This window comes from Falco punctatus (assembly GCF_963210335.1).
Source record: "Falco punctatus genome assembly, chromosome: 4".
In the NCBI taxonomy this organism is placed as follows: Eukaryota; Metazoa; Chordata; class Aves; order Falconiformes; family Falconidae; genus Falco; species Falco punctatus.
In genome coordinates this window covers 11,618,834-11,861,116 of record NC_137583.1, presented here as the reverse complement: position 1 = coordinate 11,861,116, position 242,283 = coordinate 11,618,834, and the positions used below count along the sequence as shown (strand labels likewise).

General features: G+C 46.6%; 6 protein-coding genes and 1 long non-coding RNA gene across 15 annotated transcripts; 5 read left to right on the top strand and 2 right to left on the bottom strand.

Annotated features, from left to right (window-relative positions):
• Positions 1-1,959: 1,959 nt before the first annotated feature.
• On the bottom strand, positions 1,960-20,074 carry TPRA1 (transmembrane protein adipocyte associated 1). Of its 4 annotated transcripts, none has more exons than XM_080384907.1 (11): positions 19,950-20,074; positions 15,215-15,417; positions 14,929-15,061; positions 12,308-12,394; positions 10,642-10,714; positions 9,559-9,638; positions 8,257-8,367; positions 7,770-7,830; positions 6,643-6,745; positions 5,920-6,000; positions 1,960-4,851 (listed from the first exon to the last, which is right to left on the bottom strand). In XM_080384907.1, the coding sequence occupies exons 2-11, from the start codon at positions 15,391-15,393 to the stop codon at positions 4,617-4,619; spliced, it is 1,143 nt and encodes a 380-aa protein (XP_080241033.1). In that variant the 5' UTR covers positions 15,394-15,417; positions 19,950-20,074; the 3' UTR covers positions 1,960-4,616. The 4 variants fall into 4 exon arrangements, with proteins under 4 accessions (XP_080241033.1, XP_080241034.1, XP_080241035.1 ...); XM_080384908.1 differs by having other exon boundaries at positions 15,215-15,414; positions 19,950-20,055; XM_080384909.1 differs by lacking the exon at positions 19,950-20,074 and adding an exon at positions 19,826-19,935.
• LOC308062832 lies at positions 17,909-21,393 on the top strand. The gene is made up of 2 exons (XR_013927713.1): positions 17,909-19,683; positions 20,833-21,393. It is a non-coding gene; the product is annotated as an uncharacterized lncRNA (long non-coding RNA).
• A 2,844-nt stretch (positions 21,394-24,237) lies between these two features.
• Positions 24,238-36,874, top strand: MCM2 (minichromosome maintenance complex component 2). The gene is made up of 16 exons (XM_080384906.1): positions 24,238-24,357; positions 24,846-25,033; positions 25,620-25,799; positions 26,457-26,716; positions 27,725-27,944; positions 28,264-28,471; positions 29,191-29,325; positions 29,527-29,718; positions 30,833-30,926; positions 31,445-31,695; positions 31,950-32,076; positions 32,292-32,404; positions 32,528-32,761; positions 33,559-33,741; positions 34,721-34,876; positions 35,805-36,874. Exons 1-16 carry the CDS (start codon positions 24,274-24,276, stop codon positions 35,913-35,915), a joined length of 2,736 nt encoding a protein of 911 aa, XP_080241032.1. The 5' UTR covers positions 24,238-24,273; the 3' UTR covers positions 35,916-36,874.
• An 8,746-nt stretch (positions 36,875-45,620) lies between these two features.
• On the top strand, positions 45,621-81,642 carry PODXL2 (podocalyxin like 2). Its single transcript, XM_080385404.1, has 8 exons — positions 45,621-48,494; positions 58,892-59,185; positions 68,309-69,204; positions 70,242-70,316; positions 73,306-73,462; positions 75,026-75,087; positions 76,765-76,944; positions 77,295-81,642. The coding sequence occupies exons 1-8, from the start codon at positions 48,446-48,448 to the stop codon at positions 77,502-77,504; spliced, it is 1,923 nt and encodes a 640-aa protein (XP_080241530.1). The 5' UTR covers positions 45,621-48,445; the 3' UTR covers positions 77,505-81,642.
• A 646-nt stretch (positions 81,643-82,288) lies between these two features.
• On the top strand, positions 82,289-110,680 carry ABTB1 (ankyrin repeat and BTB domain containing 1). Of its 2 annotated transcripts, XM_080385413.1 has the most exons (12): positions 82,289-82,496; positions 84,328-84,390; positions 85,477-85,532; positions 86,536-86,680; positions 88,638-88,797; positions 89,739-89,784; positions 90,782-90,898; positions 95,862-95,977; positions 101,415-101,513; positions 102,123-102,290; positions 105,294-105,494; positions 107,283-110,680. In XM_080385413.1, exons 1-12 carry the CDS (start codon positions 82,441-82,443, stop codon positions 107,487-107,489), a joined length of 1,434 nt encoding a protein of 477 aa, XP_080241539.1. In that variant the 5' UTR covers positions 82,289-82,440; the 3' UTR covers positions 107,490-110,680. The 2 variants fall into 2 exon arrangements, with proteins under 2 accessions (XP_080241539.1, XP_080241540.1); XM_080385414.1 differs by lacking the exons at positions 82,289-82,496; positions 84,328-84,390; positions 85,477-85,532; positions 86,536-86,680 and adding an exon at positions 86,740-88,532.
• A 6,531-nt stretch (positions 110,681-117,211) lies between these two features.
• MGLL (monoglyceride lipase) lies at positions 117,212-184,274 on the bottom strand. 3 transcript variants are annotated; one of them, XM_080385412.1, is made up of 8 exons: positions 183,477-183,614; positions 182,225-182,363; positions 161,470-161,576; positions 136,048-136,184; positions 134,437-134,547; positions 128,186-128,275; positions 121,997-122,212; positions 117,212-121,020 (listed from the first exon to the last, which is right to left on the bottom strand). In XM_080385412.1, the coding sequence occupies exons 2-8, from the start codon at positions 182,347-182,349 to the stop codon at positions 120,895-120,897; spliced, it is 912 nt and encodes a 303-aa protein (XP_080241538.1). In that variant the 5' UTR covers positions 182,350-182,363; positions 183,477-183,614; the 3' UTR covers positions 117,212-120,894. The 3 variants fall into 3 exon arrangements, with proteins under 3 accessions (XP_080241538.1, XP_080241537.1, XP_080241536.1); XM_080385411.1 differs by lacking the exon at positions 183,477-183,614 and adding an exon at positions 182,953-183,463; XM_080385410.1 differs by lacking the exon at positions 161,470-161,576 and having other exon boundaries at positions 183,477-184,274.
• A 143-nt stretch (positions 184,275-184,417) lies between these two features.
• KBTBD12 (kelch repeat and BTB domain containing 12) lies at positions 184,418-241,173 on the top strand. Of its 3 annotated transcripts, XM_080385406.1 has the most exons (7): positions 184,418-203,787; positions 205,514-205,574; positions 207,125-208,259; positions 209,202-209,472; positions 212,588-212,738; positions 224,539-224,736; positions 237,815-241,173. In XM_080385406.1, exons 3-7 carry the CDS (start codon positions 207,190-207,192, stop codon positions 237,982-237,984), a joined length of 1,860 nt encoding a protein of 619 aa, XP_080241532.1. In that variant the 5' UTR covers positions 184,418-203,787; positions 205,514-205,574; positions 207,125-207,189; the 3' UTR covers positions 237,985-241,173. The 3 variants fall into 3 exon arrangements, with proteins under 3 accessions (XP_080241532.1, XP_080241533.1, XP_080241531.1); XM_080385407.1 differs by lacking the exon at positions 205,514-205,574 and having other exon boundaries at positions 184,418-198,747; XM_080385405.1 differs by having other exon boundaries at positions 205,514-208,259.
• Positions 241,174-242,283: the final 1,110 nt, after the last annotated feature.

Below are 242,283 nucleotides of genomic sequence, written 5' to 3'. Positions count from 1 at the left end.
ACAGCGAGCGTGGGCACCCCCTCACCCTCCCAGGAATCCCTTGCCTACTTTCACACACGCCACAGTCCTGGAAGGAGTTCCCCACCCCAACGCATCAGCTCACATCTCTGGTGATTAAAAACAAAATTACAGTCTACAACCTCCAGTCAATTTTACAGCAGCTGTTCCGGGCAGAACTCGCCTCTCTGCTCCTCTCAGCCACCCTGTTCCAGCCAGGCCTACTCCATGTGCCGTTACCACCCGTGACAGGCGCGTGCGTGGGTCCCACGTAGGTCAGGCCGTTGCAGATACAGTTCCCATTGCCAGGCGTGGCCGATCCCCAGCCTAAACAAAGAGAAACAAGACAATGTAAAGTACAAGCAGCTGGACCAAGTGGCAGCTCTGAAGGATCTTTACCCAACAAACTTTCTGTATTCCCAGAAATACAGGCCATGTGATGACCTATATGGCTTTGTGCGTTTGTGACTAGACAGTTAACGAAGCCCTGGCATTGACACACTACTTACCTGTTACTTAGTAGCACATCAGGGCAGTTTTAACTGTTTAATGCTTATTCTTCACTACAGTTAATGTGGCAATCACAGCTTTGACTCAGCACTAGGACTCCGGCCAGCTTTAAGGGAGTATTTGGAACTCTTTGCCCCACAAGATGTCCAGGCCTCTTCCCTCTAGCAGTTCCTGGAAGCAGGGAGTATTTTTGTTATTTGTGTAATACCTTGCACACTGGGGACTTGGGCCTATTGCTTGAGCTCTCAAGGGCACTGATCGTGGTACCATCAGCCGTTTGCACCACACAGAAGCACTGCACGTACACAGTGCAAGAGCAAAGGTCTGGCTAAAGCCAAACCACAATCCCCCCCAGAACACTCTCACCAGCCTCTTACTTCTTACCTGCTACCTGCTTGCTTCATTTGATGGCATCCAGGTTTTGTACTGAAAAAGCCTGTGAACAGTCATTCCTTTTTTGCCACCCTTGTACTCTCTGGGTTGCAGAGACCTGCAGCATTGCTCTTCCAGACCGGTGAGCTCTCAATCATGTAATTACTCTTCCAGAAGTCTTCCCATAACTTTGATTACTCCTGCCGTCCTTCCTTAGGCCTTTTTCAGGTGTAATTCCAGCCAGGTAGCAGGCATCATCTGCAAAGATCCAGAAGGGAGAGTGGGCAAAGACGAACAAAACTGCACATCACCTACAGCCTGTGGTCTCTAAGAGCCCAAGGAAGCCCATCAGGGCCCACTACCTGTGGGACACTGATGTGGAAGCAGCTGTGATAATGGTGGAGGAGCTGTACAGCAACTTAAACACCTCTCCACCTATGCAGGAGCAGAGGACGTCAAAGTTAACTCCAGCAGTAGCATTTCCTAGGATAATTCCCACACTTTTCTGCCGGGAGGCTGGAAGGAGCTCCGAAAGGTGCTATTGCACAAGGGCATGACCCAGTCCCAAGGCAGAGACAAAGTTCACCCTACTTCCCCAGCCTGTACACCCCCACAAAAGAGAACTTCATGGGTACTGATTACTGCCAGCACATTTAGCTGTTACCCAGCAGCTATCACATCCTCCCTGCAGCCAGAAAATTAGTCCTGACACACAGGGTCCATTTCAAAGCCCAGAACAAGAAATACGTGAGTGAATTCCAACTTCCACATAAGCCTTTTCCCAAGTAACAGAGAAAGATACCCTGTATTAAAGATCCCTGATGCCAGGAGCACCAAGGTCTAGTTACCAAGAGAGAGGTCAAGGCTTCACCGACAATTATTTAGACTTAGAGACCACTCTCTGCACAGTCATTTGATGTCCTTCTAATACCCTTCCAAGAAGGAAAAATCCATCTCTGACAAGAGGACATCCTGTTATTCCATTATCTGCTGTATTTGTTCAGGAATTTAAAAAAAAAAATAAAATCCAAAAGTTGTTTTCTCCATAATATGGGTCATCCGAGAAAGAAAATATGACCATTTATGCCAAACTTAATTTTATTTCTTTATTTTACAAACAAAAATATACATTTATTCTATATTTTCTCTCTTTACCCCCCCAGGCATAACACACTTCTGCTCATGGACCATTTTGAATATGGCCCAAAGTATTATATATACATAAAAATACAACAGGAGGAAGGTCAGTCCATGACCTAGTGCAGAAGCTCCTCAGCAGCAGAACATGGGACACTCCAGAAATACTGGAGTCCTGCCAGCAAAGGACAGGATGGACCTGTCTACCACCTGCAAAGGTGATCCTTCAGCACTGAATTCAGCTGATAAAACCGCAAACTCATAACCTGCTCTTCACATCACCAAGGAGGGCAAATTAGTCCTCTTGGCCAGGGTGTTGAGTCAGCAAATACTCCTTGGGACAGAAAAGCAGTTGCTCCTTTATTACTCAACTGCTTTAATACCTTCGTATCTCTTGGCTCTGTCCAAGGCCCACCAACTCCAGGGAAGCTTTGCAAGTTTCCCCACTTCCTAAGAGCAGCTCGGGATCAGTGTTGTAAAGCAGCATTAGGAGCAGCAGCAGGACAATTCAGGCACCATGTCATCCATCCCTTTTAGAGTAAGTAAGCAAGCAAGCATGGCTCGGGCGGATTCACAGGAAGTGACAGGAGGAGCATGGAACAATTCTGTAATGTGGCAAGGGCTGACTCTGCCAGTTGCTTGTCCAGCTCTCACACAGTCATTGCATGGAGGGGAAAGGTTAAAGACTGTTGACCTAGGTGAGACAGTTCAGCTCTCACACACAAATAAACAGAAGACTTTTTTCCTCAAAAAGTAAATGTGAAAAAAAAACCAAACCCAAAAACAAAGCTGTGGGGGTGGTGTTTGTTTTCAAGGTGCCAGTGCTACTTAAGAGGCCTGTCAGGCAAAGTCCTCAGGCAGAACAGAGAGGCTTCGTTGCTCATTAACAAAAAAATATAAGCAAATGGCCTGCATAGTTTTGGCAACCAATACGAACTTTGTGTTCTTACCCAAACCTTCTTTCCCTATGTTGGGAACATGTGGTAGCAAATGCTTTCCCCTACATGCTCATGATCCAAACTAACACCTCCATGCTGCACCCTGTATGAAGATTTCCCAGAAACTCTTATCACAGTATTCTTCAGGAACAGGAGTGGGTTGGGGCAAGAAATTCACAAAGTCCCCAAACATTTCAAATTCCTTCCTTCTACCATCTCTAATGGCAAGTTGCTATTGCTTGTAGCAGATCTCCACCTACTTGGAGGACTCAGGTAGGAAAGCACTCCCAAAGCTAAAGGAATACACCCCTTCATCTGTGGAGAGCACACTGAGTCCCAGAAACCAGCCTGATGCAGCTTTCAGCTGAACAGTCCCTGGATAGGAACACAGTGTCTTACAACTGCATGCCAGACAGCTCAGACAACAGCAGTTCCTTTTCCAGCATGGAAGAGAATAATAAGAAGTTCCAGATAGTCTTTAAATGAATCACGCTCCACATGCACGTATTTTCAACATATCAAGCCACAAAATCTATTCAGACCAGCAGAAGTCTGGGGATCTGAAGTGCAACGTAAGAGGACACTGCCAGAGAAACACATCCATATCTCACTTGCCTCCCAACTTAGAACACCAGCTGGCTTGATTCTAGTACACCTATGATGCTTGAGTTTCCAGTCACTCAGTACTGGCAGCTCGGACACATCATGGGCTTCTGCTCTGCCTCAAGCACCTGAACATCTCCAGAGCCTTCATCTGCAGAGTCGGGTTCCTCCTTCACAGCACTCTCCAAGACCCTGCCAGATCATGAAGCAGGCTGCAGGTGGAAAATGCACCTACCTCACAGGTTTTATTCTTGAAACTCAGCCCTGATTCAGTGTTGTTACTTAGATTTTCCTGTGAGCTCAAATGCACAGTAGTATAGCCCACAGATTGTTTCACAGCTGCTTCAGCTCAGCTAGACAGTAGCACTGCCTGTCCTTCTTCTGTCTCCCTATTATTCAGCCAGTTCACATCTATGCTGTTAGCTACTAGCCCCTCAAAATGCTCCCAGGGCACTCCTTTTAATCCCTAGCAACTGCAATTCATGATTTTCATCAGTATTAGCTGAAACCAGAGATAAGCCCAGCTGACCAGCTTCCCTCTTCAGTCACTGCCATCACCACCACCTATGCTGTTGCATTACAAGACCCAGGCAACCATGCTGCTTGAAAAAGCCCAGGAAGACCATCTTTGGTTTCAACGACCAAACTCTTTCTATATATTTACAATACAGCAGTCAAATCAACACCCTCATCCCTAAACACCATTCCCGTAATTGGCAGACAAATGCTTTCAGTCATTGAAAAGGAAGAGGTGCCAGTCAGGCCTGTCTTCTGGGTCATATTCACATCTGGAACACAGACGATCAAGAAGGTTCAGTGTTTATAGTTTTATGAACAAAACTGTTATACATTGTTCTCAGGTAGCGACAGAAAATGTTCTTTCCAACAGGATCCGGGCTGCCAACTTAATTCCACAATAGGTTTCAGAAATCCTAAGGAAGAGAGGAAAGCCATGGCTGATAGCCAAGGGCAGATTTCCAATGGATATCCTAACAGCTGTGGTATCAGAGAGTTTGGAAGGAAAAGAATGAGGCATCATGTGAAGGAAGTAGCCCTGCCTCAGGCATTGATGGCTTTCCAGCGGTCACTGTCTATGCTGTTGATGCTGCCCACATGATATGGCATAGAGGCCACATCATCAAGATAGGCTGTGGTGTCAATCTGTGTGCTCGAGTAGAACCCAGAATCCATTCCTTCCTTCTTGGCAACAGCGTAAGGGTGGGGCAGGTGCACATCCACATCCTCAGGTTCATCCACCTGACATTTGTAGGAGAAAAGGATCTTCGGTTCAGACCTGGAATGATTAAAGATTCAAAATACATGCTTAAGCAACATAGTATCACAGCCTTAACAGTATCCTTAACTGAAACTCGGCAGCACTAAAAAATTCTGTGTTCGGACCCTAAAAGCTCTCCACACTAGCTTTCAGTCTTGAAATATACCTAACAGAGTAGCTGCCATAGAGTAATGCTAAATGTAGTTCTGGACTGAGTCACCTATGAGAAATATAAATGGCAGAATCCTGACTAATGTGGGAAAGGTGTTCTATGCTTTGGAAGTTCTGAACTACTGAGGGCAACTCCACTGGACTCCACAGCAGCCTGGTCACCAACACAACAGAACAGAAGTCCACCTCAGGTTCCATCCACATGCATCAGAAGACCAAAATACAACACTTGTGGATCAGCAGTTTCCATCTCTAACTCCAGATGCTGTTCACTTTATTTTTTTTTATTTCAAAAGGCAATAGAGGTACATTTTGATATTTTAGGAGTACTTTATGTTCCTAGTTATTTTAAAGCCTGCTGTTTCTTGCTTATCGACAATAAAAGCTTAAGTCTACACCGAAACACTTGGGTTTTTCCTACCAAGTTGCATCTCCTCTGAGCGGCCACACGGCGGCAACCCCGACCCAGGTACCACACTCCCGGATGCTTTTAACTGGTGATTCTTGGGCCCACTGTAGAGGGGTCCTGAGCCTAAGAGTTACCGAGCCCCTAGATCCTTTCTACAAACCTATCCCCAAACTTACCTAGAAGCCGTTTAACTTCATTAGTTAATTAATTAGTTCAATAGTTAACAAATTCAGCGGAAAAACTTTGTACTAAACAGACACTGAAGAAGCAATCCTCATAAAGGTTTGGGAGGAATACAGCTGTCAGCTATACTTTGCATACAAAGGAGTCTTGGATAGAAGCAAGCAGCCCTGGGTCACACAAGAAAAACTTCAAGGACAAATTAAAAACTGGTTCCCTAACTGGCATTCTAGTCACTGCCTTGATTCTACAGATGGGGAGAACCTGAATGCAAAACAATTCAATGACAATATATACCCTCTGAACTCCTGTCCCTGGCTACTCACCCAAAGAAGCCTTTCAGGAATGCCACATAAATGAGAGGTGCAAAGAAGCTGAAGTAAAGGAACGTGGTAGCATCAACACAGCTGTCAATGGCAAAAGGGAACATGAAGGAATTTAACACTCAAGCACAATACAGCTGGATAACACCAGTCACATCCCCCCAGAATGATCCAATTTCCCTCCAAAATGTCCAAGCAGAGGGCAAGGAAAGTCTTGTACTAAACAAATTCAAACTGATGCAAACACACATTGCCGTCAACTGTGTCACTGCTCCTAGACACTCAGAAGGAACCATGCCAAGACCCAAGGTCTGACCAAGCGCACAGTCTCAGCGCTGCCAATTTTGACTCACAGAAGTGACACCGATCCCTGCAGAATGAGACTCCAGATGTGAATATGGGTATCTCCATGCTATTTCTAGCAAAGAGATTATTTCCTCCCTTATTACCTATGAAACACAAGCCAATGGCCAGGCAGGCACCACTGGACTGAAACTATTACCCTCATTTACCACCTCAAGACCACTGCAGAGCACACAGCTCCACAGAGCTCTGCTCTGTGGGTTTCCTGACCACTTAGAGGTCTTTCTGCACAAAACAGATCCAACCACTTTATTCGTTCTTACAAACTCTGCAAAAGTTTTGGTTTTTTAGGAGAGGCAGTGTTGAAGGACATTCAACTGCAATATGAGAAACCAGGTTACAGACCTCCTCCAGCATACGTACCACAGTCCTTCTATGATATCCACACAGAGGAGGGCACTGCCCAGGCCCTGCACCAGGTTCAGCAATGCCAGAATTCCAGCATAAACATAAAAACTCTTCCTGGCTGTGGGAAAGCATTGACACAGATGAAGCTTAACCTCATAAGCACCAGCCCAGTGCAAATCTAATGGAGATGGCAAACCCAAGAGAAACATTTCATCATCTTCTCTGTTTACAAACTCTTGAAGAATTAAGACTGCATTTTCCTGTCCCATGCTGGCAGGACTGATGGAGGTACAGTGGACTAAACCCTACCCTCCTGCATCTGTATACACATACACGACGGGTTTTGAAAACACATGGTCATGTCAACACATGCAAAGATTTCATAGGCAAGCATCTAGAACCAGTGCCAGTGACATAAATGAATGTAAGAAACAAACAAAAAAAACCCCACAGCTAAACCTGTGCCCTTCCAATGTACAGTAGTAACAAAACTGTTCAGGAGACTTGGACAGGAGCAGCAGGATATGCTGCACACTAGGGAGATCAGGCCAAGGACCCCTGCTTGTGGCATGTGCCACACATATCCACTCCTTCAGGGTAGTGATATGACATAGATGCCAACAATACTTAGAAAGAGAACAGCCCAATGCAAACATCTTAGTAACAGCTTCTCTCTCTATTCAACAACTGCAGACATTCTGCAACAAGAAGAAAAAACAGAGAAGCATCTTAATAAATGCCCAAATAAAAATTATTAAGCAGCTCCCAATTAGTCTTACTTTCCCAGGGGATGACGAGCATGTACACGTTAGCATCACATATGCATTTCAAAGGAAGCTATTATTAAGAAGCCAATTTTCACAGCTCTCTTAAGATAACATATTTACATTACATCTGTATCATTAACTGAGTAGTAGATCTTGTTTTGTTCACGTCATTGTTTAGCTACTGAAGTAGCAATCTGCTCTCCAAAAGGCACAACGTACTATTTTTCCAGAGATAACTATCAGTCCTTTGCCATGTATCTGTACCCTGAGACAGTGGGATTTATCTGCAGCACAACCAGGAACTTCTTACTCCCACCAATGTTTTATCCTGGCACTGTCTCCATCTATAGTATGGAACACACTACAGTCACTTACAGGGCAAAGAAATCCGGTCTTTCAGAGGAGTTTTTGGAAGAATCACCACCAAGGAATAGACCTGTTGAGACAAAGAACTAACTGTTCCACGGCTGCTTGGTTACAAATTCAACAATCTTTGCAGGGATGGTATGTGGTGTCATGCGCTCCCTAGATGTCTCAGGACAGACCCCCTGATATTAAATGCAGTGCAAATGGTACAGATCTGAAGGCCCCACACCTCACCCCCATCAGCACAAAAAGACTGGTCACTGAGAAACAAGGGAGTGAAGAACATCTGAACTCAGCTGGAATTCAGCTGCCACAGCTTACATCACTGCCACCACATTTTTATTACTTCCATCTTCCCTGCCACATGATGTATCAATGCCACGCTGTCTCAGGCAGGAGGGCGATTAGGGCTTTGCTATACACAAATCATCCTCCTTGCCTCAATTATAAAATACAAAGAAGTTATCAGAGTGCGTAACACATGCCCAGTACTTACCAGAAAGAAGAAACAGGAGCTGGCAAGCCAAAAGTGTCTTCCTCCATGGCCATAAATGTTGAAGTCTTCTGCTGAGAGGTGGGCATCGGGGTACAGGATTTCCAGGGTGCCCTAGGAGAGAAGTGGCACCAATATGATTCTGTTCTAGGCAGCATCCTCACTAGAGTGGGTGTCAGGACAAGAGAGACTGTTTAAAGAAGTTCAGACAACAGTTGTTGCTGCCACCTAAGACCCAACCATTATCCTGCTTAGTCCAAGTTAAGATCACACAGGAAAAGAGGACGAAACTGAAAACAATAAGTGAAGGGAAAAAAGTGACAGGAATTTGCATTTGATGGAAACCAGCATCAATGACATTCCAGAAGAGAGGCTGAATGAAGGGACAGGGGATGCAAGCAGTTGTCTGTCTGAAATAGACTGAGAGTTCTATTTCCAGCTCTAAAGTAGATCTCTCCTGCTGAAACATCCAGAATATAAAAGCCCACACTTGTGCAAGAATTAGGAAAGGACACTGTTTCATTCACTTGCATTCCTGAAAAATGGTATGAACAGAAGCTGCTATACAGAGGAGAGAGAAGAGTGCTTGTAAGCACTACTGAACCCAGATACAGCTCAAACACTTGATATTTAATGAGGCTCCTTCAGCTTTATCATGTGGTAATGATCAGCTCACTGCCTCGCAAGCAAGAGCCTGGTCACAGAACAAAGATCTGTGTGTTATTCTGGCACTGCCCCAAGTACAGAGACACAGGGCTGACCACTTACATACCGAGAAGAAGAATAAACCCAGACACATACTGCATTGTTTAGAGATACGGAGACACAGTTACTAAACTGAGCTAGCAAGCCAGCTGCTAGTTTGAAGGGAAGCAAAAGCTCTCAGCTCTCAAAGAGTCAGAAGACAAGAGGCCCGCTGCACTGCCCTTATCTGACACACACCTCAGGTGTCTCCATTGAGTTTTCATGGCACTTGAGGCTAGATTCAGAATTTGTGGCTCAGGTGTGAAAAACATCTCACTCCTGTTCCAAGATTCAGGAAAGGAGGCACTCCATTTAAATCTCATCTCATTTCTTCACCTTGGCTGAGCCACTCATGCCATAAATAGGACAAGGAGATACAGTTTGGTGTATATATGCTCTGGGGATCCTTATACATTGCCCCAAGCATCCAGTCTTCCCCCAAAATCTCATCCAAAGAGCAAAGCTGCCACTTTCCAGATAGCAGTTCCACACTTAACTGCCTAACTCCGAGCAAAGTCCCCTCTTTTGCAAAGACTAATTCTTCTGCTCCAATGTACTTACCTGCGTGACAGAATATGCCAGAGACAGCACTGTAGTGATTGCCAGAACACGTTTCACGCTCGACTTGCTCTCCAGATGACCTGGAATTAAGGAATACAGAAGTGACTCAGCATGTGAACCCAGCCCTAGTAAAAATCAGTTCTCTCCAAAACCAACATAGGAAAACCTTTTTTATTTCCAGAAGCCTTCAAGGGAAGGTTAAAGCCCACCTAACTGCTTCCCTGTTTGGAGAGTTGAGCCTTTCACAGATAAAATAATACTTACAAAACAGCAGGTTTTAACTTGCTTTCTTCCTGCCCACACAAATATAGAGAAAGCAATTAAGTCCTTCTGTTGAGGTTACAAAATAAATTAAAAAAAAAAAAAATCAGGAATTACTCCAGTATCATGTACACTGAGATGTAAAGCTTCTCAGGAACAAAAGTTGATGGGAGAGTGGGTTAGAGCACGGAGGAAGGGCTCACATAATTTAGAGAAATCCACACTGGAATATCCTGAAGCAGACAATCTCCAGAAGCTCTGTGAGCCCTCCAAAGATGGAAGAGCCAGCGCTCAGGTATCCCACTAGCAGATGCAACAGTGACACCTACCAACCCCTCTCCTGTACCTCTGACCCACAGAAAGGAGTGTTCCAAACAGCATTTTCACTTGGACAAGTGAAAAAAGTAGAGTAACAGATTGCAGGTACAGTTAAAGCATTTGAATGAAGCCAGGATGGAGTCAAACCAGCCGAGGAGGATAGAAGGACCTCCAAAGGAACCATCTTATATAAAATGGGGTTGAAGCAAAGATCAGACCATTGATATCTGCACAACTCTTCACCTAAGCTGTACATTCCTTCACCACATGCATGCAGGACACACAAAGCACATACATAACCTGAAATCACACAAGTACAGATCTGTAAATACAATCAGGCCTTCAACCATTTCTAACTAAAATTTGCCAGTTTGCCTTTTGTCTTTATCCTAGAGTTCCTTCACTTTATAGAGTCAGCCTCTCCACAAACTTACAGATGCAGCCTCTGTGGAAAGAAAGGGAATAGGAAGCATTCAAAGCACTCGGAAACCTCCTGACACATACCAAAGGCAAGGCCTAGAATCACCACACTCAGTTCAATCGCCAGAAGGAAGAACCTTGTGATCTCCCACAGGATCTGAGGGATAACAGAAATCAGACAAACATGATTAGATGGAGCCAGGAACCATTCAGAAGTTAACACATCAAAACTCCACTCTGCTCCAGGGGACGGCAGCCTCCAAGTGGAGCAGGTCATTTCCACAAACTCTCCTTATGCTTTGTAGGGATACTAATCATATGCTTGTCCCAAGACCTGTCCATGCCTGTGAAACAGAACAGTTGTGTGGGAGCAAGCAAACAGCATGCCTACGGAAAGAGGAAGTCACCTTGGTTTGCCACACTTGAGAATCTGTCACTTGTCTCGGATGTGTTCTTTCTGCTGTGCTCCAAGGAGCACAAATCCAGAACAACCTCAAAAGTATAATATTTAACAGTGCCTGTTCTTAAGCAGTAGATTCTGCAGTACAGTTATGACTGAACAAACTCAGTATTCTGCACTCCTCCAAAGTTACTGGTCCCTAAATCTAAAGCATATTCAACTCTAAAGCCCTCCCACCTCCAGCTTGTCATTTTCATTCCCATTTTTTACTTGGTGAAGAAAGAACAAAAAAAGCAGCAGGTGAGGCAACATTCCAGGTGGTCATGCAATAAATCAGACCTAGAACAAGAACCCAGATTTTGGCTTATTAATCCTTTTCCTCTGAAACTGAATGGCACTCTCTCTTGAAGATACACAGATTTCTAATCTCAGAAAACACACAGTGTATATGTGTATATATATATATAGGAGAGAAAACAAAAGAAACATGAAAGACATGATAGAACATGTGTTTACAGGAAAAACTGAGAGTGTCTGTCCTATTGCATGACTTCCCAGCAAGGTGCACTTAGCAGCAACACCAACAGAGCCAAAGAAAAGCACCTTCTCACCTCTTCTCCATCGTTCAAGTCCTGGACCTACATCTATTCAGTAGAGGTGAATGAAATGCTACAAACATCCAGCCACTCACAACAAGCACTGCTTTACAATGCTTTGACACATAACATTAAAGGGAGAAGCAAAAGGTCCACACTGATCCCAGAGAATAAAGCCAGAAGACCTGTACTCTGCAGGTGGCTCTTCTTCCTTTAACAGCTCAGCAACTACAAAGCTTTTTGTTTTAGGTAACATTCTGCTACAAGTCAAATGACCAGAAAGGAACAGCACGTACAAGCTATTTCCTGTTTGCTAAGGGTTCGCTCTGTGCTCAGAGTGGCTGCAAGGACATTCAGATATCAGTCTCCAAAGGGTATTTGGTTTTATTTGCTTTCAATACAAAAGAATTAAATGTTTGTCAAAGAGCCACTCAAATATTGCAAGAGTAAAAGGCCAGATCTGGCCTATCCACTACAGGCATCTGAATGTTTAGCTCTTGCAAAGCAAAGTCATCAACAGGAAAGTTTTGCCGCCACTGCTTGTGCATCTATTTTCGGAAGGCCATTGTTTACAGCCCTGGATGTTGTGGTCATTTAGATACAACTATCAGAACAGGATTCTATAGTATGCATAGCTATGACTACTGCAAAAAACAACACATTAATCTTGTGTGCACTTAAAAGGGAAGCCGGAGCAGGTTGCTGTGATCAAACTGCAACAAAGCACAGCCTATAAAATCAGTGTTGTACCTACCTTATCAGCAACTGTGGCAGCATCAGAGGCACTCACAGTCATGGAGACAACAGCACGAGCAATACCAACTAAAGCCACCACAAATACCTACACAAAAAGATACCAAAAGTGAGCTCATGTCAAGAGGCACATATGCAGTAGTGAGCAGAGACCCTTTTGGAATGCCATTTCCAAGTCAGCTTTCAGGCCCGATAACATGTACCAAAGATTTCCTGTAGCAGATTAGAGTTAATTTGCCAAAGGAGATTCCTTAGGCCTGTTAGAGGCAGGAGTACTGGCTCAGAATTTTTTATGGAACAAATTTCCTCAACAGTCAGATTAAATAGCTCTGAAGAGGTCTCATCCACTCCTTACAACGGTATCTTCACAGGCAAACAGTCTTCCCACCCTTTAGTCCACTGGGACAAGGGAGGAGAAAAACCAGACTAAACCCACATCCCTCCAAATTACAAGATCAAGTGCTTGGTATGACTGAATAAATCAATCACAACAGATAACAGAAGCCACTTGATGCCAACTACCACACTTCAGATCTGTAATAAAACTAAAATCTGCATAAAACCTCAGTCAACACTAACAACATTCAGGTATGCAGAGGAAAAAAAAAAAAATCACCTGCAGTCAACAGTTTTAAAACATCTTACCCTGCTGCACAGTGCAACATAGAGATACCCAAGTCGGCTCATGTACCATTTAAGCATGACAGCATGGAGCTCAGCAATGCTCATTTTCCAACTCCAGTACTGTCACAGGAATTACACAATTAAAAGCTTGGTTGGATACATCTCCTCTCTGCTGTACAGACTTACCCTCTAAGAAAGCAGATTCTTCCAGATAAAAATTCTCCAAGTCACAGGCTAATTCTAAGGATGCAGGTATGAGACAGCTAAATCTATCAGAGAACAAGAGTCCAAGCTGATTCTGAAGTGGTTGGAGAATCCAAGTGACCAGTAAGACACCTATAGATGAATATTTCCTCCCTAGAGGAAGAAGGGATGCAAATGGCAAGAAAGAAGAATACAACACTCCCTCCAGGGATGGAAAACTCTGAGACAAAACGCTGACAAAAAAGATCCCCTGAATATAATGGTGTTCTAGAGTAGCAACAACTCACAGGAGAGGAAGATACACCCTTTTTGCTTCCTCTTTAAGTAGGTAGAGACTCTTCCCAACCTATTAATTTCACTGTAATAACTGACCCCACAAGAAAGCACTCCTTCAAGACATGACAAACAGCCGTTTGAAAGGAAATCCTCACAGAATGCACTTCCATCCTCATTTCCCAGTAACATACTCCAGATTAAAACGAATGAAAGCATTTTCCTCTAAGGCTGTTTCATCACTTTCTGCTTCTCACTCTGTTCTGAAAAAGTCAACAGCAAAAAGTCAGTTCACGTTTTCTTCCCTTTGGTTTATCAGGAGTTTTGCTTTTCAAAGCCTTTGGCATAAACTTCCTGCTGAGCCGTGTGCATTACTGGAATCATAAGGGAAGATTTAAATCCAGACTGGAAAAGGCTTGTAATATTTTTAACGATTTGGAGCATTTGTGCGTACATCTAGTCATCTAAAACTGTGCACAAGCCCAGTACCGACACTCCAGGCCTGAAAGAGCTAACAAGAATTGCCACCAAATTCTCAGCTGAGGCTACTAGCTCAGATTTGGTTTTGATGCTTCTTGGCTTTTACCATGTATGCAGCCCAAAGAAGGATGCCTCCCATCTAACCCAATTCACATATATATTCACTTCTACAACCTAATAATGTACTAAACTCACTGAGAAAGAGCAAGCACATTATGCTACACACTGAGGCAAGCCAGGATCTCAAAAATCACCTTTGATAAAGCTTCCAAATGGTATTTTTGAACAAATTCAGGTAGGTCCTTAGCTGCATTTGCCATGCCCTATGAGCAGTATCACAGTTAATAGGTATGCTGTTCAGAGATTAGTAAAGAGATTGCCTTAATGTGTTCAAAAGTTGCTTGTGCCCTTTTTAAACTGCGGAGAGGAGAACAGACAAGATCTAAGATGTTTGAGAACTGTGACTGTACTACTTATATACTGTTTCCACCTTTAAGAAGTATCAAGAACATCATGAAGTCAGCAGTCACTTTGACATGATGGGAAAGAAACTAACAGGATTGGGATTCTACATTCCCAGACTAACCAGAACCCCATCACATCACCATTTTCTAGGGCAGATGACCAAACTTTCAAACAGCTTTATATAAATTATTCTCCAGTGTTTCACTTTCACTACCTCAGTGAGAAGCTGGTTTTGTGTCACATGCTACTTACTGCAAGGAGCAAGAAAAGTACAAGATACTAGATTCCAAGACAACAAAGCAACAAGAAGAAAAAAGGAAAAGAAGAAAAAAAGATCACCACAGGAGAACAAAATCCACTCAAATCCAGCAGATATGGTCCCAGAGTCTGTGAAAGGCAGAATTCAGACAGTGAAAAAAAAAACAAAAAACTGTGTCTACTTCTTGTAGTACACCTTCAACTATCCCTGCAAGACCTGGTCTAGGCTTTCTCTCCCTAGTTCAGTGATACTGTTCATGAGTGGCAATTCAAAAAAAACTCTCACTCATCAGTTCAAAAGCACAGAGCGGTACTCACTAGTATGTAGAATGTAGTGAAGATTGGGCTGGAAGTGACCCGGATTTTGGCCCTGGCAGAGGGCAGCTTCCAGAGAAGAAACATAAAGAAAAGCACATTGGGAACCAGGAGCAGAAGATCCCAGTAGCGGACTCTGCAAAAAGTAAATAAAACAGGGGTTTTTTCCTGTTCTTCAGCACCTAGAAGGGAAGGCACCAGCCACAGTCCCTTCTCAACCAAACTCTGAGAAACCAAGCTCTTTCCCCTGGCCCAGGGTCAGACTGTGGTCCCATTTCCTCCATCTCACCTGGACTTCCCTATGTCCTCATAGAGCAACAACAGGCACTTGTGCGGCACAGTGATATTGGTGTCATTGATTGCCTGCGTTGTTGTCGGGGTCAAAGTTGTCACGTTATCCAGTGCTGTCACCAGGGCAGTCGAATGTGTGATGTTGTCAGACATGGAGAATCTCATCACAGACATCATGGACTGGAATATCCTGCCTTCCTCCTGGTCCAGGTCAAACACAGCACAAGACAACCACAGCAGAGACAAAAAGCAATGTTAAATTAGTTGTGAGTCAGAGCTAAAAAACACATCCCTGCCATTAGACCCCTGTACCACTGCTTCCTGCTCATTACAGCAAATTACCATCATCAGAAAGACTCTATTACACTGTGAAACACCACACGCCCTTACTCTGCACACAACCATTAGGATGGACAGTACAAAAACACTATCTTGTATCAGAATAACAAGCACCTTCAAAATAGCATAATACTAGGTTGGATTAAATTTTGTGGGTTTTTGAGCTTTCGCAGATTCGTAGAAGAAATCAGGACTCAGCAGCAATACATGGCATCATCAGATGGAGACTGAAACCCTGCTGTACAAGACCATTAATTATTGTTCTAGCTCCCAAGATCAAGAACTTACAGTCAGTCATTTGATTTCAACTACTGTGAAGAAAAAAATTAAGGCCCTATCCAAAACCTGTTGCTGTTATCAACCCTGCAGTCAGAGCAAGGAGAGCCTCACATACTTTTACCTAAAGGGACTGCGCAGACTTTATCTTCCAAAGCCAACACTGGAAAAAGCCATGATCCGGCATTTTTTGTCTAACACTCTGCAAGACACCAGATCTATTCTGATTTTAAGCACAACAGTAAGGCTGGGAAAAGACAGTCCCTAAAACCCTGTGAGCATAAAGTTCTGCAGCTTCTTGACATCCACTAGTCCCAATTGCATTGACTTTCTCAGACATAAATCAGCATCATCACTGGTAGTTTACAAGCCCAGAACCAGACACAGTCCTAATGGGTTTCCTAAGGTCAAACTCTCAGGCAGCACAGACCTATGGTGAGAATCAGAAGAGACACGGCGCTCAGTTCTTCTGCCTGCCCTACCTTACACCTCTCCTGCCCCTCAGAAGGATGACAAGAATGAACTTCCAATTCCTCTGATGAAACTTTTTTGTACTGCCTTCTGCCATCTGCCCATCCCCCAGGCCCTACACTACTGCAATATTAACTGTCCCTCCAGAAGTTAAAGGGAAACTCTGCTCTGCCATCCATAAAACTCCACATGCTCCATGCCCATGCTGGTGGCTTTGGCAGAAACCACACCAGCAGCAGTTCATCTCTCTGTTGGTTCTAAGATCACTGTGGAAACTTTAAGAGCACTATGGCACACAGTACTTTAGATCAGGATTTAGGATATATTAGAGTTTTGACATAATTTCCCTTACTAAGCCTGCTTCTGACTCAACGTATCACTGTGTGCAAATCCTCTCCCCTTCCCACCCTAAAACAGCAGCCCTCATGGTTAAGGTACTTACCTAGCTGTGAGCTGAATACAAACACAAGGTGCTATAATCTCTCCTGGCACTCCCCAAAGAAGTGGTCACAGACAACACACAGATTGAAAAAAAAAAAAAAACAACAAAACTTTATCAGCTGGCATCTTAAAGATGCACACTGCCAGAGACTCTGTGCTACAGTTAATCCAAGATTTATCTCAAAAAAAAAAAAATCTCCATTTGACTTTAACTCTGGCTGGCATGGCAAAAACTGACAGCCTCCATGACAGGACTCAGAAGGTATTTTCCCTGCAAGGTTCTGGGTGACTCACAGGTCAGAAAGAATCAGCACAGCCCTGTGTCATCTGTTGAGCTTTTAAGAGTTCAGTAGCACCTTCCTCACAAACTGCTCCAGACTGTCAGCCACAGACTCTTCTTCTTCTTCAGAGGTTGACACTCTTCCTAGGTCTTCTCTAGGGGTAAGGGGATCATCCCACCCTCAGCTAACAAACCGTTCCTTTGATTCATTCATGGGGACAGATACTCGCTGAGCTAGGATTTTTCTTTTGCAACTGGCATCTGCTGTGCTGCACAAGAGACATCATATTAAATAAACACATGCAGACCTGGAAAGATTAACTTTGTGTTGAGATAGCAAAAATCTGTGCCAAAAAATCCTAGTTCTAGTAGAGGTTTCAGCAAACAACCTTTACATTCCAGACTTATCCCTAAAAGCATATTCTCTTCCCTCCAGCTTCTCACTTCTCTGAGCTGATGCCATTAAGAATGATTTTCTGTTAATAATTTTTCTCCATTCTCTTCCTCTGAAACACCTCTGCATCTCAGTAGTAGCAAGGACAAGTATGCTCACATTTGTCAACACAGAAGAAAATCTAACTGTTTAAAAAGCTGGGAAAGGGCAGAAATAAACCCCACAGAGCATGGGTAGCATGAGACCAACTGCAAACCATCACACCCTCCTAATATCTCTTCTGGGACAAAGAATTTGATCTGTCTGTCCCACTGAAAAGAGCTCAAGTGAGAGAATTGCATGGGAAAAAACACCTTCCTCTCAAAAAGGAAAGGCTCCACTTTTTTTCCCTAGAAGCCACCACTATCACACAACAGCAGCAAGCTGCTGATAAGAAGAGGAGTTGGCCACATGTAACAGGCCTCCAGTCACGAGGTTTCAAAGGGTAAAACAGAATCAAGCTTACCTCTCAGCCCGGCTGCTTGCTACAGCCTGGTATTAGTATCCTATTCTTCCTCCCAAGATGGAGTATACACAAAAAATAGCATCAAAACATCCAAAATGATAAGAAAGGGCAGCCAAAACCATCAGCCAGACAGCATGATCATCATGCTTTTCTAATAGCTAAAGCCTACAGCAAGGATGTGGAGAAGTGGTGTGTTCCTGTCAAAATCCCAGGCAAAAATTCTGTGGCCACAGGACCAGGAACTGATGGCAGGGATCTGGCTAGGCTTCGTCATCACCAGCAACACTGATCCTTACAGCACACTGTCCAAACCTTTGCCCTGATTAGTCCAAAATAAATCCTGCCAGCTGAGCATATCCAAGAGATCACTCACCACACCCTGCCTCCACGGGGCTGTTCACTTCAGCCAGCCCGACCTATGCAATGGGGGTAAAATCACTCCGTAGCCACGTAAGAGGAAACCAGCGCAGTAGTCGTGGTCTCCCTTGTCCTCCTAGCAAGCAGCTCTATTCACTATAGACCAGAAAACAAACTAAAACGGTTTTCTACGCTACAGCTGAAGCCAGCCTGACTTTGTGGAGGCCTATTCCTCTATCCAGGTGCTAGACTCCCAAGTTGCATTCCGATTGAGAATATCTGCAGGACTCATAGGTTGCTGTGACAGAGTGCTGGGGAAGGCTCAGCTGCATCTTCAGTGGAAATGATTGCCTCTCACCAAGTGGATGTTGTTTCTGGATTCATGCCACTGTAACTGTATCGGAGCTCAATGAAATTCAGGGCCCACATCACTGGCAATTCTCTGTGCTCTCAAAGCCCAACTACATAAAGGTAAATGACACACTACCAGAGTCACAGCTCTAATAAAAAAACTTAAGTTTTCTTCCTTTCTGAAAACAGTACCAGAAAATCTTGCAAGTATAGATCATATTAAGGTTAAGACTGCTCCTTAAAATATTGCATTTGTGCAAGAAAAAACTGCACTAGCCAGATCCCTGCCTAAAGTACAACTGTTCCTTCAACAACTTAAACACTTTAAAAGAAAAAAAAAGCCTTTTTTCCCCTTTTCCTTTTTGAGAAGGCTCTTCAAACCTCACTCTTGGTCACAACAGTTGCGTTTTGCATTTCACCCTTAGAATTTACAAGACAGGAATTTCCCACCAGTGATGAAGGACCTTGCCTCCAGTTTCATTCTCACATCTTGTTCTGAACTAAACTTGAAGAAACTGCAATGCTAAAAACAACCAAAGAAAAATACCAAAATCAGAAGTATCAACAACAATCCAAAACCACAAGACAGGGAATTCCAATTCAAGGATTTCAGAAATAAGTTTCCTATGTTTTTTGTTGTTTTGGTGGGAGTTTTTCCCCTCTAGAAGGTGGGTGCACAGACAAGCAGCAAGAAGGTGGCAAGTGAAGCAAAGTAACAGTACATGGCCACTTCATTCCGCGCTGGCAAGGAAGCGCTGCCTATTTTAAAGGCTGCTACAGGAACCAGACAGCTGGAGAAAATCTTCAGTTACTTTCTACCCTTCAGGCTGGACAAAGGTGCCTCTGGGCCCCCCTGCCATAGCCGGGCTCCCAGGCTGCAAAAGGGGGCACAAGCTGCCCTTTGAGAGATGCAGCTGAAGCCTTTGCCAAGGGCCGGGCCGAAACCCAGGGCCCACCCAGGCCCCCGGTCACCTCCCAGCTGACACCGACTGTAACCGGAGAACCGCGGCGCCCCGGGCAAACGCACGAAGCCTTTTTCCTGCCGGATTCCCCGTAAGCACAGAAAGGGCAGCGGGGCGCGGGCTGCCAAAGCCTGCCGGGTACGCTCAGGCTCCCCTGGCACCCCGGGAGGGCTGCGGCAGCCCGGCCACCCCGGGGGCCCCGCTTCGCCCCGCAGCGCGGCCCCGCCGCTCACCTCACAGGGCCGCGGCCTCCGCCGCAGCCAAGCCGGGCCGCCGGGGCAGGCCCTGCCGCCCCGAGGTGAGGTGCCCCGGCACCCCTCCCCGTAAGCCCCCTCCCGGCGCCGGCCCCGCTCCTACCCGCCGAGGGCCCAGCCCGCCCGGCCCTGCCTCCCCGCCGACGGCGCTCAGTCGCGGGGGCCCAGCCCCGCCATCCCAGGCTCCGGCCCCGCCGCTCCCCTCATCCAGGGAGCGTCGCTGAAGAGCGTCCCGAGCAGAGCGCCGCGCCGCCAGAGCAGACGGGCCGACGCCTTTTCGGCCGGGCCCAGCGGCACTCTTGAGAGAGGGTCCCTGAGAGGGGTGCCGATGGGGCCAATCAGAGACCAAGTGAAGACAGGGTCCGTCACCCAGGCCAAAAGAAACAGCGGCACGAGCCAATGGCAAGGGGCGGGAGGCGGGACGCGAGGGGCGGGCCTGCCGCGCTTTAAAGGTGTTCAGTCCCCGTCCGGCGGGACCGGCAGCAGAGGGTAAGCGCGGCCTTGGCGGTAGCTGTTACCACTGGAGCGCTAAGACCCCTCCCTGAGGCAGTCCTGAAACGGGGGGCAATATCACAACCTCCCCATAAGCCCCAGTACTGAATCGCACTGCCTGGGGGCCAGGTCTACCCCGGCCACTCTCCTCAGGCCTTCCCCCAGGCCAGGGTGGGATTCCCCCCCCCCCCCCCCCCAATCCGCCCCCGGGCCGGGCTGGTGCTCACCCACCTCTCTGTGGGACCCCCGTGGCGCTGGGATGCCCACCTGCTGCACCTCAGCCTGCCCTCGCACCTCCTCATCACGCAGGAGCCATGGCACCAGTGGCTCCCCCAGGGCCTGCCAGGCCCCGCCACCATCTTAGCATGGAGCGAGGGGCTGTGGCGAACAGGCCGGCAGTGACCCCGCGGGCCTGCCCGAGGAGAAGCCTCCCCTCGCCACAGGCAGGCGGTGTTGGATGCTGCCTGTAAAGGTAAAGGCTCTGTCTTTCACAGTCCGATTGTAGCTTCCAGGCCAGCCTGCGCAACCCAACATCACACCCAGCAGCAAACACTATGCTCGTGGGATCCAGCACCGTGTCGTCACACACCTCAGAGATGAGGAGAAATCTGCTACTTCTGAGGAGGAATTACTGATTGCAAGGCAAGGAAGATAATATTTCTTCCACGAGCAGGATCCTGTAATCAAGTTCCTGCAGGGGAGAACGATTAACAACCAACCTGGAGAGTCTGGCTTTTAAGGAAAGGTTAAAGGTGACTGAACTAACCTGGCATAGCCTGGACAATAGCAGATAAACATGATAAATAATTAGCAGGATTTGGAGGCACAAATACCAGACAAAGAAAAGAGAAGTTTGGTGTAGTAAACAGGGAAATAACTGGGACAAACTGGCCAAGGTTTAAAAAGGAAATTAAAGGAAACAACTGGCTGAATATCAGGTTATTCTCAGCAGTAAGAGCTGTCTGACTGAACATTGTTTCGAGGGGGGGATGCTTATCTCAGTAATTTCAAGGACTGAGGGATAAATTCTGACATGGTTGTCTACCTGTGGTTTACCTGGAGCTCTGGGAATTCCTTCTATAGGAAGGCAAGGCTTTTGCTAAGATGAAATTCACTGCACAAAACCTACATCTCTTTAGATCCTTGTGTTGATCAAGTTTGTACGCTGTGCTCTAGCAAACAGCATGCACAGAGGGTTTCAGGCCCCCATGCATAGATCGTTCTCAACTTAAGTCTGCTTGATGCTCTTCTCAGGTTTAATTTTCCAGCTTCACTGCAAGCCTCATAGAGGGGACATACCCTGAAACTGCTGCCTGCCTGAGCCCTGTTCCTTTGATTTTTCCACTGGGTTGAAACAGGTTTTTACACTGGTGTCATGCCTTTGGAATGACATCTGGAGAAGGCTCTCCTTAGCTTGTCTCTTCTCACACTGTCATTCAGGTTAATGATATGTTGCAATATTTTGATACGTTCTATTTATGTATCCAAGCTCAAAGGTTCAGCAGGCACCAGCATCTCTGAGTTATAGAAGGAACACTTCTGTTTAAAGAGAGGTAAAGTGCTTCTGCCTAACAAGTGTCTTGGTAACAGAGTCAGGAGTAAAATCCATGTCTTCTCACTTGTAGCCTCAGGCGCTAACTAATTGAACACGTTACCTCCCACATAACTGTGTCAGAAGTAGAAAGTTTGCTTTCCGATCCACCTGTTCTTTCCATCTGATTCAGTCTGAGGCTAGAGCCCAGCACTTGGGACACCAGATCCAAAAGCTGTCTCAGGCAGAAGACTGATGGGAGCCACTGCAAGGACCATGACACTTTAGATCCTGCCTTCCTCTCCTCACTGCTTATTTGAAACAGAGGAGGTGGGGAATCCACACTTAGATTCCTTTGTATCAACAAGCCATGCCTTTCAGCCCAAACATGGTGTGTGCAAATATAACTCTGCCCTTCCCACCTCCAAGGACTGCCCCATCTCCTTAACTGCACACATCCTCCCACCAGCTGAGAACCTCTGCTCTGTGTCATCTCCACCATGCAGTGCATAAAGATGGCAGGGCTCACTCCCTTTGTCCTTGCTGTGTCACTTGGTGTTGCCAGGCTGAAGCAAGATAAGAGGTGATATTTACCTTGAAAGCCCAAGGAAAGCTGACACTCGGCATTGCACCGTCTGCCCTCCTTTGGCAATCTCACCTGACTTGCAGGTGTCAGAGGTGGAAAGCGCAGTCATGGTTTCAAGGACAGCAATACACCCTTGTTACATCACCAAATTCCACTCCTCTAGGACATTCTATCTCTTTAAAATAATCTTTCAGCTTTTATTAGACCACCTGCTGGACAGGATATTACTTCTCATCCAAAACTGCTTTGTTTGGGTGCTGAGCAACTGCAGAAACAGATGTGCCTGTGTTGTTTCAGAGCTGCTCTACCAGCCTAGCTATTTCTAGTATTAGGCATAAATTCGCACCATGGGATTACCACCTGGGCTGTAACTCCTGTGTCTCTTCACAGGGAATTCAGTCCCCAGGGCTCCTCCTGTGCTATAAGCCACCAGTCTGCAAAATCCTAGTGGTGTGTTTTGATATTCAGTTCAGTGCTCAGCTGAGTTACCCCAGTGAGCAGTCTGGGCCCTGATTGCATCTCAGCCATCTCACATGCCCCAGTCCATCATCTCTAGCACAGCAGAAGGAGCCCTGATCCATGCATGACAGCCACCTGATTTTAGGATTGGTTTTAGCTAGCCAACATCAGCTTTTCTCAGAGACTGAGCACCTCAGCTCAAGCACAGGACCACTTGTAGCTGGCAACCAAAGAAAGCAGTGAAAATATGGACATGGTGCAAGGTGTTCTGGGAAGGACAGACAGAAAAGCAATCTGTCCATCCAGCTGTCCAGTGCCTGGAGAGGCAGTGGCACCCTGTGGTGACAGTTCATCACTGTGTGTCACCCAGGCCTTGTCAGACAGCACCATTTTACACAGGTCCTGAGCTGCCTTCCTTGAAGCCATGGTGGTCTCTAGTAGCCTACAAGTGAGGGCATCTCTGAGGGGGTCCCTCTGCCTGTTACACTCTAAGCACCAGGCAGCTCCCCATCTCATGTCACAGAGAAGAGGCTGAGCCACTCTCCTATTTACACCGTGATGCTCCTGCTTTGCTATATTGGTACCAGGCTGAATCATCCACCCTGGAAGAGCCATTTCAGGTCTTTGATTGTCAGCCACCTCTTTAGTCACTTTTGCTTTGCTGTCTCCTGTTTCAGGGTTACTGTCCCACACCTGAGTGTAACTAAAAGCAGAAATAGCCTGATACCAAATAGCGGTCAGAAACTAGTTAGAGAACACAGATCACCAAAATCCAAACCACCTGCCATTATGCAACAGCCTGTGGCCTGGAATGCAAGTGTTTCACCTCCTTGCCAAACAGCCCTTTGCTTGTTTTGGCTGTCTAAATTCCTCTTCCACAGTCTATGGGACAGGTGCTGTTCCTCAGTTCCTCTCCTAAGTGGCATTGCTCGCTGTGCCAAGCAACAGAGGAAACGTGTCTGTTCTGCAGAACTGCTCCTGTTACCCCTCCGTCACTGTTATTACATATAGACTTACACCAAAAAACCTAAACCAAACACCAGAACCCCCTTCCTACCTCTTGTAGATTTACTGCAAACCAGAACAAAGGTGTTTCAAGCGGTGTCCCACGGGGCAGTGGCAAACCTGGCCAAGCCAGGCTTCATTTTAGCTGCAGGAGAGGCAGATGTGAGAACATAGACGCAGGAATTCCCGGTGGGATCTCCCCTGTGACTCGGGCACCCCCCAGGAGAGACCCCCTCCATCCCAGAGGGAAATACCCAAATGTTTGCGGCCCCGACCCGCTCCAGGTTCCCGCCCGCCGCCTCATCCATATTCACACGGCGGGGCGGGGCCCGCCCCCGGGGCTGTTCATTATTCATGACGTTTCGCGCGCTTTTGCGGCCACGTGGGCCAGTTTTCGCGCGGAATCCGGCGGGGCAGGAAGAGGCGGCGGTGATGGCGGTAAGCGGCCGGGCCGGGGCGGCGGAGCGGTGCCAGCCCCGTGGGTGCCGGCACCGGTTCCTCCCCGCCGCGGGAGCCTTGGCACTGCGGTCACGGTCGTGCGGGGCCCAGAGGGGTGTCGGGGGAGCGGGGGGGGATGTGAATGGGGGAGCGCGCGCCGGGGACCCCAAAAGCCGAGGGGAGTTTCCCCCGTGCCCTGCGCCGGAGGAGAGACCCGGAACCGGGCCTGGGCAGAGCCTTTCGCTCCGCTTGCTCTGGGCTTGGAGGATGGATCTCCGCACACTCTCCCATGCGTTCCCGTTCCCGTTTGCAATAAGGGCTCATTATTTTAGTCTTATCCCCAAAGACTCATCGCTGATCCATGCCCCCCCTCTGCCCGCCGCCCCCCTTGCAGAGCTTCCTGGAAGATCTGATTCCCTTCTGCCCCGGGCCGGGGAGGGGGGTGCCCCGGGCCCCCCGGCCTCACCCGCTCCCCCTCGTCCTTGCAGGACTCCTCCGAGTCGCAGGCGGCAGCCACCAGCCCGGTGCGCAGCTCACGCCGGGGCGATGCCTTCACGTCCAGCCCCGGTGGGGACCTGCCCCCCTTCGAGGATGAATCCGAAGGACTCCTGGGGACCGAGGGGCTCCCCGAAGAGGAGGAAGAAGGGGAAGAGCTCATCGGGGAAGGGATGGAAAGGTAAGGAAACAGGTGGGAGCCAGCTTTTGGGGGGGTTGTGTCTATGGATGAAGTTTTGCTAACGGGATGTAGTGCAGCCAGCGACATGGGGGGCTCTCCGCCGCGGTGGTGGCCCTCTGCTGTGCTGGTGGCTGAGGTGCGAGGGCTGAAGAGCTACTGGATAGTGGAGAAAAGTGAGGGCATGGTGTCATTTGAGTCCTGGAAGAACTGAGCAAATTACAAGCAGGGAGCAAAGTGCCATCACGATTCAGCGTAGGTAAACCAAGATCTCCCTGGATGAATGATGTGCATCAAGCCTAGATCCTTACTCCTGCAGGCATAAATTTTGAAATTTTTTCACTCAGCCAGGCCTGCCGGCAAGCTGGTGAACTTTAGAATACAAAGGCTTGAATGTTGGCATTCATAACTATGGTGCTGGAGCCCTTTGTACTGCAGGGCATCTTCTGCTGTGAAGTGCCTTCCCACTCAACGCGTTCTGTCTTGCATAGGTGTCAGGATAGTTGTTCTGCAGCAGCAGTAGCCAGAGAAGGGCTGGAGAAGGGCTTTCTGGAGCCTGGCCTGATTCAGTCCTTTCTGTGTGTGCTAGGGACTACCGCCCCATCCCCGAGCTGGATGTCTATGAAGCAGAGGGCCTGGCCTTGGACGATGAAGATGTGGAGGAGCTGACTGCCAGCCAGCGGGAGGCTGCAGAGCGAGTAATGAGGCAGCGAGACCGCGAGCTGGAGCAGGGCATAGGCCGCATGAGGAGGGGGCTGCTTTACGGTAGGTGGAGATGAGCTGTACCAGGCGGGCTGCTGATCCCTGCGGGGTTGGGTGTAACCTGGCCCTTGTGGGGAACCTAGACTCTCACCCTCATATTACCATGGAGGCCTCTCTAGAGCTCCAGCGTGTTTGGATTCTTAGTGAAATTACTGGCTGTGGGCTTGCCTGGACTTCCCAGTGTTTTGGGGAGTCCCTTAGTTTTGGGCTTCCTAGGAGCTCACTTGTTATGTTCTTCTGGTTGCGTGTTCGCTGTTGATACAGTCAGGATCCTGGGCCTGTATCAAGGCTTTGGAATTCTACCGAGTGTATGCTGTCGAGTGTGTTGGTGTCTCTGTAGAGACTTTTGTGGGCTGGGTGGGAGAGCTTGTGATGCACTTGAAAGCCCCCTTCCTTGGCCTTCCTCCCTCAGTGCATTAATGGGCACAACTGTGTACTGTTGCACACAAATCTTATTCACCCCCATGAAGTCTTTAGTGATTTTGTGGAAGATTTATGAGCCAGGCTAGAACTGAATTTAGGTTGGGCCTGGGGTGGCTCTTGGTTTGTATCCCAAGCTCTGACCTTGCTTCCACAGCCTGTGCAGTCCAACTGTGACTAATCCAGAGGGTAGGAATGGGAATCCCAGCTCTTGTAACAATTTTTCCTCCCAACTCTTAGACAGTGATGATGAAGATGAAGACCGTCCTTCACGGAAGAGGCGGCTGGCAGAACGGGCTGCCGATGGCATGGAGGAGGAAGATGAAGATATGATTGAAAGCATTGAGAATCTGGAAGACATGAAAGGGCATTCAGTGAGGGAGTGGGTTTCCATGGCAGCTCCCCGCCTTGAGATCTACCACCGCTTCAAGAACTTCCTGAAGACCCATGTGGATGACCATGGGCACAATGTCTTCAAGGAGAGGATCAGCGACATGTGCAAAGGTAGGGCTGGGTGATTAGAGGCTCTCTCCTCTTTATGTGGGTCACAGTACTCTGCAGTGATCCAGTCCATAGGTGGATTTTTTTCTGCCAGCCCTGTTTGTCCCAGACATTGAGTCAGCGCTTTAAGAAACTCTGATGCTGATGGAGATAAATGAATAATGGAAACATCTACTGTCTTCTTTGATTCTGGCTGACTAATTAGAAGGCCCCTGGCGTCTACTACTCATTAATATTCATATCGTAGAAATGCTAGCAAAAGAATATGTGGGGCAGCAGACAGTGGTCTGCAAGTTTGCAGCCTGAAAGAGACAACAATTGCTTGCTGTCTGTGCCAGTTACTTTCTCACACTGGAGACTTGGTTATCCAGCAAGGGGACACAAATAGGCCTTGTGACTTTGAAAACCATGTCAGTGTTGCAGCTTTGTATTCTGAAGCCAGAAGAAGCAGTCATTAAGGCTGTCATTGATAAATTTTAAAAGCAGAAATTGTCACATCTAGGAACAGCTCACGTAACTGCAGTTGTTTGTATTTCTTTATATTGAGGCAGAAGTTCCAGAAGCTTGAGTAGGGGATCAGGGTCAGTGTTATACAGCTAGAAAATAAAAGGCATTTGTCTTGTCCCTTTCCAAGAATGTAAGATGCAGGAGGGTTTTTTTGCCAGCCATTCAGCACAGTTGTCTCTCCCATTAACTTCTGTTTCCTGGAGGTCTGTGGGAGAGTTGCATGCTGGGCTGACACTTTTGAGTCTTAGGAGCACTGAGCCTGGGAAGTATCAGTGCTGAACTGGAGAGGAATAATTACAAGCTTGGTACTGATGAAGAATTTGTCAGAGAAGTAAATTGAAAAGTTTTCCACCCGTTTTCAAATTGGTGGCCTCTAAATATTTTTCAGGGAAGACAGACGTCTGTAAACTGCAGCCTGCAGGTTACAGGCTTGTCTGTTCTGGGTATCTTTTTCCTGAGAAGTGAGCAGGTTGAAAATACAATTCACCCCATCTTTTTCTTAAGAGAACAGAGAGAGTCTGGTGGTGAACTATGAAGACCTGGCAGCCCAGGAACATGTCCTTGCCTACTTTCTGCCTGAGGCCCCAGCAGAAATGCTGAAGATCTTTGATGAAGCAGCCAAGGAAGTGGTGTTGGCCATGTACCCCAAATACGATCGTATTGCTCAGGAGATCCATGTCCGTATCTCACACCTCCCTCTGGTGGAAGAGTTGCGGTCACTCAGGTAAGCAGCAGAATTACTAGCAGTGGCTGTGGAGCCTGCAACAGGCTTTGGGGTGCTCAGGAGGAATCATCTGCTAGTTAAATAGTTAAACCTTTGGATAAATGCCAACAGGATGACTGATCTTATTACAGGAAAAAAGTCTTACTAAGGATGAACTTTCAGTGTCCCTGAGGTAAAACACAAACCTGGGTAGAAAACTCTACTGATAACTGTTTCTTACTAGGCCTTTGGTAGTTGTGCCTTGTAGCAAGGGTATTTCTATAGGGTGTTCTGCCTTCTGTGCCCTGCAGGCATCCAGCATCAATCTGTCTTTCCTCAGGCAACTGCACTTGAATCAGTTGATCCGGACCAGTGGAGTGGTGACGAGTTGCACAGGGGTCCTGCCTCAGCTCAGCATGGTCAAATATAACTGCAGCAAGTGCAGCTTCATCCTGGGACCCTTTTTCCAGTCCCAGAACCAGGAGGTGAAACCTGGTTCCTGTCCAGAGTGTCAGTCTCTTGGGCCCTTTGAAATCAACATGGAAGAGGTAAGAGATGTACTTGCCTGGGTGGTGCTGTCTGCTCGTCCTGCCCAGGCTGCTGCACTGCCGGTTCCTCCCAGCCCTGCCTTGGCTCCCACCCAGAACAGGCTTGATGCTGGGAGGGTGGTCTCTAGCTATATCTGGGGGTCTGTGAAGATAGATCTTGTCTGTTTGAGCTCTTGACCTGAATCTGCCCAATTTAGCAGCCAAAAGTCATTTACTGCCTCACTGTTAAGTGTTTGGGTTGAATCTTTCGCCACAATCATCCCTGTGGTACACAGTTTCCTATTCATGTTGTAGAAATGCAGACACAGGCTGTCCAGCTCTCCTTCCCAAGTTGGATCAGTATTTCTGATCTGCCAGCTAAGGAGATTAGAGGACCGTAGCAAAATCATTGATGTGGATCTTCTGACTTTCATTCTGTGCTTTGCTATCTTTTAAATGGAGCATCCTCCTCCTAGGAAATGGTCCAGTATTTGGGTGGACAAACACTGTGGAGGCTGAAGCACAGTGGTGAGATGTGGCAGAGTACTTTCCTGTCCCCTTTGTTGTCTATCGCATCCTGGAGTTGCTCCTCACAACCTCCATCCTCCTCTGCCCATAGTTTTCTGACCAAAGTATAGTAAATCTTTGAATGGACCTTCTCTGGTTAGGTGCTTTTCAAAAACATTGGCCATGCTGATGCCTGCCAGGCTTGCTAGGTAACTTTTGTTTTGTTGCTGCAGACGGTCTATCAGAACTATCAGCGCATCAAAATCCAGGAGAGCCCTGGGAAGGTAGCTGCCGGCAGGCTGCCTCGCTCCAAGGATGCCATTCTCCTTGCCGATCTGGTTGACAGTTGCAAGCCAGGGGATGAGATTGTGAGTACATTGTTGAACTCGAGTACGGGGTGAGCAGAGAGCATTTTTGAACTCTTGACATCATGGGAACATCTGTGGGGACTTGAGGAGGGATTGTCCTCAGATGCATTTGGGCAGCTACTTTTGAGAATGGCCTCTTAAAATGGAGAGGGGGCTGTTTTGTACCGTGCAGACACTGACATCCAGCCTCCTGGTTCCCAGGAGCTAACAGGCATCTACCACAACAACTATGACGGCTCCTTGAACACTGCCAATGGCTTCCCAGTGTTTGCGACTGTGATCCTGGCCAACCACATTGCTAAGAAGGACAACAAGCTGGCTATTGGAGAACTGACTGATGAAGATGTGAAAGTGATTGTGGGTCTGTCCAAGGATGAGCAAATTGGGGAGAAGGTGAGTCAGCCTCAGACATCCTTTCTTTTCCTGTTGATAGCTTGACATCGCCTGGCAGCCGGATCAGAAAGTGATGAAAAGTGTCAGTTGGCTAAGCAGTGGCTAAAGAAACTTCTAGACATCCCAGTTCCCTCTGAATGGTCTTCTGTAGCTCTCAGACAGCTGTTAATGAGAGTGAGTTACAGGAGGGAAGTAAATAAGAAACTTCAATTGTACTTTTGGGCGTCACATTTTCTGTTTCTCCCTTTCCTCCTCTGAGCCTTCCACATCACAACAGGGCTGGAGAACGAATGAGAGGCACTCAGACACTACTTACATTTAATCATTGCTTTGTCTTTCCGTACCTTGAAAGCAAAGTGGGGGAAGTGTTCTGAGGGGCCAATGCTTGGGCCTTCAGTCCCCTTAAGGGGATGTTATTACTTAGCTTAAGCCCTGGGAGAGATCTTAGCTTTGCTTGTCTGCATGCTAGGACCTGAATCCAGTACTTGAAAGAAGAAAGCTCCTCGATGGGTCCGTGTTCAACATCACTTGAGTCAAGTTTAAGCTCTGAAATAGGGGGACTTCACTCTCTTTTTTTCACTTCGTTCATGCTGTTTTTATATTGACTGCTGTTCCCCGTGGGTGAAGCAGCTTCAGTTGAGCCAGGACTATTGTAACATCAATAGTCTCCAGCATCAGGCTATTATCAGAATGCCCTCGAGAAAATAAGCCAGTTGGTCATAATATTTGACCATGATGACAATTCGTGTGCGGTGTAGCCCATTCAGCTACTATCACACGCAGTGAGTAAGTCTCAAATCAAGGTCCCCAGCTTTGCAACAGCTGATAACAGCCACTGCAGTGTGCTTTGTGCACAACAGGAGTGTGGAGGCAGTGGCAGTTAGCTTCCAGCACCAGACTACACAATCTGCCATAACAGCACCATTTTTTAAGCACCTTTAGGGGACTCTGGGTGGGTAGTTACCTTTGAAAAAGCCCCATCACCTTGGATAATAAAAGACTCTGGAGACAGCAGTATCATAAGGGTCGCTGTAGAACCTTGATGATGTTCATGCCAAATTCTGTCCAGAATAGGAAATGATATTCCCTGTTCAACTCTTGGGTTTCCTTTCAGATTTTTGCCAGCATTGCCCCATCTATTTACGGACATGAAGATATCAAGAGGGGCTTGGCTTTAGCTCTCTTCGGTGGAGAGCCCAAAAACCCAGGTGAGTGTCACTTGCGTCACTTGATGTTACTTCACTCTGCTGAAGGCAAATGAAACTGGGTTTGTGCTGCTGCAATGAAAGCGGTTAGAACTGTCTGTGTGTCTTGGTGATAGATGAGGTAGTAGGCTGGGGATATCTGTGATGGAAGTGGCTGCTTCTGTCATGCTGATAATTCTGGTGTGACAGTAGAAGCGCTAAGCCTGAAATCAGCCGCTGCTGCAAACCTGGGCAAGGTTTTATCCCTCCTCCTCTAGGAGGTCATGTTTGATGCCCCTTCAGCAGCTGGACCTTTTGGCATCCTGATTTGTTGTCATCTCCTTAGAAGGGTGTGTTCGGCAAGGTTAGAAATGCTGTTTTACACATGTGACCCCCTCCAAAGCTGACTTTCCCTCGACTTCCCTGTAAAGTTTTTTCCCTGCCTGCTGTTTGCCTTCCCTTCAGCTTTGTGGTGTTCAGGTCAGGGTAGCTATCAAGCCATGCACTCAGGTGTCGATGTGTCTCTCCCATCACTGTTGTAGGTGGCAAGCACAAAGTCCGTGGTGACATCAACATGCTTCTGTGTGGAGACCCTGGTACTGCAAAATCACAGTTTCTTAAATACATAGAGAAGACATCTAGCAGAGCAATATTCACCACTGGCCAGGGTGCTTCTGCTGTGGGCCTCACAGCTTATGTCCAGAGGCACCCGGTCAGCAAGGAATGGACTTTGGAGGCAGGAGCCCTCGTGCTGGCTGACAAAGGTGTCTGCCTTATTGATGAGTTTGACAAGGTGAGGCCCAGTGTCATCCCTGTGGGAAGGATTGGCTGTGGAGGGACCAGCTGTAACCTCTGCTATGAGGAGATGCTGTAATTCATGGTACCATCTCCCAGCTGACCCAGGTTCCTGCAGTTTGCTTAGGCCCTTGCTGGCCCATAGTGCAGTGTGCTGCCTTTTCAGAGCATCAGGAGCTGATTCCCCTTGGTGTGTTGGGCAATGGGGTGAAGGCACAGGTTCTGTTTTAAGTCATTCTTGCTTTCTCATAGATGAATGATCAGGATAGGACCAGTATCCATGAAGCCATGGAACAGCAAAGCATTTCCATCTCCAAAGCAGGCATTGTCACATCCTTGCAAGCCCGCTGCACTGTTATTGCTGCTGCCAATCCCATAGGTAAGTGCTGAGAGATCATAGGACCGTCTTGGGCTTTCAGCATCAGTCCACAGTCATGAGAACTGTTGTACAGCTGCCCCTTGCTCTACCTGGTTCCTTCTATCTGGAGCAGAGATGAAGTGAGCAGTAAAGTCTCCAGTAAGCTTCTGGAGGTCTGTGCTTCAGAGCTTCAGCCTTGGAGCCCGTGTTTGACTTCAGTTGTCTCTGTGATCCAGGTGGGCGATATGACCCATCGTTAACTTTCTCCGAGAATGTAGACCTGACAGAGCCTATCATCTCTCGATTTGATATCCTGTGCGTGGTGAGAGATACGGTGGACACTGTGCAGGTATGAATCTGAGCTTGTGCTGGGCTTGTGGTACTGCTGTTGGGATGCTCAGCTGCAGTTACCCACTGAGTTTTGCTGTCTGGTGAGTGTCTTCAGTGTCTGTTTGTCCACTGCTGTCTCCAGGATGAAATGCTTGCCCGGTTTGTTGTTGGCAGCCACATCAAGCACCACCCAGGTAGCAAGGAGGTAGTGAACGGGGAAATCATTCTTCCCAACACATATGGGGTTGAACCCATTCCCCAGGAGATCCTGAGGAAATATATCATCTATGCCAAAGAGAAGGTCCACCCCAAACTCAACCAAATGGACCAGGACAAGGTGGCCCGGATGTACAGTGACCTCAGGAAAGAGTCTATGGTGAGAATATTGAGGAAGGGGGAGAAGAAGTATGTAGACTGCAAATCAGCCTTAGACTGCTCCAGCATATGTTGACACATTCTTGCCATGCCTGTCACAAAAGTCTGTGCCACTATTTTGTGAGAGACAGGCAGATCCTGCAGTGTCTGCTGAACAGATGATTCTTCATCTAAATGCAGTCTCTTGCCTGTTGGTGATCTGTGGACTGATAGAGTGGACACATATACTAGTGCCTGCCATGGCAAAGTCCTCTTACTGTCACCCAGTCTGGCAGGCACACAGGAGATGTTTGCATTCACTCAGACCCATGTGCTCCTCATACATTACAGGGAGCTGTTCTGTGTAGAAATGCCTTCCTCTTTTGTCTGTGGGATCTTTCAGGCTTGTTTCATGCTCTCCATGTGGAAGAGGAATTTGTTCAGGTCAGAGGGAGATGTTTGGAGCTTGGGAGACTGTCTTTTCTTTTGTAATTGGCTTTTTGTTTCTTTAACTCCTCCTAAAAGTTGCTGGAGGAAATGAGATTGCTGTTCCTGGAAAGGCACTAAACAATGGCAAAGAGGGACACCACATAGCATCCCCTTGCATGCTGCTGAATTAAAATGTTGGACAGGGGAGCCTGTACCACGCTGCAGAACATGCCAGCAGGTGGCAGAGCCTCCTTAGCCTGAGACAGTCCTCAGAGGTCCAGGAGCAGCTCCCTGCAGAGTAAAGTATGTCCTAGGCCAGAAGCCAACTATCTTGCCCCTTGTCTTTTACTCTTCAGTAAGGAGTTGCCTTCTCCTCCTCTCCCCGCTTAGGCGACCGGCAGCATCCCCATCACAGTGCGTCACATTGAGTCCATGATCCGGATGGCCGAGGCTCACGCCCGCATGCACCTGCGGGACTATGTGGTGGAGGATGATGTCAACATGGCCATCCGGGTGATGCTGGAGAGCTTCATTGACACGCAGAAGTTCAGCGTCACGCGGAGTATGCGCAAGGTAGGCACTGGCTGAGCTGAGGGCTGTAGCTGCACCCCAGACCCCGTGGCTTTGACTGCAGCCTTCTTGCGCTGCCCTGGCTGTGGGAAGAGATTCTTCCATACTCTGCAGGGGTCTGTCCTGCAGAATCAGGCACTGAGCCCCTGTAAACGGAGTACTGCAAGTCTGAAGGCACTGCTGCGTGACTGCTCTTCGTTAGTCTGTGGTGGGGCGATGTATTTTTTGGGGCTGAGAAGGAAATGGACCCCGAGCTTCTGTATTAAAAGCGCTGCCATGTCTCTCTTCTTTTTTCGACACTTTCCCTGCTATTTTGGCACATGACTCCCGCTGCTGCTGCTGCCAGGTGATCCAGCTGAGCAGGCAGTTATTTTCTTCACGTATTTTCTAGGGCTCCTCAGGGGACAGTTAACTACAGAGTGCACTCTGTGGTTTCGTGCATAGCCTGCCCTTTTCTCTGAGTGGCAGGGGCTGGCTCCGAACAGCTCTTGGCTGGCCACAGCCTGGCATTTATCCACTCTGAGTGTCTGCCCTCAGTCTGGACAGCTCGTGGCCTCTCTCTTTGGCTGCAAACAGCCGGCCAAGTGTGATGTCTGCTGGGGAGGCACAGGGCAGACTGGGTTAAGGGAAGCTGCTCTACGCCTTCCCCAGGGCCAGCGCTCCCACAGCTGCTTCACCTGGGAGCAGCACACCTCCACAGCTGTGTGCTGCTAGCCCCCAAGAGGCTCCAGGGCCCCTCCAGAGACTTTAGATGTGTATAAGAGCAGCCAGCAGAGGAGTGTAGTGGCTGTCATTGCATGTGCAGGTGGCATCTTGGCAAGACTGAAGTCCCTTAAGAGACACTAAGGGCACAGGTGACAGTAGTGTCATTTGGTTCCCCTTGTGCTCTGTGGAAGGAGGGGGGAGGTTGGTGCTGGGCTCAGGAGACTGCAGTGCATCGCTCAGTTCCTGACCCTCTTGGCTCATCTCATCTTTCTCCCAGACGTTCTCCCGCTACCTTTCATTCAAGCGAGACAACAACGAGCTGCTTCTGTTCATCCTGAAGCAACTGGTTGCAGAGCAAGTGATGTACCAGAGAAACCGCTATGGAGCCCAGCGAGACACCATAGAAGTCCCAGAAAAGGATCTGGTGGATAAGGTATGGGCTTATCGTAACAAGCCTTCCCTGGAGCTGTTCCTGCTCTCTACAGCCTCAGAATCAGAGGTGTTCTCTGATTAACACCAGTCTTTTTCTGGTATCATAATTCAGGAAGGGACGTTACAGGTCTATTTCACCCAGAATCAAGACTGCATCATCTGTCTCCTGCTCCTCACTTGTCTGGAAGCTCTGTATTCTTTCCCCTCCATTCTCATGCACCCCCATAAAGCTTTGGGTTTGGAGTGGTAAATCCTGCAGTACTGCTGGTGCTTTGCAGGTGAATGAGAACACAAGTTCCCTGGCACCTGCATTTGGAGAAGCAAAGAGCAGAAAAGTATCTGTTTGTATGAACTTTCCCAATCCTTCCTGAGGCTCATCCTCCTCCTTAATGTATCTTCATTCTGGTCCAGGGGATGCGCTCTTGACTGGCACTTAATGTGCAAAGTATTGACCTTGCTTGGCGCTAAAGCAGTATTTGATTCCTTGGTTGCTGCTTTTATGCTCTTTGCATCAAATGTGCAGAGTAACTATTTCCAGAGCCACACCTTGGTGCTGCCAGTGTGACCACCTGCAGCCAGAGGTCTGCAAAATTGTCTCCCACCCAGTGAGGTATGAGGGGCTTTTGGATAATAGTTACATTCTACTCTAGTGGAAGTAAAAGGACGAGCTGAGAGCAAGCAGGTGCTGAGCCAGCATCCTGTCTTTGCTCAGCTCAGCTCTGCCAATGCTCCTTCCTCCTGACCTGCAGTCTCCCCTGCTACTGCAGTTCTGGTTCCTGCTGAGCAAAGCAGAGATTGCTGTCAAATTTTATGCAGCCTCTGCTATGGAAAACCACATGGTTTGTTGTTTTGTTTTGGGGTGTTTGGTGTTTTGTTTTTTTTTTTTACAAATAAACAGTTACCTCTTCCCTCCCTCCTCCTCCTCCCAGGCTCGGCAGATCAACATCCACAACCTCTCAGCCTTCTATGATAGTGAAGTGTTCAAGATGAACAGGTTCAGCCGGGATGTGAAGCGGAAGCTGATTGTCCAGCAGTTCTGAGGCTGGCAGCAGTTTGCCACGTGCTCCTGTGAGATGAGACCTCTGTCGTGCAGCCCTCCCAGGAACACTACAGAGATCATGATCCAGAGGGACTAAGCTGCACATTCTCTTGCTTGCTTTGTGCCTTACGGATTAAGCGAGTGCTGAGCTGCGGAAGACCTTGTAAATAGAACAGAATTAAGTAGTTAAATGCCCAGCCAAGTCTGTTTAGCAACTTCGTTCGCGGTTTTGCCTTGTAGCTAAGCACAACAGGGAGAGAATTGCTGGCCACATAGATGGCACGTTTGCTGTTTGTTTGTTGCTAGTTGTTACGGGCTAATCTGCAGGAGGGACCAAGTGAGAGCATTCAAAAAGCATTTGTCTGCCTTATCCATGCCCCTTGGATTGCAAGTACCCTCAGGGATTCTCTTTTCCCATGTCTGGTGACTGTACAGCCTTCTGGGTGATAATTGAGATGGCTTTCAACTCTCTGTGAACCAGCCAGCCTCTCAGCTCTAGGCCTTTGTGCCTGACACTTGACATTTCCCCAGGTGCCTACGTGGGTTGACCTTGTGCTTGGTTTCTGCAAGGGCGGGGGGGGGAGGGGGAAAGATGAGAACTGAAAAAAATTGTAACCTTTTCTAATGTTAGTGGTTATCTGTATGGGCAGTGAAAGCTCCTTCGGTACCTACTGGGGAATGTCCAGAAGCCTTGGGGAAGGAGCTCCCCCTGCCTTGCTGGGTGCTATGTCTGTGCAGCTGTCAGCAGATGTGAATTTATGGCTGGATTGAAGTGTTGGCACCTAAACTGAATGCCATTTCTCACAGCCATTTGTTGAGGGTAAAGTATCCATGGTGCTGTTTTTGGGAGTAGCAGTGGAGGAGCCCTGAGCTGGAGATGCTCAGGCAGGACAGGATGGGCTCAGTGTTGACATGCAATTTTCTCACTGTGTGTGTTTTGAATAGATTTGTTTTTCAATACTTTGTGTTTCCTCCTCTTTTTGGAACTCCTGCAACCACAGCGGGAAGAGTATAAGTGAGCAACCTGGATGCTGGACCAGCTGCTCAGTGGTTTGTGGGGTTGGGTTTGGCTACAGACACATCCTGTGTTTGCTCTTCAGGTTAGTAGGAACTGCCAGTGCTGGTCTCTCAGCTATTCCACATCTTTGCTGTGGATGGATACCAGGACATGGTTATCCACAGGACAGTCTCACGAACGCTGCTTTTCCCACCAAGGGCCTGCCTGCTGTAGCTCTTTCCCTGTCTTACCTGCTTATTGGAGCACTGATGCCTCTGTGGGCCTCTTTCCTGTAAATTTTTTGTATCGCCTTGAGACTATCCCGTCACAGTATGTATTTCCCACCTCCCTTCCTTTCCCACTCTTGGGTTGGACAGCCTTGATCTCGTGTCTTGGCTGCCACTGGATTCCAGTCTGGGAGAAGCAGTAAACCCTCTCCAAGACACAGCTGAGGTCTGTAGCAAATGTGCTTTGCCTGGCTAGACACGGGACCGTAAGGCATCTCCAGCCCCCTCCTGCCTGTGCCTAAGAGAATTTGTAAGCTGGCTGCTGCAGTTCTGTGCTGGCCAAGCAGAGATGTCCTTGGCTGTCAACACCGTGGGGTTTGTCATGGTGATGTGCGTGCGTGTGTGTCCTCTCAGCCTGGTTGTTATTCAGGAGCTAGCAGGGCTCGAACCCTGCTGGGGGCTTAGCACATGACACTCAGCCTGAAACTGGCTCCGCATGTTGCCTTTTCTGTCTGCCAGCTCCCTCCTGTGTATTTGTTTAACTGTTTTGGCTGGTTTTTTCCCATCCCACTGGGTCTCTGACTACCAGGGCTTTCCACAGGCAGCCCACAGAGACATGCCTTCCCTGGCATGCCTTCCCTGCCTGAGCTAGCCCTTTGCTCCCTGAATGCGTGCCTGGGTCAGGCATGCGCTGGAAATGGCAGAGCTGCTGTGTGCCTGAGGTTCCTCAGGGCTGGGCACAGAGCTTTTAAGCACCTCATCTCCTGCTGCCAGAGGCCGTGGGCAGAGGCGATCCCTGGGCAGAGCAACTGCCAGCACTAGAAAGCTGTGCCCAGCTCTGTGGGAACCCACATACCTTGCTGGGGAAAGCGCTGGCCCTGAGGTAGCAAAACCAGCAGTAACAAGGGATTAAACAAGCTTACCAAGCAACCTGAATTTGTGTTATGTGGGCATGAACATTGGGTATGGGAAAGGAGAAAGGGGCGTTATGTCGCACTGAGGAAATACAAAATGTTTCCTTAAGTGCAACCTTGTGAAGCCTCTGCTATGCCTGGGTGACCCACTTACATTAAATTCATGGCCAAGCCTATCAACACAAACCAGGAGACAATACACAGGAATGGAATAGGACTCCTGATTTTCCCAGCTCCTTGCCCTGCTGCTGGACAGGGCTGTTGACAGTCACCCTTCAGTTCTGCCCTACAACTTACTCGTGCCTCCTGCGCTCTGGTCCCACCCCACTTGGCACATGGTGTGAGCTGTGGCAACAGAGAGGTGCCATTGTTGGAGTCACTTGTTTGTCACTTTGCTCGCTCTGCCTCCTCCTGAATCCTCACCACAAAGGCCGTTATGCCCTCCTACCTTGCTGTGTTGCCAGCATCCTGCAGAGCAATGAATTCTTGCAGCTGCACCCTTGCTAATGTTGGCATCAGCCGCTCAGCGGAGTGTTAATGCCAGTCTGAAGGCATGTTCCTCCTCTCACGGCTGCTGAGCTTTTCAGGTTCCCTGGAGCAAGATTTGGCTGTTGACAGCATCAGGTGTCTGGTCTGGACAGGGGTGAATACAGAAGCCGCTTTGAACAGGGATTGCCTTGCCAGGGGGCATGTTGCAGCTGAATGTAGCAAGGATTTTACTGCAGAGCTCTGGAGATGGGCAAGCCAAGCTGCACTCTCATGAACTGAGGAGCTGCTCCCCTGACAACTTTGAGTTTAGCTGAGCTTCAGCACTTGGCTTCTCTCTGCTGTGATTCGAAATTGCACAGCACCTCTGACAACCGGGGGCAAAAGCAAGAGTCTTGGGGAGGGGAGGTTTATCCACAACAGGCTCTGCCTGGGCTCAGATGGAAGATGAGAAGGGTGCTCCTTGCAAAGTGGCTTTGTGAAGCCAAGCAGTGTCCCTTCCTAGTGGTCATTACCCCCTTGGGATTGTGGTTGCTGGCAAATTCTGGTGAGACTGGCTTGGAAGAGCATCTTGATTCGAAAAGGGTATGATGGGCCAGATCCTGATCCAGTTAAATTTGAACATGCTGTGTGCACACTCCTGAGAGGACAGCATGGCTCTCTGCATCTCAGAAAAAGCTGTTTGACCTTAGCCCAGCATGGAGCATATGTATACACACACATACAAAAAATGCATACTTGCCTGCTTGGGGTACGTGAGCAGGTGCCTGCAGATAACCAGCTAACACGTGAGGGTGTGTGATCTGGGAAAAAGGGGGAGACAAGCCCCCTCTCTTTCCCACCTACTGACAGGGTTTAGAGGTTTGATAGCTTCTGCCTTTATTGTGATCATAAACCAACACGCTACATCTGCAAGTCCTGGGTTGTATCCAGTGTGCTGGCAGCCGTTCCTCAGTCTGCTTGTCAAATGGCAGGTGCCCCTTGAGTAGGGGAAATTCTACCTCCAGTAATACTCTTTTATTTTTTTTTTATTTTTTTTTCCTTCAAATTAATGCCAAAGCCACTTGGGAAAATTAGCATACGCAGCATTTCTGGACCGACAGTGTTTCATTTTCTCCCATGCCAGACCTTGGCTGGAACCCACTCTGTCCAAGAGCTGCCTGGAAACTGGTTGACAAGAATTTTCCCAGTGTATCTGTGTTCAAGATGCAGCAGCTGCAATGAATAGTGTTATCTTCCTGCCCTAGAGGAGGCCAGCCAGCTGCAGTTCAACCAGGAGGGCCATTTCAGGTGCTTAGGGCTCTGTCCTTGTTGACCTCAACTGACCTGAATTCCAGCATGTGATCATTGAGCTGTGAAGACAGTATGGGAATGTGTTTACAGAAGATGTGTATTTACAGGTACAGGTAAGTCACTGCAGACAGCTACCCCTCATGCCATGCTGCAGGGAAGATGCACTCTGAACTTCCTAGTATTTTTCCATCTCCTAAAATACTTTTCCACTTAACAACACAGAGCCAAAATTGGATCAGGCTTCTGCTGTATTTTGCATCTATTATGCAGTTCTTGCTGCCATGACTGATTTAATGTCTCCATTATCATGGAGCACTGGTCTGCCAACAACTCCAGTCATCCAGCATGCTCTTCAGCCACAACTAAACATCTGAGGAGCCTCAGGGGGCTGCCGAGTGATGCATCTTCAGAGCAAAAGCTCCTTGGAAGGGGGCTGTGCTCCTTTCTGCTCGTCTTGCAAGTCACTTCTAAAGGCAAGGTGAAGCTGTGAGGCAAAAGCAGGGGATGGGCCAGGTTTCTTCTCTAGGTTATCTGGTACTCAGTGAGATCTGAAAGTAACTGTCCTGTGTAAAAGATGCCAAGGAGCTTCAGTTCCACCAAGCCACATGGAAACCACATATGTAGGAATGGTAGCAGTACCCCATCAGCCAGTGCACAGCTCTCTGACAGTGGAGTCAACAGACACCACTCCTCTTCAGTTACAGGCTGTTCCCTCTACTCTGAGGATACCCACATCCCGGGTTAGCCAGCTATTAAAGAAGCAGGAGTTTCTCTGAAGATTATATTAGGCTTTTCAGCTTAGCAAAGAAAGGTATAAACTACCTCTAAGGTCTTCCTAATGAAGATTCTTTGCTTATTAAGAGACAGAAACTCCCCTCTAATTTCTCAGCTCATCGTGCAAGGAGAGAGGCTTATGTTGTCAGGGCCCTGAGGGCGCTAATAGGCTTTAATTGCCCTAACCAGGCTCACCTGGGGCATCCATCCACCCACATCCACAGCCGGGTGCTGTATTTAGGCTCAGCCTGGGGCCCTTACTGTCTGCCTGTGCTATGAAGTGGGAGTACTGGTTTCTGCTTTACTGTGCTGGGTTATAGTCCCTATCGCTCTAGGCTACCTACCTGGTCTTTGTCCACTGCTACTGCTATGGAGCTGCTAAGTGATCACTTGACGGTGGCTGCCACCAGCAGAACTTGATTCTGACCTGTGGACTAACTTCCTGGTTTGATGTTGGACCAGCTTTGTCTCCATGAGCTTCTCTGAGGGTCGAGACTTCTGGCTGAATGTGGTTGCTACCCCTGAGCTGCTCTGCTCATCTGCCTTGGGTACTTGGGGGGAGGCTGTCCTGCTGGCTGTTATTGTGATCAGCCCCCTGGTGTGCGCTCCCCAAACCCTGCATAGCAAGGGCTTGCTGGTCACTTGCTCAGGTCATACCTCTCGAGCAGGCAGAGCTAAGACCAAACTTCCTGGCTCTGCTGGGCTTCAGCCTGCTTCTCCTTTTACTCCAGTAAAAAGCTTCAGAAGGTCTGAGGTTTGCCTGCTCTCACAGCATCTACTTTTCTGCATTTCTGCAAATTTTCTATCCCTTCCAGAAGGGAGTTTAGTCTCTGTGTAGGATCTGAGTCGATGAGCTTAACACAGAGATAAGGGAGTTCTCCAAACTGTGCTGTACGGAGGCCCCAGTTTAAATGATGTGCATAATCCCCGAGAGATGCAGTCCTTCCTGCCTGGGAGCTTAGTTCCCCCTTCACGCAAGTGGAATGCTGCGGCCATCCCTCTGCACGCTACCTCCAACAGAGCAAAGGGGCTGGGTTGCTCTTCCCCTCCAGTGAGGAGCCCTGTCCCCTGGGCTATGAGGAAACTTGTGCGGGCTCTCAGCTGGAGAGCTGTCTGCTTCCTTGCCCCAGGTGGCTCTGTTAAAGGTTATTCTGGCCCTTAATCAAATTCAATATAGCTTTGTTTGCTGCTGCCCTCTAGAAGTCCGCCGAGGTTTGCTGTCAGAGCCTCCTGCAGGAGACTGGCACGGCTATTAATGCAGCAATCCACTCTGCTTTAGTGAGGAGGGAAATGTAAAGCTTCAGGGATGGGAGGCAGCAGGAGCACGTGAAAAACTGAAAAAGAAAAGCACGACTTGTGCTTGCTCATCCACTGCACCTTACAGCAAGGGGTGGGAAACAAGCAGGGCTGGTAAAGGCGCTGTCCCCCAGGTGGGCAGCGTGTCCTGCCCTAAGGGGATCAAGCTGATGCAAAGAGATGAAGAAAGGCTCAAAGTGATACAGAAAATCCTGCTCCTGGGCTCTAAACAGAGCATATTCTGTTCTGTTCTAATTACAGTCTATCCTAGAAGGCATTAATGGCTCCAGGTTACTCCTCTTGAAATGTTTATTGTAAGTCTTCCCCAGCAAGATTTTGGATGGGAGTAGAAACTGCATTTTGCCCAGGGAATGTCTGCCTGTCTGGGCTATGCAGGAATAGGGTGGGTACCTGCCCCTGCTTGGTACAGTCAAAATGTTTCACAGTGTCCTAGTATTAAAAAGCCTAAGTCAGCAAATAAGCTTATAAAAAGCTCGTCAGAGGCTCTAAAGTAAAATCACATATACTGGAACAAAGGAGAGGTTAAATCTTTCCTTGTGGCTAAGGAAGGAGGGGCAGGGGAATTCTCAAGCTTTTCTCTTACGGGGGCGTGAGATGCCAAAAGGCTGCACAGCTTCATAGAGGATGGAGTTAAATTGCACGGTGTGCCACAAGCCCGCTGTGTTACCCAGTCTCTGTCCCAAAGAGCCAGCAACTGAGGCAGTGGGACAGAGGCTGAGAGTAATTTTGTTTTCCTTTGGATCCAAGGATGGGCACAGGTCACCTTCTGTGGTCTGGACAATTGTCAGTGTGCAAGGGAAGAAGGGTTAAACCCTTTTCCTGGTCCTAGTGACATCTTGCATTTTCTAACACTACAAGACCTTAATATCTGACTGCTTATTTGTTTTGCTTGTTGTTTACTTTCTTACTCTGCTGAGCAAGGCCAATAGATCGCTTTCACCTTTGCAGGTGAATTCAATTTTGCTGTATTTAGGAGAATAAAACATCTCACCAGCATATTTCAAGTTACTGTGTTGCTTTTTCTTTTTTTAACCAGAGTCTCAAAATAAGTTACATTTCTGTTGAGATTAGACTTTGTGGTTGATTTCTTTTTAATTAACTAGTCCTAGGCACCAAATTCTTTCCTTTAGCTATCACCTTATTCTTCTGTCTCTGTAGTATTTGTTTGCAAGTATCTTGGAACAAAATGTGACCCTTAAATTGAAATTGGAAAGCTAGCTCAAGTTCCTGAAGGCAAAAGCTGTTCTGGTAAGTTGCAGGGAGAGACGGCAGAAGGATTTTCAGTTTTGCCAACCTAAAATACACACTTGCTTTCTGATTCTGCCCAACAGACGTAACTGTGAAATTGAACAATTTTGGAGAAGAACAGAAAAGCACAGATAATGATAATACCGAGAAAAATTTCTGAACAGCTTTGAAGCAGCTATAAAAAGCGTGTTTAGTGCGATTGTAGAGCCCCTTTTACCAGTGCTGTGAACATTGTCGGAGAATGTACACCAGGTAGGGAGGCTGCAGGAGATCAAATGAGAAATGACAAGCCTTGGACTATAAAAGCTGTCAATACCTCAAAGAAAGCCAAGCCAGCTGTACCTATTCTAGGGAGAATAAACTGGAGACACAAGGGCTGTGCTGGGTTTAAGTTCATGCTGTTTTTAAAGAGAACTGGTGTTGCCCATCTCTGCTGGCCATTTTGTGCTCTGCTGGCAGCGCTGACCCGGCTGATCGATGTTGCCACTAGTTTTATTTAATTTTCTTGCCTAAATGTGCCTCCTTTCATACTCCCCCTTTTGTTGCTCAGTCTGAGATTGATGCATAACGTCAAAATAAATCCAGGGAGCACCATGAGCCTCACAGAAAGCGTGCTCACTGCCATGCCTGTGTGGTTTCCTTCCCTCTGATTCGAGGCCATGTAATACATGAGGGTGCTTTTGTGCTTTCTTTGATGTGACTAGGCTGTTTAGACACTGGATTCAGTTTCTAAGATTTGGGAGCTGGATGTGGCAGGGTCAGGAGATCTGAAAGGCTTTTAGTTACCCACTTGTAGTAAGCCACCTGCACGCGAAGACAGCCAAATTACTAGCAACGAAGTGAAAAAATGACAAGAGCATTCATTAAATGCCATGCCTGGACTAGAATCTGAGCACACTGAAGTGTTTTTATCTCATCTAATGAGTAAGCGACAGCTCGGTAGTTCCTGCTGCATTTCCTGCTCGGTGGGGGCTGGGGGCTGCATTGATTCTGGGACAAAAAGGACTTTCAGAGCACTGGAAGGATGTGGTCCAAAAGAAGCCAAAAGCAAGTACTTCGGCTCAAGCCTGTCAGCTTTGCTTTGCCGCGTTGGGTAACGGGTGCAGCCAGTCTGTTACCTGCCCTTGTCACGCTCAGGGTAGCTGCTGCATGAGAGCAGATGATGGAAAGAGCTGGCAGAAAGAGGCAGGCAATTGCACAAAGGGGTGACGTGTGCCAGTCTTGGTCTGGTAGGAGCTGTAAGGGTCCGAATCAGTAACAGCGCGTACCCTCAGTTGGCTGATTCACTAGAGGGTTCAGTGGGTTTGGGCACATGACACCTGTCTTCAGTTGTTGAAAACCAGTGAGGTCGTGCCAGAAAAAAACCAACATCAATATTTTTTTCAGGGGATTCACTCTTCAAGCACAAAAAAGGTTCAATTCTTACAGGAAAAAGAAGGCTCTGGAATACTTTTAATCAACACTTATTTGAGAAATAAGAATGTCTAAATTTTAAATCCTGATCACCTTCAGACTTATTTCCTGTCATCTCAGCAGCATGCCATATGGGAGACGTAGAGCACTGGGCACCCGGTGCAAGCATTGCAAGTGCGAAGACACTTGGTGAGGTCATGACACTGCAGCTGTTTCCTCACTCAGAGCTTGTGATTTTGGATTTTAGTATCTCTTGGTCTCCTGGAGTATGTGACGAGCAAATTGTTTTGAAACCAAAGAAAAAGGCTCCTAGCTGCTTCTGTTGAGGAAAGCTTGAAACAGTCAGCTAAATGCTTAACGGGAAGGGACTGATAGGTTTTTGGGTCCTTCGGCTTGGAGTCATACCATGTTTGCAGCCATGCGATGCTTGGGGCTTGACCAGGTCTTTCAAAGATTTGGCTAGGGCTGGACTGAGAGTGGCACAGCTCCTTCGAGGTGGCATGAGCTGGAGGCCTGCGAGAGGGAAGCCAGAAGGCTGCAGCTCGTCCAGCTGGCGAAAGGGGCTGAAGCACAGGGAGCTGGTGCGTGTTCCCTGCCAACCGCTGTGGTATTCAAAGACCTGTTGAGCCTTATTTCTTGGACACCTGTCTGACAAAAACCTTGCTTGAGTCATTTACTGTAATGTCATACCCTGAGGCCACTGAAGAAGTGTTTAATTTGAAATTGAATATAATTGGAGCAGTTGGCCTTGTTGCAGTAACAATGATTTTTGGCATGACATTCGGCATGTTTCTTTGCTGTGCTATCCACCAAAAACAGAGAACTGCTCCAAGAGCTACAAGCCCAAGAACTGCTGCACTATAAATCTGATTTCTTTGCACAGCAGTTTTTATAGAAGGGCATGAAGGAGGGAGCATCCATTGAATTAGTATCACTGTGAGACTCTCAGATACGGTGGTGAGACACCACAGAATGGTTTCCCCAGCAGGTGGTGGAGCAGCTGTCCCTGCTAGGACAGAAGCTCCAACACAGACCCAGGTTCAGGTAAGGGATGCAGCCCTCCAAGCCCCAGGCTCCAGTGAGTGCCTGGGACTTCTCTGTGGTGCCAGGAGAAAAGGCCCTCTGTCCAGCAGGAGATGTGTGTTCCTCTTGGAGGACCTGTGCCACCAAGTGGAGGGATTTCAGAAGGAAGTGAGCAGGCTGTGCAGCGTCGGAGATGAAGGAAGGTAGGATCTTCTCTGAGACAAAGCAGCTTGAAGGGCTCCCAATCCCACCTGAAGCAGAGAAGTGGGCAGTGTCCACCCCTAATATTAAGGTAAGTGCAACCTCTGGAGAAGGTGAAGGATGGAAACTTCTGACTTCTTGGTAAGAGGAAGGCTCCTGCTCCCCCTAAGGACTTACGACTACAAAATAAGTTCACCTCCCTCAAGACTGAAGAGCAGCCAGCCACCGCAATACCTGCTGGAGCGACAACAGAGCAGAACATAAGCAATCCTGGAGGTTCCTGGAGCGTACTGACAATACATTCCTCCTTCAAGTGACAAAGGAGCCAATGAGAAGAGATGCTCTGCTGGACCTCATACCAGCAGTGAGGGGCTTGTTGGTGATGTGAAGGTAACAGCAGCTTTGGCTGCAGTGACCGTGAGATGGTGGAGTTCAGCGTCCTGAGGGGAAAAAATAGGGTAAAAAGAAAGCTAGCACCCTGGATTTCAGGAGAGCAGACTGGCCTCTTCAGAGATCTTGGGGTCTTCAAAGAGCACCGATGAGTGCGGAGGCAACTGGCAAGTGCCATTGTGAGGCCACTCTCAATAATCTTTGATTGATCATCATGACTGGGAAAAGTGACTAAAGACTAAAGGAAAGTAAATGTCACTTCTGCCTTTAAGAAGGGCAAGAAGGAGGAGCCAGGGAGCTCCAGTCAGCCCCATCTCTATCCCTAGGAAGGTGATGGAGCTGCTAATCCTGGAAACTATTCCCAGGCACACGAACAACAAGAAAATCATCAGGAATAGTCAGCAAGTCTATTCACCTTTCACCAAGGCAAAGTCATGGTTGACCAACTTGATAAAACTTCTACAATGAAATGACTGGCTTTGTAGATGAGGGGAGCAGATATTGTCTACCTGGACTTCAGGAAGGCTTTGGCACTGTGTCCCACAAGATCCTCATAGATAAGCTACTGAAGCAGGGGCTGAATGAGCAGACAGTGAGGTGGATTGAAAACTGGCTGAATGGCTGGGCCCAGAGAGTGGCAGCACAAAGTCTAGTTGGAGGCCAGTAACTAGCAGCGTAACCCAGGTGTCACTAGTGGGTCCGGTCTTGTTTAACATCTTCATTAATGAGCTGGATGGTGAGGCAGGGCATGCCCTCAGCAAGTTTGCTGATGACACAAAACTGGGAGGAACGGCTGATAAACCAGAAGGTCCAGCTGCCGTCCAGAGGGACCTTGAGAGGCTGGAGAAACAGGCTAATGGGAACTTCCTGAAGTTCAACAAGACGTTCCAAGCGCCGCACCTGGGGAGGAACCATCTTATGGACCAGGATATGCTGGTGGCCACTCAACTGGAAAGCAGCTTGGCAGAAAAGGACGTGCAGGTCGTGGTGGATACCAAACTGGACGTGAGTCAGCCATGTAAGCTTTGCTACAAAGAAGGCTAATGGTGACCTGGGCTGCATTTGGCAAAGTGTTGCCAGCAGGCTGAGGGGGGTGATCGTAGCCCCCTGCTCAGCGCTGGTGAGGCCACACTTGGTGAGCTGGGCTTCCTGGTAAGAGAGACGTGGACATGTTGGAGATTGTCCAGTGAAGGGCCACCAAGATGATTAAAGGACTGGAATATCTCACACATGAGGAAGGATGGAGAGTGGGGACTGTTTATTAGCCTGGATCAGTGAAGGCGCAGGGGAATGTCATCCATGTCTATCAATACCTGAAGGGAAGGTGCAAAGAAGATGGCGCCCAGGCTCTTTCCAGTGGCGCCCAGGACCGGACCAGAGGCAACGGGCACACACCGAAAGGCAGCAGGGTCCCTCTGAACATTGGGAAACACGTTTTCCCAGAGGACAACTGCGCACTGGGCCAGGTTGCCCAGAGGGGTTGTGGGGTCTCCAGCCTTGGCAATACTCAAGAGTGAGGTGGTCACCAGGTTGGCAACCTGGCCGGGCAGGGAGGCTGGCCCAGCTGGCCTCCAGAGGCGGGGGAGCGAAGCTGCCCTGAGAGAGAAGTTTTTGCAGGTGATGAAGCGGGGCGGCAGCTGAGGGGCGAGGGCAGCGCGGCGGCTCCGTGGGCCGCGGGCAGCTGAGGAACGGTCGGAGGACGCGCGTTAAGGGTCCTCGGCGCGGGGTCCGTCCTGTCAGGGCCGCCCTGCCCCCGCTGCCAGGGAGCGGCCTTCCCGCGGGGCCGCGCTCCTGCCCCCCGCCCGGCTGAGAGGGGCGTCGCCGGGGGGTGCGGCGGCTCCCGCCTTCCCGCCGCGGGGGCTGATCACCCACCGCCGCGCAAGCAGCCGCGCCGCCGGCACTCGTTGTGGGCGCCGGCGCTGCCCGGGCCCTGCAGCCGGGGTGAGGGGGGCGGGCCGGGCACCGGCGGCTCGGCAGACAGACATTAGGGGCACATCACCGGCCGCGCCCCGCCTCTGCCCCGGCCGCTCCGTCTGCGCACCCGGCGGGCGGTTAGGACACCCCCCCGCCGCTTCCCCCGCCCCCGGAGCGACGGGCAGCGGCGGCGGGCGGAGGCGGCGCCAGGCGGCGGGATGCAGTGCGGGGCCGGGCGGCGGGCGTGCGCGGCGGCGAGGGGCAGAGCCCGGCGGGCGGCGGGGCGGCCCCGCTCCCCGTGAAGAGGCGGCGCGGCAGGGCAGCGGCCGCCGCCATGCAGCCGTTGCACCGGGCCCCGGCGTTGCTGCTGCTTCTGGCCGCCGGTGAGTGAAGGCTGGTGGGGCGGGGGTCGCCGCCATCCCCGTGGGATGGGGTGGGCCGGCTGACGGGACCCCCCGCGGCGGGGCCGGGCAGTGGGTGGATGTCCGTCCCCTCCCTGGGCGCCGGAGCGCCCCGAGCGCCAGGACCGCCGGCGGGAGGCGCGTCTGCTCCCCCCCCGACCCCCCAACCTCGGAGGACGATGACCCGCGGTGGGCCCAATGCCTCAGGACACCGGGACCCCCGAGGGAGGCAGGTCCTCATAACCCCCACCCTCCCCCCGCAAGCACCGTTGATCCCCTGGGCTACCGGGACCTGCGTCGGGTCGCCGTCGCCCACCCCGGAGCTCCCTCTGGGTACCGGGCAGTGCCCCCCCCCCGGGCATCGGAGCCCTCTGCAGCGTCCGGTCTCTGCCCCGGGACCCCCGCCGGGGGGTGGCAGGGGACCCCGGCGCTGATGCACGTGGGGACCGGGGCTCACCGGGGTCGGGGGGGGGGACGACGCAGCGCTGCTCCCTGCCGGGTCCCGCACGCCGCGGCCGGCGCTTTCGGGGCGCGGGCGGGATGGACGTGGCCCGGGACGGCGGGGTGGACCCTGCTACGGCGGCGTTGCCCCCGAACCGCCTTCCCTTGCGCTGGTGGCTTGTCTGGCGTCGCGGTGGTTTTGCTAACTACCGCGAAACTGGCACAAAGGAAGGGGGAACCGCAAATTGCGCCGCGTTTCCCCAAGAGCCTCCTTTTGAAATTTGGAGGAGAGGTAGGGTGCCAGGGAAAGGCAATTAAGTGCAGGAATAACGATGCTCGGAATAGCTGTGAAGGTTCTGCTTCTATTTTTAAACAGTCTGGGGAAATTTCCCAACAAAGGGATCCCCCCAAAGACCCGTGAGGCTGAGAGTGCCTTCTTCCTCCCTACCCCCGTCCCTTTTGTACAGAAATGTGAGTGTGGAACAGGAGTTTCGAACTGGGCCATTTGAAGAGTGGGGGAGTCTTTGTCTTGAGTCATTCTGGCAGGGAGGGAAGGGCTGATTTCCCAACCAGTCACTGTCTTCCAGCACAACCGAGCTGTGATACGGTGACATCCAGGCCCCTGGCACATCTCTCTTATTACCCCAATCTCCCAAAAACGTTCATGGGGGAGTGTGTCATCCGTGGAGCCACTCCGTCCGTGAGCTCTATGCGCAGTGCCTCGCCCCTGTCATTTAGGGCTCCGTAAAGAGAAGGGATAAAGCCTTTTAGGTTTGCAAACAATAGTGAGCTTAAAGAACAAAATGGATCAGAAACCTGTTGGGGTTTTGTGCCAATACTCTGTGGCACAGAAGCAATAAGCCTTTCCAGAGCTGAAGGAGGGAGCCAGTTTTGTGGCTTTCTCCAGGCAGGTTGTCCACATTAGGCAGAACGTCGGGCAAGGCTGGCAAAGGTCCTTTAGCCAAGTGTTAGCAGGAGATCCGTGCCCCAAATTCAGCCAGACCTCCATCTCCTCCACGGAGCAGGGCAAGGCACGTGTGGGGAGCTGCTGTATTCCCACCCTGCTGGCGAGGGTTGGCTCCATCCCCTTCGCTTGAAAGCTGCATTTAGTCTGTGTAGGAGGGAGATGGACCTCATGGTGGTTGTAAAATCCGGTGGCCAAAAGGACCGCAGCCGATACTGATGTGCTGAGGTGTGTTTTGTATTCTGCTGAGGCTGCTGGAAACTTTCTAGTATTGGTGCCCAGCTGGTGATGACATGGAGGATTTGGGTCCTTGGCTTTCCCTGTGATCCCCTCTGCTGCCCTAGCAGGGAGAGGTGTAGGGGCAGGAGGTGGGCAGCAGCTCGGAGGGACAGCTCAGTTCCTAATCTAGTGAAACTGGTAATCCTGGTGGGTTGTGGCATCTCTGGGGGGTTGGACTCAGTTGGCCAGGCATCTCTGGACACCTGGACTCCTACCTAAATGAGAAGTCAGGAGTGGAGATGCAGACTGCTGGGAATTTATAAATCAAGGTTTTGGTTAGTAGCTTTGCTCAGCAGTTCAGGATCGGTTCCAGTCTGGAATAATTCAGTGTACTCTTGCTCCTCCAGTTCCACAGCACAAGAATAGTTAATACCTGAGGGAGAGCTGGAGGGACTGAGTGCAAATCCCTGTGTACTTCCCAGGATCAGGAGCCTCTGTAGACCTGCGGGATGGGCTGGAACAGGATGTGCGCCTCATCAGGGTCCCATCAGGCTGCTGGGCAGCACAGGTCTGCTGGCAGAGCGTGGAAACCTCTCTCCAGGCTCTAGGGTATCTGAGCCCTTTTGTTTTCACAAGTAGGAAAATGATGTGGTTAAAAGCAGGGGGAGAAAGGAGGGAATTGGTCTCTTCCCTCTTCTTGTCTTCCCAGGTGCTTGTCTGCATGTGGGCTATTTAAGGGTTGGTTTTTCCCCCCCTCCTCCTTCTGCCTGCTTAGAAAATTCCTTGTTAGCGTTGTGTGAACGAGCCTGAGATGAGGGAATATAAATCAGGATGGATGAACGTTCCCTGTAGTCAGTTTTTCCTTGGTCTCTTCAGTGCCATAAGGAAATGTTCATTTAATTATAGGCATCAGGGGTAGAAATAACTATATTAAGCCCTCAAGGGGAAGCTGCCGGTGATGAGCTGCAGATCAGAGTGCACAAAAGTGTTTTTTTTTCCACTCACTCAGCGTGGGAAGAAGCCCTGGCATTTTGTGGGTACCTGAGTGAGCAGCGGCAGCCCTGCTGCAGAGCCCAGGGGAGAGGGGCTGCAGGGAAGGTCCATCATGGCCCGCAGCTGGTGGTCGGGTGAGCTTGTTTCCCGTTCTTGCTGGCTGTTGAAACACGTAATCCCACAAGAATGGAGAGAGGCTATTTGTCAGCCACACGAGCGCAGCCTGCACAGAGGCAAAGCAAACACTTGCGTTGGTTTGTTCAGAGGGCCAGGGATGCTGGCAAGGAAGGTACGCCCTGCTGGGGCTCGGATCAGCCCCCCTTCATCCCTGTGCCTTAGTTAACAGGGTTAACTTAGTTAACAGCTTAACGGTGGTTAAGCCCCACTGTGGTTACTGGGGCTTGGATATACATTTTTGTTTTGTGGCTAAGTTTTTACTGTTGGGAAAGCAGCTTTGCAGCCCTCCTTCTGTATGACAACTGCAGCCGCTCTCGGCTTTTCCTGTCCTGCCTGCTGTGTTGTGAAGGCAGTCAGGACCCGTAGGTGTGCCCTGGGACTGCCAAGCCTTTGCATGAGCTATTTTGCCAGGATGCCTGAGGTGGTTTGGCGAGCAGAGCCTGCTGCGTGGCATGCCAGCATGTGGCAGGGTGGTCATCACTGCTCTGCTGCAGGGGCTGGAGCAGAGCATAACCATTTTGTGCTCTGTGAGTTTTAGAGACTTTTGGAGGTATAAAAGGCTTCTGTTATTTTGACGGGCAGCTCTGTCTCAAGGGAAGTCCTTCCTGCATCTGTGGTAGTGCTTGCTCTGCCCAGGTGGGGAGGCTTTGAAGATGAAGCAGCCACGAGCCTTTATTTGGTGTGCTGGAAATCAGACCGAGCGCCGTTGGGTACACGGTCCAGGTTGGGACAGAGCAAGAAGAGGAAGCACAGGCCTGGTGAGGTGATTTTTAGCAGGCAGATGAAAATGCTTTGGACCTGCAAGAGGGCAAAGGAATCTGTGGGCTGCGGTTTTTTTAGATCAGTGACTTTCATCCTGTGGTCTGTTAACCCCTGGGGGCCTGTGGGCTGTTTGAGGAGGAATATGAAAGGTAACCAAGGAAAGAAATTTCACTTCTGCTGTATGCAACTGTCTACCCGACGCTGTTTCCCCAGGGGCTCCATCTCCTCCCGCCCTGAGCTGGGAGCTGCCACTGTTGATAGCAAGAAGCGTGGAGGAGAGCAGACGTTGCAGCAGCAGAGGAGGGAGGTGTGAAGGCTACCAGACGATCTGGGGAGGGAGCGAAGGCAAACAGTCTGGGAGACTGAAACCAGGCAGGATTGTGACTCTCGGCATGAATGGTTGAGCGAAGGGAGAAGGACAAACAGGCTTGTCTGAGTTGCCATGACCTGCTTGCATGGAGTCTTTTCTGTGGAGGTGGGTGGTGGTGCCCAGAACAGTCCTGATGTTACTGATCGTGTCAGGAGAACCGACTCATCTCAGCGGTGGGCTGAGGATGCCCAGCACCCCTGGAGGTCAGGCCTATGGTGCACGTGTGCTGACAAAGGGCACGTCTGCAATTATCTGCAAAAGCAGGTCCATCTTCTGGCAGTGCCTTGCCATCTCCCGTGGATGTACCTGGGTCTGCGTGCTATAGATGTTCTCTGCTGAAATGCCAAGGGACCAAATGCTGATAGTCCTTCGCAAGGTAGCGCCCACTCAGTACATGCAGACATGCACACCCTGTAGCCTGGTGTTTGAGCTCTCTGACTGTGCTATCTGTGAAGATCTGTAAAAGCTTAAAGATGCTGGCACAGCTAGTGTGCTCTAGAGTCTCCCACTGAAGAGTTGCCCCATTGCAAGGGCTTCTTCAGTTGTGCCTTGTCCCTCTTGTTGGTGCAAGTTGGTGTGTTTGTTCCCCACACACCCGAGTGCTTTTCCCATTGCTTTGCACTGGGACCATGGAAAGGTGGATGGTTAGAGGGACGCTTGGTGAGGGACCTGGCTGGGGGCAGTACCAGAGGAGGATGGCAGTCTGATCTTGTTGTCTGAAACCTTAATTGGAAATTATCTCAGAGATGGGGACCTGGCTGGGTTTGTAAGTGGTGTGGTGTGGCATGGGAAAGCATCAGTAAAGCCATGAGTGAGCTGGACTGAGAGAGGTCTCTTAGGTGGACTGTCACAGCACGGTATGGTCTGTAACTCTGAATTAGCACCAAAAGGACTTGGTCTGATAGGCGGTCATCCCATATGCTTCCTTGTGCAAGCTGTTGAGGGTCTGAGGTGCAGATATTCCAGGTGAGCATGGGGCAACCAGCTGGGACATGCCTCCATTGAACAACATTTTCTTCTCTTCCTCCACTGTCTACAGTTGGGATCCTTTTTTGCTATTTCAGTTACTTTGTGTTTGGTTATGTTCTGGAAGTGGTTTGTGCCCTTGGCTGTTCTGCCCTGGGGCCATGCTCCCCGGCTTTTCCAGGTGGTGATCTGGGAGGGGGGAAATATCCCTGGCAGATGCTTCCCTCATCTGGTCATTGTATTTCTGTCCTAACTCATTATCAGTAAATGACCCATTCCTGACCCAGCTCTCCAAGGAAATAACATTGTTGGGTAGCTCCTGGGTTTGAGGTGGGCTTGAAAGGAAGGTCAATGGTAGCGGGGCCAGATGGATGTTGTTGCAGCTGCTGCGTTGGCAATACTGAGATGCTCTGACCCCCCTGGTACCCATTGTGTAACTGCCCTTGGGAGGTGTTGTACAGGCTCTGCTAGTCGGTGGTGAGAGACAGGTAAGTCAGAGCGTGTCTTCAGGTGAGTGCTTTTCCCTTCAGCAGGCTGATCCTGCCTCTGTGGCACTGGAGAGGTAAAACCGACCTTCAGCTGGGTAGACTGAGGGGCACACCAGCCCCTCTACAGGTCAGGCCACTGTGATGGCATCTAAGGGGTGTTTGTGTGTTGCTTTGGAGAGAAAATTGAGGGTTTCTTTGTTGTTAATTAAAAAGCAAGACAATTTTAAAGGCTGACACAGTCACAGCCAGATTCCATTTCATGTCCCCAAATCCCTCCTCTCATTTCAGCTGGATACAGGAACGACTTCTTTCCTTTTTCATTTCTAGTCCTATTCAGTAGGCCAGTTGGAAGCTTTTAAACAGCTGCCCTGTCCCGTGGAGGGGTGGCTTGCCTTGTGGCAAAGGGATAAAGTGGTTCTTGGTCAGCTAATGCAGAAAATACTTTGGGGTTCCTTTAGAATTGTTTAGAAATGTGAAACTGCCCTTATTCGCAGCAGTTTGGGAGGGAGATGACAGATGTTCTTTCCTCAGTTTTTTTGTTGTCTCTTTTTCCTGCTGTTGAGTGAAACTCCCCCATCTGCCTTGTCTGGGGCTGTTGCATCAAATCCTCTGCTGAGCTGAACAGAGTAAGCTTCACCACTTTGACTCAGAACAGTTTTCGGAGGGGCCAGTGGTGTCAGCAACTGGCAAACTCATTTCATCTGTGTATCCTCCTGGCTGGCTTTTTTCCAGCGGCCTTAGAGAGGTAACGCTGCAGTATTATCCGCTGCTGTTGAAATCTCCCTGTTCTGCTCCTGATAGAGGTGAAGCACCTTTTACAAGGTCAGTGTTACCTCCACGTGCCACCTTGGTGGGTGCTGGCAGCCAGCACAGGAGCTCCCGTGCCGATTTTGGCGAGCGCGCTCTGCCTTTGTTCCCGCTCCCCCCTCCACCTACCTCTCCTACTTTCTCTCCTTTCTCGCCCCTCCTCTGCCTGATCTGGGGAGGGTTTTTCCTCCTCTGCTCACAGCCCTGCTGTTTCCGCGAAGGCTGGCTGCCCTTTTTAGCATGCAGAGCCTCATCTCCTCCAGGTTACGCAGAGGTGCCGCAAAAATAGAAATGAGAGACAAACACCCCATTGAAGCAGCTGGCAAGCCCTGGCTCCGTTCCCTGCTCCCTCCCATCTATGGTTGCAGGGCTTTTATTCGTTTGTGTTTCTTTATTCCTGTCGCTTGATCTGCCTTTTAGAATACAAAATTGGGAGACTGATGGCTGATAGAAGTCATCTAATCCCCGTGCCCCATCCTAGGAGGAAAACAGCTAGCCACCGATGTCTTGGGCATTAGATTTCCTCTCTTGGCTGTGCTCCCCTGCCTCCCCGCTCAGCTTGTGCTTTGATTCTTTCTTTGCCTTGGAGTTGACAGCTGCGTTCAGCTCCTTTATGAGATGCTTGGAAGAGAGGAGTAAGGTGGCAAATCTTGGGGGTGCTCTTTGGCACCCCACACCTTTGTTTTTGCTGCTGGTGCAGAAGGCATGAAGCGATGTCAGGATGCTGTCTGGAGAGGTACCGGTTTGTACACTGGTGCAATGGTGCCGTTAGCCCTGTGGCACTCTGGTGCTGGCACGGAGGGTTCCCCTAGGCCAGCCTCTGCATCCTGTACGCGTGGGTCAGGCCCCAAGGTGTGGTCTTACTCCAGATCCACCCCAGGAGAAACCTGCCTTGCTCAGGCTCTGTCTATTACTGACTTATTCTTAGGGATGAAGTGGTGTAGCTTTATCTTGGGCTGAGGAGAGCAGAGCATCCCAGCAAACAAGATAATGCAGCTTAGGGGTTTTAACTGGGTAAACACTTCAGAGTTAAATGAGGGTAAACGAACTCCCGGGATCTGAGTTTCCCACATGGATGGGATTAGCCTTCTGGGTGCCCAGGTTCACCTGCCACAGAGACGTCTGCTGTAGAGGTGGTGGGATGGGCTGTGGCTGAGCTCTGGAGGCAGCCCAAACGGGGTGTAGCGATGGAAACGGAGAGGCTGGAGCCCCTCTTTGGAGCTGGTGCAGAGTTACATTTTGAGGCTTTTCCTGCCTGGCTGGGAGAACCAGGATGGGAATTGAAGTGCCTTGGCTTTCCAGCCACGCTGTATCACCACATCTCTGCTAGTGGGAGTCAGAGGAAACTGAGGCATTGGGGTGGATAAAGAGCTGGCGTAAGGTCCAGGTAGTCAGTTGCAGTCCCAACTACACCAGATTTTCCATGAGGCCTTGGACCTGCCGTGGTCTCTCCCCATCCTTCTGCTTCCCTTTTCTGGATAATTTTGAGAATGATGTTCCCTTTCTCCCCCTCACTGCTGTCTCTCATGTTTGCTTAAGCCGTAAGGTCCTCAAGACAAGTGCTCTCCAGTGGGCTGCATGGGGCTCAGCAGCGCTCTTCATCAGTGATGCATGTGTCCTGTGTCAGCCTGGGTAAGCCCAGAGTAGGCATCATCATGCTGGAGCCTGGTGAGCATCGCTGAATCTGCACGGGGGCTGACCTGCCCGGGTCTCTCCAGGTCTGTGCTCGTGCACAAGACACGTGCGAATTTTCATTTCCAGTCGTGCACTTTGCTGTGCGTGCGCAGCTTACGGGGAGCCGGCCCATCCCCAGGGATGCCCAGAGGCGCTTTGGTTGGCTCCGTGATGCTGCAGTAGCTTCCTTCCCCTTTGATACTCTGCCTCTGTTGCCGTTCCCTTTCTGTTGCTGCGCTGGCCTCAGCTGATCTTGCCCTGGATCAATAGAACAAAATAAACGAGATTGAGAAGTGCTGAAGCCTGGCCCAAGTGTATATGGGAAAGAGTAACCAATATTGGATTTTGCTCAGTTCAGAGAATTGTGGAAGAAGGTGGAGAGGGTCAGAGCAAGCAGAAGGCTTGAGAAATGCGTTTCTGGCTTGCAGCGTTCCTAGGGCAGGTTTGGTAGTCAGCCTGGCAAGCAAGCAGCAACTCCCAAACTTTTTGTGCTAACAAGCTGATGTTTTCAGTGAAAGCACAAGGGCCAGCCCATCTGCCATTGCCCCACAGCTTGTCTTGGCACTTGCCCTGGTTGAATTTGTCCTTCTGGGGCGTGGAGTTGTAGGACATAGTGGTGGGAAGGAACCTCGGGAGGCTGCCTAGTCTGTGCCCTTGCCTGAAGGCAGTTCAGCTCTGCTTAAATCATTTCAGGCCACGTGTATCCAAATCTGCATGCAGCATCCAGGTGATGTCTCAGCAGTGCTTTGTAAAATCTCTCTATTTCTAATATTTCAGGACTGTGCAAGCTTTTTCACATCTGCATTCCAGTGATATCTCAGAGCTGTTTCTAACACTGGAGTTTCTCCGCTTAAGACATTTCTAATGAATGGTTTCCTATCTTTATAAGAAATGTTTGGTGCTAGTTCTCAAGGTGGTGACTTACCACTTTGTACTACTCTTTTTCATAATATTTCTGTTGTTTTCATTGTCAAGATCACCTAGCTGTACCAACAGTCTCTGCAGTGAGGATGTCTCCTCGGTTTGTGTCCTTGGATAATTTCATTATCATGTTCTTCATTTTTATTCCAAGGTCACTTAGGAAAATGTTAAAGAACAGCAGATCCAAGGACAGACTTTCAGGAATCCCACTAATAGCCTCCCTCCAGCACAAGCCTCTGTCATTTTTTGTATAGCCAGTGCCTTACAGCTGCCTTACAGTTTTCCTGCTAATCGGTGTCTTTTCTTGCCTCTCTTGTAATTCTGCATGAGGCACTATATCAGATATTTTACTGAAGTCCAGATGGATTAGATCTGCTGCATTTCTCTTGTCGAGAAGATCAGTTGTCAAAGAAAAATACCAAATTAGTCTTCATTTCAGCTTATTCAATTAGTTCAGTTCAGCGACTAGTTCATTAAGAATTTAGAAACTGAGCATGAGCTGAGAAAGCGGGAAAACTTGTCCTTATTTCTTTTAATCTATGAATAAAAATCAGCTGTGAGGGGATGAGATCTTCTAGTTTTAATGTGCTGAAGAACAGAGGGCTAGGAAGCATTTGGTTCAGTTCACCCAAATTAGTTACTTTGCTTGCTTAACAAAGCTGTTTTAAATGGAAAACATATTTTGGTAATCTCATTTTTTTCCTTATGTCGCCATATTTATCATGATATTTATCGGCTGAATAAAGCCAAGTTCCAGGTGCTGTTTTTTTGCATTTTGATGGAAATTTGACATGCATGTGAATGAGCCTTGACACAAATCACAATTAAACTCTCATCTAGGAATCGAGAAGTGTCAGTCAAACCTTCTAATTGATGAAATAGAAATAACAAGGATGTAATTGTTGAAAGAAAAGTGTAAAATGCAACCTGCCTCCCTGCTTCATGTTAGGTACATGTTTGCTATTGGTACATTTTAATTCTTACCTGTGACAGCCAGCCCGCCCTTAAGAAAGCAAAAAATGTGAATGCAAAATAAAGTTCAAATCAATGACTTAAATCAGCAGGCTGGAAATCTATTTTTAAAAGATGATTAATATTGGTGATGTAAATAATTTTGGTTTAAATCAGTCGCCCTGCATATAATATAGCTGCAAATTAGGAGCACTAGGGTGTGCAAACGATCTTGCCTGGATGACAGTCGGACTTCACAGGGCCAGATTTTCGTGACTTAAGTATAAGACATTTCACCTTCTTTCCAGGATGGGTGACTAACAAGGCACCCGTCCTTCTGAAGAGGCAAAAAAAACTCAGAGAGGGTGAACTGTCATGGCCCCATTGAAGAGAGGTGTCCCTGGGCTGGATGGCTGCTTGGCACCAACTCCTGGGTGTAAATCCTCCTCTTCATGGTTTGTGGGTGTTTCCCAGAATTCCCAGATTTTTCTCATCAGTTGAGAGCACAGCCCATCTGAGGGGCAGGTGACCCTGAAGAAGGCAGGTGTGTGCAACAGGTTGGTTTGGTAGGAATGGGCTGCAAGGGGAAGACAAGCCCAGTGGTTGTCAGTCCTACCTGTAATATGGATTTACTGTCATTATACAGGGACCTTGTGCCTCTGCCTTGCCTCCTCGGAGGAGCCAACCACTGATGGCCTCACGTCAACTTCCATGTTGGAGTTTGCCATGATGTCCCACCTGGAGGCTCTGAATTCCCATGAGCAAACCAGCCGAGAGGCTGCAGAGCCTGATCTTGCCCCTGGCTCTCTGCATGCTGCCCCAGGATCAGGCTTCGCCAGCGAGGAGAATGAGGAGTCCAAGATCTTACAGCCCCCGCAGTACTTCTGGGAAGATGGGGGAGAGCTCAACGACTCCAGCCTGGACTTGGGACCGGCAACAGGTAGGTTACTTTTGCCCCATTCTCCCTGCCTGCTCTGCAGGGACTCTGGGGAGGTGGGAGGATGCAGGGATCTGTCTTAGTGCTTTGAAACAACTCTCGCTAAGAGGGCCTGAGATTAAACGTCAGCTCTATTTTCTCACCTCAGTGCCTGATGTGTCCCCAGAGAACCCTGAGCAAGCACGGGCTTTAGAAACCAAGTTACAGCTTAGCCTTTATTCCTGAGCTGCTATGACCTAGGAAAAGTATTGTCTCCACCTAGTTTCCCACTTTGTGGTCTTCTTTCTCTCCTTCTCCCTATTACGCTCTCCGTTCCTTCTTTCTGTTGCTGCCAATTAAGCACAACCCGAGTCTGAAGACACCAGCTCAATGATCAAGTCCATCTTGGGGTTTGAGTCAAAGCTGAGTTCCCTGGGCCAAGTTCTGGATTCCTCACTCTGACTTTAGTGGGGATTTGGCCCAATAGAAGGCAGCAGGTTTTCTCCCCGGGGCAGCTGTCCTGGTGCCTACCCTGTCCTGCCTGCTTCCTGGGGAGTCATGGCCAAAAAGAGTTCTGTTGGCATTTGACCTTGCTTTCCTCTGTGGAGTGTTTTTTTGAGACCACTGAGGGGACCCAGCGGTCTCCCCCTGAGCCCCTCACTGGCTTTGAGATGCTGTCAGGGAGCGGGATGGGAGGAAGGAGGAGGAGGAGTGTTGCAGGGTTTCCGGTAGCTTAGGAGATTATTGCACATGCTCCTGCTCTTAAGTGTCATGTGGGGCATGTATTAAGTGTTACCCCGGGGCCAGGCTTCAGTCTTATCCCTCCTCCTTATCCAGTGTTGCTGCCTCCCTCTCAGCAGGTCTGACCGAGCTCTGCAGTTAGAAGGCACAAGTCTTGTTTCATCTTCACTCCGATTTCTGTGACCTTAAGAAAGACCTGTGCTCGCAGAGGGCTGAGGGCTGCCCACTGGGGCACAGCACACACCATGCAGGGCAAGAGCCATCCCAGCTTAGGTCTCCAAAGCCCTTTGCTCACTAACACTGCTGCTAAAGTCATCTGGCCGTGCTCTTGCTGCCCTGCAGCTCGTGTGGCCCCCCAGGCACTTGCAGGCCTGGCTGCGGGGAAGCTGTACAGATGCCGCCCCCGCAGCGATGCTGGGGGCGGATGGTGCGTGTTCCTGTCAGCACATCCTTGGGACATGCTCTGGCATACCCGCTCTCACGTGCTGGCAGCGTGCTCAGCGGTGCTTTTATTTGTGTGCCAGCAGGCACCTGCATGTACTCACAGATCTGGACGTGACTTGGAGAACAGCATGTGCTTGTGCATTGAGAGAGAGATGCACTGGGTACCGAACCCAGCCTCGCCTCTTGCACGTGCCTTGCCCCATTTGTATGCAGAACACACTCATCTCTTCTTCCGTTCTTGCCTGCAGTGCTTTCCTCCATGAACAGATGTGCTCTTTCAGCTGTCCTTTACATGTACCCTGTCCTATCCGCTGCCCAGCTAACCGATTCTGTGCTTCCAAGCACGGTTTTTTCCCCCCTGACCGTTGCTGTGTCCAGAGCTCGTGTCTTGGTGGCATTTCAGAACCCTGGTTAATAGAACAGTTTGAATTATTCAAGAGCTGGGAGCACATTTCTACTTAAAATTTAATTAGAAACCTGCTGTGTGTCATTTTACAATAAAGGATGTTGTAATAGCATACCTAAATTGGGCAGCCTTCTCCTGTCATGCGAAGCCTGTGCATGAGATGCACACAACCAATGGATCTTACATGCTGCATGTGTGACAGATGCCATGTGATACCTTGTGGGACAATGTGATGACGTCTGTTAGGTTATTTTCAATGTATAGATTCATTAAACAGTTTCAAACAGGTGCTGTTTAAGACAAAAAAGTTTATGGTGTAAGTTTTCCTTATGTGGGGTTTTTCTCCAAATGACAGTGTAGCCCAGCACAGCTGATGGTTCTGTCCCAGGCACAGATTTGAGATCCTGTATCTATAAAGGCACAAAATGAGATTGTTACACCACTAGAGAGAAGATTCCCCACAATGAAAGGAGACCTGTGCTGGCTTCTTTCTATGTTTGGCATAAAGAAATTGGGCCTGAAATCGGTGGTCTTCTTGCAGATAAGTCACATCTCCTGAGATGTCAAAGCTGTATTAGTCATCTGTCCTTTTTTTTTTTATGTTCTTCTGAAGTCTGTGTGGGGAGACTCCTCTGCAGCTTTGAGACTGTAAGAGACAAAAAGTAATAACTATCTGCAGCTGCTGCTTTTTTTTTTAAGTGCTCTCAAACATCCTTTAAATATATTTCTGGAAAACATGTGGCATTTAGGGCCACCTGTTAGTCTATTAGAAAGTGAGAACAAACTCCCACTAGCAGAGCACAGCTCAGCCTGGGGCTCTGACTCTCCTGAATAACGTGCTTTTGCTGACTTATGCTACGGAACAGTAAATCTATATTGACATCAGTGAGCACCAGCCTGTGGAAGGACCCTCACATTTGTCTCTTTCTGTCTGAGGGTGCACAGAAGTGCACGCTTGCATGTGTGCTAACCTATGCGCAGCTGCTACCCAGTGGAGCTGCATCTGGAAGGGATGGATTAGGTTTAATGGGAACGTGGATGCCGTATCCTTACAGAAAGCAGCAGCGTGTGACTCATACTTCAGCCAAGAGGCAAGTCAGTGAAGCTGTGAACCTATTACTTCTGCATCCTGCTGCCTTCAGGCTTCTAGGGAACCTGGAAGATTCTCAGGTTGTAGTTTGGGTTTGGCTGCTTTGTTTCATCTTTGGTATCAAATCGGTTTGAGCCACAGATCAACCCTCAAGATAGTGGCCCTGCAGGGACTCGCATCTGGCCCTTCTTCCCACCTTCCTCATCTTGTTTTGCCTGGAAGCTTCCAATCCCCCCACATTTCCTACTGTCACACTGGATTTCCAGGGCAACAGATGCAACATCTCTTCTAGCTTTAGGGCTAGAAGACAGGACTCATTAGGACTGCAGGTCCCTTTGAATCCCTGATTTTTAGTGGAAGAGTTATCTGGTGTATCTGTCTTGGAGTGCTCCCTGGTTTGCACCTCTTGGTGTTCTCCTTTGGCTGAGAGTGCAGTGCCCCATGAAGTCTCTGGGTTGAGGCAGCCTAATCATTAATTGCTGGAAGTGCAAGCTCCCAAAAACTGATGCAAGACTTGTGAATGCCTGGGGAATGAAGGCACTTAGTCCCTCCGCCCTTGCCCAACAGCTGAGCCTCCAAGGACTGGAGTGCATCTTCACATCTTCCAGTGTGGTGGTGGGCTTCCATGAAGCTTGCTTTGTTACAGCTAGGGTCTGCTTTTTTAGCTCCAGGGTTGTGCCTTTGAAGGTGAAGAGACCAAGGCATGACAGTGCTGGGAGCTATCAAATCTGGTCTTCGGGGTTGGCGATTCACTAGGATGGCATGTGGTGCTTTGTGGGGGGCGGAATTGTAATCTTTTAATTATTCATAGTAATTGGTAGAAGAGATTCCCAGGAGAGCTAGGATGAGGGACAGCAGGACAGAAAAGTTAAAGGACTGTATTCAAAGACAAAGAAGTTTTCTGGCTGGCTGATGGAATAAAGTATCTTCCACCCCCAACTTTTCTGATGGTGAGGTTCAGTTCCTTCCATGGTGAATTACTTGTCCCTGGCCAGAAGGATCCCAGTGTGTCTCAGCCTTACTGAAATCTGCTGCATCTTCATCCAGACTGACAGCAAATCTGCAGTTCTTAATACCATCTTCAACCCAAACATTAATGAAATGAAGCACCTGGTAAAGACCGTCTGCATAAGAAGCTTAGCACTGAGCAGCTCCCTGCCTGAGCTCAGCTCCTGGGATGCCTCTTGTTTACGCCCGGGTTTAGTGTACACTGACACATTAGGGGATCTGTCTTGGGACAAGCCATCTCAACCGAGGCATTGCAGTGACGGAGGGTTTCTCTGAGCATAGTGTTATTTTGGTGCTGCTGTCCCTGACCGGCTCTGTGTTTGGGTGAGGGTGGCTTATTTTAGCCTTATTGCAGTTCACACACTGAGCAGAAAAAAGGCATGGGGATGTTGGGAACAGCTGCAGTGCTGGGTGTCCAGTCTCTACCTGAAGCAAATTCTAAGTGTAATGAGACCGAACCACTTAGTTACCCTGAGTCTCTTTTGTGTGTGTGGGCCCGTCTTGGAGTTGCAGATAGTAACCTCTAGCAATTCGGGAAGATTAGGATATTAGCCCCAACTGGCTAAATTCCAGCACCAGTAATTGCATTTTGCCTCTTCAAAATCCCCCTGCAGTTTCAATCAGATGGAGTACGTCTTTTTGCAGTAAGCCTTACTGCACTGTACTGCAAAATGGTGAACAGATACTACCCTCAGACCTGGCTGCGTTTTAAGTCGTGAGTAGAGTGCACCTTGCGCTTCTCAGGGTTGGCAGATGCATTAGCATGAACGGTCCTGTCAGGCTGCGTTGTTGTGGTGGGAGCCCAGGAATGTTCTTGTCTTTATTACAGTGCCTTCTAGTTATGAGTAATTCAATCACTGGTTAACATGATCTTCCCATTTAATCCAATAAAGACCTTATGGTCAGGTTATGCGTTCTAAGAGCAATGAGGGTCACCCTTTTTCTGAGCTGTCACAGTTGCTTTAAACAGCTAATAGTGGCAAGTACAGGGTAGGGAACCTTGTAGGGCGGTAGCTGAAACCAGCTCTTCTGAACGGAGGAGAGGCAGAAATGTAGTTAATTAAATGTCTGTCTGGGGAATTGTGCTTTGGCACAGGGCCAAGTCTTGGCCCATCTAGCATCAGGGAAGTTTCAGTATTGCTTTCAGAGGAAGCAGGACATCACCTAAATGGCGGCTCTTTGCGGAGGTTTGGAGCTCATGTTCACCTCTCCCAGGGCAAAGGAAGTGAATCTGTGCAACCCAGACCTGGGTCTGCTGGGAGGTGCAAAGGGCAGGACTTGGAGTGACGGAAGGCTGTGCAAGATGGTTTCTTTAGCAAATAGTGCCTGAGGGTCTTTGCAAGAGTGCTTGGAAGGGAAAAGGGGGGGCGGCTGAGGGAGGCAAAGACAGCTGGATGCTGCAATATGAGTAATACCACTACTGATGGAAAGCATTAAGGGGCATAGCTAAGGATGTGGTGGCAAAGAGGTGAGGTGGAGGTGTGGAATTTCGTGTCGGTGAACCAGACTCCCAAGGGGATGGTGTGACTGAGAAGCTCTGGGAGAGTACATGACATGGAGCTGTGGCTGCTGGCTATGTTCATCTGGTCCATCGCTGCTAGGCTGTTAATCAGGGATGCTGGGATAGTTTTGTGGCTCCAGCAGACAGTTCTCCTCAGTTGTCTCTCTCTGTGATCAGGCTGGCTCCTTATGGCTTGGCTGCTCTTGTTTGTGGCTGGAAGGGGTACCTGGCACATGCCACCTCCGTGTGTGGCCGCAAGTTCCTCTTGTGCTCCGACATATTGCTGATCTTGGTGGGAGACTTCCAGAGAGCAGACCCTGGCAGGGAAGGAGCTGATGGTGTGTACCGTTATTGCCTCCTCCCTTCTCCGGCACCCTTCTTTTTGGCAGTGCTCTGCTTCCTTGCTGAAATTAAATCAGCCTGATGAATCTGGCATTGCAGCCAGCCCCATGCTACCTGTCTCCTTTAACAGAAGACCCTGCCCCACTTCTGCACAGGTTACCTGAGTCTGCCTGGCCTCTCTGTTCCATGGTTGCTGTTTCTCTCCACAAAAGCTGGTGGAGGTGGGGGTGGATAGCACCAGCACAGGGAGGTGGGAGGGTCTGCAGGTGCAATTCCATGTGCCCAGGATATGGGAGCCAGGTTTAGAGGGTCTTCTGAAGGTAGAGGACAGCCAGGTGGGCTGGTGGGTTGTAGGATCTAGAAGACCAGTTGCTGAAGGAGAACTGCTACATGGATGTTGGAAGGAGCCACTGAAAATGGGACATGGCCTTTGAGTTCCCTTAGGGCTGGGGCAAAGGGGAATCGAGGGAAATGCTGAAAAGACTCTTAGAATGGGGAAGCTCTTAGCTCTGCGTGGCACAGGTGAGTGATGGAAACCAGCTTGCCTGGAAGGAGCCTTGGGAAGAAGATGCTGGGATCACACCAAGGAGATGGACAGGGTGCAAAAATTCCTTCACATCGTAGAAGAGGGATGTAAAAGAAAATGAGTGCCTTAAAGAGACCTGATCTTGAGAAGTGGACGTCCTTGGTAGTGAGGCAGTAGGAGCTGTTTCCAGACAGAGACTAAGTGTCTAGCTGGGAAGTCTAGAAGGAGAATTAACTCACTATCCCTGAACCTCCGAACCTCAAGTGATTGAAGCCTTGTGGGAACTGGGTTGTATGGAGAGCTCCTTGTTTTAACGAGCACAAACCAGCACAACTCTGACCAGAACACCTCAAGTTTCACTGTTTGTGTGAGTCTGAATAACAGCCCTTGCAAGACTTGAGGCAAGTTGAGGTTAAAATCAGTGGGGTCTTATGAACCAGGTGGGAGAAGGATGCTCCCAGCTTAGCATGCAGGATAGTGGAGACACTGGTGGCAAATGGAGATGTTAACTCAATTAGTAGTGAGTGTCAGGATTCCTGTGTCTGCTTCTACCTTGTTGATTTGTTGGCCCAGAGAAGCAGCTCAGATTTCAGTCTTTGGCTGCCTTTTAAGACAGAAGCTTGCTGGGAGAGAGTGGGATGGGTTCTCCCTGAGCTTCCATCTCCCAGGAGAGATGGCAGAGGTGGCAGTCCCTCCGGCATCCTTAGATCTTGGTGGTGGAAAGGCAGCATGGCTGTACTGTGCAGGGCTTTCCTCTGCAGGAGCTAGCTTATCTGTGACAGAGCACCTTAAGGAAAGGTTGAATGTGTGACTTCAAAGGAGAGCTGACAGGCCAGGAGCATTTCTAGTTCCCACGGGACAAACCTCATGCTGCTTTCTCCTGGCTTGTTTTTCTGCTGTGCCCATCTGCCAGTTCTTGCTCTTCTCCACGTGGGCAGAGGGGCAGGGAAGAGAGTAGGTGCAGAGGAGTCGAGAATAGCTGAGAGTGTCTTTAGGCAAAGGAGATGGCAGATTGAATCACTGGTCCTTGAAAATAACATTTCATCTGACAGGGCCTTGTTTCAAGGGGCAAACCCCTCACTTTTCACCCACAGCATGTCAGGGCAGGCAGGGTTCCTGTTGCGGTTAGTGTTTTTTGTGCAAACCCTGAGTATCCCTGCAGCAGGAGGAGCAGCAGAGCCCCGGGACCTTCACCATCTGTCTGAAGAGGGTCCCGACCTCATGCCCTCAATCCTGTGGTCTTGTGGCTGTTCCTGCTGCTAACCACCATCCGTCCGGCAAGGCAGTGACGGTGGCCGTGGACCCTGGGATGTGTAGCTGTTGGTAAGGGTCTTCATGAAGACCAGCGCCAGGCAGCAGAGAGGAGATGGTTTCTGTTTGTGTGGGCTGCTGCTCATTGCCCTTACCAGCCTCCTTGACCTCTGAGGGACTCGCCAGGTGGGGGCTGTTGCATAGCAAAAAATCTTTTAATCCCCAGGGTTCTTGGCTAGAGTGTCAGTCAGGATGGGTGCTCTCTGTTGAAACAGAGTGGCAAAGCGGACATTGCTTCTGCCTGTGGTGGTCAGTAGATCTCAGTGGCCTGTTTGCAGCCAGAATTGGGAGACAGTTACCACATCACAACTCGCAAGGTCAGCAGCTGGATCATGCTTGTCTTTGGGCAGCATCTGGAGGGTGTTACTTGACAGCATGAAGGGAGTGAGCTGTGCATTAGGGAAGCCACTTGCCAGCTGGACAGGAGCATCTTTGCACCTCCTGCTCAGGGTGGAGGGAGCAGTGGTGTTCTCCGTGCAGGAGGGATGGGGAAGAGCGTGCAGGAGCAGCATGGGCGCTCCTGGTTGCCAGGGCGTATCCAAGGCAATAGATGTGTTTGCTGACATGGCCCCTTCTGCCTGGGAGCTCGCACCCACTCTGGCAGCAGCAAGCGATGGATTGGAGTCAGGGATGCGTGGAGATTCCTTGTGCAGATCTCCTCTGTAAGGCATCCAGACAGCTGCTGCCCACTGTGCTCAGTGGAGCATCCGCTTTGGCAGGCAGGAGAGGAGATGGGGGTCTTGGGGATTTCAGACAGTCACTTACTTCGTAACAATAACCACAGGTGGGTCAGGGTGCTCGTTTCTGGCTGCAGAGGGATTGTCTTCCCTTTCTCAGTCAGAATAGGTGCTGTGCTTGTCTTGGGGGAGAAAAGGAGTTCATTGGGGTGGAAACTCCTGAAACGGAGCCCCTTGGGTACAGGCAGTTTCTCAAGAAAGATGAAGATTGATTTGTGCCTGTCGCTGAGCTTAACATGTCTGATACTCTCCTTATCCTGGGATCCCAGCTCCTTTCTGGGCTTCCAGAAGAAACCGCTGCCTGCTCTGACCTTACATTTGTGAGGTGCATCTTCTCCTTCAGCATCTACATTTGTCTAGCAACGTGCATGCATGGTCAGAGCCACAGAACAACCAGGGGCTGTGCGGGAGGGAGGGCAGTTAGATCCAGCTCCTGCTTCCCTGCGGCAGCTCTTCCTTAGTGACACGGGAGTCTCAAAATGCAGATGTTTGTGGGGTGACTGTTCTGCTGTGAAATGCTGTACAAACTGAAGTTCTGCATTTCAAAGATGCCCAGGTTGATTCGGGTTTTGGTGGTATTGGGTGTGCCAGGTTTGCTGTGCTTTTGTTTCTCTTCCCTAGTATTTCCCCTTTAGTTCGTGGCTGACTGCTGCTACCACCCTCTATCTTTCTGAATCCCATCTGAAACAAATCTTTCTGTCCCAGCCTGATTGCTAACACTCATGACCTCACCTTTAACAGTTTTGACACCTGGCATCTTTTTTATTGTTGTCTGTGAAAATGCCTCAGATGACAGAAAGGAGTGGAGAGAATGAACGTGTGAATTATCCCTAGGGAAACTGAGTTCTCTGGGATGGGACAGGGAGCTGGGGAAGTGCAGATAGGATTGTTCTTTTCAGTGGCAGGCTACCTGCTCTTAGAGGGTCTCTGCCATTTGACCCCAACTGTGGCTAGACACGTCTAATGAGGCCAGCTTTCTGCCTTTTTCAGAGTTCATGGTTACTTGGGATGTGACATGTAGTCTTTTGGATCTCTTTTTAGATTACAGCTTTCCAGCTGCATCTCAGAAGGCCCTACTGAAAGGGAACGGGACACAGGTGAAAGACAACTGGGAAACAGCCACTGTCCAGCCACCGGCAGAATTTGTAGAGTCTGACTTGCACACGCCTTTCTCCAGCGCTCTGGAGGAAGAGGAGGGGCTGCTCCCTATAGACCACTCAAGAGGAGCAGTGGAGAGCCTCCAGACCTCCAGGCCAGAGGTTACATCTTCTGAACCAGTGGGCCAAGAGGACTCCTCCTCCCTTCTGTTTTCCACAGCCTCTGCCAGGCCAGGTATTGTGACTGAGGCAGCCATAGGAGGGCAAGAAGAAGACTCTGTTTCTCCAGGCTTAGACCTTGGGAGCAGCATGGGACCAGGTCTTCTGCCTGTGTCCTCTATTTTTTCTACTACTGTTGCTGCAAGGTCTCCCAGTGTTTCAGAAGAGCCCTTTGAGGTGACAGCTGGGGACACGTGGGCTGTTGGGGGAGCAGATTTGGAGCTGACTGTGACTGCCACAAGAGCAGAGCTTGCAGAGACCACAGTGGAGGCTGGTGGGGAAGAACATTCGGCCAGAGAGGAGGTCTCAGAGACCATGGTGGGGTGGGAGATGTTGGAGCCCACGGTGCTAACTGAAATGGAGCAGACAGTGGAAATGCCTGCGGGGACACCCTCTCCTGGAGGCAGCTTCCCAGGCACCCAGACTCTTTCTGGGAGCGAGCAGCACCCCACTTCTTCTGCGCCTCCATGGGACAGGGCTGATGAGCCTGTGCTGGATCCCGTTTGGAATGACACCGAGTCAGCCACTGAGACTGTGACAGCAGAGAGGAGCTTATCACCGCAGGCTGGGGATGCCCGCGTGGCCGTGCTGCCAACAGAGCTGCCCTGGGACTCAGCACAGGTAGCACCGGGAGCAGGGAGTGGGTGGGAGGTTGCAGTGGAGATACCTGGGTACTTCTTTCTTGGCGAGTGTCTAACCCCTTAACCTTACCCGCGTCCCTAAGTCTGACTGGTAGAAGTAGCTTCTTCTGTTCACTCAGGCCAAACTGAATTTTAGGGAGAGTTTTTCACAGCACTTTTTAAGGGTTTCAATCACCCTTGCTGAAAGCCTTGACCCCTCACGTCTTCCCCAGCGAATGCTGCACAGAATCCTGCTTCTAATAAACACCTGCCTTCTGGGACATGCACAGCAGCAAAAGCCCCTTGTTTCTTCAGCTTGCATTATTGGAAGCGTCAGGACAAAAATGGCCCCAGGGATTTTTGGAAAGCAAGTGAGAAGGAAGTGCTATTCTTGCTGCTGCTGCCTGCAGGGAGCAGATGCAGAGCAGGTGGAGGAGGGTACAGCAATCTGTGAGGATGCTGGTCTAGGAGAGCTCGTGGGAGAGGAGGTGTGAGGTGAACTGCAGTTCCTGAATCCAGCAAACTGGTAAAGGGAAGCTAAGTAGCAGGAGCTGACTGGTGAGGAAGTAACAGGGGAAGTTTTTAATTTTCCTTTCTGCCCCATGGTACTCAGGAGCCTGAGCAAGTGACTTAGTCCCTCTGTGTGTCCTATCCTGCCTGCAAAGTGCCACTCTGTCTTGCTCTTTAAGGACCACAGAGGCTCCTGGTGAGGTTTATGTTGTGTTAGGTGCTGATCACGTACAGAATAAGGCTGCAGGCTAGAGAGCTTTCCACTGAGTTGTCCTGGAGTTTAGATAGAGGTGGAAGGTAAGCTGGGCTGTGCCCGGCTGGCACAGTAACCTTGTCCCTGCCCCATGCACTAGCACTGAAATGGTGATTCCTCCTTCGTAGAGGGAGTTAGAGGACATTTACATCCTTTGAGAAGTGCTTCTTGGGGGTATGGCACAGCTCCGTGCTCCTGTCCCTTGTGTACCCTGTGCTTTCTGCAGGAGAGCTGCATTTGCTGCCTGAACACAGCTGTCTCTCTTGTCTCTCCAGGTGATCTGCAAAGACTGGAGCAACCTTGTGGGGAAAAACTACATCATCCTGAATATGTCGGATAACATTGACTGTGTAAGTCAGTCCAAAGAGATTTGATGGCATGGGAGGAATAGCGCTTAGAGAAGTGGAGGCAGGCACAGCTCTTGCTGTCTGCTTTCACCACAAAACATTTTAAAGGCACTAAATCTCAACGCCTTGTAGAGGCTGTGGAGAGAAGGGGAGGAGGACAGAAATATTCTTGCTCCCCAGAAGGGAAAAGAGTGGGTGGAGAGAGATGATTTTGCTCAAAGTCTAGCACATGTCAGTCCCATATTGGATCTTTTACCAACTTCTGGCTGTTAGTCTGTGCCAGTCAGTACCTAGATTGTCATGAGACATGAGAGCTTTTAACATTGCACCTTTTGCTGGTAGGAAATATGGCAGGATTGAAGTGCAATTCTTCCCTCTTTTTCCTTTTCCTTCCCCTCCTTCCAGGATCCAGTAACGTTCCTCTGATGGCTCAGAGGAACAGGGACTCCCCATTTGCAGTGTGAATGGTTCAGTGTCAAGCAGCTGTCACTAAATCTTCCTTAAGTGCCTCTTCTCCCCATCCTGTTATCTTGTGTGTTATCTGGGTCTGTTAGCCAGCCACGCTCTGCTAATCCAATGCCTGTCCATCCATCCCCATAAAGCTGCAGTTAATTCATGAGCCCAGAGCCCCTTGTGGATCCCTGGTAAAAGGGCTCATTCACCTCTGCTGGGCCTTTTATCAGGCACTTTAAAACCAGTTGTGAAAGGCCTGGGGTCAAGGTGCATTTCATAATTCTAAGAAATGATTATGAGCCTGACAGCCCAAGACTGAAATGTTTCATCAGGGAACTGTGTTCTGGCCTCGTGTATCAGCACTATGGCTTTCTGCGGCTCTTGCTCTGGGCAGAGCTGCATGGTTTTGTTACTGCAGGGTGGCTCTGTGATGCTGACCCATTGCCACTGCTGGTGAGTTGTTTGGTTTGGGTTTTTTTTTGGTCTTTTTTTTTTTTTTTTTTAAGGTGAACTTTTTGGGGACTTGGAAAATGGGTATTCCTGTACACAGTAAAGCATACTGACTGCTTTAAGGGTAGATGAAAAGTCAGTCTCTTCCCTCCTGATTTCAGCAAACCAGTTTGGAGGGTTTTAAGTATTGCTGCTACAGTTCACAATTGCAACTCAGAAGATCATCATAGAATGATTTGGCTTGGAAGGGACCTGAAAACCAGAGTCCTGCTGCCTGGTTTCCTCTGTGTCCTAGTCCCCGTTGCTCTTTCTCCCATCTCTGTGGATTTTAAATGCTGGTTTATTTTGTAATACGTAGTAGCTTCCTTCCTGTGGTCACTTGCATTTGTGTTGTTTAAACCACTGGAAGGGCAAGAACTGAAAAGCAGATGTGTCTTGACCAAATTATGTCATTACTGTTGAGTCCTCAGTTCTGCCTTGCTGAAAGAAGACAGTGCCCTGGGATAAGCAGGACTGATCTGTTTTTCTACTTGATTTCATGTTTCAAAACATATTTCCTAGTGAATGATTTGTGCTGTCCTCCCCCTTATTCAAAGGGACACTTGTCAACATACATATTTTTACATGATCATTGCCTCTTTCCCGGCCTCCCATTAACACTTTGTATGGCTGAAGCTGGAACCAAGCTCTTCTCCTTCCACTGATGTTGATGTAGTTTGTTTCCTACCCGTGGTAATTTGCTCAGTTTGGGCAGCTCACCTACCCTTTGCCTGTCCCTTTTTTGTTTTCTGGTTTCTTTATCTGAGCCCTTTGGTGTTTGGATCTCTAGGGTCACCAGGGAGAACCTGCATTGCAAGTGCTGTAGTTCAAATTAATGTGAATGGGGATTCCTCACACATTTCCTATGTTTTGATGCCCTGATCTGGTGCAGTACCGAGTCCCACTGAAAAGCTGAAGGACAAGGAGGATGCTTAACCCCTTCCAGAGGGATGCACCTTGAGCTTTAATATTCTTCATAGTGCCAGGCTTTTACCTGCTGCGGGGATGATGTCTGTATTGATGGTTTAAGCTGGCAGCCCATTTATCTTCCTAATGGGCTCTGGGCAAGGGAATCACTTCAGTCTCTCTCTGGGCACATCTCCCACTCAATATATCTGAGAATTTTGCCCAAGTGAGGACTACAGGATCCTGGAAGTTCAGTGGAACCTGGCTGTGCGTCAGCAGATGACCTCCACCTCGGTCCATGTGCCTTCTGGCTCCTTCACAGATCCCTTGTCTCCACAATGGAAAATTTATCAGTGCTCTGCAGCCTTTGCTCTCCCCATCAGTAGAAATATCTCACTTCTGTCCTCCTCCTGCTCTTGGGCTTAGCTGCTCCCCTTTCCTCTGCATCCCCCAAAACAGCTGCAGGCTGGTGGCGGGGCTGCGGGCAGGAGCTGCAGCTGGGCATCCTGGTGCTGCATGCTGGCACTGCATCCTTGCGCTGCTGCTGCATCCCTGTGCCGAAAGCCCTAACCTGGTGAGACGAGGCACTGCCGGGCCCTTGTGATTCAGGCCCCAGCTATCAGTGTCTTTTCCAATTAGGCCATTTTCGGCACAGGCCTGTGCCTGCCCTGAGTGCTTTGAATTGCCATGGCAACAAGCGCTCTCCATTTTATTAATCATCTATGTGGCCTTCAGGTTGGCATGGCAACTGGAGATAAGAATAGAAACACAGGAGTGAGAAAGCGGCAAAGGAGCCCGCCGAGGGATGGCTGGAGCATGTCAGGCTGAGCAGCACCCGCTGACCCAGCGCTGGCTGCTTCCTTGCCTTACACGAGAATGTCGCTTCAGGATCCCCGTGTGCCGGGGGAGCCAGGCTTGGTGTGGGATGGGGTGTGTGGTGGCTGCAGGAGCTGAGGAGGGGGGTTGGTGTGTTGGGGGTAGGCAGGTGGGTCCAGCCTGCAGTGCTGGGGACGTGCCGGGGAGCGTTGTGCCAGGTTTAGCACTGCTGGGTTTGGGGGTCTCAGCCCTGCACTGTGCCAGCCCTGCACTGCTACATCTGCCCTGTTCCCACCGTGTGCTCACCAGGGTCCCTTTCCTGTGGCAGGAGGAGTTTCGGCTGGAGAGAGGTCCCCAGCTGTTGGCACTGGTGGAAGACGCCTTCTCCAGACAAGCAGATGGACTGCAGGACCGCTGGCTGATCTCCCTGAGCAAACCCAATGAGAACGACAAGCACTTGCTAATGACACTGGCAGGGGAACAGGGTAAGTGCTGGGAGAAGGAGCCTTCCTGTGACAGGGGCTCCCAACTGGAGGTACTCAGCCGTGTTGGAAGGAGCTTTTGCTTTCCAGTTCTTTTCAGTCCCACCAGTTCCCAGTGTTAACTGGAATTGAAGGATGTGGAGGGGGACTGAGGACACGACTTTTTCTTCACATCTACCTCCTGGCTTGTCCCTCACTGATTGCACAAAGCTCTGTCTTCTGCGCTTCGCCTCCTGCTTTGCTGCCTCCCTGGTTTACCTTCACTTGAGCATCTACCAGCTTTCTCCCAATGCTTTTGTATACTATCCTCCATGGGCAGGCCACTGCGATGGCAGGATGTGACACCCAGCTCTTCGTTCACTTCTTAACTTAATAATTCTTAAGTCGTGTGTGAACTGGGCCAGTCCTGGTGGTTCCTCCCCTGCATCCCCAAAGAAGCAAAGGCTGTCAGTGAAAAGTGGGCTGGGCTGGAACATTTTACTCTCTCTTTAATCTCTTTTTGGTAAAGGGATGCTTTTGCTGCCTGCTTTGTGATGGAGGCCTCTGGTGTTGACATTATGGCCTACATGGAAAAAAATCCCAACAGTATTCTAAAATGCCCCACAGTGATAGGAAAGTAGAGGAATGTTTAAGTAGTATTTGCTGTATTGGTGCCTTAAATCATTGCATCTCTCCCAAGCCCTTGGGCTGGACCATGTGCCAATGAAAAGGCTTTGGTGAGTATTTGTTCTTCTAAAGCGAAACCTTCATGCCCTCATGAGAAGGGACGTCCTGGAGAAGAAAACAGGTCTCAACTCCAGCAGCACAGCCAGGCTGGGAGATATCCCTGAGTTTAGAACCTTGGGAGCTGAAGTATTTTGTGCACTGAAGAATTATACTTCTGTTCAGTCCCTCTTTTTACTGCTGTGCAAGTGAAGGGAGAAATGGGCCTCAGCCTCTAAATCTTCCCCATCTGCACCTGCTCTCCTGGCTGGGAGGGCATCCTGGGAGCTGTTAGGGAAGGAGGGTCCCAGGAGGAGGTGGCTCAGTGTGGGCTGGTGGCTCCCTGGCTGAAGCTGCCCACCTCCTGCAGCCTCTGCTGTTGTGCCAGGCATGCCGCCTTGCCAGGCTGCTCTGCAGAGCAAAACACAGCTGCTAAAGGTGAGCATTGGTGAATAAAGTAAAGTAAATGGGTGAGCATGGACCTCTGTGAGAACATCTCAAGTGCTGCAACTCAGGATCAAGTTGCTGTGGGTGGGGAGGTGGGCAGCATAGGCACCTGCCTCCATGATTTCTTGGGTGTTGCTGCTTGGTCCCAGAGCAGACACAGAGCCCAAGAGCTGCTGTGGCTGTGGGGAGGGTAACTGGGTGTTTGTGCCTGGATTTTTTTTACTCCTTTAAAGAATATCTGGAGGTATCCTTGTCTGTGTTCCTTGTGTTCTTTCAGCCTCCTAATATAAAGTATCAATGAAAAAAATGTGTCCTCCCCTGCGTCCATTGTGTTGGGGATTTCATATTGATGAATACATCTGACTGAGCTGACCTGAGTCAAGAGCAGCACTGATCTCTTCTTCTCCTTCTTTACAGGTGTCATCCCTACAAAAGATGTTCTTATGGCACTGGGGGACATTAAGAGGAGCTTAGCTGAGGTAAAAGCCTGTCTGCCTGCATCTACTTGTTAAGACTAGCTATACAATTAAAATAAGCAACTTGAAAACCAGGAGCATATCTCAGCCTAACAGAATGCTGAACCCACAGCAGGCAAACAGATGAGTCAGACACTTGGCAAACTCCCTTCTCCCCTCTCTGGTAATTGCCAGGCCATCAAATGTCTGCTCCTATTAAGAGAGTAACTATGGGTTATTCCCTCCCTGCTTTTCTGGCTTCATTGTGAAGCTGCTTTTCACGCATTCATTTTGTTGGGATACTTGGTCCCATCCCTTCTACATTACTGCCAGTGGCAATGTGGGTGCTGCAGACTCCCAGATCCGGCCCTGCTTACCCTACAGCTGATTTACATACATTGGCTTCTCTCTAGCTCAGGCTTTGCTGAAGAAGGTGGGAGTCTCTAGTAGATGAGACACATTCATACACCTCCTTCCTACAACCTCAGGGTCTGCATTTCACTCCTTTAGATGGCTGCCTACACAGGGGCAGGCAGAGGACCAGAGGCGATGGATGCCAGGCTCCTCTGCCAGCCACCTCTAGCCCTCGTGTATTCCCTTCTAACCCTGGACAGCTTGGAAGAGGATCGGGATGAGGACAAATTAATCCCGTGATCTCTTTGCCCCTTAGAGTTCCGGGATATGTAGGCACTGAGGGCCTGATTCTGCTCAGGTTTTTTACAATACTGGAGTAATTCTGCTGATTTTAGCAGCAGAGTTGGGCCACTGCCTTGCTGGCTGTCTGTTCTCGGGTTTTTCCCTGACCTAACAAACTGGTGCAGTTAGACAAAGCAAATTAAGTGCTCAGTGCTGTATTGATTGGCTTACACCAGAGAAAGTGCGAAAAGCCAGCCCTGTAGAAAATGTGCGTCTGAAGTATCAGCAGCTAGAACTGTACAGAAAGAAGGATTTGTGCTGGTGCAAGGTTTGACTTTGCAACTGTGACCCTATGTTAACGTGCATCCTACTGGAGCAGCCTTGCCACATGCCTTCGACTCTCTGGCTCTATCAATAATGAAACACTGCTCATCGCACTGACCTTGTGCTAGCACAAGACTGGAGAGAGGAGGGAGGATATTCTCTTTACACCCGTCATACTTACTATCAAATTGATATGTAGCCTGTTTGAAATCTGCCAAGTCACTGGGACTGATGTTGGGCTTTGTTGACGGCCACAGGGAGGCCCTTTCTAGGGCAGCTATTCCGAAGCTTTTTTGGATCAGTGGGCAGCTGTCCACTCTCAAGACCTCGGAAAGAGCACTATGCCCTCTTAGGACCAAAGCTTTAATGGAAACCTATTTATGATGGTTATATTCTCTGTCAAACAGTCACAAAAGCACCCATCAGTGGTCATAGTTTGTCACGGGAACTCTTAATCTTGGCCAGTTTCTCTTATGAAAGCCTCCTTGTCTTGCACATAGGTGTGATCTTCGTGCACGTGATCAAGATAAGATTGTGCCTGCTGTCACTTGCTGACTTGTTAGCTTTTGTGCAAGGTGGTTTTGTATTTAGTTATGCACCTTCTAGTCATGTAAGACAGCATACATCCTGACTCCCCAGCTGTGGCTTTTAGTTCTTCTGTCCTGTGACCCTGGAAAGTCTGAACAGGATCCCACCAGGCTGCAGGCCAGGGGATTTAGTGTACTCCTTTCTTCCTTGCAGATTGGCATCCAGAACTACTCAACGACCACAAGCTGCCAGTCGCACCCCAACCAGACACGCAGTGATTATGGGAAACTCTTTGTTGTACTGGTGATCATTGGCTCCATCTGTGCCATCATCATTGTATTGGGACTCATATACAACTGCTGGCAGAGACGCCTGCCCAAGATGAAGAACATGGTGAGTACTGGACAGGTGGAGAAGGTGGCTAGACTCTTAGCCCTTGGGATGGAGGGGACTGGAAAGTTAAGAGGGAGATTGCTTTCCCCTGTCCACCTATGGGACATCGCTGGATACACTACTGGAGCAGCAAGGAAGCCCATTCAGGCGTAAGAGAGATGCAAACCTGTGCCTTGATGTGCTCAGGACAGCTCATTCCACTGTGAGGGCTGGGCTAGGAGTAGATTTATCTTTTCCCCCTGACCTTGCAAAGTCCTCGGTGACCCTCATAGCCTCGTCTGCTTGTGCTTCTCAGCAGCGTTGAGACCTGTCTCTTTTGTCTCCATTTGTGTTCCTCTTGTCCTTTGCAGTCACACGGCGAGGAGCTGCGCTTTGTTGAGAACGGCTGCCATGACAACCCCACCTTGGATGTGGCCAGCGACAGCCAGTCAGAAATGCAGGAGAAGAAGCCAAGCGTGAACGGTGGAAACACCATCAATGGCCCCGACAGCTGGGATGTCCTGATCAATAAGCAGGCGAGCGAGGATGTGGATGTGTTTGAGGAAGACACACATCTTTAGAAAAACAAGGGAGGGAACCACCCCCTTAAATACACTTGTGTCTCTCCTATCTTGACTGATGGACTACGGGATCAGGTGGCTTCTCAGGAACTTCTTAAAGGCTTGGAACAGGTCAAGTCTTTGGGCAAGTTTTCCCAGTAGAAGTTCTGAGGTTGCATCTGAGGCTTGAAGCCAGGAGGATCACTGAAGAGGGAAGCGGGAGGGGTGGGTTTGTAGGTCTCTGTGTGTGTGTTCCTATCAGTAGCACCAATGCTTTCATCACCTTTAAATGCACTTACTGTAGCTCTCTGGTAGTGGCTGAGAGTGGCTAGGCTTGAGAAGCAAGGTGGTGAGGCTAAGCCTGCCACCAAAAACCCAGCTTTGGGGAGTAAGTTCACTTCAGGAGTCCAGCTGGAGTTACGGCAGCCAGATCCTGACCTTGAGATCACATTCAGTCCCTGCAGGTGCAGTAAAACCTGTGCATTCTGCATGGAGGGGAGCCAAGACTCAGTCGATGTCCTGGGCTGAGTTTCCATTCCACATGTGAAAAGAGGTTTTCTAGTGCTCTAGCATTCAGCTGCTAATTAAGAGGTTTTTTAGTGCTCTAGCATTCAGCTGCTAATTAGATGGGCTGATGTTTACATTCGGGGAAAATACCCCACTGTCATCTCATTTCCCCCCTTGCACCACAAACAGCCCCATTCCCTTTTTCAGCTCCACAGCTCCAAGCTGAGTTTGCAAATTTTGAGCACTTTACCCTTGCTTGACTGATTGCAGAGAATTCAGTGCCATGGTGCAGCATCTTAGCTGGAAATTTGCTTTAGGTTGGAGAGTTGCTCAAAAAGGACATTCACATGCCTCTTCCGCGCAACAGCCTGTGAAGTCAGCAGCAAAATCTCCCTTGTCCAAGTCTCAGTTTTAGACTGGCAGGCCTTCTCCACTCCTGTTTTCCAGCATAGTTTGGTTTCAGTTGGTCTTTTTGAGGTCAATGTAAAGATTATGTGAGACTTTTTAAACAGGGAGAAAAGTAAAAACTCGGAAACAGATAAATTTCTGGTCCTTTTGTTTCCTTTTCAGCATCCTGTCTGGAGGGGGAGGGGAATCTTTAATGTCCCACAGGTGTAAATCAGGGTAACATCTTTAAAATCACTGCATTTAAGCAAGTGTAAAAGCCAGTTCAGATGAGATGAGAATCAGATCTAAGAGCTCCCTAATGAACGTTTCTCAGGCATGCCTCAGGCAACTTTGAGGCTTCAGCTCCCTGAAGACGTGTGATAAAAGGCACGTGAATATGCATAATTGCTCTCTGAGCCCTACCTAAGCGGAGACTCAGTACCGTCAAGCCTGAAATCCCAGAACATTTGTTTCTTCTGTCATCGAGGGATCGAGGGACTTGCTTCGGTCAGAGGCAACAGTGCCGTATTCCTCTCTGTTACGGTGACCTGCATGCTTGCTTACTGCAAGATGCAGCTTCGCATTTGGTTTTTAAGGGAACCTTTGTACAGAAGGACCCCAGATGTGCAGCCTGATGCTGAGCCTGTAAAACTATCCCTGTATGTATAGATATTTTTAGCATGTTCATCCCTGATGTGAGTGCCTGAAGTCAAGGTACAGGAGTCTGTTGTTTCATTTTGCATAGCGCTTTGCATACAGACTGAATCACAGATCGCCTTGATGTAGGACCACGTGATATCAGTCTATTAGGGATTCAAGGAAGGTGATAGCCTTTGGTTTCCTATCCAGATTCCAGTTTTCAGTCTTTTTATCCTGCCTCCATACCTTTCCCTGTGTTTTGTAGGAGGTGGTGATTGTCAGCTCCTTTTGTATCTTGGTAGGGTTGCAGAGATGCTCAGAGGAGTTCCCTTTCCTGCCCCAGCAGTTGATAATGGGGACCAGTCCATGTACATGGACAGCGAGATGTGGCGCTTCTCTGATCACCCCTCGCTGATGGCTCCTGCTGAGTTTGATGGGTCTGTGTGGTGAAACTGCACAAGTTCAGTGGCTGTGTTGATGGCACTTTGGGGCTCACAGGATTAAATGCAAGTTGTTGTTACAATATGGTAAGTTAAAGCATGGAGTTAAAATTTGAGTTTGTATAGCACTTAGCATAACGGGGCCTGGCATGGCTGTGGCCTTTAGGCAGTTTCACCGTATAAATGTTTCTAAGTCCAATAATCCTCATTAAATATGTTTTTAATGCCCAGTGGCTATTAAAAAGATAACACCACCAATCCAATGTGAATCAGTTCACCCACAAAGCACTTCCTTGGTGCACGTCATTGCTAGGAGCTGCTTTGCTGCCCTGTCCTCTTTCCACTTGACTAATTCAGAGAAGCAACAAGGTGCTGATAAAGCAATGCTGCTGACTGGGTTCAGCACCTCCTGATCTGGTGTAGAGTCTTCAAACTTTAAAGAAACCAAGCTCTCTCCTGCATCCGGAGCATCCAGGCGATCTTATTGTCTAAGGGTGGCTGTCACAAGGCTGAGAACAATCTTTTGGCTGTCTCTGACAGCGTGCACCTGGCTGTATGATCTGTTTAGCTCCAGAAATCCGCTGATTAGTAGCCTTTCATTTTAGTCTGGTGATACTTTTTATACCTTTACCATTTGGGTTTTCTCTGTATCGGTTTTTTTGCACTAGGCTGATCTTGTTAAGTCGATTGCACTGTTGTCCCTCTCCCGCCAGCCTTGCAGAGACAGGACCTGCAGGCTGGGGAGCACTGCAGAGGCTGTTGACAGCCCACTTAGCTCTGTTCAGTGCTTGGGTTTCTAGCTCTGCACAGAGGGGGTTTAAAGAGGAAGAGAAACTTTGTCTTAGCATTTGTAACAGGAAGCTTTTCTATCACCTTAATGTAGTTAAACTTCTTTTTAAGAAAAACTGTCAAAGCTGGACTTCTCAGAGCGGTGGCCAGACCTGGACTTCCCAGGCGACAGAGCAGATGCAGGAGACAAAATAATTCGTGGAAAACTGTTTTCCACCTACTGGGACTTCAGTGCCCATCGTCCAAACGTTTGATCGCACTGACACCTGCTGGCTGCTGGAAGTTGAAGATGAAACATAAAAATCGGAGAAAGGACTTTTCCCCGCTCTTAGCTGTGGGTATTTGTTCCCTTTGGCTTGCCTAGGACGGTCACCTGCTTCATTCACGAGGGGTTTGCTGGACTCGCCTGTGAGCAGGGGCGCTCGCACCCGGCACATAAGGGGTGGTTTGTATGAGGACATCCCCATCTGCAGAGCAATGAGATGGGACATCCCCTGGAGACCCTGGGTAGCAATACCGGGTTTCAGCTCCATCTCCCCACTTTCTCCTCCGCTTGCACCCTCTCCTCCCGGGCAGCACAGCCAGAAAGCAGAGGCTCTGGCTTGAAATGGAGGTGTTTCTTCAGAGAGAGCATCAGGTGCAGGTGTGAAGAGCTTTGTGCCCCAGGGAATGCTGGCAATGGTGTTGGCTGGGTGCACAGCCAAGATCAGAGTGGCTGTCTGTCTCTGTGGGATGGTGGCCAGATGTGGTCTGGGATAGCCAAGTTGCATATTACTCTGAGATGTTGCCCAGATGTCTGGAAAATTGTCCATAATATGGAGTCCGATGGGCGCTAGGACTTTGCGTCCTGCAGACCGCCTCATGGTATGTAGGGTGTAAAGGAACAATGAGAAGTGACCCCAGTACCTATGCTGTGGAGTATGTAATGTGGGTTGAGAATACAGTTCAAGATCCCATCTTGAGGATCCCTCCAGGCAAAGGATGCAGTGTGAGATGGATATGTTACAGTGTGGATTATTGCAGTATGACCTTAGAGCATCGCAGCAGGATCCCACTGCAACCACTGCCATCAGCAGGGAGTCTGTTCCCGTCTGCCTTTGCAGCCACGCAGAAGCACCTCTTTCCTTCACAGAGGGTTTGGGGGCAGCTCAGACAGAGACGACAAGCACCTTCATCTGTGCTGGCTCGTGAGAGCCTCGTGGGCCCAGCTCTGCTCCCAGCCGTTCTTCTCAACACCCTCATTCCTGCTGGACCTAAACTGTCTGCCAGCCCTGGCCACTGCTTGGGATTGCTGCCGGAGAACACTTAGAAACACTCGCGTCTGGCCCTGGAAGCGACAGGGTTGTGGTTTTGTTTTCTTTGCAATAAAACGCACCTCCTGGGTGTCTGAACACCGACCTGTGCAGTGCTTTGCTTGGGTGCATCTGGTCACACGGTGTGGGCCAGGGTCCTCACCCCCAGCCCCACAGGGCCCTCCTTAATCCTCGAATGGCAGGCTGCTGTGGGAGCCCTGAGCCAGGCCGGGTACCCGGGATGTGGGAACTGGTTCTTGGTGTGGGGTGACGATCCCACCCTGTGGGTTGTCCCTTGCCCTGTCCTCACAGGGCCAGCCCAGGGCCCCTCTTCCCTGCCAAGGTGCCTTAGCAGGAGCCTCTTGCAGAGCAGAGCCCCTGCATGTGTGTGCACCGCTGTGCCACGTGTGTCCCTGTGCCACGTGTGGCCCCGAGCAGGTGTCCCCAGCCAGCTCCCTGCCATCCCACGTGTGGTCTGGCACCCTGCTGCCACGTGTCCCAGGCCCCCTCCACGTTCTGGACCAGGGCCCCCCCCTATACTTGTTCTAGAACAGACCGCCCCCCCCCCCCCCCCCCCCTTTCACGTGTCGCGGAGCAGCAGCACCCGCATCCCACGCGTGTCCTGGAGCAGCCCGCCCCGCTCCACCCGCGTCTCCAGCGGGCAGTTGCTCCTCCGAGCCGCCTGGGGCGCTGCGGGCTCGGCGCTGGGCCAGCTCAGCCGCGGGGCCGCTCCGCCGCCGCCGCCCCGCCCGCCCCCGTGTTTACATCCGCCGCCGCTTCCGTCCGGCCGCCGCTGCCCCTCCGGCCGCTTCCTCGGCTCGGCCCGGCCCGGCCCGGTCCGTTGCGGCTGCCAACCGCTCTCCGCGTCAATGCGGCGCCGCCGCCCCGCGGCCTGCCCCGGCCATGGACACCAGCGACCTGTTCACCAGCTGCAAGAAGGGGGACGTGAGCCGCGTGCGGTGAGGCGGGCCGGGGCCGAGCGGCCGGGACCGGGGCGGGCTCCCGGCGTCCCCCCATGAGCGGCTGCCTCAGGCGCCCGGGGAAGCGGGACGGGCCTGGCGGGGCAGCCCGGCCTCGCCGTGCCGCCTTACGGCCGCCCTGGCCCTGCCCTGGCCGCCGGGCTGTGGCGGCCCCCAGTGTCCCTGGGCAGCCGCCGGGCCGGGAGGGGCCCGGGCTGGGAAATAGAAATATACGCGCCCTGCTTTCTGCCGAGGAGTTGTGTGTACACTGAGTGTTTGTTAGTGTTCTTAGGCTTGTATGAGGTTTGCTTGTTTTCTTACGGTTCAGGCACCTGAACGCCAGGCAGATATGGTGTACTTGATCAGCATGGACGCTGCCTGTGGCCGTGTCCTTGCAAAAGCCTTTTCAGCTGCTCTTTCTCTACCGTTGGAAACTGTGTTTGCATCGGCAGGAAGCTAGATTTCTGGGAAGTAAACGTGGAAATATTTAGACACCTTGTGCTGTAGACTGGGGTAGTATCTCTGAGAAATACCAGGCTCCAAAATGTTAGGTCAGGTCTCCTTGCTCCTGCTGGAGCAGTGTGGCATCGCTGCAGTGAGTCAGGTCAGCAATCAGACGGGCTCATCTGCACCATGAGTGGATGTTGTAATGCAAAGACCCAGCGCCTACAACAGACTCTTCTGGTGCATCTCGTGGTTTGACTCTTAAGACTGTTCTTCACCTTTTGATCCTACTTGATTCTTCCAGCTCCCAACACGCAGATCTTCCCAGATAATCAGAGGAGCCTCTCTGTTCCAAGGTGCTTGCTAATGAAGGATAAATAGGCAGAGAGAGGAGGTCTGGGGAACCTTGTTACCAGTTGTGTGTTCATGTTAGGTTAATTTACTGCAAGCAGTACATTGCAGGTTTAACGTAGAAGGAGGGGCCCTGCAGGTGGCCTTGCAGAGGCTTAAGACGACCAGCATAGAAGCGATAGTGGAGAAATAGTTGGTGTGGGGATGCTGTCAAAGCAGAGGGGATAAATTGATCACATGGAACTGAGTAGAAACGAGCTGAGTTGCTTGGGATTTTGAATGCGGTCAAAGGAACCTGAAGTTTGAGACGGGAAAGACATGTGAGTGATAGGAAGTGAAAGGGAGGACTGACATGGTGGATGAGGTAAAAAAGCAACGTGAGAATCTTTGTGAAGGCTTGAGAGGGACTTTTACATGTGATTAGGAGAGATGGTTGTTGCAGTAGTTGGGGATAGGCCATGACAACGAGCCAGGCTGTGTGAGGAGATTTGTGTGCAAGGCAAAGGCTGGCTTCTAGAGGTGCCAAAGAGGGAGCATTGGCAGTGTTTGATACAACCTAAATGTGCAGGACAAGGAAGTGGCAGAAATTAAGAGCAATCTGGAATGACACTTGTGGGAAGAGAAGCCTCAAAGAGGATGGGTGTCTGGCCTTGGCCTTGTAAATTTGACCACTTATTCATAAGCATCCAGGCTGTGGGCATTGTTGGAGAATGTGAAGGAACTGCTGAAGTGCTCAGGCTTCTTTTTTGATTGCTGCCCTGTTGGGGGTCAGCAGGGGGTGGTTTGAGTCTCATCTTTCCCTCTGTGCTCCACTTAAGATTGAAGGAAGCCATTGCTGCAGAATGCCATTCTTTGGGTTGAGGATTTCACTGATGCCCCTTCAGCCATAGCTGACAGCTCCCCAAGTCAAATGCAACGCCCTGTCATACCTTTGGAAGTTACTGTAGAAACTCACAGTTAGGTCTTTTGAAAGAGGAGAATGTGACTGACTTAGTAGCTGCATGAAGTTATAACTTTGCTCTCCCTTTTCTTCCAGATACCTTCTTGAACAGCGTGATGTGGAAATTAATGTCCGTGATAAATGGGACAGTACACCTCTGTGAGTCCTGCAGCCTAGAGCGCTGGCTGGGTGGGAGGGGAGGGCTTTCAGAGCTCTTTTGCTCCCTCTGCATCAGCTGCTAGGAGCATCATTACGAAACATCTCAGGTTCAGCTTTTTGGGAGATTTGGCTACATATTTCTGCTTCTCTTCTCAGCGGGTGCTGTGCTAAATATGGCTTTGTCTCCTCATCTGACTGATGCTTGCTGTAGTAATGCTCAGAAGGGTGGTTAATTTTGTGACCAAATTACCTTAATTGAACAGTCTGCTCTTGGCCTTGATTAGGCTTTCTCCTGCCTCAAAGCCTATGGCATTCTAGCAGGTCTTTTCAGGTGAAGGCTTGGCCATCACAGTCTGTCTGGCAAGGCTGTGAACACGCAGTAGGTACTGAGGAATCCCCGTGCCGAGGAGGGTAGTGTGACCTTTTTACCTCCTCACATACCCATGTCAAAAATGCATTTAGACATCTGCATTATATTTAGAATACAGAATGACTTCCCAAAGTAAAGGTAGAATAACATTTGCCGGCTGCAGTGCATGTTACAGAATTCTCCTAATGTGTAGGACAGTTTGTGATCCTTGTGAAAGAGAATCATGAAAGCCTTAGACTGTGAAAGGGGAAACAAACTTCACTGTAAGTAGGATGGAGGGGTGGATTTGCTGTACGTCCGATGTGGGTGCTGTTCCCCTGTTATCATAGCAAGCAGCGCTCAGGCTGATGACAGAAAGAGCAAGGAGTGTTTTTGAGAATTCAGTGGATTTGCTGAGTGGCCGTGAAATGAACTCTATTGAAACGAGGATGGATTTGGCAGCTGGTGGTGCAACAGAAGATATTGAACCCAGACTGGGACCTTGAGATCTCCTTGCAGGACAGCAGTGCCTAGGAGTGCTGGGAACAGATCCCGCTTAGTCTATTGCCGGGGTCAGGCTTTATGCTGTTCAGTAGCAATTCCTCACTCCTATCAGGAGTCATCTTCTAAGCTTAGCAGGGATGTCTCAGCACTGAGGTGTGCATGCTGTGGTGCGCCCAGACACTGAATTTTGCTTCCTACCATATCCCTAATTTTCTTTCTCTTGTTATTTTCAGGTATTATGCCTGCCTCTGTGGACACGAGGAGCTTGTACGCTATCTTCTAGCCAATGGTGAGCAAAAGTGTGCTGGTTATGGGTGCAGTATCTTTCTCCATACTGGTCTGTAGGGATTGTATATCCTTCTAGCTGTCCCCTGTGGAAGCTTCTTCTGTTACAACCACCCATCTAATTAGCAATCTCAGGCCGCAGTGGAAGCCCTGGACACAATTTCATGGTCCCTTATGCAGGCCATTTGCTGCTTGAGTTTGCTACAGGGAAGTTTTTTGTAATGATTTGAGGCAGCATGACTTTCTGAAATCACAACTGATGTTGTGAGGGTGCATTGCTGTTGCAAGTGTGCCGATGTAAGAATTGTACTTCATCTGAAGAATTGTCTGTGTAAAGTATTCTTGTACTCCTCTTTGTAGTCGAGACTTAAAGGTGAAATGCAAGGGCTTTTACTAATCTCAAACAAAGCAAGACAAACTTTCCAGGCAAAGTGCCTGCCCATTTGGTTCCCAGCACCCATATTCCTTTAGGTAGTGGTGATGTTCTGTGTTCTGGTAGAGGAATCAGAGTGCAGAGTCACATTTCAAAAGCTTTGTGTCTTCCACTGCATTTAGAGCATCTTAATCAACCACTTGTATAATTGTAAAATAACAGAATACAAGTGCCCTCCAAATCTCTAGCAGAGTCTAACCTAAAGAGACATCCCTTGCTTTGTGCAAGGCAGAAATGCTTTCTAGAAAGTGCTGTTAGAAGTCTAATAAGTGATTGCAGCCTTTGTACAGTGAGATTCTTCCCAGAATATTGCTGGAGCCATGCTGAGAGGCTTATTACCAGGGTCAGTTTAAATGAGTCATTGCTGCTTCAGGAAGGGATTTTGCAGTGGGAGCACAGCTTTAGTTTATACACATATAATGGGAGCTTAGTTTTTGTAAATATGTTCAGTAGCTTAGGGAATCGCAGTGAAACATGTCACCAGCCAGAAGTCATACTCATTCAGCAGCCATGCGGGAACTATTGAGAAAGATTTAATTCTGCTTGCTGTCATGTACCTGTGATCATTTTGCAGGAGCAAAATGTGAGGCAAACACTTTCGATGGGGAGCGTTGTTTGTATGGAGCTTTGAGCGATGCCATCCGACGTCTGCTGAAGGAGTACAAACAGATCACGGCAAAGTGCATGAAGAGAGACTACTATGATGTCTTCCTGCAGCGGTAAGCAGATGAGGCAGCTCTGTGTGCAACGTGTTCTGTTCTTTCCGTAGCTGTTAACCTGGATATTCAAGCTCTCTGTTAGGATACTGGATCAGTTGCCTTTCAAATCTGCCCTTACCTTATTCCTGGGCTTGTGGAGCTTCCTAAGGGATGTTCCTTTGTGCCCTAAGGGATGACTTCCAGGTATGTGTGCATTTAAAGTATAACCTCCAGTGACTTAGGTACAGACTCCAGAGCCAACAGAAAGCTGGGCTTTATAATGCAGAAGCGTTAGGCTGTCATCCTTGACTGTCAAACCAAAATCAGATCGCTAAAACTGCATCAGCAATTTAGGGTAATATGTCAACTGAAATTAATTTTCAGGCATGAAGTGCTATAGCCTGCGAGCTGAGGTTTCTAGCAGCGATAATAGGTATTTCATTTCTGAGACAGAGCACCTTAAGAAGCCTCAAACTGACTTACAGGGACAGTGCTCAGTTTTTTCTTTTGTTCGTTAAAATGTGTTAATTTTAAGGTGTTTCTGAAAGTTGCCTGTGACAATTTGTAGTCTTAGCCTAGAGTCTGAAGAGAAGCCTCACTTGCTCTAGGAGTAGAGGAATAGCGTCAGTCATCATCTTGCTGTTTTTCTATCCTGGTGGTTCTGATGTTATTACAGAGACTTGGTGTCGGTGTTTTTTTGGAGGGTTTTCTCTTTTTTTTTTTTTTTTTTCTCCCATTGGACTGACTTAAAACCGAACCAACAAGGTTTCAGCATCTGTATCTTCAAATTTGGAGAGCAAATAAGTCCTAGAAATATCTGACAATCTTCCCACTACTACAGAGTCCTAATTTCTGAAGCTGTGGGGAGAGAGGGGAGGGAGTAAACTCATTTGAGTAAAATCAGGTTCTGCCTTTCAGGGAAGTAGAATTTTGCAGGGTGATTTGTTACTTCCCCTGCGGAGTTTGTGGCTCAGATGATGCAGGGTTGAGCTCACATGAAAACTAAAAGGTGCTGTTTTCTGCTTCTCATTCCAAACAGACCTTGTGTTAAAATTGATACAAAGGGCAACAGTAGGGGTGCAAAAAATAAACACCTAACTGCTTCCATTTTGTTTTGGGCTAGACACTAGTAGGAGGGATGTTCTAGTGGCAGGAGATGGAGATCAGCATTCAAGACCCTGCTCTGTCATCATCTCCTTGTGTGACCCCACACCTTTCTGTGCACCAGTCCTGCTCTAGAAGGAGTATGATGCCTGATGTCTGCCTCATTTGACCTCTTGGAGATGTTTGTGAGGATATACACACAAGGGGTGATGGGCATTAGGAAGCACTGGTGATGGTTGCTGTAAACTCTAGACTTAGCTATCTTGTTTTTTACCTTTTTAAATAATGAGGGTATGGGCGTGCAGTGATAAACAAGGCTTCATCTCTGATGTGGTAATTGTCTGTATTTCTTGCCTGTAACATCCTTCCTTCTTCTGAGGGTGGGTGACGTCAAACCCTGTCCTATTTGCTGCACGGTTAAAGTGTGCATACTGGCAGTGCCTGAAGAGCAGGGAAGTTGCATCTTACTTTGTAGTGGGGTAATTATTTTTGAAAGTGTATGCTTCTGCAGGGCTTTTTCTCAATGCAGTTTAAAACCAGGGTTAACCTTTAGAGACGTGTTTGGGCGCAACTAGTTCCACTTTAAAATCTGTTCTGTGTGTTCAGGTGTTCACCTGAGGCAGGAAGGTTTCATTCTCCAGCCTCCCTCTTGCACTAAGGAAACTTCTTTGAGTCATTGGAGGGAGTGAGAGATCCCAGTCTAGTATGTGAAGTACCAGCCCCCGTGCTGGCCTTCTGACTGGGCAGGGAGAGACTGCAATGTCCAGAGGTATTTGTTCATTTAGACCTAATTGTACCATGTCCCCCACTAGCTTTACTCAATTCTTTCCTTTCTCATTCTGCAATGAATTTCCCCTCTCTTTGTTCCTTACAGGTTGCTGGAGCAGGGTTACCAAAGCGACATAGTTTTCATTGTCCATGGCAAATCCTTCTGTGCCCACCGCTGCATTCTCAGCGCTCGCAGCGCCTACTTTGCAGAAATGTTTGAGACCAAATGGAAGGGGAAGAACATGATCGTGTTGAAGCATCCACTGGTGAGCAAGGCTATGCGTCCAGCTCAGCTCTTTCTTTTTTCTTCCCTCCCCCCCCCCCCCCCCCCCCCCCTTTCGACTGGGTGAGAAAAGTGAGTAGGAAGGACAGTTTGAGGGTTAACTTCCACAGTGAATAGCTTCTGGAGCTCAGAATAACCTTAGTCAAGGAGATGGGCTTGTGGAGGCATTTTATGCAGAAAAATAGCATTTACTCAGATAACAAAAGGCTGTAGACCGTGTACTTACCCTTTGTTCCCTCTGCTGTGGGCTCAAACGTATCTGAATTAATGGCAGCAGCAGGTTCCCATCTGCCAGCTGCGTCGTGATTCCTCTGTGGGATAAGTTGAGTCTGTCTAATTCCTGGTGGACAGGTGGTCTGTGGTGAAGACATCACCTCCATAATTGGCACTAATTGAGTCCTTTTTGTTGCCTTTGCAGCAAGAACTAAATAGGCCATAAGTGCATTCCATCCATTAATCACCAATACTCTGGCATGCGTTTCTACAGCTTGATTGTGGCTGTGCAAAACCTCTTGTGACATACTTCCAGTTTCACAGGACATTGCTTAATGTCTCTCTTTTCTCTTTGTACAAGAACACATCTTTCCTCCCAAATTAAGAAGAGTTGAAAATGTTTGCAACCACTGGAAGACTGGATTTTACAGAGCCTGTATTACAGCTGTGTCTTTGGAGCACCTCCGTTAGTCAGGTCCTGTCCCCGTAGGCACATGAATTAGTACCACCTGTTGATAGAGCTGTGTAAGCCAGGTGGAGTGGCAGCGTTAGTTATGCAAGGAGCGAAAAGTTAGGTGCAGTGTGTGAGCTGCTATTCAGTGGTGGGGTTTTTTTGACTTATCGGGGATCGTGTTTGTATCCAGGCAAGTTTTAAGTTTGTTATTAAGTTTCTGGGAATTCTAAAGGTAACTTTCTCATGTTTTATTTTAGATTAATCCAGCAGCCTTTGGCTCTCTTCTGCAATATCTATACACAGGTAGGTGACTTACTGTCTAGTGTATGGATCCACGGCTGGTGGGCAGCTGTCTGTGCCTCTGCCATAGCACTGTTTGGGTGGCACAGGCTTGCAGGCAGCCGTGTTTGGATGCATGAGTTGCCAACACATCCTCTCTGCTGGTGGAACGGGAGAATGTGAGCAATCCCCAGCTCTTCCAAGTTTTTTGTACCTTTTGCCGGTTGTTGTCCTGCCAATAACTATACAGCCAATTTTAAAAAAAAAGGTTGATTGGTTGGATGGATGTGGAGAAAGTATTTTTACCTTTAGGAAGGCAAATCTGTTGTCTGGGGTAGAAATCCCCTGAGGTGGTGAAAAGCCAGGTTTCCCCACAGGTCACCTTCAGTCTGGCAGACTGAGTAGTGTGCGCTGAATGCTTTGACTACTTTGTATTATTTTTGTCTGAACAGAAGTTGATCCTAAACCTTCTGTGAAAATGCCAAATTGTATATTGGAGGCATGCTAAGTGCTGAACTGTTTTAGGCCAGGAGGTGGTGCCAGAAAGTAATTTATCTTCAAGGCTCTCCTTCCCCAGTCCAGTGTTTTCAGAAACTCCTTGCCACGCTTTCAGTGATGTTAAAAGATTCTGGGATGACAGCTTGTGAGCCTAAAATCTTTTCTTACCCAGAGCCAGGTAGTCAGTGGTGGCCATCAGGCATGCTGCTGTTGCCCTGCTATTTTTCCTTTTCTGAGGGGAATTTTGTGTAAGCCTGTTCAGTCTTTCGCCTCTTGAATGAAGCTATTAGGGTAGGCACTGGAAAGTAGGAATGTGAATTAGATGCCAAAGGGAGATTCATGGAAGTGTGGGTGGTGGGCTACCAAGTCTTAGCTTCTTGGACTGAGTTGTAACTGGATGCTAAAAAGTGAGGAAGTGTGTCTACTGAATTTTTGTGCCATCAAGTCTTCAGGGCTTAATTTTTGACATTTTTACCATTAAGTGGTATGTATTAAAAGAGCAGTCTGCATTTCTTCTTGGCAGGTCGTCTTGATATCGACGTAGAATATGTAAATGATTGCAAGAGGCTAGCCAAGCAGTGTCGGCTGCAGGACCTCATAGATGATTTGGAGACCAAATGTAAAAAAGTCTATGAATTTGGTAAGCATTTTACTTGCTGTTTTCTCTGCTGTGCCGATGTGCTGTTTCAGGGAGAAAGAGGAAAGTGTGATGATCGATATTTGATTATACCCTTGGGACTTCCAAAAAATGATTCTGTTGTGGAATTCCCCTGTTTGCATGAGTTTTCAGTCATGGGCTCTCTGTAGGGCAGCTGTAGTGGTTTCTGACCCATGCATGTTTATAATTTATTTTGAATGTTTTCATTATAGTAGAGCAGCCATGGCAGCAGGATTTTGCTGTGGTTGCCAGACATTCACTGGAGCACTGTGGGGTCTATTTGGAATTGCCTTTCAGCAGAGAGCTTGTTTAAATCCCTGGGGAAGTAAAATATGTCCAATTAAAAGTCCTTTTCTGCATTTATCTGACCCCTAACCAAAGTAAAATGTTTGATAATTGGCCTGAAATGGATGCAGAGAGAGACATAACACTTTCTTAAAAGCAGAAAAGTATTTCTGAAAGCATGTGTGTATTTATAACAAATGTATGTGCCAAACCTTAAATGATGCAATCCTCTATTTAAGGGCTTTTTGTTATCCAAAGAGCTTGTGATCTAATCATGACATCAGCTTATTGCATGAAAACCAACAGTTGGAGTTTATCATTCATCTTCTTAGTTCAAGCTAATGGACACATGAAGAAGAATCAAAACAGCACAAGTAGGGCAAAACTGTGCCTAGTCATTAAGTGGGGAAAAAAAAATTACCTGGTGACAAAACCTTCAGGCTGAAAACATCTGACTCGCGTTTCATGCGCTGAGTTAACTCCTTTATTTCAGTCAAGTTAATTTTGGTTTGAGAACAGAATCTAGTCTGTAGTTTTTAAATCAAGAGCATCTTAGTTGATCTAAGAGGTAAGGGTGTAGCTATTCTACCTTTCTCTCTTGATTTACGAGTTCTGATTATTCAGCCTCCTGAAGTTGCAGGGCTTGACAGATAGAGACAATAGTTCTGGCTCAAGAAATTCCTTATCTACAAATCACATGGAAGATACTACCATGTGCATGTCTTCCCTTGGGCATGTGTAAGTGTGTGCTGGTGGTGGGATGCAAGTTTACCATGGTACCACTGTTCCCATATAGACCAGGGTGCGAGTCCTTATGGAAGCTGTATCATGTCTTACCTCAGCTGTGTAAATACAAATGTAAACATGCATCTGAAGAGATTAGAAATGCGTTTCTTTGTTTTTTTTGCTGCAAATAATGTAAGATACCAGTTTAAATGGTAGAAAAGGGGAGTGGTGGTGAATACCATGAGTAGAAAATAAAAACTACTCAGAAAGTCAGGTAACAAAATTATCTTGTGGCATCTTTTGATATCAGAGTAATCCAATGAGATGCGGACATCTATTCTTGCCCGCTCCCCCCCCCCCCCCATTTTTTCCTTTTTATCTTTTTCTCCCAGGGTCTAGCTGAGACCCTGGAGGTGGCCATTCCATCTGAAAACATGAAGTTGAAATCTCGTATTAGGTGGTGGGAGGACATTATAGCTTGATAGCTGTCCGAAGCTGTTGCGTAGTGTCACTGGCAGCTTAAGGATCATGAACTCTAGTGTTTAAATTTGCAAACTACAAAAAAGCTGACTGCTTGGTGGGGTTTAAAAGTGGAAAATGGTGAAGTAACATTTCATGTTGGTTGGGAGTTTCAGATATAAGTTCCACTTGGAGATGTGATGCAGACTTCCTGGATGGCACCAGACAAAGAATTTAATGTCTGTGTTCTTTGGGAGGGAACGGTTGTTCATTTCTAAGGCCTGACAGAAGAAATAATCAATGGGTGGTGTAAAGCACTGATAGAAGTACTAGGCTTGATTCTTTTTTATGACAGTATGGATTTACGTGAATAGACAGAACAGCTGATAGGTCTGTTAGAAGGTAGTTTCTCATATCAGATCTCATGTTGAAGCCAGGAAAACTTGATTCTCCAGAAATTAATATATATAATAATTATATAAGTTAAAAATTGGGAAAGATTTTAGAAAACATCATGTCTGGCACTTGACGAAGCATTATTGTTCCTTCTAGTGCATTCAGAATCTCTGCTTTTTCAAAGTGCTTTCCGTGGAATAGACATCTGATTCAGGTCTGCAGAGCAGGGTCACGTCTTGCATCAGGATTATGAAGCTGAAATGTGCCTAATGAAACAACATAAACTCAAGCCTGTGCGGCACCAGTGGATAATTGCAGTCTCTGCAATCTCATTATCTAGAGTTAATCAGCATTTCAAAAGCACTTAGTGTCTTGGCATGCTCAGACAGTAGTTTAGGAAAACCCTGAAGAGGATGACCCAGCGCCTTCTGTTGCACCTGAGATGGACTTCAGTGTGAACGCTTGCTTATTTTCCCCACGTGTGTATTGTGACTGTAACAAGAAAAAACTGTTGCAGTGTTTGGAAGAGCTCAGACAGTGTTTGTCCAGATTAAGCAGTAATCCTTCCTTTAGAAGTGGAGATATTTGACAGTAAATGTTCTGCAGTTATTTCTACAAGTTTTAGGGGGAAAAATTTGAGAGCAAGGTTTGTGATGTTTGCTGTTGTAGTGGAGGCACTGGATGTACAGAATCTGTGGTTCTAGCTAGGCGTGGCATTGGGAGGAGGATGTACAAGGCAGATATCAGTGTGGCATCATTTTGGAAAGGTTTGGGGGGTTTGTGGCTCTCATTTGTTGTGGTGCATTAGCTCAATTGAAAGAAAAGACTACAAAGAAATACTGAGTGTAAAACAAAGGCAGCTGATAAATTCGTAGGTGATGCTCAGTGCTATACAACTGAGCTAGATGGGAAAGGAAGACAAAATCTTCTGTTCTCAAATGTAGTTGGGTTATTCCCTGCAGCTACTTGCATTTTTTATGTTGCTGTTTTCAAAAAACCCTTCATTCCTACATCTCGCAAGAAAGCAATTGTCCCCGCTGCTTCCTTGCAGCCAACAGCTTATTCCTGTTCCGTCACTTTGATTTTTGTTGTTACTGTTAGGAGAGAGTTGCTTGTGATACCAGATGCTGTGCTTTTGGTTTTGAGAGATGCAGTGTCTGAAATGTCTCATGATAGATTTGCTTCTCAGACAAATCACTGCTCTTTCATGTCAGTGTGAAAATGCACAGATGCTTTGTAGATCCCAAGAGAGAAACCCTTTCCCTTGACTACTGCTTAAAACTTGCTGGGTCCATTAGCACTTACAGAGCCTGACTGATTTGGCAACTGTTACAATAGGCATTACACAAATATAAATGATTCCCTCTGCCATAAAGAATTTCTAATTGCACAGTGAGAAATTTCCTTCTCTCATGCTGGTCTGTAAGTGGACAGGGCTTTTTGAGAAAATGCACTCAGTCGTGTTTGTGTTGGTGCCAGGTCTCCTCTTGGCTTATGTACCCTCAAGTCATCTAGCTGAAGGTAGCGTTTAGTGCTGATAGAGCAGCCTGTCTCCTTGCTGGTGTAGTTCCATGTTTAGCAATGTTGATACCTGACTGTCTTGTATTGGTCAATTATTGTTCCCTTCTCAGTATCTTTCTGGGATATTCAGCCTATCTGAGGTACAGTGCTGGCATATCGGAAGGGTGCAGCAGTAATGTGGAGGAGGGGGTGGAGAACATCTTCTGTGGCACGTCGTGGTCTTGTTCTGCCCACGGCCCAGCAGAGTCATCTGATGGAGCTCATGTAATGTTGCACAAAATGTCAGGAAAAATGAGGTTTCAAGGTGGCGTGATTCACCTGTGAGGAGTCTTAATGTGGTGAATCATGCCTGTCAGAAATTCTTCTGAATGCTTCAGCTGTGAGGCCACTTAACTCTTTTGTCCTTGAGAGTTAACTCTGCATCTCCCTGGCTCCCAACAGCATCTCAAGCCTTCATCACCACAACCTGGCATTTTCCAGCGGTGCTCCATGTTTTTTCACGTGTTCCCTATGTGTCAGAGACTGTTGAATATCTTACATGCTCCAGTCTTCACCCCATTTTCATGCCGAGCTGAAAATAGCGGTGTTGTAATACAATAGCTGGGCATACTTTGGGCTGCTGCTCATTTGAAGTTGGCGGGGTTGGCTTCAATGAGCTCCACAGCAGCTTTGGTCATAGCAAGACCGCAAAAGTATGATTGTGTAGTTTGCTTCCCCTTTATTAGGCTGTTTAATTGTGTAGGCTGGTAGGGCAAGACAGATTGACACACTAGGTCTGAAAAAGGCAAATGAAGTGCTGTCTCTGTATGGTTTATTTGATCTCTTTGGTGGCAGTGATGCTTATTTAATGTTTGCAAAGAACACAGGCACACTCAGGAGTCCAGGTGTTCTGGGGATCTTTGTGCTTTGAGGATCTATAGGTAGAAAGTAGAGAACAGGCTTGGGTGCACAGGACTTACTACCTAAACAAGAATAAATCCTTGTGTTCCCTGGAGTGAAGTTAGGATGCCACAGCTGAGATGGGACCCATGAGAGCATGTGACAGAGCAGAGAGGCAGGGAAGCAGTTTTATTTTAACTAAATATTTCCTGGTATGGGCTTCACTTTAGGTCACACTGTCAGTGGCAGGGGTGGCAGCTGGGGAAGGCATCGTATGAGTGGCTTCTGCAGGGATCAGGGGCAGCCTGGTCAGTGGTCCTCAACTGTAATTGATGACACGGATTGCAGAGAGCGAGCTGGGCCTGAAATATACCTGTGGCAATTTTGTGTGCCACAGTTGATAGTCCAGCACAAGGAATTAAGCTGTTTGGAGCAGAGACTGCAATATATGCATCCACTTCCAGCCCTTCTCACCAGTTGTACTGAGGAGTGCTGTATGCATGTTTACATAGAAGAATCACATGCGTTTTGCGGTAAAAGCTGAACAGCAGTAATACTTTTTCTGGAATGTCTGTCTTTTCTTTAAATGGGAGAGAATGTTTGTAGAGGAATTTAGGCATCTCTGCTCTTTTGTTGTTTTTTTTTTTTTTTTTTTTTTTTTTTTTTTTGCTTCTTCCAGTCTCTTCCAAGCCAGGGACCTGTGTGAAAGTGCTGACGATTGAGCCCACAGGTAACTGCCGGCTGCAGGAAGATCTGGCTCTTCTAGCAGACTGCGCCCTGCCAGCTGAACTGCGGGTAGGGAGCAATTATACTACTTCTGGTCTCTGTGGGGCTGTGATATGTGTTTGGTTGCATTCTCTCCATTTGAGTTTAGTGCTTGCTTTGGTGGTGCTCCAAATACTGAAACCTTTTATTGCTTGGAAATGCTGTAGGATTGTTTAATGAGGCTGTCGATGCTGGTCCTTTCCCTTGGATTTTTACCCCAGCAGGTTTCTTGGTAAACAAAACCCTTGCCATGTGGTTGGTGGGGATTTCCCCATTGACTACAATGGGACAAGAGGTGGTCCCCAGCTCTTTTTCCTCCTCTCTGCCATCCTTCTTGAGTATCAGAACTGTTTTATCAGCAGGCGTTGTTACCCAAAGAGACACATAGATGGAAGGTGGCTTGCTGGGCTTGTTTACTAGGAGCTGACACCCTGCAGTGGAGAGGTGCTTTCAAACTCTGAAAATATTTCCAGCAGAAATGCAAGCCCCTCTGAAGTGAATGTAACTTGACTGACAATAGATTTGCTTTTCATAACTACGTCTTGTTAACCCTTAGAAATAGCCCACAGACCACAGGTTGATGATAGCTATGTTGAAATACCATCAGTATTATTAGTTAGGCTCATATATGGAGATCTTTGCTCCCAGTTGCAGGAGAACAGGATAAATATTAGTGGTCTTCATTCTCCCTGCGTCTGTTGTTTTCTGTAGTATCAGTAGATTCACTTTGCTTTTATGTCTGTCCTTTTTTTTCCTCTCGCTCAGACCAACCACTGAATTTAATAACGTGAACTCATTTCAGGTGGTTGCTGTGCCCAGAGGTTGTATGGCTGAGCGATGTAGCAAAGTTTATTGCCTTCTTTCTTTTTGTCCCCTGCCAAATAGACCTGCCTGGTGCAAAGAGCTTGTGTGTGTGTCTGCGCATGGATAAGGTTTCTTACCTGTAATAAGCCAGCATGTTTTCTGCTGACTTTTGGCAGACATACTTCTCTGAGTACTGAACACTTTACAGAGAGAGTTTCTCTCCATCAAGTTTCTATCTACCAATGCAGAAATCTTTCCTACATAACCTGCTTCCCCCAATTAACTGTGCGTTTATTTGTGGCTTTCAGTATGCTTTTCTGTAGGTTTGTAGGATTTAAAGGGAGGTGATGCTATAAGTAAGCCTCAAACTTGCCTCTGCAAGAACTATAAAGAAGGTCGTGGGCCCCAAAACAGTGAGATTTACAAAAATTCCTAAGTCACTTCTCAAATAAGAAGAATGCTTTCTATTTGATTGCTTGACCCTAGACCTTGATGGCATGCTCCTTTTGGGTTAGGTTTTTCTTCTCTAGGGTTAGAAACACTCTCCTTTTAATTCTTTCGTGCAGAATAGGGGCTAGAAGGAAAGTAAGAAACTTGGAATAATGTAATTATCTGACAGCACTGTGAATGCCTCTGTGAGCTGTTTTCTTGCTGTGTTCATAGATCAGAATAAAGGCAGTTACAGCAGCATTAGACTTATTATGGCTGTAAAAGTAAAGAGGGCATCGGCCCGTGCCTGTTCACTAAAGAATTTGTATGCCATGTACAAATTTGGGTGCTTTGTTTAAGCCTGATAAATTCTCAGACTCCCGTTTTTTGATCTCTAGGTCTTTTTCTTTGTTAACTTAAAATGAATATATGAAAAAAAGCTCTTCACCCTATTGCCAGTTATATCTCATCCTAATGTTTGCAAATTGTTAAATTCTGTGACTTCGGCATCTTTGCTGTGGGACAGAGGAACTGCACATCCTCCTTCTTGCAGGGTTTGATGCCATACGAGAAATAGGATACAAAGTATGTAACCTGAAATAGCAGGGACAACTGAATAGTCACGTACAAACATCTGTGTTCTCAGGAGAAACATATGCTTTTCCCAGCCTATGCAGAGTAAAATAGGTATTTGGCTTCTGGATAAAAGCCAGCATTTCCAAAATTTGGCAAGAGACATTCTGAGCTGCTGTGTATTATATACAACTTTGTTTCACTATAGACAAATAATTTTCATGTTATGTCTTTGATACTTGAATGCTGCTGAAAACTCTGTGCATCCCAATTTCATAGTTCAGTAGTGTGTTATATGGCTAAACCAATAATTAACAATTGATATCCAATCACAGTTCATTATTAGTTTTTAGAGTGAGAACTGTCTATTCCTTGAACTCTTAAACATGTTTATGATCTCAGTATCTTGTTCCTTATTCCTGCTTATACTTGAAAACCTTTTCTCATTCAGTGTTTGTTTTTGAAAGTATTGTTTCTATTTTGTTTTAAACTAGTAATGCCCAGAATTTTTCTGACTGCAACAGCTGCTGTTTTGGTTTGTCGCAATGAAATTTAGTGTGACGGATTGAAGTAAAATACCATCAGGAGCCAAGCAACTGTCAAAAAACATGTGGCTTTCCACTGTCTCTCTGCCTAGCTCTTCATCTTGTGTCTGCCAGGTGATGTTGTTGAGGTAGACATGCCAGGGCTTCCAGTGTATGAGACTGTAGGTACATCATTTCCTTGTAGCTGGTTTTTCATTATCTTTTAACCAAAACCTTATTTTCCAAACCAGGATGAAATCAGACTTAAAAGGATCAGTTTGCCATGAAATAAATAACCGTTCTCTCCATCTGTATTGACACTTGGTGTGGCTGCAAAGAAATGTGACCATTTGTCACTTCTGGGATAAAGCTGAATCTTGTAATGCATAGAAAGAAGTTGGAAGCAAGTAGATGGGTTCCATCTTGTCTGTCTCCGCACCTGTGTAGCGTGGTTGTCCGTGACAGTTACTGCTGTCCTTTGCTGTGCCCATTTGGCAGAGGCAGATTAACCGAACTATTTACAACATGCTTCCAATTATTATTTTTTTTTTTTTTTGTCCAATCCACTTATATCTGGTTATGGGCTGGTAATCTTGTCTTGCATCGCTAACCCTTGTATTTTGTGCTGTAATTTATTTACAGTTTTCTTGCTGAGATAATCTGGCTGAGGTACAAATTGCTGCCACTGATTTGTTTAGTATGTTTTTGCCTCCAGCAGCATGTCTATTTAAGTGCTAATAGCAAATCCAGGCGGCAAAGACGTGGTCCTCCACATGTGATGGTTGGAAGATCCTGTCAACGTTCAAGCAGTCTTACGCTGTAGAAGTGTTGAGAATATTTCTGTATGGTGAATGAGTTACTGTGAATGTTTGCGCCTCACAGGCTGGACTGTGTTGTGCTTCCTGGGGAACATACTTTGGTAACTGCTTTGCCTGGACAGAAGCATGCTAAGGAGGTTGCCTGAATGGGGAGGGGGGTGGGAGGAATGAGCCAGTTTTCTTCAGGGAGACCCTGAAAGGGAGATTAAATTCCTCAGGCGTGACAAGGGAGGAGAGTAGAAGTAGTAGAGACTTGAAAGGGGAGTAAAATGGAAAAATCTGCAAAGCTACTTCACACTGAATAGGAGAGACAAAGATGTGAACCTGCTTTTGTAGTAGGAAATGGAAATGACCTTGTAAAACTGAGCATCAGAGCAGGGACCAGACAAGGCTAGGAGCAGGAAACTGAGCCTGGAGGAGGTTGTAATTCAGGAGACAAACTCTGAGAGAAATAAAATTCCCATGTCCATTCCAGAGGGATGGATTCCTTTTAAAGATTTACATTTGGACAATGAAAGGGGAGCAAAGAAAGGATGTATGTAGGAGATGTGGAGTCTGTCTCAGTTAAAATTCTTGTGCTGCAAGGAGTGGTGTCTTATCAAAGCCTGTTTCTAGGTGGTGGGTTTTTTTACCTGTAATATGCCTGCAAAGTTGTAGCCTTGAAAGTGATGTCAGAATTACTAGTAGAGGCCCATGGCGTGGAGATAGCAGCAAGGCAAACAGAGCAGGCAGTTGGCTAGCCTGATACTGGTGTTTGTAATGTGATGCACCAGAGAGTGGGATGCAGATCCCCAGACTGAGGTTTGTTCAGTGTCTTGAAACATGAGACACAGATAAGAGCGAAACAGCAGCCTGGGGAATCTACAAATGGGACGATTTGATCTCATCTTCCATGCTGGAGGTGCCTTTTGTATTACACTCTATGAAAAGCAGGTAATAGATCAATTGGGCAGCGTCCCTTGAATTGCTGCATCCCTTCTGCATCAAGGAGTTTGCCGATGGGGAAAGGCTCACTGGAGAGAGGTGCTATGGGGAGGCAGCATTACTGCGACAGCATGTGTACGATTTGAATGTCACTGGGCTTACTCTCCTGTGGTTAGGAATCAGAAACGGCCAGGTGTTGCTGTGGACAGGGAAAGAGCTTGGCAAATGGGTCCAAACTGCCATGTTCAGTGGTGGTATAAGCTTTTGCCAGCTTGGTGCCTTGCCACATCCTAGAACCTGTCTTGTGAGAGAAACCTCACTGCACGTGAATTGAGCTTGGCTGAGAGCACCAACCCAGTGTGTACGCATCGGGCTGTGTCTTTGTTTCGTTTGGGAGGGAGGAGTCATCTAGCTCTCAGTAAAGCTGAAAGTCGGTTGCTTTCTGTTAGGATAGAGGCAGGTGAGTTGGAAATGGTGCTTAGGTGGTCTGCGACTGGGAGACTGATCATCACAGCCAGCCCAGGGGTTTCCCAGGTGCAAACCTGGGATGTAACTTTCCTGGGTGAGAGACAGCAGTAATAAACCCGTTGGCCCAGGCAGCTCGGGGCCATATGTTTGGAAAGCAAGAAGCAGGGGAAACTTGTTTTCAGAGATTGTCTTGGTTACATGGCTGTGAATGTAAACTTTTTTTTTTTTCCCAGTTTAGTTGCCCTGTATATCGGACAAGGTGAAAGTGAAAATACTTGGAAGTGTCACTTTAAAATAACATAACACCAACAGATATTTTTTTGTGTGTGTGTGTGTGCTGTCTTTGTTGGCACGAAGGACTGGGAGGAGGTGTGTTGGTGTTAAAATAATTCGCTAGAGTATTAATACTGCAACAACACTATCTTTGGCTGCAATTCAAATTAGAAATTTAAAACGTGCTTTAGAAACGTTGGATTATTGAAGTGATGTGGTACTTGTAGCCAAACCGTTTCAAACTGGTGTGTACATCTATGTAATCTATATGTCACCTGTACATCTACACAGTAAAGGGCTAGTCCTAAGCTCTAGTATGCTTATGATACCCCGTGCATGAAGTAATCTTTGCCTCCTCTTGGTTATCTGCCTTGTTATGTGGCACGGAAATGCTTTCTAGAGGTGTATGGAGGGTCAGGGAATTTTCATGGATAAGGGAGGCAGCTGTAACTTGAACCAGGAATGCCTCTATCAGGAGTGCAAAGATTTCTTCACGCTGAATTCTGTGCTCAGATGATCTTTTGGTGCTCTGCACTGTGCTGAGGGAATTGATGGGTGATGGACTTCTTGGTCTTCCCAGAAGCAAAACTTGGGACACTAGGCATGATTAAAGCATGAATCTTAAAGGTGGGGTTTTCTGTTTTCTTTTCCTAGGTTGGTTTTGGGGAGTTGCCATTTGACAGCACTGACAACTTTAACAGTTGTCCTGATGTGTGTTTCCGAGTGGCAGATTACAACTTTTTGTGTCATAAGGTATGTGCTTGTGCTATATACTTCATTCTTCTCCCTTCTTGCCATGGGTCTAGTCTACCTGTCTTCCCCCACTCATCCGGTGCTGGATACACAGCAGAAGCAGCATTGCTTCATCAGCTGGGACATCAAAAGTCCTGTGGCAGCTGGAAACTATATTTAAAGCGTTTAACAAAACAGAAAACTCTGCCTTTCTTGCAGAGGTGAGGGGATATATTTATGGATTCAGCTACAGCATTCACAGCTACAAAATCTCCTGCTGCTGGCTTGTGAGTTCAGTGTCCAGAGAAGGGAATTCGATCTGCAAGGAAACAGCAGTAAGAACGGATTTTGAGATCCAACCTTCAATTCAAACTCCTGCCCTAATGCCATGCTACTTTTGAATCTCTTAAGTTTACAGATTGGTGGTTTTTTTTTGTTCTGAGGGTAGGCATGGATAGGAATAAGGTATGGAAAAATGTTGGAGATGCAGCTTCAAAATATAGGGAGAGTCAGAGTTACAGAGTCTGAACTTACAAAATACCTTTGAGCTGCTCTGATGGCTGGCTGGTAGTGCTGTTTGGTTCGGTGCAGAGAAAGACGCTAGTGTTTTGGTCTTTCTTCCCTCTCCAGGCATTTTTCTGTGGTCGCAGTGATTATTTCAAAGCCCTTCTTGAAGACCATTTCAGTGAGAGTGAGGAGCTGCAGACACAGCCCAGCATCCCTGTGGTGACTCTCCATAACATCTCAGAAGACATCTTCATTCGGGTGCTCTACTACATCTACAGTGACGATACAGAGGTGAGGCCAGCCATGGAGCCTTTCCTCCTGGGATGCTTAATTCTGGAGGTGTTCACAGCAGTGTTTTCCCATAGCGTCTGAAATTGTGCATGTGGTTTCTTAAATCCCACTGCCCTACTCTGCTACCTCGCTTCTCAGGAGCCCACATACCTGGGACATGTTGTTAGCCAGGCATGAATCTAGTTTACGTGCATGAAATTTGGGAAGCAAATCCTTAGGCTTTCACCTGTAATAAAAATTTGGAAATTAGGTTGCATATTGTATGTTAGTGTGATAAATGCAGGATTTTGCAGATTTCCCTCTTGGGCTCTGTGGAAGGATAAGGTGAGCAGCTGCCAGTAGATGGCAGATTGAACACATTTGGAGATGTGGAAAGGTTGAGAGATTCTGCTTATTTTCTCTTGGCATCATAGCCTACTTTTCCATTTGCAGCAAGTCATTATTTCCACTGTTTATTTATTGCTGGGGTGGGCAAAGATTCCACTGGGGAACCAACACCTTGCTGTGCTCAGTATTGCAAGCAGTAACAAAATGGCCCTAACACACCTAGTTTTCAGCCTAATGGACGGTGCAGCAAATCTCAGCCTTTAAGCAGCTTCCCGCTTCGGTTTTGTGGCAAATGCTTTCAGCAGGTCTAGCTACAAGATGCCAGAACACATTCTGGCATTATGGCACTGATCAGAGATGCTGCTGCACCTGCCACTGTCACTTCTCCCAAGCAGTATTTGTGCTCTGGGTTAGGTGCCACATACAGAGAATGCAGGCAGCTGTGACCTTGTTTCTGCTGATCTGTTCACCTCCGGGTAGCAGCGGGGAATGTGCGGTCGGGAGAGATGTATTTATCAGGCAGCAAGGGCAGAAATGCCATTGGTATGCCAGAGGGCAGATGCTTCACTTGTCTGCACTTCTTTCCTCAGCCATGCGTTGAAAGGGCAGGTGGAGAGGGGAAGAAGCATGTTGGGGTTGTGAAGATCCTCCTGACCTTGTAACCGCACTGCAGCATGACCCCGTTCCCTTGCACCTTTCCATTCTGCCTGCCCTCCTTGTGATGGCTCACGGGAAGTGTTTCCCAAGCAGCCGTCCCTTTCCAAGGGGTGTCTCAGCTGCCCTGTCTGGACTTGGAGCAGGACAACAACAACAACAATGTGTAGGAGCCGAAAGGCTCTTTTTTCGTATCTTTTCTGTGTAGAATGGTACGTAGGTTGCATTTCAAACTGAGCAGCCAGGATATGAGCTTCTGCAGAGAGTTCACCTATCAGGAAAAACGGTCAGGAGAGCAGGAATGTAACTCGTGCTCCACACTTAAATGTGGACTGTTTTTCCTGCCCTGGATTTCTCCAGCCAAGTGTCAGCACTTCCAATTCAGTGTTTCTTTTTCCAAAGGATTTATGTGTCTGTCCATACAGTAGTGACTACTTGCAGTTGGAGGTTAGAGTGTGTGCAGAGGACAAAGGATTCCAGGCAGAGAGAGAAGTTTCTGATCGGAATACTTGTGTGGGCACAATGGGAGCTTTTGGAGGAATGTTTGCCGGATTTGTCCTTGATCAAGCAGTTGGGAGCTGCTGCCACCAATACTGCTGACTTGAACGCCTCCAACTTGTGAGGTCCCTAGAGCTTATGAAAGGACAAAGCAGCACTTGATTAATAACCCCAAGAGCTCTGTTACACCAGTATGGCACTACAGCACTCATGGTGTGCCCCTAATACAACTTGTATCCTTCTGCACAGCTGTTGCAGGGTGTTATACAACTGGGACATTTGCTGTGAGCAGCCTCTCCAAACACTGGTGTGGACAGCTGTAGGGGAAGAAATAATCAGCCTCTTGCAGTTGTCAGGGTGAGCAACCACATGTGTAGATGTGGACAGCTGTGCTTTTGGTGCTGACCAGTTACGAGGGCAGTGGACCACGCCATGCCAGTTACCATTCCTCGGTCTAGTATGGCTTGGTCTCTAAATGTAGGTGATCTCGCCTCCTCCACAGCCAGGGTATGCTGCATCCTGCATATTCACTGTTCAAACGGATGTGGGTAACTGTGCTCTTTGCAATTCACGTTAGCAGGAACAGAATTGTGCAGCGAGAGGCTCTAGTTCCAGGTTAGTGACGCAGATGGCTGACTAAAATAGGTTTTGCCCAGCCAGGGGGGAGAGACTTGAGTGAAGCTGGAGGTGGTGTCTCCAACATTATCTACAGCATTTTTTCATCCTCAGATCACTTGCAAGGGACAAAGTACCCAAGAGCGAAATGGGAGGGTGGTTCTCTAGCTCAAGAGCCTGAAAATGTTAAAGGCCGTTCACAACAGTGTGAGCTTGAGCATCTGGTGCATGAATTCAGTTTAGTTTGAATGCCTGTTAGAGCTCCAGTAGTATTTGATGTGTGGGGTCTATTCCCCACTTAGTTGGGCCTCACCTACAGTTTTATTTGGCGTGGAATTTTCTGTCCTTTGTTGTATCCCTGTACGGGGAGGTTGTGCTGGCTGAGTTAGCAGAGCCAGTTTGAGGAAGGAGCTTCAGAGAATTTTGCATGTTTTTCCCAAAATGTCCAGCAGTACAAAATGGGAGGAAAATCCTAGTGGGGACGAGGTGCTGCATTCTGCCAGCCTGTTCCATTTGTCTCTTCGAAGGGCTTTCATTACCTCTTGTAAAAGCTACCTCCTTCCACCGCCCCGCTGATCATTCCTTAGCAGCCAGCCTTCAGTTGCACTTCAGTGTTTCCCCATTGCTTTGTGCTTACTAGCGGGGTTAGCTGTAGCATGGTAAACTTCTTGCTTTGTGCTGAGCAAGCTGCCTCTGCAGCATTTTAGACTCTTCTGTGGTAACTGAGGGGAAGATTTAGCCCTGAAAGATTGAGCTCCTGTCTCTCCATAGTGCTGTTAACACTTGTCCGGTAACGGGCCAAACGACACTTTAGGGAATCTCTGCTAAAACACAAGAGAAGGCATAAGTTTGCCTAAGACAAGTGAAGTGGGTAGGACTGGACAGTAATTCTCCTCTTTCCGTTGCCAGCTGTCCCCGGAAAACGCGTATGACGTGCTGTGTGTGGCAGATATGTACCTGCTGCCTGGGCTCAAGCGTCTTTGTGGCCGGACCTTGGCTCAGATCCTGGATGAAGATAACATTGTCAGCATCTGGAGGATCGCAAAGCTGTTTCAGCTGACCCGACTGGAGGACCAGTGCACAGAGTACATGGCAAAGATCATCGAGAAGGTAGCAGAAACACTCCCCACCGCGCTTACCACATGCGCCTGTGACTGTAACTGCACAGTGAGTCATAGATACAACAGGTTTAATGGTTATACTTCAGTCTGTAACACATGGCTGCCCACTCTGGTTTAATGCGCTTCCTGAAAATGAGCAGCGGTTAAGTAACAAATCACATGGTGAGTTAGAGCAGAGGCTGAGGAGTGTGGCAGTACCTGATGCCACTGCAGTAATCCAGATGCTGGTGGCTGCCTAGCACATCCCTGTGGACTGTGGGGTGAAAAAGCTGCCCAAAAAGTTCTGCAGGTGCCATGGGCATGTGACTTGCGCTGAGCTTTCAGCCATTGTGCCCGGAGCAACGATGGTGTTACCTGAACACACCAGCTGCAGCCTGGAGAACCCAATGGGTGTGCAGGGGAGCTCTGCGTAGGAAATGTTTTCTGGTGTTTGCTGGGGGGAGTTCTTTCTGGCATAGCGCTATAGAAAGGAGAAATCAATGTAATATCTACTCTCCTCCAGGATGACAAATCTAACAGTAGGAGTTTCCCCAGAGGAAATTCAGCTGTTGAACAGCCAGAAGTAATGAATCTAACACTGGCATTTGCTTTATGGGGCTCCATTTAAGTATTATCCTGAGTGATTATCGCTTGAAGCTTCAGGACTCATGGAGCAAGCTGTCATACGGGAGGATAAACTGGAACCTATGGGGTGTTTTTATCTTGAGATAGATCTTTATAAATGGCTTGTATAGTTCACATGGGAATGTAACGTTTTCACCTGCAGCTTGAAAAGTGTGAAATTCTTTTGAGCGTGTGAAAACAGCAAAGGAAGTGATTCTGGGGCTGTTACTTTGTTCAGTTTATAGTTTGGGGATGATAGACACATCAGCATGCACCTGGATTCTAGCTTCTGAGAAGGGCATTTGGAAAGTTGCTGAATATCCCAAGTAGTAATTGGGCAAGGTGGGGCTTTGCTTGTGTGTTCCCCTTGCGTTCCCTTTCTCTAGCCTGAGTGGGAGTCCTCGGACCTAGCATTGGCAATGTGCCTTCCTAAGGGTGTTGGCACAAATGGAGCCACCCCAGCTGTTCAAACATCAGCAGCTGCCAGCATCTTGTGGACATGCACTGATGATGGCAACAGGGAGAGATTTTGGCAGGGCTCAGCAACCCGTAACGCCCAGGCACAGTTTAGTAGCATAGACAGACAGAAGCTGCCTCTCACCCTTCAGCACACCACATGTTCCTGGGGAACTTGATGCAAAATTATTCATGGGTGACCTGATTCTGTCAGGTTGGGCGCAGAACAGAGCAGGTGCCTTGCTGTGATCTGCTGGTCAGCTGTTGGTGGTGGGGCTGAGCACCGTGGTGGGGATAGAGTCATCTGGTTCTGAACTGGGAACAAGCACCTGCTGTCTTGCCTGTTGCAAGATGTTTCCCAAAAGTGTCTGGCAGTATCTCCTGGTTCCTGCTGGGGAGCCTTTCTGGAGGGAGCACTGTGTATATTTGTGTGCTCCAATACCAGAACTGTGGATGCTTAGTTAGTGAGGTGCAGATTGCTTAGCAGTTGGGACCATTTATTGCTGAGGTATTGCTGCCTCCTTAGGATGAATGGTAGGATGCATCTCCAAGCAGTATCTGTAGGAGACATAGGAAGATTCGGGTCTCCATGTACCCTTAGCATTCCCTTTTCTGCTGTGGAGTGCCTCAACAGTGGCTGAGCCCATTACCCCAACCCTTTACATCCCTTTACCTGTCATCTTGTCTTCCTAATGGTTCTCTTGTCCACCCCATCCAGCTGGTGGAGTTGGAGGAGTTTGTGGCTGCTGTGAAGGAGAATGCGGAGGCTGTGGAGGAACGGCAGGAGACTGACTCCATTCCTCTGGTGGATGACATCCGCTTCCACATCACCAGCAACGTGCAGACTTACAGTGCCATCGAGGAAGCCAACCAGAAACTTGAAGCTCTGGAAAACCTCCTGGCCAGTATAGGGCTTGAGTGCTGATGTGTGCAAACCCTGCCTGTCATATGCAGCCTGCGTAGACCCTGCTGGGTTGGCTTGGAGTGCAAGAACATCTGAGTCTCTGAATGTCTCTCTTCCCCTCTTTTGTCCTTCCCATCCACTCTCAGGCATGGTTTCTTTTTAATTTATTTATGTCTGGACATTTGCATGTCTGGTTTGTGTTTGATTTTATTTTGGTTTTAGTTTCTCCTTTCAGAAGTAGCTCCCAAAGCTCAGCCCAGATCAGTAGCTGCTCCTTTGTATAACACTGTGCAGACAGGAGACTGCGCGCTGTTGGGGGGTGGTAAGGGAGCTCTTCTGGGGGACTTGCTACTGCCTGGTATTAGGATCCATCCTGTTCTGTTGCCCAACAGCATGTTTCTGAAAGTGGTTCATGCTGGGATACCCATTGAATTGCCACCAGTAGAGGAAGAAAACTGCGTTAAACTCTCCAAATAAGTGTATTGGAAGGGAGGTGTCTTTTCTTTCACTGTCAGCATTATAAGATTGGCAAAGGTGGGCAGTGCTTCCCTAACAGGGACACAGCAGTACTAGGCTATGTGGAAGGCACTGTCTTCACCTGCTATTCTAGTTCTTAGATGAAAAAAACAAAGTGATTTCCAGGTCTTCCCTAGCTTTTCATTGCTTTGAAGTGCTCATAATTTAAAAGCTTTGTTTTCTGAACAAACAGCTTTGGGAATACAATAGAGACCAGAGTCCTTCCATTCTTAGAAAGCAGTAGCTTTCAATGCACAAAAAAAGAGATGGCACCCTTTTCTTCCTAACAGGAAGGAAAGAGCTTCTTGGAAACAGCACTTTTCCCTTTCTCTTTGTCCATTGTGGTAGAGCAAAAGTGACTTGCTGGTGTGTCAGGGAAGAGTGGATCATTGGAAATCTTTCTGGAAAGGAAAAGGGGCTTTTTGGGGCTCTCACAGGGCAGCTGTCCCGCTTGTCAACCTTCTGGCTTTCCTCAGCCTTGAGCCTTGTTAGCTTCATTGTTCTCCAGGAAATTCACTGTTTGTACTAATGAATGTTTTTGAATCTGTGTTCTGCAGTAGGTCACGTTATCTCGTGTTGTCTCCCTAGACTCCTAACGAGGGTAATGATGTCCTTTCTCCTCGGCACTAGTCAGGGGGTGATACCCCTGCAATAAAGCTTGTCTTGCCCAGTTGGCTGCCCCCAGAGCTGGTCGCTTCCAGAATGGCATGCTGTGAGAGTCCGGGTCTCCAAGGCACAGGCTGGGTGTACTTTGCTGTGCTGTGAGTTGGGAGGCAGAAGAGGCGTTGGGTGAAGCACAGAGAATCTTGCACAGGCAGTGGGCTGCCATTACTAACACATATTGTCATTTTGGTCACTTTGTGAGGCAAGAGCTTGAACTAATCCATGTCAGGTGTGCTTTTATTGTTTGAGGTGGGAACTGGGCATAGATCCCCCGCAGCTTCAGGGTGTTGTTTTCTGTAATGGTGGTGGTGCTTCGCATGGATAAGGAAAGGGTTTGGAGATCCAGCGTTTGGCAGGCACTCGCTTCGGGTGTGGATGTGTGGGAGGATGGGTTTCTCTTCTGTGCTGATCTCACTTGGTTAGAGACTGATGCTCCCGCACCATGTGAGAACTGCAGCCTCACTGCCCCTGCTCAGAGTATCTGCCTGTGTCAGGCGTGTGTTGAAGCTGTTTGCAGGTACGTGGGCAGGCTTTGGGCACCAGTTGCAGTAAGCAGGCTGGGTTTGGTTGCGGTGAGGAGAGGGCACTGGAGTTTGGCCGCTGTTCTGGAGAGAAGCTGGACTTTGACAAAATCACATGTCAGGATGGAGTTGGCATTTAACAGAAGCTGGAGACAGAGCTGGGGGGCAAGAATGAAGTGCATTGACAAACTGAACCCTGGATGCTTGTGCATTTTTGTCATCTGTGTTTAACTGGTGTCTCTTTCAAAACAAGTCTCAGGAGCAGTGGATGGTGGCAGCAGGGCTAGTCAAGCAGGGCCTGCTTCAGTTCTTTTTCAAAATGCTTGTGAGGAAGTGCAGGGAGTTCCTGTGGTTTGTCTTCTGCAGCCATATTAGGATGAGGGAAGAGGATGTGTCTCTGCAGGGGTGTGTTGCTGTATGGAAGCAGGGAGCAGCGAGACTGTGCTTCTGTTTGGGGTGGTGACACGGAGGAGAGCTGTGCATTTGTTGTATGATTTGTGGAATGTACCTCCATGTCCATCTGTAAGCTCAGTGTGGCTTTGACAGGACCGCCAAAGAGCCCAGCACAACTTGATCTGGTAAAGGCATCTCGGTAAACTTGGGGAGGGGAAAGTCTATTGAGAAAGTTTTAATATGAAGCTCCATATATTTTGGAGAAAGAAGGGTGAAAGCAGAACTGCCTGTTTTCTTGCTCAGTGGAGTGTCAGGCTCATGAAAGCCTGCTATAGAAACCGGCAGCTTAACCCAGCTGGTTCAGTTCCCCAGCGTTTCTCCTCCCTGTGTGGCTGAAGATGACACTGCAACTTAAGCAGAATGTTTAGTTTATCACATCCCCTTTGCTCCTCTGTCATAAATTCCGCATCTGACATCTTAGTAGTCAGCTTTCCACAGCAGTGGTTGTGACAGCCCTGCATGAGGCTTGCGTGGAGAGCCACCAGAGAACAGAACATGGCCTTTGCCTTCTGCTTGTACTGAACAAGATGCAGAAACGGGATTACCAAGGAATGTGCTAATGCTTTTCTCTGCAGATGCCTCAGCTGCTAAAGCAAATGGACACTGGTAGCGGGCAAAGCAGGAGGAAGGCAGAGGAGGGGCAGCAGTGCTGGGAAGTGTTTTCCATATGGTTGCTTTTGAATAATTCCATTCCTGCATCGTTAAGCGTGGAGTAAGTGAGGCTGCACTTGTACACGTGGGAGGAAAGGTCAGTGTGGCCTTTGGATCTGCCTCCCTGGTAGTGCAGTTCCACATGGGCTGCCGAGCAAATGCCAGTCTGTCTGTGTGCACTTAGTGGTCACATCTGTGAGGCCCGTCAGATTGTCCAATTACTGCGGGTCCTTTCACCACCCCCATCCCTTTTGGCAAAACAGGGCTATCAAAAAGCATGCGTAAGCAGATGGTCAGCGTACAGGCAAGCTCTCTAATTAAGATGAGCCAGGTCAAAACTTAGATTTGAATTCCCTTTATTCTTGCTGCAAATAATTTTATCATGAAATAAAAACTTTTTGATTTTTCTTCTGTTGCCAGCGTCCTTCTTGTGTTCTGTTGCCTCTGTCCTTTTTGTTTACTACTAGCCACTTACTGAATTAAGAAGATTGTAAGATTTATCGGAGCAACATTATATTTAAGAAGAAATGTGTAAGCATGTGTGCAGCAATAAAATAGTATATTTCACTATATCTGTTCCTGCTGTGGCCTTTCTGTTACCAACAGACAACATCAGTGTGGCTTGATTTCTGGAAGGACTCCTTCAGCTTATTTTCAGTGGTGGGCTCCTTTAGAAACGTTGGATTATTGAAGTGATGTGGTACTTGTAGCCAAACCATTTCAAACTGGTGTGTACATCTATGTAATCTATATGTCACCTGTACATCTACACAGTAAAGGGCTAGTAAGGTGGGCTCCTTCAGCTTATTTTCCTGCACCTGGGCCAAGGGCTGGGTCCACACTGTTTGGCTTCCAAGCAGCGAGGAAAGTGTGACTGCTCTCCTCTCTTGGTGACCTGCTCGTACAATCCTGCCAGAACATGGATGTAAACCACCAGATTGTTTTTATTGGCTCCTTTCTCTCGGGATTATTCTGTTTCATTAGCAGCATCATGGCACAGGCTTGGCCAGTGTGGTGGTGATGTGTCAGGGAGGTGTTTTTTACCTGGGAAAGTTACTCTGGTCAGCCCCTAACAGGTACGTTGTCCCTCCCTCTCTTGTCACCCTGTGCCTCTGTCATTACTGACTGTCCATTAAATCCAAGGATGGAGATTTCTCAGTCTCTGTACTTAAACTGTTCAGACTTGTTCCGTGCACTCACGGAGTCTCTGAAGCGTGTGTTTTCTCCAAAACCTTGAGTCAGCTGGAGCACCTGGGCAGTCCTTCCTCTCTGAGGACACAGACGCTTTCTCTTCTGCCCTGTCTGGGTGGCTGTGACAGTTTCTGTGGCAATAACTGAGCTGCCTGTGTGAAGCCCCTGTCGACTTCAGAGTGTGGCTGCCATTCAGGGAACAAGGATCCAAGCTTGTCCTGGTGGCTCTGTTTAGGAACGTGCAATTTTCCAGGGGGGTATACTACTAACATCTGAATGACTGATGCTGTTGAGGGGAAGGACTGGGCTTGGAAAGGTTCAAGCACTAATTGGGCTTTTGGGACTCAAAAAATGGCGCTTACAAGGAGTATCGTTGTGCTGTGAGAGCCTGGAGTAAACGATGAGCCTCTTCAAGAGGCTCGAGCTGTTCATGTTGGTACAGTCACGGTCAAACTGTGGAGATGGCACCTTCCCACGTAGCAGCTTGCACTCGGTGTGCGTTGACAGACTTGTCTGCTCAGGGTGACACTGTTTTTCTCTTGCTGTGGGCAGCCTGGCGAGCCCCGTCACAGCCTGGGGAGCTGGATTGTGTCTGGCTGCGCTCAGCTCCCGGGGATGAACGAACCCAGCTAGGGCTGGCGGTGAGGAGCAAAGGCTTGGTTCTCTGCTGACAGCAGGTGGGTGTGCTGCCACAGCAGGTTGTTGTTTACCTTCTAAGCTGAAACAGATTGGACATAATAAATTTATTAAGAGAGGCCACGCTGGCTACCCGTTCATCAGAATTGGGGCCTGTTTTGAATAAAGGTGCTGGCTCCGCTGGGGTTGCTGCCTGCCTTGAAGAAGTGCTAAGGGAGAAGGGCAGTGAACCTCTTTTCTCGAGCTGCAAATGGTTTCTGGTGTTTTAGGTTGGGAATCGGAGGTGGGTTATTGGCAATAACCAAGGTCAGGGTTGCAGAGAGGCAGACTGTTTGTTAGGGGACAGCATTTGGGTGTAGCTACGGACGTGCAGACCTTTAAGGCCGAAGTCAAGCTACAGGCTTCAAGCTCTGCGTGATCGGCATCTGGGGAAGAGGGCAGGCATGCACATGCCTTTTTGCTTTTCCTAGTCGGTTAACTTTGTAAGCCTACGTGTTCTGGGCAAGGTTTGGAGGACATTTCAGGAGGCTAAAGAAAGCCTTGGAAGAGGATCAGTACCATGCAAAGAACTAGCTCTGATCCCAAGGGTCTGGCTTCTCGGTTCCCAAAATAAGCTCTGAGAAATGAGTGTGAGAGCTTTTCTTTCCCTCCTCCTGTTACCGACAAAGCAAGCTTGAGGGGAAGGAGAGCAGGATTGGAAAGTGAGATCTGCTCCCTCCTGACTGCAGCTCTCTGCCAGTGGGTCTGTTTTGCTCCCTGCTCTGTTTGCTGGTATGGCAGAACGCAAGGCTGCTGCTTTGGCACGGTGAGTTAGGAAAGGCGGAGGTGAAAGGAGTGCTGTGGTATGGCCAGGTGCATCAGCTCATGGGCTCAGCGCAGGGTGGCGTTGGTCTTTTTAAAGAAATGCAAAATAATTTGATGTAGCTTTCCCATGGAGGAAACTGAGCTGGTCCGTGTTACACTGGGATGTCATTAAAACCCCTGTAAGAAAAAATGCCTCCCTCTGTTCTTTTATCTTATCGCTTCTTTGTGAGCTAGGGTCATCCCAGTACCATTTGTACAAGGCTGCAACAGTGATGAACCACGCGAGCAAGGCTGTGCAGAGACCTGCTCTGAAGGGAAGGCAAGTAAATGTGTTAGTTACTGCTCCTTGAGATACGCTTTAGGAGATGAAGGCTGATCTTTCATATCAAGGCTAAGATGACATTATATCTCTCCCTTCTGTTCAGAAGGTTTTATTCTAACACATTCTTGGCACAGCATAGCAGAACCACCAATATTTCTATGAATTTTATTAAGCTTGCTTCCATAACAGGAGCCAGCAATCTGCTCTCTAGAACTCCTTTTCCACCCCCTTTCTCCCTGGATCTAAATCTGAAAATTATCCAGGAGTTTTAAAACAAGTTTGTTGGCGGCAAGTTCAATCTCCTTCCCTTTCCCAAAGGCTCTCTTTAGAGCTGTCCAGAAAGCTTTTTCTGCTGTGCTGCTTCTCGGGTCTGAGTGCCTGTCAGGCACAACATCTTCAAAGCCATTCAAGGCACTGGCTCTGGCCGCGCTGCTCCTGGGGTGGCTGCTCCTTCCCTTCCCAGGGTGGGGGGAGCTGGTGTTGCTTGTTTCCTGGTTTTGTGTGGCCTTTTCCAATCATGCATGCTTTTAAACAGCAGTGTTCCGGGTCTGAAAGCATGCAAGGGGAACGTACTTCTCTTGCTGTGCTGACTGCAGTGCTCCCAGTGCTGGCTGCGGGAACAGGGCAGACTGGCCTTGCTTTTACTGGGAATCTTTGACTTGCTGGTCATGCAAGTGCCCCCAGGCTGGGTTTTGGTGCAGAGCAGCCGTGGCACAGGATGTACATACACTTGGCACAGGAAGAGAGGCTTGGTATTGAAAGTGCTCAGGGTGAGCCCTGGAACCTTAGAGCCATCAGGGCTTTTGGTACAGCAAACGCAAGGGCTGCCCTGTCCCGCAGGCGGGCAGCTTGGTGCTGTCATTGCAGCACGGGGCTGATTCTGCCATCCAGTGTGAAAGAGAAACTGGTATTTTATTTTTTTGTAATAATCTGGATGAGGAACCAGAGTTGTTTGTTTCTAACCTGTGGGTATCTCCTGTTCAGGGCTCACTGTGTCGGCCTGAGGAGGGTTTTGCTGGCTGGTGTGGCCATTGCATGGGTTTTCATCTGAATAAAGGCGTGCCTGATACCAAGGCTGCTGACCTTGGGAAGGCTGGAAGGCCTTGCTTTCCCTGGGGCTCTGCCTCATGGCAGGGTTTATGGTGGTCTGGCAGGGACTTGCTTGCTTTTGGCCATGGACCCTTCCTAAACTGATGCAGGGCAGGTACTGCTCATCCTTTGCACCTGAGCTGTTGTTGCTTCCCCTCTGCCGTTCTCATCCTTGTGTGTTTTCTTATGAGACAAGTGTTTTCCATGCTGGACATCTTGCCCTCTCCTCAGCTCCCCCCTCACCAGCCCAAGCAGCTTTCTTTGCCAAGTTTCCTCTGGTTAGACAGCAGCACGTATCATGCAATCCGTCTACTCTTAACTGATCTCTCAGGAACTGTTTTTCATCTGAATTCCTGGAATATTTCCATACACTGAAGAGTTTCCTCTGGAGGGAAGGGAAATGAATCCCATTTCTCCCGAGGAGCAGTGGCCACGGGAAGGCCAGTTGTTTGGCTTACTCCTGTTGGGAGATGTGGGCTCTGCGGTCATTGCTCAGAGACACGGCTGTTCAGTTTAGCAGGGGAGTTGCTGGCAGAGCAGCGGGAAGGTGAGTGGGAGCTCCGCATCCGCAGCTTTTGGAGAAAGAGAGCGTCCCAGGCTGACCAGCCGGGAGAGCATTGCCCTGTTTCTGCGTGCGAGGGAGGCTTGTGCTGGTATGAGGAGAGAACAGCAAACGGCCACCCAAAATGCCCGCTTTAGAGAGCCTGGAGTGAGCAGGAGCAGCAGCAGCAGGCAGCCAGGCTGCCGGCACGGTGTGCGGTAGCGGTGGTCTCTGGTGGCACGGTGACACCTGCACCACCCTGTTGGCTCCATCCCCCTTTCCCTGTGCTGGGATCTGCCCGAGGCTGGGCAGGGACACCGGCAGCCTGCTTGCCCCCACCAGCAGCTCTGAAGTGAATGACAAGCCCACGTCTCCACCCTCCGATGGGCTATAAATCCCATGCTTAACCGTCTGCCAGCAGCAAATGCAACCGAAGCGCTGCTGGTTTATATGCTGAGCAGACCTTCTGAATTAAAATTCCTCACTGCTCACCGAAGTTAGAGCATTTGGCTCTTCTCCAGCACCAGAGCCTGGCCCGGGTGATGGGCTGTGTGGTCCTGGAGGTCTGACAGAAGTGCAGTCCCTGCAGCAATGTGACCGAGTGTGACACCTCCCATGCCTTGCCCCAATGGTTGCTTGTCCTGGCCAGCCCTGCCGCCGTGGCTGGGGTGGGCTCCACAAAAGCTCTCTTCCCCCCCCACCCCCTGCCATGGCACTCCTCTGGCTCCACACGGCTTCACCATGGGCTGATCCCCACCTTACACACCCCGGGAGCCAGCTTTGGATAGCACATGACGGAGCACAGCTCAGGGAAGAGAAAAACGCAAAAACCTTCAGGGTTCCCACAGACTCGCAGGATCAGACTAGAAACACATGCTGAAAAAAAGGTCGCCCGTGGCTGTGACAGCTCGCCACGCACCAGGCGGTGACACCAGGAAAACTGCACTGCCAGAAAGGCTCCTTCATGCTGGTGCTGCTCCCAGCCTTGCACAGGACCGTCCCCTCCATCCTGGGCTCAGTCCCTGTCCCAGCACCATGGCCTGCACCCTCCAGCAGCCCTCAGCACTGTGAGGAGCTTAATGAGTCGCTAAAATACTAGGGAAAAGAGCCGAGGGCTTGCTGGTATTACAGCAAATCTTATTAATAATAATGTTGCTTACTATCGCGGTGTGCCCACTGGCTTGGCAAAAAGTCCTAGCTCCATGTTGACATCCATCAAAGTCGTCAGCCAGAGCTTCTGACCTGGCAAGCTGGGGTGTGACCAGGCCTACAGCCCGTGTGGGGCTGCAGAAAGAGAGTATTATTGCTTTGATTTAGCAATTTGAGGTGTGAGGAGGATGAAATGAGTTGCCAGAGGTTGCAGGTGGGGTCTGGCGCTGCTGACGTCGCCAGCTGGAGGGCTGGCACAGGGACGCACCGTCCCACCCGTCCCTGGCTTGGGGTGCAAGAGAGGGGCCGGGGAGCCCTCACGGAGGCAGCGGCTTGTCCTGGGGCCTGCCTGGGGAGGGGGGCGGCAGGGGGTCCTGCGGCCGGGCTGTGCCCCAGCCCCGTCCCTGCAGATGGGGCACCCTGGGCTGGGACAAGCCGGGGCTTTTACAGCCCTGGGAGCTGAGGGAGCAGCAAACCCCACTGCCCAGCCCTCTCTGCAGGCGCAGTTGGTGGCAAAAGGTAGGGTTTAAAAGGCTGCCGCTCTGGCCAGGGTGCAGGTGCTTCCTGTTTGGATTGGGTACAGTTCAGGACCAACATAGTATTTTAACGGGCTTGTAAAAGCGTGGGAACCAGATCTGGAAGCAGGCTGAGCTTGCCTGGTACTTGGGGCTTCTTCATCAGCTTCGCACTGCTGTTTGTCTGGGGTAGGGGAAGCACTTGGGCCAGGGAATTTAAATTATTATTGTTTTTTTAAATTAGCACCTCACCTACAATTGAAAAAAAAAAAAAAAGAGCTTTGACTCTGGGGAGGGTAGAGCTAGCTTTCCTTGGGATGACCCAGACAGAGAGCCCTGCTAGGTCAAAGAAAGATACAAAGACATCTTATACCCACAGTACCCCAAGCTGATTTTTTTATTGTGCTGCTCTGGGCTATAGCAAATAGTGGTGTGAGGCTGTGGATTTCAGGGCTCTTTGGAAAGCTGACCTTGAAGCAGAAAGGGAACCTCAGGCCTCCATGAGACTGGGCTGCCCCCAGACCCCGGTCAGCAGCAGCTGGGAAGCAGGTGCCGGCCACAGCAGCAATGTGGCAGTGCCCGTGGGCTCAGCCCCCTCCTCCACAAGCTGAACAGCAATTCAACATCTCTTCACCTCGTCCTTCGCACCTCTGGAGGGACCGCAGTCCCCAATGACGCTCTCAAACACACTGTTCAGAAAACATAACTTTATTATTAGTTGCAATATACATTGTATTCCTTTAAGAATCCTAAACTTGTATATGTTTTTTCCCACCGAAAATACATGTGTATGTATATATGTTTTTATATATGTATATATATAAATGTATTTTATTGAACTGGAACACAACGGAACAAGAGAGACGAGCTCCGAAATTACTTGGAAAAGTAAATGCAATCTCAATGGGTTTGTGCTGGCCATGTGCTATAAGGTGAGTGGTATAAAAAGAACAGGCTAAATAGAAAATGTGATGGGTTAGGCAGTGGGGAATGGTCTCTCAGTGCTACAGGTGGTGATATATACAGTAGTTACACGTTGCTATTGCTCAGTCGTGAGTGCCACCTATTCTCAAAGGCAGACCGGTCTCTGGTGTGGCTCTGCACAGCAACATTCGTAAGGCCAGCTGTGCTCCCTGCAAATGGTACCTGCCATTTGAAAACAGAGTGTAATTACATTTCCCTTGGCAGCGGGTCTGCTCATGACTAATCTGGTCAGTAAAGGAAGAATTCCTCCGGGGCACAGTGAAACCTAACTGGGTCAATATAAAGTAGCTTACAGGCAGTGGTAAGGGATCAGCAACGCCAGTGTGAGCTGAAATGCACGGGCTGAGCTGCAGCTGGTGCAAATCAGCATCTCAGCTCCCGAAGGCTGATTTGCTCCTCGCTCCTTCCCTCTGCACTTACATCCCCAGCTGCGAAGGGGCTGCTCCCTCTGGGCTCAGCAGCCCTGGGGGTGCGCGCTGCGGGGGCTGGCAGCCTTCGGGGCTTGGTTGGGGTAGGTTTCCCTGTGTTAATTTCCTCAGAAGATAACTCTTCGCAAAACCGGCTGAGGGTGGCAATAACTCTGCTGTGCCATGGCTTGGGACTTACTCGGCTTGCTTTTTTGTTGTTGTTGTTCTTTCAACTTGTTGTTTGTTAACCTGATTTTCAAATGCAGCTTCCCCAGGCCATGTGCCATTGCTGAGCTTAGCTAGCCAGAGGGACAAGTCTTCTGCAGATCAATGTAATTGGTTTCCTTTTATTTCTGCTGAGCTGGAGATGTTTCTTGGGTGAAAGCACATTTTAGCAAAGGCACTGACCACAGACTTTCCTCTGCCTGAAGCCAGGTTGGAGGGAGCAGACGGGCTCTGACCTTCCTGCTGGAGGGTCATTTCCCTCTCCCCCCGCAAAGTGCTTGTCAGTTTGAAAGGGATGTAAAGAATGTGGGCATTGATTTACTCCTCCTGACTTCCTCGGGAAAAGTGCTTTTAAAAATCCCATCCTTAAGTCATCATCTTGCTGCTACCCCCGCAATGTCTGTCACCACTGGATCACGCCTACTTGATTCTCCTTCCAGCTGAAGAAGCAGGTGAGATTTATCACCGCTGTAGTATCTCTTCTTGCTGTCTTTGCCTAGCAGCATCTGGCAAGGAGGGATCTTGCTTGGGGGAAAAAAAGTTGCAACAAGCGAGGTTGCTGGAAGATGCAGAGCAGGCGACCTGCGCATCACCTCTTTCCCATGGCAAGTTTCACCACAAGTTTAGCAGGGGTTGGTGAGAACAGCTGATTGCGCTGGAATAATTTTGAATTAAAAGCTGTCATTTCTGGGAGAACTACAGCTCCTTCCTCTCTTCACAAGCAAGAAAATACAAGTGTGAAAGTGCCTGGATCAACCTGTATAAAAGAGCTTTCCTGACTTGGACCCCTTAGGGCAATTACAAGGATATAACCTGCATCCACGCATCCTTCATCTATCCACGCTGCTGGGACCCAGCCCCGATTCAGACTGTTATTGCACAGAGGTCCCTTTCCTGAATCTTACCAGAACTGGTTTCAAAGGGAGGAGATGTGGGTGACCCCCCCGTGACTGTTGCAGGTGGGATCCAGCCTGGGGGGGGCAGCAGCTCAGGACATAGTGATGGTTCCTGCTGCTGCCAGGGAGGGCAATAAGGGGTCTGGTGTGTCACCGGGGGACGTGCCCCGCTCTCTCATAGTGCAACACTTGCAGGCATTTTCTGCTTGCAAAATTGGAGGGAGAGGCACAGGCTGAACCCCTTCCCTTCGGCTAGTGCCAAGAAGTGTATTTACAGAGCCATCACCCTGGACAAACTGACCCGCACAGCCATGCTGTGATCACTACACAGCTTTTGCCGTGTTGATACGATGCCTCTGCTCCATAGCTGGGTCTAAAGACTTTCCTTTCACGCTGCTGCTGCCAGAGACCCCGGCAGCTCTAGGCTTTGGCTTGTCTGTACCACCGGACCAGTCCACAAGCTCTGCTACAGCAGCTTGTACACCAGTGCCCCTGGATGCCCCCAGGGCAGCAAGGGGGATGTTGGATGGATGACTGCACCCTTACACCCTGCTTTTAGCTCCCCATGTTGCCTAAAGGGGTGAGCTCAGTCCCTCTGCCCCAGAGGTGGCTGTGCTGATTAGGAGGAGATTGGGACAAGCTTGGATGGCATCTCCATTCGCGCTGTGGGTCTCCTGCTAAACCAGTGGACCATGAGGACACCCACTGCTAATCCCCACCCACCAGATGCTCTGTGCTTCTCGCTAGCATTATTTTCAGGACATTTTCCAACTGATGAAGGAAAACAACAGATTATGGCTGTAAAGTTATGGTGAGAGGACTGGATCCTGGTAGGACAACATTATTCCTTGCCAAGAGAGTGAAAAATTAACCCCTTCTTTAGATTCTCCTCCTATTTCTTCCCTGGCTCCCAGCCACCTCTATATACATCATATATTATATTACTATATTCTCTTATAACTTCAACTTTGCTTTTTCGATTTCAGTAGCGCAAGTGATTAATTCAAAAAGAAAAAGAGGAAAGAAAAAAAAAGAAAGGAAGGAAGGAAAAAAAAGCAGCTCCTAGGAATATTTACAGAATAGTTCATTTTGCAGAGGAGATGAGGTTTGGCATTTGGAAAAGCATGGTGTTTCAATGTGCTAAGTGGGTTTGATTCCACATTCCTCCTCTCCCCTCTGGGATCCTGCTCTGATGATGAAAATTAAAGAGCTGTTCAAAACGCTTTCCCCAGGCACAAACTTGCAGAGGACATGCAGAGCGGCAGCGGAGGCTGTTTTGATGCTCTCCCCTGGCCTGGCCTGCTTATAAAAGCAGTATCCAGAGGAATCTGAACTTGAAAACCAGCCCTTCACCTTCAGGGAGCCGTCAGCTCCATCTTTAGCCTCTGCTCATTACCCAGCACCTTCGTTATGGCTCTCCTCTCAAGGATCAGGGCTTTTAAGGTACTGGATGGTGGGGACAGGGAAGGGACAATATGCACCTGGAATCAAAACCATGAAGTGGAAGATACTGACTTATTTAACATACCAAAAATTATTGCAGTATAAATACACCCCTGTCACCCCAGTGAAAGCAGAGAAGCAGAAGTGGTGGGGGAAGTTTGGTGGGTGAGGGGCATTTCAGTAAAGTCACCCAACCTGGAAAACTTTGACGGCTGCTCCCACAGCTATCAATTCTTCTCCAGATTAGGGCAATGGCCATTTACATCAGCAAATAATGCCTCTCCCCCCACCCACCCTTACGCTGTGCATGATAAAATATCCCAAGAGTCCCTCCACGTTAGATCTTTTTCAGAGAGGCTTCTATTAAGAAAAGCATCTATTCCCAGAAAACCCCAGTAAGAGCTGCAGAACCAATTGCTCTTAAGTATGGCTGGTTTCCCCAGCTGCTGAGACCTTCTGGGCGATCCATGTTAGTATTTCTGTGAAGACAGAGGTAGAAACCTCGGGCAGCTCTTTGTGGAGGGCATGATAGGCTTCCTCATACACCTGCAACCAGGGAGAGAGTGGAGATTAGCATAGGGGAAAAAAAAGCCGCATGAACAGAACAGCCTTCAGTCCCCTCTCGTCAACACCCACAGGTCCAACACGTCCTGCCCACACCTTGTCAGGCTTTTTTTCCTAGATGTGGCAGGTTATGAAATCAAAGAGATGCCACTGGTGGTGGTGGCCCTTGGCGAGCAGGAAGGCATTGGCATTGCAGCTTGACATCCGTGTGTTCCCCAAGCACCCTGCTGCCCTGCAGGAAGATGTCCCAGCCCCATCCATTTCTTGCTTTTTATCCCACTAAGGAGGAGGAAATACTTATCATGCCCTTGGAGTTTAAAGGACAATAGGGGATGTTCCCATCATGCCTTGTGCAATTTTACTCCTTTTATGCCCAGACTATCCAGTTATTTTTCCGATGACAAAAGCTTTTCCTTGGTCTCCCTGTCTCTTTTTCAGGCTCATTCATGTGCTAACAATTGGTTAATCAGCTGTGGCTCTCTTGAAATGAGCAGATGTGAAGTGGCTTTTATCGTGCAGCGCTTTGGAAAGGCCCCCCTGTACCTTTACTTGCTGGGGCATGAGGTAAGGTTGGTGCTCACCCAGCTGGCATTGTTCTGAAGAGCTTTGAGGGTCAGCACTTCACCCGCTTATGTGCCTCGCCCGACTTCTACACCAAGCTGCTTCATGCCCAGGAGACCCCAGAGGTACACAGCCGCCACTGGGTCAGGTCTTGGGATTACCCACCACCCCCTGCCCACAGCCCGGCTGTAGCTGGTGAGAGGCCACCAGGCCATGCCCAGGGAGGGCTCCGCCTGGGCTGCCTCCTGGAAAGGGGCTCCATCGGTCCCACCGATGCACCAGCCCCGCTTCATCACCAGCTCCCTGCGGCTCAGCAGGCTCCCTGCCCCTCACGGTCACTCACGCTCGGGCCAACATTGACAAGATACAATCCTAAAAATCAAGAAAGCAAGATGACCTTGAGGGTTTTGTCCTGACTCTGCACTGTGTCCATTAGTAAATAGGACCCTTTGATGTCGCAGAGCTTGTCGGAAGAGCCGTGTAGCACCAGGATGGGCAAAGTCAGCTTGGGCAGAGCTCGCTCAATTCTGGCGATGGCATTCATCAGCTGGATGACGAAGGAGACCTTCATGCCGCCATGGTAGACCAAGGGATCGGATGTGTAAGACTCCATCTGGCAGGGAGAAAGAGGTAATTTAAGGTTAGCAATATTTTACGCGGAAAAGACAAAGCAGATCAGTCTGGCAGTGAGGAGTCTCCTCCCTTGGCTCGCACAGTCATGTCCTGCTCTGCCAGGATATCCTGCCATCAGAGTCAAGGTCGAGGTCTTTGCTGGGGCTACCCAGAACTGCTCACACAACCTGGCTTGCTCCTCGCTGTGTGTTTCTCTCTCATCACTAGAAAATATTCAAGCCAAAGCTCTTCCTGCAGGCGAAGCACCAGTGTCTGACAAAGACTGTTCCCATGGGGGCACCTGCCTGCATTTTTCTCCTCTGCCATGTCCTTCTGTCACTCAAATGTCACATCTCTTCTGCAGAGGGTTCTTCAGACTGTGTTACTTGAAAGCTGATGTTCTCCAGGTCCTTATTCTCTCTGCTGAGGGCTCAGATGGTTTTCTCTTTCACCTTCCCTCTCTGGGGGTGAGAACGGTGACCTACACCTACCGACACATTGGACCGCAAAGCACTGTGACACTGAGGGGTCCTGTCCGGCTGCAAAGTGTGCACAGACGAGGCAGCAAAGGATGCTATTAGGTGGCAGGCAAAAAAAAAAAAAAAAAAAAGTCAACAATTTGATCAGCCAGACTGTGAGAGGATAAAAATGTACAAGAGCTAGTGCAGAAAGTTGCTAGGAACGAGTAGTTACCGCAGCAGGCAAATCTACAGTAAATATTTGTATACTGTACGCGGAGACGGCCCACACAGCCACTGCCATCTCAGTATTTGCCAGAATGCTTTGATTATGGGCTGGTCTCTGGCACAGCCTCCAGTTTCTCCCAACCCCGGCAGATGTTTATAGAAATGATAGTTATTTATAGGTTAGCCAAAACCAGTCTCCTCCTCTCCACGCAGGCAGTGGGGTCGGTTCAGACTCTCCCTTGCTCTGCAGAAACCTGAGGGCCTCTTGCTGCTGCCGGTGCCTGCCCTGAGGGGACCACGAGTGGGAGGTGACCCCAAAGGCCACCCCAGGGACACGTAGCTCTGTGTAGGCGTAGGCACCGACACGACTGTAGCGGGACAGCGTGGCCTGCCTGGTGCCCACCGAGAAGCCAGCAAGCCTCTGGGGTGGGCTCTGCAGTCACCTCCCTGTGAGATGAGATTATCAGGGTGGCAGAAGGACACCACATGGTGGGGCTTTCCCGGCTGGGGGCAGTAATTTGCCAGAAGGTGTCGTGCCATTTTTCCCTCCTTGTCATCTTAAATGTATTGGAGCCCAAAGCACTGGAAATGGAGCTGGCAGTGAGGCGTGCTGGTGCTCACAGGTCTTTCCCATTCACCTTCTTGCCTCCAGTCCCCACCATCTCCTGCTGCTTGAACCCATGGTTCCTATCCCTGAGTGCAGCAAGGGGAAGGAGTGGGTGGGAATTTGGGACTGTTAGCAACTGGCATCCTCCAGCCCCAGCCTGCAGTGCTGAGGATGGTCAGGGGAGTGACAGCTGTAGAGCCACTCTACTGTGTGCTGGAGTTGGACCACAGACATTCACGTTGTTGTAGCACTCATTTAGGACCCTTGAATGCAGCAGATATTTCTAGTATTTGATTGAGGCCATCGTGTTTTGGCCTCTCTGCAAGATCATGGCTACTCTGAAGTGAGGGGCAGTTTTTGGCAGGGAGACAAAGACTTATAATAATAACAAAGACATCACAGCTCATAATATTAGGACCTTATGCATAGTGTCTCCCTTTCAAAGTAGCAAGCCCCTATGCATGCTGGGGGTTTGGAAAACACTGTTTGCAAGATGTTTGTAAGATTAGGTTGCAGTTAAGGTAAAAGGATCCGCCCTTAACACATGCTGAGCATCCTCTGCTTCTGCTAAAGGCCCTAGGAAGCTGAACAGCACGTGGTCCTCTTGGCTCCACATGGACCCTCCCAGTGCCCAACCAGCTGCTTAATGCAGAAACCTCCACCTGCATCCTCCATCCCCTAGACTGCTCAGCCTGTCTGCCACACCTTCCCTGCTCTGCAAAGTGCTTCCAAAGGGCAAGAAGCTGCCTGTGTTTAGAAAGAAGCATCCTCTCACGAACCTGCTCATGGAAAAAGTTCAGCTTTTACTTCCAAAACATAACTGCCTGGTGTGGTGTTGCTATCTTTCCAACTGACAGCTGGGCGTATCCTGATATTTTCAGCCAAACATGTTGGCTTTTCATCAGCACTTTGAGCAAAATGACCATCTTGCACCGGCTACTCAGCAACAGGCTTCATTCAGCCTGTTGTAAGTAAATCAGGGAGTTACTTGTCTGGATCTATGTCACAGCGCTGTGCTAAAGCAGCACAGCTTTGAGATGGGTTTCTTTTTATTTTTTAGGTTGGTTTTTTTTTTAATTGAAGGCAGCAAATGAGGGACTTCGCAGGGAGGGGACTCAAGAGAGGTGGACAGATGGATTGACCCTTCCTATGGAGTAGAACAGTGTTGATGAATTAATGTGAGTTGCCCCCTCCCTAGCCCAATAAATGCTAAAAGAATGACCTAATGGGTTTCTTTCTTTTTCTTTTTCTTTTCTGAAAGAGCAGGGATTTTTTAACTACTAAGTAGCCAACAAATATTTTTGTGTAGATGATGGGTGAGGAAAAAAATAATAACCCAATCCTAACCCAGACTGATCAGGACTGCAGGGGGACTATCCTGTTCCCAGTGAATGCACAGGAATCCTTATTAGAGTTAATGTTCAATGCATGGGGAGAGTGCAAAGCAGCAGCTGGGGAAAGAGGAAAAGACAGGGAATGGGCTTTGTATTCTGCAGGCTGTGAACTGCAAACCCTGCAAGCCCAGAGCTCCAGTAGGCCCACCGGGCTCAGCAGGGGCAAGCGAGTGAGGGTGACCCCAGGAGAGCCTGCAACTGGTCCCAGCATGGTCCAGCCAAGGCTCTGCAGAGTCCATCACAGCAGCTCTTTTTTCTCTTTACGCAATCCTAAGACAGGAGCGACCATCAGGGCTCCTGCTGCATTACCTCCCCCTGCTTAGAGGTCTGCATCTTCTCTTTGCATTTTGCAAATAATAAATAAATTCATTATAAGGTAATTGCAGCCTCATCCTATGTGGACACTGCAGGAACAAGACTAAAGTCAGGGGGACTACTCCACTGAAACCAATGGCAGCTAACAAAGGTTAATGGGATACAGGGATGCCCACCCCTGTGATGTTACTCCTCCTTGGAATAACAGGACTGGGTTTTTGAGGTTGCTTCTTGCTCTTTTGTGTCTCTTGCATTTGATATAGCAAGCAGATCAAACAAACATCTCCACACCATCCTGTGTTTCAGTCCCTACACCCTGAGGACAGCCTGCTGGGAACATAAACTCATCAGGAAATTCTTGGATGATGTGCCAAAAATATTTCTAAAGAATAGAAAGTTGTTCTGGCAGGAGAATATGTTTAACATATAAATAATGGATGTCTCCAGCACATTGTGTGCTTTGAAGCTGCGCATCTTGAGTCCAAAAGGAGGGTAGAGTGTGCGTTAGAGGCAGCCAGAGGACCGAGATGCTGTGTTGTCTTCAGTAAGTGCCTGGAGCCTCAAATCCTGGTGTTTGGAGATGGTCAGGAAAGTTCTTCACATCACAGTCGCAGCTGCCGTGTCAGCTGTGTGTTCACGTGCAGGTGTGAAGGCAGTACAGCACGCAGGGGTTTGTTGTCTCATTTTGAAGGCCACTCCATTATAAGCAGGCTCTAATGAAGCAGACCTTCGTTTTTATCCACTGCAAAAGGCTTTCCCTTGCTCCACGGAAACGGAAACAGCAGAGGGAAAACAATGCTCAGAGAAAGCTCTTGAGGCTTGGAGCATCATAGAGCAGTAAATATTTGGTTTGAAAGACAACACAATTGCATATATTTATTATATATATAAAATTAATATATATAATAATATAGAATGTATTTATTAGAAGCCATGTCCAGTGGTTGCTGTGGTGATTTCTAACATGGAAATGCTCATTCAATATTGTGCACCAAAACCAGGGAGCTCACTGACACTTTTCTAAACGCATTCTTATTCAGGATGTCCCCACATCACCACTTTTCACTCGTAGAGCTCTTTAGTGCAGCACTAGCATCTTCCAGCACGGGCTCCAGCTGTGGGAAGTGTATTTAAAACCGCCACTCTTAAGGACCAGCTGCGGCACAGGGTTCAAGTGCCACAGGAGATCAGTGCAGGAGCAGGCAAAGACCCTCCTGTCCCAGCCACGCTCACTCTTCAAGTAGGGAGTAACATTCTCAAACTCCTCTCCTCCCCCAGAGAACTATTTGCTTTTATCCTCTCAACACAAATGCAGAAGTAGAAACTTCCCTCTGTGCGATTTTAGTGAATTGGCTGTAAATTTAAACCTTTTCTCTGAATTAAATGTAACAAGTTATGGCAGATGAATGGAATTAAGAACAGGTTTCTCTAGCTTGTCTGGGATCGGCCTTCTTCCCAAGTACGTATTTTGTGCAGCCTCGCATGGTACTTAAGAACATATGTCATACGGTGCATCAGTGGATGCACATGAACTCGCTACCTGCTAGTCCTGACAGTTCCCTAGGATTTACTCTGCCTTTCTTTTCTCAGCTCTTTGAATTTTTCTGCCTTCAACCCAGTGAAACGTTATGCTCTGTCACAGATAACTGAACTGAAAGTCATTTGACCAAACAAACTCTTTGGCAGAGCCAGGAAAAAACCTGAAAGTCTTGAGGCTGTTCTGGGAGAGTCTTGGCTTTCCAGTTTACTGAACGGGTGAGTCAAAGCGGTGGGATATGCCGAGGCTGAACGCATGGCACTCACACAGCCGCTGACATCGCTTTGCTCCGGATCCATTCAGCTTCAGCTCTAATGCCAGCTCCCCAGAGTTAATGTCTACTTAAGATATGAACCGTTGTGTGAACAGCAGAAAAAAATGACAGTATCTGTCAGTGAGATGTGAGCTGACATGGCAGCACAGGAACAACTGACAGGCACATCAGCAAAGACCTCCTGCTTTTGAGACACCCTTGGGTGCCATTTTCTAGCATTCTAGTTGATTTCTGAAATGCACCAAGTTCTGGGTCCAGCCAAGGCACCTTCGTTCACTTACAAATCATGTTTCCCTCCTTTCCCTCCTCCTACAACTGCGAGAAGGAAAAATCCTTGCAGTGTGTTGTTGCAGCACTTGCAGCAACATCTGCTTTTGCTAGGGATGGCATGAATAGGCTGCAGCTGTTATTACTAGGAGCGGGTATGAATGGGAGAAGAGTCCCAAGCTATGGTGACACTACAAAACCTTCACCCCAGAACAGTTCCATGCACAGTTGTGCTGGTGGAGCTGGAACCGGGTTGTTACGGGGGCTGCTTCAGTTGCAGCTCGTTTAAGTTTTATTCTTGGGTGCAGCAAGAACAATACATCGCTTGTTTGGAAAGGCTGTAGCAGAGCTGGTGCGTGATCCAGGAGACCTTGTAGCAAGGTCTTTGGGGCGAGCACGCTCTCTTCCGCTGTTTGAATGCATTTGGCACAACACGATCCTGGTTCGTACGCAGGAAAACAAATCTCCAGGACCACAGAGTTTTGCACGGTTTCACTGCAAAGAGCAGGCCTGGAAGAGCTGACTTTAGCAGTGTGTTTGCAACCTGTATAGCTGGTGTTTGTTGCTGTCATGAGTGGTGTTTGTGCAGCAGAGACAAACACGGTTCCCGTGGGCTTTGTACTGCAACCGTAGCACAGGTCTCTGATACCTCTTGTACCCAGAGTGGCTGTGGGTGCAAGGCTCACCGAGGGGAAGAACTGCTGGTTTCCCAGTTCTCTGCTATGTGCAGTCAGTTCCACTGACTTCACAGAGATGTTTCACCTTTTTACATCAGCAGAGATTTTGCCCTCAGGCTTTAGCAAAACACTCATTTGTTTTTTTTAAAAAGAAACAGCAGGACTGGGACAAGATAACCAACTATGCAGTGACTTTAAATGGCATTAAGGGTCTCACCTCCTTCTTGTTCCGGGAAATTGCATTTGGATCTATCGATCCCAGCGACAGGTTTGGGAGAACAAAATTGAGCACTTTCGCTGCAAAAACCTGTGGGAGAGGAAAGCAAGCAGTTAGAGCAAGAGAGATAACACAGAGGGCCAAATCCTGAGCTGATGGGAATCAGTACGGAAGTTAAATAGTTGAGAAATGTCAACTGACACCAGAGAAAGATCTGTCCTATATTTAAAACGTTTCTTTTGAAGAGGAAGTGTTTAAGCTGCTCCTGGGATCAGGGAGTGGGTGTGCTAGTCTGAAATGCCATCAGCTATCCATCCACATGCAACATCACAACTTAATTGTACTTTGCCTTTATCTCATTCTCAAATTAATTTCTTAAAAGGTCTCAGTTAAGGATTTTGATAGGAAAAAGCCATTTCCAGCTCTCAGAAGGGCTGACTTTTGTTGTTTTACTGCCCTTTCCTTGCTGCCACAGCTCTGATTCCAGGCTGCAGTGCATAAGTAATGCTTGGTGCAATTTGCAGTAGTTGCCTAGGCTGCACTCTTTTAGATAAGCATATTCTCTGGGGAACCTGTAAATAAAACCAGCAAAATGTGCATGCATTGGCTAAGGAAAACCATTGCTCACTTGTCTCCTGGGAAAGAAACACAAAAGCATTCATTCAGCAGCCCAGGCTCAAAACCACTGGCAGAAGAAAGCATAACATCTTTCGTTTCAATAGCACTAAAGCACATTGATACCAAGGTTCTGCTCTGATCTTTGGTAGCTGTCTTTAATTAAGTGATTGCTACTTAAGTCAGAAAATATGCAATTAGTGTTTGTTGGTCTGTTTTATGGCCCTGTCGTGTTCACAGCTAACACTCGCAGCTAGGCTGTCACCTATGTTCCCTGATTCTGCTGATATTAATCCCTTCTGAAGCACTCCCTGACATTTCAGATCACAGATGATACATGACAAAGTTATTATGATATTAGCAGAATAACACAAGGTTAAAGTCAAAGTCATCCACGAGTGAACAGCAGTAAAGACTCACATTTGGCAACGTGCGTGTGCATCTGGCTACACAGCGGCATTACTGCCTACCGGTACATGGAGTCCCTCACTGGTTATGACATTGTGTCAGCAAAATTAATTTCTGCTGAGGTCTCTGGAGTTAGACTAGTAAAATAACACATCCACACCAACGCAAGTATAAGCTTATGATGCAAACAAGCAGGAATGGGATTTTCTTTGTTAGTGTTCACTCCAGGTGGTGAAGATTTGAGGAATGCACCTTCAGGAATCCGAGGCAAGGTTATGCACTGACAGCACTGTAATAGTTTTGCTTCTTACCAAACACTTACAATGACCCACATATATGTCAAGTAACTTTAGACACCTAGCTGAGGTATTTAACTTAGAAGAAGCGTAATTGTCCTGGGTGTTCTTTTAAGAGTATGGCGAGTGAGAGAAACAACCCCCGGAACACCTCTCATCCAAACAATGGTCTGGAAGTGCCCTTCCGAGGACTATCACGGCAACCTCAGGCAATTAGCTGCCCTAAAACTGAAGCCTGAGTTAACAGCTAGGTGAGTTCTTATGCCTAATGATTGCTTGTTCAAGACGAAATACCTTGGCACGAGAGGTTAGCTGATGCTCTCTCAAGATCAAGAGTACTGGACCACAAGATCAATATGTTGGTTGGTATTAAAGCCACAGATATTTGGGTCCAAGATGACACATAAAAGAGTAAAAGATGGCATGGGTTTTTTTGGAAGATGGGTGCTTTGCTTACTTTTAAATTTGGCTGAAGAAAGAAGTTAGTTGACATACTCTCTAATTCCTAAAGAAGCCACGAGTTTGATGGTGATTCTGCTCTGTGTCTGCTCGGTATGTGTATGAATACTTATACTCCCAAGGATCTGCAATAGGGATCTTGCAGAATGAGCATAAATTCGAACCTTCCTCTCATATGATCAACAATACACCAGCCTAACGATGTGCTGAAGGCGGGGAAGGTGTCACAAGGAAAGGAGGACCGCATGTATGCTCTTTCTCAGCATGTGTTTCTCTTCCTTGCTGGAGACAGGCTAGACAGGCTTTTCTCAGATTCAGCACGGCCATTTTTCTGTTTCAATGATATATGTTTATCATCCCAACCCCGCAGCCTGCTGCTGACCTTGCCTCCGTGACATCCTTTGGAAACGTTCTTGAGGTTTTTGCACGTGTCTGGAGTTTTGCCAAACAGAGTCACAAGGTAGGGCTGGCTGCTGACCACAAGTGTAGCAGCACGTACCGTCCTGGGTTGGTGATATGTGTGAAGTCACGTCTGGTGTGCAGCCGTGCAAAAGAAGCACCAGGCCCAGGACATAGACATGTCAGATGCACTTACACATACACATATATATATATATACCACCTGTGTGAATATAAACCTTCTTTATGCACAGACAGAACTAACCTTGGCCTATAGGACTGACTGTGAAAGGACTCTGCCAGCCACCATCCTTGGAAGGATCTTCAGATCCACAGGAAACGCTCCGTCCCCTCCAGCAGGCAGTGCACCCTCAACACTCAGGTGTAATTTTGATGACTCTTGGAGACAAGGTCATGGCCAGAAAAATCAAGTTTTTATGTTATATTAAAAAATTCAGAAGGTTCCCCTGGGCCTTCACTGCTGATTTTGCGAGCGCTGTGATACAGTTGGTGACATGCTGGAACTTTAATGAAAAGCCACGTTGATGAAACACTGGCTATATTGGATACACGAAGAATTTATTTCCCTGTTGCTTTAAAGTGGCAGTGTCAGCTCTTGAGGGAGTAGCTCCCACAGGATGGGGAACGGGTAATGCAGTGAGGGGGCTGCTCTTGCTTGGGCTGAGGATGACACCGCAGAGCAGTGGCTGTTAGCGCTGCTCAAGGCCACCGCAGGTGTGCGAAATACTAACGGTGTTCAAATCCAGCCCTTCCGTGCCTATGGAAAAGATCCCAGGATAAGACTGAAATAGACGGCTGAACATCGCCTCTCGACTGGAAGTGTAACTTAAAGCTGACTTTATGGGGTTTGCCTTAGTTTAACTATACAGGTGCTTCGCAGTGTAGGCACTTTTCTTCTGAATGGAGCAAAAGGTGTGCTCTTTGCACACCTCGATGTGCTTAATTCTCTCTCCCATCATCTCTGCTTGCCAAACTGCTTGTGTGAATGCCCTTTAGGTCATTACAACTACAAATGAGCTGGATTTATAAAAACATGATGTTTGAACTGGTTAAGTTAGCCAGGCTCATTTCCAGGCTCCGGAAGAGATGTGATGAGCTACAGGGATCAGGTTGAGAGCAGCTCAACAGCATTATCAGGGGGATATGATATCAGGGATACGATATGATATCAGGGATACGATATGATATGATATGATATGATATGGTATGGTATGGTATCAGATACTGTGTCTCCATACTTGGATACCAAACCAATTCATAAACATTTTTCTGAACCTGATGGCTAACATCTCTGATAAACTGGACAGACCACTGCAAAGCCAAAATAAGAGGTTTTAATATAGTACCTTCTCCCAGTTTAACTATATCTTTAGAAACAGTCCTGTGCACCGTGCAGATTCAGCCCGAGTGACTGGGAGACCCTCAGTTACTGGAACAACGTGATGTCCAGTCAGGCTGGAAAGCAATAGATCAGCAACAGGCAAAATGGAAAACACTGAAAGTAAAGAGGAAACTTTTCTGTGCACTGAGTCCTTAAGCAATAGGCTGAGGGTTAGTGTAGGATTAATTACTAAGGAGTATTTCCAAAGGGGTTGTCCTGCCCACCTCATTTCAAAGCATTCAATAACAGAAACATAGTGGGAGAGACTCTTTTACCCTTACTCTGCTCTTTGCCAACATATGTGACTCCCACCTCTTTGCATTCTTTGAAATTTTGAAGATTCAGAGCTGAATTTTGTCCAGACTAGTTGAGAAGAAAAGGGGGAAGGCTCTCTCTCTACACTGGATTTGCAACTGGATGCTTCTATCAGGACACGGGATTTACAGGGCATTGATGAAATTGTGCTTCCGCAAAGGGCAGAATTTGATTTTCCTGCCCGCAGGCACCAAACGTGCTGCACTTCTGCTGGGGCCAGGGCTGGCTCAGCAGCGAGGGCAGGTTTTTCTAAGACAGACTGAAGGACGCAGTGTGTAATCTGGCCCACTGTTATTGTTGCCTTGAGCCCCCGTTTGTTTAGGCCAAGGTGAATTCTTGCTCAGCTGGAAACTTCCCCAGCGAAGGAATGAATGCAATAGTCCTTGGGAAATGGCCCAGGGCCGAGAAGTCGTACCAGTTCCAAGGGAAAACCAAAGCCTTTGTGCCTCCCAGGCACAAACACCAATGAAACGGGTTTTGGCTCTCAAGAGGAAAAAAAAAGCACACAAATGTTTTCAGCTCAGCTTTATGGGAAAATGTGGCTTACAGAGGAATACTCTGCCTGTTTCCACTCCTTCCTGTTGCAAATACCTTTTCAACTCCAGGACTGATTTCAGCTAAATTTGACAGAGCAGAGATATTTCAGGAATAATTAATTTTTTATCAGTTTTGAGACTCAACAATAGATTTGAAAGACAAAGCCACTCACTGTGCACTTGTATTACTGCATACAAGACTCTCAAGGAAACACTCTATAAACACCTCCAAAATACTTTAGTTAGATAGAGATTAGGATTTCCTACGCTGAAATAAAGCCATAATCAGGTACAGATCTCCAAGAAACCAGACTACAGTAATGCTAGTTCCCACAGAACTGGTAAGTCCTTATTTCAGAAAGGGTTTAGTATCCAGGAAAAGGTATAGCTCTAGCAGAAGGAAAATCTTTCCATATTTTCCTTGACTCAACTAGGAACAGAAGGCTAACAGTATCTCTCAGATCCAGGCTCTGTGGGGTTTATTTTCTTAATATTTATTCTTTTTCCCTTTCCAAAGTAAGGAAAAACAAGAGCACTGGTGCTCATAGGACCCTTATGCTGAGTCAGGTATAGCCTCACCTGTGAAGAATCAGCTATCAGCCTCCTAAAAGCCCATTTTGGTGCTCTGACTCCTATTTAAGTAAGTTTTCCTGGGCTGGATGACTTCAGGATTCACTTCCCCTCTGAAAAGTAGGTGGGACTGGGGTGGGGGGGAGGTACTTGGAAGGAAAATATTGACTGCCATCCAGGTAACGCAGAATTTTGCATTTTAAGGCTAGAGGTCTTAATGCCATTTCCTTCGGTGGAAGAGCGAGGTGATTAAAAAGCACCCTTTGGTGCTTGGAATGATTTGTGAGGTCAGCAGGTGGCTTTGGCTCCAGCAGAAGGTGTGACAGGATCATACTGAAAGTCGAGGCAATCTGTTTCCTTTCTCTCAAGAAAAAAGAAAGCAGGAGAAATAGCTTAGAAGTGGATTAAACCAAGAAGCTAGCCTTAGGAGAAGGACCTAGGCAGAAAGGATAAAGGAATGAGTTCTGTGGGAATGAGATGTTTGTCCTTCCTGCTGCCTTAGCTGGTCCTTCCTTTTGCTTCCAGATTCTTTTAGGATTCTTGTTTGTTCTTTTAAAAATCCAGAAAGGAGGGGGAGAATTGAGGGTCAGTTGCCCTGCAGAGCCTCCCTGGGTAAGGGCAAGCTGGGTGGTGCAAATCTGGGTCAGAAATAGCTCTGGAAGGCAAATGTGAATGGGAGGAGTGTAAAACCGAAATCCAAACGGGAGGAGAAAGTCTGGACAAGAACCAGCTATAGTACTACCTCAAATGGGATGCTGCTGGGGCAGTGATGCTTTAGCTGGAAGCCTCCTTTGAGGCTCATGAAGGACTCCTGGGACTCAAGAAGTCTAGTTTTGTTTAGAACTTGGTCATCCCCCAAATGCCAAAGATAACCCTGGGCTGACTTAGCCAGCAGCCTGTGTTGCAACTATACCGGCTTCAGTATGAGTCAGGAATAAAACAGAAGAGGAAGGGAAAGGACAGCACTGTGTGGGCTGCCACAGGGTGGGGTGAAGAAAGCACAGTCTGCTACCACCTCCCAGGGTAGCATCATTAGCCGACTCTCACTTAAATAAGTTTTTTTTGGCGGGTTCAGGATTCATTTTCCCTCTGAAAAGTAGGTGGGACTGTGGGTGAGGCACTCAGAAGTATTGACAGGCATCCAGGTGGCACAGATCTCAGCGGGGTTTTGCGCATAAAGGCTACAGGTCTTAGTGTGCTTCCTTCAGCAGAAGAGCGAGGTGATGAGGTGCAGCACAGGCTTGCTCTTACCTTGATGGGAGTGGCGACTTCTGGGCTGGCTACCACTAAAGGAGAGATTAACAGCATGCCTGAAAACTCACTGGGTCTCTCACTAGCTGTCAGAATGGAGATGGCTCCCCCCTGCAATGCAAAATAACAGTCCACAGCTTAATACAGGTGTTAACATCTCATTTGTATAGTAAAGCTGTTACTGGAAGGTGTTTAGTCTAAGCAAACAAATTATTGCTGCCTTGGTGAGAGTGCAGTGTGGCCGGCGAGGAAGGCTGGGGGAGGAGGGGCACAGGGCACTAGAAGTGTCTGGCTTTTGTGGGGGAGAAGAGACCTGCATTCTGTTCTCATGTTAAAACCCCTCATGTCACACTGAACTCAACTCTCTGTGCCACGTCTGTCAGCTCCCTAGGATGCCTTGTGTCCTCAGTTAAAAGGACTGGGAAGAAAATGTCTGAAGTGATGGTCCAGGTGGGAATTGAAAAATCGGTCGCAGCTCTATCAACGTGACAGGCTGGTGCTGCATCGGGAAGATGCGGTGGAGCTGGGCTGGCTCCCTGCTTGTGGCACTGGTAACCTGGGCAACAGCAATGCTGCCATCCAGCATGTGAAAATCTTCACTAATTGCTGGAAGCCCCTCCAGCCCCCCAGCGCTGTGCCCAGCGCCTGGCAGCTAACACCCAGCCCATGGTTCAGAGCTGAACGCCAGCCAGGCTGAGCCCTCCTGCGTGGGGCTGGGGCTGGTGGCGTGAGGGGTGGGGGACGGAAGGGGTCTGGCTGGCTTGCTCGGGAAAGTTTGCAGAGGATTAGTTGCCAAGGGAAATATTTGGTGGACTTCCACACTGCGGAGAACCAGGGGCTTGTTAAATGGAGTAGCAGCGAGAAGCATCTCAAAGACCTCACTGGGAAATTAGCTCCTTGTTACAGTGGCTTTGGAGCTCAGCAAGCACTTCAGAGCATGCCATGCCTTCTTATGCAAGAACGCTTGTTTATCTGAGCATGGGCTGAATCCCAAAGTACTTATTCATTTTCCTCTCCTCCGGGAAGGCAGGGCGAGCAGATCAATGACATCAGTGGGAATATTGCTAGCTCGAATAAAGGGATTTGGCCCGTGCTGTCAGAATCAGACTTCAGATCTGCTCACCAAATCAGTGCCTTTGTTTTTGCAGCCCTAATCCCTGGTACGCTTTCCTGTTAGGTTGTTTAACTGAATGGAGCTACAGGGTATTTTCGTGCTAGCTGCTCACAAAGCTTTGGAAGGCTTAACCTCCTGATTACTGGTTAAAATGAAAGGAGAAGCCCAATGCTGCAGGGAGGTTGTGCGACTTACCATGTACCCGGTGTGAATGAATGGTCCTATTAAAAAAAAAAAAAAAACCAGCCCATTGTTGCAAATGGCACTAATTAGGGCCATGATCCGGGTAGAAAAGTTAAGGGCTGACTATACTCGAGACAGATCTCATAGGGTAAGGCATGCTGGCAAATCGGTCAGTGAATGAAGCGGAAGGGAAGGCTGCTTGTCAGTTTGTTTTTCATGCTGTGGGCCGAGTTATTCCCTGCCATCACCAGGGTACCACCGTGCTCTGGCACGTGTCCTGGGTGCTGCTGCAAGGGGTAAGGGATGGTGCTTACCATGGAGTGCCCCAGAATGAGAATGGGCAGCCCAGGGTGCTCTTTCTTCATGAGATCAATGTGCTGCAAGCTGTCCCTGATGAAGACGTGGAAATCTGAGACAACCATACGATCACCCTCGCTCTGCCCGTGGCCAACTGTAGGGGAAAAGGAGAGCATGCATCTAGGTCATTCGAAGCAGTGGTTGCAATCATAGAATAGTTTGGGTTGGACCGAGAAAAGCTTTAGTAGAAACGTGTCTGTTGGACTGTTGCTGTCCTAACTTGACCTTCCTCTGCAGTCATCTTTCAACAGAAAGTGTGCTGCAAAAATATGAAGGAAGCTGCACGCAGCCGTTTAAGAAGTGCCATGCTGTCCATGATCTAATTTTTACAAAGATCTTATATTCCCCTGTTTCTACCTGCTCTTCAAAACTAAGGGTACCGATCTGACCTCTTCCAGCCTTCAGCATCAGGGCGAGGAGCGCAGAGGGGCTGTCTTGCCTTGCTGTAGAGGCAGCAGATCACCGCATCCTGGGAAATGGGTTTTTGCCCCAGGGATTGTAGCTGCTGGGGTCTGATGGCTCGCTGCACAATAACTGCTGTGTAGAGTCTTGGCAAGAAACAGAAACATTCTGAAGACTAGATACGGTCACTATAAACTTAATGGGCTGTGGAGGCAGCCTTTTCCAGCGCCTGGGTGTGCATGAGCTTTGCAGAGTCCTGCCTTTCCTCACCGATACCCTGGAACACCAGGTAGGCTGGAACTTTCCCCTTCTACGAGGTAAGTGTTCCCAGCAGAGGAGGCTGAGCGACAGTGGTTGCAACAGCCTGCAGTAGGAAAGCACCAAGCAGCACACTCCTAAACCAGTGTTAATGCAAACTGTACTGCACCTGGACACTGTTAGCTCCTTCTGTGCTTGGGAGTTATCTTGTCTGATCAAAAGGAAGGGAAAGACTAAAACCGGAGACGGTGAGTTGCTATGGGAACAGCGGCATCCCTGGCAGAGGTATAGCCAGTATCCCCACAAACACAGTCCCAGGCAATTTTGAGCTTGCAAAGGCTTGAAATTAATACCACCTTGGGGGAGCAGTTTGCATATTTACCTGACCACACATATACGATATTATTTATCACAAATAGGATTCTTCCTTAAAAAGTCTTCTTGCTTGCTTCTGTTCCCTGCAGGTTGTTAAGGAAAACTGTGAGGGGGAAAACACATTCCATCCATACAGGATAGGGTATAGGGAGTCTCAGACAACATCTCCCTCCTGCTGTGTGTTTTCCCTAGGCCTTCTCCAGTGGGCACCTAGGTGTACTTAAAGGCATAAAGGGGCAATGACTTGTCAAATGATGTGAAGTGCCTGATAGTTGTTTACATGCTGGATGGTACCCCCTCTAGTGCTGAGCAAAGAAAAACATTGCCTACCCAGCCTGAAAGCAAAGGCTTCTCAGTTAGATCTGCGGGCGACAGTCATACCAGAAGAAATCGGTATGCCTAAACTTAATTTTCTTGTAAGCCATCCAAAAACAATCACCTTGCAAGTTAGGCAGGACTAATAAAAAGCTGGACTAAATACACTCCATCTAAGAAAAACTGAACCCCAGACTTGTTCTTCTTTTGTCCTGCCAGGTGCTCTCCAGAGTCTTTTGGCAGTGTACACTGCAATCAGCCATGCTGCCTGCCAGACAAACCCATAGATGTCATGCTGGTCCATTATAAATAACATATTACCAGTTCCGCTTTCCATGCATACACTCCAATACCTGCCAAAGTATGGTAAAGCAAGTAACCTCCGTGGATCAGTGACCAGAAACAAACCAAAGAGCCAGTTAAAATACAAGCTGCAATGATCTACAGAAGTGAAGCCATGTGTGTGTGGCTAATGGATCTGTTAACTTTAAATTGATTTTTGTTACAGATGGAAAGCGAGCTTTTCCCAACTTTTATATGTGTCCAGTCCAGTCACTTTGTGGTCCTCAAATGCATTATCTGCCTATTATTTAACCTTCAAATTGAGCAGGTTAATATGAGTTGAATATTCCACTGAGAGGAACATTTTCTCTTAGCAGAGCTTTGCACTTCCACTTCTTTTTTCTTCTGGTGCTGCTCGCACTTGCTTCTAGTATCTATTTCTCTACAGTGTCCGTGTAAGACAGCTGAGCAAGCAGAAATAGCAAACCCCTGTGGCCCAGGTCTGTATATGGGCCATGAGTCCCTGTTGTGGAGCTGTGAGGCTTTGCTCTATTTTTAGAAGAGAGAGAGGCAAGTCTGGAAAGCCTCCTTGGTCCTTGGTGTGGAGAAAATCCCCCGGTCCTAGCCCGTGTAACAGGAATACTGCTCATAACAGTCGAGAGTTACGACTGTGGAAGCCAAGAAATACCCTGTGCAATAGCTGTGACAATCACCTCATTGGATTTCTGCAGCGTTTGGAGTTTCTTATTAATAACTTCATGAACCCACCTTTTGACCCTGTTTTTAAATACTAAACTACTGTTCCCCACTCAGATGACACAGAGCAATGCTTGAAGGCCATACAAGTCTTTGCTTTGATACTGTCCCTGCGCCTTGCACAAGGTTAGCCAGATGGCATTGCTAGGTTGTTTTCTTCTATTTTACTGTTTTCCTCTCTTCCCCTCCAAGAAACCAAACTTACTCCACCAGAGAACTAGTTTATTGCAGGTCTGAATCTCTCAGCTGAGAAAGCTTCAGGGTGAGGAACTAAGACCTCTTCTGTTAGATGAAAGACATGTGCACCACCAAACATCAATACAGTCAAGATTATTGACATGTTTTTCTCTGATCTTTTGCCTTTAGAGCCATTAAGAATGAAAGGTCAGGTTCATCCTTGATGTAAAGCTACTTGCTTTGGGTTTTGCTGGGAATAAGTCTGACGTAACGGTTCCAGAGTGCCAGCGGCAAGACCGCGGGTGTAAGGGGAGGGGAACCGCCTGCGCCCAGGAACTGGAGCTAACCAGAGGCTGCTCCACACTGAAGTGACACAATACCCAAGGGAGACAACAGAGACGTGTCACGAGAAACACAGCTCCGTGAGTTCCTCATCACAATGCTCCCCTTGGGGCCCCTGGTTTCCACAGGGCAATGTGAGGTTATAACCACCAGATGCTCATCTGTGAAGAGCTGAGATTGTCAGTGCACATCCACACGACACACTTGGTTTTCAAAATATGTCAAATAGGTTTCGTATCTATCTGGCTTCACATCCAGCTTGTGTGGTTCGCTGCTAGTATCGTGTATGTGCAGTGGCTCAGTGAGGGAGCATTTCAGGTTGCATGCACAGGGACAATTGTGGGCACCCTTTCCTAAACGCCTTTCAAACGAGAAACCGAAGCGCACCTTTTCAAATTGCAAATTTAGCATTAGGAGGTCTAAGCCTCCATTTCCAGCCAAACACACCACTGCAAAACAACATACTTTGCTCAAAGTCTGAATAAAGGCTGCAATGATCTGGCCCAATATGTAATAGCTGTTAAGTTCTGCCCTCTGCATTTTCTGCATGAGCTTGCTGAGACTGCAGCTCTGCCACTGTGGAGACAAGAACAGCAACTCATGATCAGACAAGCCTGTCAGAAAGCATGACTTCAGAGGATGATTTCACCTATGATTATAGATCCTCCAAAGCTCTCCACCTCTCCAAAGTTATTCCACCTCTCCGGATGGAATAACACTGACTGGCTGTGCAGGAAGACAAAGCTGAGGGTTCAGTGATGAAATCGTTGAGGGTGTGAGGGCTCTGGGGAGTGTGTTATCACCATGTAGGTATTGTGCTGCTTGCATGATGGATCCTGTGGCCCTGCAAATGCATACTTCTACAAGTCCCTTCATTCCTAAATCCCACATCCTCCTGTGCTGTGGGGCTCGCTTTTGGAAACCGCTCCAAAGCTGACATTCAGCTGACATTGGCTCACATGCCTCAAAGAAAAGTTACATCCTGGTCAGATTGGAAAAATGCTGAAAAAAATGTAAACGAAAAGCACAGAGCAACTCGACACTCCCTTCCCTTCAGCAAAGGCCAAATGGGAACTGCCTGAGGAAACCAGCACCCCAGCTCTGGACTTGCTGGGCAGATTCGTTCAAACAAGGGGAGCTGTGCTGGGTCTCCGCTGGCACGATGCTTTTTTGCTGGGGCTGTGGGGCTGCATCATCACTGAAGAAACCTGTCCTTAAATACACTACATAAGACCAGCAGAGTGCTAGGCAAAGAGGAGAGCCTGGCAGCGACTGTTGCCACATGTCCTAGGGCGCATGGCCCTCCAAGGCACATGGGGATGGATGAGCGAGGTCGCATTCCTTGCCCACCCTCACATACTTCCGCAATTTTTGTTCTAAATGCCAACTTCTACAAAAGCCTCACACTATACATCCTTCTTTCTCTTTCCCTCCTGCCGAGGGCCCAGCCCAGCCCTGCACGCTCAGGTGTGGACCGAATCGCCCCTCAGAGCTTCAGTGGGGGACGTTTTGCTGTGGCAGATGCGGTGACAGGGGAAATTCAGGGTCATATGTTGACTTCAGCTATGCTGCTGTAAATTTACTGATTTTGCTGCTGTTTCTTAAAGCTTACCATCATGGGAGAGCAGGAATTATGGGCTATGTTGTTTTTTCAGCCTTTGCTCCCTATTTTTTATGGAAAAACCATAAAACAGAGAGAGAGGACATGAGAAGTCTGCCTGGGGAGCAGTAATTCTCCAGGCAGAGTCTGGATCTTGACTTTTCACATATTTTGATGTCTCCGTCTTTGGGGGAAAGGGGATGGTTTGGGTTCTTTTTTATCATAGTGAGGACACCACCGTAGGCATCTGTGGAGTGAAACACCCTCCCTAACCAACCGGTGATAGAAACAATCAGGAGGAATGCAGGGCTTGACGCCTGCCTTGGGATCCACCACACCGTGTGTTTGTTTTTCTCTCTAGATACCTAACTCCAAGATTTTGAAGTGGGAGAAGCAGGAACAGGGAGAGTTAGGAGAAGATCAGACACCTCAGTCTCACCACTCCCCCAGCATAAATACGTTCTGAATTGCCCTGGCACCAGCACAGGAGCATCAGGAGTCTTCAGAAGTAGTTAAAGGTGAGAATTGCCACCACTGTGAAGTCAACGATTCACCAGCCACAGCCGAGGAGCTGATCCTGTACCGCACAGTCCCACATTGAAATTATTGAAAATAATTCTTCATTATGTCAGAGGGGCTATCGGCAAGGCTCAGTGCTGTCGTGTCTGATTCAATAAGCTGGAGCACGGGTGCGGTGCAGTTCCCCAAGGAGCTGTTGGAGGCCTGAAAAGGTGATCTTACTGCTTCAGCGCTGGCTCTGCAGTGCCAGCAGGCAGCACAGACACAGCTGTGCGAAGGGAGGATTTTTGTCAGAGCCCACAACCAAGCGCAGGCTGAAAACCCTCTTCTCTCACTGCCTCCTTCATCAATAAGCTTACTGGAGCCTGACACATCCCTTTGAAGCAAATGCCTAAGTGCCTTTTGGAAAAGGAGACATTCACATCAGCATTATGTGTTTATTAGCTTTCTGAAAGTTCTGTTTTATTCCTGAAGGCCTCTGACTCTGTTTTCTGCCCCAAGCTGGAGGTGGGATGGGCTCCTCACTGGTGATGGACACTGCAGCACACAGGAAGGTGAGCCCACCTCACCGTTTTTTGCTCTCGCCCCCCAGCAGATGATGATGCTGGAGAGAGACATGAATACAGTATGTTCTCCCTGCTGCTAAACTGTTTGGTATAGGAAAAACCCCCATAATTAAAAAGACCTCATAGATGCTTTCACTCTGCAGGTGGCCCACACCAAGGAGCAATGCTGGGTCTCAAGCATGCGGGAGGGAGCTGCCAGTGACAGAAATTTGGATGGCTCTTCTGGTACGCAAGGTGCAAATGTGCCAACCTACTCCCCCTTCCGCAATCTTCCTCAGCTTGTGGCAGCTTGCTCAGATGGGGATCTCGCTGCGGTGGTCCATGACCAACCCTGCAATCCTGCTGCTCTGGGAAGGGACCACTTCAGCAGCTCATTTTAATACCCAGACCCCACAGACCAGGAGACAGCAGCCCTTGTCCACCTCTGCTTTCCTCTCTGCCCTATACGAAATGCATTCAGACTTGGAGGTAAAACTTCAGCTTATAGCACCAGATGAAGCTGACGATACATCTTTCAGCAGTGTTTCAGTTTCAGAAGTCAGTGCAGCAGTCAATTAAGTTGTGCCACAAGGCATTATGGCTGATGCCTGTATTTATGAGACCTATTGAAACTCGTCTGAGCAAGGACTGCTTTTTTTGCACCTGTATAGCACCCAGAAGCACAGGGTGTAATCACAGACCTTGGTCCAAAGCAAGATCTAAAAGCAATAATTAACTCTAATCCCAGACTGTAAGGTAGCACAGTTTTGCAGAGGAGGAGATGGGAGAAAGCACATAGATGGGGAATGTGGGTGAGACAATACACAAGACGACACTAATAATGGGTTTACATAGCAAATGTTGTGTGAAGCCTTGATTTTCTGCTTGGGTGTTTTTTAAGGTTTAATGAAAAAAAATTAATGAACTAGTAAACACTTCAAATTGTCACAACAGTTCACTACTGAAAAAACTATACTTGTTTTGTAATGAATCAAGTACACATCCTTTTCATCAACCGAGCGAAACTTATTAATTAAACATACCGGATTTCAAAGCTCTCAGTGTTTAATTATCTGTTTAACAAGCAGTACATCTAATCCGCCATACAGACACATAAACAACTAAAACAACAGGAAGAAGCCTCGAAGCAGGACAATCAACATCTGGAAATGTCAACAGACTGTGCCTGTACTGTCGGTAGCACGTAAAGCCAACGCTCCCCTCGCAGAACGGACACACGCAGGAAGCACCTCCAAGTCCATCCTGCAGATTCCTACCCAACAAAGGGGCTTCCTTGTCCTGAGAACAGAGTTATCAGAGTAAGGGAGCCTGTTCTGATTTTATTTCCCCTAGCTTTTTCCATTCCCCAACAAAGTCAAATCTGATGCACAGAGGGCATTCGGTAGTGTCTGCCCTTCATACGTACGTCCTCTCCATTTTGCATGCAAGTGGAGAGCAAAGGCAGGACAGAGACACCTGAGCTAGGAGAAGCAGGGTAAGCTGTCCTGGGATTTGCCATGCTACCTTGACTCCAAGTTGCTACCCACATCAGCTGCTGTGCTGCTGTGTATTTGGTAGCTAAACCTTGGAGGTGAGCTTTTCGATGTCTGTCTGACGGAGATTCAGATGTGCACCATCTCTCTCATCTTCTCCAGTGGCTCTGGTTTCCACAAGAAGAAAAAGCAGAGGTTAGGCTGGAAGGGAGCTGTGGGGTGTTCCAGCTAAGCCTGTGATCTGGACTACCAGGAGAAAGGACTACGGGGCACAGAGCAGAGTAAACCTGCTCTGCAGCATTGACAAGCTTTACACTGTGCATATTTGATACAAGCTGATGGTCTAAGGCTTTCCCAGGAGGACTACTTCCACATCAGATGGGAAGCATTAGGAACTAAAAGGAGAGGCTTCCCTCCCACCACTGCTTCCACCTTTATGTTCCTCGAGGATCTGAAATGCAGCTCAACGCATGCTTATCTTTAGTAACTTTTGACCGCTCTCCTCCATGTGGGTAGCCCTCAGCATCCCTTCTTTCACACCACCTGTATGGATACAGGTAGTACTCTGGGTGTTCCATGACAATAGGCACATTACAAAACCACCAGCTGTGGTAGCCAACAGAAGTATCTCCCCACCCTTGGTGTACAGAGCACGTAACTAAGACTTACAGATGGATTCTGCCTTTCTCTTACCAAAAGAGAGTTTTGTCCTGAATGCAGAAGTCCATCAGCTTCCCTCTTCCTTCTCAAGATTAGGAAAATAATTTTTCTTTCAGCATTTATTGGATAGTTTTTATTCACTTGCCTCACACAAAGAGTGCAGCAAACTGAAAGCCTTCTCCTCCCACATCGGAGACACATTTGCAGAGCTGAGATATTTTTAGCATAGTGCACACACAGAGTTATATTGTTTGTTGTCTTGGTTAGGAAAAAAAAAAGAAACAGGCAATTTTCTATACTAAAATTATTTGTGCCTTATTGCTGGGAAGCAGAGAACTAGTCATCTTGCTGAAGCCATTTAAAATCTTTTCTGTACTCCAGAGATGACAAACAAAATGACCTGGTACATATCAGAGCTGTCGTTAATTCTGTCCGACAAGGCAAACTGTTTCTGTCAATGTTAAGAGCCAATTCATCCCTAATGGATACAAACATGACTCTTCTGGCTTTAGAAGACTTGCCCATTTCTTACGCTGTTGCTGAATTTGGCTCTGAATTCCAGTTCCTTAAAAGTCTTCCTGGAACATCATGTTGCTCATGAAAACACGCTGAAAAAACCCATCCCTGTGTTTGTCTTGCAAAATAATGAGCTCTTCATAGGCTGCATTTACAAACAGCAGTCACTGTGGCCATACTAGAAACATTAGTGTCTCCTGCGATGCCATGCAATGAAAGGGGGCGAGGCAGCATGAAAACCTGCACGTGCCATAGTCGCTTCCCATCCTGCCTGGAGTAGGGTAGCTCTGTCATTCCTATCACAAAACCAGGATGCTGATGTGGCATGGCTGGTGGAAGCTAAGGCCCATGAAAGAGGAATACGGAGCCCAGTTCCTTTTCCACAAAGCCCACACACAACAGCATTCCGCTTTCTCCCTCAGCACCTTCAGTGATGCCACCTCCCAAGCCAGCCTTCAAGAATATTAAAGCAAAAGACAGCTGAAAGGAATGCCCTTCTCTACTGGGCTACAGGGATCAATGATTTGAAAACGCTGCACAAAGCCAACATGGATGATTGACCAGCTGTTGAGTTCCTCTGTAAAAGATCCTTTCGGTGATGGTGAAATGATTCCTATCTAATCTCCTTTCCCATGGCATGCAAATCACAATATAAATGTAAGATATATAACCAATGAGGCACAACTTACATTGCCACTAAGGAGTCCTATAATCTGGCACTAAGCGATTTCATTTGAGGCTATATAATAATTTTTAACTGTTATTCTTGCAGTGTTGCACTGAGCTCTTTGCCCTCTTTCATGAAGAGCAGATAATTTCCTGAAGTATCGTTGAGGCGACTTTATTTAGCATCAGAGTTGGTCTTCAAAGACTTATTCTGGCATGACATAGAACGAGTATCAGTGCTCAGATACAGCAGAAAAATTGCACGGACTTCACTGGAGTGAATCCCGGGTCTCACTATGACTAGTCCACTTGACCTATATGCTGGTGATCTTTCAAGAGCAGAGAAGGGCCTCTTCTCCTGCTCTCCACATATCACTTAAGGCACCACTAATGATAGCTCAAGTTTCACACTCACTGGAAGAGGAGAGCAGCCAAGGACCATCTCCCTGCTATTTCAATTTAGCTTTAAAAACATACATACAATCTTTCTCTCTTGTCTTAGTACCATAACATCAAAAAAAATGGCTGCAAACCTTATTTTTTTCCTGGATGAAAACAAGGCTAAAACTCCACTTGCATTGACTTTCTGATCCAAGTTCCAGCTATAAAACAGCTGGGGCATCAATTCAAAATGTCAGGGTTTTCAATGAAAAAGCCAGCACTGGAGTGGCACTGCACACTCCCCTTCCCCTTCCCTGCCCATTTATTCCAAAGCACGGCTGGCATGTGGGTTGGCTCTCCAACACATGCACATGCTATTAAGTCCTAAATGACAGCTTGTTTAACTAGAAAACATTTCCATTTTTTCCTTAACAAAGGCCATTCATTTCTTGCTCTTCTATTTGCTTAAAGACAGTTTCATTCACCCTGCCTGAGAGTTTGCACAACCCGCCTGATTGTTCCCCTCCAAATAGTGCTGCAAGTTAATGACCCACCTCTTGATCTCTGAGCAGGGAGCCTTGCACACTGCAGCATCACCAACCAGCTAGTTACATTGCAAAATCCATACGTGTGCCTTGAATATTTTTATGCTTGAGAAAACAATCAAATCAATTCATCTCAGGGAAGACGGTCCTCATTCTTCCCTGCTAACAGTAGATTAGGCATCAAGAAGAAAAGAAGATGAAAAATGGATCATGTAAGAACTCCCTCCATGCTGTTGAGGAACGTCTTGGGGGACAGGCACGACCTCCTTTCAAGCTATCTTCAAAAGGTTCCCCTCCATGCAGACCACCCATTGGGAAGCCGCAACAATAACAAAAAAATTTAAAAAAAGGATTTAGAAGACCCATTTTTCACCCGATTTATTTACATGTTAAAATAAACACCAGTTCCCATGTAGAGCAAGGGCTCCCAGTGGGTTCTGTTTAGTCTGTGAGACTCTTGTCACCAGAGTACAGCATTTCTCTATTCCAAAGCAATCTTGGCACAGTTTTTTTGGTTATATAATTCTTTTAGCAGATGCCAAACAAATAATAATAATGTTTCTAAAAAGTGGGAATCATGTTCTAAGACGCCAGCAAGGTGTTTTACCAATTAGTCTGCCAAAAGGTCATTAGCAAACCAGGGCTCCCAAACTCCTGCATTCAGGGTCAGCTCTCCCCATGGGTTCCACTTCCAGTTCTCCACCAACCTGCCCAAAGGGAGCTTTCCCACATTGTTAAAGAGATTTTTCTCTTTCTGCTTCACTCCTTTGCATCGCCACATGGCAGTGCCACCCTCATTAGACTGGATTTGTCCCCGTTCCTGACAAGGCATGAAGGAAATGCCACTTTTCCAGAGCTGTTAGCTTTTTATACCCGCTCTGCACAAGCTCAATGGATGAGCAGCAGGTGGATTATCTGAAATAAGGGCAGGCTTTTTTTGTTTGGTTGGTTTTGTTTTTTTTTTTTAACAGGGTACATCCACACAGAGCTATAGCTCACTCAAACCTGACCGGGAGCAACATAATTAAGAAAAAAACTTGATTAAGCAGGTCTGGCAGGGAGCATTCCTGGGCAGGACAGCCCTGCCTAGTGTGCCAGAGCAGAGTCCTGCGGCTGCCAGTTGGCTCATGGCTGGGTGGTATTTAGATGGTGCATGGGGAAAGTAGCATGGCAGAAAATAGCTCTACTAAATTCGTCTTGCAGCAAAGCTGTTGTCCTTTCTTGGTAGAGATTGATTCCAGCATTACTGTTTCAGATGCTTTTTAGTGCTTGATACACTTTTCTCTGTAACTCTCTTTCCTGCAACTCTGAAATCCTCACTACGTATAGATCTACCAAACAACCCAGGATCAAACAGACAGGTTTTTGCTTTCTGTGCTCTGTTACTCATTCCAAACCCTGGCTCGTTGGCAGTGGACAACAAACACTAGCTGGCAGGTCTGCACTTTGGTAAACCATGTGCAGGCACAAGTGGTGTGAGCTGTTGAAGGTTACGGACCTGCACACTGCTTTTGGGCTGTGCAAGCCACTTTGCCATCGGCCAGCGAGGGCATATTTGCTGCTCAGAGAAAGCTCTCCTCGAAATCTGGGCAGGAGAAGTGCAAGGTTCACGAAAAGGCATGGGACTGTAATCGAAACAACAGGTTCCGCCAGGCAGTCTCAGTTCAGAAAAGCCCCCAGCCTCCTCTCCCTTCCCCCAGCCCTCTGCCAAACTGAGCATGAACTTGGCACTGCCACGGACCAGACTGCCTACGCCTCAGCACCAGATAGACTGCCAGGGTCCCACAGCACGCTTTGCCCTTGATAAATTCAGAACTAGGAAACAAATGCAGTGTCGAGAATGTAAATTTTAAGGGATCTGGGTTGAGAGCATTAGTCTTTGTATTATCTACAATTCAGCACTTTTTCTCTAATTATTTTTGAAGCTAAACAAGGATTCTCAAATTGGAGAGCACTGCCAAGCCCTGAATAAATCCCAGCATTAGAGATGCTGTGGGTATGACAGCTTTCCCTATTGAAGACGGTATCTTCAGAGACATTAACCCCTGAGTGCCACAGGACAGGTTCTGTGGCACCAGTTTTAATGCCCTAGGAAATCTCACCTTGCGGTTAAACCAGGTTGTTTCCATTCATGCGGCAATACTGACAGAGGGTGGAGCCAAGGACAGGCTTAGCTGGTACAGAAGAACTTTGCTGCATTGTTTGTGAAGTGGTCAAGTTCCTAGGTGCAACCCTGAATACAAATTCAGTCAAAGGACATTTAACTACCAAACTAGTCAACTGGCACGTAATTATCTGACATATGAATGCTTGTTTTCCATCCATAACCCCACTCCTTAGCAGTTCCAAAAGCAAATGCTTAGCATTTGGACATAAGAAAACACTATACAGTTGCATTTTAACCTTTCTTATTTCTCTGCCTCGTCCCTTTAAATATTGGTGAGATATTCTATTCTAAGCTGCTCTCTTCACTGGCTGAATCTTCCTCTCAGCCTATGAAGAGCCATTCACATTTCACAGTTTTGCATTCTTGGAGTTCAGGGCATTTTATCTGCAAGCTCTCTGGAAGTGGGTTGGTATCATGTTTGGATCCCACCATGAGTAAACGGAGATGTAGTGAGGTGAAGTGTTTTTCCTGAGATCCACGACAAACCTGTGGCAGAGCTGAGGGGGGGTTTCCAAACACCTTCTTGCATAATCTACTGCTGCAATCCAGAACGAGCCACATCCTGATCTGAATCATACAGGATCAATCACATGATTAATGGGAAGGACCACCTGCAAGAGGTATCCGTGGCTACTAAAACTGCTGCTCTGTTGAAACACAACAGACTGTCGCCCAGACCTAAAGCTATGTGAAATCCAGGGAAGTCTTCAGAATACCAAATAAATGAGCTTTTCTAGTTCAGGCCACTAGAATTTGGACACAGCTGGCCCAGACCCAGATATGCCGTTACCTGCGCACTGGCTGTCGCTTACAGAACTGGGTTGATGCATTCTCGTTTGATGTCTTAGCGCATTACGAAACTGAAACAACTCCACTGCAGCTGGCTCCCTGACTGCCAGAACGCGCAGAAGACTTCAAAGTGGGCTCCATGAACACCTTCAGGAAGGGCTGCTTCCAGATGGCCTCAGGTTTTGTGAGATCTTTTGCAATCCTCATTTTGTTATTATAAAGAACGAAGATGCTTAAGGCTGAAAGGACTGGTACTGTGATGCTGGGAAGTCTCATCTGGGTTGGAGAGTGAACCAGAGGCTAAGCAGATGTTCTGCTTTACTAACAGGCTCAGAAACAAAGAGGATCACGCTGCCAGAGGCTTTCAATTATGAAGATAAATATTTTTTAAATTCTGAAGTAATTTTCCCAAATCACCAACCACGATTCTCATAGTTCCCTGTACACCCCTTTATCAGCTAAAACAATCTTTTATTCTCCAAAATAATAGTCCACGACATGTTAGCTTCTTACAAAAATAGGAAAATCAGACTTAAAACCCATGGGTCACATCCTGGCCCCACTGAAGTCAGCGACATTTAGTTACTGCCCTCAGAGGGTGCAAGCATGTATTCTGTGTGTAGAGACATAGAGCTCAAGCAATTAAGAAATAAACACCCAAATCACATAAGAATCACATTATAAACATGGTTTTAAATTGAAATTAAAAGAGAAGCTGCAGTGCTGAGCTGGGCATGCTCACACTGGCACTGTCCCTGAAGGAGCAAGAGGCAAAGCTGAGGGCACCTGGCACACAGAGGATCGGAGTGATGCCTCAAAGCGGGAAGGAAAGGCAGGACCAGGAGAGGTCCCAGGGCTACATGGTACCTAAGTGAGAGAAATCAGTTCATGTTAACACTCTGCCAGGCTCCACAGACAATGCATGATACCAAAAGAGAAATGCTCTTAACTAACATGTTGTGGGTAACTAATAGATGGAGAAGAGAAGAACATTGGCACTGAAATATATAGTCCTGAAGTGGGCAGAAATAAATGGGATAAAAAGGGAGAACTTTATCAGAGTCAGAGGAGCAAGAGCCGGGAACAACCTGCTCAGCCCAAACAGCATTTCCAAGCAACCACGCCTGGTTAAAAACTGAGCTTTGACCATTTGTGAAAAAGAGTGGGGGATGCTGCTTGCAGGAACAACAGCCCGGAGAACGCAGGGAGTGACTTCCTGCCTGGGCCGCTAATAAGAATATGTGTTAATAAACAAATAAATGTCCTGTTTCACATTCGGAATGAATGTGCAACAGGAGGAACATGATTAACTGAAAACACCAGACACTGTAACCCAATATGTTTCTCTGCAACACTCAGGCTGATTAAAGAGGGAAGAATCTGAACATGTGAATCAAACAAAGGATGAGTTTTCCCTTCCTTCACTGTCTGTTTTGCTTCTGGGGCTTGTTGCTGCAACATTCAATATCTTGTTTGCAGCCACTGCTAGAGAACATTTTGGTTTTTAAAGAACTCTCTGCATCTTTTGTAACAAGAGAGACGTGTGTTAGTTTTAGGACTTGTGAGACAGTCCCTTAAAAGGGCTCATGGTCTCTAACAAATAGAGCTACTCCCAGGAAAATCAACAGGGTTAGTTATTTATAGAGGAAATCCACCCATTTGAATCAGGCATACCAGCTCTTTAACAACACGCCATGCCTTATGAATGAGCAAATAAACAATCGAGTGGGTGGACCTTCAGCGTGTATCGTTGTACTCGGCGCTGGGGAGGCTGCACCTCGAATGCTGCACTCAGTTCTGGGCCCCACACAACAAGGCAGACACTGAGGTGCTGGAGCACCAGAGGCCCAGAGATGGGCAACGGAGCTGGGGAAGGGGCTGGAGCACCAGTTGTATGAGGAGCTGCTGGGGGAACTGGGGTTGTTCAGCCGGGAGAAGAAGGAGGCTCAGGGGGGACCTTATCACTCTCTGCAGCTCTCTGACAGGAGGCTGCAGCAAAGTCACAGTCAGTCTTTTCTAGATAACAAGTGACAGGACCAGAGGAAACAGCCTCAAGTTGCACCAGGGGAGGTTTAGATTGGCTATCAGGAAAAATTTCTTCACCAAAAGGGCTGTCAAGCACTGGAACAGGCTGCCCAGGGAGGTGGTGGAGTCACCACCCCTGGAGGCATTTAAAAGACATGTAGATGCGGTGCCTAGGGACATGGTTTAGTGATGGACCTGGCAGTGCTGGGTTAACAGTTGGACTCGATGATCTTAAAGACCTTTTCCAACCTAAATGTTTCTATGAGTCTATGATTCTACAGCTCTGTATGTGGTGGCCTTCTTCAACACAAGGTCACACTGTTGACCCATGTTCAACATGCCTGCAAGGATCTCCAGGTCCTTTTCTGCAAAGCTGCTCTCCATTCACTCAAGTGCCCAACCTTTAACGCTGAATGGGGTTACTCCACCCCAGATGCAGAGCTTCACAAATGCCTTCGTTCAAACTCCCTACCAGTCCGTTTCTTCAGCCTGTCAAGGTCCCTGTGGATAGCAGCCTTCCAATACTATGCTCCCTTTCTACAATTTGGTACCCCTGTAAACTGGCTGAAAGCGCTCTCTATCCCATTATCCGTAACATTAACGAAAAAGAGCCACGGCTAGTATATGTGACATCTATTTATTATTTTTTCCCCTTGAAGAATACAGAATTCCTCTGATGCTTCTTGAGGCCAAAGTCCTTGCTGATATGAACTAATGCTCTGTCATGGAAGTCAGTAAAGGAAATGACCCCTGGGACAAAGTTTGAAGCACGTTTGATGTCTGTCCAGTAGCCCCAGATAACACACATAGCTAGCAAGATGGAATGATCTGTTCTCTCAGTCTTAGCTTTTTAATAACCATCTGGTCCTTGTCCATCCACCCTCGACCATCTTGCAAGCAGACGTAACGCCTACAGCTAGCAAAGCTGGTTATGGAGAGCAAGTAAGCTGTTGAAAACATTACACGAGGTTGCCAGCCCTCCCTCCCTAACAGGAAAGGCAGTTACAAGTTACATGCCCGACCCTGCCTTCTGGCATGGTGGCAGCTATCCTGGATTTACCTGAGCAGCTGTGAAAGCAGAATTTGACCCTTGATGTGGGGGTTGATTTATATATGTAAGGACTGGGTACAGATGACGATCGCACAAATCTCTGAAGCACCAGAAGCAAACCAACAGGTTGTAAAACGAAATGAGCTTAGTTCAGTCGAGGCTATTTCCTCTTCAGTTGCTCTTTCAAAGTGAACCCTTCGCCCAAATAAAGGATGTTTTATTCCTGATTGTTAGGACCACTCGTCCAAAAGTCCTGTCACTCAGTCCCAGCGCTGCTGGCACTCCACACCAGTTCAGCGGCCCACTCCTCTATCACGGAGGGTATCTCTCATCTGAGAGGCAGAATCACGGAAGGGAAGCCAGGACTCAACCCTCATGAGAAGAAGGCATCTTTTAAGTTTCCCAAATGAATGACATGTCTTTTCTCTGTCATGCAGTCTGTCAACAGTTAACAGTGACAGGTTTGAGGAGCACGGTCTGGAAAGCGGCCAGCGCTGCCAGCTCCACGCACATCGCACATCGTTGTGCTCAGAAGGGAGCACTCTGTTCCTCCTACCGCTCCGTCCCCTCCCACTGGGGCCCGTTGTTACAGCCTCACGCCTCCTTGTGTGAAGGCCAACAGCGAGGCTTTGTTCAAGAAGCAGCTGCTGAGAAGACGTACTATCTCATGGAATGACCCACTGACATTTCTCCCTCTGCTCGTTAGTAAGCAGCGAATAATTAGGAGAACTAGGGCAGATTGCACGGCCCATTTCTTTCAGAGTAAAAAGCCAGCTCCTCAGATCCCCGTGTGCCCCAAAAGGGATTCCCTCACAAAGCGGGTTGCAACAAAGCCCGGGGAGCTGGCTCTGTAGCACCTTCTTACCACCTGATGGAGCGAGGAAAGAGAACAGCTCATGCCAGGAGGTGGTCAGGGCGAGACTGGAGTAAAGGATGCCCGAGCTCTGCTTCACCCCCAGCTCAGCCACACCTCTGCTGCCATGAAGAGCAAGCTCTGCTCAGCCAGGACCTGAGCCAAAGATCCTGTTTAACTGGATGATATGTTGGTGTTTATTCAATAATCTGTTGTGGATCTACAGCAGTGAGGAAATAGTGGAGCGGTCAGAAGGAGCAGAGTAATTGGAGAAACTGAGGAAACCATAAACCAGGCTTTTGCAATCTTTACTGCAGTCCAACATTATCATCTAGTGATGCCCACATACAGGGGCAGTGATGAAGGAGCATCTGCATTGCCTCCCCCTGCATCCAAACACTGATTACTGATCACAATTACTGACACCAATCACAGTATCACTGACTACACCACAATTAAATCTGACTTAAAAGAAAAAAAAATAATTGGTCAGATAAACAAATAGATTGCTTTGAGCAGCCCGGGTTTGGTTTGGCATGTTTTCATAGCACACATTAGATGACACTACCTGTCTGATTTTAGGTACTCTTGCTTCTATGCGTCTGTGCTAAAGGTGTATCCAGTCCTGGCAATTTCCAATGTCCCTTGGCTAAAAGACTGGTTAAGGACCATGTTTTCCCCATTTTTACATCACCATGGCTCCAGTTTTGTTCTTGAGAAGTCCATGAAACAAAGAAAGTCTCATCCCCTGAGTGGAGGGGAACACCTCTGAGTATCCTCTGTGCCTTTCCCGACCAAAACGTTTTAACCAACACACTCCTCTGTGCCTTACGTGTGCACTGTCAGATAAATCAGCTGTGCGCAGCCTTACAGTCTCTTTATTTTTAGTCTGCTGTGGTCTAGCTGCTTCCTGGCTCGACAGTGCTGTTTCATCTGCCTTCACAAGACAAACAAAATAAAAGCTGCACTTGCATTTCCAAGTCTCAGCTTGTGGCTTCCTCTAGAGCATGAGACACTGTAGGTATTTGCTTTCATGATTCACCTAGTGCTTTCTGGCTGTTGTGTAGTTGCTCTGCTCAAACAAAAACAACGTTTACTACCCTGAAAGATGCCACGTGGTGCAGGCAGAGAGCTGGGACTGTATGATCCCAGCGTGAACGAAGACGAGCGCTGAAGTGACAGAATCACTGCTCAGATGAGTTCACCAGAGCAAGGCTGGATTGCAAGGCTTCTCAAAAGCAACAATAATCCTGTGCACACTTTCATTTCATAAAACCCACCTCAAAGTATCCACCATTGCCCGTTGTGCCACAGGACGCTCCCCTTGTGCTACACTGTATTCTGGTACAACTACAGGCACATTTCAGCACCGTTGTGTTGGAGGAGGTGTATCCAGACCACTTTTCCCTACACAAGCTGTGACCCCTTGTGATCTCATGACCACCAACAGAGCCCAGCTCTGTGCAGCAGTCTGGGAGATACACTACTGAGTGTGTTCAAGATGCATAGGGAAAGCTGCGTCTTAGCAGTATGAATCATTTTGCCTATGATTTCAAAGAGGCTCAAGCTGAAGGACCTGTTTTCCTTAGCAGGCTGTCACTGCTGTTCTGAGATCTAGTGCTACGAGATCAGTCGTCACTCCACAAGACCTGGAGAAGTGACCGGTGTCACTTTGGTTGGAGCTCAGCAGTGGCGGGCAGGCTGGTTTCCCAGTTCATCCTGAGTTAATCTTGCTTTTTGGTCTTCAAGTTTGTAATTCACATCTGTGTTGGAGAAGCGCACCCCGTAGCCTCATCTTCCATGAAAATCCCCATAATCAAAACAGAAAAGGGTGGCAGAAGTAAGTTTGCTCATTAGCTATTTGTTTTACAGGAGGACTCTGCGCCAGGTTCTCTCAATTTTCTTACTGCTGAAAGAATTACATGGTGCACTGCAGTATCTGAACTCTCACCCTGTAATTACACACTGTGGTTTCACATCCTGAGTGCCCGGCACATGCTAAGCATTCCTCACCGCTGCCCTGGAAGGCAGATAAGCCCGACTGCTACCTTCACTCACCATCTGAAGAAGGAAATTTTAGCGAGAGCTATGCTGGCTTGGGACCGTACTGAATACGGAGTCAAAACAGGGATAAAATGGCATTGGCAGTGCTCTGCCAGCCAGGCCAAAGTGTCACCTCCTCTGGGATCCCCCTTACCAAGAGGAACCTACAGCGGGTGCTTACAAGAGAGAACATGAGAGGTGGGGCAGACCAGCATGACTCTTCTCTGGTACATCCCCTCCGTTTCCACCTCTGCCCACACGCCGTGCAGCAGGCATCACCGCCCGCTTTTGATGTCGCAGCCGTCTTTACGATTCAGTCTTCCCCCAGGTACGAGGGGAGAACGGATGAATTCCAGACAGGGCTCATGGGTCCATATTACACTTAACATTGATCAAGGGTCAAAGAATCATTTACATGTTCCCTTATATTGCCATTGGTTTTGCTCTGTCAGTTTAGCAGTTTTCAGAGCTATATGCACAGAGATTTATGTCCATACACTTTCATCATGGTGGGACAGACTAATCACCCCTCAGCAGCTCTCTTCTCCACTCCAAATGCATTATCATAGAAGACTGAAAGACAGACAAGTCGAGATAATCTGAAGAACAAAAGGGTTGATTTCCCTGTAGGGAATGTACTTGCAAAGTTTAATTTGAAACTCTGAACAACTTCCTTCTTTGCTTGGCAATTCTAACGAACCATCAGCGGCAAATGCCCACGCAGCAGTCCTCATCTGACAAATGCAAACGGGCTAGGAGTCTTCAGACTGGAACCATCAGTATAGATATTAAAAGAAAGAGCTTTCCTAGCTCTTGAAGAGTGGGGTTTTATGCACGGGAAATACATAGAGAGAGGGGGGAACTCAATCTGACTGCTGGCTCTGATTCTCCTCCTGCCCTTGCAGTCACCGCTCCAATCTGTGAATCGTAACATCATCTTCCACCCCACCGTGACACTTGTGTGTGGGAAACACTCTGGTTTTGCACGCCTGCAGATCCCACAGCCTGCCAGCCACGCTGCCCTACTATGGGAGTTCTGCTACAGCGTGCAGTAGGTTCAGGACCTGTGTTTATGCATGGGGCCGGGCAGTGCTATGAATTTCTCCTGGGAGAACAACTTTCATCACTTCAGAAAAAACCCAGAAGAGGATGCGCTAATACAGGTACACAGCTAGTGCTATATTCTCTTTCCTAGCCAGGAAGAGCATCTGTCTAAGGATGTGCACATCAGCAGCAGCCAACTGCTCCGAGCAGGGCTGCTGGTATGGCTCAGGTAGTGCAACTTCGTGTGCAAGCAAATCCCAGAGCTGTGTGAGGTCCTTCCTGCTGCCGGGGGCATGGATGAGAACAGGATTCACAGGGAGAACAGTAATTTTACACTCCTGCAAATGCTAATTTGTCCATACCCCTGGTTATTTCCAGTTGTGTATATGGAAGATTTTATTTCCCAGCAATGTTCAGGATTGTTCAATGCTGAAGACCAGGAGCCCTTCTCTGGTGGAAAAAAAGTGTGTATATATATGTGTGTGTGTGTGTATATATATATATATATATGTATATACACACACACACACATATATATATGCCTACAACCCATTGTAAGCCTCCTGTCAAAGGAAACCCAATCAGTAAGTGCCATTCTTTCCCGTGTCTCTGCAGAAAAACTTTTTAAACTTTTCCTGCTCTAGTGAGGTAGACTCAGTCGGAGGAAGCCGAAAAAGAACAGATTGCTACCGGTAAGCGAGCCCACACCCGGCCTCGGGAACAGTCACCAAGGGATAGCTGTGCTGCTCTGCAAGTGAACCAGCTCCAAAAAACGCTTGCCAAGGCTTTCCCGACTCCATCCCCGGAGATCACCCCGAAGCCTCCCTGATCACATCATCAGGGAGTGCTGCTCTCCAGGAACAGTCCCTCCTGCTGCTCTGCGTGAGCTGTTCTCACCCGCAGTGCTACCCTAATTCTTGCTCCTATTAATGCTGACATCCTTCTTAGTCGTTTCCCCCCTCCCAGATTGACCATGTTTAGTCCTTTTTAACCTCTCTGTGTAGATCAATCCTTCCCAGTGCTATGAATAAATAAAAGCCTTCTGTTCTCACCAACAAAATGATCTTTTAGCAGTTGCAAGAACAACACAACAATCACTTGGAAAAAAAAACACAAAACAAAACCAGCTAATATTTGATGCATTAAAAAATCTCTGCTCCAGCTATTTCCTACTTTTTAGAAATGAATCCTTTGTTAAATAGAGAAAACAGCGAGAAAATGAATGGGGAGGACAAGCAGCAGTAAGTGTGCCTGAGAGGGACCTGCTAACCCATCAGAAATGCTCACCACACATGAAGTAGCAGCAGGGCTGAAAAAGAAAGCTGGACTTTGGTTAGAAACATCTAAGGAACATGAATAAGCTGTTAGAGCTGCAACCTTTCCCTCTGCTTTGACCTGACATTACACACAACTCAAGAGTGGGAAATTCAACAGCATCAAAGAAGGTGAAAGAGTCAGAGGTGTCCATGTACTAGGACAGGTAGAGGGTTTATTTTGCCTGGAGAGAGCAGGAGGTTGGAGGGGCTGTCAAGTAGATCTACGGGCTTGGAACTGCTGCCAGGTTATTAGGGCTACATATTTCACCTTCCTTATCCTCATGTAAGGCAGCTGTGTTACCTGTAAGAAGCTCCAGCAAGTCCAAGTGAAATACAGGGCCAGTGCCAATGCTGTTAAAAGGTTTAAGACAGAAGTAAGTACATTTTTGTGGCCCTTGTATCTTGGAAACACTTTTTTAACTGCTATTAGTTGACATGTACATTTGAAGGTGAAATTGCAGTTGTTCTGGGCTCGGGCCATGTAATGCAACCATAGAGAACAAGATCTCAGCAAATGAGATGTTATAGGAAGAGAGATGAGGATAGCTGGAACATCATGTGCTTTACCAACTGAAAATGCTTGGTATGAGAAAACAAAGCCACATTCTCTATCCTTTATTCTCATTTTCCTTGGCTCTCAGCTTTACAGATCCCTAAAAATACTGCATTATAACTAAAGGAGCTGCAATCTGCCTGTGACTGACTGAAGAATTACAATATCACTCCAGTTTGATGAATCTCCCACGGGTATTCCTTCTAAGAGGGGTTTCCTAAATTGATTGCCAATAACCTAATATGTTTGTCTATCTCTTTTTTTTCTGTCATCAGAATGTTGACAATAAAATCATAGCAATATAGAAAGGAAATTGAAAAAGTGAGATGTCATTTCAAAATATCTAAAGCTTGCAGAAATGCACAGCAAGGTCATCCCAGCAGTCTTAACTCAGCCTTCACGAAACTGCACAGCAAGTAAATCCAGAAATCATGGGCAACAGTTACCTGCCTATTAGAAACGCTATATAAAAGACCACAGAAAAAAATGCTCTAATCCAAAGAAATGCTATTTTCCTCTTTCATGGGATTGACATACAACAAAGCAATTTCATAATATTAGATGCAAGGTAGGGTTAAGAGGTATTTCAGAGCTGAATTTTCAACACCACCGTGGAAAATTTCTAATATCTGTGAGGTCCAGTAGTCTTGAGATTACTATGAAATACCCTAAAGAGCAAATGCACGAATCCTGACATACCAAGACACAGATCTGGGTGAATACTGTCACTCCGTGAAGTGCCAACCTTTTTGCTGAAGCCTTGCATAACAGGAAAGAGTGGTGCAGAGCAGCCTTCAGCAAGATTTAGAACCATTGTATAAGCTCCTACAGACTCAGCAATATAAATGGAAATTATTTTTCCATCTTTTGACTGAAGTATAGACACAATATAAATCAGTCAAGTCACGCATACTATAGCCCTAGTAACTTCCCAACTCATTTGGGAAATCATGCTAGCTACGCTGTGGAACTGCATTAATAATCTTACGGATAATGTGTCTATATTGGGAATTTTATCCATGAGAATACCAGAACCAGAACAAACGTCCAGGTCAGGAAATCTATGCCAAGATCGTAAGCCCAAGAGCCACTGTAAAAGATGGGGAATAGAAAGCAATTATTTTGCTAACTCAATTGAATAATTAATATTACCCAAAGATATCCAAAGGATGGGATGCAAAGGGGGAACACTCTGTTGAAGTGATCTGGAATAGATAAAATGGTGGAGGAAAGCTATAAACTTCCCAGTCTGATCTGAGCAAATTTGGCAGCGGAGGTGTTTCTGTCCTTCAGCTCTCGCTGGCATCCAGCTCAGGCTGTAACCTGTATTCCATCAAAGTTTATCTTCACCCCGTACCTCTTTTTTTTTTTTTTTTTTTAATTACTATTATTTTACAGAGCCTAAAATATGTTAATTATCTCCCTGACTTACAGTGAACTAGCTCAGTTAAATTAGCTCTTTGTGAAACACAACTGTGTTTCCGTTGTTCTGCTTTCGGGTTCTTCTTTACCCTCTCCCCACTGCTGACGAAGAAAACCCAACCGAATTTACACAGAAAACTGTAGGTTTGACAGAGAGAATGAAGTTGTTAACTGGCCTGAGGAACCAGATCTGTACTAATTGAGCCGAACTAATTAATCCAGCAACATCAGCCTATCGAGAAAATCCAATGAAATATTTAAGCTTCTCTAGTCAAAAAGATATTCAAGGAAAAAGAGAGCAAATAACTGTCTCATTATACAGTGCAAAACATGCCTGACGGGAACCTGCACCCCAAAGGCACTTCTCCATCAACAGAAGAGGCAACCTCCATATCAAATCCATGCAATAAATACAACGTTTTATCATTTCTTCTAGGTTTGTTGCTTCAAATATTGTTATTTTAACTCTACTTCTTAAAACTTTTATCAAGTTTTAAGGGAATGAGGAACTAAGGCACAACATTAAGCATGCACAGTGAGCAATCAGTCTCTCACAGGCCCACGGAAGCTCTGAACCAAACGCCTGTGTGTCCTGGAGTTCAGGAACTTTTTGTATATATTGTCTGTGGTCTACTAACAGCAGCTGCAGAGTGGACAGCATGTGGCCTGTTCCATCACCTTTCTCACGATCTTCATGCCATACAGATAAAGAGAGAGGAATGGAGATACTTTCTCCTGGGATTACTGCAAATCCCTGCTAGCCTCCATCCAGCTCAGAAGGAAGTCTATCGGAATGAATGAATCAACACTTAGAAATATCGTGCCTATACAGAAAGAAAGAGACTCACGTGGTCAGCAGCGATGCTCCTGCACGGGTCAACTGGCTTTGTAAAGTCAGCCCTGAATATGGCATGTGAGCAGTTGTCCAGAAGAATTACATGGCTTTTATTTATTTTCCTTGCAAGCTGTCCTGAGGACTAGGTATTCTCTTTTTCAGGGAAAATATAGGGTTTGGTTTTGCACGTCAAGGGCAGTGCTGTGACTGAAAGGGAACCATGAGAGCAAGAATGAGGGGAAGCCCTGGTTACCTGGGTTCAGTAAGGTTTTGCCTTTGCCCTTGCAGACTAAATGGTGCAATGCCTCACATGTGTTCAGGATCGTCAAGCTCAAATTAAGCAGTCCTGTCTTTGGGGAGATCTAGGGGCAGGTTTGAAGTCTCAGCTTCAGCCAAGTAAATTGCAGTATACTTTCCAATGTGTTGCAGTATACTTTTGAATGTCAGTGAACGATCTGCCAGAAGGAGATCGGATTTACACTGAGATTCATCCCCTTTCAATCTGTCAGCTCAGAATCTGGCCTTCCCTTTTGTCCACTGCCATCGTTAATCCCATTGATTCATTTTACTGATATCTAGAGTGACTCTTGCAGGGAGGCAGCAATCCGATAAAAACAAAGCAAAGACTTCCAAGCACAAGGATGAGAAGTCATGAAATTGCAAGAGTCAGGTGTGACAGGAGGCTACCAAAGAGCCAGGACAGATGGTTCAAATAAATTATTGGGAGGTCCCAGTTCATGTGCTGCAGGCGATCTGGTGATACCCAGCTTAGCTATGTCACAGGATGGAGCCCAGAGCGGAGATCTTCAGGGCAGAAGAGGCTGGAACAGTAAGTCTACATGGCATGGCACTGCCCAGACCTGCTGGCTGAGGGCTGAGGCTGTGCTGCTGTGTTATCACGGCCTTTAATGCACTCAAGCTGCTTTCTCAGCAGAGCCGAGGTGTGTACAGCCAGCTCTGGTGTCTCTGCTGGACTGTGGAGATGTGTCCAAAGGTCTGTGATGTCTCCACGCTCCTCAATGTCCCAGGGGTGTAGCTGTCTAGTCGTATCAGTATATGAAAGCTATACTGTCATTTCAGCCTCTCCTCTGGGATCATTTAGGACATCGACCATGAATCCACCAGAAATGCATCCCAGTCCCACTTCCACAGTGGAAAATACCTCCCCATGCCCCACGATAGGTGAAAGACAAATAGTCTGTTACAGGGTGGTTAAAATAGCACTAGCACTAACGTCAAGGACAAGGCTGACGAAAACTCAAGGTAAACAGGGACAGCTTCTTACAGATTCAATATGCAGATCGTTACAAAGCAACAGATGATCCCTTTCTCATTTATGCTGAGGTGTAAACATTTTATCTCTTCTCTCAATGCTGAGTAGCTTTACAGGCATTTACTTCAGTAAAGTCCTGAGCTGCTGTAAAGCAAGCACCGTTTCAGGCTACTCACCATGGTCGTGGGCAAAAACAAACAAGTTGAGTCCTGTCAGCCTCTGGGCCAAGTCATCATAGCGGCCGCAGTGTTCCCCAGCGCCGTGAGCGATAAACACCAGGGCCCTAAATGGAGCATTAAGGTATAAATCATTAACGTGGCAATCAACCCACGAAGGCTTCAGAGCTGCAAGTAAAACCAGCAGATACAATTTAGCAACAGCATTTCAGACATCAGCAAATAGAAGGCAGGTATATAACGGCTGAGGTGGGTTTGGTCGGAGGGGACATGATCGCCATCCTGCCCCACCATCAGCCTGGTCTTCACCAGGTAGTAGTAGGACAGATCACATGGAATGCTCATGGGACAGGCACTGCTCTGTCCCATTTGTCTGCCACCACGGTCTGCTGCAAGCTGCAGATAGAGATGGGCTGCAGCATCAATCCTTGCGCTGGGTAACTCTACCTTGGGCTGGAGGCATCTACACTGCTCCTACAGCGTTAAGTGTCACCATTGATTTCTTTTGGGATTGGTACTTCCCCATGGTTTCAAACACAAACACTGTCCTTAACTTTGTAACAGTGTCTGATGTTACACAGCACTCTTCAAGATGAAATTTAAGTTAAAGAATAGGTCTGAAGCAGAGTCCAGAACTTTGGTTGGAGTTTAGAATTTTACCTTTTGACCCCGATTCTGGTAATTTTATCACTCCAGTTTTGGCCCCAAAACTGTTGCTTTACTTTGGTGTTTAAAGTGACTTTTACATAGCCACCATATGACTACAGACAGGGATCATAAAAAACCCCAGTCTAATAGACACTTGTTTTTGAAGAACACACAATGGACACACAAATACATCTCTTTGAAGATTCCAGTTTTACCAGTGATACTTTACTTTCACTGGAATGGCATCAAGTGAGAGTGACTGAAGTTGAATGCACCTTCCCAGCGTTTTTACTGGGCAAAATTTGTGTAGAATTGGACTAGAACTATACCAGAAGTAGAAATTAAACTACAGAAGTTTTGCTGAATTCAGCAGGTGACTATTCAAAATCCAGCTTCAGCAACATAAACATAACTTGTTTGTGTAAAAGTACCATCTGTCATTGCAACATCAGCAACCTCAAAACAGTTTGAAGGCTACATGTTAGATATTTCCAGTACATTAACAGTGAAATATTAAATGAACTGACAACAAAATAACGACATCTGTTTACAGCCAGTGAATTCCTGAACTTTGTTTTGATTGAGGTTTCGAGTGCTTTTTTAGACAGTGTATTCACTGTAATAAACTGCTTTGATCTTAATACATTTAAACTTAAAAAAAGATGTTGGATGATGTAGAAACTCCTGCTTTAGCTCTTTGATTAGCACCTGCTTCAAAGTATTTGCTCAAGCTACGCAACTTGAAAAAGCATCCATCGAAACCAGAAGGATTTTACAGACCATACTACAGACACAAATGCAGCAATGCAAAGATGCTCTGGTGTCTTCTAATACTAATTACCAAGGGTGAAGTTAGGTCACGTAGCATATGTAATTTGCTGTGCCTTAAAAATGTTCTTTAGTATGACTGAAGGTTTCAAAACCATCTGTGTGGCGCAGTCATTTCTTCGTTTGTCATCTTCTCCGGTCAATAGATTTGTCAGGTTATCAAAGCACTTGTCTGACAGTCCGATTTTCAGAGTGCCGGGTCTATTATTGGAGCTCTAAATGCTGAAGAAACAGAGACACTGCTCATTCCACAGCAGAGAATAGGAACTTTCTGCAGCAGAGGCATCATGGCTTTACATGTCCTTCCTCTCCTGGACACTGGCAGCCCAGCAGAGACACTGTGGCCAGGGCTGGAAGAGCAAGTCATTATTTTATACATGCCCCTGGTAACTGGAGGCACCATTCAAATGCTTCTGCCTCCACCTACGAGTACTGGTCTGGTACCTCAGCCCTGGTCCTGGGTCACCTAAAGAGACATTACAGTCCCCTAGGCTGTGAGCTGGGGCTGGCAGATCCCCAAGCATTCAGAAATGCAGCAGGAGGGCAGAGGCTGAAGCAAAGCCAGGCTGTTAACCCGCAGGCTCTGGACACTGTGGTACAGCAAGCAGTGGCACTGCGCGCACAGGACACCGATGCAGAAACTTAAGGAAATGGGAGAGAAAATTCCTGTGTACCCATCATCTTGATATCCAACAGACCCAGCCAGGCTGTCTCTCTGCTGTACAACTCCTGTTACCTGGCCCTTCACAGCTTCCCTGCTCAGTGTCTTACTTAAGCCCTCGGCTACTCTTTAGAGGACCTATTTTTTTTCTGCTGACTAGGCACAGAGATGAAGGTGCAACTTGGCTGACTGAATACAGCCCTTCATTTCTCAGAGCAATGTTATCTGAATGTATGCACTGAAATGCATCAAGTGATTGAAACCGAATGGGAAGCTGGCAAAGAGATCCCTGCCAGCAGAATTATGCCAGTATTGCATCCCCCCAACAGCAAAGACCTAGTTTTACTTTCATTCACACTGATGCAGCACCATGACTTTGCCTGACAGCATCCTGCTAGATGCTCAGACCCCTCATCTTCTGTGAAACCGGTGAGAAAAGAAAAAACCTAAATGCTTCAGAGAGGCAAGGTGTTCCTGCAACCTCTCCTCCCATCGAGCACAATTGCCTGGCATTGCAGAACTGAGCCTTTGGATATCATGGGCAAGAGACCTGGGTTATTATTTGTCTGCAAAATACCGAATGAAATTCCTGAGACTGTTTGTGCCTTAAGAGCCCTAATGGCAGTAGATGTCGACAACACTTAGATACTTTAGAAAGTTTTGTCGTATCAGTAGTCATAAACAAGTAAAATTTCCGATTTGTTATGTTGAAACAGAAGCAGCTCATTTTGTCGTTCAATAAAAAGTGAGAGTAGCTCTGCTGTCTAAAAACTAGGTCACATCTACACAGCTCTGTAGCTCCGGCTTGCAGGCCTAAGCACAGGGGCCATGCATTAAACACAACCGCTTGAAAAATTGAAATTAGTATGAGTATCATCTGAGCAAGGATTGAAGGATTTGGCTCTTTCACCTAACCTCCCATTTTCCATTACAAAACCAGTTTAGATTTGGCAAATAATACCTGAAGGCAGTGGAACAAATACATGGTTCAACATATTTTCACTAGCAAGCTGGCATGAAAATACATTGTGTGATTAGATTGACTGACAGCAGTTCTTTTCTGTATGTAAACATTTTTGCAGACACCCCTGCTCTCAAATCGCAGCCTGCTCTTTCCTACCGCAATGGCCGGAATAACAGAATATCAGAGACTTGCTTTCAACAGAGTAATTTAAAATTAATACAGAAACCCTGCAGGCATCAAGATTTTGCAGGACTGCAGTGCCTCTGTGTGCGACCCCAGTGGAAATTCTGTTTAAACAAGGTTTGTGTATTGCCCGTGTATCAAATTGATGCTGGGGAGATATTTCTTCACCTCCAGCCCTTGGAAACTCGCACATCTCGAGCAGAAAACAGGGCAGAGCCTGCAAGGTTTTCTGGTGGAGGCTGACCCATGCCTGAACCTGTGCTAGCAGGTCTGCAACCACAGACAGGGAAACCTGATGGTATCTCTGGATGCCTCAGCTGGCTTTGGCTGGTGCGACTGTAATCGCTGAACACCTCACAACAGCAGTGCTTTGGCACCTGCACAAAAAAAGCACCTAATCACACAACAGCACCATTTTGCCTCCCCACACTCGGCAGGTGTGTCTCCACACAAAGCCAAGGTGTGAGCTGAGCATGAGTAGGCATCCACGTGCTTGCTCCCACCTAACCAGTGCAGCAACAATTACGGCTATTAAAGGAAACCAGTTTATTGACTGCTGTTTGCAAAAGCAACAGTTTTCACAGCTCCCTACCCTTCCCATAGCTTTCAGCACCTCCTCCTCCCTCCCCACTGCAGGTTTCTGCCTCCTGGTACTGCACAGCTTGGCAAACAGATGCAGTTATTTATTACAAGAGGGCAGGATAGTATTTGCCTTTACTGTTCAAATCAACTACCGGCTGTGTTTACTCATCTTCCATTGGGAGGTAATGGTACGTACCAGCCACCAGTCCCTGCTCCCACTTCTCCACTGTGCTGGTCACCCGTGACTGTGCTGGACACGCAGGTATTAGTCCCTCCTGTGCTGCAGCTGCAGCTTGCTACGTAAGCAAGACGCAGCGATGCCACACGCAGCGTTGGCACAAGGCACATGCAAACGTCCTTTCCTGAATCAGGGAGGCTGGGAGCAGTAGAGGCCAGGCTGCAATGCAGAGTCCCTGTGCACAAAATATGAACACACTGTCTTTGTCCTGCCTCTTTGGAGAGGTCACCCGTTGATCTAAGCTTTAGCTTATTTCTCACTGTAACTTCTAATATATCCTTTCTTGTGTAGGGAGCAGCTTCGCAGGGCAGGAATTCAGCTGTAGGTACAAGAGCAGAACCAGCTTTAGAGGTTCTCACGTTCTTGCTTGGCACATATTGCCACCTCCGCCTCCTCCGCCATGCCAGGTCAAAGGTTCAGAGATGCAACTCCACAATCAATTGCAGGAGAATAATTGTAGGGAAAACAAACTGCAGCACCAGGCTTACGCAAATGCATGAGTCCTTTTAAACCAGGGCTCTGTCATCAGAAAAAACATGCCTTGAAACAACACTCTGAAAGCTGTTGTGCTACAAAATCTGGCAGGTCAGAAACCCAACTCAGGACTTGGGTGCTGCTGGGCAGAAGATTCATGTTGCTGCTTTATTTTCAACAAAAATCTTGTTGAAACTGAACTAGATGAAGAAGGCTGGGAGCAGGATGGTATGATTTTAACATCTTGTGTCCTCTGGGGACAGACCCACTTCTGTGGGACCTTGTGCATGTTCTTTTATTACCAGAAAATAAACCAAAACACTGGGACTAAACCAAAGAACTGAAGACAGGATTCCTGTGACTGCATATATGAAAAATGCAATCTTTTCCGCCCCATTCAAAAGCATCCCTCTTCAGAACAATATTTAAGTACTTGCTTAAACCCAGGAAACTTTCTTCAACTCATGAAAGTCAGTAGGACTTACAAAGTACAAGATGAAAGTTAAAAAAGGATTTATAAATGATGGCCTGAATAAGGACTGATTTAATCACATGCAGAAGTGATTTCCTAAATCAACATCTTGCAACTTAAGCTAATACCATGTTACTCTACATAAGGCAACTATGCTTTTCATTTGGTATTACGTATGTTGTTACCAGAACCAGATCAGCCCTAACAACATCTGACTTGAGCAGTTCTGACTACTTGACACTAAATTCCTGAAGTAATTTTTAAAAACTAACTGACAGGAAAGCTCTGAGTTAGCTAGGCTGCCAGGAAAATGACTGGCTTATGGAAATTAAGTATTACATTTTGGTGTGTTGTTTGAGCTGATATATCAGCTCCTTTGTAGCTGGCATCAGCCTGAGTCTTAGAACCACAGTGAACAATTAACCTTTATTTATCAAAAACATTTCACTGGTGGCATTTGTGGACAAGCGACTGGAGAGTTGCTCACAGACCCTTTTAACTTAATGTCGTGTATGCATATTTTCCTTCCAAAGTATATTATAATGGAAAGCCAATTACAGGTATGCCTTCCTGTGTTTGCTGGGTTAGTGGTCCTCGCTGATTATGAAGATTAGTTATTTTTCACATAATAAGATTATGCATTAAGCAGCTTCTAATTTTGTTGAGCTTTGACTGTCAGTCCAATTTTCTACTCTTAGTATTTGGTTAAAGATTTATTTCTTTTTTTAAATTTCCAGCTAATCATTTCCAAGAACACGTAATGAAGAATGAATTATTTTGTCCACTACTGGTGCCCTTTTCTCTGGAGGGCTCTTGAGCCTCTTGCTTTGGGTGCAAGACCTGAACTTTGGAAGAGAGATGTCTCTCTACCTGCTTTTTCAGTCAGCTTTTGCACTTTTTTTCCCCCTGAAGTGATTTGTGTCCTGAAGCAACCCTGACTAGACTTGGGCCATGGGCAGAGATTAAAAATAGTATTGGCAATTTGTCTCACGTTGTGCATGCTCGTGACCTATGCAGTTAGCCAAGAGTTCAGCCTGGTGACTCCAGTTAGACAGGGATATTTATGGTGGAGTCAGGTGTGTCCCTTCGCCTCATCCTTCTGCCTCTAAGAAACATGCAGAGTTTTGTCCCTCTGAAGGTGCAAGAGGCAGTGACTTTGCTCCCAGTTCTAAGCCACATTTCAAGGTGGCATTACATACAAGAGCTTGCTCTTGCAAGCTTTGCCTGATCTCTTGCTCAGTTTTTTTGAGAAATGCATTCCTAGCCTCTGCTCTACTGGCCCATAGCTTTGCCATGCAGGTTCATAATCAAAATCACCTCTTTTTTCAGCTAACACTGAAGTTGAACAACATTGTGTTAAATTAGCAGTTCTATAGCTATTTTTCCCAACTCAGGAGAAAAAGCAAGTCAGAGTGGCAACAGCCTAGAGTTGAGTCTCTGTTAACCTTCTCTCAACACTATAGACCATGTAGCATCAGCATGGATATCTCACACAGATCCAAATCTGGAGGAATTCACTTCTTCCAGATAGACTGAGGTAACAAGTAGTTCAAGAATGTAGTAGTTTAACCCGTGAAAAACCTTTAAGCACCACAGAATATGTCAAAGGACCATACACCACACATGCACTACAAAATTTCTGCTTGATTTCAGAGAGCTTGTGGGGATCGAGGAATCTGTACATTTGTGTTTGATGTGGTTTGTTCTAGTCTAGGAGAATCAGTAGCTTCACTCAAGTCCAGACCCTAAACTGGCAATTGAAAAAAAAAAAAAACCCTCTCCACCAAACTCTGCTTCCTACTTCCCTTCCCCATTTACCCAGGCTCAGAAGTTCCCATTCAAGCCTGTCCAAAGGGGCTGCTGTTCATTTAAGCAGCATCCTACAGTCTAACAACCTAGAGACTTAGTGATTAGGCTTAAAGTCTGTGCTTGCTTCCATGAGCAACTCTTGCAACGTCTGCAAGCCTGGTGTCATCCTACATTTCAAAATCACAGCCCTTCATCAGCAGTTAGGAGGACATCTGAGAAGTGCCATGACCTGCAGGAGGAGTAACAGGGGTAAGGTATCCAACAACACCAGAAAGTGAAGACACCATAAATCAACAGGGCAGAGACAGAACCAGGTAGTACAGATATATTTCAAAACAAAAGGTTCAACAGGATCTAGCTAGAGCCAGCACAAAACTGTGTGGAGAAAGAGGTTACGCTGATTTATTGTAGCTCTCCTAAAAGCAGGCCCTCGCCCTCCCCGAGAATAACTCACGAGTGGTCTAACACAGGGGAAAGAGATGAAGGAAAATTCAGGTGGGGGTGGGAGGGAAGGAATTATTGGAACCTGGCAACCGCATAGCTCTGGACAAATCTCTGCAAAGTTAACGTTTGAGACCAGCTGTGTTTTGTTTCAAGGAAGCTTCGAAGTAATATTTTAGGGCACAGAAGGCTGAGATCACAGGCGAAACGCGTGGCGTGTAGCTTAAAATTCATGGGCCGGATTTTCCTAACCTTTTTGTGAATAAAACTAAGGAGGAGGGAATTCTAGGGTTACACGGGCTGCCTCGGGGAGACACTCCTCCACTTTGACACCAGAGACGGGATGTTCCTCAGCAGCACTGACTGCTGCTCTGGGTGTGCGAGGCAGAGGAGCCGGGGGAGGCTCAGGGTTTGGAGCTGCGCCTTCCTCTTGCAGCTGCCCTTCCACAGCGCGCAGCAATCCTCGGAAGAAGAATTATGACTTCTGTTTTTCAAAGAGGCAAGGTGTGGGCACTGCCACACACGAGGGGACTTGGGGGGAGCCCAGGCAGAACTGCCCCCCCCCCCCCCCAGCTGGCAGTAAGGCTGGAACTGGACATCCCTGTCCTGATCTTTGCTCTGCTTCAGCCCTTCCTCGGTACAAGGGCTACAAGAGAGATAAAATGGAGGTCGTGTCTCCCAAGGGGAGCTACAAGGATGAATGCACAAAGCAGTCAGTGTCTTTCTAAGAAAACTGTGCCAAGCATTATTTAAATAGACTACATCAGCTGCAAAATTCAAGTCGATCTGAAATCACACCCAAAATTTTTAGATTAGCTTTAAGGCGTGGAGGAAGAATATTCAAAGCAGTTTCTGGCATAGATCCCCTTGGAAAGCAGGAAAAATCAGATTACTTCTTGTTAATTTTATTAAAAAATAATTTGCACTTGGAAGCAAAGCGCCCACAGATGGAAGATGGCTGCAGGACCATGATCCTCAATGGAGAACCAACAAACGGGGAATAAGAGCAAGAACAGTTTTTGCAGACCTTCCCCTCTTCTTTCACGGACTTGCAACCTCTAATGATTTCCAAAGGGACAAAAATTACCATTTAGCCAGTCATGTAGCAGTTTCTTCTTGAAATCAAAATGCAGGCACTGCCTGGTGAGTCAAAGCCTTGGAAAAAGAAAGGCTTGCGTAATTAGATGAACTGTCCTTTCAAAGCATGAGAAAGCTGCTATTAAAGGGCCAGAAGTTCTCTTCTGCACAGTCACTATTGCTTAAAATCCACGTTACTCACTAGTTCAGGACTAAATCTGTTCACTGAACAGGGTTTTTTAAAATATAAAGGTATGTCTCTGTTCCAAAGCAGCTGTGCAAAACCAGTTCCTTCTTACTGAATTCACTTGCGGTCTCAGCATATTCAGAACACTGGTACCCGTTCCAGTGACAGGAGTCACGACTTATTGGTGCTAAAAGTTCATAGCCTGACAAACCCAACTCAACCCTAAAAGACTAAGCAGGCTTCCTAGAAAGGAACAAGATGTGTTTGATTAAAGTATCAGCTCAAGCCATGCAAGAACGCTCCCTACGTGGCAGCCTAGCCCCACTTTAACCATTTAATCTCACCTTTTGCATAGCACAGAAGATGGAATTAGCAGTATCCTTGTTTCGAGGTGAGGAGTTCTAGTTGAGCTTCAAATGATGGAAATTACTTAGTAAAGCCAACCCTCTGGTTAGGTCCACACAAGTACTTGGTGACTTTCAAGTCCTTGGTAACACGCTTGCTTATTTTCAAGTGTTTGCTAAGAAGTGCTTACAGTTTGAGACAAATCATAAAGTGGTGCAGAGGATACAACATCTAAATGTTAAGCATCGCATCTTGAAGTCCTCTAAGACAAGTTTGCAGACTTGTTCTGACTTCACTTTTTTCACAAGGTATTTTCCACGCAGGAGCTAGACATCACTAGTGGTCTGAACCTGGGCTCACCAGCGGTTCTTCATAGTCTCCCCACAAAATCAGTGGTTCTTAAACATGGGATTGTCCGTATTTCAAACTCTAGCCATGGCTCTAATCACCTCCAGTCTCAAGCTATTATTTCAGGGAGTGGATGGTACAGACAACTCCTGACAAGCAATATTGAAAAAGTTATTAAAGGAAGAACTCAGCTCATCTCCCTAGCACCTGCGCAGGGAAGAAGCTGGAAAGCACACATCTGGCACCAGGGGGTCAGCATGTTTCCAGGCCATTCCTTGCAATAAAAACTGCACAGCTGAAGTACTTTGATCAGGCATTTCGGGCTTACGTGGGCAAATCTTCACTAGCTTGGAAGAGTGCTGTGAGTAAGCAAGGGGCAAGAAAGGGGATGCCACTTTACCTGTTCTGTGAACTCAAGATAGTATATTATTACTTTTTAATAAAGCACTGACTGCACAATTCCCAATTGTACGGCAATGGTTTAAAGCAAAACATAAAACTTAAATTCCCTGAAATACTTAAACCTGATAGTATGGTTTGTAACCAGACAGTTCCACCCATTACGTGGAACCCTTGATTACTTCCTGCACCAAGTCAATTACCCATCCTAACTTTTACCTTTCTGACAGAATTTTGTCTGCAGTCCTCTGTGTTGGCAGAGATCTTAATTGGCTATCTTTAACAAACTGACGAACTCATAAAAAGGTCAGATGTTGCAGATAACATGAGTCTCCAAAAAGCCGATCTTTCTCTGTGTGATTTTCCAAAAGCCAGGGTGGAATTATCCCATAAACTTAGAGATGCAAACTCCAAGATTGATTTCTTAATCATAAAGCACTTATGTATATTTTAACATACTTTGAGATTAAGCACATTAATTTCCAATGAATAATCCTATCTTGGCACATCCCAGAGCTGCACTTCAGCCCTGCCCAGCTATGAGAGGAATCTTTGCAGTGAGAGGCTTTACAGGCTCTGTCAAAATCAATAACAGCAGCTATTCCTCTGGGAAATCAGTAATGTCGCAGGCAAAGTGTTTGCCAAGGCTTTGAGCATGTTCCAATTAATTTACTATTCCATGTTTGCCATAGACCTGAGGTAGGAGAGACGGCTGCACGTAAGCAGTTAAACGTGAGACGCAGGAATCCTGCTAAGACAGTGATTGCTGCAACATGTGCTTCAAAGGCTGAAATGTTTATTCACATTTCGTACCAAAATAAAATTTGAAGTGTGGCTGAGGTGCAATGGTTTACCTACGGGTGACTTGAAAGTTAACAAATGGATAGAGACTCCAGCCTACAGCTGCCAGATCCAGGTTTGTGTTATTTCTTGGCCACACTGAGCTAACCTGGCTCTCCAAAGACTTCAGCCAGGCAGACTGGCTTCCTAAAATGTTCGTTCACTTCTAACACTAAGGCAGCTTCACCTATGGCAGCGAGGGCTGCCACGCCAATGAAAATAAGGATCTACTTGCCATGAGTTTTAAACGCTGTCTTGATTTGCTCTCGAAAAGGGCTAGATGTAATAGCTTTAAACTCCAAACGGTGAATGGGGACCTGACCAGCTTGGGGTGCAACTACTAAAATAAGGATGAGTGGTAACCATAAAATAAAAGAGTATTTAGTTAGATAAAGCCTTGGCTGCAATCACTTTGGGTACAGCAAAGAAAGCTAAAGGCATGTGGGATGCCTTTTCTGCAGAAAAGCTTAAAATAGAAAAGGAAATCAATACTCATTTACAGTATCTGGCAGTCACTGAACCAAAACATACATGTACACCTACAGCAGAGCAGAAATAACAACATTTATTTAAACCACAAGCTGTTATTCTGCTGCAGGAATGCTGTGTTTCATGTGGAGCACTTCACCAGAAACTGAGAAGTACCACATATTTCTGACCATTTTTAAAAAGCCTCAGCAATATCAAGAACAAATATTTTCAATACCACAGTTATTAACCCTGCCACTGCCAGGCCAGCTCCAACTCCTCCGATTGCCAGCAAGAGTCAGAGCTGATATCTGAGCTAGCAGCAGGGTAGATGTTTTGCCTTTCCTCCTGAGTTTCTCTTCTGCCAACTTACAAGACACCATTTGTTGGATCACATGAGGGGTGCATCTGTCACAGCCTGCAACGGGAACGGGAAGAGCTCCATCAGCTCTAGAGATACAGTGCAACACTGGGGCCGCCGATGGCACTGGAGACACCGAGCTCCCAGGTGAGGGCTGAACCACTGCAGGCACCGCGTGGGACACGGGGAGCCGGAGAGACCCCAGCTCTGCAGCTGTGAGGTTGGGATGGGGCTCCGGAGCACTGGAGCGCCCGTGCTCTGCGGGATGCCCGGGAGCTGGTGGGGCGGACGGGGCAGTGGAGATGTGCTAACTGCCCGCACAGCTCGAGCAGGGCATGTCTGAGTGTGCTCTGGGCTTCGCACAATGTAAACAAGCGTCGCTACTACATTTAGCTGTGCTGCGGGATCCAGCCATCTCTCCTAAAGCAATGCAATGCACACAGCAGGAAGCAAAGCTTTGATAGAATTCTGAAATGGCGTTTCAAAAGAGAAATGTACACCTATGTGTAAGAATGAGACAACGTTTCCACCAATTATGTAAAACCAGGGGTTTTAGAGGAAAGAAGAGTGTTTAATAAATCAACATTCCCCAAACGCTGGAAGTGAAATTAAATATAAACAAAATGAATCTGCTGATTGATTTTTTTTTCCATTCCCCAGCCCTGAGAAATGTGACCAGTAAATAGACAGCATAAATAATAACAACAGCTGGCTTTTGTACAACACTCCTCATTCACAAAACCCAAAATGCTTTACACAGGGTGCAGCTAGGCTTGCTGTAGAGTCACGCAACGCAGAGATGAATGGGACCTCAAGAGGTCCTCTGGTCCATTGCCCCGTCCCAAGCAAGGCTCAAACCTTCCTCCCACTGCCACGTAAACTGAAGTACAAGAGGTAAAGAGCCTTGCCAGTGGCAACACAGCGTGCCAGAGGCAAGGACGGACACACAGCGTGTGGCAAAACCTGACCCTACAGCTGCCAGTGGGAGTTTAACAGCAGAGTCAAAATGTCACCGTGGGTGACACCTGAGCTCCAGCTCTGCGCTACATGCACGGGGCCACAGTGAACCTGCAAAGAAAAAGCCCAATTTTTTAAGTTTTCTGTGCTAATGAACTTGTGGGCAACTACTAATGTCAGAGAGATGATCTGTGCATTTACAGGACAATCTGGGTTGAGAGGCTCGGTGCTCCTTGCAAGGGCCAGAGGATGACTGAATGCTAATCACTTGAAAACCCTTTTAATAAAATGAGATTATGAATGCTGCTGAGAATACAGTTTTTAATACTCCAAATATTGTAGACTAGCTCTCAGACAACACTGAAGAAATGAAGAAAAAACTTAACCATTAAGTCAGCTAGATGTTATCTCTGCAGCAATTTAATTACTTACTGCTTCCTCATCACTCCTCATGCCTTTAGCCCAGCAAATTAAGCCATTGCAGATTTCTGGAATTTGACAGTTGAATTTGAAACCTCACTGAAATAGTTTTGAAAAATAAAAGTAAAAAACGATGTTGAAAAACTATAAAAATAAGCTCATCTTGCCAGCTGGCGAACTAGCTAACCTGCTGACACCTACAGCAATTTAAACCAACTTTCTGCTGTTAAAAAAGGCCAAATTTTTAAGCTTTATTCCCCCACTCTGCAAGCTTCCAGCTTAATCAAGGAAGAAAGAAAGAAAACATACAGAGCGAACCCTTTTTATCATAGGTCAGATAGATGGCTGAAAAAGATCGGCAAACCTTCCTGCCTACCAAACCTGGAGTAGTTTGTACATTTTCTCCTCACCCATCTGTACACAATGCTGGAGCAAACGATCACTACACTATTACCATTGAAGTTTTGGCTTTAGCCCAGTTGTCAATATTTTGTTTCCTTTTTTTTTTTTCCTCCTCTCTCTTTTCTGTCTTTTAACGGACGGCTGCTGACACAATTCACTTGTAGATGAACAGCAGAGAACAACTAATGGATCACTTAGCAGATTATTTTTAAAAAAAATTCTCTTCAAACATCAAGCACTCTTCAACCACCAAAACCTCAAGGAACAGCCTACTTTCTCTGGGAACTTTCGTACAGGGACTCCAGACCCAATTTATGTCACTTGCCTGGATGGTTACACCTAATTTTAGATGGGGAGACAAAACCACAGAGGAATGAAGGGCCTGATTTTGTAAATCGCTGGGCATTGTGTCACTGCCTAATGACTGTCCTGACCGTGTGTTTTGCCTGCTCTCTGCTCCTCATTGACTTCTTTATTCTGTTTTCTGACACTAAATTTTCTAGGTCTAACAAGCTGCCTTTGCCATCACTTGGTATAGGAGGACTGAGAGGTTCCCATCGTCAAGCGAGCGCCTGCCAAACAGAAATGAAGATAGCTTCTGGCTCGGAAGCAAGCGTCTGAAGCAAGCAGAGGGGAGTCTCTGTCATTCCACTGGAAGCACTCATGAAGTCTGATGTTACTCAAGATCTTGGGACACTGAGAATGGCTACATGGATGCTACTGCAAAAATAATGAATCCCTTTGGACACAAACACATGGCATCTGTCTAGAAGAAGCAAACACCTAGCTGATGCGAACAGCCCGTAGGAGAGTGGTTGGAGGAAGGCAAACCTGGCTGGGGTGCTCTGGCCACCGAGACTGCTTCCACTGGCTGTTCCCTGCTGCCCCCAAGGCCACACCTGGGTACCACTGTCTGCACAGTGAGTCTAGTCAGCTTTGAGATGCCTCCCTGACCCCACCAGCTAGTGACTCCCCCAGGTCTGGTTGCTGCAGAAGATGTTTATGGTTGGGACTTGCCCAAGGCTGGTATTTGGGATTGTTGTACCCGTATTTCTCTTCCAGTTAACATAAGTGAAATTTTATTGGTCTGCCGGAAGAAACCCTAGGAGAGATACAGTTTTAACAATGAAAAACTTTATCTACCCTGGTGCTATTGATTTCCTTCCTATAGGATAATAATCCGTACTGATACGGTGTCAGAATGCCTATACTGGCAGAGTACAGGGCAGCGATGTATGGGTATAGTTAAGGATATAACTGGGGTGTGATGAGGTAAGGGACCTGCCTAAGCATATCTTAAGGACTCTTATGGGCAGGATGCAACACTATCTCCTTGGATACCTGGGCAAATCAGCCATTTGCTATCAGGGTTGTGTCACATCTCTTGGATATGGGACAATGGAAGGTTTAAAACGCTGATGGCTTCCATTCAAGTGGAAGCACATTAGGACAATGGCACGCCTGAACCTAGGGAAGACAGCTCAGCCAAATGTGTCTGCAGGGACAGCTCTTAGAACAATGCAATTTCCCTAGAAGAACAAAAAGATCAGATGTTCACCCTGGCTCTGAAAAGCACAAAGCCCCAGCAGCTTGAAGAGAACTTGCAAGGAAACAAAGGCCAACCCCTCCGCAAAAAGCATCTAGAAAAAATACCCTCTTCTAGCCAGTACAACTACTATACCAGCCAACTCTTGTAGATGTGTTCACGATGATCTAAAAGAGCTGCTGTGAGTACCCAAGGGATGTTCAAGAGTGTTGAAGAAATTGAGGCAAGGAACTGTGCGCAGCTGGTTTTATTATTTTGTCTAAACCTAGACATTTATTGTGCTAGTCAAGTAAAATACTCCTACATCTGGAACCCTGGGAAGGTTGAGGAGTTTGTCTACTTCAACTATTGTGTCGCTGTCAGCAAATAACTGGTTTAGAGTGCTCCCAGTTTGATGGGCTGAAGAAAACCTATGCACCAGAGTCTGAGAGGAGGGCCAGTGCTGGGTCTGCTCAGGATAAAGGGACCTGGAGGGACAGGCAGGGCTCTGACTGCTGAGTGACCAGCTAGGGGATCCATCATGGTCATGGTACAAAGCCGGTACTGATCAACACACTTGAAATCTCATTAAAAGCAAATGAACTATTTGCAAGAGAGAAGCAAGGTTTCCTTAGCCTTCAGTCTCTGGCAAAATCATGAGCAGAAGTTGAGTTTTTCAACACAATCTCAAGACCATTTTCTTCTTTTCTCCTATTTCTACCTCTGATGTTCATCGTGTTGGACAGCACTGTTTCCAAGAGTTTGTCAGGTGCCACACTGAGAACCAACATAGATTTTGCTTCCGTTGCTGCTGTCTCAGAACCAGGATGAAATTTCACTGCTCCGAGATTCACAACAGGGAACTCCCGTTGTTCCCACCTTGTTCCCACACACCAGTGTCACAAAGCTGGACGGACACTTGTGCTCAGAAGTTGATCCTAACAGGGCAATGAGCAAAAGAGTTTAATTAATTAATACAACTGTTATTCCCTTTGTTATTTGCTTCTTTCCTTGGGTTCTGTGGAATAAAAGGGAGGTTTGCTTCTGTCAAACATTCTTGTGGGGACTGAAAAAAAATTATCCCACTGAGAAAGCGTGTTGGAAGCATCTACAGGAAGAACCAAAGCTGCTCTCCTGTCTGTCAGAGTCCCTCTTACATGAAGCTGTTTGCTAATTTGCCCATCCTCTGGAAATGCATAAGAAATCCTAAAAGGATGCCCTGAGTCACAGTGAATAAGACAGTCACGTGGAGCACAGACAACATAGGGATTAAAGGAGCACATCCATGGCTGATGAATGGAAGGAAGGCTTTAGAAACTCAGGCAATAGTAGTACAAGCAAAGCCTGGAATGTTGATTCAACCATGATAATTGTTATTTCCCTTCTGCACTATGTACAATGTGATCAGACACACAGAGGGAGCTGAATTCATCCAACAACAAACTGCTGCCACAAGCCACTTTGCCCCGTACACATTTGGCCCCTGAGCATTAACTGGAAGTTGACCTCCTTTGTAGGAACAAAAGTGTTCCTCAAGAGTGACACGAAGTTAGAAATCCCTTTAAGTATTTCTAGAGACTAACACCACACAGTATAATTAAAGACATTATAATTAGCGACTTGATTACCTCTTCTTTGACTCCACTTTGGTTTTATTTAGTTATTTATTCATTTTGGAAGGGTCTGAAAGTTAAATTCAACTTTGTCATCTGCTCATGCTGGGAGCTGTGCTGTTCTTCTGAAAATGCCATGGAAATGCTGGTAATGAGGTGCCAAAATCAGCAAGCAATATTCACAGTTTAAGGGCCAGTTCAAGTAAGAAGGCAGCTTGTATTTCTGCACCACACACGCTTCTGCAAAGTCCTTGGGGAAGACAGAAATATATTTTCTCCTTATTTGCTTGGCCTTTCATTGCTAACAAATCAGAATGAATGACAGGCATTTTTCAAGGAAGAAAAAGCGAGTGATTTTTGTTTGTTTAATTTTGTCTTTTTTAATCACACTTGCTGGGTGTAGAACTGAAAGAACTCCTACGAAGACACTGTTTACTCAGACAATTGCAATTCTGTTCACTTAAACCACGGTCATGATGTCTGAAGTCGAGCCAACCCATGTCAGTGTACATTAACAATTGATCAGGAACATATCTGTGACCCACACGTGTCTCAGCTTTAGGCAGTCTCCTCAGGCAGAGCACTTCAGTCATCTAAGTAAGTAGACCCAGAGACCGCTACGTGGACAGATACACAAGCATCATGCTAATTAGCCAGATAATGATTTCTGTTTGATAGATGAGGAAGTTCAGATACAAGGATGTTTGGAACCCACATTTTCAAACGCATCCTCTAACTACAAGTGTTTCAAGCTTCAAGCGTCCAACCTAAAGTGGCTGATCTACAGGGAGAGAGCTGAGCATCACTTCATCTGAAGTCAATGGTGCCTGCAGGCTATTAGCACCTTGGAAAAAACTACTCCGGGTCAATAAATCTCACAGGGTTTACGTGAGGTCAAGCAGAGGGGATGGAAGTGCCTCATTCAGAACAAATGGTGCTTATCTGGGCAGTGACAGGACCAGCTGAAGCATCCAGAAAAGGCTATGGAGATACAGAACACAGAGGAAAAGAAGGTCATCTCTGAACCTTTCCAGGCCCTTTAGGGGCCTCAAAGGAAATGCCTTGACTTCTCCTCCCAACTTTCCTTCCCCTTCCTCATCCCACCTCTATTCTTAGCAGCTTTGTCTGAGAGCTGGGAACAGAGCGTGGTTTCTTAATTCCTCACCTCCTATTACCTCATGTTTTGACTCAGATGTCTCAGGGTGGTGGCAGAGGGTTTAACCTTGCATGGAGCCGCTGTTTCTGTTTACACAAAGACTGTTCTCCCATTAAATAGGATTTCCTCAGCGACTGGGACACGTTACAGGCACGAGATCAATCTGCTTTGGTACCAACTATTCCCCTCCTTCAGACAACATTACACGGTCCTGAAAACGCCCTGCCTTGCCCAGATCTTAAGCTTTGCACTCGCTAGTGAGCACTCGGTGCCAAAGAGTTACCTGTTTTCATGCTCCACATACTCTACCGTTGGCACGACACATGAAAACGACACCAGAACACACTGCTCTTTCTTCCCTGCTGCATTCAACAAGACCACTTCATTACATCTTAAGGTGAAACTGGCTCAACAAGTCGGGCAGCCTGCAGGGCTGCTGGCCAGGGAGTCCCACCTGCACCGCTGCCAGCAGACAGCAGTAGAAGATGACACCCAATCCCCCGCTCTGCTGTTGGGAGTGACTTCCCACCCGAGAAACAAGTGGAAAATACTGTCAGCCTCCTTCCTTAGTTCCATTACTCCCTACTCTATCTACCCCATCTAATCATCATGACATCTGAGTGCCTTTGTGTGTCAGCTTCCTGCGAAGTAATCACCTAAATCCCCCTTGGAAACAAAGCAGACCCTGCTGAGGAACTCACAATAGGTGCCTTTCACTTGCAGGACAACCTTGGCCTCGGTGGCACTTACAACAAAGCTTCCATATGTGCACCAGTATGGGCTGATCAGCCAGATCAACACCACACAGGATCAGAGACTGGATATGTGCGAGCACGAAGCAAAAGAGCCTCACAAAATTTCTCCATCTTCCTGACAAATGTTTTTTTTTAAAAAAAAAATACACACTAGAGCACATTAGCCTGCCACAGCCTTCATCCACCTTTGTGAGTCTGTCTGAGATGAAAGAGGACCACCAGCTCAGCAGGGCTGTGTGTGTCGGTCGGCCCCACTCTCAAAGTCTCACTTGCTTTTGTCTGCTCTCCAACCCCAGGCTAGGGCTACTTTTTAATTTTTCCTTTGGCACATATCCCATTTTTCCCCCCTCGCCTCCCTGGGGGAGGGATCAAGGATGATAAGTTCTATTCTAATAGAAGACAAGTCAATGATAACCTTTGGGCATCTGCAGTGAAGAGGTATTTCTATAGCTCTGGCTGGGATTATACGCATAATGGATCAATGAAAGATCCCACCGCTTGACAGTTATAGTGTCATTCATTAGCGTTAAGATTTGAACCTGAATCAACAATTGAGTTAGAAGATTGAAAGAATCGGCTTCAGCATTTGAAACAGAGTAAATTATAACAGGCCTGCAGAAGTCCCCTGAGGTGCCTCTCTTTCTCTCCCTATACATACATACATACATATATATATATATAACTTTTGCTGAACATTTAAAATTAGATTAAAGTTGCCGAGCTTCTACATATGAAGCAGAAAAAGCAGAGTTACTTATGAAAAGTGGGAGGGGGGGGAGTATGTATTTTTGGTTTGCCTATCAAAGTACTTCAAGAGCATTCTTGACTGCAGGATCTAGGCACTAACTTGTTATTCAGTCACTTGCCATCTCTCTCATACATAACAATGTGAAAAGAGCTATTAATAAACAGTACGCCCCCTCCTTATACACAAACATGCAAACACACACACACATGCACTTAGGAACCACTTGTAAATGAGCAACACTGATCCCATCCACTTTTGTTGTCACAAAACTAGGGCAAGCTCACTCTCAATTAACTGCTTGGCGCACAGAGCCCTCAAAAAAATTAACTACCCAAAGGTAGTTAATTACTACCTAGAGACACCAAGTTTTAACTCTCAGCTCTTTATCATCCTTTCATTTCTGGATCAAAGACCCATCAACTCACTACTAATTTGCTAAGAAATTAAACATGAAAAAAAAAAAGCAGTTCCACAACTGGGTGAAGAATGTTGTGGGCAGTTAATGATTAATTAGCATTACAATACAAGACAGCCCGGTTTCACAGGAGAAGCTTATTTTGATAGGGCTTTTTTCCTGTAGAGGAAATCTTGAGGTTGGTGCAAATACTATGTAAAGCATCAGTGCCAAAAACTTTCCTCCTTGTTTCTGAAAGGCAGTGAGTAGAAGTAACTATAAAATACCCTGTGGACCAGGTGATCTTCAACCAAGAGCCATGTCCTACAGCCCAACCAAGTGTGATGGCACTGTAGCGGAGTGGCTGCACTGTCCTCCCCTCTGGGGACAGTGTACTTCAGTGCTTGCCCACCTCCGTGTTATTCCCATTGCTCCTTAGTCCGCGGGCATCAAACACAAGGTCAGCTAACTTGGACCCGTATCCACCTCTCAGCACAGCTGCAGGCTGATTTGGACACAGAGTAATGTTGGGTGGTCAAGGGAAAAGTTTAACTCCCTACAACAGCTTGAACAACTTTTTCCTGTGACTGTTTTCTAGCTGTATAAAATCAACATAGCTTTTCCTGTTGGCTTGCAGAAAAAGAAAACGATAGATATCCAGATGCTTATGAAGTAGCCACCTATATAACTAGTGGTAGCATAAACGTATGCCAAGCCAGCAGATACTGGGTGGACGAAGAAAGATCATAGCTATGGGAGGAACAGAGACAGCTTTCTATAGCAGATCATAATCAGCACACAATCAGCATAGAAAGCTATTAGAGTAAAAGGGATTATTTACATTACGACAAAAACATTAGAGAAATTTCTCTGCCTGCTTCCTTGTCTGTGTTTATTACTGAGGGCAGTTTTGAAACTGCAGATGCCAGTGAAAGAGCTCCCTAAATCATTCACTAACTATAAATAATTGAGACAAAAAATCCAACAGTCAAAAAGCAATGCAGTCAAACCATATTCTGCCTGTTGTCCTGAGATTTCAGCTACTACTGCTGAAACTGAAGTCAGACGCTGATGTTTAATTTGTTGACGCTGAGAAAATCAGAAAGAGTACGCATCCCTCAGCCTGTATCCCACCCCTCCCTGGCTGCATGTGCTATTAGGCTGAAGATAGTTGTTTCTTGCTGATAGGCATCAGCCACCTGGATGCACCGCCTGGGTAGCATGCCTGAAATGACAGTAACTCCATGTTTTATATCTGTATGGCCGACTTGAGTGAGTAAAGGTTTGGAAAATGCAGCCTTTACAGTAGAGGCTCTCTCAGATGACAGAAATCTCTCTTAGCGGCTCTGTAAAACTCCATGCACACAGCCCTGTAACGCCATTCAAGCTATAAATAGTAATCACATGAACAGCCTTATTTACTGGTAGTAAAAAAAGGACGTTTGCTTGAAAGCACTCACCTGGGAGTTGCTGCTGGCTTCCAATACCTGCAGAAGAGATGCTGCCCATCAGCATTGATGATATGGGGCAGGTCCTTGTACGGGATGTTTTGAGGACTCCGCTTTGGTGAACTTTCCTCTGGCATTCTGGAAGAATGACCTGCAAGGTGTTGGAAGAAACAAGACATACTTCAAAACAGGTGAAGGCAAGATAAAGGCTGATGGGCTTGGTAGCCACAGACATTCGAGAAAGTCAGGCAGTAAGGCAAGCACCACTGATGGGGGTCTCCCTCCAAAACCCCAGCCAAAGACACCCCCCCCCCCCAAATCCTTACCGCTTTAAAACAGAAATGTAGCATTTTGTGTTCAAAAATGCTCACATCTGGGGGGAGGGCATTGGAAGGGGGGGGGGGGGGTAAGTAGGGAAGATCAATCCACCATCACTACTTCATTACAGCTCTCTCTCCCCCACTTCTCCCATCTGTGTTTATTTTGCATCATTTCGTGAAACGGATCCTAAAAAGAATATTTTAACTGCAATCAAGTGCAGATTGTGCAGCAACTGCCACAGAAATGAAAAGACAGCTGCATAAAAGATTTATTTCTGCCTTAACATCTCCAAAGAACAGCGGAGGGTACGCAGCAGAGGTATCTGCCACCTTGTCATCATTAAGATCTTCTCTGGCATCTCAAACAGGAAGGTGGCGGCGGTGGGGAACGAAACATTTCCAGGAGAATTTGCAACAAACCTGTTTTCATCCTGTGCAAGGGTTTGCATTCTAGTGAGGAGCCGGCATCGCAAGTTAAACGCAAGCAGATAAGGCTTTTTGCATCTCGCTGCGGAGACGCGTTCACAGTCCGCCAAGCAGGCAGCCCCCACGGTCCCCGGTGGGTGCCCGGCGGGTCCCTGCGGGCGGCTTCGCTGCGCTGCGCTGCGCTCCGGGCGGGCTGCGCGCCGCAGCTCCGCTCCCCGGCTGGCTCGCTCTTTGAGGAAAGTCGCTTGGGTAATTCACCACTTCTTGTTCATCACTTTTTTTTTTTTTTTTCCTCCTTCTCAAACAAATTGCGTGTGTGGGCTGAAGTGGCGGTGGTGGGAGGGGAGGTTGGGAAGGGTGGGGGAGAGGGAGGGCTGACGAGTGGGAAAGCTGCACTCCACTTTCCAGAAGCTGCTGCACACACATCAAAGGCACCTTGAACACATTCAGCTGGGGCGGCTCAGAAAGTTCCTGCCGCTGCAGGTTGTTTGCAACTTTACTTCCTTCCTGCCACTTACAGTTCGGAGGCCACGGCGACGGGGGGAGGCGAGGGAGGGGGAGACCTTGTTCTCAAAGCGATCCCCGCTGCGAAGCCATCTCGCGTGTGAGCGCAACTTCCCCAGCCCCTGGCTGCCAGGCGGGGAGCGGGAGGGAGGGGACGAGGAGGAGGAGGAGGAGGAGGAGGAGGGATCCAGGCACCGGCGCGGTCCCAGGTCGCAAGCCCCACGCACGCATCCTCCCGCCGCGGCGGGGCGGGCGGGCTCCCCGCGGCCCCCGGCGGAGCCGCAGCCGCAGCCGCAGCCGGAGCCGAGCGCTCCCCCCCGCCGCGACGCGCCGGGCGCTCCCGCAGGCGGCGGACGGGCGGGCGGGGACGCGCCCCGGACGCGGCCGCTGCTGCCCCCGCCCGGGCTGGGCTCGGTGGGGCCGCGCTGGGCGCCGCCGGCCGGGCGAGCGGCGGGGCCGGGCGGGGGGGCGGGGCGGCGGGCAGGGCAGGGCGGGGACCGGGGGAGCCCCGCGGGGGGAAAACGGCGCCCCCTCCCCACGGCAGTGGCGGTGCGGGGCTTCCCGCCGGTGGGGGGGTGTCCGCACCGGGGGGCTGGTGTCCTCACCGGGGCGGTGGTCCACACCGGCTGCCTCCTCGCTGGCTGCCCCCGGCGGCGGGCTCGGCCGGCCACCAGTGCCAGCGCCGGCTTTTGAACGGCGAACTGAGCGAGGGGAGACGGCGGAGCCGCGCTGCCGGCCGGGCTCCCCCCACCGGGACCCCTCGTTGTCGCCCCACATCCAGACTCCACCGTCTGCATTGGGACTGGCAGCTCTTCGGGCCGGGAAGCCCCACCAGAAAGATGGAATCTATCAGACACCCTCTGAGGAGCTCCCAAGCCCCTCGCTCCGCACCTGTGCCCGTGGTGGAGGCGATTTACACTGTGTGTCATTTACACACCCACAATTAATAGTGCACCTAATCACCATGGGCTATATGCAATACCGATGTTGGAACTGAGACCTGTTCGATGGTCTGTGATGCTTGCTTATAAAAATGGTCACAGCAAGGTTCCCCAAAGTTAAAATAGCTTCCCAGCCTCCAGGCATCCCGGTACTGAGTTCTGCCATGTAATGCTGGTAAGTGCTCAGCTTTTACTGAGCACTTTAAAATCATTTATATTAAGTGTGCAGATTCAGGCCTTTTATGTTTCACCAGGCTAATATTACAAACTTTAATTTTTACATGCCCACATGCACTTAGAGGTCTCAGGCCTTTTAAAGAAGCGGCAGCTATTATCAATATCTTTTAAAGCTAGGCAATGTGCTCGCTGAGTCCAAACGTGGGAACAAAGGCTGGAGAAAGGAAAGAAATATACGCTAACAATAATAACAATAAATGCAAAACCTTAGAGGTAATCCATATAAAATTAAAAAGGAAATAAAACCTAGATTTGTTCCTCTTTCAGTGTCATTTATATTAAATGCCCTGGGGTGTATGTGTGTGTGTGTGTGTGTGTAGTTATCAACGGCAAAAGCAAAATTACATATTCCTGTAACTGCTGTTGTTTGGGGGAAAAAAACCCCAACAAATACAACATTTATGGTTGTTTATAATAAACAAGATTTAGGTCAGATGAGGTCTTAACCACAGCCCTGGGAGCTTGCTTGGAGGTGTATCATTTGCTAGGCCAGCCACTGAGCTACTGTCTGAGCATGGCCGGGTGGAATTACAGAGCTATCGCAAGCCAGCTTCAGAGTTGGAAGAAGCAAGGGCATATATATTTATTTAAAGGATAAAGATCAGATAATAACTGGATTAAGAAGAAAAAAAGAAGGGAAGAAGCCTCTTCCCCTGCTCACAGTTTATCTGCCAGGAACACTTTACTGCTTTCCCTACAGCCATCCATGAAACCTGATGGCAGGAGCAGGCTCCTCTCCTGCTGTGGTGCTGGGAATATCAGAGAGGTGGGGGGAGACAAGGAAAAAGAAATCTCTTTCTAAAATTCAGGATAAAAATAGTGTTTCGAAGAAAATTACCTTTATTGGGACATGAGGGTGAGACCCTGTCTTTGAGAGCCTGCCCTGGTCAGCCCAGATATATGGCTGTGTGACAGCCTGCTAACCTCCGGGTAGCCAGCCTCGGAGGCAGCACGACTGCGGTCCAAGCTCCACTCTCTGCCAGGCAGAGATTCCCACCATTGCCCAGGAGTGGAGGCTCAGCCGACCCCTCCTTCCCTTCCCCTTGGCTTCCCTGAGCCCCCAGGAAACTGAGGACATTTCTTCTCACGGGTAGCACACCCTCCCACGCCTCATGATAACATCCTAAAAATGAATGAGAGGCAACTGCTGACTAGTTACCTTGTCATTTTGTGGAGTTCAAATCGTGAATGAAAAGCCACCTGAGAAAACTGCATGGAGACTGAAGAATTCACCTAGCTGATACCCAAATGATGCACAGAGCTTTAGCAGAGCAATTATCGCGTACTAGCATCCTGTGAGAAATGAAAGGGATGTCTGAGCATGCAGTATTTATGAGACTGTAACATCTTCTCTTGTCTCGGTGGAGGGAAATGCATTTTGGAAATACAGTTTAAGCTAAATCAACTTCTTAATAAAAAACAGAAATACACTTTGTGAATCTTTACACTAACTCAGTAATTGCTTAAGCCTTCTAGGGAAAGGTGTTTTGTTTATGAAAGGCTGGGCCCTGTTTAGTTTAAACAACTCCATCGACCACCAAGGTACTCACAGGAGTATAGAGAAAAGGATTATACCCTCAAATAAGGCAAATTTTAGGGAAAGAATCAATTGCTGGAATGACAGAGAAAACACTAATAGTGAGAACTTGTTACCACAGCAAGGGGAGAGAGAAAATGGGCTAGAGGGAAGAGGAGGGGAGAGGAGAAGAGAGGAGAGGGGAGGAAGAGGATGGAGAGGAGACAGCATAGCATGCTGGTGTGTAATTCTGATGGTGCGGTAAGGGAATGGATAGGTAGGATTTTCTTTGTCCTTTCCTTTCCTTTCATTCACAAAATGAATTTTTAATGGCTCATATCCCGTTGGCATGCAAAGGTAAATAGACTGTATGAGAGCCTTCTGCTCTGGTTGATGATACCATGCTCTTAAATTGCAAAGGAGTATTTTTGTTTGAGGAGTGGATTTGAAGGGGTGTGGGTGCTAAACTATTTGGGATTCTGCTCACCCGGATCACAAAGAGAACTTTTGCTGACAAGAAGGAGGAAAAAAGTAATAGAGGAGGAGGATGCAATAATAAAATATCTAAAGTAGTATGTGGTTATGGAAGAATCTGCTCCAACAGAAAAATGCTGGAAGTTACAGTAGTCAGGGAGCAGCTGGAGAGAGCAACAGCCAGCACAAGCCAGAGAGCACATGGGGAACAGGGGAGATGAAGCATGAAGAGGAAGAATTAAAATCAAGTGAAAAGCAAAGAAGCCAATGCCTCTAAAGCAGTCAGTTCAGAGTCTTTTTTTTGGATTTACCCTTCTCTTTGGCTACATTTTTTTATTCATCCTTAGCCAGAGTGCAGTCATTCAGCTGTACTTATTTGTGCAATCTGCCTTTGCTTGCCTGTTGGTATTCCTGAACAAGACATTTATGGGGATGAGACAGGAGTGGGGGCTGGGATAAACTGCATTTGTTTTCCTGAAAAATGCCCATGTTAATGTTTTGCAGCCCCCCAAAAAATAAACTTGCTGACAGGCAAATTAGATTGAGATAGAAATTTTTAAAGGACAATATTTTATTGAACGGGTTAAGCTTAACAGTATCCGGAGAAATTATAAGTAGCTTGGCACTGATCTACAATTCCACAGTTTCATGTACCTCTTCACAAATTAGCGCCAGGCAAAAGGGAAAAGGGTTGAATGGTTAGCACAAGGATGAGTATCACAGAAATTGTTTGCAGGCTTCCACCGATGTGTTGCCTATCAGTAATTTCACTTCCCCTGATCGATGCCAATAGAATTATTTTGATTAAGCTACAAGTGGTTTGATACTCCTAGATGCAAACTACAGTCAAGTCATACAGTATTTTTAGCATGTAAATAAAAATAATTAGCGGTAAAAATACTCCTAATTTTTTGTGGGTAATGGAAGTTTTGCAAGTAATGCTGTCATTAGACCTTGCTTACAAAGCAGTGACTGCAAACAGTAGCTATGTGAGTGAAGTGATTAGTATTTTGCCTGTGCTCCTTATTTGACAGGACCAAAAATACACACTTAAAAATACACTCTTTGAATATAGGTTTCAGTCCTTTAAACTGATATGTAGAAGATGACCCATCCTACATAGATGCTAATTTGAGAGCTGCTTGTTTTTAATTACAGAAGCAATACACACTTTGTTTGGTGGTTCATTTGGGTTTTTTTAATCAAAAAAAACCCACAAGAATATTAAGAGCAGATTCTGAGGCATTCTTAGTATGAGATATCTAAAAGGCATGCTCTAAAGGTAGGAAAATCAAAATGAAAGGTGTAAATTCTGCCCTAAAGTTTTGACTGTAGAGGGGAAGTTGGTAGAGTTATTCTAGCAACCCTCTTGCTTGAGAATCACTCTGCCTTGGGAATAAATATTTTTTTTTATAAGTCTGGAATTGTGTCACCTTAGCTGAGCCTCACTGGGTGCTGCAGGAGACAGCTCGCTGTGGATTTTCCCAGATGCCCAAGCCCAGTCCAGGGGCAACGCAGGGAGCTACAGCCGGTCAGGGCACCAGAGGACATGGGCACCGCTTCTCTGCCCCTGGCAGCTTGGGGACACGTAAGCCCCACCAAATTCCCCTTCCTCCTGAATTACTATTTTTTAAAAAATAATTTTCCCCTTTATCATCAGAAGGTTTTATTTAAACACGTGTCCCTTTTTATCGGTGTGGTCCAGTACTGGTTTCTAAATAAAAGTTTCCTGTGCTGGTATATAATTAGTCCAATTTTCCCTCTGGATTCACTCACATCACGAGAAGAAACTTCAGTGGTTTATGCCCTGGACAGGCACATTGCTGCAGCACTTGAAGGGAAATCCTGTCCTTGTCACTGTGAGAACAGACAGATTAACAAGTCTGTTATGGCATGGCATTTCCTATTTTATTGCAATATGACTGCATGTAGCCATATTACTATTCATAAAATCTTGGTCACCTCGGTAGAAACAGGAGTTTTATGGCAGAAAACATAATTAAAAGGCGTATTAAAGGAAAAGGTTCTGAGCTTTGAATTATAATATACATAAAAATCAGAATAAGACAACATTATAAATTTTCTCCAGATGGAATTACGGTCTCAATTTTTAGAAGTACCTGACCATTCCTTTTCTCATTTCTGTTACTAAGGATGACTGCATAATCCACTTTACAAACCCAGCATCATTGTTTCAGGACTAAATAATACAGCCAAAAGATGCAGCTATTCTGTCGTGGTTAGAGTGATGCTTTATTTTGGTAGCCAAACTGGAAGCATTGACTGGAGCAGAGTTATTATTGTGCCGCCTGGTTTTCTTGCTGCTTTGCAATTGACAAAGCATCATTTATCATGCTTTGCATTCCAATTTTTCTTTGCATGTTTTCCAGCTCATCATCACATAATTATGTTTCTGTTTCTTCCAGCCAGGGGCTGATACTTTCTTTTACTAAGACAACAGCTGCACTGCACAACCTTGATGAATCCCCATAAGGGTAAAATGTGTCTGTGGTGCTTGTTTCTGCCTTGGCAACCCAAATGTTCAAGCTCTTTTTTTATGACAAGTGCTGTTCTAAAATGCACCCAACGCCGATGCTTTCATAGCATTTCTCAAAATGAGGTTTTATATTGTAATTTAGACGTGAAATATTAAACATCCTGGCTGGTTTGTAATTTTAAAGGCTTCTTTTGTAGCATTTCTTTTTATAGAGTTTATAGGTTCATAAACACTGAGATGGAATTTTAGAGGGGCGTAGTTACTGATGTGCAATTTATTTTTTGAATGAAATTGGTTTTATGTGTGAAAATCAGCACAATCTGGAGGTCCGCTTTATGCCTCTAAAAGGCATCTTAAGGGAGCTTTCATGGAACAGGTGAATCATTTCCTTACTTGGCCTCTGTTGGTCCAGGCACACTGCAACGTAAAGGTAATAATACCAACCTCATCTATGAAGTGCATTAACTAGTGGCGGCAAATGCCGTAAAAGACAAGCAGTATGTTTATTATTACTTACTGAGATCTTTTATTTAACCCTAATTTAGTACTTTGAACCTGAGATTTCAATGAACTTCAGAAAGGAACGATAGAATTCTTCTTTTATGGGGGGAAATCAGGGCAGAGAAAAGTGAGGCTCACTGCTGGAGGCAGGCTGAGGGCAGAATCTCTTCTTAATGATCCTGATTTTGTTTACCCAATTATACCATTACTAAATCCCATCTCAGCTCTAAATCTATCCATCACAGCACTGTGAACAACTGAACCAATAACTTTTTCAGTTGTTAAAAGATTACCCAGAGTTGCAGGTATATGGAATATTGTGTCCCAAACAGAACCACAGCCTGGATAACTACATTCTTCAGAGCAAAATCTTCCCTACAATTTTGCTTTCCATCCTAATCTTCTGGATACTATTACTGCTGCCACCAGCATTGGAAGATTGCTTGCATTTATATATTAAAAAATCAATAATTCTGACGTGGAGGCAGAAGTTTTCACTCGTACGATCAGTCCTATTTACATCTATGTGCACCATCATCTAAGGACACTTTGGGGTATCTGAGCACGAGAGTGTATGTAGCAACGTTTTAGTTGTGTCGACCACATGGGTTACCGATGTGATTGCTGGAAAGGCTCTTAGATGTTGATGGAAACTGTAGCTGCCCAGCCAGGGCTGACTTCACCTTCTGTCCATCAACGGTGAGTGTAATTCTGCCATTGCTAGAAAAGGTAGCAGGCTTATTGTATTGTATAAACAATGAACGCATGGGTCATCAAAAGAGCTTGCCTTGTGCTGTTTCTTCCCTAATAACCCCATGGCAAATCCTGGCAGACTCTGCTCATCTATATTTTAGCTTTTTTCTTGTGTACCTTTGGTTTCTTTGCTCAGTCCACTCACACATATTCACTGTAAGATGTGCATTTTCTTTCTGATTCATGTACAGTAATTACTTCCTAACATCTGCCTAACAGATTTTGTAAGAAAAATAACTCTGCAAATATTAAGAAACAAAAATTTGTATGAAATCTTTGAAATCTCTATTACTGGGGTTTGTTATCCACAGCTGACTGGATTCATTCCCAGCCAGGAAGCTGGTTCAGCAAAACAGCTGCATTAGTTATTTAACTGGAGGCCTGATTCTACTCTTGCTCACGCTGATGTAAATCAGGAGTAGTACTAGAGAAAATAAAGAATATCCCCAGTGTGAAATCTACATTGGAGAAAAAAATAAGCATTATAGTATGGAACAGCAAGAGAATTCTAGCAGCTATTCTGCCATCCTGATATAGATGTTAGGCAGTAATGTCTTACAGAAATTATGTACTACATACACTGTTCACTCCTGGGAGCATTCATCTCTATATATACTGTGGTAGCACCAAGCGGCCAACAAAATTAAGGCTCAGTTGTGCTCAGTGTTGCACCCTAATACCATGGATTCACATGTGACTTATTCTGTACTAAGCATCACATTCATTACTGTTTGCATCTGGCTCCTAATTGTTCCCTCTCAGTTATTTAATTTTTATAGTATCTACTGCCATTTACTTTATACCTTCCAGTGTAGAAAAACACCCTCCCTGGTTTTTCTTCTAGGCTGAATTAATGCATGTAATAATTAGCCCTGGAGTACACTTGGAGAAAGGGGTTGTCAAATGAGGAGCATTGCAGTGAAAAAGGGGACAAAGCATCCACAGGCAAAGTATTTCCTATATAAGATGACAATGCTATATCTCAGGACAACAAAGGATTATTACCAGAGCCTCATGTGCTTTAGAGATGGACATCTACAATCCTCAAGGCTGTGAACACCCTTCGTATTTGAACTTTATGTAAATTAGCAGCATCTGCTGTTAGTAACATCAAAAGTCATGGTATCTGAGAGTTCAGTCCCCAAGCCTCATCCTGCTTCCTCCAACACAAGATAACCGTTATGTCTTGGCTACAGTCACTGATTCCCACGTAGCAAAGGTATCTGTGGTTTGGTTTGTGCTTTGGAGTCACGAGCATCTGCAGTTTCTATGGGCTGGTAGAGTCAGTTTGGATTCCTGTTACAGACCCCTCAGTGGGGCTTCCTGAACGTAGGAACCTTCCAGTTCATGGTACTATGCTTTGATACCAGCTTGTGTTGATTATTTTTACTTGCTGACTTTTCCTAGTACATTACTGAATCTTCTCTGGAGTTACATTAACTTTTTAAATGGAAATCTGAGGTCTGGAGATGCTATCTTTTCAGCAGAAGAGGAAACAGATCCTGGATGTAATACCTGCACGAAACTCCATCATTCCCAGACTTTGGGAGGTTTTGAGGAAGAGGATAGCAGGGGGAAGGCTGCAACATTCAGCACCAAAGCCAGAGAGCACAAAGCATTTCTTTCCCTCCTGTGCTGTGAAATGTGTATGAGACATCCTGAGCAACGCGTGCGTCCTCAGTCCCCTCCTGAGACCTGCGCCCAGCACCTCAGCGCCAGCAGGGGTGGGATTACAGCAGCAGCTCTGCTTTGGTTTGCACCAAGTATAAAATCACAGCCTGTGATTTTGTAGGGTTCAGTCTGAGATAAGACAGGGGTGGAACCAATCCAGCAATGTCTGCCTGAGACCCAGACCTCCCTCTGCAGTCCTGGTCAGACACCTACCCCCGGCTGCAGCCCAGCAGTACAGCTCCCTGCCATGGCTCATCTGCTCCTTCCTCTGCCCCCGATTTCGAATCTCTTCAGCAATATGTTCTGCAACGAACCAGGATTTCTGGGGCAACTTCAGTAGGATCAGAAAGATACTCTTCTGCTGCTTTGAAATCTGTGAGCGGGAATGATTCATTCAGCAGAGCACCCTTGGCCATTCATCTCTATCTGATGATCAAATATATTTTTAATTATCAATCTGAGGTGATTTTTTCCCCCCCCCACTAGACAATACCCAACTGTATTGTAAGAGATGCTGGGATTGGGCCAGAGAATTTGGCAGCAAGATATGGAACATTTGGGCTTTCAACACTTAGGAACATATGGAAAGAGGTTTGGAAGATTGCCACATGGGATGTAACTTGGAAGATACTACATTTCTTCATCCTTTTTTTTTGTGGATAGAAGTAGAAGAAGTTTTACTTTTTTGAAGGATCCTAATTCCCGTTCATTTTCTATGATGTACTGCTGCTCTGGAATAAGCCACTATGCTCAGTTGCAAGGTTTGAGCAGAATCAGCTGCATGTTTATGGGCAGCTGTAGATGGGCAATTAAAAGGGTAGTAGTATTGCAGATCTTTCCAAGTTTTTACCTCCTAATTCATGAGATCCCTCGCAGGTGAACTCACAAAGCTACAGTCTGGTGATCATGGGGTGAAAGAGGCTACCTAGTGCCTGGCCTGAGTCAGGATGTGTGCCATTTACTGAGGTCTTTGAGGATGAGGCCGTGCAGGCGGTCCATCTTTCTTGCTCCTGCTGTGACCATCAGTTTCGCTATCACCTTAACGCCCATGGATGGATAGACAGCTCAGGCTGCCTGCCTGCCTCTGGTACACCGTTTCATCATGTGGTTTGGAGCTCCAGCACTGCACTACAAATACAAATGTCACATTTGGGGCAGCATTGGAACGGGAGAGAGGAGCCACCTCCAGCTCAGTGCTCAGGACCGAGCATGGAGGAACCAGCATCATCTTCATACCACTTTAGGGACAGTTGCCTCATACCCATGGTGGGAGAAGTCTGTGTCTTTCAGAGTTACTGCCTCTGTCAGAAAAGCAGTGCAGGGTTTGCTTTACATTTGGTAACTCATTCAGCATAACCACCGCCTAAGAAAGGTTTTTTAAATGCATTTTTTTGTGGCACAGTTGTGTGCCAGGTTGGGGGACTGCAGCAAACACAGAATTTATTGGAATACACAAACCGGACACCCTTCTTAATTGGCACACAGGCCCTGCATCTTAGTGAATACTAATTAATCTCTCTGACTGGTGGGAAAGCATCGTCGTCCTGGTTTAGCGATGAGGGACAAAGACCAAACAGAATGGCAGGGGCTTGTACTGAGTGACAGATACAGTCACATCAGCCAGAATTGCAGTCATCTTTGGTGTCCTGGATGGTAAATCATCCAAGTTTGCCAAGACTGCATCTGAGCAGGAGGGTGGAGGCACCTGGGGACTCTTCCCTCAGTGCCTGTCCCCAACAGCTCAGTTCAGGGCAGGTTGTAGCTCTCATCCCACCCAAGTGCTCAGGTTTCCTTTCCTCCAGAAGGAGCTAAGAGTGATGGGGAGGAGGTGTATGCCAGCTCTGCCTTCAGCAGGCAGCTGGAAACCAGCCGGGATATGCATTCACTTCTGGGAACTGGGTAGCACTCTCAGGGGCTGCATTTTTTTTATAGCCTGAATGTTTCTTGCCCACAGATTCATTGTGGCTTTTTATCTTGCATTTTCATGTGACAGTTTTGTTTCAACATGTGCACCCAAATAATGACCACACAGGGCAAGTTCTTGTTATTACTTTGCTAATAGCATGCTGGGGATCACTAAGATACCTCTAGATTATGAAAGGGATAAGTGAAGGTTAAGAAGAAGACATCTAGGAATGGGAATTCAGCATGGAGCAATTGAAGACCAGAGCAGAGGAAAGAGCATCTCCTCCAAAGGTATTCAAAGATCTGTGGCAATAGTTCTTGAGGACCAGCCGTGTAAGTCAGGAGACCAAAAAGATAGGCAAACCCCAAACTGTTTGAATGGGATTTATTTTAGAATTAAACTTCTGTCTTTCTGAATAAAACCTGGGAAAGATTGGGTGAGTTTCAAGCACATTTTTAGCTTTATATCCTGTGGCTGCAGCATTTCTGAGCCAGCTAAAATCTGATTTAGAATGTTTTTAATATTTTGCTTCTTCTCACAGAACATAACCCGATTAGAGATATTTCTACTTTCTGTGGCTATAACGGCCCCAAGTTCTGCTCTTCTGAGTATGCACTTCCCTTCCCGAGTTTCAGTTTTGGTGCCCATGTAGGAATCTTTTTGACCCTAACACAGCTATAGCCATAATTTTCTTATAGAAATTAAAAATTCCTAAAAATAATGTACAGAACAACCTTTCTACAAACCCTAACGTGATGGGGTTTGCATCCTTATTTGCATCTCCATTCCCATCTCTCCTGATCTAAAAGGAGATAAAATGCTCTCCTATGAGCCCATTCCTTCTGTTTGATTAACTGACAGCTATCACAGGTCTTCCTTCATGCTGTTACAGTTTCATTTCCAGAGAAAAAAAGATGATGGATATAGAGTTCCTGGATTGTGGCACCACTGCAAAAAAAAATCAGGTTTCTGTTTATACCAAAGGACAGGCAGTACCTCCTTAATCAGGCTGTCTGTTCATTGGAAATCAGCAGATATTTTTGCCTGAAAGCATCTGGCAGTGCAGTGTAGCTCAGTAATAACTGATTGTCAGGGGATCAGGAGGGAAACCCCAGAAGAAAGACTGTAGGCACAGTCAGAAGCACTGGTGAGTAGTTGACATTGGGGGCTTTATCTTGCCCTTTTTTTTAATTTTTTTTTTTCCAGATTGCCTGAATTTGATGGAGGCTCTTTCATTTAAAAGACAGAAAGACCTACAAATTAAGCAACATCCAGCTCCTAATGTGTGAAACTGCAATTTGCATACATTGTGGCAGCTGCTGAGTCGGTCCTTATTACCTCCACTGGAGTGTTAATTTAGCTACAACTTTCTCATTTATTTAAATGAAAAAGCAGCGGGTGGTTGGCATGCCACATTATCTGTCAGGCAACCTGGGAATCAGGGTGACAGGGCCAGAAAGAGATTTCAATTCAGAGGGACTGCAGGGGTGCTGCCCGCAGGACCAGTGGTCACAGGCGAGCTCAGGGTTGCCCTTGGTCTCCTCTAAAGGTCAGCACTTACCCTAAGAAAGAAAAATATCTATGATGTTGTATTTGGACTGACATAGGGAATAGATAATAGGATTAAACTGGAAGTCTCTCTGTTTCTGGTTTTTTTCTCCCTATATATCCACACTGGCACCGTCTATAGGGATATGATAACCAAAATATCATTACTGGTCCTAACATAATGCAAACTGAATAATCAGCATGTGCAGAGCACCTGGTGTAACATGGTCCAAACCCACCATCAGGGCCTGAATGCACTCTGCTCCTCTGCTCCAGGAGGAGGAGGAGGATGCCAAGGCTGCCCATGTGGGATGTGCCAGGAGCAGCCATGGCAGCGAGCCGTGCCGGCATCATCACTGCTGCAGCCAGCCTGGAGGTGCTTCCACACACGGCTGATGCCAAGTGGCTGCACGGACATCTCAGAGCTACTCACGTGTGGGAAGCAAAGCAAATGCGAGGTGCTAGTTCCCAAATCAGAGGCTGCCTCTGTCTCCTGGAAAAGAGGCTGAGGAGCCCCAGGGGGTTGCTGGGCCGGGAGGACCAAAGTGCAGTGGCCACACTGGGGAGTCACCTGTGGGCACTGAGTCAAGTGTGAGGCTCTTCCCAGTGCTGTGCCACCCTTTAGTGACACATACGCGTAAAACTACGTATTTGTCAGCAGAGAATGAGCCAGAGCAAAACACAGAACGAGGGCGAGAGTGACAGGGGAAAGGCGTTTAGTTCAGCACGTTGGTCACAATATTTCAGTGGCAGCAAGGGAAAAACGACGTCTTGTGTGTCTTGATACCACCCAGAGTCCAGCTGCACTGACACAGGTCTCCTCTCAAGTTCAGCCGTAACCGACTGTGGCTGGGGGTGCGCTCGCTGCAAACCCTGCCGTGGCTTCACCTACGGACAATCTGCATGCGCCCACCCATCAAAACAGGCTTTCTGCTTTTGGAAGAACTGTAAATGTTGCGTAGCTCTTCCCAAAGTCTGTACTCAGAAAAACATACTCTTGGAAACTTGGTCAGACTTTTTTCCTAAAGAGAGGGTGTTTTTTCCGACAGGTGAATCACTTGCAGCTGAGATTTAGGAGGGAATCTTTGTTCATGTGAGGCCAGAATGTACAACCGGTGCCATGCATAAATTATTCTAAAACATTAAATTCAACACATATTTCCTAAACACTGATATAATCGCATCAAATGTGTCTCTTCTGTCTCTGACATTTACTTCTTACCGTTGTTTTAAAATACACTGTGTTAAAAGATCACACATTTATTTTATTGCCACGGACATTCTTTCTTTTGCCATTAACTTAACGAAGTTCAGTGAAAACTTTTGTCTTCGCCCACTTCTCAGCCATTCATTTTTATAATTAAAATCACCATGGCAACAGATAATGATATCAGAATGAAAGGATTATGACTTAATTACACAAAGAAGGTGAAAACAGGCTTGGCTTACAGCAGAGCGAGCTTTTAATTCTAGCAAAAATATCAGGGCCCTGCTTCACCGCTGTGTTACGGCGTTTGTGTAATCACAAAGTGCTGCCAAGAGCCGCCCAGCAGTTGCTCTGCTGCGAGACAGGGTGTCCCGGTTAATTCCGTGAAGAGCAAGAGAAATATTCAGAATTTCATGAGTGATAAAAAGAAATCTGTCTTAAAAGCATTAGTCGGTGTTTTTGTGAAATAGGCTCATTATAGGAATTAGCTTAAGAAATGCACCCATAAAGGAAACATGATTATTAGCATGGTAGCGGAGTGGATTCATATAAATAAAATTCATTACGTGAACGCTCCATGTTAACCATCACCATGCTATAAATTGTTCCACATACCAGGAGAACAAGGCAATTTAGGGGATATGGTCCATTTTTATCACAGCTGTGGCATTTCATCAGTTCACTGTTCCATCCTGGCTTCTGTGAAAGCTATAGTATCAGATTGGATATTCTGGTTTCTAAGATAAAGCTGAACTTTTAATGAGAACAATCTGGGAGTTTAGACAACATATATCTTTGTAATCTGATCTACTGAATTTCCTGACGTGAGTAAACTTTATTCACTTCGATTTTTTCCCTAGTTCTGTTCACAAATTACGTGAAATATGCTTTTTTAAATGATGTCTTAATTTTCCCCCTAAAACCAACAAACTGCTATTAGCAGTTAAGCATTCCTGAAAACTCCCTCCATGGCTTTTGGAAAAACTCTGTAATAAAACCATCAGACTAAAAATCTAGATAAGGAAATACATTTCATTTTTATTTTCTCAGAAGCTGTTATGATCAATCAACGAATTACTATGGCGAATAAGTAAATTAATGCCATTTAAAAAGGAATGTTCTGAAAACTCCTTAATGTCTTTCTCAACTAAAAGTATAGGTTCAACATTAATCAATTTTATAACCCTAAATTTTGCTTAATCTTTTTTCCATCCTTGCTTAAACATATGGAGATATAAATAGTGTATTATGGCCCTCTCTATTCCCCTTTGATTTACAGAGTACCAGATCTACAGCTGATGTAAATCAGTGCAGCCTCACTATTCTGGACCAAGTTTAGTGGATCTGTTTCTGATTTACATCAACACAAACTAGAAGATAGTCAGGCCTTAAAATATACACGTAATACTTATATTCTGTCAGGAATCCTTATTTTACACATAACTTCAGCTCTTAGCGATCTAGCAAGGGCAGGAGAAACAGTTTGGGGAAATTCCTCTCAGCTGTAGACAGTGTCTTTGGTTTTGAGAGTGACTTGGGTCAATGAGCAACAGCATCTCCCCTGGTGTGGTACCCAGACCTCAGCGGTACGTGGGAGTCAGTGCGATCATCATCTACACTGCGACGGCCCCAGCTGCCCAGAAACAGCTGCGGCACAGAGCTGTGCCTGTCGTGTGCCTGTGGCAAGCTCTAGGGGAGGGATATAGTCCTCTTGGTGGGCTACTGACACAAGCGGTGGCCGTGCCACCCCGTGGAGGAGCCGGCTGCTTTTTAGCACTGAGTCTGGCAGGCGGTGGGCCAGGCAGCATGCGGGCAGGGGAGAAGGAGAGCAGCACCGGTGCCAGTCAGCTGCGTCCTAATGTGCCCCTGTGCATGACATTAAATCAGCTCCTTCGCCCAGCCAGGAGCCCAGCAAGGGCTATTTATAGCCCTGGCACCTCGGTGCCCGACAGAAGCTCTGTGCTGCTGTATGAGGTCTCTGTTTCCCTCTCCCACGCACTCTCACGGGCACCTGCCGCTCCCAGCGACGGAAAGGTACATTTAAATCCTTCCCCTACTCAGAGCAGGGAAGAGAAAGGAGTTTGGTGCTGAGATGGTCAGGCAGTGTGGGCATGGCAGGGCCAGGCTGCTCCGGGTGGCTGGGTGTGTGGGAACTTTGTGGGCAGGGGTACTTGAATGTATGTCTCGGGGAACCCTTAAAGATGCTGGAGAGGGGGCCTGTACATGGCGAGGCAGGGTCAGCTGCGAGGCAGCTGTGTGGGGAGGAGGCTGTAGGACCCATTGTTGGTGCCAAAACAGAAGCCCTCGCAGGTCCTTACAGTGCCTGCTGTCCAGTTCGTAAAGGAAATGTAAGAGATCAATTACTAAGTCAGGATGGGAACCCCTGAACATCACCCAGCCTGGGGTCTGTCTGCAGCTCTGTGGGCTCTGCCAGCGGTGTGGGAACAGGACCAGCCAGCGGATGCAGTAATTCCAGTGTCGGAGGTCTGTGCACGGCAGGGCTTTGCATACTGCACAAGCCTGCAAACATCTAGACTTGCTTCCAGCAAGGAAGCTGGGAGAAACTGTTACTTCTCCCATCAAGGTATCTATATGTACCTATACATCTGATCCTTATCATCAAGAGGCTGAACATTTTTAACATGAGGCTTCAGCAGGGGCTGCAGGTGTGGCACGAATCCGTGTTAGTGCAGGGGCCATTTTGGAGGTGGTGCTGTGGTGATGCCATGGGTTGCTCTGAATTTTCTTTTCTGTGGGTATGGACATGCCCAGATGTTTGCTTGGTAGTGATTGCAATTGAAAATAGAGAAATTTATAGGGAAGGCTGGACTCAAACAGTAACTAATGGAATGCTGACGTCAAGTTATAAGGGTTTACAACTTGCAATTTATTTTAATTTCACTGCTGAGTGACTGGGTTATTAGACATTTTACTAGCATTTGCTCACCAAATGGATACGTACTTCAGAGTTTTCTGCAAATATTAGCAACTAGAGTTCACAGTCTTTTCTGTTGTAAAAATGCAAATAAAGCACAGTTTGTGCCAAGTTATTAAATTACGTTTCTTTTAATTGTGATATATTCCAATTTACACTGTATGATATAATTGTTCCAGAAAGCCTTTCCTACACTTGCCAGTATGTTTAGATCAATGCAAAAAGAGAAATCTCTAAGACCTTTGCCAGGCTGCTTAAAGAGCTACTGAAATACATTTTAGAAATACATTTTCCTTCTGCTGGCATCTGTCATTGGAAGTGTAAAAAACTTGTGCATCCCCCTTCTGTGAATGAGCACTTTGCCATTTCAATTAGATTTGATATGTAAGAAAAATGATCTGCACATGTGAACTGTAAAAGAGACGGCTCTGTACGTCTGTATATATTTAGCTTCCATTCTCCTCATGCAATTAATGCACATACTTAGTTCAGACTGGGCTTGGTTATAGGCATTTGTTTGTGAACAGAACTACATCCATTTTCTACTTAAATCGTGGGATTCTTTTGACTGATTTCACTGAGCTTTGAATCAGAGTAAGATTAAGGTCAGGTGAAGGCATATTTGAAAAGATGGCCCACAGGGTCTTTCATTTTCAGCTGCTTTGATTTTTTTCATGAATCTATAACAGTTTAAAGAAAAAAAAAATGCCTGGTATTTGCTGAGATAGGATCAATATTAATCCAATCCCATATCTAGGCCTCTGTTTTGGCAGTAAACAGAGCCTAAACTGTCAAATCTTTCCAGAATCATAAACAACCCAAAGGCTTTGAAAACTGATCAAAGCATCTTCAGGTCTCCGATGGTCAAATGCGCTCCCAAACACAGTTCTGAAGCTTTGCAGCCTGCTTGAAAATCTCACTGTTAGGTGTCAAGCTTCTCCTAACCCAAAGAGCCTTATTAAGTCCCTTTATATTTTTAATTAAGAGCAACAAAATGGGAAAGAAAGTAAATAAGCTACTGGAGAAAGGAGAGGCTGTGCCTGTAGCAGTGCAAGTGGAGAGCCCGCAGGCTCTGCTGGCAGGGGGATGCTTGCAGCAGCAGGGACGCGGTGATGCACTCAGGGGAACACAAACACTGCCACAACTGTCTGCATCGATGGCAGCAGCTTGTAGGTCAGCAGCCTGTTTTTCTGCACTGAGAGCCTCCTTTTACACCACTTGCAGACTGTAACTGGCTGAGCAAGCTCCCATGAGCATGCCTGGCAGCTCACATCCCTATGGATAGCTGGCCTACGCTTGGGTATCGTGAGACCTCGGACTGCCTTGACTCAAGCTCCTCAGGATCAGATGGCATGTGTAAAAAAAACACAGGGTGCCATAGGGGCTGAGGCAGAGAAATGGTTAAAATCTCTCTCAGAAGGATTGCCATACTTTATCTTATATAGGCCAATGACATAATTTGATTTGTAGTGCTCACAGTTTCAAAACCCCCAAATTCCTCCTTCCCCGCCAGCAATACATCAATTCAGAACACCTGAAAGGTACCTGCTGTGGGGCTGGTCCTGGGAGATGGGTAGGTTCAGCAAGGAGAGCTCTTTTTCTGACTTTACTGGGAAGGAGCTCACGTCTTCTGGCAAACCCAAGCAATTTAAGGCTGAAGTTTTACCTTTACAAGTGATGCAGATGCTTCAGTTCCTAAACTGCACAGTGAGCTTAGGGAGGACTTGGACTTTTGATTAGAAGCCTTTGAAAACCTGAAAATCCTAAATCTCTAAGTGACTAGCAACTGACAGAATATGGAAAACTTCAGGAAAGGTACCCTGGCTGCTAGTAGCTATGGTGATACTTGAGACGCATCCAAACGCTAACATGTCTAATTATCACAGAGAACCATTTACCTGTATGCCCTCTCAAACTGTATAGACATACATTTTCTAAAAAGATTTGGATATTCTCCCGCTTAATGCTCTGCCACAAGTTTGATTTTTTTATCTGGATAGGATGGATGAAATTAATTCAAGAAATAATATCTACGTGTTCCCTGAAACTGTGAGTGACCTTTCCAGCACAGATATCTAGCCACAGACTAGAGATGCTTTCTAGTCTGACCACTGATAACTATTCTCTGAATTTGCTTTTTTCAGCCAGTTAGGCATCTAACTTTTCTTGATTTAGTCAGTTGATTTCATCATAGTTTGTAATGATATCAGGTAGGACCATATCGGTAACTTCACTCAAGACAAAGTATCTAATTTATCCCCTATTTTCCCTGAAAAAAATGAAGAAAATTAGATTGGATTGACACAATTTGTTCTTGATAAATAGGTGCTATAGCTGCTTTTATCGCCTTATTACCCTCAAAATTCTTATAACTCAATCATGTAATCATTTCTTCCGGCATCTTTCCAGGTATCAGAATTAAGAGAATTAAGTTCCTATTATCCTATAGCTATGGGAACATCTATAATTCCCTGGAAGCTTCCTTTTTATATATTATTCTATCTTTTCCTTTTACTAAGGTTAGCGTTATTACTTGCCCTTCTCCAGCACTGCAGGATCTTTTGCACACCTTAAAATCTTGATCTTAAATGCCAGCACAGCCTTCATAATTAAACCCCGAGATTATAACATTATTATCATCTGGGTACTGATTTCTGCCTCACTGTGGCTGTCAGCCAAATGTCATAATGCATACAATTAACAGATTTGCTTCCCAGCTTACTGATAACAAAGGAAGCACAAATAATTCATAGGCAGAGGCACCGGTTCTTTGATGTGACTGAACTCTGATCCTTTCAGCACCTGAAGGGAGGCAGGCTGAAGACAGGGCAACCTCATTAAGGAGAAGAACAAGAAAGCAAGCAAGCAGAGGAGGAAGAGGAGGATGCGGGAGGTGCCCCCTGCGCCGCAGCCCGCTGCCCCATGCTGGCTGCTGTGACCTTTTCTGGGCCAGGTCCCGCAGCTCCCACCCTCCCACCACGGCATGGGAAGGGGAGATTCCTTGGGACTGGGGAAAAAGAAAAACAAGAAAAATCTATGTCCTGGGCAAAAATACAGAAAAAAATAATGTTTCTAATTACAAGGTAGCTTCCCCCCACTCCCCGAGAGGTTAAGGGAAATTCCTGATGAGATACTTCCATCTGGTTTACAGTCCCTTCGCGCTGGGGCAGTTCAAAGAGGCTGCAGCGTAACTGAGAATTGAGGACAGCATTTATTTATAGTTTGATAGCCTCATAAAAGCTGTAGAGCTGAGCTCACAGCAGTGCGCTTATTTGTGTTTTGAACTGTTCATGCAGCACCCTCCTGCCTTGCAAAACGTATGCTGTAGCTCCTGCATAAAATTATACATGACTCTTCATACGGTTCATGACACAAAGGAGGAAGAAAGAAAAAAAAGAAAGTTAAATTAGACTAACAAAACAGCTGATATAAAAATTAAAGTAGCAGCCAGAACTGAAGGAAAATTAACAACCTGACTCTGAAATAAAGTAACATCCAATGAAGATTTGTACCTGAATCCATTTTTCACAATAGAAGAAAAAAAAAAAATCCCAAAACTCTGAATAAGGCAATAACTCTGATTTCAGCTCCTGGTGACATTACAAAGGTTCTGAACCTTGCACTGCAGGTTTTATAATGACAACCCACCCTCTGGTACAATCTCACTATAGTGTCTCACTGCAAATTATATTTGTATCACATTTATCCTTTCTTTTAATATCAATGTACCATCTTTTTTCCTCTGTAACCCAGAGGGGAAAGCAAAGCGGCACCATTTCATTATTACCCTTTAATAGTCTTTCCAGTGATATAAAGGAGAATATTAATATCCTTCCAATGACCTCACCTAAACACTGCAAAAAGCCAGGAGGGGAGTGACAAGTTTGTAGCTAATGCACAGGGATGAATTTCTGGAGTTAATGAAAGGATTTCACCCCTGGGTTTCAATCCTGTTTTCTTTTTAACCTTTTAGCTTCAGCTTTCTCAGCTGTAGGATGGAGAAAGTAGACACATGCAAGTCGACAGCATGGTTTTGTTGAGTACGGTTCAGTCAGGAGCTTGGTGTGCTGTCAAAGCCAGGAGATGAAGACGGTGCATTCTTAGAGGAAAGGCAAATACCATCTTCTTGAAAGTGTGAGGTGAGGAGCTCTGCCTGTAGCTGTGGCTGGGGAAGCAGCGTTGCTCTGCAGAGCTCCATGAGGTGGGTGAAGAGGAGGTCGGGGGGTCGCAGATGATCTTGACTGCAAGGTGGAGACCCCTTGCATGATTCAGCCCAAGGATGAGGCGATGGTTGGGTATGGACCAGCTCCAGGAGAAGGGAGGCCATGTCCCCTTCCACTCACAGGCTGTACATAGCTCTGCTGGTGCTCCTGGGGAGGATGCCCAGAGCTGACCCACCAGGTCTGCGGGGGGCAGAGGAGACCACCCCGCACTGGGTGCACATGGGCAGTGCCCTTCATCGCCAGGGTAGTGGTGTAGGGCTTATCCATCAGATAATTTGTGCCTAAAGCAGTGCACAAATGGCACAAGCTACACTGTTCTTTAAGATTCCTATTGCTAATGTCTTAATGATGAAAGAGAGGAGAAAACGGCTGTGAGCATGTGGTGCCAGATATCCTAATCACTGGTAAATGAACACATAAAATTCGCAAATCTGATGAACGGTGTAATCAAAGACAGAGTTGCTCTTAAGAAAGCTAAATTAACAGTGAAAGAAAACTTGAAGGTGACCAGCAAAGGAAGTGAAATCATAACTCAGTTCTACATGCTGCTGCTTCCTGATCTGTGCAAAAATCTGGGAAAGATGATGATGATTAATCATCTCACTTGTTCTTCACATTAAAAATGCACATTTTGTCCATTATGGAAAAGCTGGAGGATTTGTGAAGCTCTGACATCACAAAAGAGAAAGAAGAGAAGTTGATCAGTTTGGAGGAAAAACCCTGGTTAGTCAGCTTGCTGAACAGGATTGGGGTCTTGTTGGTAGTTATTAACACTTTCATCCAGACGGAAAGTGAACAACTGGCTAAAGACACTACAGCTCATCTGCTTGAAATATGTGTGCTTATGATACATGATCTTTGAGATGTGGTGTGGTTCCTTTATCAAAGTGCAGTGAAGATTAAGTATTATGTGGTGATACAACAACACAAGGGGGGAAAAAATAAACTGCCCATCTAATTATCATGTAGGGCAATTTTCTATCTCAGAAAAGGCTTCTACTGACTGTAAGGACTGCTCCAGAGGCACTTGATGCAAGATTAAGACCTATGTTTTCTCAGGGGAAAAAAAAAAAAGGGGGTTTCTAGATTTTGGAAATACTGTGGCTTTATTTTTTATATTAAACTTACTGCCTTTGATTGATTTTTAGAAGTACCATAAGAAGAGCTCAGAGCTTGGCACACACTCAGACTATGAAGTTAATGTTTTGTCTTCCAAAGCCATTTTTAAAATCTGGTAATAACCCAGATTCATTTCTCAGATTTGTTGCTTCTACTTACCAATTTGGAATATGGAAAGAATTGATAAAATCAAGGAAATGCTAGTTTTCAAGCATGCCTAGCTTTTAATTTAGCACTCAAAGTGAGGGATCTATGTAATTTGCTAAAACAGAATGATGACTACTTCTAAAAACAACCGAACAGCTAAAAGAGTAGGTTTGAGATTGATGATGTATCTGTAGATTTCCTTTTCACCTGGGAAATAACTATGGTATTTTTAAAAAATCCATCTATCTAGATCTGCAGAGAAATCTGGACCATTTGTTAAAATACCTTTAAGTGGATTTAAATAATGTCATATACTCATTTTTTATGTTCATACCTATTTCTTTAATGAAACTAAGACTACACTGTGTGCTTCCAGGATGTGAGAAAACTGGTTCAATCCGCCATACAAGACCACGATCCTGCAAATATTTAAGCTGGTGAGGAATGTTACCAATTTGAATAGTCTCATTAAGCAATTCATAGCCTGTTTCCAATGTGTTTCAAACATGGTTATACCACGGCTTTAGGACTTGTTTGTGTATTGGTGATTCATGACATGAATCAAGGGATGCGTTTCCACAACAGAACTGCCTCCTTCCCACATTAGAGACAAACACTTTGTTAAGGGCTGGTGTCCCTCAAGTGATGGGGAACAATCACTCTCCCATTGACAGCTCTACCAGTGTACCTCATGTTCTGCAGCTTGTGATCTGAACACCAGACAGGTTCAGTAAAGCCCACCCCCACCCCCCCAAAAAAAAAAAACCAAAAAAAACCAACACAGAAATGGGACCAATAAGTTCCTTCTGTTTTCCCATAAATAAAACTAAAGGGAGTATGTGAATAATTATATTTTAATTTAAAATCCCATTTGAGCTTCCAGTAAGTGGAACCAAACCTCTGTGAATCTGCAGCACTTAAACATCCCGCTGAGAAGCAGGAGGACAGCTCAACAGCTGGACCCTATTTACTAATCCTTTGTTTATCCCAAAGCAAACCAGTAGCAACCCTGTAGGAACCAGTGACCTACACTTTGGTGTGAAAGAGTAAAGAATCTGGCCAGCTGGACCAAGCTGCTTCCTGCCAATTCCACCGCATACCTCAGGGGTGGAAGCTGTCCCTGCCTGCATCACTGCCTTGGCTCCCTCAGCTCGAAGCCTGGGCAGAAAGCTACTGGTAAAGTGGGGTGTGATGGGGCCGGGACAAATCTGTTGGTAGAGTAATGAGGTTGCAGCTTCCTAACTGCTTTGCAGAGGGCTTGCAAATTAAAATCACGCTGCAAATCGGTAGCCAAGTCTGGTGGTAAAGCACAGTATTAAACCCAGCCGACTGGGTTGTACTAGCGGCTTTATTTCCCACCCGCTTTGCAGAGGTGGAAAAACTGTAAAAGCTAATGAGAGAAGCAAGATTCATGGTTTTGCATTCTTTTAATCTTGTAAAACCCTTTTCTGAAGGCTCTGCTCAGGCATAGCTCCTGGTTTGAGGGGAGCAGTGAGCACTGGAAGGGCACTGCTCTGCTGTAGCTGACGTAAGGGGCTGTTGGAAACGTAAGGTACTTTCAGCATCTAAGCAAGGACTAATGTCCTTCAGGTGCATGTCGGAGACAAAGCTTGAATAGCTGAGGGATTAAGGGCCTGATCTAGACTTTATTAAATTCAGTGGAAAACTTTCCCTCCATTTTAATAGGCTCCGGATCAGGATCAGGGAAAAGAGGGACAAAGCAGCTGGAAAAGACTGTTTTGAAGGGAAATCTGATTTTCTTTAAATAATCACAAAACCTCAGGGGGAGGATTGGATACTGAAGATCATTTGAAGTGTTGATTTTAATTTTATTTTGTCTTAGAGTACTTGAGCCTGAGACCTCACCATAATTTTGCACACTTTTTATGCATTACCGATTTGTATCACATCCTATGGAAGGCTATCTTTAGATATTAACGGCAATAGAATTTGTTCTTAGTGGGCAATGTTATGCTTCTACCTCTAGAGACATTCCTGATGAAGACCTAGAATTCTGAGGAGATTTACAAACAGGAACTTTGGAGATTAACCATGGATCATAAGGGCGAGGAGAAAAGAAAGCAGCGCCATGGCTTGACTTTGTTGGAACAAGTAAAGAGAATGAAAGAATCAACAGAGATCATTGACGTTGTCCTGGTGGCGGAAGGTGAGAAATTCCCCTGCCATAAGGTGGTGCTGGCTGCCTTCAGTCCCTACTTCAAAGCCATGTTTACCTGTGGCTTGGTGGAATGCACACAGAGGGAAGTGGTGCTGTACGACATCTCCGCAGAGAGCGTGTCCGTGATACTCCATTACATGTACAGCGCCGACCTGCGCCTCGCTGATCAGAACGTGCAGACTGTTGCGCTTGCTGCTTATTTCATGCAAATGGAAGATGTTTTCAGTATGTGCCAGAAGTACATGATGGACCATATGGATGCTTCCAACTGTGTGGGCATCTACTACTTTGCCAGCCACATTGGGGCAGAAGATTTAGCTGATCAAGCGAGGAAATACTTGTATCAGCATTTTGCTGAGGTGAGTTTACAAGAAGAAATATTAGAGATTGAATTCCAGCAGCTGTTGACTCTCATAAAATCAGACGATCTGAACATTTCCAGGGAGGAAAGCATTCTGGACCTCGTCATTCGATGGGTCAAGCACAGCAGGAAGTCACGTGTAGAGCACCTTACTGAGCTCCTGAAGCAAGTGAGGCTGGTACTTGTCAGCCCTTCCTTTCTTGTGGAAGCCCGGAAAAGGAACACAATGATCCTGTGCAATTCCGAATGCAATGACATGTTTGAGGAAGCACTGAAAACCATCAAACTATCCAGCCACCCTTCTCTCAGCCTGCGTTACGGCATGGAGACTACGGATCTCTTACTCTGCATTGGCAACAATTCTTTCGGCATTAGGTCAAGACACGGTAGCTATGCAGATGCCAGTTTTTGTTATGCTCCTGCGACACAAAAGACTTACTTCATTTCCTCTCCAAAGTATGGCGAGGGTTTAGGATGTGTTTGCACGGGTGTTGTCACTGAGAAAAATGATATTATTGTGGCAGGCGAGGCAAGCGCTGTCAAAATGTCTAGACAAAAGACCAGGAACATCGAAATCTATAGGTATGTACCCTTTGTCAGAAAACCCCAAATTATTTAAAAAAATTAAATCAAATAATATTTCTGGGGACAAAATAAGACCATTAGACAAAGCGTTCTTTACTTGAAAGTTTTGCCAGAGATTTTGATTACTCTAATCAATTTGTCGCAATTTTTCTTTATAGCACTGAATTATATACATATAACCAAATCTTGATGCTTTTTCTCCTGAAAGAAGGAGGATTTACTCCAGTGGCATCTCTGTGTAAATGAGTTTGGTTAGATCCTACATCAATGTATGTGGATTTCACATTGTCCTTACCCAAATCTCAACATTTTCCTAGGATACTCTTTTCTAGGTTATTAGCAGGGCAAAACAAATAAAGTAAATGACCGAAAGAGTCCAGTAAGACAGGGAAAACACACTTCTCTTTTGATGTTGATGATAGAGATTAAAGGATAATGACTGAGAACTTTAAATTCTCATTCTGTTTTTGCTCATATCTCTTTCAGATGCACCCATTTTAAAGAAAACCAGACATTTTCTGGATTAAAGATAAAATTTAAAAATGGTGACAGCATTTTCAAATACAGATACCTAAATTTAAGGAAGTAAATCCATACCGAGGCAGATGAAGTGGCCTTGTTTTCAGCAGTGTTGAGCTCTTGCTCTTCCCACTAACTTCAGTGGAAATTATGATTGAGCAGCACATGTAGAAATAAGGTACTTCTTAACCTTAATTACGGTCAAATATCTTTGAAAGGATGCCTAGGCTTCCTCATACTAAAAATGCTTGGTCTTGCAAACATTGGCCTCAATTTTATAACTTTCTGTGAATAAGAAAGCTCCTCTTGTCGCTGTGCCCCTGTCTGAATAAACATTGACAATGAAGAGGGTAACGTTTCAAAACAAGCTGATGGGACCTCAGTGAACCAGAGCACTTACAACTTTGGATTTTCCTACAGATACCACCAGCAAGGAAACCAGTTTTGGCACTGCCTGTGCACCACTGAGCTCCGTGAACTCTACGCATTGGGCACTATCCATAACGATCTCTATGTAATAGGAGGGCAAATGAAAGTGAAAAATCAGTATCTGGTCACAAACTGTGTGGAGAAGTATTCCATGGAGCAAGGCACCTGGAGAAGCACGGCGCCTCTGCCAGTACCATTAGCCTGCCATATGGTGGTGACAGTGAAGAATAAGCTCTACGTGCTGGGTGGATGGACACCACAGGTCAAGAAACATGCTGGTTGTTTTGTTTGTGTACTAACAAGCAGTGTTGTGTAATTTTATGGTGCTTCTTGCGTAGGAAGAGTACATCAGTGATAACAAGAATGAATTGCTCACATTCCTCTGATTAAACATCTTTTGTAGGAAAACCAAACAGGGTAAAGAAGAAGAATATCCATCTTAAGGCATCCTCACTGTAAATACCAACTTCAGCAAGGGCAGTTCTTTCATAGGCATGTGCACAGTGAGCAAGAGTTTAAAATGCATCTCCGGTGTCAACATGGGTTCCAGCCTTTCTTTTCTTATTTACCATTCTCTTAATTTCTCTAGTTGTCAGTAAATAATGGTATTTGAATCATACAGGGGCCTTGTCTTCAAAAAGCGTGCACACAGGTGAATTTCAGACAGACTTATATATGAGATTTAAAGCTTACCTCAATATCTCAGGAAGCTTTCTTGGTTAAATAAAGTTCATTTATTTGATTCTCGTTATATTATATTTTAAATGAAAAGTCAAAGCATTCTCTGGAAAACAGATTCCTTTAATCAATCCATTTATTTGTTTCAGTTGCCTTGCTCGGCCATGTAAAGCTTTAACAGGAATTTTCAGCAGGGTCACGGGTACCGTATTCAGTCGTACAGGGAATACACAGACCTCTGCTACAAGGAAGATGGATGTTAGGAACACTGCTTGCTCTCTCCAGCTGCTCCCAGTGCAAAATATCTTTTTTAAGAGCATAGCCCATTCTTATTTACTGCTTGATGCAGTTTAAATTTGAGCATTCAAGATAAAGCCCCACATTTACTTAACAATGAAGTAAAGCATCTGTAATCCTTATTGCCAACAGCAGTATGTTCAGGCTGTCATCACATCTCATTGGTTTGTGTTCTCTTGAAATAAATTACTGTTTAAAGCATTTAAAAGTGAAATGCATTCAGCAAACAAGATTTTCACCTCTTTGAATATCCTGAGTGCAGGGGTCCCCAGAGGAGACAACAGAAAGATCAGAGAGTATTTCTGATGCTGAAACAAGTGAGCAAGGTTACCTCACTATTTAAAGAATTAAACCATAAAAACACTTAATGTGGGAACAATCTGAAAAAACTTGAACTGAAAGAGATGTCATATAACAAAGACAGATGTTGAAGTCAGACAGTCAGCTTTGTCTTTCTTAATAGTTTTCCAGAACAGATTGTAAGAGGGAAAAGTGGCTTAGAAGCACAAGTCAGGAATACCGAGCCTAGAATGGTTTTAAAAAAAATACAGGAACCTCAAAAACACCTGAAGTGCATACCTGCTGACCAGTACTATCAGTAACAACACATGGGGGTCTGAGTTTATATATAAATAGGCTTGAGATGAGCAGATGAAAGTAATTGATTAAAACCCATAGTTTTGTAAGATTAGGGCGTACCTGAACAGATCAGAACAAATCGACTAAAGCTCTCCGAAAAGTGGTTCAAGACCGGCACTGCAGAGTGCTGAATTCTTCTGGTGCCACGTATCTCCCACGCTCACCTGTCAGATGTAGTGACCGCACGCGTGGGGCTACCACAGCTGCACAGTGAAAGCAAATTAGTTCTTCCAGCCAGGAGCTGTCCCCATGCTCCAAGAGCACTGAATGTTCTGTCAATCCTGAACAAATGCTAACGACGCAGCATTGATAGACTGTCATAAATGCATGTGTCCGTTACAGGACAGAGATAAATACATGTTCCCTTCCCACTCGGGCTTTGCAATTGAAACAAGACAAGACAAAGTCAAGCCAGGACATAAAATGACAGCTTAGGAGGGCGAGGGCGCAACTCACAGCAGCATTGCTCTGGCTCAGTGTTGGTCTGGCCTCGCTGACGCCAGCGGAGTTAAAAACCTAAGCTACTCCAGCCCTGGTGACTGGGGGCTCTTAAGATGGAAGAAAGTGCTTGGTGAGGCTGAGAGAGGAAGGTTTCAGACCCCGAGACAGGGAGAAGGGCTGCTGGATGTTACGTTTTCTGTACATGAAGAGCACAGGGTGCGCTGTGAGGTGAACGTTACCACAAAAATGATGTGAATTTACAGCATGTCAGAAGGTGCCTGCTCCTAAGTATATGCTTACTCTGTGCTGAAAATACACAGCTTACCCCTCTTTCAGGGAATAAGTTAGTGTTTCACGCTTACCATGGAGGAAAAGCGTGCCCCTGGGCCCTCACAGGACGTAACCATGGGGCTATACATTTACTTTCTACTTTGCCTCCTACTATCTTGTCTGTGACATTAATGTTGGAAAGGCCTTTTGGCAAAGAAAAATAACAAGCAAAGCAAGAACACATATAACACCAACACAAGCAAGCAAAGTGGTTCTCTCCTTCTCACTCTCTATGTGAAACCTTTCATCCCAAAATATTTCAGGATCCTCCCCCCACAGCCTACTGCTTACATTCAAGGGTGTCGTACCCAGAAAACATAATCTGAATTCCCTGCATCATATGAGACAGGCAGAGAAAGGGGAAGATTAGAGAGAACAAGAGGAGTAGGAGTGAGTATAAAAAGAATATTATGGCAGCAAAGATATAGCGGGGGATTAGGAGCTTATTATGAAAACTATTGAAGTTACAGCAGTTAAACAACATTATGCTGGTTAGGCTGACTAAATAAACGTGCAAATGACTTCAGAATAAGTTATGGATATATACAGGCCTGAGAAAGGCCAGCAAAGTACCTCCCTGAAACTCATGGTACAGTCTAAGTAACAGTGGGAATAGATTTCAACCTTCAGCAGGAAGAAAAAAATGTCAGAGAGATTGGTTTTCCCTCTATTATTATTAGGACTTTACAGCAGCCTTGTGAAAAAGGCACATTCTGCCAGAGCCAGGCCCGTGAGTATATTGTTATTACCCAAATCCTCAGCTTTATTGCTGCAGAATATAGATGCCCCCTTATTCCTTTGCCTTTACATTGTACTCCCAGCCACAAGTCATGGGTGCTGCTAAACCCTAGTGAGCATGAATCACTTTGCAGCTATAATTGATGTGTTTATGTTATTTATCTGCTGAGCTGTCTGCTGTGATTAATTACATGCAGGCGTGTGCAGAGGGCTCCAAATGTTGTATTATTATATGGCTGTCATATTTCATACAGACGGATCTACCTGACGATGAGCCGGATCGATTAAGTAACAGAACGTTTCGGTACGACCCAGGCCAAGACAAATGGACAGAAGGTGCGCCAATGAAGTACTCCAAATACCGCTTCAGCACAGCTGTAGTCAACAGCGAGATTTATGTCTTGGGTAAGAGGAAACAGATTTTTAACAGATAGTACCATGACTTTTTCTTCTTTCCAGCAATTTGCCTCTGTGAAGTGAAATATCTCACCCTTTGCTATGTACTGTAGGACAAAGTATGTTGGACTAAATGGATAGCATTTTGCTAGGGTTGTTTTTCCCCCACATCATTTCTTCCTTCCTTATGTAGACCAAATTAAGTGGATGTTCAGTGTTGTGGATTAATGTAACAAAGATACTTCGCTTTTTGAAACTACTTTTCTTTGGAGTACCAGTGTGTTCTATAAATATTAATGAGTTTTAAAAGGTGGGTAGGGAAGCCTTGTTAGCACCGTTTCACAGGTGAGCAGTGAAAAGCTAAGGAATATACCCAGCATCATAAAGGAATGGCACAGGGAAAAAGAATTTGGATCTCCCAGTCAAAATGAACATTATTTGTGGGTTCTGATAAAATTCAATGAATCATTCTCCTCCACCCACCTCAACGCATTGCATTTTTTGGAAAATCTAAATATTTCATTTTGTCATTTTTTGATTGAATCTTTTCAATTTTTTGTTTCAAAACAGTATTTTGGTCGGAAGTTTTAAGCGTTGTGTGAAAGAGTTCAATAATCTACCCCAGAAACTTTTGTCCCAAAATGATCCCCATCCCTATCCCCCGTTCTGCAGTTCATCCATAACATGACTCTTTTCCCAAAGAGCTTCATGGCCTCGTCCCAACCTCCATCCAAGCCAACATAAGGAAAAACACCTGTTTCTGAACACTAGCAAACACCTCAGAAGGTGGCAAGCAAGGGATTTTTCTGAAGAGAAGATGATGATGTAAGGTAGGGAAAGGCAGATGGATAAGAAGGGCATTGCAGGCATTGGGAATGATATGGGGAAGAAGTTGAAAGGGGCATTTTGGAAGGGGAATAGGAGCCAGAATGTTGTCTAAGTGATGGGGAGAGGGATTATAGATAGGCGTATGACTGGAAAGTTCTTGAAGAAGTGGGAAAAAAGTTCCTATACTCAATTCCTCCACAGGCGGGCTATGAGTGTTGTTATTCATGCCCTTCCGTGCTCCTGTGCCCTGTGGGCAGCATCAGACATGAAGAAGGCAGCAATTACATCAGGATTTTTCAATCCCTTCTGCTTCAAACTACTCCGGCGTACAAGCTTATCAAAGTGAACACAATAAATATGGCCTTACCAGCTTAATACACCTCCTGTATAAGGGAAGTTCTGGGTTTGTCTGGGTTGTTATACACCATGGATAAAGGAGAGTTTGTTTCTGGCATGTAATACAGAAAGCGTTTTGCAGTGGGTGTCTTTAATAAAGGTGTCTTTGAAGTAGAAGGGGAAAATGGCTTTAAATGCTGCATTTGGCTTCTTTTAGAGAAACTTCTTCCTCTGAAGTGGCTTGAGACAGGCCCATAGGCACAACCAGGAGAAAGAAGCCCGCGTGGAAAACAGAGTTTTGCAAACAGAAAACCATTTCGTTATTGTCAAAGGTTAGTGATAGAGAGCGTCAGTATGCTGTTAAATAATGAGAGTGTTGGCTGCCCAGGTTCAAAGGTGCTTCAAAAATGTAGAACCTCTATCCTTTGTAAAAGGCTAAATATATATATAATTATTTATACTGACACTGATGCTGTAAGGGGGCAGCAGAAGCAGCTGTAATCGTTGGGAAGAGCAAGGCTGTATTCACGTGTTTCAGTAAGAAGTGCTCTGAGATTGAGACCACGAATGCTGTGATGACACAAGAGAGTCAGGCCGACAAAAAAGAGGCCGCCTCGGGATGCATGTGATAAAACAAATTGACAGTCTTCTTCACAGCAAGCCTGACACTGAGACAAGGAAAAGGACTGGCTAATAAGGAAAACTGCATCCATTTTCTTCCCTCAAAATCTCACAAAGCAAGAAACATATCTGAGTCGTTACAATAATGAAATGTACAGATGGAACACAAAGCACAGTATTAAATCTGAAAAGTGCCTGTTTAAATGGCACTGAGGAAAGTTCATGGTCTCACAGACCTTCACATAAAAAAATAGAAAGTATAGTTTTATTACGTATAGCTGCCAGTGCTGCAGTATTTATTCATGGAGCTGAATATTGACTTGAATTCCTTCTTACGTGCTAGCCAGTACCAATATTTTTTTTTATTATTATTTCAATTTTTGGTCAGAAAATCTTTGCTAACAATCAGACTGGTGCATGGGCCAGAACAGGCTCATGTTCTGTCTCCACCACTTTGTTGGTTCACACACCTTCCCATGAGCAGCCCTTATTCCAGAAGTCCTAAGGGAACCAACACAATCCTGAGATTAACAATTTGCCACTAAATGTAATTAAATTTATGTAAAGGCAGTGTTTCTTCTCAGTTTTGACAGTGTAAATCTGGGGTAATTTCACTGTAATGAACAAACTTGCTTGTGATTTCTACCAAAGGTAACTAAGCTCACACGCTGCTCCGGGGAGCAGATTTTTGAGACTGTGCGATTTTTACCATTGCACTTCTGAGTCTGCCTCTGTTCTGATGTTACACCTCTACTCAAGGTGTAACTGCAGCAAGTGTGGACGCGAATGAGTTACCACCAGGTAGGACGAATATCGATTGCAGGGAAGGCATTTTGACCTAGGTCTGGACTGCTTTCGCGAACTCCTGATTGCCTGTTTTCACAAACCTTGCAAGGACTTCAATGTCTATAAATCTGTAAAATTTGGTTGAAACTGGCCAACAGGCGCAGAAGCTATGAAAGGCAGACAAAATAACGTAAACGCAGATACAGAACACATATGTAGTGAGAGTAATTGCATAAGACTTGTTTCCTTAGGAAATGAAATAATATGAGGACTAATTTTTTAATTGGAAGACAAACCTGACACTAAGCCAAAAATGATTTGTCAACAAATTCTACCTTTGAATATGATGGTTTAAATCAACCTTTAACAGTATAGGTGGAATGAAGATTTAGCTGTTAAAATTGAGAAGACAATGTAATTGGTAAGTGTTAACCATCCCAGTCTGAAATCTCTGTGGAAGAGATTAAAGCATTTTCCAAGACCTCTCGAAATGATGAAGCAATTTCCAGATGAATTCTGTTTGGCAACAGTGATACAGTCACTGATATTGGCATTTTATTCTGCTGATATCACACATGGCCCCATCTCCAGCTGTAAATGTGCATTCACCAACTGTAATTAAAACCTCACAGAGAAAAGCTACATTCCACAGTTTATTCCTGGTGAGAAGTTGTTGTTACCTTGGGAGTTCTCAGGCTGTGGAGCTGCGAGGTGGGTCCGGTTTTCCTTTGGGAACAATTGCGATGGCAACCCTGGCTGGATGAACGGGCAATTCATGGCATGGAAAGGAAGGCAGTGAAAGTGTTCGTAACCTGGCTGATGCAGTACTTGATCACGCAGATGACATTCAGGAGAGAAGAGGAATGGAAAGAGCAGAGGTTGATGGTGACAGACCAAGGAATAGCAACTGTCATAAGGATGGTAAAACCACTGCAGGGTCTCCAAAGCTGTCGATCCCTTGCACATCACCCCGCTTCATATGGAATGCTGGGCACCCTAGGAGCCTAGAAAGATGCTGTCAAGGGCAATTTGTGCAAAAAGACACAGTCTGAAGAGGATCACAGCTCATAGGTTGTCCTCATGTCGTGACCTCAGGGATGTCTATGCTCAGGCATAATGACTAAGCTTTTGTGCTACAGATGAGAGAGACCTTTGTGGAGTCTCTGCCATTGCCATTTGTACCTTCCTCACTCCAGATGGGGGTTCCCCATGGCGTGCGCAGGAACTGAACATCTAACAGGCTCCTGTTTGGCCTCACTCATGGGACACTCAGTGAAGGGGCGATTCAGAAGCGTGCTGAACAGCATTGCTTGGATTTCCACAAGCATCACCCGCTTCTTAGGTCATACTTGCTCTTTGTGTGGCACATGGCTCCATGGGCATCCTGCAGCCTGCACCCAGCTAAGAAGACCCACTGTGGGCTTCTGGGGGCAGAGGAAGGAGAGGGAGGGAGGCAAGGTGGAAATAGGTACATGCAAGATACCTTCTGTATGCCACGAGGACCAAACCCCTCTTCCAGAAATAAAAACATGAAATATAGAAATATATAGTTCTAGCTGGGTGCATAAGGTAACGTTGCAGAGAGATGAGACTTCTTTCAAGCAGCTTTTGAAAACAAAGTCCTTAAATGAAGTAAATTTGGCAGCTCTTCCAGGCAGGATCTCTGCCTTCCTGTACAGTTCATATAGGTGTCAGCACGTTCAGGATTAGGTGAGACTCTAGAGCATAAATGAAGAATCACTGCAGAGAAAGTTGATCCTCTCTAATGTCTCTGATGTGTGAATGCAATTTCTATCATAAATATGAAGCAAAAAGCATAGATGGAGCGCTAGCTTTGAACAAGATGCAGTAGCAGACTTTTTTTTTGCTCTAATCCCTGTAGGTGTAAATCTGTAGTAAATGGTCTGCTGATCTCAACAGTGTTGTGTCGGATGCATTTTGTTCTAACCCAGATCAAAATCTAATGCTTAGCCTTTGAAGTGTTAATTTCTGAAAAGTCCTGTTGGCACAGAATGGAGAGTACATAGTCACTGTCCAAAAACTCTTCCCAGCCTAATTGCCAGCTCCAGCCTGTAAAACCCTAATGACTTAAATGGAGTTATTTTAGAGTCACACTGATGGAAGGAAAATAAGAAATAGATTAGAGTTTTGGGTCTGAGTAATAGCATTGTTCAGGAACCTGTACTGTGTTTCTTAATCAGCAATCCTGCGATATAATTGTCTGTTTGTTGTGTAATGTTCCTAGAGAATCTTATGCTATTTATACAGTGTACATAATCCTCATAAGTAAATGAACAGCATTTCCTAAGGCTCAAAATCCTTTCTCCTATTCATCCCATTTGACTGGTCTTAGCTCTTTCTCTCCATATTTTCCCAGGAACATAACTATATTCGTTGGAAAGCCCAAGAAAGAGCAGTATTGTGTTCTTAATGACAGAGGCAATTGAGACACTTTTGGAAGAAAACCAGATGGGAGGGCTCTATTTAAGGTCATGCATTTTAATCTCTTGCTTAAAAAACTATCCTTTCCAGCTAAGTCTCTGAAAACTTATTACAGCCAACATACAAATTAGGAAAATTTATCCAGATGAATCCATTTGAATGCCATATTCATTAGCTTATGTTAAAACACATTCAGCAGAACTACTGTCTCTGAAATACAGGTCACTGGTAAAAAATGTTGTATCACCATGACAGCTTTAACCATGTGTTGCTTTTATGTTATATAATTCCTGCTTTATAAATAAGAACATATAGAAGGACTTAAATGAGAAATCCTATTAGGGAAGATTTAGGAACCAAAGAATTTTTGTTTATCCTCCTTAGCTTGGCATCCCACCTCTTACAGCTTGGGGTTTTCCCCCTGAGTTCCTGCTGAGAGCTTCTCTTAAAAGTGTTAAGCAGTTAAATGAGGCTCAATTAAATATTGAATGTCTTGATCATAAAATTTGAGTATGTACTTTGGGGTCTCTCTGGAAAGGAAAGCTGGAGGGGCTGGAAGGAGACATTTTAGCTTTCATGCTTGAATATTAACTGTGCATTTGAATAACACATTCTTCTAAAATAAACGTGTCTGTTTATAAATAGGCTTCATACTTCCAACAAGCAGCAGCTTATGGGCCTGATTCTGCTCTGTTATACCTGTGCGCAGCCTCCGTAGTGCCTATGTGCAGGGAGGAACAAAAAAGGCAAAAATTTGGTCTGATAGATCAGATAAGAAACGCTTTCCACTCACTTAAGGATTATCAAAGGAAATGAGAAAAGGCATTAGAGGACAAAAGAGGCTGGAACTGGTGTTGACCACATTTAGGAAGACAATCTGTTTTTTCAGCCCTGCTTCTAATCAATCGTTCGCCCTCGTGTCTTCTACAAGCTGCATTACCTCATCTGCTGTGCTCTGTGTTAGTAAAGATTGACAGTGCTTCTCGGTTTCATCTTTGGAAGTGCCTGCCGGGGCTAGTTTTATTGCTCCCTTATTTCTCCGAGAAACCTGCTCTGCAGCCCTACTTTGCAGCGAGTGAGAGCGCAGCGTAAGCCCCGAGACTCTCAGCTTGAGTGCCGTTAAAGAATAATGAAGGGAAATGTTACATAAGAGAGTAGCGCTATTAAATCCATCGTGCATTCCAGAGATCAATTTAACAGTGAATTATTTCATGGGAAGCAAAACTTAGAGTTCACTTGCTTGTTGGAGAATTACTCCTTTTTTCTTTCACCCATTTCCCAGGTTCCTTTGATAAAAATTCAAAGAGGCGCTAATAAGAATACATGTTGCTTGGAATTGTGATCTGAGGACTGAATTATATGATAAAGATTTACAGTGTCAGTGCCCTGAGGGCTCTAGTAGGTCTTGATCATCCTGACCAGCATCACCTGGGGCCTCCACCCACCCCCTCTGCCCATAGGTTCAGGAGCATCATTTAAACGTAGGCCTAGGGGGTGGTCAGCCTTTTTTGATCTCCTTGTCTTTGCCTGATGATGGGTGGTAGGACCTTCTGCAACTGCCTGCCTCTCTCTGCGGAGCTGTGCCCTGTTGGTGAGCTCATTACCTGTGTCACCTTCCCTTTGGAAGCAGGTCTGCTCTTGTTGTTCCCTGATATATTGCCCTGGCTGAAAAGCTGTAGCTCATGTCTAATTTCAGATGCCTTAGCAGTGGAACCAAATTAAACAGTGTGAAGTCTGATATTCAGAGCTCCCCATCACCCTGCCGCTCTCAATAAGCTCTTTTCAGTCTTATTTAGACCACCAACCAACTGGTAGGTGTCATCTTGGTCAGCCATCCTGTATGTGCAATAAGCAATCTAGACTTGGATCTGGGTGGCTGTCCTGGGGGCAAAAAAACCCATAATTGTCCATGTTGGATTCAGCTGTGCAGGAGGTCAGTGTGGGTGAGACTTGGAAGTGCTATTGCTCTGCACCAGTGCCTGCATTTACAGCTGCCAGCAACAGGGCTGAAGTCCCTGGGCGCATGTAGGTAGGAATGTTCCTTACCTCTTCCAACTCAACTGCATGTCAGTCTCGCTTCTATAGAAATACACAGAAATATCTAAGGCACTTATTTCCTTTGCACCTGCTGAACTAATTGTCACCAGTGACTCTTTACCGCTTTTCCGCCGTTACAGGCGTTCCCCCTCCGGTGCTGGCAGGGTGTTCTGTTATTAGAACTGATGTGACTCAAATTGCGTTCGGTCCTCTCAGATGAGCATGGGCTAAGGGGGAGGCAGCTGACCTCAGCCACAGCAATATTGCCTCGAGCCGGCTACGGGCAGTGCGTGTGTATAGCAAGGCACAGAACTGCGCCTCATCGGAATTCTGAAGATGTGCTAATCACGTCACCTACCCTGCGTTGCCTTCTTGCATCAAAGGCTTGTCTTCCCTATCTTGATTTCTTGATAAAGATCATGTGTTTTATTTATATATTTATTTTTCTAATGGAGCTTCATGTTAAATTTAAAGTCCATTAGAAGCGCTGCTTACAGAGTGCCCTTGAAAGTATGTTTGATTGCAGAATCATCCAAGCGTGATATGGAAAGCTCTCAAGCATTAATGGGTTTGGGAACACAAAGGTGTCTTCCCTGGCTTTTTTAGTCCTTCAGTGGCATCTGGAATATCTCCTAGGGAAAGTGCATAATGTAAAAAGCCTAAAGTGTTGAAAGGGTGTATTTGTAACAGGCGGGGGCAGGGGAAGACTGAGTTCTGGGGTTCGATCCTTTTGTGTGATGAATGTGAAAATGACAGAAATGTTCAAAACTCCCAGTGAGAAATCCACCTCCCCCTGCACAAAGGACATATAATTGGGCTTTATGCAGAGAACTAAGCCACGTGCTGTTGAGTTCACCTGCTGTTTGTGACGAGATAGGGGAGTGTGGCTTCATTAGAAGCACCTTCCCCAGCATCCATTCCACACCGTGGGCATGGAAATAGCAGTTTCTTCTCTTTGCACAACTGCTGGGGCTCCCAGGGGGCTGTGACCACAGCATGTGTGTTTTAACGACCCCATCTACAGTTCTGGGTGGTTTAAGGTACAATCACAGGTACGGATGCAGGCATTGTGGTGGGTCACTTGGCACAGTCTCCTGAAAATGACCTAAAAAACCCCTCTGCCCTCTCTACTGCACTCTGCCTTGCCCTCTAGAAAGTCTACGCGTTTTATGTAGAGGCTCCTGCCGCAGCAAAGCATGCACTCAGTTGTTCAGCTGCTCTACCCACAGAACATGAAATAAAGACAATCTTCACGGTCTTAACTGTAATTCTGTATGTCTCCACTCGTACTCTTAATGGTTTCTTAAATCTGAGTGAGGAAGCCAGTGGGACAGGGTCACCTGGAGCCACAAGTGACAGAGCACAAAGCAGCCCGAGTTGTCTGACACGGCAAGTTTCTCTCTTTCTGCCAATTTGAAGTCTTGCATGGTATACACATTGTAGATGATGGATAGTCCGGTTAACGTGAGATGCCTCCACTTGGTTGTGGATGTGAATTGATTTAAATTTGAGATTTTTATTATTTTTTTTTTTGCTGGTTTGTGTATTCAGTCCTTTAGGAAGAGGCCTGAGACATCAGTCTCCATAGTGGAAAATAAGTATTGTCTTACAGGAGTATTTCTCAACTACTGCATCTGGGAGCACAGCAAAGCAGTGCTGGTAGAGTCTAATATTCTTAGATTCCTTTGTTGGCAATACTTCAGTGTAAGCATTGATTTAGAAGAGGAGATTGAAATTCTTGATTTCTTGTTTTTCAGAATACTGTTTTTCTAAGCTTGAAAATCAAACTTTACTCCCCTCCGATTTTTTTCTTCTTACTTGCTATTTGCTGAGAATTTAGCTTTGTTCTTGTTGTAAATTGGACATGAAATTGGATTTATCTGAAATGACTGTGGAGGGCATAAATAGAACAGAGATATTTTGTACCTTCAGGACTGTCTCTGGTAATGACAAGATTAAAGGAGGTTAAACTGAAGTTACTTAAGCTATCCAATGAAGATTTCGTAAATGCTTGAAAATGTGGTAGCTCTTAAACTCTTGAAAAGATGTTCCAATAGGTCACGAAAAATTACTTTTCTAATAACCATGCAGAAAAAAGTGGTGGTGGGTCCCCTGCATTGGCAGCTGGATGTCTTCATTAGTTGGTAACGGTTGTGAATTCTTTGCAAAAGGTCACTGACTGCTGTATCATTTTTGTACCTAATTATTTATGTTCTTTCTGAAGTTATCATGCCCCACAGTTACTCAGTTTAGAAAATGACAATAAAAACATGCTAAGAAATAAACAGCAGTTACTCTTCTAGAAGAGTTCTGGGGGCATTTTGTCCGCTGCCCTGCCTTGAAATATTAAGGCAATCAGCAAAGCTATTGTAGTTTGACTCTGACGTGCCACATGCGTTCCCCAGCGGGTACCATTCATTCCTCTGCTTGAACAAACCCTCTTTCATTCTTCATATGGAAACTTTTCTTATGGGTGAGTGCATATTCTTCAGTGGGGTACAGTAACACATGCACTAATTTAAAAAAAAAGGTAGCTTGATAACCAGCAGCAGTCTGTCTTTGGCACCACAAAGCTGTTTTTTGAACTCATCAAATTAGTCTGTGGGGAGCTTTAATATTACTGGCTCCCAGTTAAAACTGCCTTGGGTATCTCTGTGTTAGACTGCACACTGTAGACCGTACCCTGGTAGCAAATTGTCTTGCATACCATACTCCATACTCTGTGATTCCACCAAAGGATGCTGTAGAATCAGAAAGACTATGTGATAAGCAATCAATTAAATATCCTTATCAGTTAAAATTTTTTTATTAGCCCTTAAACTTTTTCTTTACAAATGCAGGGAAATAGCATGCTGTTCTTAGAATGGCACCTGTCTTATAAGCCATTAAGGAGCAGGGGAGAACACTGCACAGAAGATAATGCTCCTGGCATAAAAAACAATACCATAAGTAAATGTTTGAACTCTGCAATTTATTCTTGTTTCTAAATAGTCCTAAGGAATAGCTCAGTGAGGCTCCATTGTGAGAAAGGCTCAGCATGGTGATGCATACAACTCCCTTTTTGGCATGGAAATAATTAGCAAGATTCCATGACCACAATTACTCCCTACCTCAGTTCTCTTAGGTGAATCAAGCCTCAGAGGAGGAGCCTATCAAAGCAAACGCTGCTCGGTTGGGGTTGTTAAGATGGGAAAGAAAAGATTTGGATGCTAGCCTTGTTTAGGTACACACAAACTGCTAGGACCTTACTGGTAGGTATTAGGGCAAGGAAAGATTTGCTGTGCATGGAAAAGGAGCTGATAACCAAGCCCCATTAAGCTTTTCAAATTCAAATATTGAACAAAATCAAACGCTGCTAACTTCAGCTGGAGGAAAACTTCCTGCAGATGATAATGGTCCCTGAATTAGGTTCTGATTTTGCTGCCCTGATGCAAGGATAACTGATGTGTTATCTTTACCTGACCCTAAACTACAGATAGGAATACAGCGGTAGCAAATCTGGAGCCCCGTGGTCCCCATTTACATGTAGTTGCTCTTGCAACTACCCTTAGAGAATGCGCGAAGGGTTGAAAAAATAACACAGTCCATATTAAGAGGCAGACGGGAAATCATATGCAAGTAAAACTTTGAGCACTAGGGGCAATATATTCATTTCTCTGACAGACCAGCTTAATAATAGCACTAGGGGCCATATATTTTAAAAGCAGCTGCACCAGCCTTGCACAGGTTATGCTTGCAGTCCCGTCCCTTTGCGTATGCAAGGGCACAATTACATGCCATACAATGCATTTTGGATTTGCACAACTGAGCAGTCCTACGCATGTATCTGGAAAGCTAGCCTTCACGTGGAAATTGCTTGCACATTGCAGTCATTTTATATTTAAAAGTGGTCACATACACACACATGCACAAAAGAACTGCTTCAGCATGCCATCAGTGCTCATTACAGGGTATTGTGTCCATTGGCACAGATGGAAAACCTGTGAGGGTACGTCAGCATATTAATTTTCAAGAACCAAAGGCTGTGAATTCAAAATCGGGGTTTGGCCACTGGAAAGGATTTGAAAAGGCAGTGTTTACACTGTGATTTCAGTGTGCAGTGTTTCCAGTGCACACTGAGATGTCAGGTATGTCTGCAGCCTGTTGCACTATGTCCAGCAAATGAAAACTGGGGTCTGTTTCAGTCCTGCACACTGACCTAAAGCATCCTGACTAATCCTTCAGCAATAGGGTTTGTCACAAATAACTCATTTGGCACTCCTGCGTTTTGGATGGATTTGTTAATAAGTTGGTTTCTTTTAAGAAACGGGTATAATCTTTTTCTTTTATTGAAGACAACTAACCAACAAATCCAAATGATCATTCGTTAACACGGTGAGGGTCAAATCCGCTAGCAGTAATTGGAAAATAGTTCTTGATCCATGGCAACTTAATGATAAAGCAATTTTTCCGGCACACAGAACAAGTAATTATGACAATTTCTACTATATAGGCAGAAAACAAAAGAAAATACCTTTGCATTTCAAGGACATATTGCTTGTCCTTCCTTTGATGCAAGACTTCAGAAAGGATCTTGCTTCGATGTCTGTAGATAACGTGCAGCAGCGTCTGCTTTCGGTTTACTTTCTAACAAACTTCTAGAGCTGTAAAATGGAAAATAGAGGAAGATGAGGACAGGCAAACAAAAAACAATGCAGCCAGCAATGTATTTTTCGGCAGAACCTGGGATGGCTACATTTAACCTATGTATCTTTCGCAGGAGGAATTGGGTGCCTTGGCCGTGACAGAGGACAGACACGGAAATGTCTTGATGCGGTGGAGATCTATAACCCTGATGGCGACTTTTGGCGGGATGGCCCTCCCATGCCTTCTCCCCTCCTCTCCTTACGAACAAACTCCACCAGCGCAGGCTCTGTGGAAGGGAAGCTGTACCTCTGTGGAGGATTTCGTGGAGCAGGTACTAAACTGAATCTGACATTCCCTACGTAGCCGAAATCAGTTTCACTGTGCACAGACTGACCTGCTGACCAACCACCCCGATCAGGTGGCACTGGCATGCCCTGGAACCACAGGGCTGATTCAGCCCTTTGGACTGCCAACTCCTAATGTCAATATGAAATGTGTTCTGTTTGCCCTTTGCTTTTTTCCTTAACGAAACATGAAAAATTAAGGATGTTTCCGATCTGTGCTAAGCCTGCCCAAATCTACAGCCTCCGTAGAATTTTTCAGGATTTCTTTCCAGAGCTACTGGGATCAGGAGCTGAATGTGTTATGGACATTAAAGAACTCGGGCATATTTGTTTAAGATTAAGGCACTATCTATCTGTCCTTAGCCAAGCTATCTGGCTCTGCCTGTTTACTTATATGCATTTCATAATCATTGTTGAAAAAGCTTGTGTGTTTAATGAGTACTCTAGGTAGTGAACTGAGATACAAAGAGACTAAAATTCCAGATCTGGTGATTTTAAGTAATCCTGGGCCCCTTTCTTTTAAGTTGCCTTCCTTCAAACTGTGCTTAGCTCTATCTAAATCTCCAATACTGCTAACCATTTTTTTTTTTCTTTATAAATGCAAGGACTCTCAAAACATGCACACTTAAACTCTTCTGCTACGTACAGCTGCTACCCCAATTTCCTTTCTAGGAGAAAGCGGTAATACAGATGCATTACCCACCACGGATCAATGCCATGCCAGGCTCACTGCTGCCCAGGAACGGGCACGTGGTATCCCTGGGTGAGGTGTCCTTCCCCTTACACTGACTCCAGTTGCATTGACTTTTACTTGTATAACAAACCCTAAACCTAAAGGTGCCGTTGGCTTAGAACAATGATTTTCACCAGCTCGTTCACCACTTGCCTTCTCCTCCCTCCATTTGCTACTGTTTGACAAAGCTGCTTCCTGAGAACCATTGTACGACAGCTCCCGAACAGGCATGTTCTCGTGTCATCTGTGATGGAAGTTCTGTGACCTCAGAGCAATTATGGTTATGATACACCACCGTGTTTCCATAGCAGACACTGGGCCGTGGTATTTGTCTTTTTTACAGTGGTGTTACGGAAAAGCCTAGAGGTCGTGGGTACAAATCTCAAAAGGCTGATCATGGGAAGTAGTTGAGTCACCACCCCTGGAGGCAGCTAAGAGACATGTAGATGTGGTGGGCTTGGCAGTGCTGCGCTAATGGTTGGGCTCAATGATCTTAAAGGTCTTTTCCATCCTAAATGATTCTGTGATCATTTGCACTGGCAAATGAAGTAATTTCATTCAAGATGACTAACAGATTAGTACGAGATTTTCTGAATAAGGTAGCTTCAGAGCCATAAAATCATTCTTTGTACAATACCACTACGTTCTGTCACTGAGTCATGCATAAAGACTTGTAACAGCAGGAGAGACTGAAAATCCCCCCGTGGATTTCAAGACGGCCACCTTTTGTATGTATAATGCCAGCTCAATGGGGTCCTGATTCCTGACTGTACTATTGCAATCTATATAATTATGTATAGAAATCCCCTGCGCTAAAACTGTTAAATTGGAAAACAAGAAGTCAAAGTTAGAAAATGCCAGTTTTGCAGTTACCTGTGCCATATGAATTCTTCCCCCCTACGCGTGCATTTTGTATGCCAGTGAAGAAACAGTATGTGATTCTGCTGCTAGATATTAGGATGTCTGTTAAAAAGGGAGCCAAAATGAGATTTTCACTGTCCACTGTAAATCATACGTATCCACGTGTCCGAGGGGTTGAGAGGAAGCTGTGCCTTAAAGACAGGCACCTTAATGTGACTTTCAAGTTATTAATGAAAAGGGGATTTCTAAATCTTCATAACAACAACTTGTAGCTACCACCATCAAGGAAAAGCAGGGTGGAGTCCATACGCTGAACCCCAGTGGGTTCTCTGGCTGGCCCCTCGCCCTGGCCCTGGCCTCTCCACGTGCTGGGAAGAGCTTTTGCCTGATCTGCTCTTTGGGGGTGAAGGGTGGAGGGACAGAGGGTTATTACTGTCATATGGGAACTTGGAGAGCGTGGCTCGACACTGCTCTTTCACAATGAGAGCTGCTTGGCAGCTTCAAGATATCCACAGAACAGCGTCTGCTGCTGCTGCTTTAGTAGCAGATAGGGTTATTTTAGATTTTGCTTGTTTGGTTTTAGTCTTTTGGGTTTCTTGGCATGCCACTTTGGTTTTTGTGAGGGATGCAACCAAGAGAGGATATTCCAATTTTACAAAACATTGTAATTTAGTTTCAACCAAGTGGAGTTTTTGGAACAAGCTAGAGGCACAGCTGTAGTCTCTGGGTTTTCTGCCTGCTGAACACTAAAGGGCTGCTGTGAACATTCAAGAGTGAGTGTGCTTCTCAAAAAAAAATGAAATTAAGCCAAAATCACTGCTGCAATGGAAAGTCTTAGCTGATCTATATAAGGGGTTGCAACCAACTCTGTATTCTATAGATCTGTCCCCAGCTTCCCAGCCTCAACTTGCCTTTGCATTCACTTAAACCCACTCTTTGGTCCAGCAGCATGAAAGTTGACTTACTAAGAGCATAGTTGCATCTTAATTTTACTCATATGTGCCATTCCCTGTAAGCACGGGTATTGACCTAAATGGCTAATTAAAGACCAGAGATGCTGTACACAAATATGAAGCTGAAAAGCAGCTGTCAACTGCTCAAAGGGCCTTAAATTAGGATGAAAAGATGAGGTCTGGCCAGCTACTATCTCTTCTGAGTCCCACATGAGACTTGAAGTTTTGTGATGGTGGGTTTCCCATCCCATATATATTGCCTCTCACGAATCCTTGTCTGCTCCAAGGGAGGACAAATGGTGCAGCCCTAAGAACATCCCCATGAGTGGAGGAAGAGAAATTGCAGCTACTTAGAGTCTCCAGAGGGAAATCAGCTTGGCCAGCTGAGAGTAGCAATGCAGAGCACAGTCTCTCTGAAGTATGAGTGCACTCCAGTCTGTCCGAGCTTCATCAAGAGAAAGCTTCCTCTGAACCACAAGGAATGCTGTTGAGTGTTGAGCTGCGTTGGTAAACAAAGCTCGTAAGGCTTCCTCTTCTGAGGCTTCCTCAATTTAGAAGCTTGCTCAAAGCCTGGCCACGAAAGGGGATTAATTTAGCTGAAGTTTAGACACTTATCTGGAGTGCCTACACTAAGACCTTGGTGACCCCAGGCTCTCTGCAGCACATGGAGAGGCACAGAAACTTCCAGAGGGAAATTCAGGACCTTGGTGCTTTAAATCTGCTCTGAAAGATCAGAAGGCAATTCAGAACCCTGAGGACCTCTCTTATCTCTTAATGCTCCATGTCTTGATCAGGATATGAAGGTTTCTAACCCGGCTTACCTAAAGCTAACACAACAGGAGCTTGGTGTCTGTGGTTAGATGTTACAAACCACTCTGAGACCTCTGTGTTGTATCACTAACTGACAGAGTTGTATGTTCTTATGATCATGATAAGTACCCAAAAAAATCACTTCTGCTTGTTTTGAATTTGTTTCCTTCTTAGCAAGACTTGTGAAACTTCATCTGTTTTCCAGCAGTTCATAAGAATTAGCTCATTTTCTACTAAAACTATTATGGCAAATAGGAACCACTGATCTTGACTCTGAGATCCAGCTCATGTAGTCTGTCATTTGTCAGCAATGCTATAGCATTCATCAAGATATTCAGAAATGTTTAAAATATTTAGTTTTCACAGAATCACAGAACGGTCGGGGTTGGAAGCGACCGCTGGAGCTGATCTAGTCCAGCCCCCTGCCAGAGCAGGTTCGCCCAGAGCAGGCTGCTCAGGGTCACAGCCTGGCAGGATTTGAATGTCTCGGAGAAGGAGACCCCGCAGCCTCCCTGGGCAGCCTGTGCCGGTGCTCGGTCACCCTCGGAGTGAAGAAGTTCTTCCTCGTGTCAGATGGAACTGCCTGTGTCTCAGCTTGTGCCCGCTGCCCCTTGCCCTGTCGCTGGGCACCACTGAAAAGAGCCCAGCCCCGTCCTCCTGACACCCACCCCTAAGATATTTGTAGACATTTTGTCCATTAGTTTATAGTTCTGCATAGAGTGAAAACACTAGCCATAGTATGAATACTCGGAAGGACTCGATGCACAGTAGCCAGCCAGCTTTCTGCTAATTAAAATATGTTGCTGCATTTACCACTAACTATGGATTTTAAAGCAGCCTTTGCAGCCTGACTGCACAATGTTCTTGTTGACATGTTTTATTTCCTTTGCCTTTACATAGGGCTAAAACCTGCCACCTGCGCAGGCTGACAGCTATTAACATCAGCTATTAACATGGCAGAAGCAGCCTCATTAGCATGCCTCACCAGAGGAGGTGGTAAGCAGCTCGTCAGGTATGCAGCATTACATGCTTATAAAATGCCTGCAGGATTGGGTTCCCTTTCTTTTTTACTGCTTCTAAATACTATAAATATTTTTTTCCAGTGAAAATAATGAAGGCAGGAGCGTGTGCCTGCTTGCTAGGACTGTGTCATCTGCTGTCACTGTCAGCTTGCGGGGGCACGTGTGCGTTGTCTTAGCGTTACTGCTGCACAAATACAGATCCTGTAGCCTGCTTCTGGGGGCTGGGGGTTGTAGCTTTAGTTTCAGGTTATAAACATTGGTCCAACTGCCTGTCTCACAGACTTGAATTAATAAATTCAAATCCAGAGTTGATTTATTTTTTTTTTAACTTGATGCATGCTGCCTTGTATCAGAAACGGTGTGGCCAGCAGGACCAGGGCAGTGACCGTCCCCCTGCACTCAGTGCTGGTGAGGCTGCAGCTTGAATCCTGGGTTCAGGTTTGTGAGACAGACACTGAGGGGCTGGAGCGTGTCCAGAGATGAGCCACAGAGCTGGGGAAGGGGCTGGAGCACCAGTTGTATGAGGAGCTGCTGCGGGAACTGGGGTTGTTCAGCTAGGAGAGGAGGCTCAGGGGGGACCTTATCACTCTCTACAACTGCCTGAAAGGAGGCTGGGATGGAGTGGTGGTCTCTTCTCCCAGGTAACGAGTGATAGGATGAGAGGAAATGGCCTCAAGTTGTGCCAGGGGAGGTTTAGATTGGCTATTCGGAAAGATTCCTTCACCAAAAGGGTTGTCAAGCACTGGAACAGGCTGCCCAGGGAGGTGGTGGAGTCACCACCCCTGCAGGTATTTAAAAGACATGTAGATGTGGCACCTGGGGACATGGTTAGTGGTGGGCTTGGCAGTGCGAGGTTATCAAGATTATCGGTTGGAGTCAATTATCTTAAAGGACTTTTCCAACCTAAACAATTCTATGATTTTAATTAGAATGCCACCTTTACTGCACACTCAAGTGAGACGGGCTGATGTGCAAAGTGAAGGAGCAACCACTCCAATGCAAATAATAAAATGTTAATGGGTCTGCTATTAGCAGTACATTTCACTTAAAAGGTCTTATGATTTCATCAGCTAATGGACTTGACATGGAACTTTCTCTGAATTAGCAGTTTTGCTGTGTCCCTCCAATGCAGATGATAGCAGAGAAGATAAATGTACTGCTTCCCAACCATGTATGTTGAAAAATACTGTAATGTGTTTAGCATGATGTGCGGGACCAGTGCTGATCAACCCAGTTCTGTTATTTATTTAATAATATCAAGTAGAAATTAATTTTTTACTTAAGTGGTGTTACAGTCAGAGGAAGGGGAAAGGGAATAATTATCTATGAACTGGGCATGTCGGAATTGCAATTTTGTATTTGCAACTGTTAGCCAAGATAGGCAATAGTGACACTGAGTCCTGCTAGCTGTGTAATTTTGATTCTACAAAAAAAAAAAAAAAAAAATAAAAAAAGACATATACTTACCCTAGATTCATTTTCTGGCCTCTTCTTCCTCATTTACATAAATTGCAAACCATACATTGGAATAGAAGTGGCGCTGCTTGCTGCAGTGCAGAACTGTGTAGTAATTACTGTATTCCAGCTGAGCTAATGAGTTTGTATCTGCACGCCATCCTCTCCTGACAGTGGACTAGCTTAATAGTTATTTATTTTGACTAATCTCCCATAAAGGCCATTCCCCCTAGTCTCCTCCATTATGTGATTTAGATGGAGAATCGTTCTAGTGCTTGTTTTTTTATTATAGTGGTTATGGAACATTACTGGAATCAAATTAAATTTAGACATATTAAGGAGTCTGGCACAGTAAATACTGCACTTGTGAAGTTTGGGGGTTGAGGGACAGGAACAAAACCTGTTTCTCCAGCACCTTCCCATGTTCCCAGCTAAATAAAGCAGAGGGGCAAACCCCAGGCTGCCTATCTGCAGCACTGTTTGTTTCCCTCAGTTCGAATTTACTGGGCAGCGATGAATAATTAAAGTTCTCCTGCCCACAGTTGTTACCATTTGAATAAATATTCCCACCAATGGAAGGGATTCAGGTTCCCTGCGTTTTGTTCAGCATAGAAATCTGCTCTTGGCCGCCCACCGTGCCGCAGGCACTGCCGCATCTCTCCAGCCTGCATGCCGAGTCCACCCCGAAAGATGCTGTTTGACCTTTTGCCTAATTCTTCCCCAGCACCGGTGTGAGCTGCCAGGCTGCTGCCGGGGACTGGTGGGTGGGAGAGACCCCCTCAGCTTGCTGCCTTCCCGGGGAGGGCTGCTCGTTTGCCCCCTGCTCGTTAGCTAGAAACTCACCACCGTAAATAAGGCCAGCACAGGTCAGGGGAATTGCTGGGCAGCAGCACCTGCTCATTTCAGATCTAAATTTGACCCAGTCTCTGACAGCCCGGTGTTAGTAATTCAGTCCTGCTTCTTGCTAAGCCTCATTTATAGTTTATAAAGGGTTAATGAATGATTAATAGATATTTTAATGCATTTTAATTAATTGCTGAAGAGGTCAATAGGTTGTTTAGAAACATGGCTTGTAGCCATGTATGACATCTTCTATTGTGTTCATAACTGCCTGTCATGCATACAGTCTAAACACGCTTTATATCCTCTATTAATAATGTATTAACCCATTGTAAGGCATTTAGAAACAGATTCACAGGATGGTCTGAGACCAGTAATTCTTATTCTGATCTTGCAGTTTTCACTCGTACGAATGGCGCCTTGACTTCGAGAGCACTGCTCCTGCTGCCGCTGTAAGCTGTGATCCTGCCATCGCTGGCAGCGCAAGCAGGACCAGCACTTGTAAGATTAGTGTCTGAAAGAGGCCTTGCCTATGAACAACAGGCAAAATCTGGAAAGGTTTTAAAAGCTGAAGTAGCTGGATCAATCCCAAGAAAAAGAGTTGAAGCAACTGATTTAGAAGTTTCTTCCTGTAGACTATCCCATTCTTTATATTACAGACATATTTTAAATATATATTGATTTGTGAGGGAATGGGTGGCTCATGAAACTATGGTCCTGATGAATTACACAGCAGAGCAAGAGGATAGAGGTCCTGTCTATGAGAGCGAATATCTTACCTTACTCCACGCAGGTGCTCTGAAAACAGTAAGCTGCCACAGTTGTAAATTCAAGCCCCAACCTGCCTCCCAGCTTTTGCTGTGTCTGGTGGGATACGCTGCTTTGATACTTAACGTCACGAAGGCTGGCCAGCATGTTAAACAGCCAAGCCAGGTTCCCTCTCCTGTGTATTCTCTGCCTGCTCCTGCCCACAGGCATAGATGATGGATGTACTTGACCCCACAAGGGGTGTTGGCTGTGTTACGCTAGCAAGGCTGGTGGAGTTAGGGGGCAGCTCGCATACGCAAATGGGATTGAAGGCCACCGACTTGATGAACTTATTCTTTTTTCTACTGCAAATGAGGAGCCAGGACATCTGGTGGTAATGATCTAAATGCACTTTTATCCCATTGCAACACAAACGTGAATTCCCAAGTCACCTAACTCCACATCACGTAATTATGAAAGCAGCTATTAGTGGCCAGGAAGATAAGTAGCAGAGGCTAGTCCCATATGTTTAAAATCATCTTCTGGTCTCTGGTACAACAGCTAACGGCATGCAAAACCAGGTACAAACCAGCACTGGAGGCTGAACTGCTTCAAGGCAGCTTTGGGGTGGTGGATAGGTGACGAGAACAGGGGAAACCAGTGAAACACCTGAGTAAACGTTTGGGGGACTGCTGGGGAGCTGGCAAGCACTTTGTGATGTTCAAGTGCTTTTTTCCATGGAAAGAGCAGAGTAGGAAAATAACAGTTTAATCACTACAGGTTTGATGTCTTCTATAAATTGATTTACGGTGAAAGAAGATAGAGCACAGAGCACATTAGGAAACTGCAAACTGGAAAGGAAAAGGTGCTGTGACAGCCTCAGAATGGACATCAGCAGGAGCTCAGGCAAGTAGCCTGTGTGAGGATGTCCCAGGGCACAGAGCTCAAGGGCGAGGAGAGGTGTGACACAGGCTGCCTTCAACTGCTCAGTGTGGTTCTGTGCTAAGGCGCGTGTCCCTGCTCTGGATACGCTTGCTCGGGTGCTGCTGGCAGTGTAACAGTATGTCACGGTAACTGCACCGCAGCTGGCAGGCAGGTGAGCTTGTCCAAAACTACTCTGGGTCTCTCTGCCCCGCACTGATGCGGAGGCATCAGAACTCACGACTTGGCACACGCTCTCACTACCTCTGTAACTCTGTTCCCTCATTCGTAAGATGGGGGCAAACTTATCAGGTGATGTCAATGGGCTGATACAAAATAATGAAATATTAACCCCATTTCAGGAAACTTGCCGTAGATTCAACTCCAGTGAACTAAAATTCAGCACAAATTTCTTTTTTAGTTCAATGCTCTGGATGCTAACCAGGCTACAATAGACTGAGTTTATTTGTATTGGCTTACAAACATAATAGCTGCATGGTTAATAGTCCTGGATGACCTATAGATTTTCTACCTGTTAAGCATGTTGCTTAATTCTACATCTGCCTCTCTTCAACCCTCCCAAACCAAAATCTAATTGTATCTGAATGTTCAGTTCCAAATAGGAAAGAGAAAGCAAGGTCAAAAAAATCAAAAGTGGTAATAAATATTATATTCACATGGAAAGTTGTTCCTTCCCCCAACCTCCAAATCACAAATGGAATGCAGTTCAAAAAAAAAAAAAAAAAAAAAAAAGAGACAAAAAAGCAGATAAAATATTTATGTTGCCTGCAGTCATACTGGGGGGTTTTCCAAGAATGGTTTATCCTGATTTATGGTGAATCCTAAATCAAATGACATGAGAAAACTTACAGCATGAGATGAAGTCTGGCCATATTTAGTGCCTGAATCATAAACCTTTTAAAGAGGAAGCATGATTGTGTATATGGAGTGCAGGCAATCATTACTGAACATTAATATTTTTGTTGGTTTTTCTGCACATGCAAAGAAAAATTTCATATGAAAAATTTTGCGGGGAAGCGTTTTCTTTACAGACCAGAATATAAAAAAATTTAAAGATTAAACTCATTTTGCTGTCATACTACTATACTTGCATATATGGAATACAATTTTAGCATTTATAAACTAAACATTTTCCGGTATAACTCAAGTTCTTTCAGTGGGAAAAGATAAGCTTGTAGGCTCAGTGTTACCCTTCAGCCCGCAGTTGTACATCAAAAAGGCACGCGTAACTATACCGAAAGAGCTCTGACTTCCTTTTAACATACCACAGTTTCTCGTGGGGATAAATTTATGCTGGAATTAATGTTCCCTGGGCTGGTTTAGCCTTTTTCCTTTCCTGAATAAGAATACACCATACTGCTATAAACACTGTTTTACTGCTGGAAAAAGATCTGCATTAGGGTTAGGTTTGTACTACCTGAATAAAGTGGTTTAACTCCTATGCAGAAAAACATAGTGTAAAAAAAGTTTCCTAAACCTTCTCACGGTTAAACAAGAATGTGCAGAAAATTACTGCCTCATTTAGTGGAATAAATGAAATCATTTGGAAAGGAGTGAAATCCTTTCATTAGGTAAGGTGGTTGTCTGGTAAGTGATGCAGAATAATGCTATGTATGACAGGGAGTTCTGTGGGGTGGCTTTTTAAGCAGGTAATCTGTGTAATACAGCCAGTTGCTTTTTGCTTTTTTTAGACATCACATTCTTCTCCTGTAAGCAAAATTGGCTGCTAAGATATTGCCTTAAAAAAAAATAAAATTGTAATTAAATAAGGGGAACCAATGAGGCAGAATCTGGAATTTATCTGCACCTTCAACCTTAAAACTGTTTATTGGGATTAAAGCCCAAATCCAGCATTACAGATTATACCCTGTAATCAAAGGTGCTATTCTCTTTGAAAAACATTACCTTTTCTGTTGTCTTAACCAAGAAAAAAAAAAAAAAAAAAGCTTAAGAGTTGAGGTGTTTTCACTTGTTTCTATTTTAAAAAGAAAGGGGAGATGTAACTTTTTTTCTGAGCTATGACTGTATTTTGAGCTGTGCTTTTCCTCACATGAACTTTCTCATCCAAAGGGTGCTGCTTCCTTCCATATTAAGCAAGATAAGACCAGAGAAATGATTGCTTCCCTTATTCCAACAACATACTCTCTTTATCTCCCAAGGGTTAAGAGTTAACTAACACTCATGGACTGGAAAGCAGAATTTGTAGAGTGGAACAAAACCAGTTACAACATCCCACAGAAAAGGGAAGCAAGGGACACTAAAGGTTGTGAGTCACCAGGGCCAGGAAAAAGCACAGCAAGGCTTGCAAGGAAGGGTTGCTGAATCTGCCTTTGATGTTTTAATTATGATTTTTTTTTTTCCTGAAGTGTTGCAATCACCCACAGAGTATCTCAGTTCCAGTGTCTGATTTTTTTCCTCTGATTGTCTCATTTGTGTCATCATCCATGCCAAAGAAAATCCAGGCATAAAAATTTATTGCATAAAGGGGATGATCTAATAATAAATACAAGGACTGGAGCCTCCCATGTCACAGCTTAGGTCTGTTTGCAGCTCTGTATTTGCCTCTTAGGAAAAACCTGTTCACTCTTGCAGGGTTATAGAGAAATGAGCTCTCTTTGCTGGTACTGGCAAGTTATTTGCTTGCAGTCTGTCAGTCATGCCTTCTTTCTTCACATATAACTGGGGGTTTTAGCAGTTTGCTGTCTTCTCTCTTGGATGGGTACAGCCTTCCTGTGTATTATTATTGTTATTATTCTCCTTTAATATCCAGGTTCAATAAGCAAACCATCGTGACTATTTCTCTTTCTGTGAGCAGCAGAACAAGGACTATTCAGATGAGGCTAAATCCTGAAATCTTGCCCGCATTTTACTCAAGCGAGCTCCTAGAGATCTCTAAAAGTCCCAGAGGTCTGGATTCGGACCAACAAAAATTACGCCACAATCAATCGTGACACAACTGAGGGGAAAATGAGTACAGGCTGTGGACTGTGGGGTAGAAACACTGCGCAGCACCCCTTTGTCAGGTGGGAGGGGGGACAGAGATGGTGAGTGGCTTCCTTAGATAAACATGGCAAAAATGTGCAGAGATTTCCATAAAGCTGAGACGTCCCCAACTCCCGTGTATGTGCAGGACCTGCAGTAAAGAGCACTGCTCTGAATCAGCTCAGCAAGGAAACTGATCGTGGGAGAGGAAGAAGTCTTGTTTCCATCTGACTTCCCCACATCCCGAAGCTACTTGTAGAGGAGCCCTAGGGGTGTTTTAAATCCCATGACACTACATCATCATAATAGCAACACCAATTTTGCATGGAACCTAACCCATGACTGAACTGTCTTGGGGTTAGTAAACCCCCAGGGTTGCTGTTCTCTGGAGGAATATGTGCTCTGTGTTTCCAACATGAGAAGCAATATACACCTCTGTATGCTCTTCTGTATTTCACTTTTCCCTTTCTTCAATCCTTTGCTGTCAGTTCCTCAGAAGGGCAGTGTCCGAGCGACGAGATGCAGTCAATAGATGTGAAGGATAGGGTTGGTTGTTGTTGTTGTTGGCTTGATTATTTCCACCACCACCGCCCTTAGAAAAAAAGGCTTTCTAGAAGGGATAGCTGAATAGCGACCTCAGCCTGGACCCTCTAAGTTTAGCCTCTCACCATTCTTTTAAGACACAATAAAATAGTGTTGAGTATTTAACATGTCTTGCTATGATGGTTCTTACCCTGGCACCAGTGATGTGTCTGTGCTTGGAAATCTCTGAGAACTGGCTCCTAATACATTTATCCGGCAATTCATCAGGAGGAAGCTGACAGCAAAGAATGTGCATGTCCTCAGCTCAAAGTAAGAAAAGTTTAGACTATGGTTACTTGCTGCGAGAAAGCAACTTTAAGACAAAAAAGTGAGCAGACATGAAAGACACTTTTTATTTTTAGGAGAGAAGTTGGCTTTTAGTCACAATTGCTGGAGAATGCAGTACTTAAGTTAGCAAAGAAAGGTTTTGTGTCCTTGTAAGAAATTTAATATAGCTCTGCTGTTGACAACTATGGTTCTCTGCTGCGTGGTGATTCTTACATTTTTTGTTAATCTCAGTAAAAAGCTTCTTGTCTTGAGACTGGCTGTGATTTAATAGCTTTCTTCTAACCTGACTGCTCATGACAAATTCCTCAGCACTTCAGAACAGCTAAAGTACATATTAAGCCCTGGAGGTTTCTTTCTGTCTTTCTCCCCAAATTACAGGATGTCCAGACTTTGCACCCAGGAAAAGCCATGGCACTGGAGTGCTTCCAGGAGCCTGAGGACCGCATTTTCATCAGGGCAAAGAAAAGACAACATACTGCATGTAGGCACGCTCATTAACAATAGGCAATGCTCTGCCTCTGAAAGATGAACATCTGACAATTGATTGCACAGTGAAATGCCACCTGCATACTCATACCAAGATGGAACACTTGATGCTTTTGTCCCTGCAGCTGCACCTGGAGCCCAGACTGCGCGGACTGAATACACTGTGCAGCTCTCCATCTGCACTATTTCATTTGTTATACGTTGACAACTCGCATGCTTTTCGAACAGGGTAGCCGTTAGTGCCACAGAAATTACCTTTTCATCGCTGCCTTACAGAAGGGTCATAATAACTGCACAAACCTCTTTGATCCTGTTTGACTTGACTTGACTCCTGATGCCTGCTGTCGTTGCTTCTGTTTTTCAGCTCGTCACGAAGTTATCACCAAAGAGATCCTCGAACTGGATACATGGGAGAACCAGTGGAACGTGGTGGCCATCGACGTCCTCATGCACGACAGCTATGATGTTTGTCTTGTTGCTAGGCTGAACCCGCGGGATCTTATCCCTCCTCCCCCGGATTTAGTGGACCAATAGAAGTTCAGTGACTCTCAGTGCTTCCAGATTCTGCAGAAATGGAAAAATTTGGAGAGACAAATGCTGCATTGCCTCTGGATGACAACTGAGTCCCACAGAGAGGAGCCAGCAACACATGCTTTAGGACAGAACTGCCTTTGAGCTGTGCTTCTCAGATGATGCTTACTTTGCTAGTACTGGTGCTCAGGACTTCTGCAATCGAAAGTCGAGGTCGCCCAGCATTTGTGTGTGGCTCTTCGCCTTCCATCTGGCTGTGCAAGCTCCAGTGCTGGGTGCAGCCTGGGCTTCTGGGAGCCTTTGCCTCACAGGCACAGTGGCAGCCGGGGGCTCATTTCACTGCACAGCATGACATATGGAGGAAAGCTCTAGCCAGGGAAATCCCTCCTTTGCTGTTTTCCTCGCCTGGTTCTACTAAGCTACCAAGGAGGCTAAGAAATATGTTAAGTCAGCTGATGAAAACCAGTCCAGCTGTACCAAAAGGCCAGGCTGTACTTAACTGATACAGAAGAAAAACAGAGAAGAGCCTTTGCTTGTTTTTAAAAAAACAAAACAAAACAAAAAACATTAGCCAAGGTTCATTACCCAGGTACACCAGCTACTGCAAACTTTATCTAACCCACAGACAGGACAGTTCCCATCTTTGCCAACCAAGCTGAGCCTGTGCTAGTAGAAAACTAGTCTTTTGGCAACAAGTCACGAGTGAGCCTTTCAGCAGAGGTAGTAGGCAGTGTGTAACCAGGACAAGAAGAATCCTAAATTTTCACATAGATCCTATCAGTTACAAGGTCTGGTGTGACCAGAGCCTTAAAGCTCAGTTAGAAATCCCTCTTGCTTTGAGAGATGGGGAAGGGAATTTAAAATAAAAAACAATAAATGAGACCAGTGTTATCTGCGTATCAGCTCTGCAGCTACAGGGAAAAAGGATAGGTGTGCGAATTGATAAATGTTTATGTAACAGTAGCTGTTTTTATAGAAGTGGCTTTATTGAGGTAGCATAAAGTAAATTCTCTACCAACAGAATTGGCTATAATCACAGGGAAGAGAATTAATTCGGTGTTTCTTAAGGCAGTGTTAGCTTTTATAAGGCTTGAAGACAGGAGGCTAGAGAGAAAGTTGTTACCAATACTGCTATCCCGTTTGAATTACCAATAACTATTCGTCGGTTCTCTGGTGCCTAACTTGTAGTGTATCTCCCTGCCACTGCCTGGGCAGCATGGACAAGAGAACTGGAAAGCTCCGTTGTGCTCTTGGGCCACAACTGCAAATGGTAGTACACTGCACTGCAGAGTGAATGTCAGAGGCAAACACTTAAGAGTAAACTATGAAACAGAACAAAAATTATCATTGTCATCAAGAAGTTGCTTTGATGGCTACAAAAGCAGCGACAAAACTGGAAGGAAATAATGGGCAAAGAAATGAGGGAATCTGTCACTTAGTTCTTCCATAGTCACTTGCAGGATCTGCACTTCAAAGCATCCCCATTTTCCTTTTCAATCGTGTTTTAGGCTGAAAAAATGCCAGCTGTTGTTTTTGTTGGGTTTTGGGGGTTTTTTTTGCCTGTAATTCTTACGGCAGAGAGAGACAGAGAGGATAACCCAGAAGCCCTTTGCCGATTCTGACTTTTCTGATTCATGTACTATTCTCTAAAATATCCAGTGGGAAAATTAATCTGTCATATAAAAACAATTAGCAGGAAGGTCACTAAAGTTTACTTGATAGCTATAGCAGGACACTGAGGACTGCTCAGACAATAAGGGAGCTGGTGGAGGGGAAACTAAGGAAAGCATGTAGTGAAGGAGTAAACCTGTGAGCCTTACAGCTAATCCCTTGTCTCCCTTTGTTTCACAGCCTAAAGACATACTCTTGTGCTTGTATCATTTCTATATCATCCATTCTTTTTTATTTCCTTTGTTCACATGTCAGTCATCCTCTGTCTAGAATGGAGTTGCAACAAGCATGAACTTCAGTGGTACAAACCAGCAACCAGTTCCTAAAGTCTTAACCACCTTGGTCGCTAAAAGCAGTTGTAGGTATAAAATCAAGGAGGCAAACTCTGCTTTAATGTGTTTTTAAACAAAATCAGTAGAAAGTTCTTCCAATTAACCATCCAATATTGGCAACTTTTTTTTTAACTTTCATTGTTACCGCAAAGTCAAGGTAATCTTGTTCTAATGTCTCTACAGAGCTCTCAAGGCAGCTGGAAGCAATGCTCTTGAGCATCAGTTAAGTGTTTCCTTGTGAAACTCCAAATTCTGCAACTACATCTACCAATTTTGCTTCTTTCACCTTTTTTGTTTTAAGGATGAATTTTTTAAAGGGTACTTTTTGTCTTTGGTCTCTGCTCTGAGGTCTATTCCTGACAATTCAAATCCTCTTGTGGTTTAAAGCCTGAATTAATCTACTGGATTTCACTCTCTGAAAGTCAGTCTGCTTGGAATATTTCAAGGAGAGAAGGGAGACTTTTGCAGGCTTTCATTAGTTATATTTGAAAATGTATAACACAGCTGAGACTCTGCTATTAAACTTTTATTCCAGTAGTGAGCTGGCTGTTTCTTTCCCTCTTCGTACGTTTTGCTTTTTAGGTTGATACTTAATAAGCTGGATGGAAAGGAAGTACGTACTCTGAGGTCTGTTTTGATAACTGAAGAGAGTAATTGCATATGTGTTATATACTGGCTTTGCAATCAGCTAGTTCGAGCTGTAGTGGGCAGTCAACAGGTTTTATTCCGTGCGCCCCTGGCAAGGGACCTGCCCTAGCATGCACCAAGCACTGAGCTCCCCACTGCCCCCAGGGTCTGACTGTTAGTGGGGACTCGTGTGTGTCCGTGTCTCTGTCTCTGCCCAGGTCGGAATGTCTAGCACTACATACCAGGCAGGGAATTGTTTTCTTCTGGATTAAATATCTAGAATGGGGGCACTAACTTCTTGATTTTGTGTGGGCCCCAGGTAGTTCATGGTTTGCCCTTGGGGCAACTATAATTTCTAAACCAATACTTGGAAAAAGAGAGCGTGACTGAGGAAGGAAGGAAGAAGCAGAAAGCATGCTTATTGAGATCTCGGCCAAAATCCTTCTGAGAGTATATGAGTACTGCATGTCTGATACATCCATGGCTAGTCTCAAATTTCTGGGAAAGTCCTTAAGAGTCTTAATTTCTTCTATTACAAATCCTGATGAAAAAAAAAATAAAATTACAGAATGCACATTCTCCAGGCTTTTGAGTTTCACTGAAATCATAGTTTACTTCGCCCCTTTCCCTCTGAGCCTTAGTTAGCTGAACATTTAATCAAGGCTGTCTTGACATCATCCATAATTCTAAAATGCAAACAAAGCAGTGCTGGCAAGCTACCGACTATTTAAATGAATGGGGGATTATTAAGCAAAGGCATACCCTTTGATGTCGCTTGAAACATCGAAGTACATCACTAGTTGCCAAATATGAAGAAAAATGTTGGAGAGGTAGCTGGTCACGTGGCACCCCGGGAGTAAAGCAAAAAATTAAATGCTATAAAAAGCTAATTGAAGCTCTACATTTTTATCCCCAGCTAATGTTTTAATTTGAAATTGTTCAAGTATAACTGATTTCATAAGGATCCCTGTAGCGCTCTCATCTCTGTTTTCATAATATGTGGTCACAGGAACTGCCTGCATACGCATCTGACTACCCGCCCTCACATACCAGTACTGCAACCGCCTGTGGCTCAGCCCCTGCCCATGCCAGGCAAAAACGTACATTTGTATGTGTGCAATATTGAAATTTATGGGGCAGCTTCTGTATCATGTTCCAGCCGTATTATGCCACTCGGGAAGCCTTGATTTGCCAACAGAAAATTGTCATGGTGCACACAGAGCTGTGAGCTCCGCTACTAGCAAATATGGTCCAGGTAAGAGGCTGAGGGAACATCAAAACCAAGGGACTGGCAACAGAGGTAAGAGGTGGGCGCTCCCAGAATGTTACGACAGGCAGCAGAGCCAAGGTGAGCTGGAATGACCCTCCCCAACTCTTCACAGGGGAGGGTTCAGATGTAAAAGGATTTGGCCCTGGATCATTATCTTACATTTTTTTCCTGTACTTGAAATGTGTAATGAGATCCTTGATGACCTGAAAAACAATGGAAACGAGTGCTAGAATAATATATGTATTTTTAATGTTAAAACACATTCATATATTGTTTTTCTGCCAATCTGGAAAAAAGTGACATTCTTTTAATACACCGTTTACCTCATAATTGCTCTCTTAGCTACAGTGATGGTCTCTTTCACGAGCTGCTCTCCTAATGGATTATGTAGCACCTCTGAAA

Bases quoted from the DNA above. Each gene is read 5' to 3' on its own strand.
- TPRA1 (XM_080384907.1), bottom strand. From the start codon at position 15,393: ATGATGTCTGTGATGAGATTCTCCATGTCTGACAACATCACACATTCG. The intron at 9,639-10,641 runs GTATGTGTCAGG...CCTTAATTCCAG, and splicing joins GATTCTAGGCCTTGCCTTTG to GTCATCTGGAGAGCAAGTCG. The intron at 6,746-7,769 runs GTAAGTGACTGT...GCTTTCCCACAG, and splicing joins AGACCGGATTTCTTTGCCCT to CCAGGAAGAGTTTTTATGTT.
- MCM2 (XM_080384906.1), top strand. From the start codon at position 24,274: ATGACGTTTCGCGCGCTTTTGCGGCCACGTGGGCCAGTTTTCGCGCGG. The intron at 28,472-29,190 runs GTAAGAGATGTA...TTGTTGCTGCAG, and splicing joins TTGAAATCAACATGGAAGAG to ACGGTCTATCAGAACTATCA. The intron at 32,762-33,558 runs GTGAGAATATTG...CTCCCCGCTTAG, and splicing joins ACCTCAGGAAAGAGTCTATG to GCGACCGGCAGCATCCCCAT.
- PODXL2 (XM_080385404.1), top strand. From the start codon at position 48,446: ATGCAGCCGTTGCACCGGGCCCCGGCGTTGCTGCTGCTTCTGGCCGCC. The intron at 59,186-68,308 runs GTAGGTTACTTT...ATCTCTTTTTAG, and splicing joins GGACTTGGGACCGGCAACAG to ATTACAGCTTTCCAGCTGCA. The intron at 76,945-77,294 runs GTGAGTACTGGA...TGTCCTTTGCAG, and splicing joins TGCCCAAGATGAAGAACATG to TCACACGGCGAGGAGCTGCG.
- ABTB1 (XM_080385413.1), top strand. From the start codon at position 82,441: ATGGACACCAGCGACCTGTTCACCAGCTGCAAGAAGGGGGACGTGAGC. The intron at 88,798-89,738 runs GTGAGCAAGGCT...GTTTTATTTTAG, and splicing joins TCGTGTTGAAGCATCCACTG to ATTAATCCAGCAGCCTTTGG. The intron at 101,514-102,122 runs GTATGTGCTTGT...TTCCCTCTCCAG, and splicing joins ACAACTTTTTGTGTCATAAG to GCATTTTTCTGTGGTCGCAG.
- MGLL (XM_080385410.1), bottom strand. From the start codon at position 184,259: ATGCAGACGGTGGAGTCTGGATGTGGGGCGACAACGAGGGGTCCCGGT. The intron at 128,276-134,436 runs GTAAGAGCAAGC...CCTCTCCCACAG, and splicing joins AAGTCGCCACTCCCATCAAG to GTTTTTGCAGCGAAAGTGCT. The intron at 121,021-121,996 runs GTCATCTTGCTT...CCCTGGTTGCAG, and splicing joins GTCAGGACAAAACCCTCAAG to GTGTATGAGGAAGCCTATCA.
- KBTBD12 (XM_080385407.1), top strand. From the start codon at position 207,190: ATGGATCATAAGGGCGAGGAGAAAAGAAAGCAGCGCCATGGCTTGACT. The intron at 208,260-209,201 runs GTATGTACCCTT...ATTTTCCTACAG, and splicing joins AGGAACATCGAAATCTATAG to ATACCACCAGCAAGGAAACC. The intron at 209,473-212,587 runs GTCAAGAAACAT...TATTTCATACAG, and splicing joins TGGGTGGATGGACACCACAG to ACGGATCTACCTGACGATGA.